Here is a 216287-nt window from a genome sequence, read left to right as displayed (position 1 = left end):
AAAGTGGGGGCAAGGTGAGGGGCAGCCCCCAGGCAGATCCTTGATGATCCTGCCCCTGACAGGGAGGGGTTACACTGCAGAAGCTGAGACAGCTCATAGCGGGAGGAAACGAAACACCAGACATGGTCACTCTGTGTTTGAGAACCCCATGGGCACATCTTATGCACCAGGATTTTGCACTGTTCATAATAAAACAGAATCACAGAACAGTCAGGCTGGAAGGGACCACGGTGGGACATCTGGTCCAACCTCCCTGCTCAGGCAGGGTCATCCCAGAGCACATGGCACAGGACTGTGCCCAGATGGTCCTTGAGCGTCTCCACTGAGGGAGACCCCACACCCTCTCTGGACAATCTGTCCAGTGCTCAGCCACCTGCACAGTAAAGAAATTCTTCCTCATGTAGCTGCCAGTTAACAGGTGCTTTCCTCACTTTCCAGACTTACAAAAGCTTGTGAACAAAGCTTCTGTTTCTGCACTTTACCTATTTTTGCCTCCTACACTCCTTTTCACTACCACTGAGAACCAGAATCCCTAAACTGAAAATACAATAATAATGTGCTATTTCTGGGGAAAAAAATAATTAATTACCCAAACACAAGAATGTGCCCTAAAAACCTCAGCAGCCCAGTGTCTTCATTCCAAGAGAGAAGTCATGGATAACTGGACTTAAAATGAATCACTTGAGGACAAATTAACCATTGGATTATTTTGTAAATAGCTGTCTATTTCAAGTTCATTGCTTGTGTGTTGCTATAAATAAATGTGTACTATCTAGGACAGTGATGAACAGTGACTGAAGTACCCTGGAAATTCAGTACTGAGTAGTTTTGTTTCTAATCAAATCCTCTGTTCTGTCATCAAGTTCCAGAAATTGATTTCTACATAAATAATAATAATAAGCAATAAATAATATGTTAATATTAACTATTTTTCCCATAATATTCTTTTCAATGGTCTTAGGAGATAAAGCCAGTTCTCCTGTGGAAAACTGGACACAGACAAGAAGGTGGGCTCTGCTGTGACTACCCCTATTGAAGAGCCAAGAGAAATTCTCTTAGGTAAGACTTAACCTGACTGGTCTGGCATCTGAGTGTTCACAGTAACCACTGTTCTCTCCAGAAGGGAGCAGCACGCAGGCAGGGAGAATGAGAACAAGAATCTTTCAAGCAGTGATCTCTGACAGGAGTTTGGGGCTGGATACAAAAGTGTGACATAGCTGTAGGGGAAGCAAATCGTGAGAGGGACCTTAGCCTCTCTTCATAGGGGAAAAGCAACTCATAGAAAAAAAACAACGTTTTCACAGCAGACAGAAGAGAATACAGAGGCAGCTGTGGTGAAGCAGCCGGGATTCAGGCTCCCAAGGCTTCCCAGCCCAAGGGAAGAGGTGAAGCAGCCAGGATGCAGGTTCCCAAGAGATTTCCCAGCCCAAGGGAATGGCTAGAGGGCTTGCTCCCTCTGCTGGAGCATCCTAATAGACCCACAAGAGACATGCTGGTTTGACATGCTCTCAATCCCACAGCAAAGCTCTCAGACTAGGAAATAAATAAAAATTAATGCAGTCTTGATTACCATTACTGGCTTAGTGCCACAAGAATTTTTTTAAAAGACTATGTAGCTCAACACGCAGCTGAAGGCAGAGGGGAGAGAGCTATTTCATTGCTTTTGTTTTGAAAAGAATCAAAATAAGGCATACAAATTAAAATCTGTATTTTTCAGATCATAATTCTGTCAGTTCAGTCAAACTGGAACACAGGAAAAGCAGGCAGACCTTTCCAGTGTCTCATGCAATGCAGAAGAGCAGCTCTGGCTGTATGACCTTTGCTCCAGGACAGCCTGGCCTTAAACACTTGGGCTCACAATAAACAGCCTATTCCTGCAGGAGGCAGAGAGCAAACCTCTCCCAAAGCATCTCCAGACAAACACAACGTCACCACTGGGGCATTGAGCACTCAGGTGAGATGGGTCAGAGCAGCCTGAGGCACAGTGACAGCAAGAAACCATGACACACCCACTGACACTGCTCCGCTCTTGCTTGAAAGAGCTGCTGGCTGAGACTCCTCTTCCTCTTTTGTAGAATCAGGGCCACCTTTGGCCTCTGCGATTGCAGGATCTTGCACTTTGCATCTCAGCTTTCTGTCTGCTGAATGAGAGCTCAGGAAACCCTATTTCTTTGTGCCTTTTTAGACCTTTGGTTACACAAGGCTGGTGTGGAATCTGCCTTTTGTATGCAGCATCTGACATTTGGTACAAAGACCTCCAATTTTAGCTAACCATTACAGGCATGATAGTAAAAAAAGTAAAACATTTGGCTAAAACCTCATCTAGATATGTTTTAATGGATTTTGTGGCCTCCCCAGTTTACATGACTTTTCATTTGTCAACTTTCTGTCATCTCAGTGAACATCTTGATCCTCTGGTGCTCCATCGCCTTATGAATTCAATGGTGGAAATGGAAACCAAGCTCTGCAGCAGTGACAAAGAGGAAGCCTTCAAAAGAGAATTCCCTTACTGTATAGGAGAAATAGACTTCACAGCTTCTGGGAAGAACCATGGAAAGGTATGGGCACTGAGGAGTTTTAACCCTTTTACAGTACTGCTGCTCTTAGCAGTAAATGCAGAGTCTGCAACAGTGAGGGTCGATGTGCCACAGAATGAGACACCACATTATGCCCCAAGTGAGGACCATGCCTTCCTGAACATGAATGTGATCTAAACCATGGCCTTTTAATATTCAGAAATCAATCACCTGATTTGCAATTACATGACACAAGTACAGGTGATCACTTTTCCCTTTAAAAGAAAAATCAGTTATGTGCCCTGCTTCCTTCATTTTGTATCTTTCCCTGGTTGAACCCACCAAAAATTAATCACTATGGATTTTGACATTTTAAACATACTTTTGAGCTGTTTAAAGGTTTTCCTTAAAGCTCTTTCTCTGTTCTGCTGATATGCAGAGAGGGATGTATGTGGACTAACCCACCCCCTCACTAGTCCCATGCACAAGTTAGTACTAGAGCAGAAGGAATTCCTAGGAATTCCTAAAGTCTACCCCAAGGTTTCACCATAGTTTCAGCATTGAGTCTTAAGCAGAAAAGCAAAATATATACAGAATTGGAAGGAGCAGTAGATTCATGTAACGTGTCCTCAAAAAACAGATATGAAATCAGGTAAATACTTCAGCTTTTGCAGAAACAAAAAACACCTACAGAATTTGTTGGCTTTCCTAGGCTGCCATGAAACTGAAGGCAATTCAAGAGAAAGCTGTAAGGGAGACTGTGATTTGTCAGTCTGCAACACAGGACTAACCCATGGAACTGACCCAATTAGTGAGGTAGCAATTATACAAAAGTCTGCTAAGTTAATTCAACTATTCAGTTCTCCGTCAAATCTTGCTCAAATATTTTTTTCTTAAATATCCAAGTTGATGATAATTTCCCTCTGCATTTACCGTGAACAGACCCTTTACTGTATTTTTCCATGCTGTTGTTATTCATTGGGTTTTTCTTGTGTTTGTTGAAGTTTATGAAGGTCCAGAGTACCATTCACCCTGGAATTATATTTGAAGTTATGCTCAACAAATGGAATCTACCGGCCCCCAATTTGGTTATCTCTTTAGTAGGGGGAGAAGAAGAATTTCAGATGAAGCCTTGGCTACGGGACACCTTAAAGAAAGGATTTATAAAGGCAGCTGAAAGCACAGGTGAGTGCTTTAGGCTTCAAAGAAGAAATTTGTGTTCCTGATAGATATTCTCACACCTAGACCCCAGTGATCTGGAAATTACAATGGGCCTGCTCACACAATTATTTTTGAAAATTCAAGACTTTGCTGAATGCAACTTACATGTAAATGCCTTTGAAAGTGAAAATTATTGTATTACAGTAGCAAAAATAAGTTCTTTCAAAGCAAATCGCTCTAGGTAACCATTTCTGAAATGTGAAATTACCTGATATTATTCCCTCAGAGGTGACACTAGAAATATAGCATCAAAATGAGACCAAATACAACTGCCCCTCTTTTGTGCCATAACAAAATAATTCTGAGGAGAGCAGAACAATTTGACTTCAACAAGAGTGAACTTAAGTTAAAAAAAAGAATTTCTGCATTCTCACGTGCAAAATACAGTGAAAATATCTGTGAGCATTTCACAGCAAGCTCTTGGTTATCTTCAGTGCTCCAGACAAGATTGTACCAGTTTTGCTTTTTGTAATGAGACAGCCCAGTACCAGAGCTCTTTTTGGTACTTTTGTGCCACACAGATATTCTCTACCTCCATCTTTCTGTACTTCAGACTGGGCAGCATCAGGATTCCCAATTTTTTTATGTTACTTATTTGAAAATGGTCAGCTTGCTTTTTACCTAGGGTTCTCCAAATTCCTTGTCACTGTAACAACACTGCTCTAATTTCTATTATCCTGAAGAATTCATGCTCCACACGCCCACTAGAACAGAAGAACTCCAGTTTAGGCAGGTTACACCTGAGCTCTTCTGCTAAGAGGTGACTGCATGGGACTTTTTAGGCCTCAATTCAAGTCAACAGCTTCCTTGACTCTGCCCCTTTCCTCTCCCTTGTAAACCTGGTACAGGGATGTTTCTGCTCACATGTAGCCAGTGAGTAACTCCAGAGTGGACACAGCATTCTTGATGAGCATATTAACATCAGAGTAAAGATGGCCACGTTGCATCACATGATATACGAAGAATGTTTGCTTGAGCTCACAATTTCTTCTTGTTTCCCTTATTAAAGTCTTATTTACTTTGCATGTATTTTAATTCTAAAAGCTATATTCCATCAAGACCTGCCTTCACTTTATTTATTTTTAAAAAAACCCTTAAATCCAGTACTGTAAGTAATGCTACTTGACACACAAACACATTGCAATACAAAGAAATTCCCTGACAGCTTTTTAAACACCATTTCAGGTGCCTGGATTTTCACCAGTGCTCTGCGTGTGGGAGTGACAAGGCACTTGGTGCAAGCAGTGCGAGACCTTGCCCTGGCCAGCACCTCGTCCACCCTGAGTGTGATTGCCATAGGAATAGCTTCACTCAGGGAAATCCAGCACAGAGAAATCCTGGAAAACACAAAGGTACTGCTCTCTTAGTCCGTTGTTCGGATGGAAGCCACACCCTTACAGAATTTGTAACTCATTGACAGAACAACTTTGATGTAACTTTAAAGAAACAAACAAACAAACAAACAGCTGGGTTTTGGGAGGATGCAGAAACAGAGCTCAAGGATTGTTGGATGATTCTGTGCCCTTCGTGCCCAGCGGGTGGCAGCATTAGGCATCAGAAAAGCGAGCAGCACAGGTTTGAACGTCAAGAAAATGTCCCAGAATAAGGGACTTTGCATGGATTTCTCCCTTGTCCACTTACTGCAGAAGCACTTACTCCTAGCTATTACATAAACACTGCAAAAAGCATATTTTATATTATGAGACACCAGACATAAATATTCCAGGACAAATTTTTCTTTAAGTAGCCAATGAATTGTTATTTAATACACAAAAACTTGCTCAATACAACAGGCTAAAAATACCAGCCATGCAGGATTTCACCTAGTTATAGGGAATCCTCAAACTAGGTCAGGGGGATCAAAGTTCTTGGGAAGAAAACAGAAACAACACACCAACAAATAAATAACCTCACCCAACAAAACTGTTGCTGAAAGCGTTGCTGCTGAATGGACACAAAAGTGGAGAGAAAAAAAAGAAATAGCATTCCCTTCTGTCACTGGATATACAGTCTGTCCTAAGTGGAATATTATAACAACAAAATAGGTGTTTAATGACAGTGAATGACAGTTTCTCAGTACTATTTATACCCTGCAGAAGCCAAGAAACAAATGATAAAGATAGCCCTTTGAATTCATGCTTAGTTATTCTCTCACACAGGCCTGAAAGTACCAGCTAGAGGCTGAGACACCTAGCCAGACCATACCAGCAACTTATTGTCATTGGTCTTTTTTACCTTTTTTTTTTTTTTTTTTTTTGCCAATGACGGCTACCTGTGTGCTCTACCAGGTGGGACTCTTTAGCTGGAAGACTTTAACCTATTTGTGTGGCAACCGGGCCAAAAAGGCCTCAAAGGAAGGAATTTGGTTCATCGTGTTTGTGAATTTTGTTCAGGAAAGTTTGCAAATGCAAACTATTTCACCTCCCTTCTAGGCCAAGTGATGAAAATGCATCTGGATCTTTTCCTATCAGCAGCTACAAAACAAGTGCATGCACTTTTTATTTTCTTCCCTTCAACTAAATCCCAAATTTTTTGTCAAGGGATATTTTGCAAAGAGCATTCTTGACCCTATGACTTCTGGCACAGCTTACACCCAAAGATATTTTGGTTTTTAGTCAGTAACTTAAAGACAAAGGAACTACAGACAGGGATGTTGATCTAAACCCAACTCTCTCTATATTTGGCACTAACACAAGCAGCTTGTTGTATAAAATAGGGCTAACAACCCCCACTAGCAAGGAGAAAAACAAGCCCTGAAATCAGTGGATTGCTCATGTTGTAGTAAAGCAGATGGGATTTAGTTTCTTTATGTAGGAAAACCTAATTTTTTATTTACATAACTAATTTTTATATAGTTTTCATAGCTCTTGAATTCAACTCTAATTGGTTAGTAGTTTTTTGCTACTTAATTTACTGGTTAGTAAATGGCATTTTCTGTGTTTATCAAATTTCTCTATTCTTGGATAGTTTACATAATTTTTTACAGATTCTCATGGGGCAGATTTCTTGTTTTTGTAGGTGTGAACAGCTCTGTTACTAGAATAGTTTGTTTTTTTAACTGACTTTTTATTCCTTTGATTCTTTCTTATGGTAACTTATAGGCTAAGTTGGTAATTCAACAGAACAAAACCTAATTTTATAAAACTTTTATAATATCATTACTTATATACAACACCCTCCTATCTCTTCTGTGTTAATGGTATGCTTTAAACATCATTGAAAGATGACATCCACGTTTTCAGGGAATAGAGAGGAAAATCCCCAAAGGCTTTTTTCAATTGGTTGTTGTGTCTCGGGTTCCTAATCAAAGGCCAGGTCTTTGGTGAGGAGGATTAATGTTACATGGCAGCAGAATAGAGGCACACCCTCTGTCAAAGCAAAATCTGAAGGAAATTATTTATGTGAAGGAGGTTTCCCCAAGGAAGGAGAGACAGAGAGAAGAAAGTGAAAGAAACATGCAAGTTTACTGTTTTTTAGTGTGGGGGGAAATTGCAATACACAGTGACAACTGCCAAGATTTTAAACAGTTGTGTTAATCTATCTGCTTGCAAGAGGACAATGATTAGGAAAATGAAAATGAATAATCAGACATTCACAGCCTGGAATGCTGTACCAAAGTGGATGGGCAACAGATAGAAAGAAAGACTTATAAAGATTTATTAAGAAAGAAAGGGGAGTTTGAAAAAGTGTACGCATAGAAGCCCATGTGTAGTGCAATATTTAGAACAAAAGACTGTAGCAGGGGTTCTGTTTTACCTAGAAGATGAGTTTGTGCCAAAAAAAATAATCATAAATAATTTAAAGGTATAACACCACTCACCCAAAATAAAAGAGGATTCCCATTTCTAAAGTCTGTCTGCCGCTCTCTCTTTTAGAACGCAATTTCCAAACTGAGAATAACCATCAGATTTCATACAACCCTGTCAATTGAGCAAAGCTGTGTATAAATTGACAGGGACATGGAGCAGGCTAACTCATTCACTGGCCCAAACATGGACAAAACACTTATGAAATTAATAGTCTGCCCCTCTTCACCCCAGCTGAGGCTTCACATCTCCATACACAATTATCAGGTCCCATGGCCCCTTTCCATTCATACAATAAACCATTCCAAAACCCGCATTCCAGAGATGATGATTGATATCACTGTATTTTGCAGAGGCCAAGAGGGAAACTTCAGGGACTCCAGCTATCAGTCTTGCCAAATCTGGCTGCTTCCAGAAGGAACAGATTTTCTATCTTCACCCTTTTTTAAGGGTCTATCAAAGTGTCTCCCAAGTGGTGAGCTGTGTGAGGGTGCAGACAGCACAGAAACGGAGAGGAAGGACATTGAAACACGGGCTGGGCTTTGCAGAGAGCACTGACATCTCCCCTCCTCCCTCTAGAGTGAAAGCCTTGTACACTACCAGTCAGATGACAGCACCCAAGGCCCACTGTATTGCCTGGACCACAACCACTCCCACTTCATTTTGGTGGAGCACGGCACGGCAGAGGAGCCGGACGGAACCGCCAAGCTGCGCCTGGCCTTGGAGAGGCACATCTCGGAGCAGCGCACGGGACACGGGGGTGAGCAGCCTCTGGCACGTCCAGCCTGAGCCAGGCTGACAGCACGGTCCTAGCCCTAGTTACACCCCAAAGGGGACTCCAGCTCTCAGCTGACAGCACGGTCCTAGCCCTTGTCACCCCCAAAGGTGGCTCCAGCCTCAGATGGGCCTACAGAGGCAAGACCAAGTCAAGACTGTTGTCATCGTGTGAGAGGCACGACGACAGTAATGTCTGACGTTGAGAAAGGTGCTCTTTGAAGCAAAAATCCGGGATTTTATTGCATCTCCTTAAATGTAGCTCAAAGCTGGCCTTCAAAGCACAGCTCAGATTGCCTTAAAAGACAACATATGGAAAATAAATCCAGCTTCAAGTGCCTTTACCGGTGGTTCTAAGAGATTGATAGTCACTGTTGAATACTTTCATCGCCTCTCACACACAGGGTCTTGAATTGCTCCCACACTGGAAGAAAAGACTTGTTCCAAAGCCCTCTGAAATATTTTAAGCCATATTTGTTTAGGGATAACATCTTATCCTGGGTAAACACTGTAGCATCTAATGCCCATTTGAATCTGTGATCTTTTATGTAATAAGAACTGAGTTATGGGCAGGTCTAGTATTTGTGGAAAAAACTCAGTGGTTGAGAGACTTTTACCTTTGCTTTGTTTGTGCCATACATGCAGTGCTAGCACAGCTGAAACAGGAGAGACAGCTCACTTGTTCACAGCTGTGTGCATCAATGGAATATCCACTTTCACAGCCCATGGGGTGGTAGCACAGAGGCACCTGAGAGCACAAACACACCTGAAGAATCCTTACCTGGTGACTCAGATGGGAACAACCACAGGCAGGCTGTAAGGGTAGCCTGAGGTTGCAGCGCTGAGAGTTACAAAGCAGCCTCTTTCTGCTCACCAGCCAAATCTGATTGAACAAATCTCAGGGGAACAGAATTCTGACAAACAATGCTGATTCATATGACAAATACTTTTCTGGAACATACTGAATTCAGTGTTATCTTCTATTGACAAAACCAACGTCATTCCTTTAAGCTCATTTATAAACAGACTGAGAAAAGCTATGTGGCTTTACTATAGTACAACATTTTAATAAGGTCATGTGGAATTTCCCTGTTTAAAAAAACACCAACTAGAAGTCTTTAAGAATAATTATTTTATCTATATTTATATTTATTGAATATTTTTTACAATTGAGGACTTTCCAGATTCACAGCGTAAAGTCAGAATCCACATGACTCTCTTCTGGCTAAATTTTAACTAAATCTATGGCAAATGAAGAATATTTGTAGCCTGAAACATACTTGAGGAGCCTGTAGTCCCAGAGGTCACTCTTCAAAGAGCATCACGTTAGAGAGGTGTGACAATGCCATGCCATTCAGTAAAACAAATTAAATTTCTTGCCAAACATATCCTGGCTACAGCTCAGTCCAACCTTATCTCTGTAGTCATCTCAAAAGAAATACAAAAAATAGCAAGTAGAGATCTGTACTGAATTTTGGGAGATCTACAAAGGGAAACATCAAAAATTGTTTGAACCAAATGCCTTTTATCTTCCATCTGAAAGAGGCATTAATCTCTTGATATTACTGTTTTGACTGGGCTCCTTCAGGCCAATCTATAGTCACCTTTGCATTGCAGAATTCAGCATTTGCAGTAAAAGCCATCCAAAACTCTGTGGGCCCCTGTAGGAGGATGGCTTAGGACAGGGACCCTGACCTCCTTTCTTTCCCCAGTACCATGACATGTTAAATATTTCATTAGCATTTCTTTTAAAAGTATCAGACTGTGTTATTTTTATTAATCACCACACCGGGCTGTACTGAATGAAACTTTAAGCTGTTTAAGCAGAGTGAAAAATAGATGGTTCCTATCAACTTTTATCTGACTCATCCTGCCCAGTCTACACAGTCAGCCTCTTCATATTCTTAAATCCTCCTTTCAGAAGGCTTTTGTCCTGGATTCCAGTCCCCCTTCCAGCACACACTGGGCACGTGCATAACACCCAGGACCAGCTGAGAGCTTTTCACCTCACTGTGTCTTGCTGGAAGATGGTTCTCTGGAAACCCACCAGCCCTGGGCTGTACCCTAGTGCAGCTCCCTTGCTCCCCAGCCTGACACCCCTGCAGTAAATAAATAACTTTAAAAGCCAGCAGTGGCATGACACACAGAGGTGCCAATATCCATATTTTGCAGCTGAGGTCAGAACAACCTGGACTGCTTGCCAGGGATCACACAAAATTTCCAAGGCAAAGGTGCCTTTGTCCTGAATCCTAGGCCAGGACCCCTCTGTTAGGTCAGTGTTATTCTCTTCCCTTGCCACATCCTTCTGCAGGTTCATGAAGAGACCAAAACAGCACATAAGAGGAGAAATATTTTCAAGGGGTCAACAAAACAGCAATAGGCTGTTTAAAAAGCTGCTACTTTTTAAAAATTAAACCTTCTGTTTTGCAGGAACAGGTAGCATCGAGATCCCCGTGCTGTGCTTGCTGGTAAATGGAGGACCAGACACACTTGAGGTAAGAAGCTGTTTTCAGCTTTGGAAAAATAAATTAACTGATGCCAAGTAATTAATGGAAAATTTGGCTGTATGACAAACACATCTATTGGCACTTTACATGAAGTCAAAACTCACATCTATATGCCATTAAGAACTGAATTCTGTTAGTATTAAATTTGAGAGTATTTGTTTGGGAGAAATATTTACTTTTGAATAGGCACCAACTGATCATTAAAACTTCCATTGCTAGCTTGTCCAGTGGAATGAAAGAATCCAAACCCAAAACAAACCCACAGAAACCAGGTCCAGATCTAGGGAAACAGAAATACTCTGTTATAACTTGAGGGAAAAAAAAAAAAAAAAAAAAAAAAAAAAAAAAAAAAAAAAAGATAAAAAAAAGAGGAATCTTTTAGTGCTGTTCAGCCCCAGAGCTCAGAGGAAGCACAAGACCAGGTTTGCTGGATGTGCCATTTAAAAAGGGTGTCCTGGTTCCACTGAGCAAAACTACATGGTAGGATTGAAGACTGGAGTGTTGTCTGATAATAATCCCAAATCTTCTGCAGCAAAGGATCAGTTTTGATTTTTTTCCTGAGTGGTTCTACATCTTAAAGAACTTGTTAACAAGGAAATAGTCTTTGACTTTTATTCTACTTTACTTATCTTTTTTATGGTACTCTGGGTCTAGAAAACCTTTAGAGAGATGTAATTTAACTATAATTTAAGGTTTCCAGGTGCTGAGACTGTGACATGCAAGCTGGTAACCACTTTCCAGAATAATGACTCCTTTCTGGGGATGTTTTCTAGTTTCAATTTCTTGTATCTTGTCATAACTTTTGTCAGCTGGATTAAAACATGCACTCATATCATATTAGAAATCTCTCTGCTTAAACAAAGATTACATCACCTCATGAGCTTGCTTCATTTCTTTCATGAGAAGCTAAATGTTGCAGTGTTTCCTGTATCTTTGGTTTAGAAAAATCCCATGTTATGACATCTAAATCCTCTTTTCAAAGTTTTACAGAACAGTGTGACTGGAAGACAAAAAGTGAATGGCTGGAGATCCTCTAAACCAATATGTGCTGGGAATGGATGACTGGCCACACTTTTTTAGAATACCAACTTCTTAAATGGATTTCTTAAAATGGATAATACACACCAGAGACTACAAACAGTTTTTAAAAAAACCCTCAATATCTAAACTAAAGAAAAAAACCCTTGCACCACAATTGAATCAATGCAGTCTTGTACAACTCCAGAGGAAGAAACAGACTGGCAGCAAAGAGACATTTTTGCAATTATAATGCCATAGCCTCTGCTCTCCTCTCTCAACAACCTGCCTGACTCATTCTAATTGCACAAGTAATAGAATTAGTAGCCTTTAACTCTTGTAGTTGCTATGATTCAGTGTTTTTTTCCTGTAGCTCAATGTTGTAATCCCAGAGGCAAATTCCTGATTTTCAGAACATATTGCCAGGTTCAGCAGACAGAAAAAAAAGCCTGCTGGTAATTTCTGTACAGGGTTACTCCCTTGCACTTGACTATGCTGAAACAGAGACTTCAGGGGAAAAAAAATGTCAGGGTCAATGAAATTTTATGCATTGTTTGTCCAAATTGGGTTGCTTAGCTACTCAGCAGATGTGTCATGAAAAGAAGCATAGTCAGAGGCCATACATGGATGACCTGCTACAGAATTCAAAAAATCCTAATAGCTTAGAGGAGTCTGGACTGATTCCATAGTGAATCTGATTTAGGTACATATTTATTCCTCGTTTGCTAGAAGTTCTTCTCTTGAAAAACATCTTCTTTCCACTTATGAATTTTAAAAACATCTTATTTTGAACTACAGAGAATTTGCAGCGGGTTGGAAAATTCTGCTCCCTGGCTTATCTTAGCAGGGTCTGGAGGTACAGCAGACATCCTAGCAGCATTCATGAATGACCCACAGCTTATCATGCCAGAAGCTGTTGAAAAGCAATTTAAGGAGAAATTCCCTGCAGAGAGCTTCTCGTGGAAGGATATTCTCCAGTGGACATTGACAGTGAGTTCACAGTTTGATAAACCATCATGTTCACAAAGCCATCCCCTAACACTTGTAGCTTTGGTAGCCCCTTCAGTACAGGTTTGGCAAGAAGCTGCTCAGAAATTTTGGGAACTCCAGTGCTTTGACACTGGTGCCATAGAATGCCTCTCTAGCATTAAAAATCAAGTGGTCATTTGATCATGCAAACTGCTTTGTTGCCCCAGGAATTCACTGAACACTGAGGGCTCTGTCCTTCCTCAATTACTTCCTCAAGTAACAGCCAGCACCCAGGAACCCGACAGTCCTCCTGTGGGACACCAAGCATTATTTATATCCACAGCTGTGCAGCTTGTGCAGCTGTGACAGAAGAGACCTAATTCATGACCTACAGCTGTTAAATGGAAACCGGGCTGGGGATAAGCATGAATAAATTAAGTAGAATGAAGCGTGCTTAGAAATGATCCTATCTATTGTTATGGGATAACTGTTATTATCAGTTACTTGTTCTTTAAGTATCATTGTTCTTAAAACAGAGAGACAAAACAGATTCAGAGATCTTCTTTACTCTTTGTCTTGGGGTACAGTTGCACAAGCCTTTTAGGAACAAATGCCCACTCTGAGATTGTCCTTGTGTGAAGAGTGAAGAGCACTGGGTGCCTCTGAGATAAACCAAGTCCTCCTGACCTGGCTCACCACTTATTCTTTACATTCCCTGCCACAATCCTCAGCTTTAAAAGATCCTCATATTAATTCCATTAGGAAGAACTTTACCAATCACTAACAAAAGGGGATGAAAAGCACCTGGACGCAATATTGCCAGAGGCTCACAAAGTCTCAGTGCAGCTGCACTGCAAGAAAGAAAACTCAATAAATAGAGAAGCAGAAGGAAAGATGAGAGTACTGTATATATATCAATATTTGAGGACTTCTACTCAGAGAAGAGTTAGAGACTATGCTTTTGAATAAACAACTCAGAGAGCAAAACTTAAATGTCAAAGCAGGATGAGGTAAAATGAAACTAATGTTATGCTGGCTATAACGTGACTTTGAGTAAAATAAGAATGTAAGTTAAGGAAGGATCTTTTAATTAAAGCACTGGTTCTCAGAATATCCAAATTCTATTCCTCCTATCCTGGTAGGTCACTCAGAAAAGGCAGTAAAAATCCCCCCCTTGCCTTAGGAGTTATTTATATATGGGAAACAAGTAATATTGGCCTGCTTCCCAAACCTCAGCTTTACAACTAGAATGTAAATTTTTGGGAAATACCATCTGGGTGATCTCTCCTGGGCATTTGGGCACTATTGTGCATCCAAAGGACATTGTGTAAAATTACTTTTGTTTCGTCTCCAAACAGATTCAGAATATTATTTCACACCAGCATCTTCTAACTCTGCACAACTTTGAGCAAGATGGTTCAGAAGAACTAGACACAGTCATTTTGAAAGCCTTAGTAAAAGGTGAGATACAATAAGCAAACATTGTAATGTTTGTCTTACTTGACTTCTATGCCATAAATATATTTCCTATTTTTCCAGTGCAAATTCAGTTTAATATTGGATCAGATATCATTTCTGATGCTCTGTTCTTTTGCTTGTTTATTGACAAATTAACTGTGGCAGTTACTGTAACTCTTGTGAGCTTCCTTTAAACTAGTGTTTGCTTTTAAATTTCATGCTGTTGTATGGTTCTATTTCAGCCACTCCTTTATTTCACTAATTGCTTCTCTTAATAACATAGGCTGTAAAAGAACTGAAATATACTGGAGCAGTATATTATTTATATTATTCCAATTAAACCACAAAAGAAACCTCAATGAAAACAAAACCAAAACCCACAAGTGACCAAAACCACCTTTGTTTCAGAAACAATCAATTTCTCCTATAAGAAATCTCCGCTATATCTTCTGAAAGAATTCATTACTTGTGCTGCCATTTATTTCAGTTTCTGTTAACTTTATGGTTTGTGTTAGCTTAAACTTAGCATGGGAGCAAAAAAAGAAAAAAGACATTCTGTTCCTGATGTGCTAATTGACACAAGGCAAAACCAACAGCCAGACCTGTCCCCTGCTTTCTGCAGGCCAGAGTCCCTCTTAATATCCAACAGCCATTAATGCTTAATGCTGTTTATATGGTTCATCTAGAAAAAAATAACATTTTTGAATATTAATGCTTCTTAATTTAGGAAAACATTGCTGTGAAGGGTTTCTGGTTAAGCAATCCACAGATTTGTGACAGCTGAAGGAGAGTTTGCATTGCTAATCGAAGTACCAATACTATATTAAACTCAACCATAACTGTAAAGTTGAAACATAACTGTAAAGTACTGACTTTATTTGCATTTCCTATTTTTTTCCCAGCCTGTAAAAGTCAGAGTCAGGAGGCTCAGGAATATCTGGATGAACTGAAACTGGCAGTGGCCTGGAATAGGGTCGACATTGCTAAAAGTGAAATATTCAATGGTGACGTGGAGTGGAAGGTACCAGGCTTTTTTGTCTTAGAGGACACTCAGTGTATGTTCCACTGTGTACAGGACACTGGAGCATCCCAAAAGATGGCTTCAGTTTTTACCAGTACCTGCACACTCTACTGAGAGATTGGGCAGGGGTTTATACTTCCTGAGGCTGTTTGTCTTTCTGGGGCCCCTGTATGATAATGGCTAAAGATAGAGGAATAACTCAGTGGTCATCATCCCTTTCTTGAGCTGTTTGAGAGCAACAATCTTTCTCCCCTTCTATACAGACCTTTAAAGCAAACAAACCAAAGCACAAGAAGCAGGGAAATATTACTGTTAGAAGGTGGCATGAAGAATGTCACTGTTTTCAGTTGCTGTATAAATACCCAGTGTGGTAGGTACCTCACACTGAGTCATACAGCACACACTTTATGTTGATGCTGTAACATTAATGCTGGCACAGACATTTTGTCAGAGAAAAATGAAGAGAGTTCCACCTCTTTCTCATTGTACTCACTGTTGACTGGTGGAAGACAAAATGTGCCTCTCCTCATGTTAAATCTAACCTCTCTCATCATCCATCCATTATTAACCCTCAAAATTTCCTTTTTTGGTTTGGTTTTTTTTCCTCTTTCATCAATCTAGTCCTGTGACCTGGAGGAAGTGATGATGGATGCTCTAGTCAACAACAAACCAGAATTTGTGAAGTTATTTATTGACAATGGGGCTAACATATATGAATTCCTGACCTACAGTCGGTTGCAGAGACTCTACTGTTCCATTTCTCAGAAATGTCTGCTCTATGAACTTCTCCTGAAGAAGCATGAAGAAAGCAAACTGACCTTGGCAGGGCACACTGGTCAGCAGCAAAGTGACCAGAAGGGCACCTGCCCCCTCTTCACTCTCACTGAGGTCTCCAGAGTTCTCAAGGATTTTCTTGATGATGCATGCAAAGGTTTCTATCAAGACCTCAGACATGAAGGCAAGAAGAAATCTGTGAGTCACAACTCTGCATCATTGCTCCCCCCCAGTTTAGAATTTGTACAGTCTTAACCAGAGCTAGTCTTTGGGGTGGGGCAGGGAACAGCTTTAGTTAAAGGAGTATGGGGAATACAAATAAGATTTACATTTACTAGAGAGTAATTAGACATAAAAATAGTGGTCTGCTTTTCTTGTACAGAATTTCAAGAAGTAGTACTGGAAAGGCAATTTTCTTCTTAGGAGAAGGAAAAGCAGGCAATGGAGATTTTCAATCCCAGGTCTAAAAATGGTCACCTTTGTACACAAAACTATTCTCAGATTTATACTCTGTACAAGTAGACTGAACTCAGATATTGATATTCAGTAATATCCAGTATTTGATATTTGCCTTTAGATAATTTTAGTCTTTTTAAGGAGTGCCAGAACACAGAGCAAGAAATAGGCACAATTATGTGATGTGGCCCTGGCAAGCATGCTGGCCAACATATGACAAGGAGAATTTGTGATGGGGGTACCAGTGTGGAATGTCTATAATCCACAGTGGGGCAATAGATGCACCATCATTTTTGCATTTTGACAGGTGATTTAACATTAAAACACCTAAGTACCAAAGTGCTTGCAAAAGCATTGAAAATAATTTTGGGTGCAAGGTTTCAAAACAAAGATGTATAAAGAATTTTCATTAGAGTTCAGTTTCAGACAAACTAAACAAATTAAGCCTTTTGGTATTTGCCAAGTTGTAATTACACCTAAAAAACTGTTAAAACTAGAAACCAATTTTTAAAAAAAATCTTATTTGAGACGTTCAATTACTTTTGCTTTGATAAAGCCTAGCTAAATTAATTAGTAGTATGAAAAGCTAAGTTAGAATCTACTCAATGTTTCTTCATTAACAAGGATGAAGAACTTGAGACAATATCTCTGAAGTCACCAAGCATACTCCAGACTTACAAACTTGCCAGAAATAAAATTTTGCCCCCAGAACCTCACTTAGCCTTTCTGGCATTTGGCACAAGTGAGCTAAAGCCCAGTGCTGTAGATAAGGCCCAGGTCAGAGATCAGTTCCTGCTGCCTACTCGCTTTTTCCTTTTAAAGCTTCTTCCCATGGCTGAATCCCATTATCACTGGCAACAGAAAAAGCATCACAATTGTGTGTCTTTTTTCAAGTTAGGAAGTAGTGGTTACAAAATCAGATGAGGCTTTTAGGCTTTGTCTCCTGCAAGGCTTTCAATGCAATTTAATTGATTCAATAGCTCACTACAAACTGAAGAAACACCCCACCCCCCCAAAAAAAATCCCCAAAAGTGCCATTAAAATACATTTTAACAGAATCCCATCATTTAAATTTTTTAAAAATATATTCTCACAAAACCCTGTTTAAATGAATATACCCTGGCTGCTTCTAACCAACACAATAGAAAAAAAGGTAGTTATTTTAAAATATACTTAAAATTCAGAACTTGACCTAAGTGGCTACACTTCCTCTAGACTATTTTATTATCAAGTGCTAAAGGAATAAGCACTGTTCTACTTAAACTGCTCTCTGCATGAGGGAAAGGTTTCTCAAAGGAAGGACTAAAAAGGGGTATTGACGTACTCTATTCTTGTCCTGTACAGGCCTGGGCGAGATTTATTTCTGATGAAATGAAATGCCTTTTGTTCCCTTTTCTCTGAAGCCTTGTCCTCTGTGGCAGCAGAGCAGAGTCAGATATAATTGAAGGCAAGCTCAGATTAGTTAATCACAGGTTTGTCTTGTCTGATATTACACACCAGTGGTGAAACCCCAGATTCAATAAAGCCAATGAAACCTTTAGCATTGGGTTCAATGGAGCCACCATTTGATCCAGAATGTTCTCACACATATTGGGTTATATTGGGGACACAAGGATCCTTTAACTTGGTACAGAATGAGCTAATTACCTTTTGGTCCTACTGAAAAGTCAAAGAAATATGAAGTAGGCAGTGAGGCTGAAAGCATCTTAGATTGTGTCATTTGCATGGAGTGAGACTGCCAACCAGATTTTGAATTCTTCAAACCATATTTCAGGACAAAACGAACACAAAGGGATTACCTGGGCCCTTGGACATGAACCAGAAAAGTGAAAATCCTTGGAGGGATTTGTTTGTATGGGCAGTACTTCAAAACCGGCACAAGATGGCAAACTATTTCTGGGCTATGGTAAGCTGTGAGCTGGAGCTGCTTCAGGTGAAGTAATGCCATATTTCAAGTTTACGAGATGTTTTTTTGCTCAGCCTTGCACTCAGATGACTGATGGGTTAGTTTCCAAAACACGAGAGGTGGCATTTATGGGCCCTTTCATCTCTGCATGGCTCCTGCCCGCAGGGCCAGGGGGAGCAGGAGCAGGTGTAAATCAGCCCTGCTCCCGATGGGTCCCAGGTCCCAGGAGCAGGGTTTGTGCCTCCAACAGTCGGTGATTGTTTGGCCCTGAGCGTGACCCGAGGGAAGCGGGAGCAGGGAAGCATCTCCAGCTTACGTGCTGGACGCGTAGGGAGCAGCATGACGCGCTCCAAGGCTGCGCTTCGGGCTGGCATAATCGGCTCCTGTCTCACAAGCCAGCCCTGTCCCCCACATCTGGGAGCCTCCCTGCCCCCATACAGAGAGAGAGAGAGCTCTCAGCTCCATCCCTGGCCTTGCAGAGTGGCACATCTGGCCAGAGGCTGCCAGGCTGTGTGCGTGCACATTGGCACCTGCTGCGGGCCAGGGCTGGGCCTCTGCCAGCTGGGCTTCCTCCTCTCTCCTGCATCCCTGCCCCAGCACAGCCATGCTGGAGCTATCTCAACACAGGGAGAATGTGTTGCTCTATTTCCAAGGCATATTGTTCTCCTTTCTGAGCTCGATTGCTATCCCAAATCAGGTCCCTCTAAGAGCCTGGGCCCAGAAGTCTCCAGCCTTACAAAGCACAAGAACTACCAGTAAAGAATCATGGAATAGTTTGGGTTGAAAGTGACCTTAAAGATCATCCAGCTCCAAATCCCACCAAATCAAGTGGGACACCTCCCACTAGACAGGTTTGCAGGGACACCTCCCACTAGACAGGTTTGCCCCATCCAGCCTGGCCTCAAACACTGCAGGGATGAGGCATCCACAACATGTGGTTTTAATTCTCAAATATCATCAAAACTGTCAATATGATCATCATTTTTGGCTTTCAAGTCTGTTTTGGAGGGAAGATTTTTCTTGAAAGGCATGAACTTTTTGCTGTTTGTTGTGTTGCATAGTGCAACACATCGAACGTGCATCATAGTGTTGCATTTCCCCATTCGGGAATACCCTCCAGTGGAGGGTGGCAGCAGTGCCCCTTTCAATTCCACAGGGTCAGGAGGGTGTAGCTTCAGCTCTGGCAGCCTGCAAGATCCTGAAAGAGATGTCCCGCCTGGAGACGGAGACCAAAGCAGCTTGCATAATGAAAGAGGCCAAGTATGAGCAGCTCGCTGTGGGTAAGTAATGGCACTTTTTGAATGGTATTGAAAATTTATGAAGGAAATGCCATTGGAAGGCAAGCAAGTGAAAAAAAATACAGTTTCAGTTGTAAAAGGTCAGCTGTCATGAATAATTTACCAGCCTTGCAGCACAGGCAGTCCCAAACATTCAGATACAGAGGAAAGATTAAAAACCCACTCATTTTGGAAAAATCTCTGTTCCAAGACAGGCCCCCTGGGATGCACGGATACTTTCCTGCTGCTTGTTGGTATTTTAATTGTCTGATCTTAGTACAAGGTGTGTTACAGTGATATGAAAGATAGAATAGCCAAAACACTTCCAGGCTCACAGCAGCCTGCTCTTCCTGCAATATCAAGCTTGCTCTGTAAGGGCCACTAGAGCAACAAGTTTTAAGTTTTGTCATTGCAGCTAAAAATAACTTGAGATTACCTCACCCAGAAGAGGGCCAAGTGCACTGCAAGCTGCAGTGATGCTCAGGCTGGTTTTGCAGCAGAGGAGATGCCCCTCCCTACAGCAGTCAGATCAGGCATCCGCAATGCTGGAACGCTGAGCCCTCGCCCCTCTGCTCGCTGCAGGAACAGATGTCTGCACACAAGCTCCTCTGCTGACCTGACTTCAGCCAATCCTCACCTTCACTGCTGTGAGGAGAGGGCTTTAAAATGTGCCCCACGTGGAAACAAACACAAGGGCTCCTCTTCCTTTGAGGCAGTTCATCAAGAAGCTGAAGGCTCATGCGGGTTTATTTACACAGAGATCACATTTTCCCTTCTTCTTACAGGGCCATTGTTATTTACAAAAATTAAAAATGAAGTTCTCATATAATCACAGGGCTCAAGTAATTTAGTCATGGAATTATGAGGCCTAATCCAATACACAGAACTTCTGCTTCTCAGCTTTGATAAATATTAGATCAGATCCTCAGTTTTAATTTCTGGCCTGGATTATGCAAAGCAAACTCTCTTTAAGAATGATAAATACCACATCAACCACATCAACAATTTTAAATGCACTTGACCTTCTTGCCCAGCCTCACAGTGTAGCAAGGTGTAGGCTGGCTTGGGAAAGGTACTGAGATAATCAAGTGAATCAGTAGAATGGAACAGACATGAGAAGTCAGAACTTGTCTAATGAGAACATCTTGATTATTTTTTTTTTTGACTCATTAAATTTATCCTGGTTTCTAAGCTCCAGGACCAGTTTCTCTGGAAACAATTATGCCATAACACTCCACCAAGTCTAATATTATTTTATGTCAAGTAGCTCTGTCTCAAAATGAAGAATTTGTTGTCTACAAGACAAAGCTGGGCTGCTTATCTTCTTTAGTCTGTTCAGGAAAGTGAGGACAGCCTGACAACTCATCCTTCAAAGAGTAAGAAGATCACCCAAGAGATGTATTTTTTGTCTGTGTTTCCTTCATATGGCAGAACTGTTTAGTGAGTGCTACCACAACAGTGAGGAGAGAGCATTTGCTCTGTTGGTGAGGAAAAATCAGTACTGGAGCAAAACCACGTGCCTTCAGCTGGCCACAGAAGCAGATGCAAAGTCTTTCTTTGCACATGATGGTGTCCAGGTAAGTTTTACACGCCCACGGGCCCTTAAGTTGGGCACAGGAGAGGGCAATACAGGAACTGAACAACCCCAATGAAAGTATTCCCCTGAGAACCATTTTTCAGTGAAGGGACTCTTCTCTCCCCCTAGCAACAGACAAAAAGGACATTATACCATGTCCTTGCCAAAGCAGCACAATTCCCCTTTCCCCATCTCTTCCAGCTGGCACACAGACCAGTGTGCTGAGGAGAAGGTTTAGCCCTTAATCCATCGTGTGCTTTTTTGCTTTTTATTCCTTTCTTGCTCACAGAGAAGCATCAGAAAAGCACTATAAATCTGCCTGGGGCATAATGAAGCTGCTCCAAGATGTGAGGTAACTCTTTGTTCAGATTCAAGAGAGAGCCCACTGATAAAAGTTAAATTAAATTACTATTCAGCTTTGCTCTCACAACCTGCCTTCTCTCTGCATACACAAAGCTAAATTAAGAGTGATGCTGCTTTTATCTCCCAGTGCCTGACTTGGGCTTCCTTAGTACTACAGATGTTGTTTAATTCCATTTGGCTCGCTGCTCTTTCCACTGGTCTCCAAATAACTCTTTGCATACTCCACATCTGCAGAAGGACACACAGAGAACCTGTTTGCTCTGAAGCTGTGAGGTTTCCAGAGCATTCACTGTTTTAGGAGTCACTGAACATAGGTGTGCTTCATTTGCAAGTATCTTTTTGTGGTATTAAAGCCATCTCTTCTCTTCTTGACTTTCAGGCCTTCCTGACAAAAATATGGTGGGGAGACATGTCTACAAGCACACAGATCCTCAAGTTAATCTGTGCATTCTGGTGTCCCTTCCTAATCTACACCAATTTCATATCATTCAGGTATAAACATAACTATGTGGGTGAAAGAGATAAATAAGTAAGTGATGAAAAATAAGCCATAAAAATATTCAGACTCAAAATTTCTCCCTGAAGTGATTAAAACAGTAGCATCACCTAATATCACCTAACCAAATAATTTTTCTATGGGGCTGAGTGGTTTGTGTGTCCTGTTACATACTTAAAAGATCAATGCCATGGTTTCACAGAGATCATTCTATTTTGCACAGTCCACAGGAAAGCCTGTTGGACTTCTGTCAGCTCCAGATTCTACACAGCAATGTGTAGAATATCTGCAGCTGTAGAACCATTTGTTTTTAGATTTGGAGATGCCTGGCTCAAACCTCAGTATCTTATCCAAGGAAAACAGCCATCACAAAGCACTGCTATCAGCCACAAGCCTTGATAATCATAAGTCAAGCTCAAAAACATGGGACTGACATTAAATTATCAATCAAAATCAATTAAGATTTTCAAATTCAGTGCCTTACAATCTTAGGTTTTCTTGAAAAAGAGTCCATGCACTATAAACATCAAGAAAACAAAACAAAACACCCTGCACTACAAAAATCAACCAACTAAATAAAATTAAAAAACAGAAAAGAAAAAAAGAACAGCCAATCTGCTCAGGTGGTCATAAAAATTATGGATCTGAAACTTTAGGAAAACCTCAAATATTCAGAGAATCATAAACAAATCATAAGAATTAGCAATATGAAATGACATGTTATTATGAAATACATGTTTCTTAACTCTTAAACTACATAAAAAGCAAGAGGAAAACTTGTTTGGCAATGCTGATTTAAGATTTGCCTTCTGCTAATGTCACTAAAGATGATCTTCTGGCTCTCAAATTCAAATTCATTTAATGTGATATTTTGTCAAAGTTTTCATGGAAAGGTTTGAATTATTATACATGATCAAAGCAATTCTTTCCAAATTTCCATATTTTTGCTTCCTTTCCCTGGAAATGCAAGAACTGTCACATGTCCCCCACTGCTTCTGGCTTCTCTCTTCTTAAGTGCTACTAAGAGTAACTAGGAATGGAGCATTGAGCAATTCTCTTCTAAGACTGATTGAGGAGTTTACTTCTGCTCAAATCCTAACTAGTTTGAGGAAACTGAGCATCGTGCTCCATTTTTGTGAAGCACACCAATTATCACCTCTCTGAATCTTGCGGGTAACTTCAGCCTCCTCCTTAAAAATAAAGGATTTGTAAAGATAAAGTTTATGCCCTATTTAATAGCTCCCAGCAGAGCAGATCCAAGATAAGCACATGCTAGCAGCTCTGTATCAATGTCAATTCAGTAGTGAAAAATGGCTAAGCACCATCTTTTAACTAATGAGTTTATTCCCTTACAGTGAGGAAAAACAATCAAAGAAGGAGCCAGAGCCATTCAGAGAGCTGGACAGTTTGGATTCAGAGAGGACTCTGTTCTTCTCCAAGGAAGAAGATAGGTAAGTTTAAAATCATCAGCTAATGTAGCTTTTATGAGAACAGCCACAGAACAGGACACTTCTTGTGTATTAGTGACCATCATCCTTAGATCATCAGTTAATGCTCTAAGGAGCAGCTGAAGGGCCAAGAAAGTCATTACTCCTCAGGAAGTGCCCTTTTGATTACTGCTGTTTCTGCTCTCTAAAAGGAGTACAGGAAAATAAACAGGGATATAGCACTGCTTTAGGGAGATACCAGTTTAGTTTTTCTGAGCAGGTAAATTTCTACGAGAAATTAAGAACAAAGAACAAGGAATTCACTTGGGAATCACATAGTATTTCCTGACATTCCCATCAGCTCATGATGATTAATACCCAATGGATTTTAGGAAGTTATCAGATTATTGAGCTGAGGACAAAGAAGGTTCTCAGCAAAACCTTGCATCACTGCATACCTGCATACATTCTTACAAAGATGCACTTGCACCCATCAGTACCAGGGAATTTTACATCGAGTCAGCTTCTCACACTCTTAATTTATATTTAACAGATGAGCCCCAAGAACATTATGAGTTAGAGGGAGCATCACATAAATGGGTAACTGAGCACAAAGGTTTTGTCAGTTGCTTGTGGTCAGTCAGATCTTTGATTCAGAACAGAATCCTCCCTATACCTCTACCACACACTTATCACCAAAACCTGGGAGACCACAAGGACTTAACTCGGGATAAGTAGACTTTTGATTGGCATAAAGTCCTCTTAATGGCTATATAACCACTTAGCTTTTCCATGATTTAAAGAGAACTCCAGAAATGTGTGACCAGTGGTAGAGAGGAAGCATCAGCAGCAGTACAAAGTCCTGGACCAAGTCAGAGTTATTAGGTTCTATTTTTACCTCTGGCATTTAACTGCTAGTATATTGGAGAAAATCATTAGTTCTTCTCTCTCCCTCCCTAACCTATAAAATAGGTGTAAAAGCATCTGCCTCTTGGGAGCTATTTGTAAGCAATATCATAAAGCACTTCCATATCGTGAGTGCAGCATGGTTTGGTCATTATATTCCATGTTCCAATTGCTATTATCCTAGCAATTTATTTTAACAAAGAGGCTCTCTCCATCCCAGATCTATTTCAGCATCTTACAGTAAAGCTGCAATTATCTGTTTATGATATTAGCCTGTTACCACGGGAATGTATCTCATGATGTTGTAAATTGAGAGGTCGTACAGAATCAGGCATATAGAAAAGATTGGCCACAAAGAGAACTTCTCCCTTATAACAAATGTATTTAATAATTAGCAAGATTGTCAGAGGAAATTAAAAACCAGAGACGAGTCATTGTTTATTTTCTGTGAGGTGAAATTGAAAACATACCCTAGTGTGCACATCCTTTGTTGGAGATCAAACTTCTCAGAGTAAGAATCACAAAATTAAAGGTCCAATAACATTCCTAGCTTACACAGGAGAGCATTTTATGTGGAAACAAATCCTCACACAAAGATCAAATTGCTATCAAACTTGCATTTTCTGCACAGGATATTTTCCATTGCCAATAAATACCACCTCATGTTCCAAAACACAGCAAAACAGCTGTAAGTGTACAGGTCAAATTTCCCTTCAGTTACCAAAATACTTGTGTCATTGCACACCGCTCAAAGGCTACCTTAGTACATGTTTTATGAGGTCAACTCTTTTTGCTAAAAGGCTTCTATATTGTTATTTTGCAACTTACTCTAATTTAATCACATAGGGCAAGATGCCAGTTATGCAGAGCAGCGAGGTATTCTTCAGTGGGTCTATCAGATTCCAGCAGGGATAGTCAAGAAACACAGGCTTAACACGATCCAGCACTTAGAGACTGGGTCAGAAGTTCAAAGTCACAGCAACAACAAGAACTTCCACAGACAAATACTGCAAGAAATTTTAAAGCCAAAATAATTAAGAGCTGACTCACAAAAATTCATTGGCATTTTTCTTTTCTATTATTTAGATTTATAAAGGCCAATTAGCCTTCCTCCTCTCCTTGTGCATTTTCTGTCCATGCAGAACACAATGAAGCTTACAAAAGAAAATTAATACAACTAAACTGTAATAATAAAAATGCTCACATAATTCTGATGTGACTTTCTTTTTCAAAAACTTATTTTTGATTTGAAGTATTTCTGCTATGGTAATATGATTGCTCTGACTTCTACAGCCTTCCGCCTTGGCCAGCCCCAGCATCTGCCTCTTACTATCTTACAAGAAGCTTTATATAGAATAATATTGAGCCTATTCCCATGAACTAATTTTAGGAGATTGTCACCAAGCATGTATTCTTTTTGGTTTGCAGAGGAAATGACACATTGGAAAAACAGAACCCTTCTGCAAACACAGCATGGGCAACATTCATATTTACCCGGTGGAGAAAATTCTGGAGTGCCCCTGTAACTGTGTTTATGGGGAATGTTATCATGTACTTTGCTTTTCTCTTTCTATTTACTTATGTCCTTTTACTGGACTTTAAACCACCTCCACCTCAGGGTCCATCTGTTAAAGAAATTGTGCTCTACTTCTGGGTGTTTACCCTTGTCTTGGAAGAGATCCGACAGGTGAGTAACCTGCATCACCTCAGTGCCAACACAGCAAAAGCTCCAGCAACATTTGCAATAGATTTACAATCTGTACAGCTGTACAGGCTTGGACATTTCAAGTGTCAGGTGCACAGAACAACACAGAACTTACCTTATCCTAAACATCTCCCCTCTCTCCCCCAGAGCAAGCTCTTCCTCCACCATATAAACCTACATCTCTACCGCTGTTTTTCCATCCTTAGCCATCCTTTCCATCCTACTGCAGCCTTAGCCAAGTCAAGTGGGCTGCCAGCATTCAGATATTCTCTGCTTGGTAAAGTCTCTCTCTGATTTCACTCCACAGAACTAGGTCTTCCCACCACAAATAATATAAGTTGGAAGTTATAGTCTACACCTGGAAACACAGCAGACAGCTCTACATCCTTTTAGGAGATTCTTCCCTGATGGAGACTGTTTAAAAAATCACAAGTAAATAAATTCAGATTATTTGTGGCTTTTCCTAAAATAATTTTCAACTCAAAATATTAGCAGATCTCTTTTGGGCTTGCTTTTCTTAAAAAAAACCCCAACCAAACAAAACCACCAACCCCCAAAAGCCCTCCTCCATTAGTCTCCTACTACTGGTTTTGGAAAGTCCTCAGTTTACAAAGTGAAACAATAACAGTGGTGCAAGTGTGTTGCAACTGTGGGTTGCACAAAGCTCTTCTCTTTAGATACAAAAAAAGCAGTTAGAATCATTTACTCTGGAAGAACCAGTAGGTGTTCATTATTTAAGCAAAAGAGACAGGAAAGTTTGTCACAATTTACTTGAAATTATGCAGCAAGACCATTAACAGAGAAGAACATGGAAAATATCTGGATCAAAGAACATTTCATTATAAACCTGTAAAACATGAAGACTGCCAGGCTAAAACCCAATTAAGCAAGCCAACTCCTTGCCTAGATAATCAAATTGCCTTCACTGACAATTCCAGCACAGAAATGCCAAATCTGTTCATGCTGTTCACAGCAGTGCCTGGAAACTGAACTCTAACTGGAAGCGGTATTGCTTTGTCCCCCCCTTATTACACTCATAATTTGTTTTTGCTCTTTGCAATGAAAGAGAAAAAGGCAACAGGTATTCTGTTAAAAGTCAGGAGGAAATAGTGAAAGTGGAAAGCTATCAATACCAATGGTTATTTCTCTTTTTCAGAGTTTCTATACAGATGAAGACACAAATTTAATGAAAAAGTTCAAACTGTATGTGGAGGATAACTGGAATAAATGTGATATGGTGACCATATTCCTCTTTATAATTGGGGTAATCTGCAGGTATGTATTTGCATCAGTAGCAAGGGCTGTGTATGTCAACTTACAGCTGAGTCATGTGCATGAGAGGACAGGCTCTAACATTCATTTTTACAGGCTTTGAGATGTACTTCTGCAGTAGGAGCCTCTAAAATTGATATATTCAAACACATGCACTGAAAAGCTCTTCTTTGTTTTCTGAAATCCCTTTTACTGAAAGTATCTTATTTTCCATTATTTGTTAATAAGTCTTATTGAAGCCAAGAGAGAGAAAAGAGTGTTCCTGCATCTTTTGGTTATTTCTCTTCACTGCACAGATATGAGCAGTACTTGCTGAGAGTTGATATTTCATTCCATGTCTTCTGCAGGATGCTGAACTCAACTTTCCAAGCTGGCCGTACAATACTCGCCATTGATTTTATGGTGTTTACACTTAGACTTATCCATATTTTTGCAATTCACAAACAACTTGGACCAAAGATCATAATTGTGGAAAGGATGGTGAGTGTGCAGTTTGTCTCAGATAAATACTTTTGCCTTCTAAGAAATGGAGAGTAGGAAACCTTGTCTTTAGAAAGGAAATAACTTTATAATCTGTCTTTATTTGTACACTTTTAAGGCCTGTCATTTTGCACATTCCTGTATTCTATTATAGATGGAATGTTTGAAGTAGATCCTTTCACACACCTCTGCAGTGCAGTATACTGGTCCCAATTTACTGATCCTTGTATCTTACCTAATAATTTATCCTCAGATCTGGCTAACCAAGAGCAGTCTTTGCCTTACTGCTATTCCTCCTACTTGCTAAGCTGTGTGCATCCAGGGCAAAGACCTCAGGCAGATGACAGACCATGTACAGAAGGGCAGGGCTTCCAATAAATGACTTGGGGAAACAAATCATGTTTTTTTCAGCAAGTGTGGGGGAAAAAAAAAAATCAATGAAAAAGGATAGTTACAAGTTCCCAACAGGAGTTATTCTTACTTGTACTTTTTAGCTTCCTCTTACAATGAAAAAATATTAGTACTTTGTGAGCAGATGTTGGAAGATGTTGATGAAATATTTTTATTTATTACTGCTCTCCTGCAAAAAACAAGGATTACAGTCACTGTGCCTGGGTATGCATTAGTATGTTGAAAAAGCTTTTTATTTAGGCATGTTAATCCTCCAGGTCAATTAGCTCATGCTAACTGATTAATAGAGTTCATCTAATTGTAAGTACCATTACAGAATGTACAAATACTTGATTTGTGACTCACAGCAGAACTCAGTAAAAGCTCTACAGTCTAAACAAGCCTATACATTGAATAAACATAACTACCAAGCTATTTGGATTTGTCTACAAATGCAATACCTGGAACTCTAAGGTGACATTTGGTTGGACTAGCAAAAGGGTAGATGGCAAATAAATATTTGTTCTTGTTCATTATCTAGCTTATGGCATTAGCAGACCTGTATTTTGAGAGAAGTCAGAGCTACAGCTCCTAACCCTTCCTTTGCTGCCTGCCAGGCTAAACCAGGGCCTTGAACAGTCCTACCTGTGCCCACTCTGCAGGCACCTGAAGTCCTGCAAGATAACACTGGGGTTGGGAAGATGCAAACGAGAACACAAACAGCAGCCTAGAAAAAGCCCTACCAGGGACCTTTCATCTTTGCCCTGCCCAAGCCAACACAATGCTCAGCTTTGGTATTTCAGTGTTGAATCTTACATCAAAGGAAGAAACAGTGAAGGTTACCTCAGTAAATGAAACCTGCCTGAAGGGTTCAAGGGTGTTCTAGCAAAAACATCTCCCTTACTTTACAGAGAAGCAATCCCAGATGATCTCTTACTGTCTTTCCCCTTCATACCCTTGCTACAAATTTGCTGAAACAGGTCTGGTAATTGCTAAAATTCCAGAAAAATACTCATTTCCAGAGAGACTGCAGATTGGAAAAAATAGTTCCAGACTTGTCACCACTCTCCCATCACCATGATACTATTACAGCCCTGCAGCATTCCTAAATTTTAGATCATCCAGAAAACAAAAAAGATTAATGGAAGTCAGACATCAACTCTGTCTTGTCTGGCTTGGAGATGATGTTTCTTACCAGAACTCCAAATAACATCCTGGAGCTCTGAAATGCCTATGCTTTTGGGTAACTGTACAATCCAATAATCTAATTGAAAGGAATCTACAGTCTCTAATGAACTCTGTCAGATCAGATGGGGAGAGGATGAAGTGTTCCTCTTCCACCAGGGAAAAATTATTGCACTTGATATTCATATTAGATTTTTTTTAAGTAAGTGTTTTAGGATTCAATTACTTCTGCTTCTGTAGAGAAACAGAATGTTTAAAAGCAGGAAGCCCCAAAAAGAATCTTTCAGATGCATCACTTAGCTTGAAAACTGAAGACAGAAGGAACCTGATCCTTGCAGCCTTCACTGCCTGCTGTATCAGTGGCTCAGTACTCATCAATGAGCATTGACTGCTACCAGGATTCTCTGCTGCAGCAGAACTCTTGTAATTCACAGGAAAGCAGTCCATGGTACTAAGATAGCTCACAGAAAATAGGCACTTAAAAGATAAAATGTGACAGTCACTTAAAAGATAAAAATGTGTTTCATTTTTAAATGTTTGATTATTGGAAAGCAAGATTTTTAGTTTAAAATGTGTCTTTATCTAAATGAGCTATCAAAGAATGCTTACTACAGGCCAAGGACAATATGGTAACAGCAAGGTCAGACAAGGAATTCTGTGCATGGAACTGTATCCTATTCCACCTCCTTTAACCTAAACAAGCTTATAAAGAAACAGAATTATTTGAGCCATATTCATACAGAAGACTACTGTTCCTTGACTATGTTATCACAGTCACTGCCCCTCCTTTTCTCCCCTCCCCCTCTGTTTTGTAGATGAAGGATGTTTTCTTCTTTCTGTTTTTCTTGAGTGTGTGGCTCATTGCCTACGGTGTGACAACTCAAGCTCTGCTCCATCCCAATGACAGCCGAGTGGAATGGATATTCAGAAGGGTTCTTTATCGTCCCTACCTTCAGATATTTGGCCAGATTCCACTGGATGAAATAGACAGTGAGGAAACTTCTTTCCCCCTAACTTGGCCATTTTTGAATGTACACTTCTGATGAGAGCATGGAGTTCCTTCCAAGTATTGCCCTTTTTAAATTTTGCTGTTTTAAAATCTCTGTCCTACAGGCCAAAGCTTACACATTACTGTCACACAAATAGTGTATTTGCAAAGAGATAATGGGCATTGTGGAGCTACATTAGAGTGTAAGGGCTGGCCCTGTTTAGATAAGCTCTCAGAAATACACAAGGACTTGCAGTTTTAAAGGCTGGCATACCTGCTTTCATTTCAATCCATTTCCTTTCAGTTTAACCTAGACCCAGATAACCCTCTGTAAACTCAAATAATAAATAATAGCACCTCCACACATTTTGGCAGTAGTTTAATGCAACAGTGTTAAAGCAGTACTGCTCTGCCCATAAGCAAACACATTTTAAAATAAAATTACTCCAGAGCATTTATTTACTCTGGAGATAAAGCTGCCCAAATCAAATAAAGCTAGTAATTGCTTATGTGCAGCATGGCAAAGAAAACAACATTAAAATAATCACAAGACACTGAAATAATTAGACATAGAAGTTCAAAGGCAACATTTCTGATAGGTAAGCAGGTAAAATACAGAACAGGTCACCCACCTCCCAGGGAAGCCTGCAGTAACACCACAGCATTTAGCCAGTGCTAAATCTCACAGCAATAATGAAGTGGGAGTCAAACTTGGAGCAACATAAACTAGAACCCAAAAAAGCTATACATACAAGCAAACTAGCAAGCATTCTCTCATGCTCACTGTGCTTAGTAAGAAAAAACATGTCTTTGAAAAGCCAAAACACCTGAATGACACAAGAGAGAGGAAAGTGATTCATGTCCATTTTAAATATCTATGATGTAAGCACGTACAGCACAATCAGTCACTCTTATTTCCTTTAAAGTAATTGGAAAGAAACAAATATTTCTGGCATATAATTCAACTCATTTGCCAAAATGTCAGGCATAGCACTCCCTAGAAATGTGTGTTTCTTCCCACTGGAACTCCAGTGGGTGTGTCTACCTGGGTAAATAACTGGTTAAGAGTAACAGAGGAAAAAAGAACCAATTACATGGGCAAATTCCAGAAGGGATTAATTAGTCCTAGGGCCCTCTGGGGCTTATTCTGTTTAACATCTTTATGAAATATATGGAGAGGGAGAGGGGAAATGAGGAGGACAAAATTTGCTGACAAAACTACATCACTGGGTAGCAAAGACAAAAACTGACACCTAAGAGAGGCAGAGGAGCCTCATGAGTGCTGAGTCATCAAATGAAATTCAGTGTAGACAAGTATAAGCTAGTGCCCTTGGTAAAAGAAATCCCAGCTTGGTGAGCTTTGATATAACCACGTGCTCTAATGAATGTAACCAGGGGGTTATCTATAGCACCAGGGAAAAGGATTACAGGGAAAAAATAGAGGAAAAAAAGTAAATATTATTATGCTACTCTAAACTTGTGGGTTTAATTCACAGCTAGAGACAGAATACAGCACTAGGCTTCTAGTCTGATGCAGTAGAACCAGACCTTCCTAACCTCAACCTCAGATACACAAAGCACTTTAAATGTAGAACAAGGAACCAATCCCCTTGCCAGTTTTACAGAGTTTCCTCTTCCCACCTATGTGCCAGGCATGAGGACACAAGCATGTGGGGGAACACAAACTCAGAGGAGGTTTGATTTTGAAAATTCAAAACCAGTCTAAAAAGGATACAGCCCTTTCAATATAATCCCTTTAATGATAAACACTACAACAAAGCCAGCTGTGACAGACATCTTGCCCCTAAATGAGCAGCCAAGCTGTTGAGATCTGCAGTGTCCTAGGGCTGCAAATACCTTGCACAACAATCCAATGTGTTTTTATGTACACAACATGATTACACTTCCACACAACCAAAGAAAGAAACACAGCATTAGGATTTGCCATAACTATTTTTTTTTCCTCCATCTTCCCTTGCAGCATCACGAACTTATCCCAGGAACTGCACATTTAACCCCCTGCAGATCCTGCAGGAGAACACTCCATCCTGCCCCAACAGCTACGCCAACTGGCTTGTCATACTCCTGCTGGTCATCTTCCTGCTGGTCACAAACGTCCTTCTCATGAACCTCCTCATTGCAATGTTCAGGCAAGAGGGATTTCACTACCTATCAGGACAGAGGCTGCAAAGCCTTAAGTGGATGTCCACATTTTCTACCTCACTGTTGGCTATTCCTTTTAAAATACACTTGTAATTTTCCTAATGAATATTACTCGGGGGTCGATAGGCAGAATCCTGTGATCAGACAGCTCTAAAGTTTTCATCATCCTTACTCTGGTCGGATGGGAGACAAGGAGAAAAGAAGCCTCTTTTACTGCTAAAAATTCAATTAAACATGCACAGAAGGGTCCGAGTCCCTGGCTGTGTGGAGCCACAAATCTGCAGGTGCACAGCAGCCTTAAACTTGGCAGGCTTTACAGTGGATGATTTGCACATCAGGGAAATGCTTGTTGTCAACACAGTTAGTAATGATTCATTTGGTTGAAGAACTGATGTGGCATGTTTGCTGATCTTTCCTGAGAAAAGTAGAATTATCTTTCCTAAAAAAAAAAAAAAAATCAAAAATGCCAAACAAAACAAATGTATCTTTTAACATTTGAAGACTGCAACTGCAATTCTTGTAGTAGCTAAGAATTCGCGTAAACTTTAGATTAAATTAACACTACTTGCTGACCTTGCTGTTCTTTTTTTAAAGTAAATACAGGACTAAATTTTGTTCTATTCATCTTTAGCTTCTTGTGGTGAAAAGAGTTACATGTTTTATTCCTCCCCCCCTCAAATTACAGTTACACTTTTCAAGTTGTCCAGGGCAACACAGACATCTTCTGGAAAGTGCAGCGCTACAACCTGATTGTTGAATACCATGGCCGGCCTGCCTTAGCACCACCATTTATCATTATCAACCACATTATTCTGGTTCTCAGAAGGCTCTTCAACAAAATGGAACACAAGAAAAAACACCTGGGTGAGTTATTAACAAATGTGATCAAGCAACTGTAGAGCCTGACTCTCTCCAAGGACATGGTGCATACACAAAACACAGAGCTAGATGGATTTCCTTAAGCTGAGAGTCACAATTTAGTTTTAACAAAGAGTGCCAGGAGAACACAAACAAAAAACTAAGGTTTATAATTTAAACTATGAACACTTTCCCGCAGTGCATTTCTTGATGCATCATAGTTATTACAACAAAGGTAGCAATATAAAATGGGTTATAGGGATTTGATTTCTGAAGATTTAACAATTTATAGGTTTAGGGAATAGTTGTTTCATTTGCTTGTGAGTTTTACCAATTATTAAACCTAAAAAGACCCCTTCCTTTAGCATAACAACTTTTCACTACTAGTATCAGAGAAAAAGGGATAAAATATAATTCTTATTTTATTTTTCCTACAGAAAGAGATCTTCCAGTGGGCCTAGATCAAAAAATCATAACATGGGAGCTGGTGCAAAAAGAACATTATCTCGTAAACCTTGAGCAAGAAAAGAAAGAAAGCAATGAAGAAAGGCTGAAGGCCACATCTAATAAGTAAGTTATTCTGACCCACAGTGAAAGTAACTTGCAAGCTGAAGAGCTTTCATTGAGTTCAGCATTGATGTTCTTGTAAAGCTTACATAAAGGGTCCAGCTGGAATGCAGTTAGGAAACACAGAGCCATGAAAAAATGTGAGGCCAGCAGCACTACAATGTTAGTGTTTGTCACTCCTGAAGTATGTACAATTATAGACCTGCAAGTTCCAGCCAAATCTGTGGCCAAGCTCAAAGAAAATCTTATTCATGAAGAAAATGGTGGAAAACCAGTTTGTTTGCTAGACCGCAGCACACGTAATTACTTCCCCTGTTGGAATACAACACAGACTTCTGAATGGAAGTTTAAGATACCTTGAATTAACCACAGATGCAGAAGAACAAATACTTATGCTTTTATGGCATGGGACTGAGTCTCCATTTGTATACCTCTCTATACTTCCCCACTAGGAATACCACTTGAATTGGTTTAGTCTGATAAAGTATAAGTCCTAGATTATTATTCAGAGGTTTAAACCTTTAAGTGAGATACAAAGTAGTCATATGCAGGGAGAACAGAAACATCTAAGACAGAAAAACACTCCTTTAAGAAGCTTTTAATACATATTCCAGCTGTTTTCTCTTACAATAAAACAGACTTCAAACAGAGGCACAATGGGTGTGAAAGGTACCATAATAAGAAAATTCCATGGAAATGTTCCTGTGCTGTCTGCTTTTTTTCAAAATAAACCTCCAACTCACAGAACAGCTGGAAACCAGAACAGCATACTTCCATTCTTGGAAAATACTCCTCTCCCTCTAATTCACATAGACCTTAATTCATAATAATTTAGAATGGCTATATAGGTTTAAACTTGAGTCTCATAAGCAGATCACTGACAAACCCCAGGAGTGAGAGCTCAAGTTGAGAAAATGCAATAAATCTATGTGCAATTCTTCCAAACAAAGGGTACTATATCCTTATATAATAAAGATGGTACATTGTAGGTGAAGTTGCTGGAGGGGAACAGTGAGAATTCGTCTGGCTTCACAATATTTCAGGTATAGCAGAGCCAGAGAAACACTGGAAGAGATTCAGATAAACACCACTACCCCCAGTGGTTTTTATTTTTGCTCTTAGGTTGTAGCCATGTGGTTTTGAAATCTTAGGAAACCCTCAGGAATTGATTCTTTGAACTTTGGCTGCACTGAACCAATGTCAAAATGCATTAGACCCACCCAGCAGCAGGTGGGATTGGAACATTGCCTGTGAGAGGGAAACTTTGAAAGAGTAGCTGGGAGAAACCAGAGAGGGATTTGCCAACCCTATGAGGAATCAGATGCTAGGAATAAGGAACTGATGGGAGAACAGGTGAAGGATGCAGAAAGCATGGGGATAATTCAGCGATTTGGAGGCACCATGTGGAAGCTCCTTAAGCAATCCCTGTGGACTGCAGGGAAAAAGGGATTTGACTATCAAGCCAGCTTCCAGAAATGAAAGTTTGCATAAATTTTAAGTGGCTGTTCTCTGTTGTGGCCTCCGTTCTCACACCAGGACCAGTTTCCATTGGGTACTGATGTTTCCAGGTAGGAAAGACAAGTGCTCAAAAGACAGAGCAGCTCCTTTCTACTGCCCTTGATTTCCACAGCAACTGAGGCTACGGGGCCCTCACCAGAAGCTGAATAGCTGCCCTGACCTGTCAGTTGTGAGTCCTTGGGCACCAGGTGCATGAGAGTGTTCCAGGGATGCTGTTCTGCCCAAAAAAATACTTCTGTGAACACCTTAAAAGGACAAAACTTTTAGGGGGCTGTGGGATGTCTAAGCAGCACAGAGCTGCAGCGAAGGGCCATGGGTATAGTAAAGTTGGACATGGTTTGTGTTTTATGATTTCTTCTGAAGCCTCTCCTTTTTGCTCAAGGTGTTTGCTTTGTTTCCACAGGGTGGATAATTTGTCCAAGTATTTTAGTGGATTGAAAGAACAAGAAAAACGATTTAAAGTTCTGGAAGCCCAGGTAAGTAGTATTTTCTAGGCATTTATATCAGCTTTAGAATTTCATCATCTTTCTCTCATTTAATGGTGGTTTGGCAGACCCCACTTAGGGATAAAGGGACAGAAAAACAGATCTTTATTACGGTTTCACTTTCCTTATTGCTTCTTGGTGATAAATGTATGTAAAGAAAAATGTCTAAACTCCTGTAGAAAGGAGAAAAGGGAATTCAACATTTCTTGCTTTCTTTGGTAGTTCACTTGAGAGTGTTTATTTTCTCTGTTAAGGATGCTTCTGGAATGAAATGCTTAATCTCCTCCCCTCCCCCCCCCTTCTTGTCCTTCTCCTAATATTTTCTTTTTTTTTTTTTTAATGTCAGTTTGGAAAAGACACATTCTGTCTGATCTGACCTAATCATCTTGTACATCTAATTTTCTTAAGATACCAAGTACCAACACTCAAAAGGGAAGTGTCCAACATGCAATTATGAAATCCAAATAATAGCAGGAAATTCTGTCTCGAGCTTTTGATGACAAACTCTCACAATATAAACAAACAACATTTCTTACACAGCCTGAAAATGTTAAACCACCTGCTATGTAGCACAACTCTTATTGTTTTCTTTATCTCTGCCACTCTCCTGTATAATTCTGGCCTCGCTGAAAATTCTTTATCTTAATACTCCTGATACAGTTTCCTGCTCCCTTCTTATCCCTTTTATAGCTTCCTGAAAAAAGTCAAGCTATACAGGTCCAACAGAAACACACAAGGAATGCTTTATTAAGTTTGTGCCAGCCTGAGGTCTTGCAATATCCTCACAAAAGAGGGCAGGTATTTAATCACTGCCTATTTTGTAGATTTGCTACTGTACAGCTGTTATCTCCTCCATGGCAGAAGTTTTAACCAAAACCAACCTCTTGTGCACTCAACCAGCTCCAAACTACACATGTAAGTACTGAAAACAATCATGGAAAAGGTAATTAATACAGCTGAACAATGTAGTTTAAAAATGCAAGGTGGAAAAATAAGATTGGAAAATTACCCTATAAGGAGCTTCCTAAGGTTATGGGAATATAATCAGGGAACAGAATATTCTTAGTTCAGAATGAAAAAATTACCTTTTGTAAAATACATTTACAAGCCTTGGGCAAGGACTGTCACTCAGGGTGAGTTAGAATAATCTCACCCAGTTCAAACACGTGAACAAGTATCTATTTGCAACAGAGGATTCCCTTGGGCGTTTCTTGAGTCCATGAGATAATTCTACAGAATTATTACCAAAGTATTTAAAATGCATAGCAATAATCATTAAAAATCAAAACTGAGCAAGTCTCCTATTATTTTTTTAATTGACAGAATTCATTTGCCTTTAGAGCTGCACCCATTTCTGTCAGTTAAGAATTGTGTCCTGTGTCCCAGGGCTCCACTGCATGGAGTTTTAATCATTAGAGACAGGAACAAGCTAGTTCTCAGCCACTGCAGGATATCCAACACAATAAAGACTTTGGATACCCTTCTTAATGACCTATTTCAATATCAACCTAATGCTACCACACAAAACAGCCTCCAAAACCCATAAATTGAGCACATATACTACATGGAAAAAAGTAGCTGGAAAACTCAAAGTCACAACATGACAGGACCTCAAGTCACACAAATGTGAGCTGACCTCAAGCTTTATTTAATTCTGTCAGAAGTTAATATAACACTTATGTGAGTTGCTTCATTATCAGTATTCCAATAAAACAACTCCATCCCATAGCAGGCTTCCCAGACATTTTGATACTGTAACTGCATAAAAGACCAGAAATTTAAACAGCTGAAAAATAACCGTGTTTATCATTTACTGAGCAAATGCAAAGTAATACAATCTACAGTGTCTTTTTTTCAACATTTTGAAGTTTCTTAAGCTATTACTACTATGTGCCCCTTGTGCTAAGGCTTTTAAACGAGTACATGACTTTGCCAATCCTAATAGGTGTGAAGAGTGCCAACACAGAAGTGCCTTTGCCACAAAGAAGGGAAAGAGAAGAGCGTGCAGATCAGTTTGAGACTGACATTGAATACATTGATAACTAAATTTTATTCTATTTCTTCACATTAAACCTTTTGTCCTACTGAACTACTGTAGAAGTAAAATCCTAATCTCTTGAAGGCCTAAGGGCAACAAGCTCCCTATGCTAAGCACTATCAGTGCCTGACATTCCTAAGGATTTCTTGGTCTTTCTCCTTCAATTTCCTGGGCTTTGTTTCCTGCTGCTTCCGAAGCACTCGATCCTTTCTCCAAAACCACTCCACAAATAGCATTAAAACTTTCTCCTCCAGGGTGACTCTACCACCTTATTTTCTAAATACCATTTGTTCTCCAGATACCACACCCTCAATTCACCATCAGCGCTGCCAAATTCCACACTTCCCTGTTCTAGGGAGTCTCCCTTTGGAAGGGCAGTCGCTTACGCACTTAAAAACAAGCTCCTTCCTTGGCCAAGACATCAAGCTTGTACTCCTGAGCTGCTTAAAAAAAGGAAATCAAGAAAAAGTTTCCAAGGAAAGGGCTGAACACTGAAACATTACAAAACATACAGTTCCTGGAGTTCCTACAACTCTCAAACAATTGCACTCACCGGCTTCTCTTCCCACACTGGCTCCTGTGATGCATTCCTTTGCTGGTATTCCTTTGCTGGTATTCCTTCCAAAGGGCTCCTCACTCAACCTCAGAGAGTGGAATCACCTGGTTTTTGTTGGGCCCATGGCCCATCACAGCTGCTGCCAGTTCCCTGCTGAAAAGGAGCCTTTGCCTCCATGTATCACACCACATGGAATACCTCCTCTACATCTAAGCATCTGATTTCATTCTACTTTTCTTTCTCAAGGGTCAGGGGAAAAAGAAATCACCTAAGAGACTTTAAAACAAGAATGTGTACCAAGAATTATCGTACAGTCTAAGAATTTGGGCTGTTTGTGGCTTTTTCCGTTACTTAAACTGGCTTGTACATTTTTAGATATAAAAATTCACTGGCTTTATTTGAATTTTGCAAGATATACCACAAAAATATCAATACCATTCTCTAAGGGGAAATTTCCTTGGAATAATATAAACAGCATCAGAAGGGGGAAGTATTGGGCTGTGTCTGACTCTGATACAAACTTTAACTGCATTTCCTCACATGTATAATATTGTCTCTATGCAATGTAATTGTAGATTGTACAAAAGCTTTCTGTTACCAGAGGTGGAAAAAAAAATAAATCTCAGCTCTGACAAAAATGAGCCTTTTATTACCAGATATTAATCTTGTTATGATGGCTTAATGAAACAGGCATTTGTCCAGTTTATTCAGCTGTGCCCCAGACCTGTGACTCCATTAGCAGCGATGGAATTTTGATAGTCCTACCTGTTCCTCACCCTGGGCAAGCAGAACTCATAAACCCAGTAAGTTTGAGTAACTGAGCTGCATTTTTTTGTTAAGAAATAATATCTTACAAAAAAGATACAAAAAAAAAAAAAAGATATCTCACAACAAGCATTCCTTGCTCTTGGTAGCAGTTTCCATTTTGAAATGGCTACTATTTTAATGTGATCAGCACACTAATTATCCACTGGAACCCAAAATCTATCCATTGGGACCTGCTGTGTGTGTCCACTCACATGCACTGGAACAACCAAGGTATTTAGCAATGACCCACTAAGCAATGTGCATCCAACTGCACACTCATGAGAACATACATTCTGCTCTGAAAACTAAAAGGTGACTTTGGAAAAATGGAGCACAACTGCTCCTTTTACACTGTTTTCTGCTTCTTTTACCCAATGATGCATCAGTTCAAACACAAAGCCCAAGTGATTTGGGCCTCCCAGTTAGTAACTGTTAAAATGAAGTCACCCCCTCAAACACCCTTCAGAGTTTGAGCAAGCACAATCTACCAAGAAATATCACAAACTCTTAAAAATTAATCTTTCACTACACAATTGTAAATACTACTCTTGGGATTGGTTCATTTAGAATAATGACCAAAAAAATGTCAGTCCAAAGTGACCTGAACTAATTTGAGTCTCAAATCATGTAACCTTTCAAAGAATTTAATCTTTCAACCTTAGTTATTAAATTTACTAGCACTATGGAAAAAACCCACTCTATTTGACATTCCCTACAATGTGATTCATTGTATGAGATGACTCATCCTATGAGGGGATTATACATTGTAAAATGATTGAAAATGTTAAAAATGTGAGGTTTAGAATCTCTAACACTTGAGGGAAAAGTTAACAAGATGGCAAAGTTAGAGTAACACTTTAAAAAGTTTTCAAGGCAGTTTAGGAATCAAATAAAATGTTTGGTAAAACTCTTGCAGCTGCATTACTCAGTGTGGTTCAGACAAGAAATCAAGTTACAACCAAAAGTTTATTGTATCACATAGAAAAAAAAAAGTCTCCAGTTCTGGTATAAATAGCTGATTCCCACAAATGCCCCAATCCACATATAGAATCAGTATGGAAGCAGCACCTCCTGGAAAGGACATACAAAGGTGCAGATCCTCACATCATGTAACTGGGCACTGCTGTGCTTTCACCCTCAATGGCAATGACAGAAAGATGTTTTTAAACAAAAAAGTTAAAAGGTTTTCCTCCCTGGGACAGGGCCAGAAGAAATCACATCCAGTGGAAGACTAGGTTTTATTTTCATAGTTCAAAAATCTCTACATAATGAGCTCATCACCTTGTCTCCAGGATTCCACAGGATTTGGGAGCAATTCCAAAACTGGGAGTTACTAGGAAGCCCTGCAACCGTTTAGCTAACACTTCTGTTTCTTTGGATACTTCAGCCCTGGAGTATCACACTTTATTCTATTCTGCCAGGATGCAACTATCCTGTGCCCATGGAGTTCTCATAAACAAAAAGGCTGGAGGTTATTTTAGGTAGCTTAATTTCTAACAATATAAAACATTCTTGGTGGCTATGATGCAAACTGTTGGACAAAAAGCTATCATGCGGTTTTCAGACCAGAAAGGGGAAAAAAAATAAAAAAGAGAAGTTAAAAAATGACCAAGACAAGTCCTGGGATGTCTCCAATGTGCTTCATCCTTCAGGACTCTTCTTCCTCCCCTTCATCATCTACTTTAGGTCGGAAATTTTTCCTGCTCTTCTTCTTACTGCAGTGGAATCCAACTGTTCCCAGCGATGGCTCTTCACCTACACCACTAAGCCTTGCATCAGGTTTATGTTCTGTGTTCTGGTCCCCTTCCATCGTGCACTCCTCCTCCTCTGCTGCCTTTCCACTGTCACTGTCTAAGTGCCCCAGCTCAACCTTATCTTCTTCCCTCAAATCATCAGCCTTCTTAAGAGATTTTCCTTTCAGATCTGTCTTCACCTGTTTTTTATCATCCTCCCCTGTAGATGTTTTCTTTTCCAGTCTATCAACACCTCTTTTGGTTGGTTTGGTGAAGACAATCCTCCCAGCTCCACAGCTGGAAGGGTCCTGGTTGAAGGACTGGGTGTAGCTGTCTTGAGTAGCCGAGCTCTGTTGCTCCCCTCTTTTCTTCAAACCCCCTAGAAATTCCATGGCCACTGCCCTGTTAGTCTTGTCACTGCACTCTGAAACTCCCTCCAGGCTGTATTTGGTCCAGCGCTCCGGGTGTGCCACGTAGTCAGGCACTGCAGGAGAGGTTCTGGGAGCCTGCACTGCTCTGGCTTGCCTTCCCATGTTTTCTGGGACCAGGTTACCTGAAACTGTGGTTGGAGGCAATGGGCGCTTGAACCTCCCATCAACAACATTATCTTCAGGCATAGAGGGCACAGACAGCCTGGCTGCCTCTTCCAGGCAATCAAAAATGCTCTGGCTACGGAGAGAGAATGTAGAACTCATGCCCTTCAGATGGAATGGCTGCACAGGAGATCTGCTGTTTGATGAGTCAGGTGTCTCTCCTGATCTGGAATCCCCTTCATCTACAGATGGCTCCTCGGGAGATATTGTATCAACTTCTGCTTCATCCGCCAGCCCCAAGTCATCAGAGTCAGAATCGCTGAGTGACACCGTGTCTGAGGGCAGAGCTCCTTCAAAGTCTCTGCCACCATCAGCCACTATCCCCAGAAAAGGTTCACCTGCCTCCTGCTCTCCCATCTTCAAGCTGTCACTCCTCTGAGGTCTTTGACGTAGGCCCAGGAACAACTCTAAATACACTTTTCCAAATGCCCAGCAAGTTTAGTGCCTACAATACAAAGGAACATAAAAACTTAACTGTGAAATGAGAACCAAGAATGAAACCATCACTCTGTGTCATGCAAAGTAATTATAACTGCAATATAACAGTTAGCTGTGCTTTAGGGATTCCCAAGCAATTTTGCTTCAAATTAAAGCATTATTTAAGGAATGAATGCACATTAAAATTAAAGATTTACACAGGACTGAATACAAGAATATGAAGTAATTGAAAGTAATGCTACCAAATTTCTTTACAGGTAACATCAGTTCCAATTACTAAAAGATGAAGATAAAGCTCTTGAGTTAATCTGAATCCCCCAAAGCTGTCTTATTACATCTTCCAGGAGACAGCAATGAGCTCTGCATATTATACCCTGTGTTTATTCACACTGTAAACATCCACAAAACACATCCAATTTCTCACACTTTGATTTGGCCAGTACAGCCCTTACTGCACTAGCTCTGTACCTGCTGTCCCAATAGGCATCATGTTGTGCCTATCACAAAGGTCACTATCACTGATCCATATCAGTGACAGAAAACCCACAAAAATATCAGGGCCACTGTTTCAAGTCTGCTTTAATGTGGCATAAAGTACAAGCTCCACTCCCTCCTTTGGCTTCATGCTCTCAAGTCATTGCTAGATTCCAGGAACTGGAAAACCAGCCAGCTCAAGAAATCAATCCCACTGGATTAAGAAAACTAATCACTCATGCCATGCTCACACATGGAAATGAGGAGAGACTGCAATCACAGGCCTGCAAGAGCTGGCCCTTCAGTCAGTGAATGACAGCGTGATTTGAAGCCTGACTACCAGGAGCAGCTGGAATACCTGCCAGTGCCACCTGCTTGAAGGGAACCTCGCTGAATTCAGGTGGTTGATGATGAAGCTACCACTTGCTGGGCAACTGGAAACAGAGCTGGTGCTCACACACATTTTGGTTCAGCTCACGTGACTTATGGAAACAGCTCTAACATATTATTAGAATAAGCTTGACTACCTAATTATAGGCTCTTCTGAAACGATGCAGTAAACAGACATGGAAAGTCTGTTAGTCACTCACTTTCTCTTGAGACTGAGTCAGCTTCCCCTCCTGAGGGTCAGTTAAAGCCACCAAAGATCTCAGCACTTCCACCCTAGAAAACAAACATTTCCATCATGATACTGGAAATGTAGTTTTAAAAATAATTCTGTCTCCCTGAATCATCCAAAGCTGCAAACTGGGTTCTAATTCTGACAGAAACTCATGGTGGTATAAAAATCTGTAGATATTATTGAATTTTTGGCAGAAGAACAGCACACAGCCTAATAACGCAGGCACCACTATATTTACCCAGCCTCCACACTCGCACTGCCAACTTTATCCTGTAGAACAGAAGGGAGGTTTTAAAAAAAAAATCAAGCTGTAATTTGCATGTGCAAAGGATTAAATAAACAGTATTAAATGCAGCTGAGAAAATACAATAATAATAGTTATGCATTGTAAACATTAAGTGCTGCTAAGTAGTAAGACCATGGGTAACACAGGCTTGTGTTTTCAAAGAAAGGTCATGTTCAAAGTTAGGGCCAGATTGTTATGAAGCACAAAACACAGAGAACCTTCTGAGGAGTGCTATGTTCCATGTCAAGTCTGGCTGTCTTTGACAGAAAGGATCTGATAGCTACTTTTGAAAACACTGCTCTCCATGTAACCATAGCAGGAAATAATCTTAAAACTGAGCCTTCTGCTCAGTTTTGCAACACATGAAAATTAATGACAACTACTCAGAAAAGGCCTTGAATAAAGGCCTGTTTTCCGATGGCAATAGGGCCATCAGGGCCATCTCTTGTCTGAGGGCACCTACACAGAAAGAAGAAATTCTGCTCCTAAGGAAATGTTTTAGCCTTAACAAAGTTAGTGGCCAAACATGCTGGCCCTCACACACCCCAGCCTCACTCACAGGTTTGTTATGGTGACGTGACCACAGCACGACTCGGCAAGGATGTTTCTCCGGAAAGGAAGGTTCCCACTGGGCTCCTCCATCCTGGCGCTGCTCAGCCAGACTCGGTGCGTCTTCCTGCTGCCTCCTGTGAGGGGGACGGACACCTCAGTCACCGCAAACCACGGCCACGGGCCCGCTCTCACGGCGCACAGAGCACCGCACCGAAGCCCACACAGTCCCTCGGGACAGAGACCCGCGCCAAGGAACAGGGAAAAGAACATAGGCCTCTGGGCACTCGCCCCGCGCAGGGCAAGGTCACGGTGCAGCCCCAGCCGTGCTGCCCCGGCCCCAGCGCCCTTCGCGGCCCGGGATGCTGCTGGATACGAACGGCCCGCTCCACACGCGGCCCTCGCTGGCCCTGCACCCCGGGCACCGCCACCCGCCCGGGCACAGAACGCAAACCGCCGGGTAAGGGACGGGAGAGGGGAAAATGGAAGGGGGAGCCCCCGTACCCCGACACCGCACAGCCCCAACACTTTCCACGGCAGCCGCACGCCTTGCCCGCCTTTCCTACCTCTGCCCCTCAGCCCGCGGCTCGTCGGGACACCGAGTCCCTGCCAGGCTCCGCGGAGGGGCCACAACGGCGGCAGGACCACAACTCCCGGCGGGGAGAGCGGCGAGGAAAGGGCCGGCGCCTCCGCGCTCCGCCTCTCTCGGGGCTCCTGGGAGTTGTAGGCGGCCACCTTGCCTCGGCGGAGGACATTTTGCGAGCCGGGGAGCAGGGCGAAGCTGTGTTGGGCGGCGGGACTACAGCTCCCAGGGCGCACCGCAGCGCCGACATTTCGCAGCCTGTGCGGGCCGTGCCCGGGGCTCGGTGCCCGGCCGGGTGAGGGGCTCGGTGCGGGGCACCCCCGAGAGCCGCGGTGCTGCCGCGGCGCTGCCCGGCGCCGTGAGGGGCAGGCACGGCACCGCCGCCGCCTTCCGCAGTCGCAGTCTGGGAAAAAACCCCCATGTCACAGCTTTTGTTCTCATCGGAAAAGCAGGGCTTGGCCACCACAAACACATCCGAAGTTTTCTGGGTTTTTTTTGTTTTTTTTTTTTTTTTTTCCTCTTACGTGTTTATTCTCAAACCAGAAAACCCCAAGTCGCTTGAGGCATAAAACCACTGTCCATCCAAATAAAAAAGTTTCCATTTGCCATCCCCGAAGAACATTTTTTGCGTGTGTGTCAAGAAGCGGAGCTCTGTCTCAAAATGTTTTATTGGTGCTGGCCAAAGAGGCTCGATTTTTGTTTTTCCCCTTATTTCAGCAAAAAGTTCAAATTTTCAGCACAAATACATTTCCCAAGAGGCTTCAATATTCAGCTTGTTTTCCCTATGTTTAGGGAAAGGTTTGCTGTGCCAGGTGGGTTGTGCCAGACAGTGCTGTGGCTGCAGAGGCTTCACTGGCTCCCTTCAAGCTGGGCCTCACTATGACTCACCCGTAATATAAACTGCAGCCACTTCATATGCATCCTCAGTTTTTAAATACATACTTTTGCCTGCTGGAGTGTTGCTAATTACAGTAATTTATGACACGAGATCTGTGTTCGGAACACACTTGGCAGCAGCAGTGAGGTTATTGCAAAATGTCTTCTGTCTAGCTGGAGTCATGCTGTAGTTTTAGAACAGCTCTAGAGGTGTTTCCCCATTTGGTGATCCTATTTTTATTTTTTGTTATGTGTACGCATATGGTAGTATGGTCACAGGCATCTAAATGGATATCCAGATGGAGGGAGGAAAGGAAAACAAGAAGTAGGTGAGCAGGAATGGAAAGGAGAAGAGCAGTAAATGGGCAAACAAAAGGAAGAGTAAACCTGGGTAAAACAGGCTGCTGGTGCTGTGTAAGACAGTCTAAGGTGTTGGGGAGACAGCAGGAGAGTCTCTGAGCTTAATAAGGAGCAGGCAGAAAAAAGGATGTGGAGTCATGTCCCATTTTTGTAAGAGTGGAGACAAGCAGGGTACAACAGAGTGATGCAGACAATGGCACAGTCTTGTTTTGAGCCGTGGTTCTTTGTTAGATGAGGGGCTCAAAGGAGCAGGAGAGGGCAACACCATCTCCAGTGTCCCTGTCACCTGTGGGTGTGGGTGACTTCAGGGACAAGCCCCATGTCTCCCTTTCCAGGGGCTACAAGTTCTCACTTTTTGCCTGGATGCTGTATTGATGGCTAAGGAACCTGAATGTACCCTTTTCCTCCTTCATGGTTTTTTATTCATGAAATTAGCTCAACTGTTTAGAGCATGGTGCTAATAAAACCCAAGGCTATGGGTTTGATCACCATACAGGCCATTCACTTTAGAGTTGGACTTGATGATCTGGGTGGATCCCTTCCAGCTCAGCCTATTCTGTGACAGAATCTGTGAGAGAAGAGAAGGAGAACTGAGGCTGAGCTGCTCATTCTCTGGTGGCTGAGGGCAAGGCAGCTTGCAGCAGTGGAAATGTTGGTGTGTTGGGACTTTCGCTATTGCTTGGCGACAGCTGAAATAAAAATAATGAGTCAGAGTCTGAAGACCAACAGATGGGAAAGTGTTTTCCCCTTGCTGGCCTGAACTGAGTGGCTTGAAGAGGGGGCTGGAAGGTGGAACTGGGCTGCAGGACAGGCCATCATCCAAATGAGCGGGCTGCATCCAGGCTCCGAGGGGCTGCTCATTTGCGGGGATGGCTCCATGTGTCTGCAGGAAGCCAGCGCGTCCCTGTGCGTGGGAGTGGCATGTGAAAATGCACAGCAGCCTCAGCCCCATCTCTGGCGCCTCCACTCCTTTCCTGCAAATAAATCTGTCTTTTGGCCCCATCCAGTAGCTGTTTCCGCTGCTCCCCGGCAGGCTCCTGCTGCTGCTCCTTCCCTCGGAGCCTGGGGCAGAGACCACTGGTCCCCCTTCCCATGGCCGTAGGAAAGCAGCAGGCCATTCCCCAACAGCCACCCAGATCCTGAAAGTCAGACAGAGCAATATGATGCATTTTTCAACATCTCCTGCATCTGGAAGGGATGTTCCTTAGATGTGGCCACATGCAGTTCTTGAGGGGAGGTGGGGTGGGAAAGGACAATTTTCCTGCAGGCAAAAAGGAAAAGCGGAGTCACGACCGCCACAGCCTTCTCTGCTGGAAGAATGCAGTCACACCAAGCCAGACTGGTACAGCCTGAAGGAAATAATGAGTTGTCCTCTCCCATTTGCCAGAATGAAATCCTACAAATGGCCTTGAAATCCTACAAATGGCCTTGAAATCCCTTGTGGGGTGGGTTTTCAGAATTCAGTGCTTGATACCACCTCTCTTCTACCATGAGCTTACCTGTTTTCCTTTGTACTTTCATTTGATCCTGCAACAGATTAGATTTATTCCAGTGCTGTTTACCCATGTTGGTGCTATTTTCCCCTAAGGTAACTACATGAAATTAGTTCCTGTGGAGTGAGTTTTAATGCAGGCAGGCTATGAAGGTCTATCAACTCTGTTCTTCAAATAACAATGTTACTGCCAGCCTATAGAGGACCTGCAGGGAGACACCACAACCCCTTTTTTTTTGTTAGAGACATGGCATGTGTGGGAGGGAAGTCCTTTATGAGCAAAATTAATACTCTCTGCAATTACTCTAGTTGTTTAAAAGAAACAAAAACAGTTGGGGGTGTCTGTTCATTTTGATTTAACTACAGAATATTTGCACCAAGAAAACCCGTTTCCCAATCTTCCTGCTTTTTCCTTTTTCCTATCTCTGCCCCAAAGTGCCTGATACTAAAAAAAAAAAACCAAAAAAAAGGCATAACGAAAGGCTGAAAAAGGTCACTGGAACCAGCTGAGTGGCCTTGAAGTTAACATTAACAAAAAAACCCCACAGAACCCTAAAACTCCCCAGATCTCTTGTTCTAACAAGACCTGTGGGAGCGCCATCAACCAACACTGAGCCTTGCATTAACAGCACAAATCCTTGCTGGAGGAAATCTCAGCAGTTTGCTTGCAGCCAGCAGGCAGGGTGTTGTGTGCATGCCATCTCTCCTGGCCCAACACCAACACCTCTCAGGAGTCAGCAAAGCTGTGTTCTGGCATGAGGGAATGCCCTAGCAAAGCAGGGCCAAGAAACACTTTTTTCAAAAAAAAAGAAAAAAGTAAAAGGTGTGATTAAACTGTAATTAGAAGTGTTACTTGCAACCACTGGCACTTGAGCTGGGTCATCTAAATCCAGTGAGAAACACCGGGCACACCACAGTGGTTGCACAGTTTTTATACCCTCTAATGTGTTTGCAAGTGTGAAAACAACGTGGCTTTCGGTTATGCAGGACTTTTAGCACCTGGGAGGTATTTTCTGTTTGCTCCAGGTCCCTGAGCACTGAAGTGAAAGCATCAGGCCACCAGAGGTCAGCTCAAGGCGTTGCCCCGAACAGCATTTCTGCATCCCATTGCTTGGGTTATGCCCTGTGCAAGGCAGTGGGATGTTCTGCACCCCATTGCTTGGGTTACGCCCTGTGCAAGACAATGTGATTCTCCCCAGGCTGAAACTGGGGAGTGGTCAGGAAAAATATGCAGCCTCTATCTAGTTCAGGTGCACAGTGTGGTACTTACAGGACTTGGAGTTCCCAGCCTGTGTGTACCACTTGCTCAAGAGCTGGTCAGGTGGGTATATGTTTCTCTCTCCCCTTCAGTACCCGCTGGTGGCAGATGGTTCCTCCCTGGGGGCTGTAATTTCACTGTTGCCGAACTCCCTGGTGCAGCCACAGTTCCCAGCCCTTCCACAGCCCTGACAGTGAATGAGGTTGTTGAAATGGTCACCTTTTTTCCTCCCCTACCTGGAAGGGCTGTGCTGTCATGCCCAGCAAAGGAAGCAGTGGTTCAGAGCAGGAATGTGAGCACAGCCACCAACACATCCTTCATCCCTGAGCCTGGCAGGCAGAGCTGGCAGGCAGAGGAGGGTGCAGCCACATCCAGCACTGAGGGTGCTTTCCTCTGCAGAAACCTCCACCAACAACAGCTCTGGCATGAGAGAGCTGGCGGGATTTATTCCCTCCTGAGACAATATTGCAACTCTTGGTTACAGCTTTGACAACCTCCGATTAGGAAATGCCATGAGCCAAAAATGCATGTTAATCACAGTAGTCTTAGTACCAGACAATTAGGCTCATTGCTGCTTAGAAAACAAACAGCCCAGATGAAGCTTACGAAACAGAGATTGCCAAAGCAAAAAATACCTCCATAACTTCTCATTAGAAACACTCTAGGAGGTTTTAAAAAGAAAAAAAAACAACAGTTTGGGAGGGAGGAGGAAAAGAATTTCCACTGGAAAAAATCCTGGCATGGTCTAGTTTAGAAAAATTCATGTTTTTATTTTTAATTCCTGAAAAATCTTGTTTCACAAGAAAAATAAAAAGATTCCACAGTCACATTCCTAGGCAGTGGAATTCCACATTAAGGTCTCCAGTGACTTTCCAGGTCCTTCAGACCTCTGGAGAAAAATGTTAAAGAGAAGTGTAAGCCAGAGTTGTCTGTGCAATATGAGCACAAACAAGCTGCAAGCACTGCACCCACCCTTCCCCTCACACTCGCTTATCCCCGTGGCCTCACATGGCAGGACTGCTTTTCTCCAAGGATAACCCATATCTTCACACAACCTTAAAGGGGCCTGTTTTACCCAGTCCTCTCCCACTATCATATTCAGCTCATCTGTTTCAAGCAGATCAATGCTCGTACTCAAACCTGAAGAGCAAATAAAGGGGACTGAAGTGCAAACAAAGGGGACCTTCCCACTTGGCTAAGGAAGGTTTAAGATCCCAGCTATAACTGCAGGCTGAGGTCCCAAGGCACACACCCTGGATGCCAGATACATGCTGTGCTTTGCCAGTTAGTCTCCACTATTGTTTCTCCCCCTCAAACACCAGCCTGGGTCTGACAGTGACTCACATCAGCTTAATCCTAGCTCCAGAGGCTGGAATAATTTTATCCCCATCTGGAGCAACAATGCAGTGTCACAATCCAAACGTTTTAAGGCATGAAGCAAAGAGCATCACATTCATGGGAAACCACCTAGAGGGTCAGCTGAGGACAGTCTTCCCTGCAGCCCAAATTTTGCTTGAATATAAGAATGAGACATGCCCGTTCCCTTGGTAGACGTGGCAGAAATCAGTACGCGATGGAAGGAAACAAGATCTGACAACACATCATTAAAAATCTACTAACAAGGGGGAATTGCTTTGTTTATTTTTTTGTTTATTGTTTTTAAATATCACTTTTTTTTTTCTTTCCAGAAGTCATTATGTCCGACTCCATTAACATTCAGGTAAACAAGTGAAAGAACAACAGATGGGCATGATCTCGAAGCACAGGCACAGCCGCTGGGAGCAGGGCTTGCCTTTCTTTGCAGCAGCTCAATGTTGTGTTCCCTCCCTGCCCTCCCTCACCCTGCATCCCCTCCCTCTCTGTACCAGCACAGGCGATGGCTGGCAGCTGCTGCAGGACATTCCTGCTTCAAACACAGTGCAAAGTCCAGGACAGGACAGAGGAAGGCAGGCAGCTGAGGGATCACAGCACCTGGCTGCCCACCTCGCTCCCAGCCAGACTTTCCCCTGATGGTGTGGAGGGGCAGGTGGGAGCAGCAGCAGTGGCATTAACAGCCCAGTCCCCATCCAGATGGCAGCACAAGACATTTTGGGCAATTTTTGGTCACTTTAGGAGGAGCCCCTCAAGTGTGCACAGGACTACCACCACACCCCCCTCCAGCCTGTGCCGAATTTCAGCACAGTCACTCCTTCTGCAATCCATATTAGCCTCCCCTACAGCTGTGCCTCCCTTCCCTTGGGGAGGGGCACAACTACAGCAGGCACCATTTCAGGCAAGCAACCTTTTTGCCTTCCCTCAGCACCAGTCCAGATGCATACTCAGCCTGCCTGCAGGCCCCCCTCCCAGAGGCTGTAAAAATCCCATGCTGTCAAAGCCTGGTTCACAAAGCATCCTGGTGTTAAGGTTAACTGGTTGTAAAATTGCAGCAGTTCATCACACTATGCACACTATGAGAAATGTTTATTAAATTGATTTTTGTTTCATTTCTTTAAAAAAAAAAGGCAGAAAGAAGTTAAACACACTGCTTTGTGGCATGCTCCACAGTATGAAAAAAATCCCAAGTATTCAGTTAAGCTGTCAGCGGCTCTGTTTGACCTTTGGATGTGGTCTTTGAACTCAGACCTGGACAGTTGACACTCCTCATCCCCACCTCAGCTCACAGCCCTTTTCTCAGCTGCCACTAGCTCCAGGAGGGATGCTTCCATGGAGAGGGAGGGGTCTGTATTTACAGCCTGCAATTCCATCCTTTTCTTCCCCAGGGCTGTGGAGAGGAGCAGTACAGGCTGCCATGCTGCACACACAAAGGCACAGTATGCAGGAGAGGCACTGGGCAGAGCAGGGGTCCTGCCTAGAGGGTTTTCCCCATTCACCCCAGCCAGCTTTGGGGCTGACCAACTGGCAGAAGAACCCTGTGGCTTTTGGATCCTGAGGGCTTGCAATGGGACGAGTCCCCTCAGCCCTTCATAGCTCCCTTTCTAGTTTGTGTTAACTCAGGTCCAGCTTCACAGGAGACCCAAGTGAGTAGTTTTTTTCAGAGAGGGTTTCTCAACGACTTCATTGTTCTTAAGCATGATGGTTCCTCTCTGTCCCTGTTCTCTCAGGGCTGACTCCTCCAGCTGAGGACCATTCCATCAAGTGTGGGGACTCAGCTGGTAACTAAAGAAAGTATTGTCCTCTCTGCAAGCATCCTTCTGTCTCTGCTCCCATCACCCTTCTCTAGCTGTTCCCCTCCTTGAGCACCTTTCCTGCAGCAGCCACAGAAACAGGAGATGGCTCAGGAAGCTGCCTCTGGAACTCTCCACAATGGTAAGCCACCTTGGAAATGAGCCAGAGAATTGTACCCCATGTGGGACACACTCTGAGCAAAATTCCTGCTCTTCCTCCTCTCACAACTCTCAAATTCCCTCTCCAAGTACCACTTTCTCCCAATTGCTTCTGCCTGGGACAGCTCAAACCGTTAAAGTACAATGTCTGAGGACACACCTGACCTGCATCGAGACCCAGTCTGTCTTCAAACAGAGCTCCAGCTATGTACACAGCATCAACTGAATACTGAACAATATCAAAAATACGGTATAAGGAAAAGAAAACAGAATTGAAATGCTTAATGGCATATTTATACACATTTACCAACAGTCAACAAAAAAGGTGGCAAGTTACACATCCATTCTGTATGCTGACAATCCTGATGCACATAGATGTAAACACACATGCTTGGATGATGCATATACATATGGCCACGGAACAGAGTAGATGACCTGAAGGAGCTACGCTGGGGAGCAGGGGAAGGGGTTACCTACTGCAAAACCTCACCTCATTCTCAATGTGCACAACATGGACATTCAGGGCAGTGTTGCTTTAAGGCTATTTCTAAGGCTGGATCTTTTCTTGTCCAACCTCTCAATATGAAGATCTGTTGAAGCACTTCCTCCTCTTTACCCAGCACAACTTGATATATATATATATATATATCTATATATATTTACCTATATACTTTTTAAAGGCCCTATATACTAAAAGGCAGGAAGAGGAAAGGGGGGAGTAGAAGGGAAGAAAAACTTCAGAATGGATCAATTTGCCCCAGTGCAGGAATCTTCTATCCTGTAATGGCAACAGCCATGACAGCCACGTGCAGTGGACAAGGTACTAGTTTGAAAATGATTGATGGTCACAGGCCTCCCTCCCTATCAGATCTGAAGCTCTCTGTTGTGACAAGGGGGGAGAAAAACTTTAAGAAACAGAAATACTCCTGAAGTGGGGAAAGTGATCACTAATTTAAACTCCTCCCCCCACCTGCTTCAAGGTGGCAAAAGAGCTGAGATACTATAATTTCCAGCTCAAGTGCCCGTACGGCTAAGGAAAAGGCTTTGCTTAAAAATATATATCTATAGAACTATACATATAGATCATCTTTTTAGTGACACTCTGATTTTATTACATAGCTCCTGGGTCACTCTCCCCCTCTATCTACATGGTGACAGAGTGGCATATAAAAGAAGCCACAGACATCAAAGTGATAACCAAAGTTACCAGATCACAAGAATGTGTTTCAACTGTTGTGATCTAACATGCTAAATTACCTTGATTTTATAAGCTGATCTGCTGTTAATATAACTGGAAGGTCTTAAAAATAACCTTTTTTTCACAATCAGATTATGACAATTTCTCAGCAATACTACAGTGTGTGACAATATGCTATAATTAAGAATAATTTCACTGAACAAGAGAGTGATGCAAAGATGAAATTTTAAGCATGTACACATATGGTTGGGAACACCCAAGCATCATCCTGCAGTACATAAAAGCAGGATTTCTAAAGTCGAGGACTTTTTTTAATGTTTTCTTCTTTTTCCAATATCATTTCTATGCGAGCATTAGCTTAACAATGGAAACTTGGTATAGGACTAGATTCTCCTTGAAACATATGTCTATAATGAAACACTGAAGGACATTAAAAAAGTAATTTAATTTTCAGTTTGTTATATTTGAAAAACTGGGACTAAAATTCACCCCCAGCCACTGACCTTTTAATGCAATGAATTAATGCAACTGAGCCAATTTATAAAATTATAGCCCCAAGAAAAAAAGAAATCACAAAACCATAAAACATTTTTACTCATTAGAGAGTAAAATAGTTTCAGCATGACTTCTGTTAAGGATTGACCTACGAATGGAAACAGGCTGGAGAGGAACAATGCCTGTGTTTCCCCTGGGATACATTGCACCCAGGCAATGAAGTCTGCATCCTTTCCCCTCCTCTCTCCCAGGCTTTGGACAGTCAGCCAGGCTTCCCTACGGACAGCTTGGAAACACCAGGGAGGTGGGGTGATGGCTGGAAAAGATGAGTACAAATTAACAAAAATACTGAATTCTGCTTCAGCATCCAATCAAAAAAGTTGGTAAAACCAAGGCAAATTTTCGGAGACCAGGCTGTACCCTTCTCCTCCACACATCTTCCACCAGTGTTACTTCTGAGTTACTGGGGGTAGGGAAGGAGGAGGAAGGACTTGATCTCCTGCTACAGCAGCTTTCCCATCACACAAAACTGATGTGTAACTAACTCAGCCACAAAGATACGGGAAAGTTTTATTTATTTAAAAAAAAAAAAAAAAAAGTACTTCAAAATAAAAATTATAAGTACTGTATGGTAATATTGGAAGCATTTATATACACAATTTTCTTTGTCTGTTGTTGAAATGTCTCCTGGTCACTCAGTGGCACTTGGGGTCCCCTCTAGCGCCGTCCGCCCTGATCCCCCCTTCCCCTGCCCGGCTCTCACGGCTCAGTAGACGGAGCTGTTCCTTATGCCACAGCACAGCACCATGCTCAGGATCATCTCAAAGATCTGTTGAGAGACACAGGGGCACCACTGAGACAACAACCAGCACGATGCAAGAGTTCCCTCCATCCTAAGGTGCCCCACTCCACATTAACACTCTCATGCCAGAGGTAAGGGCAGGGATGCTACACCTTTGTTGCTGTTTTCACATGGAGTTGGCCAATTTGAGATAAGGAGCTGTCCTCCCATCTCTCACTGGCAGCAGTGGTAGTACCTGACAAACTTTTTGGCTGCCAGCTACACAGAAAATGCCTCGAAATCCCTCCAGCACTACAGCCCAGCCTTTGCACAGATGCCATGTTACACCCCCACAACACCCAGCCTCACTAGGGAGCAAACCCAACAGAACAAAGCAAGCAAATCCCTTCCCACTGCAGACCCCAGCAACAAAACATGGCAGCCTGTAGAACAAGTGGTTTTGAAGGAGATTTCAGTGGTGCTCTGCCCTTTTGGCTGGGTTTGCAGATGCTATTGCTCTACTGAGCTTGCCAGGTGCCTCCCCTAACATCCTGGCTCCCCAGAGGGATGATGAAGCCCTTGGTCTTGCCATGCTCCAGAGTCCTGTGGTGCATAAGGCTGGTGATGCATGCAGAGTTCCAGGGGCATCCAGAGGAGAGGGACAGATCCAGCCCAGCTGGAAGAGGACCAGGTTGCCCTGAGGTGGCTTTTCCCTGTCCCACCAGGCTGCCACACTTACCATGATCACAGCAACCACGACAGCAGCGATACCGATCAGGTAGAGCTTCCCGGAGAAGAGCTCATCGATTTTTTTGTGACAGTTGGAGTTCTGAGGCAGAGAAGCACACCAGTCAGTCAGCCTGCTTTCCCCACAGCCACCCCCAGCACCAAAATGGAAGGTCAGCTTCCCCCTGGTCTCACTTATGTCCCCAGGTCCTGGCCCCAGGACTTCCAACCAGACTTCACCCCTCTGTACCTGTCAGTCCCCTCAAGCAGGAACAGCAAAGGAAGAACCAAATGGGAACCTTTAACATCCTTCTACACCATTCCCAAATAAATGAAATCTCTACCCTTTATCTATTTTCCAATAAATCCCCAAATTTCCTTGGTAGCAAAGGTTTCCTGAAGCAGCTGTGCTGACTGAAGAGCAGCTGTGCCTACCTCAAAAAAGCTTTTCAGGGCGTCCTTTCTGCAGAGGTCATCCCTCCACACAGGAGTGAAAGTCGCTGTCATAATATCAGAACCACAGCAGTCCAGCTACATGGAGAGAGGAAAAGAGAAACAATGGAAAGCCAACATCAGCAGACAGCAAACACTTAAGCAATGCTCTCCCCACCATTACACATTCTTGAAGTCACCCAAGATTGAGGAGACATCTTGGAGGGGAAAACAAGGGTGGGGAATAAGTCACCAAACTGACTTTTTTATTTCCATGCAATGCAGCTGCTTCCTACAATAGTCCCAGACAGATCTGGCATAGATTTTCTGGAGGAGAGTGAACCCAGCTCTTCCCCAGCATTTTGTTTCCTGCTGAACGGACCAAGTATCAGGATTAATATCCTGATCCTATATCCTCAGAGCTACATTCTTCTTCCATTGAATTTTACTTAAACAGGGATGCTGAGATAAATGAAAGGCAACTTAATCAAAGTTTGGTCCAGACTTCCCAGCACCATGTGATGGAGAGAATACTGAAGAGAGCACAACTCTGCTTCTTAAAATGTAACAACAACAAACTTGATAGGCTAAGACCTGCACGTAGTATCTGCACTTTAGACTCTGCTTTTCCCACCCCTTTTCCTGACTTCCATTATTAGTTCTCTAGCACAAGCACCACCACCTTACCGTTTCATGGAAGGTCTTCACTACAGCTTTGGCGTTGCTTGCATCTGGCTCTCCCATGAGCGTCTGTTGAAGCGCTTGGTCGTAGAACTGCTTCACGTCTTTGGCTATCTAGGAAGGACACAGGAAAACTCCTTTTCAGCCAGAGGAAGAGGAGGAGGAGGAGGAGAAAACCTACCCAGCAGATGTGCCTGAAGAACAGGTTCCCAATAATAGCACTTGCAGTAAGATGAGCAGTTTTTGAATAGATTTGGACACCATTTGTTTGTACGTGTAAAAAAGCATGTCTTTCATAGGGCTCCAGCTGTCACAAATATTAAGAATCCCCTCCACGAGCCAGCAAATTTCAGACAACACTATCCAAGGCCTCCACAGGCTCTGTCTAGGAGATAAAGACAGCCAAGGCCAGGAGGGCGAGCCAGAAGTTGAGATAACCTTCAGCCCATGTGGATGTGCTGCTGGGCTCAGGAAGGCAGAAACATCTCATTTTGAACCACACATAAACAAAGCAGGCAGGCAACACAATTCCCACTGAGGCTGCAGAAGCTGGACATGCTGGAAAAGTCAGGAGGAGGTGGGGTGCACAGGGAAGGCTGTCTGTAAATACAGGCACCTCAGCTTACTGAGTGGCTTGGAGGGGATGGCAGGAATTTGGGAGAGATTGCACACTAAAGCCTGGTCAGACAGCTCATTTGGGTCAGGAAGTTTAGGTGCATTTACATGGATTTAAAACCCTTGCTAGATCCCTACAGACACTGCTGTCCTGTAAGTGGTTATGTGAGACACCTTATCCAGACTCTAACCCTGCCACCTGGCTGGTGAACTGCAGCCACCCATGAGGGCCTGCTCCACAGGGCAGAAATCTCCTAACTTTTAGGGAACTGGCCTTGTGACTTCTCCTCTAATACCTTTCAATAATTTGAGAGAGAGAGGTGAAAGAAGGCCATGCAAGAGAAGCAAAAGAAAAACATAAAAGCAAGGAAGGGAAAATGCTTTCTGGAACATCTGCTCTTGGCAGCACAGGCTGGATTAGCATACGAAAAAAGAAGCTGCAGCAAGATGATGCACAATTTCAATCAATTATCCCAGAACTCTTTCATCACTACTCAAAAAAGCTTGCTTTGGAGGATGATATTCTCCAACCAAACCATTTCAATCTGGTACATAAAAATAAAAATTAAAAAAAAAAAAAAATCCTATTTATTGCCTCCCCATTCTGAATTTACAGCATCTCCAAGAAGGCAAGCTGAGGGAGAGACTGCCTTCAGCTTTGAGAAAAAGTGTCCCTTCTGGAAGCATTTCTTGGTGGCTGGGGTGATTCAGTGCTTCCCTCCCAGCCTGTGCTGCTCCCAACCAAGGCAGGGAGAAGCAAGCCTGCTTTGTGAGCAGGGATTTCAAAATAGCCCATTCATCATCAAGGCTGCAAAACTAGCTGATGCCAACAGACTGCCACCCTTCATTTTAAACTGCAAAATTCATTTTGGGGGCTGAGGTCATCAGTTCTGTACTGGGAAATCCTCAGCTAGTGGCCAAGCTCTTTCTCCCCAGGATGGGACACAACAGCTGTGGGGTCCCTCCTTACTCAGCCTTCACTTTTTTTTGCTGTCGGTTGCAGTTGCACATCTTGGACTCTTCAGGATTCACAAACTAACATCTGCAGGAGGCACAGCCCCTTTGCAGAGGTTAATTAGTTCACTAAAGTTGCTAGGAAACAGCACTGTGCCTGCATAATAATGTTGAGCCACAGAAGAGTTTATTCCAGTGAAGTCGTGCTCTCTCCCGAATGACTGCAAGGAAGTTCCCATTCACACGGAGCCTGGGAGCCACTGCTCACATGCATGAGAAAGCTGAGCAGGCCAGCACCTACTTACTCAGCTGGCTAACATCTCAGGAAAGTAAACACATTTCCTACTCTGCCAGAGAGTGTAACCTTGGCTTTGAGCACAAGCAGTTCCCTTCTCTCCTCCAAACCCCCGAGGCCCATTGATCAGCACCCAGATCACCACCGTTCCCATGCACAGGCAGTTCTGCATTTTGAGACCAAACCTGTGTGTGTGAGCACATGTGACCACATGTGGGAAGGTGAAGGGAAGTGAAGGTGAGCAGAAACAGAAGGGGAAAAGCTGCAATTTCCAGTTCTACCCTTCAGTTCAGCTCCTCCGGCCAGGGAACCTTATCTGAGCAGTCCCTAGGAGGGCGCCTAGCAGGACAGACACAGGACTTGGACCCCTAATGTGTGCACAGCACACGGATCACAGCAAGCTCAGCGCTGACAGACAAACGGCTGAAGCAGGTTCTATGGCACTGGGGAAGGGCAGGAAGCACCAAGCAATGCCGTTACTGCAGGCTCTCCCTGAACGGCATTCCCGCCCTTTGGCACTTCCCGCCCGGGCTCACTGCTGTTCCCTGGCACTGAGGACGTGCAGATGGCTTTCCTTCACAACTCCATGCACGAATCCACTCCCCCTGTGACTGACAGCGTGGCAGCTCGGAGGGGACCCAAGTGAGACGGGCTATTTTTACTGCAGACATCGCACCACACACCCTAAGGGCAGCTGCTCCCGTCAAGCGCTCACATTTAAAGTTCATCGGCCTGGCCAAGAGCAGTGAGGTGGCCTGCCCAGGTCACACTGCTAACCCAAGCCCCTGTTACCCAATCTGGGAGCAGTTTGTGAGCAAAACAGCTCATGCTGGGATCGGCTGCCGTTCTGCCCCAGCCTCCCAGTCCCACAAATACAGGTTTTAGAGTCTTACTTGGTCTTTGTTGACAAAACCCCAAATTCCAGCCGCAACTTCACAGGCAAACAGGATCACCAGGCAAGTGAAGAACTGCAAAGACAAATCAAGAGAGGGATCCTTAACATATCTGCAGCAATTAGGTGGGGAGAGGTGTGGAGCAGTACTTCCACTGACAAATCAGAGCAAGGTGTCATCTGACTTCAAACCATTTTCCCTCTCATACATGCACTGAGCCCAAACACATTTTCCTGTAACTCATCACATGCCACCCATGTCCAGGTTGTTGAGCAGGGATTAACAAAACCTTTCCCACAAAGGGACTGGCAGGGATGAAGATGCCACAAGATACATTGCTCTGCTTCATGCACCTGCAGGACAATCCAGACAAGGTTTCTGCTCTGCCACAAATGCTCTGAGGAGTGGAATTGCCAGTGCAGGGTTAAAAGCACATTTCAGCTGCTGAGGAGCTGGGGATGTCAGGGTGTGATTTATGGCCAGCTCTGGCATCCACAGCCCTGCAAGGCTACTGCAGTTTTTTGCATAAATACTAACACTGACGTTTTCCCACAGTCCCACCCTGTTTGTGCAATTCCAGCATTCCTCCCTGCCACCCTCCCTTTTTGTTCAGATCCCAGGAACACATTGTGATGGTTGTTGGTCAGTTGGACTGGGAATGGGAAGCTGTAAACTCATACATCAGGATCACATGAGAAGGCACAGAGAGGCATGCTCCATAGGCAGCCAACATCACCTCTGTGACAACATCACTCAGTGACTTCTTCCTGGGAAAAGCCCCAAAGTGGGAGAAGTCAAGAAGAAAAAGAGGTGAATGCAGTCAAGGACAGACAAAATTACAGTACAGCGTGGGAAAACAGCCCCTGGCTCCTGAGCAGACTCTGCTCAAAACACATTCAGCACATTTTCTCCAACAACAGATGAAACAGGAGCTATGACCTGGCTCTCACATGCAAAAGCAAAGGGTTATCAGCAAAATGAAAACAAAACTATTAACCTGACAGCAGGAAGGGACTTCCAACATCCTTGTACAGTTCCTGAACAATCAACTCCTATGTGAACACCTAATTTTGTAGGAGCATCTTTGAAAGACTAGGTCCCACATCCCCCCCAAGGACTCCCACCACCCTAAACCTTGGGTGCAATGCCACTGTAAGTCTGGTTAAGCACTAGGGCTCACTCCTGCAGTGGTTACCCTTCAGTGAAGGATGGTTCATTTATCCCAGATGTGGAGGTACAACTTCCTGCAGATTCAGTGGTTCTGTAAGCCAGCTCCAGAACACCAGGAGATGCAGCTTGATGCTATGGGAATATAGTGGTGGTCCTGGCCAGGCAGCCCCTTTCCAGGGAGCAGAGCCTGCTCCATGCCAAGTCTCCTTAGATCTTGCTGCTCAGCTTCCATGCCACCTTTGGCACAGGATTTTAATAGCATGGAGCTTTCTGTACTTCTCCCTTCTGCAGTAATCCCAAAGTCACTCCCTCAGATAGGTGGAAGAAAGCATGACTGCTTCCCTAAAACACCCCAAGGATGCGGCCTGGAAATGTCCTTGGAACACAGTGGGAGCCTTCCCAGCAGAAAGCATCCTCATGGGGCATCTCCAGACTTGTCTTGGCAAGCCAAGGTGTGAGCAAACACGGGCAGTGCACAGCAGCTAGAGCTGCTAATTTCAGCCAGAGCAGCCGGTTTCCCTGTCAGACCTCGGGTACCTTGTACCATCTGCCCTTCCAATCCTCCAGCTTCAGGAGGGAGAGAGAGGTACTTCAGGGTCTGTCATCACTTGCATTAACAAAGCAAAATAAAAACCCAAAGCTGCCAAACTGTGCTCCAATAACCCCTGTCAGATTTGTGTGCAGGCTCCTTGTATTCCCAGCAGCTGGGATAATGCCTCCAAACTCCTACTGGAGCTTCCATCCACCACATTCAGAAGTGTTTTATCAACACTGGGCAAAAGCATCCCCTTATTATTGGGAATCAGCAGCAACCCGAGGTGAAGTCATCTGCAAGAGTGAGGCAAAGCAGCTCCATTTCCCTCTGTCCCAGCTGAGCCCACACCCATGAGTTGCTATACCACTACCAAGAACCCTCCAGCCCAATGAAGCCAAGTGCTGGAAAGTCATTTGAATTTTAAAAAAATTATGTTTTACCCTTCCAGTTTTACTTTTTATGCATCAAGTTTAAACTGAACCACATGTGAGAACTTGCTTTAAATAAATGGGTCTCCCTTGCTCCCAAGGTAAAGGCTTTTGGTGTGGCTACAGTTTATCCAATTAGGCTCATCCTGTGCCAGGAATCCTGAGCTACTGCCTCACATCAAGGACGCCTGTAGCACTTCAGTAATGGATTTTCCAGGATATACCTAGATGTTCTCACTAAGAAATTATGGAAAGTCTTTGCAGTTTCCTTGTCCAAACAGATAAAAATAGTAGATGATTCCTTAAAAGAACTAGAATTGTTACAGGCAGCCTTGAAACAGTGAGAGGGGATGCTGTAGGGGACACCAGCTAAGAAAGAGGGTTTAGTGGGTGCTTGGTAAGACAGTCAGACCATGAAGGGATAACTGCAAGGTGGGGGTTCACATGTAACACAGAAAGAGTCTCTAAGAATATTGCTGATCTCAGCCCTTCTGCCCTGCAGCCAGGCACTGAAAGGACATTGCAGCTCACCTGCCAGCTCAGCCAGAGCTCCACAGGCTGGGCAGAGATGCCCTCAGCCACACTGCACTGCCTTGCTCCTTGCAGAGGTCACCCAGCTCCCACCTCTGTGCTCACACATCCTCCCAGCCCCTCTCACTGGGAAAGACCCCAGCAAGGGAAGCACAACCGTGTGCCATCCAGCAGGGAGATCAGGGTGCCCAGTGACTCCAAACTTTGCGTCTCCTACCGTTCCCAGAAGACACTGAGACTCCTGAATGGCGCCGTAGCATCCCAGGAATCCCACGAACATCATGACAGCCCCGACTGCGATCAGGATGTAGATTCCTGCAAGGCAAAGTGAGAGGCAGACACATTACTGCACAGCTCTGTCCAGCAGCACCCTCATGCCTGGCTGGACATTCTGGCTCCTGGGGTGGATAATTATGGGTGTGCAGAATTAAGGCTCAGGAGGTGTGATGGCAGCAGACAACGTACATGAGTTGGGTCTCAAAGTGTTTGAAGCTGCCAACACTGGAGCTTTAATAACTCCATCACCTCCAAAATGAGAGAAAACACAGAGTAGCACTAGGCAGAGGATGTAGGAGGCATGACAAGAGCTCTACAGCATCCTCACAGCTGCAGCAGGAGTTACCCTGGCACAGTGTTTTAAATATTTAAGCAGAGATGGAAATTATTAGTTAGCATATCTTGTAAAATAAACAGTAAGGCACATGGTTTATTTATATTAAACATCATACAAATATTTATCTGGCTAACATTTTAAAGGCAGATGAACCATTAAACCAAAGGGAAAGTACTGCTTAAGCATCTCACTTAAAATCTGGTGCTTTTTTTTTTGTTATAGGTTCTTCCAGAGAGAATACAACATTTTTTACTTTAACTTATTGAATTTACACAGGCAACTTGCACCATAACTAGTTCAAAGCTTGAAATGAGGCATTGGGAGTGGTTCAGAAAACAGAAGAATAGAAGTTTATTCATTCAGGAAACAAGAGCTTATCTCAAGTCTGCTGCCATGAGTAATCACCATGGTCTCACCAACCACGAGACTGGTGAAGCCATAGTGATTACTCAGCCAAACACTACCAGCTCAGTTAAATCTGACACAGCTTTTTGCTGGTGTATCCCTTATATTTAGTGCATTTTTGGTAAACTAATGTTCTCAAGTATTGTGGTTCTACTACTCTCTAAGTGAATCTTATTTCCCATTCAAAAGCAATTTCATACATGTAAAAATTACAAATCAGGTAAGACTGCAGTCACTATTTCTAATGGACAGTGAAGAAAACAAAATAATCATGATGAGGATGAAAGAACATGGGACATCCCAGAGGTAACAGCAACACAGTGCATCTTACGAGTGTTTGGGAGACACATCCCTTCAATGAAATGTTTTCTTCTGCTATGAGTGAAAATGTTTCACAGTTATTAATCAGACTGTCAGCTCTCCTTTAGGAACAGCCCTAACATATAAACAGACCTCAAGATTAAATTTGTTTGTACATGCTTGTGATGTTTAAGTTTTTTCTTATCTCTGCAGCTTTTAAACAATTTTCTGATAATTCAAGTGCAAAGTCTAAAGGCCACGCACCGAGAGCAGAGTGAAGGCAAAACCCTTCTCTAAAACACCAGATACACAATCACAGAATCACAGAATTTCTAGGTTGGAAGAGACCTTTAAGATCATCGAGTCCAACCCATGTTCTAATACCTCAACTAGATCATGGCACCAAGTGCCACATCCAGTCTTTTTTTAAACACATTGAGGGATGGTGACTCTACCACCTCCCTGGGTAGATGATTCCAGTATTTGACCACTCTTTCTGTAAAATACTTCCTCCTTAATTCTAGCCTGTATCTCCCTTGGCGCAGCTTGAGACTGTGTCCTCTTGTTCTGTCTGTTGTTGCCCATAGAAAGAGACCGACCCCCAGCTCACCACAGCCACCCTTCAGGAAGTTGAAGAGAGTGATAAGGTCACCTCTGAGTCTCCTTTTCTCCAGGCTGAAATAATAACAGTCTCCACTTGTTTAACATTCCCTTACAGATCCTTCAGACTTGGGAAAGGCTGGACTTTGGCTCCCGTTTCTTCCCTCTTTGAAACAAAGCCCACCAGCACGCCAAAAGCACAAGCACCAGTGCCAGGGCCGGCCTGGCGAGTGGCGGTGACGGAGATGCCGCCCCAGCGGCTCCAGCGCTCTCCGGTGTGTCCCAGCAGCACGGCGCTCGCTCTATTTTTAGGCCCTGCAGGAGGGAGGAAGCCAGCTGCAGGGGAAGTGCCACAATGGAGCATGCTGACCCCGCAGGAAGCCCCTCTTCACAAAATCTGACGGGAGCCGTGGCCGGAGACACCAACATCCTCGCGGCAGCACCGTCAGCGAAGGGGCCGGAGGCGCGAGCTGCACCTCCTGAGGGGTTCTGAAGGGTTTTGGCAGCGCCCGGCAGCCACGGAAAAACAACAGGCAAATAAAAAGCTCCCCAAGTGGGGCTGAGACACCTCCTGAGTGCAGGTGTGCAAAGAAAGGAAAAACAAGCAAAAGAAACGTCCCAGGAGAGCTCCTTGGAAAGGACAGGCCAGCAGATGAAGGTGTGTAGGCCTGTCTGAAGGGGAAGGAAATGGTTTTGTGCCAGTGGATGGAGATAGGCTGAGGTGGAGCAGTGGGGCAGGGAGACAGCATGGCAAACAGTGGGCTGGGCTGTGTGCAGGACAGAGGGGCCCCAAAGGGCTCGGAGGTGGTGGGAAGGCATTAATAAGCCCTGTACAAAGAAGGCAGTCTGCTGGACACCTGCCAAGCCCTAGAGAGACTGATGGAGGCTGTCAGACACTGCATAAGTGCTGTCTCACAAAGAACAACATACCAGCAGTGGTGTCCCAAAACGGTCTGCTCACTGTCACCAGAAGCTGCTAATGCCCAAGAATCAGCCCTCACCACTCCAGCCTGTACCTACCAGTGAAGCTGCTGGCTTGGGTTTTCAACCTAAACCATGGCAGATTTTTCTGTTTTAAGCGCTGGGCATTCAACTGACAAGTCTTCCTCACAAGTCAGAAAATCAACTTTCCTCATCCCTAAGTGCAGCAATTTCTGACTTCTTCGCCCATTAGGACAGTAGAGAGAAGACAGAGCTGTGCTAGGGGCAAGTCCTTTCCACATCTGACAGGTCACTATTCATGCTAACCACCCCAATATACAGGTAACAAGTACATGCAGCACATTCGAAGACCTAGCAGCATGATGCTGAGACCCCAACAACAAGGTCATCACAGACAGAAGGTTTTGTTCTAATTTTTTTTTTAAATAAACACTGAAGGCACCTTCTGGGCTGAGCAAATATTGCCAGGAGATCACAGTCACAGGGCAGCCCAGGTTGAAGGGACCTCAAATGATCACCTGGTCAAACCTTTTGTGAGACTGGGGACCTTAGGAGAGACTATGCAGAACTCTGCCCAATTGTATCTTGACAACCTACAGTGATAGGGACTCTATTGTGTCCCTGGGGAGGTTTTTCCAGTGAATGATTGCTCTCACTGTAAAAGATATTTTTCTGATATTGAGATCATCAGGAAAACACAGGACCCACGAGTGGCCAGAAAGGTTTTGCTCTGAAAGCTAGGAAATGAAAGCCCAGTGAGACTCTCAACTGATGGAGGAGACTAAGAGGAAACACAGACATTTGCTGTTTTAGAGAAGTTTTCCAGTGACCTCTGTACTTGCTTCTTGCTGGGATTTCTGGCAGCTTCAAAAAAACAAAACCAATCCTGACCTGCTGAACTCCCACCCCAGGCAGGCTGTGCAGACCTTGGACTGTCAAGTGACATCCTGGCTTCCCACTTCTCTCCCTGCTCTCACTTCACCAGCTCCTCATCAGAGCCAGCCCGGCTATCAAGTGAGGAAACAGCAAGAAGGAAAGGAGGGGAGGGGAGGGAAGATGTGCACCACGTGCAGCTTCCTGAGCGGAGCCCAGCGGATGCGGCCGGTGCGCTGGGAGCAGCAGGGATGTGCAGCCAGGCAGGGGAGAGGGCAGCAGTGCCTGGCCTGAGCTCGGCAAACCACAAAAAACCCCTGGAAGGTTTCTGGAATAAAGGCCAGCTTCATTCCCAGGCACAAACAAGCGGCTGTTATGGAGTTGCCTTTTGTTACCGAGGGCCAGATCATGGCAGCCTCTCCCAGGAGGCAGCAGAGCAGGACTCTGAGCTGGAGCTTATTTAAAAACAAGCACAAAGTATTTACTGCAAAAATAGCATGTGCAATGAGGAATGCCAGCGGTGTTTCGCCACAGAAATGCCATGCTGAAGGCTGAGAAAGCAAAGGAAGCCAATCCAAGTGTCCAGCCACATGCTTTGGATGGTGTTTGTTTTCCCACACCCATCCTTCCCCTAAAGGAATGGGGCTGGTGGGAGGGTCTCCACTTTCAGACTGGGTGCCAGGCAGCTGGGGGACTATTTCACAGCAGTCACGGTGCAGACTGGAACGACCAAGCCCTTTTCCCAGAAAGCAGCCTGACACATCTTAGCTTTCATTCCTGGCACACAGGGACCATGACGCCGACTGTGGTTTTGGGCTCTGTCTGTGAGCAAGGCACCTGTCATCCCATCCTGGGATGACACATTATCCTCACAGTCAGAGGAGACTCCTCACAAGCCTCTCCCTCCTCTGTGTAAGCATTTAAGGTTAACCCCTAAATCCTCTCCCGGGTGAGGAACTCATGACTACAATGGTTATTTGCTCCTGCAGGGCTCCACCCAAACTGGCACAATTTGGCAAGAGCAAGGCTCCATCTGCCTTTCACATGCCACTTCCCAGCTCATTTTTACTGCAGCTTTCTCCGGGGTTTTACAACAAGCAATGCTGTTTGCTGTAAACAAAAAGCAAAATGAGAGAGGTATAAACTGCAGTGCCTACAGCCACGCTGCCCCCTCACTCAGCAGCAGTGCATGAGAGAACAGCTGGAGCTGCAGCCACAGGGACAGTGAGCAAATCATGCACAGGTGTTCACGGTACCAAGGCACCTCCACATCCCTGAGCAGCACTACACTGTGATTTCTGACCCTATGGCACGGTTCTCTGATAAGGCAGCAGCAAGAAAGATTGCTACAACTGCCACACATAACCAGCCCCACACCAAAGCAAGCTGTGAGCCTCGGGACCTGTATCTGGGAGTTGGAGAAGTCAGAGGAGGGGTGTCAATACTGGAGTCCTCTATCTCCTTTTGAGATGAAGCCTTCGAGCAGAAAGCTTTAGGAGAGAGACCAACCACTCTCAGCTTCACCTCCTCACCTGAATTCAGAGCAGGAGCACAGGAGCCATGATATGATCTCCTCCCTCAAGAGCATCATGACAGGACATGATGATCAGAAAAAGCAGCAGCAGTGGGCCAAACACCATCCCTCTTTCCCCAGTACAACCAGGGCATGCGCTGCTTTAGGCTGCAGGGATTTTGTAAATCTTTAGATAAGCTCCTAAACATCAGAGACAGGAAACTGATAGTAATTGAGTACTTCTCTTGGTTTGATGCTAGGTGGGAAAGAGGAAAAAAAAGCAGCCAAGAGGCCAGCTTAGCTCCCAGCTCAAGCAGAAGATGCCTCTATGGAGGGCCCTCTACCTGCAGGGCAGGTAGGAAGCAGGATGCTCAGTTCTGGGAGCAGGGAAGGGAGCAAAAAAGGCAGTATTCAGTGTCAGTACTTGCTTTGGCATTAAAGCAGCATAGCTGGTGCCTGCAGGGTTGTAAAACCCATGTTCTGTCCCTGCTGAGAAATAAAAAAAAAAACAGGAAGAAATAAACAGTCTTTAAAAAAGGACACGATGAAAAAACAAATAAAAGAAGGAACAAGCACCAGAGTGTCCCTCTAAAACAAGCAGGGAGCAGGCCAGCCCTGGCTAGCTCTCCTCTCATGCCCCACCACAGCCATCAGAGATGCTGTGCAGCTCCAGGCATGGGCATTCCTGGACAGCACCCTACTTCTCCCCTCATTTAAATCCTTTCCCAGCATCCTTAACTCATTTGGCTAAATGGAAGCCAGCCACTGCCTCCAGGTCACCACAGCATATTTCCAAAAGACAAAAAAGAAATCAAATAAGAAATCCCCTCCCCAGCATGACACCATGCTTCCTGGGAAGGCCAGGCAGCTCTCCAAGCAGTGCCTGCCCTTCCCATGGGGTGGGCTCTAAAAAGGGGCTGAGAACAGACAAAGAGAGATGTTTATTCTCCCAACAGGCTCCTTCGGGGAGACTCTGCACATCCAAGAGTTTTGCAAGCCTCTGAGGAAAGGAGGGAGGCTTCAGTGCCACCCTGCTGGTGCTCCTGGCTTGGAGATGCTCAACTCCACTGGGCTTATCACCACTGCTGCTGCAGGGAAGGGTGGAACCATCACCGTTCCCTGGCAGGCAGACTCCCTCCTGCCCCACACCCCCCACTGTGGAAGAACACCCTTCCCAGCAGCCAAAGAAATGACCACGATGTTCCTCCTGGCAGCTCAGGAGCAGTTACAGGCACAGTGGAAAGTCCCTCCAGGGCAGGGTTGGGGCAGGAAAAAGATGGCTGTGTGAGCCAGCCAGCAAAGCAGGGTCTCCCAGACATTTTTGTCCAGCTGCCCGGTGGAATTGGCCCAGCAGAGCTGGGGTGAGAGAGAGGGGGGCTGGAAAAAGAGAGGGTTTGCTGGAAGATGACAAGTGGGAAGCCCCTCCATTCCTCTCCACCCCGTTTCCCAAGGAAAACATTGCTGCTCTGTAGCTGCTAATGACTTCCAGATGGAGCAACAGGGTCACAAAGCATGGAGAGCTCTCACGGGGAGATGAAAGCCTGGACATGCTGCCCTCATGTGCAAGAACAAGGCAAGAAGAAACCACGAGCACCCCTCTGTCAGAAACACCAAGGGGTGGTGGGGAAGGCCCCAAAGAACGTCCTCATGTGCACACATTGTACCCAAATCCACTCCACACAGATGCCACAGTCAGGATTCTTCTCCTCAGCCTACCCAGGAAACACTGAAGGAGACTCAAGCTTTGTAACTTCAGCACACCTGCAAGAGCTGGGAGGAAGTCCATGGCACATCCCCAGGGCTGGGGTGGACAAGGGTGGCACAGCACAGGTGAGCCAGGCTGGAATATGCTGGCCCACCCTCTCCTGCTCCAGCCAAGTGCACTTCTGGGCATTTCTATGTGCCCTGGGATCTCACCCACAAAAAAAGCACAAATCCCACTGGAGGATTCCTGGTGAGTTTTGCATGCTTCGAGCACAGTGCAGGTTTTCTACAGAAAACTGTCCAAGCTACAGGTTTAAACAGCTCTGAAGAGCAAAGCGCCACCTCTAGCACAGGTCCAGGGCAGCCAAGCCAATGGGAAGGGACAAAGAAAAATAACTACATTAGTTGTAGTTGGATAGATCCGAACCCAAAATAACCTGATGCTATCCGTGTATTTTTAAAGACATAACCAGTTTTAGTCTGCAGAGTAAATGAAACACAGGAGTTGGTCATGACCAAGGCAGAATGAATTACAATTAAATGGAAATGCAATGAAATAACATGTTGCTTTCTTAATAGAAACTGAATTCTGTGATAAGAATACAAAAAAAAAAAAATCCCCTATACTGTGAGATACATGGTTTAAGCCAGAAAAGAAAGTAAAACAAAAGTGTTTTGCCTTAAAACTATTTTAAAAATAATTCCAGTATTATTGAAGGAGTTGATCTGACAGTGATTAGAGGAAAATCTAGAACAAGTAAAACTCAGGTTTTGGTTTTTTCCCTTTAAGGGACTAAATAATTACATTGTTGTCCTTAACTGTAAGTAAGTTTATTTCCAAGACAGAAAAATGCATGTACTTCTATTTTTAAAAATCCACATATATTATTTTTTAAATAATCCATTTTGCTCAGTGTGGTTCAAGGCCAAATGCAAACCTTGGTTTCCACTGCCAAGCACGCAAGCCTGACCACAGCTCATGTGTCTGGTGGAAAATCTCCAACACAGGGGGCCTTGACAAAGTGGAGCACAAATGGGTGAGAGAGGAAACCGGTCCTGAACCAGTTCTGTGTATCCACAGGGATCCCTGCAGCGCCTCATGCCAAGACTGAAAGTGGTTTTTCACTGGTGCTTTTTACAGAACCTACAGAGCAGGAGCCTCAGGCTCTTCTCTGGCCTTTCACAACAAGTCTAGCAAAAGATGTGCTGTTGAGTCTAACCCCACAATGTATGGAAGTTGGCACCATCTCTAGAACATGCCTAACATTTCCAGAGAGATGGGGACAAGGATGGGAGTGGGAACAGAAACCCAGACCTTCTCATTGCTCATGGTGGGCCCACAGCCATGGTAGCACTGCTGATCTCTAGAACCTTTGCACTGGATCTCTGCTGAGTGCTCCCTGCAATGAAAACCTCCCAGAAATCACTGCTTCTCATCCAAGGCAGTCCTGAAAAGGCTAATTAGGCTAAATTAGCTAAAAAGGCTAATTAAGTTATGGATAGAAGGGATAGCTTCTCCACAACCACTTAGCCAACACAGGTCTGTCTGGGTGATAGGCGGCATGCTCTGCACTGCTGGTCACATCTGGGACCCATGGCAAGGGTGGCCAGGGCATCCTCACATGCTCTAAGGACAATGGGCAAACCTGGGGAGAGCTCAGAGAGATGTCCCCATCCCTACCCTATAGCAGTCCCTCCTCTCTGCAAGGGGCAGATTTCCCTGAGCCCAGCACAATCTCATGACAGGACTTCCAAAATGCTAAAGACACCCATGAAAGCTTGTGAGCAGCTGCAGTTCAGCTCAGATATGTACTCATTTGTAAGGAAGACTTCAAAGCCTCCCTGTGCTTTCTGGCCCATTTATTCTAGACCAGTCTGCGTGAAAAGCAGCTTGAACTTGTTTCCAGGGCAGAAATCATTATCCTGGGCTGTGTTTGTTCCGAGGAGGATGGTGAAGACAGTCTGATTCACCTCTTAAGGAGGCCTGTGTGCCCATTAGCCCATGTCCCTTCCACACCTCAGCAGCACTCACAGGGACACTCACCACCTTAGCCCCAAGCCATCACTGCCCTCAGCTGTCCCCCACCTGCCTCCCCCAGGCTTTGCTGCCTGACTGGCTTGGGAGGTGGATAAACATTACCTAAGGAACTCCTCCACCAAAAAAACCCTCTTGCCTTTCTGCTGGGACAGTGACACCCACCAGGATGACAGGGAGAGCTGCTGGGACAGTGACACCCACCAGGATGACAGGGAGAGGCAGCAGTGGCAGCAGCCTCAGTGGCCAAGTTTACCCCACCACTGTATGCCTGCCCAAAACCTCACACTCCTGCCCTGTGCCACCATGCTCCAGAGAGGAGACACTGCCCAGCAGAGGATTTACTACTAAAACACACAAAACCTAGACACAGGCAAAGCAAACTCCTTCTGCATCCCAAAAGCTATGTGGAAAACCACAGCCCAGCTCAGGAGGGTTTTGCACTCCCCATCCTGGCTGGCCCCGCTCCCAGGGCCGAGCTAATTAGAGGCACAGGTCGTGCTGCCCTGCCACTTGCTGTGAGCAGCTGGAGGCACATTGCCTATTTTGGATCTGGCAGCAGAGAGCGAAGCTGAGTCCGTCCGGCTGCTGTGCTCCGTTCCTTGCCGGGCAGCCGGGGGAGAGCACAGGAAGGGCAGCAGCAGGGACCAGCAGCCAGGGATGCTCCAGCACACAGGCACCCCAGCAAGGGGCAGGTGTGAGATCCTGGGGTGTGGATTTAAGGCAAACAAGAGCTGAGGTTTTCGTTCCTGCCCTCCTCAAAGCATTTCATCCACAACACCATCTCCAGGCATCACATAACCAAATCTTTGAAGGATGGGGAACCTGGCTTTTTCATCCCACCAAGAAAGGGCAAAAGTAGTAAGTCCAGGGTCACTTGCTTTTTCAAGATCCCCAGGTGCTCTCAAAAGCAGTGACACCACAGCACTAATTTATTCTGGAGAGATCAAAACTGTTCCAATTTGTACTGATATCTGCAGAGAGACCAGCTCAGCCTTCTACAGGCTCTCATAACACCCTGAATCACAGTTTTGTTATTTGCTTGGGTTTTTTTCCGTGGTACTTTATGTGTAGGATCAGTAAATATGTGAGAAGTGGTTAGCCAGTTGATAGCAACTTATCAATGCCTCTAGCTATCCTGGAGGATGTTTTTGGCCTTGTGACCAACATCTTCCCAGCCTCCAGACAGACAAAGCATTCCAGACACAGTGTTATCCAAGAGCAAGAAGGATTTTGATTTCTGAACTTCAAATAAAGGAAATAAATGCCTACCAGACCTTAAAACAAGCTCAGATGAAGAAGAAGTATTTTCCTCTATAGCTATAAAAGCATGGAACGAAGGTGCTCCAGCTATCCCCGTCCCTGGTACTGCTTGGTCTTTACAGCGCTGAAGCAGTTAAAGCATTTGCTGGGGCATTGGATCCAGAGCCAAAATGGAAGTGTCAAAAGCCAAGACTGCAACAAGTGGTTAGGGGATCAGATGGTTTGCACGCCGTGCTGAGGAGAAGCCCATGAACAAGGGCCTGTTTAATGACCCCCCAGGCCAGCCCACAAGACAACTTGTGCAGGCAGTGCCAAGCTGCTGGGGAGGGGGATGGTGCTTGTGGGAAACCCCAGCCCCAGGAGCCCCTTCCCTGGGGCTGGAAAGGGCAGCAGGGAACAGCTGCCTGTGCCCTGGGGCTGCAGGGGGGTTGCTGTCATCTTCTGGTCTGGGAGCCGAGGGCAAGGACTGCTCCTGTCCTGCTCCTGCTGCAGCCTGAAGTATCATGCCTGGTACTCTGCAGCTTTGCTGTTCCCCACAGCTTCCTTCTCCCACTTCCCTGTTGCCCTCAAATCCATTATTTTTCCCCTCCCATAACACACAGACACAGCTTTTAACAAACAGCTCCAGCTTTGGGGTAAAGAAAAGGACACACAAAGAAACCAGGAGACACCAAATACCTGCTTTCCTACTTCCCTTCTCGCTCAGTACACAGCCTATGATGGAAGTGTTCCTCCTCTGACAGTGTTTATTGCTTCCCCCTGTCCTGCAGCAAAGCCTGGCTGGCCTTTAAAAGCCTCCTGACAAATCCCGGGACCAGCAGCCTGTGCCAGACACCAAAAAGTGGTATTTGCAAAGGAAAAAAAAAAAACCAACAGAGCTCTGGAGGCCAAGCCCAAAGAGGTTCCCGTTCCCAAAAGCAGGAACATTGTGTGCATGTGTATACTGCATGCCAGAGAAGAAAAGGGAGGGAGTATCAGTTGTAAGGGAGAGGAAAAATGGGGGGGAGCAGGGGTGGGGGGGAAGCAAAAAGAAATCCCAGTCTTCAGACTCCAGAGGTCTGGCTGGGAAAGGCAGCAACTGAAAGAAATGCTCTGCTGTTATTACTGCATGGAAATTACAGCTGCCAGAAGGAATCCAGGCCAATCTGTTGCTGAATATAACTTTAAAAAGACAGCCAGCCTCAAATCATGGGCTGCTCACGGGTGCTGGAAAGTCAGCGTGGTGGTGGGATCCACAGTCCTTCCCCAGTGCCTTCTAAACAGCAAAGGCTGAGGACAAAGACAAAATGAGGGTGGAAGAGTAAAAGATGCTCAACAGGCAGGAGGGAGGGATTCTGCCCCATGCTCCAGGTCCCCCAGGTTTGGAGAGAACATGTTAACTAGGGAGGTATCAGTTGTTAGCCCCCTCAAAAGAACGAGAGATTTGGACTGGTTCCTCGAAAGGAGAGTGTTTAACTTCTTGTGAGCTCCCTTTTCTGTTTTTAAATATGAGCTCTACAAAGGGGAAATGCTGCAAATAGAGCTCTGGGTGTGAGGCAGAAGAGACAGACAGCAAGAGAGAAAAACCCACAGCTATCTACAGCAGGAGCATCTTCTGTAGCCAGAGACAGCCAGGGAGAGGGCTCAGGCATGCTGTTCCATCGGCAAGCAGGGAAATGAGAAGGAAAACCCTTTCCAGAAAGTAATTTTAGCCACAGGTGAGAACAGGACATGGGATCAGACGATGTTCCCAGCCCCGTCAGCCTGTGCCCCAAGCCAGCCCCAGACTGGCAGCCAGCCCCTCCTGCAAGCCTCTCCCCCTCGTCTGAGAGGGATCATTGGAGAACAGGGGAAAAACAGGGGGCTTCAGCTTCCAGCACGCTGTCAAATTAACAAAAATCATGCTCAGCTTAACTGTAGTGCACAGAGGCTCCACCTGCCCCTCCTGGAGGACATGAGTCACACGCTCACCACGCTTCCCTCCACTGCCAGCCACTCTGCTACTTTTACGTCCCTTTGGACAGGAAACAAGACACACTTCCAAGAAGTCCCCCCTCTTCCCAAACGTGCTCTGGAGAACACCCACGACACCACAACACGTCCCCGTGCATTTTTAGCTGCTGTGGATTTGGACTCTGCTCTTGGGCCACAGCCAACGTTTATCAAAGGCTCTGGCTGGCACAGCAGGGGATATTTTGGAGAGCACAAGGACAGCGGGAGTATTTTTATTGTGACCTCCTTGGTGCTCACCTGGAGCTTTCTGGCCTGCTTTGGGGTACACTGCAGCCTACCCTGAGGCACACAGCCATGAGCAAGAGCAGCACCCCCAGAGCTACTCACCAACATAGAAGGTGTTGGGGGCCTGCTTTTCCCCCAGCTGCAGGTACAGGATATTTGTGGTCTGCGAGTCATGGCGGAGCCACAGGGCCACTCCCAGGATGATGCCTCCTGCCAGCTGGGGAGAAAACAGAGGGAAGCAAGGGTTATCCACTGCTCCAGCCACATCAGACACAGACTGGCAGCTTTCAGCCAGGAGCTCTGCTTTTCATCCTCCCACAAACATACAAGAACGTTCTTTCTAACCATCAGCCCTGGAACATGCTTTGTGCCCCACAGATCATGAGCCATATGAGCTTCCTTGCTTTATGAGAAGACCCCCCTCATTCTGGGGATGTGCAAAGCCCCTTCCAGTTCCTACAGGAGATTTCTTTCCCAAGAGGAATTTTATTATGCTTTATTATGATTTTCAGTGGAAGCAAGCAGGAGGAGATGTGCCACTAAGGTTTTTAGGAAAGCTTTTCAACAGAAGTTGCAATCAGCCCCAGCTGATAACTGGGATGTTATCACCACATTTCATTTCTCTGTGAGGTACAAACAAAGCTGGGAAAGGGTCCATTTTTCCCTTCTCCCCCCAAGTTTTGCTTCCCATCCAGGGTCAAGCTTCCAGTCAAACACACCTAGCGCTCCTCAGGCACACAAAGCTTTCCTCAATGTCCTAATACAGGAATTGAAGATGAGCAAGGCCTGGGGGGTCAGGCCAAAGCCCCACCACAGCATTTTTGGGGGGGCTCCAGGCCAAGACTGCTGCCTGCCCATGCAGTGAAACAGCAGAAGAGCAGTGCACCCACACCCACGTGTGCACAGCGACACGCAGCACTGACCAGGGCAAGGACAAAAACACACTCCAGATGTGGGAGGAGACATTCTGCACATGGGACATCAACTCAGCCACTGGGATATTTATGTACAAACAATGGGAAGTTCTATGACTGACTTCCTTGCTGTTTTCTCTTTCAGGGAGGGGCTGGGAATGGCCTGGGAGGTGGGAGTGGATATGGGGCACTACAGCAGGGAAGGTGTCACAGGGAGGAACCCAAGGGAGAGCTTTCCCAGCACAACTCACTGTGTCTGTCCTCTGTGACAACCCCCTTCCATTTAAAAGTATAAGGGAAAAAATACAAACATCTGGGAAAAAACCCAAAGCCTTAAGAATTTCAATATCACTGCTGTGAAATGCTGAAATCACCTGTTCAAATGCCAATTCAATTTTGAGTGTCGTAAATCCTTGAAGCCATTTACCTTAAAAAAGGGAAGAAAACTACCAAAGAGTATAGAAGTGGAAATATGCTACTTATAAAAGAGTCTGAATCAGGTCAGCTACAGGCATGACTGAAACCATGAAAGTCACATTAAAACAAAGAGAAAAAAAGAAAAAGCAGGGCTTTTTCAGGAAAGGTGGAAAGTCTCCAGTTGTGCAAGCACAACAAGGAACACAGGAGGACTGGGATCTGCAAGACAGGCTGTTGATGGGAGCCTGGTTTTCCCCCTTGGGAGCTCTGCTGGTTTCCTCCTTGCTCATTTCTACAAATCCCAGCCACAGGATTTTTCCAGAAATGCCACAGAAGCTGGGGCAAACCCACACCATTTCCAAACTCACAAGACAAACTGCTCTCAGGGCTTTTCCACTATCAGAGGGAGAAAATCCCCACCAGCTCCTGGAGAAGAAGGGAAATCTTTGCTTTTCCCCAGTCTGCCAAAGTAATAGGCTTTTAACACTTCTCCCACAGCAACCAGTGCAACTTCCCTGCTGGCACAGTCCCTCATCCCTCCTGCACTGAGGCCAGCCTGAGGTTCTCCAAACACTGCCTATGGAGAAAAGTCACGAAAGCCAGTCTGTGCTCAAGTCCAGCTCCAAATAAGGCAGGTTGTGGCTTTGCACAAAGTTACCCAAATCCAGCCTGGAGTGCCTCGTTCATTGTCTGAGGGCATAACAAAGTTTGTGGTTTTACTCTCACAGGAAGGAATATGCCCCCTAATTAATCCATGCCACTCAAAGTAAAGCTCTCTTGGTAGCTGCTAGGAGAGAAGACATCCCAAGGAAGGTTTGGATTTCTCTGGCTGGAAGAGGTAAAGAAAAAAGGCTGCCGCCTTTTTGGTTTTTTCTCTGTAAGGACACATTGCTCTGCCCTCCACACCCAGCAGTGCCACCCCAGCACACCCTGCCCTGCCACCCATGGTGAGGTTGGGGTGACACCAGCAGCTCCTTTCCAACCAAATCTGCCTTAAAATGCCTGACAGAACTGAAAGCAAGCTGCAAGCGGTCCTCAAGATATTTTTTAATCATTTGGGAACACCAGCTAGAGGGATGGAGCCTCTTCTAACACATCACACCCACCCCAGCAGTGAGGTCTGCCTGAGACAGCCAGCTGAACCAACTCCAGATGTTCCTGGTTCCATCCTGAATGCGCCCCAGGAACATCACACATCCGTCCCGCACCGCCTGACTCCATTTGCATTTTTAACAGAGCATGGAAGACCTCTGAATGGAAGCTTTAATCCAATAGCAGCTGTATTTCTTAAGAGAAGATGACATGCACTTACTAATGAAAACAGCGTTTGGGCTATGATGAGTAACTTTTTCCATGAGAACCATACATCCTCCCACCACCAAGAAGCCCAAAACAGAATTAAGGCTCTTTCTTCCCAAAGCAAAGAAAACAACAGGGAGAAAACATTGTCAGCTTGCCACGGTAACTCTGCCTTCCACCATACCTTGCTTGGGATAATCTCATTTTTAATAGAACAACTTGTTCCAGATAAGCTTGATGTTTTCTCCCCGTTCCATCCTACAACTGCTGTTTGCCAGCACAAGAGCTCCAACCACTGATGGCAGTGTCACGCTCTAGGCTGCACATCCTCATACATATCAGTGGTTTTTTCTGCTGTGGATATCTGTAATCTCACACAGGTTATCCCACTGATCTTTCTGTTCCCAGCTTGTCAGACAGCAGTGTTGCAGAGGCTGGGGCCATCACTGATCATGATATGGTGTCAGTGCCCAGCACAGCTCTCCATTTAAATTTTTGGGGACTGCAATAATCCAAAAGCTGCAAATTCAGCCACGCCAGCAGCGTGTCGGACTTTGACCTGCTTTCCAAAATCCGACCTGCCCAGCCTGCTGTTCTGCTGCCAGCACCACAGCAGGCACACCAGTGGTGCTCCAGGCTGGGGCTGGCCCCAGAGCTCCCGCCCCGAGCAGCTTCCCGGCACAGCAGAGGTGGTGCTGCAGGCTCCGACGTTTCCGCTTTACTGCTATTTTCCAGCTTCCAGAGATTTATTGCTTCTTCCACAGACAGCCAGACTTTTCCAGCTGGATCCTCCCTGCCCAAGGCTTGTTTCTTCAGGAATGCTGTTCCTGGTTGACACAGCGGGGAGAAAGTCTCCATGGAATGCTGCCTAGGCCAGGAAGAGGCATGCCCTGTGTCCCCAGGGGGTGATGGGATGGCAGCCCATGACAGGAGGTTATCACCAGATAAACACCATGATAAAAGAACAGTGTGCTGTCCTGGTTTGTTGCCCAATCCACGGTGCACATAGTGAGGCTCCTTCCTGGACTGAGCCTCACCAATGCACATGGTGTTCACCCTAAAATTTCCAGATCCAGCTGGGGGGCAAGGGAACAAGCCCATTTTTCACAGCTCAGTCACTCCTCTCCACAAGAAATTCTTATGAATTGGGGGTGCAAGGAATAGCCCCATACCCCTTTTAATGTGGAGTACCCCATTTCTGAGTTTCCCCCACCTTAACCTGTTGCTCCCTAAAACTCAGATATGCCAGGATGTGCATCACCTCCCCATTCCTTTCCGCTGCCCTCAGCCTTTTTCCTCCTGCTCCCTTCCCTCCACCCTTCTGTGAAACAGACTTCCTGGAAGGGAGGGGGACAAGAAAGAAGTTCTGCCTATAGGGCAGCTTGCTGGGCATGCCAAAGCTAAGCAGACAGACATCCTGTGGAGGTGCCAGCAGTTTGACGATGCTGTATTTAGCAATGCCGCTTCCCACAGCCATGGCTGGCGCTGCCTCCAGGTCCTGCTTCCCAACCTGTGAGAGCCCAGGGGCTGGGAGAGGCGCTCGCCTTTGGAAAAACGCAGCTGGCAGAGCTCGCGCCACCGTGCCTGGGAAATACCACAGTTACTAACAAGAAGCAGGATGCTGCCAAGAAAGCTTAATGAATTTTAGCTGGTTTATGATTAAGGCAGACGACTGGAGATTTTTAACAGGTTCTCATGCGGCAGAGGTTTGCAATTTCCCTTAAATCAACTGGAAGCAGAGCCCTTTGTGAGGGCAGCACCCAGAGAAGCCCAACCAGGGCTCCCCATGGCTCCTCTCCAACACTACCTGCAAAGCAGCTGAGATGGAGTGACAATGAATGCCCCTCCTTTCGGGTGTGGGGAACCAGGATGCAGAAAAGTCAAGTGCCTTGCCAAGGCTGAAATATGCAAGAAGCCCCTCATATGGCCAGGAACAAACTGCTTTACTCCCAAGTAATTTGTGGGTCTCTAGGTGAAGCAGCATGACTAGAGAAAAAGCAAGGAGATAGAGACTCATAACTTGATGGAAACTACCTTTGGAAGGGCAGTACGAGGCCCTGCAAGATCCCTGCTAGCACATTACAGGTCCTGCACCACCAGCCTGAGGACTGAGTCAGGAAAGAGAGGGACACATGGAATGTGCCCAAGCAGCACCACACCTTCCCAGGCCTGCACCTCCCCTCCTGAAAAGCAGAGGATTAACTTCTTTCCTACTGCAACAGCTGCACCTCATGGAGCTGCTGACAGGGCGTGGGGTGCAGCAAAGGGCTGACAGCTGAATGCTGGCCCAGGAACCTGGGAACTTGGGCTCCACGCTGAGACCATCTCCATGTTGCCATGTCAAGGCTTCACACCCAAGAGTCAGTTGAAATTTTAAGGCGAGATGTGCAAGAGATCACTGCTGGGCTGCATGGTGGGGTGGACTGTGGGATGCCTTGGAGCCCCTTGGGACGGTGTAAGCAGGGGAAGGGACTTCAGTAAGACACAGAGCTGCAGTTTGAGAGGCACACGACCCAGAAGGTTATCTTGGCACAGGCACTCACAGGCAGCAGATAGGGCTCTGTGACAGCACAGGCGAGGGCTTTCCGCTGCCTTCCACAGCCATGGTGCTCCACAGCCACCAAAGGTCAGGCTGAAAGTTTGCAGGCAAGGCCTGCCCAGGAACTGCAGGCAAGGCATTTGGGAAGAGCACCATGCCCTGCAGGAGGAGGAGAGCAGCCTGCAGCCCCGCTCCCAGCAGCACACCTTCCAGCAGCGGCTATTAATAGAGCTGCCTGCCGGAGAGGAATTCTCCACTGGTGCCTATAGTTACCAGCCCTACAACACTGCAGAGCTTTTCAAAACAAGCTCCAGAGGAACACTCCCAGAGGAGCAGCATGCCAGAGGCCAAATAAAGCTTGATGGATGGCAGGAGAATGGGAATCCAGCAGCAAAATCCAGGAGCGGGGTCCTACGATGGGGAGCACCGTGCCCACAGGCTGCTGCCAGCCTGCCCCAGCCTGATCCCTGCTGCAGACAGAAGCAGCACTTCCCAGGGTCTAACTGCCCTCAGCAGAGAGGAAAACAATTTGAGATACTGCTTTAAAATTAATTTGGCCCTGTACATAAGCATTTAACTACAACGGGGATACAACTGCTTTCCCTTCTTAACAGTACAGTGAAAGGCACTTCCACAGTGCAGGATCAAAGTGTTTCTCACTGTTAATGCTCTTGCAGAAGATAAGTATTACAGTGGCTGATAGCAGAAACACGTGAGGAAACAGAGCAATCCCCATTCCAGCCAGCAGCTCCCTCCTCTCAGCTGCAGCCCAGCCCATTAAGTGCAATCAGGTACCCCCATAGGGCAACGTTCTGCACACAGAAACTTCAGAAGAGGTTTTGGAGGTGATGGAAGGGCTGCGCTGACCTAACAGAGCGCCCTAAAACATCCCAGAGAGACACCAGCAACAAAACTTGAGTGTAGGTCCTGTGCCTGCTAAGGACACCTCTCCCTTGCCCTTCAAAGACAGGGATTAAGCAGCTGCAGGGTCAAACACACAGAAATATGCTTCCCTGTACGCTGTCCCAGGATTCCAAACAAAACCTGTAGAACACGATGCTAGACCAGCACGAGGTCCTTGCTGCTCACCAGCTCTCTGCACTCCCAGGGAGACCAGCAGCCAAGGAGCCAGGCACTGCCGCCAGTGGCACTGGAGCAGTGCTCGGCCCACCCCGGCACCCACAGCAAGTTCCAAGCTGCTTTGTTAGTCCACAGTTATCTCAAACCCGTGTTTCAGAGCTACAGGAACCCTGAGATTTCCATTCTTCATTTAAAACAGTGGTACACAGCCACCTTCCTCACCACAATGGGAGGGTCATGTGTCACCCAGCAAAAGCGTTACCACGGGACAACTGCCTCAGAGACCTGCCACCTCCCCACACTGTCACCCCTCATCACCAACACCAAGTGTCTCTGGGCAGCCTTTGCAGACTCCAGGCTACAGTTAACAGATCTTCCGGTGTTGCACAAGAAAATACGCAGCCCCTCCACCTCTTCCCTTTCCATCACCCCTGTTGAGACAGACTCTCACTTCCACCTTCCCTCTGCTCTTGCCCTTCCTTCCCTTTGCACTCAGGCTGTACAGCATCCCCTCAACACACAGGAGAGTTAGACGGTGCCTGGAAAATGGCATTAGGAGCAAGCCCTTCCTTTTAATTAGACACCTCTCTGCTAGGGCAGCCAGTGGTGCTCTCCACCTGGAAGGCTGCCATGGGCTGTATTAGCTAATAAGCTTGAGTGATCCTTCTCCAAGCAAGTCAATTCCTCCTTGGTTATGTTTAATTATATTTTAAAATAGCTTCAGCCTCCCCAGGGACCCTTTGCAGCAGGGGTCAGCTTAGCCCCACACACCGAGCTCTGCTATCGGGTCTGGAAAATGCAGGAGAGCAGCCAAAGTCCGGCCACCCCAGTTCTAGGGATGGGACGGATGGAGAAGCAGCTCCTGCTCAGGCTGCCCACTAACAGCTACTGCTCCCTCGCACAGGGCAGTGCCCACCCGCCACCAGCCACCCAAGGTTTCAGGGCAACTTGGCAGCACAGAAGAACTTTTGTCTCTCCAGCCCTGTGTTCTGCTAACCAGGTGAAGCCTGCAGGTGCTGACCACGGCCTCCTCCACCACTCCAGTAGGTGGGTGCACTGTGAAACACGTGGGGACCTCTCTCCTGGGACAGACACTCGTTTGTACACGTGGTCCATGCAGCAGCTGCTGCTCCCTCGAGAGCCACCTTGGAGCAAACACAATCTTGGCATCTTCTTCTCAAGAATGCAGGCACAAAGGAAAAGCAGTCCCAAAAAATCAAATAAAACTGAAACATCTCAGGTTCAATGAATGAGCTGGCAGCAGGGTCACCTTTTCCTTTTGCTTTTTCAACACAGCAGCTTTGTGAAATTCCCCCTGTGCTGCCGGGGGAAGGCAGGGGGAGGAAGCCAGAGGGGTGTCAGTTTATTTACACTCCAGCAGGATAGCGGGGCTAGATAAAAAAGTTATCAGAGTAACTAAGGCTGAGAATTGCTTCCTTCTTCCTCTTGGTCACTAGAATAAGCTCCTGTGCAGCTCAGCATGGTGCCTGCCAAACTTTGGGCTCTGATTCTGGCTTGTTTTCATCAACAGCACCGAGCAGCAGCTGCACGAAAGGCAAATAAGCACGGGGAGCCCACTGGCCCTTGCATAATAACCAGCTGGCGGGACTGAAGGGCTGCAGGTGCCCTGTCTCACACCTCCCTGTGGTTAGAGGTGGTTTCCCAACACAGCCAGCCTGCAGCAAGGGTGCTCAGCAGCACCAGTTCTGTCCTTGAATGTCACCATTCATCACACTTTGCTGTTAACCACAGAATCCCTCCCCAGCTGGGGGTGCCAGGTTGGCAGCTAACCTGCCTCGGTGGTAAACCTAAAATTCCCCTCACCTACTAGTTTAAAGAGCAACGCAAAAGGGCACGAAAACTCCAAGATCTGGTATTCAACCACCCTTCAGCTGGCCAGCCCCACAGCAAGCATTGTTAATTCTAATGAAGTCCAGGCTCCCAGCCTGCACAGGAGACAGTGCAAGGGGACCAGCAAGTCCAGCACTGGGAGCTGTTTTGGGGAGCCAGTGGGTCCCAGCTCACAGGCATCCCTCCTGGGGAGGAACTGAAGCATCTATTCCCACTTACAGGGAGCAGCACCCTCCAAAAGGGTAGGCCGAGGCACCAGAGGTCATAACGGGGCAATTATACAGATTGGCAATCCCTCTTGGAAGCAAAATGCCCATTTATAAAAGATCAGCTCTTTTGCAAAACTTCGAGGTGAGCAACTGATCCTGCTGAGAAGTGGAGGCTGTGCAGAGCCCCCAGCATCCTTCCTGCCACCCAGGAGACCCTTCCTCGCAAGCACAGCCGGCAGCTTCTTCGACAAGAATGGCAGGAAATCGAGACCAGAAGGCAAGGAAAAAAAACTGGGATAAGCACAGTGACTCGGAAGGAACAACACTTCACAGACAGCCATACCCGCCTCCATCCGGCCATTTTAAGGGTGGAGGAAAAGGTTAAAAAAAACCAACGCGGAATTATCTCTTATTCACACAGCTGGCAACACATCAGGTATCAATTAACACCGCTGTTATCAGAGCTTGTCACCTCCCCCTTGGCCAGTGTTATACCCAGACACAAGGCGAACAGGCCTGAAGTGAGCACCCCCTTGGTTAAGCCCTACACCCCCAGGGATGGGGACCCCCAAAAGAGCTTCCCCGGGCACCCCAGGGAGGATCCGCAGGCAGAGGCTCCAGCCAGGCAGTGACACTCCAGGTGCCAACGCAGGGTTTGCTCTGGAAGCCATCGGTCCCCTTCCCACTTCTCAAGCCCCCCTTGATACATTCGCTGTCTAAGCAAGCACTGAGAAAAACAAATCCCAAATCCCCGACAACAGAGCGGGATGTCAGATAAGGGGCACAGGGCACTGGACAAGGGGCATCCAAGCGGTGCCTTGCCTGCCAGGGTGGGGCTGGACTCACTTCCAAGACAAAAACGCATTCCGTGGAATGGAAAGCAGAGTATTTAAAACACGAAACCAGCAGCCTGCTCGGGCATATCTCGTTGCCCCCGAGCGCAGGAGCAGGAGAGGGACTCCTGCCAGCCAACCTCGCGCTGCCGGAGGCTGTTTCTAACCGGGACGAACCTGGGTTGCAGGGAAACCGGGATACGCCGCCTTTCGCTAAATTAGCCGCATGTCTGCATGGATTATTTCAAGAAAAACTTTCTCAGGAAAGGCAGCCTCTCCAGCCTGGATAGAATTTTCATCCTAAAATAATTTCTCGGGTGGCGGGGGCAGCGGTGCCCGGCGCGGGGCCAGGAGGCCGGGTCCGGCTGGGCCGGGGGGCGCGGGGCCGGCCCCACACCGCCCGTGTGTGCTCTGCTGAACACCCCTGGCCAGCCCCACACCGCCCGTGTGTGCTCTGCTGAACACCCCTGGCCAGCCCCACACCGCCCGTGTGTGCCGAGTGCCCCTGGCCAGCCCCACACCGCCCGTGTGTGCCGAGTGCCCCTGGCCGGCCCCACACCGCCCGTGTGTGCTGAGCGCTCCTTGCCAGCCCCACACCGCCCGTGTGTGCCGAAAGCCTCTGACCAGCCCCACACCGCCCGTGTGTGCTCTGCTGAACACCCCTGGCCGGCCCCACACCGCCCGTGTGTGCCGAAAGCCTCTGGCCGGCCCCACACCGCCCATGTCTGCTCTGCTGAGCGCCCCTGGCCAGCCCCACAGCGCCCGTGTGTGCCGAACGCCCCCTCCTCTGCGGCGGGCGGCACGGCCGGCACCTCCCCTCCCCTTCCCTCCCTCCCTCCCTCCCTCCCTCCGCCTGGCAGCATCCCTGCATCTCTCCCTCCCTCTCTCTCTCTCCCTCCCTGCTTCCCGGGAGCGCCGCTTTCCCCAGCGCAGACCCGCAGCAAGAGGGGCAGCGGGAGCCCCCCCCGGCTCTGCCCCCCGCCCCGAAAGGCGCCCATAAACATCTGCAGCGGCTGGACGCGAGCATCTTAAAGGTCCTTTCCAACCTCAAACCATCCTATGATTCTACCTTCCCCACTATATATCTATTTTTAAAATATACACGAAATATACAAGTACAATTACGTACATATGCATGTATTAAAATAAAAAAGCAAAGGTTGATCTGCCCCTCCGCCCTCCAAAAAAAAAGAAAAAATAAAGACAAGAAAAATAAGCAGCCCCTAAGGCACATCCCAGACAGCAAGTCTCAGTGCTGGGGCGCAAGAAGGAGGCTAAACCCAGGCGCAGGCAGACGGGCCATACTGCAGCCCCCTTATTTAAAGGCTGGAGGACTCAGCCCCGCTTTCCGCCGCCCCTGTGCTCACCCAGAAGATGAAGTTGAAGACGAAAAGGAGGTATTTGATGCACTTGGTGCAGCCTTCCACTCCCATGGCGACGGCTCTCCCAAATCTGTGCTGCCTGGCTGACCGGGGCGGCGGCGGGCGCACAAAACCCGCCCCGCGCCCGCCCCCGCGCCCCGCCCCGGAAACGCCTCTGGGACACGCCCAGGACACGCCCCAGGACACGCCCCAGGAGCGGGGCTGGCACAGGCACCCCTCTCGCCTTCCCGAGACCGGGGGTCGTCTACTGTTTCCCCGGATTTTTCTTCCTTTTTTTCCCTCTTTCTTTTCTTCCCCACTTTCCCCAGTTTCTGTTTTTTCCTAAAATCTCTTTCCCTTTTTGCTTTCCCCTCCTTTTTCTATTATCCGCCTTATTTTTTCTTTTTTTCTTTTTTTCTTTTTTCTTCGTCTTTTGAATTCTCCCTTCCTTCCCCCTTATTTAATTTCTCTTCTCTTCTCTTCTCTTCTCTTCTCTTCTCTTCTCTTCTCTTCTCTTCTCTTCTCTTCTCTTCTCTTCTCTTCTCTTCTCTTCTCTTCTCTTCTCTTCTCTTCTCTTCTCCCTTCCCTTCCCTTCCCTTCCCTTCCCTTCCCTTCCCTTCCCTTCCCTTCCCTTCCCTTCCCTTCCCTTCCCTTCCCTTCCCTTCCCTTCCCTTCCCTTCCCTTCCCTTCCCTTCCCTTCCCTTCCCTTCCCTTCTTTCATCTTCACTCATTTTTTCTCTCTTCCCCCCGTTTTTCTTTTTCCCCCCTTTTTATATGTGCTCTTATTTATTTCTTTGTTTTTCCCTTCTTCTCGCCCTCCAGGGGCAGCTCACAACAAAATTTCCTACACACAGGTAGGAGCCACAGGGGCAGGTGTTAGGGGGCTGTAGGAACCTCCCAAACCTGACCACCATCCCTTAAAACTTGCTGCCCCCTCCTCAATATCACCAGGCAGCCTGGGGTGCAGGGAGAAACCTCTGTGAATAGGTTGCAGGAGGTTTTGTATTTCTGTACAGCAAAGTTTGAGGGTGCATTCCTGAGGGGATTCCCCCTCCCCCTCAAAAAAAAAAGACCAAAGGTCTTTTGCATTAAAACCATCAGTCTGAAATTCAGAGAAGCGTTTCCTCATTTCCTCTTATTATTCTATATCTAAATCTGCTCTGCTGAACAATTTTGTCTTAAGTTTGTGGCTTCAGTACTGCAAGCAATTGCATCAAGTTCAGTAGAACCACTCAGGATGTTTTCCTTTGGTTACTGGGTAACAAGAGCATCAGGGGGACTTCAGGGCTGCCCACCAAAGAGATTCCCCCCTTTTTTCTTCTTTTTTTATTTCTTTTTTTCCTTCTCCTTCCCCACTTTTTCCCTAACTCATCCTTTCCTTTTGTTCCCAAAAAAAGTAAAAAAAAAAAAAAAAAACAAAAAACAAAAACAACAGGGTGACACATATCAATAGGCTTGGAAATTTTAGTTAAAACCCTCCCCCCTCAAAGCTACCAGTAGAAGCAGGATGAAATTTCCCAAGCTTTCAGCTGAAACCCACATCGGCCCACTCTCTCATCCTTAGAAATACAAATAGCTCTCACCCCATGTTGTGCTTCCAGGAAGCTCATTCACTTCTCCAGGGGCAGGGTGGTAAGTGACACAACCAGAGCACAGGAGGATGCCTGGAAAAGGCATCAGTGAGCAGCTCCAGCCAAGGTCAGCCCCTCACTGAGCTAAATATGAACCTGGCACCCACCCACAGCGTCGTGTGGGGAAACCTGCCCTCTTCCTGCCTGGGCACTTCCCTCCACTGAAGCAGTACAGGGAACAGCATCTCAGCCAAGTATTTGCACACTCTGATAGAGTCTTCCCAGCCATGCATCCCATAGTCGGGAATGAGCTGTTGGCTATCACACATTTCCTGCACATGTATGTAGAAATCGAGTCAGCTTCCTGCAAAATCATCCCATTGCCCTCAGGGATGAGTTGGTCCAGGGCTTTGTGATGTTCATCAAAACTTTCTGTGTCCCTCAGTAACAGCCCGTGCCCTACAAAGGCAGCAGGGACCAGGAATGAATAGAAGTTGGCTCCATTCCCTAATTACTTATGCTGAGTATGTCCCTGATTGTGGGCTTGCCATGGATTCATCACCCCTTTGTCTCTAAGCCACATTCACTCATCCAGACTTACCGACAAAGCTGGAGGTTCACCAGGCTATTTATGCATGTAACTGCTGTCCTGAATTATCAGCATGACCCATCTGGTCACGGCAATAGCTGTAATCCTGTGTGGCTCCTGCTCATCAGCCCAAATGACAACAGCAGGATCCCAGAGCTGCTCACTTGCTCCAGCACAGTGTCCCACAGTGAGATCTTCTTTTCTGCACCTCCATCCTTTACAGCTATAAATAGTAAAACACCCCCACCCCAAAAAAAAAAAAAAGATAAAAAAAGAAAGAAAAGAAAAGAAAAGAAAAGAAAAGAAAAGAAAAGAAAAGAAAAGAAAAGAAAAGAAAAGAAAAGAAAAGAAAAGAAAAGAAAAGAAAAGAAAAGAAAACAGGAGACTATATGAACAAAGAAGCCTCTCATGCACTTAGGCTGTTCCCAGAACAACTCTCAGAGATGCTGCTTGGAGAGTCTGTGAGTGGGACAGGAAGGAACCAAGCAGCAGCAGGGCCTTTAGCAGCAGCAGCCCCACCACCTATGAGGGAAAATGACTCTCAAATCAACTTTGGTGCGCTGGAGAGAAGTGCAATCACTGCCACAAGAGTGGCATTGAAACTGCTTCCAGGGAGCTTAGGATTGCTTTTTTTATGTTGTTTTTATCCCCCCCACTGTGGCTTTTCTTCTCTTGCTTTTTGCCCTTTTTCCCTCCTATGTTGGGGAGTGAAGGAAAACGGAAAACAAGAAATAAACTTTTTTGTATCCTCCAAAAATTCTCTTAGGCAACAATTTGGTTTGGAGCCAACAGAGTTCTGTTTCTGGAAGCTTCCTTAAGGTTCTGTTGGAGCACATGTTGCTCAGGACAGCTGTGGCAGGGGCACAGTCCCACCATCAAGAAGCTCCCAGCATGAAGCCCACTGGGTTTAAACTGGCCATGCCAAGAGTCTTCTCCAAAAGTTGTAAGTGGAAAAAAAAGTATTTCAAGCTTTGTCTTTTCTTGTTGTTGTTATTTTAAGCAGGTCAGCTGGGTATATTTGAAAACTTTGGCCTTTAGGTACCAGAAGAAAAATGCCATCCCCACAGCAGTGACAAGATAACAGACACTGTTTCCCAGGACTATGTGTGATTTCAGGTGTTGTACGCTCATTTCTCATATTTCATACTCATCTCTTGCACTGCATTACTCACTGTACAGCCTATAAAGTACCACAACTACCTTTCCAAGGCTCTCAGTGGCTTTACCAGCTCTTTATAAATAAGTAAAGCTAATTTGCAAAAATTCAGTTTGTGTCTGGGTGTCACATGCCAGTATTGAGTGTGGGTGCTATGAATAGGGCTGATGACTTCCCTCTTCAGGAGGAAAAGCTGGTTCAAGTGCTCAGGGCGTGAAGTCGTTCACAGAGCAGCCAGCTGCAGGCAGGGCTGTGAGGAAGCTACCTACCCCCCCCCCCCCCCCCAAGCTTTTCATCTCTGAAAGAAAAAAAAATAAACTCTAAAAATGTTTTTTAAAAAATTCCCCAAACCCCAAATTAAAAAAATAAGCCCATCCCCAAGAGGCTATTTGAATGTGCTTCTGCAGTTGGGTTTGCAGGCAGAGTGAAGCAGCTGAGAGAGGAGGCACTTGCAGTGGTGTTTTCTGTCTGTTTGGCTTGGGTTGTAGGGGTTTTTTGTGAACCTGTTTATAAAAGCCAGTGTCACGCCTGTGGGTTTTGGCACCTCTGGGTGTGACTCACCAGGTCCTTTAGAGCAGATGCTGCCTCCAGTCCCAGTTTATCAGAACATCCCTCACCAGCGGGACTCAGCAAACCCAACCCCTGGGGCTTTCTGCCTGATTATCTGCCTGATGCCCACCTGCCTTCCAGCAGCTTCCCCTTAAAACCCCTTTTGTTTTATAAAAAGTGAGGGAGGGGGATGAGGGGAGAGGACAGACACACATCCTCCCCTGCTCTTACATGGGCCTGAGGAGCTGGCAGCCAGGACATGAACTGATGACCATCAAGGCAGGCTCTAAACACCTACTGAGGGTCTCCAGGAGATCTGGCAGAGCAGAGGGGAATCCCTTATCCACAGGATGACTGCTGATGTCATACTCTGGCTGCATGCATCGGGCTTGCATGACAATTCCCCTGCCCTCTTCAGCCAGCTCAAAACTGATGGATAAACCATGGGGAAAAAATGCACATCATTTTGCTAGCGAGGTCCTAGTTAGCTTTTAACCACCACTTTTTATTTTTATTGCAAAATACTGCAGAAATAGCCGGAATTTTCAGTTTACCTCTGGTGGTAAAAAAAAAAACAAACCACAAAACCCCTAACAACAGCAACATCATCAAAGATCTTTAAATAGGACGTTTTGGAGATGCATGATAAGAAACTCAGAAATTTGTTCCGTGGGAGGTTAACAGTCCCAGAGCACCCAGGGGTAACTTCCTTGCCAGCCAACACCCCACAATGCTGTTTTTCAAGGCAGAGACTTGAGCAAAGGCAAACTGCATTGCATGTACTGGCCTATGGAGCTCTGTCCCCTCAGAAGAGACCTGTCTACACCCCTGGGGAGCCAGCCAACACCTTCATTTTGAAGAGAGAAAAAACAACATGAGGAATCTAATCCCCAAATCTAAGGGGACGTTTTCAGAATACCTTTTCTGTGCCCCAGCAGGAGAGGATGGTGCCTGCTTATCCAAAAATCCCCATGCCCATCTCTATAAGCTGAGTCGAAGCTCTGTGACAGTGCAGGAGGTTGCTCTTGCCTTGCAGCCTCAGGGGAGAGGGATGCAGCAAGCAGAGACCTGTAGCTGAGCCTGAACTTTCTGTTTCTAATAAACTCAACAAATGGTTCCCATCTGCCTGACCTGTCTCTCTGCCATCCTTAAATATTTATATCAATGTATCTATGGTGATAGGTCAGGTTATATAAGTGGTGGGGGAAGGACAGCATCAGCTCCTGCTGGAGCTCCAGCTGAGGGAGTGAAAACCCAGGCAGGCTTCCTGTCCAAGCAGAAGCTCTCTCCTCTTAGCTCATGAGCCCAGAAAGTGAACATTCATTTTTCTCAGGGCATCAGAGAAGACTGAGTCACAGCTGGGCTGAGCTGTGCTTTGGGAGGTGCCAGAGCGCAGCCCTTCAATGCAGAGAGCTCTTATTGTATAATCAATGTATAATTCATTAGTAGGTGAATAAAGACTGGAATAGTTCATTGCTGATGTAACAGGGCTAAAAAGAAACCAAGCACGCCCGTGAGCAAGCTGCTGCACACTGGGGTTAAACAATACTCAGTGATGCTGAGGGGAGACAGGGGATTCTGGTTTGGGATAATATAAACAACCCAGCTAGCTGACTGCCAGTGACTCCAGGGTGAGCAACGCAGGCATTTGCATCTTCCTCCAAGAAATGCTGGGAGGGACCTTTCTTCTTTGCTTGCTGGAGTCTAAGGGAATAGAAACTGGAAGACAGGAGGGCTTTAGTTCTTGGTGGGCACCTCCAAGTTTGTCTGAACATATTTCTCCCAAGGAGTGTCACTTCCTTGCAAACTGAACAACCACCACATATATCCCTTCCAGATAAAGAGGTGGATTTTTCCCCTTGACCCTCCTGACAGGGGTGGATATGCAAGTTGCCTCCAGGTATAAATCTGTTTGAGGGACCCCCAAATGCCAGGTGATGAAGGCAGCACTTTTGTGCTGGGGGTGAGAGGGATGGCATGGTGGGGAGTGGAGTGGGTTCACCAGCAGGCCTGCAGTCAGTTATGGGTTTGATAGCTCTGGCCAAAAACTGCAAAACACATACAGCCTGTGTTTTTCCAAAACAGCCTCCAAGACTTCTCCAGAGCTCTCCCTCTTCACCCCCAGGTTCTTCCCTCTGTCCCACACATTGTTAAATCTCTAAGTGGACAGGTTTGATTCTTGCTGCCAGTTGCTCCTTCTCCAAGAAGAGGAACTACAGAGTTAAGAAATAGATCACTTTTCTCCCCAGCTGCATTTTACCAACAGAGAGAGCTGCAATGACACTTCATGAGAAAGTTGCAGGATGTGTGTGATCTGTGTATTCACAGCAGCTTCTGACCTCAACTGCTTTCAGCTGTGCTGGCCGAGATCTGTGTGGGGCATCTTCCCCCTTTGGCTGCATTTCTAGAGGAGAATGATAGCCAGCTGCTTTTCCAAACACATACTTCTGCACCTGGTTAGAAAAACTAGGTGTCTATCAACTGTTACTTCCAAAAATGTTTTGTGTGTTTGCAGCTTATAAACACAGCTTTACCTTGGCAGGAGTTGGCTTGCTTACACTCCAGCACTGCAAGGGTCCACCCAGATTTGCCAGCATCTAAGGCTTTGCAAGGACTTGCTCAGCAGTGTCTCCTCTAGGAGCGTGCTGCAGGCATCAATCCAAGCTGCATAGTGAAGGGGCTGCTGCATGAGGAAGTTGTATTTCAAGGACAGCAGGAACTCTCAAACACATGGTCAAAAGGGCAAGAAATAGCAAACTGGTTTGGAGTCAAGACAGCACACCACGAGGTTGAAAGATTCTCACTCTCCTCATGACCAAATCTCTGTAGAGAGTTACTGTATTATTTAACCAGTGCTTTCCACAAGTGCTCTAAGCATCATCCACTGCCATCAGAGTGAGTGGAAAAGCTGATCTGGCTCATAAGCAAGCTGTGGTCAGTCCAGCCATGAGCATATGGTGAGCCCCATGTAGGGTCTCTATGGAATTTAATGGCCCTGTTGGCAGAGCAGTGCCTGAGCAGTGCAGGGGCAGTGAAAGGTGGAGAGCAGCACAAAAGGTGCTTGCTGCTCCTATGGGCTGATGCTCCCTGGCCCCACAGGCTTATAGGTAGCCCCAAAGGTGACCACACAGGCCACAGCAATCTGACCTTATTCTGGTCCCTCTTCTTGTGGCCTCAGATAGAACTGGGGGGTGGTCTAAAGTAAAAGGGAAAAAGTACTTCATGAGCAGAAGCTAATGCATGCTCAGAGAGAGGCAGACTGCAAGTGCCCAGATGATCTTAGTGGAAAAAACTGATAATTGCTGCAACTTAATTGACAAGTAGCTGGAGCCAATTCCCAACTAAATATTTAACTTTGCATCTTTGGTCTGAAAATTCCATTTTTTTTCTCCCATATATGCCTACATAAATAGGATTTCTTTCCTAGCAGAGTGTGAGTGTTGACATGCTTATAACAAACAGCTTCCTCTAGAGCAAGCCTCAGGAAGGCTCACTGCTCTGCAGGTGTTTCCTTGTCTGGCTGCTGGCTTGCATCCCCAGTGCTCAGCTCCATGCTCTTCTCCCAGCAAAATCTCTCTCTCACTCTTCTCAACACTGTGTAAATCTTTGCATCACTTATCAATAAGTTCCTGGGGTTTTGCCCTGGTCACACAAGAGCTGTAATTTGCCTCTAGACAGCAGAAAATTAGGGACTAGTAAGTGCAAAAACATTCATTGTAGGACAGGGATATTTTGTTGGCAGAGGTGTAAAAACACTGTTTAACACTCACCCACCCTGTGGGTTCCATCCAGCCGTCCCTCGGTGCTGCCACTTCTACAACTGTGAACAAAATGTTAACACTGCACATTTATGTAATGGGCTTCTAAAACTCAAGGAGCTGAAGGCATCTGCTTTTCTGCTTCTGAAAATCACAGCAGGCTGCCATCACATCCCTGCTGCTACACACAACACAAACTCTGGGGGAAGAGCACGTCCAACTGGGCATGGCTCTGTCAGCTCCTTGTTGAAGGTGCTGCTCCTTGCAGGGGAGCTCCAGCAGCCAGTGAAATGGGAATAAAGCTCACGAGATGGCCAGAGGCTGGACACACTCTTCTCCCAGAGCTTGTGTCGTGTGTAGCAGCAGGGGCTCCTGCCACCCTGCAATGACATCCCTCTGCAATTTTCGGGAGCAGAAAAGCAGATACCTTCATCATATATATGATACTCCTGTCTACAACTTTGCCTTTACATTAAAAACTGACCTGGGAAGGTGGAGCACCTAAAGCTTCTGCAGTCCTGGTGGTGATGCTTTAACAGAGATTTTTTGTACCCATTGATGAGACTTGAGCAGGTAACCCACACTGATGACTGACTCCTCCAATTTGTCCATGATGTTTTTTGATATGGCAGAATATCAGCAGTTAACTAGTCAATGCAGAGCAGTGAGCAAGACCTGACTACCTAATCCTTAAAAAAGCGAAACCACAGACATTGCTTCCATATAAACACTCCGGTAGTTACAGCTTAAACACATCCTTAAGCATTTTTCCTGCCCCTGCTTGCATTACTCCCTGAGAGGTGCCAGCCTGCTGCCCCATCATCTGGCTGAGGCTGGTGAGCTGCTCCTTTTCCTCCAAAGGACCAAGGCCATCCTCTCTCTCCAGCACACTGCTGGGACTGGCAAGCACAAGCTGCCTGGGGAGTCTCTCTTCCCAGCACTGAAAGAATTACTGAGCCCCCCCATGGTGTAAATCCCCAAGCAATGCAGGCAGCTTCATGCGTGGCACAAAAAAGAGGAGGAATGATGGCCTTTTGCAAGAAATTCATCTTTATTGAAGCAACCATGAGTCACATGAGCTGCCAGCTGGCCTGAGGAATAACAGTAGCAGTAGCCTGACAGTAGCAGCTGGAGCTCACAAGGGAGATTATCTCTTTCCAGAGATCAATATATGTGATGATATATATACACATGTATAAGTGAACACTTCCCCACTAGAAAGTGCATATCATACCCAATTCCCTGCCAGACTGAGGTGTGTTGGTGACTGCCAGGAGGTAGCCTGAATACACACTGGGGCAGTTTGAACTTCATCCTGCTTCCAGTGAAGTCAACAGTGAAGCTCTGCTGGTTCCAAGGGTGTGGAATGAGAAGGGACAGCCCTCCCTAACACAACTCTTTCCAATGCAAGGTATTTGCAGCCCGGGTTAAAATGCTAGCCAGGTGCTATAGTGCTGTCTGTGTACATGCAGCAGCCCCTGCCAGAGGGCCAGGACTTGTCCTGAACATCAGCATAGGATTGTCCATGTTTGTCTCAGTAAAAAACTGCTACTAACAATTTTTCATGCCTAAAACCCACTATGTGCAAGAGAAGTGAAAGCTGTTGCTGGTTCAACAGACATTTCACACAGCTGTATAATTTACAGCAGATGCTGCATATATTGCAATGATGGGTTTCAGCTCAGAAGCTGCTCTGCCTACTCGACATGAGGGCAAAGCATAGCAGGGAGCTGTTGTTTCAGCTAGACTGACAGCCTTTTACAAATTCTGTTTATTATTGATAAAGTGATGTAAAAAGGACGTGGAGTTGGACATTGTATTGTTTGACCTGGCTGCAGATCAGTCCTGCTCTCTTATAGATTTAAACTTCTGTGTGTGTAATATCAAAGTTCTTTTACCACAAGAGCACAGAGGGTTAGCAAAGCCTGATAAACACACAGCTGGGGCTGGAAGTTACAGAATCACACAACCAGCCAGGTTGGAAGAGACCTTGGAGATCAAGTTCAACCTATGACCTAACACCACCTTATCAACTAAACCATGCCACTGAGTGCCACGTCCAGGCTCTTTTTAAACACCTCTAGGGATGGTGACTCCACCACCTCCCTGGGCAGCTCATTCCAGTGCCCAATCCCTTCTTCTGTGAAGACATTTTCTTTAATGTCTAGCTTAAACTTCCCCTGGGACAGCTTCAGACTGTGTCCCCTCATCCTGTCACTTGTTGCCTGGGAGAAGAGATCAACCACCACCTGGCTACACCCTCCTTTCAGGCAGTTTAGAGAGTGATAAGGTCACCCCAAGACTCCTTTTTTCCAGGCTAAATAACCCCAGCTCCCTCAGGTTTGTGTTCTAGACCCCTCACCAGCCTTCTGGCTCTTCTCTGAATGTGTTTGAGTATGTCAACATCCTATCTAAATTAAGGGGCCCAGAATTAGACACAGGTGTGGCTTAACAAGCCCCTGAGAAATCAGTGTGGCATCAAGATTTAGGAGGCTGACTAAATACTAAGAATTAAAAAAAATGTTGTATTGCATTAGCAAGGAGGAATAACAGAAATACATTCTTGTGTTGGTCAGTTGTTTCAAAGCTCATTCTCTACTTTCTGACTTTTTGTCCTGATCTCTACCAAAAGTTCTATAAATTTGGCAACATTTGAAAGTGAGAAAACTAGCTGACAGTCATTGGATGCCTATATACCTCAGCATGATCAGAAAAATGCCCAGAACTAATCATTGCAAGTTCCACTCTGGGAGAGCACATTTCACATCAGTGGTGACACACTTCCTGTCATTTATTTACTGATAGTGCAACATTGGTCCTGGGCTGTGATCCAAAGCCATCTTCCTAGAAACATTGCATCTTTAGGGGTCACAGGGAACTGCTCAGTTGACAGCATGAGAGAAGTTTTGTTTAATGCTGTGATTTTTGCTGGCTTTTTCTCTCCATTTGGTTGTAAAGAACTCCTTGTGTCCTTCTTGTGGAGCCACAGCCCGTACATCTCCCATTGAGGGAATGTGCATCTCTGAGCCCAACTGTAGTGCAGGAAAGGGAAATGTGTGACACATATCCCATCACTTGACCCCACACAATACCTTCCCAGGGCATTTTGTGGGTGACTTCAGACATCTTCTGTGCCAAGAGCTGGATTTGCCTGGTAGGGATGCCCAGGCATCAGGTTTCTACCTCTCCCGCAGGGTGTATTTCCCTTTCCGGTACAGGTTGCTGCTGAAGTGGATGGAGAACCAAAGGAATGAAGTTAGGAACATCCCATAAACCTAAAAGGAAATAAATGAGATAGGCATACAATTAAGTGCATAACTGATTATGATGCTCCATCTGTGCAAATAAGCAGTCATAAATATTGCCTGTTGTCACATTTTGCTGAGGAGAGCTGGTTTTCAGTGAAGTGCTGAACACCATTTCTGACATGGAAATTTTTTAAAAAAGCAACACATGGTTAAAACATCTGATTGGAGTTAGCATAGCACAGCTCAAACCTGGCTCTAAAAATACCAAGAAATAAAATGAAACCAGAAAATTCAAATTTAATTCCTGCCACAGAACATTCCTCTATGCAAACAAACATACCTCTCATAATAGCAGCCTTTTTTAAAGGGAAAAAACCACAACACCCATGTCTTGTTTGAAGAAAAAACCCCAACCAAAAAAACCAAAATGCTTAAACCAACCCCAAATAGTTATAAATGCAGAGGACAGTGTACTTCCTCTCTATTGTGATACTCTGCCTGGTGTATCACACATCAGGATTAACACAGGCAACATACCCAAGGTAAGGCTGCTGTGGGAAGGATCATGAGGGCTGTAACAATGTGCTCTTTCTTCAAGTATGCCCTAATGTGCTAATGCCTTTGCTTGCAGCTTGATCTGGGGATGTGTGTGCATTGTTGGCCGAGGGACAGTGACATCAGAGCAGCTACAGCCCTCTTTACGTGCTTCCCTTGCATCCTGCCATCACAATAGCGAACTGTGCGGTGAGATTTCCTCTAGCACAGGCTTCAAAGACAGCTGCCTTATCTGGCTACAGCATCAAGCTGTGAAAAAAGTGTATCTGTTATAAAAGTGCTCCTGCTTTTATCTGAATATAGCTGCAGTGAAATTCTCCTTATACTGGAGAAAAATTGGAAAGTGGCACCAAATATTCACAGATGACTTTACGTTTACAGCTCCATAGCAATGCCTGATGGTTTTCCTAATTTACTGCTATAAAATACAAATTGTTTGCTCCTCTGGATTTTATTTAGATGGAGAAGAATCTTCTAATCTATAAATGTGCCAAGGTGGACACAAGGCATAAAACAATCTCCAAATACACTTTCAATCAAGAAAGGTCATCCCATCTGGGGAGCAGCATGGAGATATCATAGTAGACCAAACCTGCCCTCATGGTGGAGAAAGGAGTCTCCGTTCACATGCTGTTTTCTGGTGTGCATCACCACTTGTTCAGAGTCCTTGAGTACAGGTAATTACAGTGAGACACCTCTGCCAAGCAGTGGGTGGGCAAACAAGAAGGCTGGTTTTAATTAGTGGCCTGCTCCAGCTCCCAAGAGACCACCCCCACACAGCCCCAGAGCCCCCTCACCATGGAAAGATATGCTTCTCTTGCAGCATTTAATTTTCTCTTTTGTTCTCCTCCAAATTAACTTCAGAGCCATCATCTGAAGATGATTTCACCCCTCCTCTGCATGTTACTCCTTTAAAGACAGAACCTTGGAGCCCAGACAACACACTCTTTCCCTTTCCTTTGCAGCCTGCTTTTTATGAGCCTGGGAGTTACCCACATTGCCCGAGATGTTCCTCATCAGATTCATATAGTGGTCATTAATAGGATGAGACCTTCCCTTTCTGCACAGCTCTCCAGCTCCACTGCTGGTGCTCAGTAGCTTTCAAGACCTTCCAGCTCTGGCTGCACACACAACTTCCCAAGTTGATTTAGGAGGCAGCAAGTTTCCTAAAATATGAAGGCTTTAGTGCATCTCCCTTTCTACGTAATCCACAAGCCCCCAGCAAGGTGACACGGCCTCTCACTCACAGGAGAAGTCAGACAGGCAAGCCTGAGTGGATGAAATGCAACTGCTGCTGCATCCTGCTCCCCACTCCCAGACACCATGCCTTGTTAGGGCACAAAAACCATGCAGCGAGCCTCCTCCTGCAGGAAAACCCCTCCACCAATCAGCCTGTCCAGATTCCTGACCCCTTCCCAATTTCCATAGTGGAGTCCACCACTGCTTGTTTCTCTGCTGCTAGCATCCAAAATCACCCAGAATTCTAGCTTCTGGGGGCTAATTTAAGATACTTTTTCCTGACTGGATCCTGCCTTCCAGGGCCAAAATGTGAAAGGACAGACAGTGTTACCGTGAAACCAATGGCGATGCCCAGGAGCGAGAAGACAAAGTCCATGTGCTTCTTCAGAAAGTCCTGGATCTCTTGCAGGCAGTCCTGGGAAGAGAGAAACAAATACCCCTTGCAGCACAACAGCAGTTTGGTGGGGGGCTTTATCCCCACAACAGCACTTCCACAGCCTCAGAGAGAAAGGAGGCAAGAAAGGGGTGCAGCATTGCACAGCTGGGCCGCTCTCCCTCCTGCTGCTGCTGCATCTTGGGAAGACAAACATCTGTGGTATCTTTTCTGTTACTACAACACGCCTAGAGTTTTATTGTTCTGATGATTTTGCACTGTGGAGGATGTGTGCTTAAGTGTGGTCAAGCAAAGCTCTTTTCTTTTCACTCACTGAAATATGGAAAGAAGGAAATGGAAAGTCAGAAAAGCAGAGCACACCATGATGCCAAATGCATTCCCCAAGGTTACTACTGAACAGCTCAATTTTGCGAGGTGCTGCAAGCATTAATACACATTAGCCTTAAGCATACCAATGGCCCCACAGAAATCCCCGAGGTGTTGGCCAAGACAGCCATTTCAGAAATGCAAGAGCACGCCCTTGCAGGGGATGCAGAAGGAAGAAAGAGCATTCAAAGCCAGGAGAGAATGACTGTGGCCACCAAACTATGTGGTTTCCTGTGTCACACAAAGCACATCCTCCCACTCACTTCCCCGGCTCCCAAGTGAGGGAAACAGACCACTAAGTGGGAGGAATGAATCGCCCATATGGTGCCCAGCTTTGTTCTGCTCTCCCTTCCTGCTCTTAGAGCCGAGTTCCACCCAGCCCTGGGATGTGACACTCCTGGAGGCTGTGCTTTGAAACGCTGCCCCAGCGGGCTGACGTGCGCCTGTGCATCACGGGTGCTGCTAGCACTTGACCTCTTCGCCTGACAATGGGTTTGTATCCCTGCAGTCACGTGGTTTTGTTTTTCCTAGAAACACCAAATGTTGATGCTAGTGGCTTTAGCTACTCTGGTGGAAGAAACATCATCGTGCAATAGATATGCTCAGAGGGTTGTAGCTTCAGTGCACAACAGTCTAATTCTGGTGGCTTCTCCAGCAGCCCCACTGAGATGCTTGAAAGAGTCAGAATGAAGCATACTTGAGGAAGCTACTGGTGGGCATCATCACCTTGCTTCATGAGCTTCTCATTTTAATACCTATTTAATGCCCTGGAGAAAAAGGAATTACATCAAATTCTACATTTGCTGTTAACTGGAACACATTTTAAGTGTCAGAAATTAGTGTCATGTGGAAAAGTCAAACAGCTTTTTTTGTGCTCTGATACATGCCTGTGATATCTCACACTCTCTGCAAGTACAGGAGATGAGCAGAAAGCTGGAGGGAAGTTTCAGGCTGCAAACACAAGCATTTTGAAAGCTTTCTAGAGCAGTGAAGGAAACCGCACCTGTGGGTCTGAGACCTGCTGATCTGCCAGGGCTCTTCCTCCTGATTCACACAATCATAGAATGATTTGAGTTGCAAGGGACCTTAAAGATCCTGTGCAGTTCCAACCCCCCAGCCATGGGCAGGGACACCTTTCCCTAGACCACGTTGCTCAGAGCTCCACCCCACCGGGCATTAAACACTGCCAGGGATGGGGAATTCCTAAATTCTCTGGGCAACTTGTGCCAGTACCTCACCACCCTCACAGTAAAGATTTTTTTCCTAATATTTAATCTAAAATTACTGTCAGTTTCAAGACATTCCCCCTTGTCCTGTCATTACATCCTCCTGCAAAAAGTCCCTCTCCAGCTTTCTTGCATCTTTCTCCTTTTCTAGAAGGACACAATTAGGTCACCTCCATGTCATCTCTTTTCCAGGTTGAACATAAGCAATCCTTTCAGCCATTCTTCATAGGAGAGATGCACCATCCCTCTGATCATATTGGTGGCCTCCTCTGGTCTTGCTCCATCAGGTCCTTCCTGTGCTGGACCCCAGAGCTGAATGCACTACTCCCATACCATGTCCAGTGTTATTGAAAAAACAAAACCCAAACAAAACAAATCCCAACCTGTTTCAACCCCAAACCATCAAAAAGCACAATTCTCATTAACACTTTAGCACCAGTGAGGTTTTGATGGCTAGGAAGTAGAAGCATAACCCCACTATGGTGTGGGAGAATCCTTTTCCTTACCTGTCCTTCATTGTGCACTTGGTCAGGTGGGCATGTCTTGTTCTCGACATCGGTTGTGTCCCCAAAAGGAGAGTGCTTCCCACAGCAAAGGAACTGCAAGAGAGGGAGAAGTTGGCCAGCTGCTCGCCAAGGCTCTCCCCTTGCTACCAGCTGCTGCAGCAGGAGGTGCTGGCAACGGGCCCCTGCTGCCTCAGGAAAGGCTACCCAACCAGGGTGGCAAGGAGCAAAGCACGTAGGAATCAACAACTGCAGCAATGCAAGCTAAATTCAGGGGAGGTGGATGGATCTGGCCTCAAACTTGCTCATGCTCCCCCAGGACTGCTGCCTGGGAGTGGTGCCGAGTCCTTCCTCTGTGGTCATATTAATGCTCAGTGGCTGCTCCAGAAAGCCCAGGGATGCACAGACTCATGTTTCCAGTGATTGTTATGGGCTGAGGGGATCCCCAGCAACACCCACTGGGGAGCTGGTTTCCTGTAGCTGTGGTGCACTGGACAGTTTGGAGCTCTGGCAGAAGGAAAAAAAAACCAGGAGTAGAAAGACTGCTTCTCCATCAATTCAAGAGGCAACTAAAATAAGCAACTGGTGAAGCCAGGCATTGTGCCTGCTTCTCCTTGTCAAATGGGACCCTGGGAGTACTGCTCCACAGCCCTGAGAGCAAGCACTTCCATGCCTGGGCATGACTCTGAGGGCCACCACCACCACTGCAAAAAGGAACATTTGACCTCTTCTGTGTTTTGAGAAGCACAGATAGAAACAGCTTGGAAAAGTACTTGTTATGATGATTTAAAAAAAACACAGAAGGATACAGGGAGTTGTGTGGGAGGTGTTTGGAAACAGCAGAGCAGGGCTGACCTCCCTATCCAGCCTTGTGTGTGCCATGAACTCACTCCCCAAACAAGCCCTGCTGTGCGAGGGAATGGCATCTCCTTTACTCAGCAGGGACTTGGGAGTTTCTCACTGTGGGGGACATCCTCACTCATCTCCTGTGGCTTTGGGGGCAAGTGTCCTCCCTGTGCTCTGGGTAACCACCCTTGCCTACCTGCTGAGCTACAGAGACCAACAGCATCCTGGGTAGTGGTATTTGGGAGCCTGATAGCAGTCTCCAGTTCTGTAAGAGGCTGTGTAGCCTCCAGTTCTCCTCAGACATAAACTTGAGGATAAATAAGAATAACCATGTGCAAATACTACTGCTGGACTATGTGGAATTCCTGCCTCTTCCTCTCTATGCCACTCTACAAGAGTGTGCAGATCCACACTCTTGTATCACAGACAGGGAGCAAGTCACAGTGGCTGCTGAGACAGAAAATACTACGGCAGCTGCAGGGCGGAAGCTTTGTAGATCTTGCACCACAGTGATGCCCAAAGAGGTGACCCTTTGTTCCTGTTGGTAATCTGGTTGGTCAGATCTGAGAAAGGAAGAATATGAAGGGAGGAGCAGACTCCACAGCAGCCTGGAGGACTCAGTTCTTGAGGAAAAATGGCATTGCAGCATTCACGAGACAGAGCACAGGGGTCAGCCCCAGCCTGCCAAAACCCTCAGGAAGATACCCCAGGGCAAGGTTTCCTCCTGCAGGTAAAAGACAACTTACTGCTTCATGGATGGCAGTCAGTTCATGTCTCCTGAAGCTGGAGGTGTTCCTCCTCACCTCCTCGTACACGAAATCATACACATCCATCATGCTGTCTTCCACCTGCAATGAAAGCAGAGGTCTGTACATACAAAACAGACCACAGTTGTCTGTGGGGGGAATTATGCTCTTTTGATTTCCACAGAAGCTCTCGCAGGTACAGCAATACAGGCAGTGCAGCTACTAAAATGACCCCCAGGCAGCAGGAGCTGGTGTGTGACCCACCAGCTAAGGAGCTGGGGTCTCACCAGCTGATGGCTGGAGCTTTTGGCCAGTTTTGGATTTTGTGCCAGAGAAGAACTTGGGTGTCTGTGACCAGTGTGCCTGAGTCCCTCTGCCAGCCAGGGCTGATGCCATCTCCCCATCCTGAAGGTGGTACTGTGAGGACAGGCACACATGACCATGACATTCTAGAATACAAAAAGTGAGAGAACCTCAGAGGGCTGGTGTTATCTAAGTGGCAGAGCCATTTCTCTGCGCAGAGCAAAAAAAATAACGGGAGTGATTCAGTGGTGAGTCAGACCCTAAATATTTACCAAATGTGTGAGAACTTGAAGCTTGACAGATCCCAGCCAACTCCCATTTGGAAGTCAGAGAAAAAAAAATATGACAGTTGCCCTCAGTGCCTGGAGTCAAAACCTTATTTCTTCCTTTCATTTTGCCTTGCTTCCTCAGCAGCACCGGTCCGAGTGGGCCTGCAGTCAGTGCTTGTCTTTCAGGAGGGAAAATTGATGGCAGAGACAGGCAGAGTGGGTGGCCACACAGGGAAATCTCTGGGAACAGAGCCATCTCTCAGCGAGGCTTTGCAGCTCAGTGTGAGGGTTCACACTTGGAAATTCCTCTGAGGAATAAAACCCCAGCACTCTCTGCTCAGGGGTGAGACCAGGATCATTCAAGGTGGTTGCATCTATTACTGCAAGATTGCTCTGTCCTGCCCAGCTGTCCAAAACACAAGCAACAACAGAGGGTGATAACCAGGGAGGTGGGGGGGGTTGAGAAGATTATGTGTATCCAGATTGGCTCTGTGCCTCCAGGAATAGAGTTTGAAGGCACGCATCAAAAGATTTTTTATGGCTATCAACATGGCATAAGAGTGAGCAGTGACAGACAGAGCTCAGATATTATGATACTCCATAGCAAAATGTGTGACACCGAGCTGTTCCACACAGGTGAGGAAGGAGGATGCTCCTTTTGTCCCCCTGGGGTGTCAGAGTGCATAAAGTGAGGTGGATGCAACAATAAGACCAGATTTCTATATGACTTCTGCACCAACCTTCCCCACAGCAAACCTTATAACCCAATCAAAAAGAAAATCTCCAAGCTTTTCTAACTTCTTGTGGGCCATGAAATAGCTTTCCAGAAGCAGCAATTAAATAAATGGATTCAATAAAAAGAACGTCCATTTCCACTGAAGAATTGGATTAGGAATAATGAAAAAAAGAATAATATTTGAGCTCCTCTTGTGGAGAAAAGAGTAACAGAACAGCAGGTTTCTTAACATAAGCGATTATTACCTTTTGAATATCCTGATCCCAGTCTAAAATGTAGGAATAAAAACTATTTTGTGCTGTGACAACATATATATGTGTTTTGGTAAGGGAACCAGTGCTGCATGCACAATATTTGTCTTTTCATATTTACCATGAGGGTCAGGATGCAGAGCTTTTGTCCAAAAGACCTAAATTTGAATGACTTAAAAAGAAAAAAATGAAAGAGTTCAAGCAAGTGGCTATGTTCAAGCAAGGGTTCAAGGGGTGAAAGCAATCCAGAAGTTTAACTGTTTTCTAAAGGTCTCTTAATCTGGGCCAAGGAATACTGGGAGAGGTAGCTGTTTGAAGAACAAGAGTGGATAGGAAAGATCTGAAGGAACAAAATGCCTGTAACAAAACAGTGGCTCAAAATTATTTCAGCTGTTGGAAACAGTAATTGAAAAAACCACAAGCAGTTATAATTTCACAGCCAGCTCAGCTACAGTGATGGAAATGATAATGGTAATCTCTGGGTACATAATGACTACTAAAGACTTCAACTGCACCATTTTTGAGCTTGCTTGTGAGCTGACTTCTCAGTTACCCACTGATTTTTTCAGTCTCATTTTGTCAAGCAGCCTCCGAGAGCTGAAAACACAAGTCATTAAATGGAAAATGTTTAATAGCAATAATTTCCTTTTAGAATGTGTGTCTGGGCAAGCCTAAGAGTACAATTTGCTGATTAGTCATTCTCAGCATTTCTCTCTAGCAATTATATCTAGCATTTATATCCAGACATTATCTGAATAGGCTATTCAGATCCTAGTAAGGGAATATCAAACTCTAAATCCATTTTTTAAAGAGTAAATTGCTTGTAGTTCCTCCACATCCTCTTTCTGATTTTTGCTAGGATCATTTGATTTTGGAGGGAAAAACTGCTGTTTTCATACAACATAATGGTCTGTTTTCAAAGACTACTGCAGACAGCTTTCTCATTTAAATACTTTAGAGGTAGACAGATAGTAGAAAATCTCAGTATTTATCACTGGCTGTTTCCTTCTGTGCAGAAGACTGTGCCACAGAGCATACAAGAAGTCTGGTTTAATAAGAGAAGACATAGGAGAGCAAAACACCACACTCAGCTGCCTGGGATGGGATTATGTTTGTACTGTGTAAAGAGGCACAGTACTCAGAGCTGCAGCCAAGCTCTGAAGCACGGGTCATGCACGGCAACATCTATCTAGCCCAAAATATCCTGCTCACTCATGCATGCCTGATGATGTAAAAATTAAAGCCTGAAAGCGTGAGACAGTCACCAGGTGGTTTCATGACTTATTTGCAACATTGCTACATCCAGCAGAAGTTCATCCCTCTATTTTCCATTGATCCAGCTCCTAACACAGTGAAGAGCTAGACTGCAGCACTGCTTTGTACTTAACTGCCATCCTCAACAGATTCCTATCACACACTCCCCTGATGGGCAACTTTGAGTCCATTGCCTCAAGACAATTTTCTTCCTCTGGTTGTTGGAGGAAAAAAGTATTAAAAATACTCAGGGTGCTTTCTCTCACGTTTAAGCAACAGGATGACTGTTGAGTTTGAGTGCTTACACTGATGCTGTTAATAATGACCTTTAAGACAAAGAGCTGTGCCCCATCACTTAAACAGTACTTAGCATGCAATGGGCAGATACAGCTGGAGAAGAGAAAGTCCATCTGCTTTTCAAAAGGTCTTTCACTCCTCCCACACATAAGCATCATAATAGTCAAGTGGATTTTCCTGTTCCTAGTGACATGCTGTGATCCACTGCTGGAAGAGTTCTGCTGGACAAAGCTCTCCCTTGGAGGGAGACTGAGCCTGAAGTGCTCATCAGTAAGAAACACCATGAGCTGAAGGTAAAGCATCAGCTGGGCTTTGGTTAAGAAAAATCTCAGCTTGAGTGATATGGAGGTCACACCTTAAAGTAATTCTTTTCCTGGAAGAAGCTGGGTGAAATGTTCCAGCTCTAAATCAGGTAAATAATTGCTGCCTCCCGCTTCTGTCTGCATTCCTTAATGAAATATTCATTTAGGAATGATATTGATGGGTTTCTGGACACAACAAATGGAAAATCACCACTGAAATGAATGCAGCTGACTCCAACTGACTCAGTAAGTACCATTTTTCACCTTAAGTAAAAGAAAAAACGAATTTTAAGATTATTTATCATCCTCTAAATCCTTTATCCCCCAAGAAGCAGAATGTATGACTGCAGGAAGACATGTACTCTAAGCAATTGGAGTTCTTGCCTTTGGCTATTAAAACTAAAGCAAATTTCCACCTTGCCTCCTTCAAGAGGAAAACTGACCTTTTTTTTTTTTTTATTTCCTTCACTGCCCATCAGCTTCTCTCCTTCAGAGCCTTCCTCTAACCAGTCATTCCCAGATGCAGAAATCCAGCCAGTGCTGCAAATTAGAGCAGCCTTTGAGGTCTTCTGTGGAAAATGGCACAAGATAAGAAATGCTCCCCCTCTGACTGACAGTGGTCACTGGAGACCACTGAGGCCACAAGCCACATAAGGATTTTAGCCACTTTTCCCCCCCCAGATCAGATTTTGTGTCTATCTATACATACATACATTAAAAAAACCCCAAACCAAACCACATGGGCTTCCTTCTACTTTCCGCTATATACACAGAAGGAGACAGACCAAAAACTGCTGTGGAACAAAAATTTCAGAAAACTCTTTCTCTCTAGCCTCAGCACTTCCATCCTGTTCTTGCACAAAACACTTAAAACATAAGAAGGTGCTGAGCTGTGACACTGCTCACCTCCTCATTTCCTATCTCCATATCCCCAAAAGAACAGCAGATTCTAGCTGTGTGGGTGCTCTACATCCCTCTTGGCCCATGGGCAGGGGGACAGCCTCATGCTCAGCCAAGCCATAAAACCCAGAGGCCACCTTTGTGCTACTCAGATGCAGCATTGCTGTGTCTGTGACAGAGTACCAGCTGCCTTATAGGGAAGTACAGAAAACACAGGCAGGCAGTTAATCAATATCAACAAGGATTTTTTTTCCCCCTAAATCCTTCTAATCTGTGGCTGCACATTGGTGAATGTCACAAGTATATCAAGGTCCTCTTGGAATTTTTTTGGATTAGCTTTTTTATGTTTGCTCTTTGTTTTTTTTTTTTTTTTTGTAAAAAAAAATAAATTAAATTTTCAGTCCATTTTATAACAGAACTGCAAAGCCAACAAGCTGCCAAGGGCCTACAATGACAATGTTCCTGTCTTTCAAAACACTCAACTCATCAATTTGTGAACACCCTCTCCCCAAAACTGTGGTCAAATTATCTCAGCCATCCCTGAGCCTTCACCTGTAGCACTTACAACCAGCGCCAGGCAAGACTTGCTTCCCAACAGAAAGCACTGAACAGCACTGAAAACAAGCAGTTTTAGCTTATAAACCAGTGGTATCAGCAAAAGAGTCAGTCCCAGGGCAGCCCTGTCACCTCTGAGGGGTGGTGGCTGTCCTGCTGTGGTGAGCATCCTACAGGTGCATGGGGGCGGGATGTGCTGCAGCGATGGCAGCTGTCTGAGTGGCCTCAGGTGCCCTGGCTGCTGCTGGAGGCTGGAGCTGCAGCTCCGCCACAGAAAGTGGCAGAAACGGGGCCGCGTGGGTTCAGCGCTGGGGCAGCCATAAATTATGGAACCCGTGAGTGCAGATGCCTGTGTGGAGCTCAGACAAAGGAGAGCAGTGTCTCGCTGGGGGCAGCGGGCTGTCGCTGGCTGGTGAGAACATAAACACTGGGAAAGAGGCACAGTATTTAAAAACGGTAAGGAAGAGGGAGGGGTTTCCCCCCATTTTTGTTTTTTCCCATGGACCTCAGAGACTGGGAAAAGCTCAATGGTTTAAAGTGATTGTGCCTCCTAGATTAAGAGCAAGGAGCATGTCAGATAGTTCACAGTTTTCACAGCAACATCAGTGACTTTTGTAAATGGTCTTGGAAGACCCCTGTGAGAAGCTACAGTCCTGATCCAGCCTCCCTGAATCAAAGCCCAAAAGGAACCTACCTGTATGCTTCAGGTCTGGTTTCAGAAAACACCTGAGCACACTTTCAGCTTGTATTTAAATCCCATTAAAATCTCTAGGATTTCAGCCCGCATTTAATAATTTAAGTCCCTGCAAGACTTTGCCCCAACACAGACCAGAGGCAGCAGTTGCAGATACACACACACCCTAGGAAATCCACAGAGAAAAGACCTCTACAGTCCTACTTAAGAAATTAACCGGAAAGTGACGGGCCGTTCCTTACATACCTGCAGAAAAAAGATGCATGTGCTGGTTTTATGCATGGCAAGAGATGATTCCCTCCTGGAGACCTAGGCAATGCTGCCTCTGGCTTTGCAAAGGTGCTGCGTGGAAGGGAGACCCACAGACAGAAGACCAGTGTTGCTTCCACAGGCAGAGAAGTGAGGAGGGAAGCTGCTTTGTTTAAGAAGACTCAGGTGTGGCAACATTTGTTATTTAACAGCTGCAGCTGTTAATTCCAGCTGTGTACTCCAGGCTTTCTAACAGGTTAGAAAATCACCATCTCAAAAGGTACCACCTGGCTTGCAAGCAAAGCATGGAAGACTCCATTTCCACTTCCCAGCATAAGGAGGGGAGACCAGACAAGTTCCTCTGAAGGTAGCAGAGCAAGGCTGCAGGAGAATCACAATGTAGACAAATGGCTTGTATTAATTCCCTGCCCATAAAAAGCTAACTCCTTGCATTTATTCTTGAAGTACAAGCAATGCAGCACAGAAGGGCTAATGCCTTTCCACTCATGTGGAGCCAAAAGCCACAGGTGAAACTCATTTTGAAATCACCCAGTAACCCAAGAAACCATTTGATAATTAAGAGATTGCCATATCATTGCAGCTAGTGCAAATTCAAACAACATCTTCATTCAGAGGACATGGGGAATCAGGCCTTTACAGAACTATGGACAACTATTTGCACCAGTTTCAAATTCCTGAGTTGGGAAATTGTAATTTAATCCATTTTAAGCTTTTACTTATGAATAAATCTCTGTAATTAAAATGCTCATTCTGTTGCAAAACTCCTTTTATGTTGCAGCAATTTTAGCGTCACTGACCCACCCTACCACCCTGGCTTATGGGGCCAGGGCCACAGGGTTCCTGGAAGAAGCTGCTCAGAGAAAGGGAACAGCAGAAGTTGATGTGGAATAGAAACTCTCTGGCCTCTTTCACAGCAGGGCCCAGAACATAACCCCAAACCTCAGGCTCACCAAAGCCAAGTGCCAGGTCCTGCACTTTGGTCAAATGAGGGCAACAACCTCATGCAGCACTACAGGCTTAGATAAGGGGCCTGGAAAGGGGCCCAGTGGAAAAGGACCTGGGGGTGCTGGGTAAGAGCTGACAATGAGCCAGTGTGTGCCCAGGTGGCCAAGAAGGCCTAGGGCATCCTGGCCTGTATCAAAAACAGCGTGGCCAGCAGGGCTAGGGCAGGGATTGTCCCTCTGTACTGGGCTCAGCCCCTGGATGTCCGGGCGCAGTGCTGGGCCACTCAGTACAAGAAAGACACTGAAGTACTGGAGCATGTCCAGAGAGGGGAAATGGAGCTGGTGAAGGGTCTGCACAGGAAATCCAGTGAGAGTGAGCTGGAGATAGTTTAGCCTGGAGAAAAGGAGGCTCAAGGAAGACCTTATTGCTCTCTGCAACTACCTAAAAGGAGCTTGTAGCATAGTGGGGGTTCATCTCATTTCTTAGGCAACAAGTGACAACATAACAGCCTCAAGCTGTTCCAGGTTCAGGTTGGACATCAGGAAGAATTTCTTCACTGAAGGGGTGGTGAGGCATTGAAATGGGCTGCCCAGGGTGGGGGTGGAGTCACCATCCCTGGAAGTGTTCAAGAAATAACCGGACACGGCACTAAGTGCTCTAGTGTAGTTGACAGTCAAAGGTTGGACTCAATGATCTTAAAAGCTTTCCAACCTTAATGATTCTAGTTTTGTGTTGGCTAGTAAGGGTACAAAATCTTCTCTATGGCAGCTGCAAGTACAGCTTTGCTCCAGCTTCTGCAGACAGGTTTCTACAGCAGCAGTTAGTGGCTGAGGAGAGAAAGGAAGCTGGGGAGCAGGAGGAGGAAGCAGCAGCCCTCCCCACCAGCTGTGCTAGATGTGGCATGTCTCTCCTGCATTCCACATCCCTGCATTCCACATCCCCGCTCTTTTTGGCCGTGCTGTGAATGACAGAGGGACCTCTCTTAAACAGACAGCAGTTTGTGGCAAAGGAACTGCCATAAAAATTACTTTGGAAAACAAGACTCAGCTCTTCAGCTTCAGGAAGCAGGAGTTCCTAATGTGGCTGAAAACCACTTGAAAACATCATGATTTCTGTGGTTACCACACCAGTTCCAGCAAAGACCTTGCAGAGAGGTCATCCCATCCCCTCTGCCCTCCCATGCACGAAGATCTCTTGTTCACTTTGATTGCGCCACTGTCCTTCCTCAGACAGGTTTGCAACACTTCCCTACCAAGACCACATCTTCCACTGAGAGGAGGAACAATTGGGATGCAACCTTTTACGATAAAGCATGAGAAATCTAAGGTTCATGACTGCTGCATGTCTGGCATACATCACAAGGAAACAAACTATGGTGACATCGAGTCCATCTGGAATGCGCATAACTTGAAATTAAAACATTCAACATCTGTCTGAAAGAATTCGTCCAGAAGCTACAGAAAGTCATGAAAGCAGAAAAGAATGGGAAATGAGAAGATTAATTTCGTTTACAGTGCCCAGGTCTGAGAATATCAAATATTTACAAATAACTCTTCCTTTCTCCCTGCCCAGCTTCTCTATAGGAAGTACTGTAAAAAAGGCCCTAAAAGAGCCACACAGGCAAAAAGGGCATCTTGTTTTCATCATATTCAAACTACATTTCTACCTATTGTCTCTTGATAATAACTACAAAAACAATTTTTCAACTGAGTATTGGGGTTTACTGTTTCAGGTGATTTTCTATGAGAGGGTTCTGCTTTATGAAGAAAATGTAGGGGTATTTTAATATTTTTTTTTTTACCAGCAGGAGTAAACCACTGAAGCATCTGCCAGGGATCAGGGCAGGGGAGACCTCCCATACCTAGCTTGCAAAGGGAGGGGAGGATTCTGTTTTCAGTGCTGCTTGGGTTTGGAATCTTGCCAGCAGGGAGGGAGAGGACAGGAACTACTCACACCAGCTCCCAGCTGACATTTCCAAAATTAACAACCTAATTTTCTGTCTGTCTTTCCACTGGAAAATTTTCATGAGAAAAACTGAAATTTTTGTTCTAGCCCTGAACATGGGGGCAGTACCCCTCAGTGCTCTTAGTGATTCAGGCACATGTAATGGCCATATTCATCCTTATTCAGTTTTACATCCTCAGTTCCATTCCTTTCTTGATAGCTGTGTACATCCCATCAGGCTTACAAGACACCCACCCGCTTGGCTGGGTTTGATTTCCCCCCACCCCAGATTACCACAATTAACTATTTTTGAGAGTACTGACATGCAGTAGGCAGCAGAGGACACCTGCTTGAATTTGGTTCTTTCTTTTGAGAAAGACAAGCGAACAACCAGCTCTATAATGAGACTTCACAAGTCTTATCCTTACTTCATTCAATTTTCTGTATCACTGTGCTCCTGTCCTGGAGGGGCAGACACATCTGCATTTCTTTCAGTCACCTGTATTTTTCTCTCACATCTGCATTTGTCTCTCTAGTGAGACAGGTTACTTTTCAGTAGAAAGTAAATTTCCACACGTTCTGTAAGTGACACTTCTAATTAAATCTTCCTCATTTATATTCCTTGCTTTTCCTTGGATTTTAGGAAGCAGAGAAACACAAGATGGTATCTAAGGGTATTTTTTTCTGTTGGCAGAAACACTGCTGGTTTTTCTTTGCCCAGAAAGTCAACTTTTTACATAACCCCCTAATTTTGCCTAGTGGAAGCTGTTTTGCTTACAGAAACCCAAGCAATTACCAAAGCTAACCATAACCATGGGTGCTTTTGTGGGCAGGGCACTCAGAGCAAAGAAACCCACGAAAATAATTTGAAGTAAAACCAGATGTACTGATTAAGAGATATACAAAGCAATACTCCTTAAAATATTTTCAGCAAAATATTTTTGGCATGGCACATCCCTGTATTACATAACCCAACATACAACCTTTTTCTTGCAGTCTTTTTATGCCCTACACCATGTATGTGGATTAACAGTAAAACTAAGCAGTCTATTTAGAAAACACAATTTCACAATGAAAACCAGACAGTTTCTGGTGCCATTTCTCCTTTACTGACACAGCCTGTGCTTCAATCTACAATTTAATGTCTGCAGAAGAAGAAGGAAAGTGAAGGAAACTCCCTTCTGTGTTGGTCATGAAAACCAAATTATTTCCATATTAAACTGTTAGTTGGAATGTAATAAATGTTGATAGTTTTGCCTGAAACAATAAGGAAAAAAATAAAAAGGCAGTGGAAAGACATATTTTCATGGATGCCTCAGCTCTGATGGATTGCACTTCAGCCAGTTAAGCATACAGATAAAAGATGCTGTTGTGCCATCAGGACTCACTCTAATGTTTCCAAAAGCAGTTGGACAAATTCACACAGGAAAAACCCAGGGAAAACATTAAAGGCAAAGGCACCAGCAGTTGCCACCAGCAGACACCTGGGCCACAAGCTGCTGGCATCTGAAAAAGCATTGCTTTGTGCTTGCTGGGTTTTTATGCTGCTACCTTGGCTAACAGCAGGTCAGCCAAAAAGCTCCTTGGCCAACAACTTTAGCCTAGTCCAGTGTAGCCACCTGCACATTTCAAAGGATTTTCAACTACTTTGGGCACTGGCCAGCTCCGGGAAAAATTTCTAGAGAAGCAGGGCCTTATCCCTTTCCTTAACCTTGACTTCTACTTTCAGAAAGACTGGGATTTAATTTATGCACAGGACACCAAACCATTACAGGGCAGGGCTCCTTGTGCCTACAAAACCAATTGCCACAGTCCTAGTGTGGACTGAGTCTCTGGGACTTTGATGGAGTTGTGCTCCTCCATCACAGAAGGAAATCTCAAGGCCAGACACTTCAGACTGGTCTTTGATCACCCCCAGTATGTGTAACCAAAACGATGAACTGGCAGCATCAATCCTTAATTCACTGGGATGATGTTTCACGTTACATCCTCATTGGTGCCCAGAACAATGCAGGTTATGGCACATGCTCAGGGCTGGGGAGGAGCAAAATAGAGACAAGGACTGAGCCACTGCATGAAACACCTATCAAAGTCCCAAGCACTTCTCTGAATTATTTAGGTACTTGCCAAAAATACCAGTGTTCTGCTTTCAAAAGAAAGATGTCATGATTTTTTTACACTCCCGAGTCTCTTAATTTTTTTTGAGTGCAGGGATGCAAAAGGGGGAATAAAGACCAACTTACCCAGCATCTTGCATCTCCCACATCACCCATCTGCCCCAGCACCAGCAAGCTCTGGGGTAAAACTTCAAACCCCAACTTTCTTCCAAATTCAGCCTCCTATGATCTTCTCTTTCTGGTTCAGCATCATAACGACCCAAGATACCATTTTTCACTCTTGTGTTTTTCATGTACCACTGCTGCAGGTTAATAAACACATCTCCTGGGTGCTTCTCCTGGACACTGCCTTCAAATAGAGGCTCCCAATTGATGTTAGCAGGAATTAGAACCAGCTGGAAATGACTTTTCAAAAGTCAAGCATCTCATTTAAAACAAAAGAAAAAAAACCAAAACAAAACAAAGCAAACATCCCCTGAAAAAAAATCCCAAAGCTAAGGAGGCTTGCATTTTGTTTTGCTTTCAGCACAAAGCATTTGCCCTGCATGAGATTTTCCACGGGCTTCTCCCTTCAGATGATCCCATTGAAGAGGCATCTGATGAAGGTGACCCTGTTCTTCCAAAGGACGAATGCAACAGAGCATGGATCTGATAGACCTCAATATGGATGGCTTAATTAATGCCAGATGTCCCTTTTATGGGAGGAATAGTTGCTATGAAAAAAATCTCTGATGAGATGCTGGTGGTATTTCCTAGCAGCCAACACTTACCTCCGTGCTGTGTGTGTATCTCCAGCAGGCAGCTGGGATCAATCCACAAAAGGCCAGAGCAAAACAGAAAAATCCCTGAGGATAAAGAGGAAAAATACCAACATTCAGCCTGGGGAGAAAAATACCCATTTGCAAACACAATCAGGACATATTTAATATGCTTGTTTGAGCAAGTTTCATTAAAGTTTAAACATCACCTTCTTTTAATATCCCTCATAACGTCAGTTACTTAAAAGAAATTAGATGGACAATAATGTGGTTCTCCATCAGGAGCCCTCTAATTACACTGTGGCCAATTGAAGAGTTTGACCAAAAAACCAGGCAGCTTCCAGCAGAGCAGTTAATCCATTCTGCCCAAATTCCTCTTGGACAAAGAAAAGGACATATAAAACATTATATTTACAGTATGCTTCCCTTCTGCTGCAGGACTGTGCTCCATAATAATGAGATTCAATCCCCTGCATTTAAAACTTGGCTATTGCCTTCAAAGAGGGGAAAACCCACACAAATAGTCCATAAAGAAGGAAATAACTGGTATAGAGATAGAAATCAACCTGCTCTGGAAGAAGAGCTGGACTCATTCTGTGAGCAAGGTGGCAGCTGCATGGCCGAGCTGCTTTCCTTAGATCAGCACCATCCTAGTTAGACAACAGGATGACAGAAATATAACCAAGGCCAGAAACTGACCCTGAAGTGTCTAAACAATAATAGCAATGATGCAGGACATGACTTTTGTCTTCTTCCTTAGGCTTGCAGAGCTGGAAGTTACACGCTTTGTGTTTTCATTTGAACAAACCTGGACCAAAACCCCCACGCCGTGATATAAAAAGCACTTGCCTGCTGTGACAGCCGGACCAAATGATCTCGTTCACATTTAAAAGAAAAAAAGGAAGGGAAAAGTGCCTGTAAAGCATTTGAAAGCTAAATGGGCTCATCCAATATGAATCCACAGCTTAGTCTTGGAATGACAAAAGGTGATGAATAAGCATCGGTTGAAAATTACCGCCCTTACAAGTTTTTCCATTAAACTGTGCCTCTTTCAACACAACATTATGTGGGAAACTTACCCAGCTGACTGCATCTTATTTTGATTTCTAATTTTTTTCTATTACTGTTTTCATTGTATGATATAGCTGAAATAACTTGGAAAAGTTTAAATCTTTCATGAAATTTTACCAAATTCAAGCTTAAGAGAGGAAGAATAACATTGTTTCTACAAGTTCTGCTTCACAAAAACAAAAAAACAAAACTTGCTTAAAAGATATAGTTAAAAAAAAAAAAAAAAAGCTCCAACTCATGCATAAGCAGCACGAAAGGAAAATGTGTTACTTCAAATCCTGGAAACGAAAGTGAATGTGCCAGTAAAATCCTTTTGCTGGCTGTTGTCCATCTGCTCTGTTTCTCTGCTCTGCCTGGGGACTTTGCTCTTGGAACAAGACTGCCACTGGTGTTCACCACTTTTTTTGGGGCTGCCTTGTTGCAGGCTCTGCATCAGACACTGGGGAAAACCCTGATACAGCTCTTACGAAAAATCTTAAATTATGTATGTCCAGTCTCTCCTTTCATTTAGTTTTTGGCAGCTGCCTGGCCATATAGCTGATGAGATCATTCATTGCCTTGCTAGGAGCTAAAATGAGATTACTCAAGACCCTAAAGAAGATGAGAGGAAAAGTCTGATCAAACACTGACATGACAAGGTGGTTACAAATCATGAAGATGTGGAAGAGCTTGCAGGGCAAGATATCTCAGACCAAATCCCAGCTGGAGTGGGGAGTTCAACCCTGCAGGTACAGCACAAACTGGAGGGAGGAGGGACACAGGCATGTCAGGATGCTCCTCAATAAGATCAGACCCTGCATTTTGCACTGCCTCGAACAACTTCCCCACCAAACAAATGGCATTTTCACCAAAATCAAGTTCAAAGACAATAAAATTTAAAAATAAGAAAATTAGTCAGATGGAAAAACCAGCACTGACAGCAATGTGACCACTATTCTGCATATCATTCCATTAAAGTTATAATTCAGGTGACCCACCATGAACGCGGAGAGTGTGAACAACAGGATGCCAGTGACAGCCCAGATTCCTTCCCCTGTGCTCTCCCTTCCTTCCCCACCAGCTCCAGCACTTACATCATCTCTCTGGGGCCAGAACTCCCAGCAGATTAAAATCCTCCTTTTCATCTTCCCTTCCTCAGCTCCACCCCACATCTCAGTCCTTCAGCATCAGCTCTCCCTTTATTTCTGTCTGGTTTCTCTGGGAATACCAAGATGCAGCCCCTTGGGAAGCTCCCCCTCCATCCATCTGGTGCACAGCAATTACATGGCTCCGAGAACATCTTATAAATGAATTATAGCCTGCTTTTTCCCTTCCCAGCCAAAAGGCTTTTGGAAGAGCAACTTTCTAATTACATTAGAAGACATTTGGAGCAAAAAAGAAAAAGGCAATGTGCAGTTTGCATACAAAATGTGGAAGAGTTGAGGCTGGTTCACCATCTCCCAGATCCTTGGAGGTCCTCAGAGCCAGTCACAGGCTGCAGCCTGCTCCCTTTGCAAGAGACAGCCACATCAGCCCTGTGGAGGGCTGTCACCAGGCAGACATCAATTACTCTTTTATGAATGACCTTGCTTCCATCCTTGCTGCAAGGAACAATTTCTTTTTGACAGACTCGGCAGAATCCACAGGAACAGCACCCTGTCTGTTGGCTGGTGTTTCTTTTAATTCACCTTTCTGACACTTCCCCTTTGGTGAAGGGGGCCTGCTTTGGATGAGGGACAGATCCTTTAGCTCATACTGTGCTCTGCAGCTGTGTTCTGCCAAACTCCTACACTTCCAGGGAAGGAGCAGACCTCTGCCCTGCTATGCTCTTCTCCAGCTGTTTTTTGGTGCTGCTGTGGTCATTGCAAAGGCCAGCTCCCTGCCAGACTGCAGAGCCCAGGGGCAGGAAAAGCAGGGGCAAATTTCAGATGGCATCCATCAGGTTGTGTCCCTCTCTGCCTTTTAGTTCATCTAAAAGCATGCAATGTTTTTGCCCTTCCACAGAGCAAACACGAGTCGGTGACATCAGTCTGAAAGAGGAATCTGTCCTTGGTACCAGCTCTGCCACTGGCACACAGATGCCTCACTCAGAAGTGTTGCACCACGAGGGAGAGCACAGGAAGCAGACTGAATTAGAAAGAAGATGCTGAAGTGTGCTGCAGTGATATTAAGGACCCTCTACACACTGGCCTACACCTGGGTATAATAAAGCAAACAGCCTGCGCTGTGTGCTGCCCCTACTAGCTCATCAATCTTGATGAAAGCCTGGGTTATATTGGGCATGCACTGAGGCTTTTTCCACTGCATTTTTTTGGAACATCTGCTCCATCCTGATCACAAATTTTCTTCTATACTAGTCAGGTTTTAGACTGTAATGTTCAGATGTGAGAATTTCAGCTGGCATTTGCTCCCTGTGTTTTTTCTTTTCTTTCCCTTACTCTGTCTGACCAGTAACAACACATGCTGCTTTAAACCCCACTGATACCAGAGTCTTTCCTTTATGCAAACAGGAAAGCTGCTGTTTTCCTTCCTTTTCCTCCCCTTCAATAGCAACATGGCCTCCAGGGGCTATAAAGCTGCAGGATATTTACATTCGGGATTGACTGCATGATGGGCCATGGATCACAAGAAAGCAGAATTTGCCTGGGCTGGAGGACAGTGAATAAGTCTGTTGCTATTCTCTCTGTTTAAGAGGAGCTTTATATGGAATATTGCTGGATTTTAGAACATAATTTTTTATCCTTAAGTTCTCAATTACTTTCTTGGAACCAGCTTCCTCACAAGCAGCATTGGATGGACAGTAGCATCTGTGTGCTCTCATGATGCTGCTAATGCAGCTAGAAGACAATCTCCTGAGACCTGTGTGCTTAAACCAGTTTGACCTGTCCTGGTTTCTAACCACTGTGCACCCATAACTGTTATTAGAACAGCACCAGTGAGGCCTCCAAAGAACAGTGGCTCCTCCTCTGTAGGCACACAAACCTCCAGATAGCGAGGCAGCGTGACGATATATAATCCAAACAGACAAAAAAAAAAAAAAAAAAAGCTCCTGTAAGCCCAGTCTGGATCCTTGTCAGCTTTTCAGCTTTTGCCTAGAGTGGCTGGTTTACCAAGTGGCATTGTGGTGGACCAGCCACATTGATGCAGACATCCCTCACGCATGGCTTGGTTCCCTGGACAGCCACAGATGTCAGGCAAATAGTCTGGTGTTTTCCCTCTTTGATTAAAGAGTGAATTAAATGGTCTTCTAAATAAGACACACTCTATGCAGGGAGGAAAAGTCCTTTAAAATCAATAGCAGGGGAAGATGAAAGATTCTCTCTCTCTTGCAGAAGGAGGAAAAAAGCTCCAAGTAGCAGGGCTGATCGCTCCTCTGAGCTACAGCACAGCAGGGATCAGCAGGGCTGGACAACACACGGACCAGTTTTGGAGCCCCACAGGGCCAAACCCCACTCCTGCCTGTGATTACGCGTCACTGCAGCTGTCAGGGCTGGCTCTCCCTGCTCTCGCTTCCCGCTGGCAGATCAAAGATTAAATGTGTGCCTTTGGAGTGGGAACTGGGGGCAAAACAAGCAGAGAGCTGGCCCTTGGTGGATGACACGGTTGGGAGGGGAGGGGACAATTTATAATAGGCGAAGTCCTCCCGTCCTCCCTGAGTGATTTAAGATGCCGATGAGCTCCTTGAACAATTTGGAGCCGAGAATACCCTTGCTAGTGGCCAGCTCTTGAGCGCCTTCCAGGGTTCCCGTTTATTCCTTGGGGCCGGGGACGTGCCACCACCCCGCAGGGGTCATGGAGGCTGCTCCGGTTCCGCGGCACCCCCGGCAGCGGCAGCGGGCGGGCAGCGGCAGCGGGCAGCGGGCAGCGGCAGCGGGAGCGGGCGGGCGTCGGAGCGCGGCGCTGGAGCGGCCCCGCGCGGCTGCCGGGGCCCGCTCGCCTCCCGCCCCATGGCCCGGCACGGAGCCGAGCTCAAAGACAGCCAGGAGGCATCCCGTTATCCCCGCTGAGAGCAGCGTGCCATGAAGCCTCGCCGCCACAGCTGCGGGGGAGGCACCTCGCACCTTTCCTTGCTCCCCGCAAGGCAGCGACACCGTGACCGCCCTACAAATATGTCCATCAGGGGCCCAAAATGCAGACGGCCGCATCCCCCAGAAGGCCCAAACTGTGGAAGATAAAGACAAGCCAACAGAGTGCACTAGGGGGCACAAAAATAAACAGCCAATTTGAGGGTTCTGCCAACTAGAGGTTGCTTTGGTGGGTGAAGCTTGGCTGCGATACCCCAAACCAGCCAGGCTGTGGGAGATGATGAGTGGCTGAAGGAAAGGATCACACATGGGTGTGATCCTACTAAAATGATCTTCCTTCCCTTACTAAAATGGGAAGGGAGAGCAGCATTGTGTGGCCCTTGGACAATGCTCTTTGGACAGAGCTCTGGAATTCGCTCAGTATATGTTGGCCTCTTTTTAACAGCCAGTTCTATGCAGTGGCATGCTTCAAACTATACCAGAGAGTAAGGCAACAAATAAACATTATAGAGAAGTTTGGCTATATCTTCAGGCAGCCAAGACATTCTCCACTGATCTGTACATACCCATCTGTTGGTTTAGATGTGGTAATTGCAGGCACACATTGAAGACACTTCAGCAAAAGAGAGGGGAGTTACACATTCTGCTTAATTCATGGGAACTGAGGGCCCTTTGGACATCTCAGAGAAAGGAAGATGGTATATTGAGAAGGTGAAAACATTAATTTCAGTGGCTGCTTTGCAGTGAATTTTCAGGTGTCAGCTTCTCATTTCTGCCATCAGTATCATTTCCCCCAATTACACAGATTAGATAAATCTCTTTAGTGTAAGACAGCAATGCAGTTATTTTATATTGAGCAAGATTTCATGCTCAACAACATATCTGTTAACTCCTGCCCTTCATATGGGAAAACACACCTTGAGCAGCACTTTACCACTCATTCCTCCAGCTCCAAGGCTGGAAGCTGCTCTGTGCAGGCTTGGCCCCACATGCAGGCTCTGTTTCGAAATGGAGCTTATCTCACAGTGCAGTTTACTACTGTCAACATGGTCCAGGCCCAAACAGTCTGATGGAGAGGAGAAAGGGGGGATTTCCACTCTTATGCTACTTCTCCACCCTCTCCTTGTAGGCTGAAATTCAGGGTCCTACACAAATCCCCTATGCCTGCTGCCATGCAGTGAGGTGGGAGAAAGAGGGGCTAATTTTGCTATCACAATTTGGGGGAAGTTTGTGAGACGCAAAATCACACTGCTAAGGTTTCCTCACACAAACCATGTGTTGACTTGATGAGGAGAAAAAAAAAATACCCTGGGTATTGTCATGGCAGATAAACACATTCCCTCTGATAGTTGCATACACAGGACCTTGGCAAAAGAAACTTAGCACAGAATGATGCAATTCTCAGCCCTAAGAGCTTTGCAGGGTGATGCTTTTTAAAAAATGTCCCCTAGTAGCACAAAGTGGAACAACAGGACCTCCTTCCCCAGGCATGCATTCTCCTGGGCATAAGGCAGCGCAGATCCCAGCACTGGACATGTAGGGGCACGTAGGGGGCCAGCCCCAGGTGACAGAAAGCCGCTCCCAGCCAGTCCCTGCAGGTAAGGATACGCACCATGGCGGTGAGGCACCGCGATTCCCGCACCGTGGCAGCGGAGCTCAGCAGGGCTGCCAGGATCAGGGTCATGCTCAGGCAGATCCCAAAGTAGAAAGCTGGAAGACAGATGTGGGAGTTGTGGTCAGATGCCAGAGGCCTAGTCTGATGCTTCACTCAGAGAGGGACCAAAAAGTGCATTCTGGGGAGCTGGCCCAAATGACCAGGTTGCAGAACTGAAATTTTTCTGTAATTTATTCAATGCTCCCCCATCTGTGTGTGCTTTGCTGTGTATGTCTGGCAAGGCTATAAGCCTCTGAGGGGTTCTCACAGTTGGTCCACCCAACAGACCAGAAGCTGCCAATTATTTCAGCATTCTGATAAGGATCCCCCCCAAAAGGGGGGTGCTGGTGCAGCAGCTGTCCCACAGCCTCTATCAGGACTCTGGGCACTGCTAATCTAGTGCAACACTCATCCTCTGGTTTCCTCCTGGCTCAGGCAGGATCACAGCCAGTACCCTGGAGCAGGGCTCAGGGACCACAGCACTGCAAAGGACTTTGCTAACCTAACCACACAGAGGCAGTGCCTGTAAACAAGGCAAGTGGAAGTGTTGCTGGAGATGGGTGACTGGCATGGGAGAGCCTGCAAGGCTGCAGTCAGTGCCAATATATATGTGTAGGAACGGGGAAAGAATATACCTTAGCCTTGGGCTAAAGCAGTTTTTACACCAGCCTTGTTAAACTGAAATTGAGAACCAAGATCTTGAGAGAATATGAGTGTGTTTAAGACCAGAGTGCAGCTCAGGAGAAGCAGCAGATGCAAGTGCAGCAGTGGTGAGCAGGGTGTTTTAGTATCTGGGCTATCTTTGCTCTAGCCTTGTACCTAAGACTCATTTTATACTTCTCCCTTGTGAAAGCAAAAATACCACATATTTCCTCAGAAAAGTTGAAGGTGCTGCCATGCATTTCTCCTCCCAGCCTCAATTTTCTATGTTCTGCTTCAACTCCTGTAGTTCCTCTCCTCAGTCTCCTGCCCGCCCCAGTGCACTTTTAGTGGCTGAGGAGCTCCTCCCAAGCTTCTACCACAGCACAGGGGTCAGAGAATAGAGGAACAGGTGCAAACACAGAAGCACCTGAGCACCCCATATACCCACAGTATCCTTTGGTTACTGGCATGCAGGTCTCATATGGGGAAAGAAAGTGCCTGTGGGACTGTGTTAGTCCTGATGCATCCTCCAAAACCCAACTCCTTCCTCCTCTTGAGATAGCCCTGAATTTTCTTCTACAGCTTTAAGGAATTTTGCAGCTCTGGTATCACCAAAGATCTCACTGGGATGTGACCACAACATACCTGAGTGGTGGATGACCTTGTAGGCATTGCTGTCCAGGGAAATGTTGCTGATGAGGGTGAAACGGTGCCCATAGTGGGCAACTGTGCTCAGCGTGGCGATGGAGAGCCCCAGCAGCTGGAAAAGAAGGGTTTCAGGATGGGATTTACAAGGCAGCAGCTCTTGCTGGGTGCACACAAAGGTTTGAGTGTATCTGGATTTTTCTGAGCCCCATGCAAGCACAGAGAGCCTCATCATCCAGATGTACCCCAAAATGCACATAAAAGGACAAACCCCAGACACTTCAAAATACTAAAGCTGTTTTTTCTCTCTTGCATAATGAGCGCATGTGTCACTGTGCAGCCCACGGTCTCTTGGCCAGTGCCTATGGATTAAATTCCCATCACATGAAGAAAACTGAGAGGATTGATGCTCTTGCAGCACACCTGTGCAGTGCCACCCTACTCTGTGCACGTGTGGCTGTGAGGGCTGCCAGCTTCAATAGGGGTTTTGAGCAAGGGTGAAGTTCTCTGCTCTGCTCTTTGCAATAGTCTCAGTGCCTGCTGTTGAGTCTGTTTCCTATGGCAGAGCACAAAGATCTGAGTCCTGTACTACTCTAAGCTGTCTGTGGTGGTTTCTGTCTCTTCAAGGTGTTGTCTGTTTCTGTCCCATCACTGAGAGCACCGGTATGCCTGAGGCATGGAGTAACTACTTGCATGTCCATACCTCTCCAGGTGATGGAGAGGGAATATTTCTGATAACACCTGGCTCTAGGGCAGGGCTCCTTTCAGAATGACTGGTGGCAGAGCTGGGACAAAGGCACCAGCAGCAAAATGAACTCCAAATCTAGTGCAATAAGCCAGGAAAATACAAAATGTAAGGCTACTCCTAGCTCTGAAGATAAGGCTTCATCATTTTGTGCCTTTACAATACAGAAACATGAGGCAGCTATACCTGTGTCAAATGTGACAATGTGATCTCAACATAATCCCCACTGTGTGACATTTTTTAATAGCTTTTGCTGCAGGCTTACAGTCACAGAGACTAAATCCATCCAAAATGTACCATTTTTTCTAGCCTAATTTGTGGCACCTTCTGATCATTCAGACTGTGCATTACTGCATATCTTGACCCACGCCCAGCAAAATATTAAGTGCAACATCACTTAGCTCAGATTTCTGAGAAACACCAGTCTAAAATCCTCCCAACAGTGAGAATGTGATTCTAACCATGCACAGCAGCTGTGCCTTAATGTCTCCTCTAAACATGCTTAGTACCAATCCTCCTTTCATTTCCTCCAAGTGGCATATTGTGTTATTTGGAAGAGACAACCACTTTACAGTCACTGCAGTCCTGGAATGTTGAAATTTGGAAAAACTACAAACCTAATTTGTGGCCCAAAATAAACCTTTTAATAACCCTTAACAAGCCACCAACCCTCTTTGAACTAAATACAGATTGTTGCTATTACTGTTGTTATTATTATTATTATTATTATTATGCTGGCAAGTTTTGATGAAGTGAAAAGTCAAGAAGAACATACGAGTCAAAGCATCCACGAGAAGTGTTCTCCAGTTTCTAACATTTCCCATCAGCTCTAACAGAAGATGTCCAGAAACTCCCCTTGAATTTGCTTCAAGAGCTGATAAAGAGAGTCCCTGGAATTGCTTTCGCTTTGCAGTGCCAATCCACATGTTTCTCACACACACTTCCACCAAAGCCTTGTGGTTTCACATCCTCACTGATCCCACCTGCAGTCGACCACCCTCCCAGCAGCAAGTGTGACTGCAGCAGGTCCATCCTTTCTCTTTTGCTCCAAGGAGACAACCTCCCACCCGTTCTGCCAGCAGTGACCTTTTCTTTCTCCTTGGAGGAAGCTGCTGAGTTGTGAAAGAGCTGCAGTGGTGTGACAGCCTTGAGAAACCAGAAGTCTATCAGAGGAGGGGGGATGCTGGTGGCCAGTGATAACCGCCCATGGTGCAATGATAACTCAGGCAGTTGGCTGTGCTTGCCCTCCACCCACCACAAACAGAACGTGGGAAAACCATCCCCTCTCAGAGTGGGGATAGGAAAGGCAACAGCTCACCTCGGTTCTGCAGAGATCCCCCCAAACCTGCCTGCTCACCATGACACAGAGGCTGGTCACCAGCAGCTGGCACTTGGTGGTCCTCATCCTGCACCTCAGTTCCATGGCAGCTTCTCCCCAGAGAGAGCAGGCCGTTGGTCCCTCCAGCTCGTGATAAAGCCTGGGTTTCCACCAAAGGGAGGCATGGCCACAGTGGGGCCTCTCAGGAAGTGGAGTCCCCACCACGTGCTGATGCACCTCCTCCTGCCTGATTATTAAATCCTCTTCAGGGCAGTCACCTTCTGCACAGGCCCTCGGTTAGCTGCCGTCAGCTCCCACACAGCCAGCTGGGGAAGAAGGAAAGGCATACAGAGAAATAACTTTTCATGGAGTTTGGAGCAAAGCTCCTTTAAAAAATAATTAAACTGATTATTCAACAGTCAGTGTCAAAATATTCCAATTTTGATTTTCACTAGGATACAGTTTTGCTTAATGAATATTGTCCATAACATTTTTTTTCATAAAAGATATAAATAATATTTTGTAAAAACATACAAGAAAACACTATTAAAAAAATAACCTACTGTTTAAAGAAGAGATTAAACCCCCAAACAGATCTATGTAAGAGTCTTCTCTCCCCATGTAAAAGCACCACATGGCAATAACCTTTGGCTGAGCCTATTAGAACTTGCATTTGCAGATAAGGGAAAAAAACACATTTGGTAGTATTTTATTCAGGAAAATGGTTATATGGACATATAACCCCCAGCTCAGGAGGCCCTCACTGTCTGTGGACATTTTAACTCTTCCTTTCCTTTCCCCTCTCCTAGCATTGAAGACTGCATGGACCTGTGGCTGCAGAAGACTCAGGTGATTTCTTCAAAACCAGCTGTCTCCTGAATGCAAATTTCATAAAAGTAAATCGCAAAGAAATCTCAAGAAGGATCTGGCCAAAGTGAGCCTGAATGACTGACTGCCTTAATTTTCCTTCCTTTTGGAACCAGACTGGTGGAGAACAGGTGAATAATTGCATTCCCGACAGGTGGCAAACAAAGGGAGTAAAAAAGTAAAACCATCCCACAACAGTAACTGCAGTAACAGGAAGATGACAAAGAAGGAGGAGGAGAGGAGTGAAAAAAGGAAGGAAGATGAATTTTGTAAAACAAAGAGAAGAGAAAGCAAGTTGCACAAAGCCATGAGCATGGGGAAAAGCATGTTATGATTTTCTGACTATGTCATTAGCTTTCTTGCAAGTTTTCCTGCAGATCATCTTGGTTGCAGCCTCCCCAGACACCAGTGAGAGCTGCCACTGCCAGTGCCAAAAACAGGTATCCCCATGGCTCATGGGTCCCTGCCCTGCTGCCCAGGAGGAGACACTGAGGTACCCATGTGCAGACAGAGACCTCCCTCCTGTGGCCACCAGCTGGAGACCACCTGAGGAAAACCAATGGATAGACAGCAGAGCAGGAGGGCATTGGGGAGAGGACAACAGGCTGGTGAGGCAGCTGATGACAAGCCACCCACGTTTAGGAGCTGGACCCCTGGGAACAGACCAGGTGGGGAAAATGCCTTAACACTGTAAGAGTTAGGATTGCATCAGAATTCAGAACTGTGGGCACCCATCACTTCTTCTGGTACCAGAGGACATACAGGGGTGTTGTCACCGGCATTTTCAAGGGGAAGGATCCCTGGTACAAAAATAAAAGAGCTGGCCGACCAGTGGAGTTTCAGGTTAAATCTGGAAGGGCTGTAAGCAAGTATGAGCACAGGTCTGTGTGTAACACCAAGCCACGTCAGCCCAGCCACGAGCGGCAGTCACCGTGTCACCTGCCCTGAGAACACCCAGCGTCTGTTTCACAGCGGCTGACACGGGAAAAAAAACCCATGGAGCCCGTCTCCGTTTCCCCCTGGATCCTCCCCAATCCTAAACAGCTGCCACCGCAGAGACCTGTGCGAAGCCAAGTCTCACACTAGAGGTCCCCACAGGCCAGCAGAACCCTTTCCCGAAGGGCGAGATAATCGACGTGAGCTTTCTGAAGGGAATTTCCCTCCTCAGTTCCGTAAAAGTCTCCCCCATTCCTGCAGAAGCCTCGCACCTCACGTCCACCTGAGAGGTCCCCAAATCGTCCTCTACATGCCTTGCAAGGGCTGCTAGTTTTCCCACAAAAGATGTTCTGCCTCCTTTTGTCTCCAGCTATAAAAACGGGTACTTTCACGGACTCACGGAGCTCTGAAAGCAGGTCTGTAACTTCAAACGCCTGTGTTTAAACAGCTCCTTCCTCTGTTTTGGTTGAAAATTACTATTCCTGAGTAGCTTGACCATGTCTTCTGATGCTTCTCCCACCTGCAGTGCTTGGTGCCTGCCTTTGTGCCCACCCTGCCGGCTGGGCTCAGGCGTGGAGGGCTTTTCTGCTGTTCTTTTTTTCTCTCTCTTACCCTCTATCCCATACAGGTATGCTTTGAAAGTTTCCTGTTTGGGGCACAGCATATGTGGATTTCTAACATCACAAAAATAACAAGAGCAAAAGGAGTTGCTACCGCACATTCATAAAAGCCAGAAAGAAAGTCACTCCCTCATCCAAAAGAAAGCAGGGACATGAGTAGAGCTGGGGTATTAAGATGTTGGGCTGTGATTAAGGAAGGCACATTTGGCACATGGAAGGGCACTGCTGAAGGGAGAACAGGGGACTCTGTGTGCTCATCCTACCTGTGCCCAGGTAGGGCACAACAAGGTGAACTGTGCAACACTTCACCTTCTATGGGATTAAACTTCTTCTGGGTGGCCTGTTGTTGGCAGACACCTGCCTCAGCTGGCACACACCTGCCTCACTGCCCAGAGAAGTGAGAAGCAGGTTGTCCCTTCAACCTCATTCCAGTGGGAAGAGAGGCAGGCTGGTGGCATGCCAGGGAATCACTCTCACAGCCAGCATGCGGGCTGGATGGCAGCATGGCTTTTCCAGCAAGACTCGGCCTCCTGCCCACCCTGGCAGGTTACATTGAGTGATTCCCTTTGCAAAAGCCCAACTTATCACTCCCAAAAGCGGTGTAAAAAAACACAGGTGACCACAGCTCCTGCCTGTGGCCTCCTCCCTTATCTCTGGTTATCAGCTGGAGCATGGAAAGATGGTAGTGAGTCTGAAAATACCCCAGGGAGCACAGGCACTCTCTTTCTAGCCTTGTGGCAGCTTGCAGTTTTCTGTTACGAAAAACCTCATCCCCAGCTGCATGGGTCTCAGAGGGATGTGCAATCTCATCCAGAAGGGAAGGGTTGATTTTAAAAAGGGAACAAAACCAGATCATATTTTTTTGCAAAGCTATAAACCCCCAACCCTCTTCTAAGCTGGAGGGAAATGATGCCCACCCTGTCAGAGAGATGTTCTGAAAGTGCTGGGGGATTTGATGCGTTAATGCTGCATGGGTTGAACTTGGGACACTAAACACGAATGGAGAAGAAGAAGCTGAATTCATCCTGATGCTTTCTTGACATCCACTTTTCCGGCTCTCGTTCCATCAGTGCAGCCACCAGTGATGGAACAGCAGCACCCCAGCCTCAGCTGCTTGAACTCTGTCAATGCAGCAGGGAAGAGAAATTTTCCCCTTGGCTTTGGGGCACTGCTACCCATGCTCCTGAGAAAGGATGGGCTGGAAGCAAGAAGGAGGATTTCCCCCAGGAGCCAAAGTCACACCCATCATCCAGGCAGGACACACCTGTGCAGGTCTCTGCTGCCTCTCAGAAGCCTCCTCTTTTTCCAGCCCACAGCACCACTGGGGAAAATACCTCTCCTCCACAGCAGAAAACAGCTCCAAATGTGTCAGATTTACAAGTGTCAGTGGCTCAGCCCATTTGGTCCCTCAGCTACTGCCCGTAACACGGCTGGATTCACCCTAGAGCTGGCTCGTAAATAAACATGTCCGTATCAAAGCGCAGCGCAGCCATGGGGATGCTGGGAGGCCAGGCAGACCTCACAGCCTGCGCCTGCCTTCCCGGCACATCACAAGGATGCATTGTAAAGGCTGCTTAGCATTCATATAGCACAGACACACAATCAAAGCTAAAAATCAACTTTTAAACCCGGGGCCATCTCCTTTCAAGAAAGGAAAGAGAGGAGGAAAGGGGGGGGATGCTGGGCTTTGCCAAGCTTCAGATGCACCACACAACTCCACTGTGAATGGAAACAGGGCTGGCTGGAGGCTTCATTGGAAGGCACAAAACCAGAGAGAAATCATAATATTTCCAAAGCACTTCTTTAGTTATTATTATTTTCAAAGTGTGTCTCAGAAATCCTCTAGTGATTCCCAGGCAATTTAAAATTATTGTAGGTGAACAAATAAAATGTCAGAAGAGTTATTAAAAATAGTTCATCAAGACAGGGAAATATTACATTGGAAAAGAGCATAAGCTGAAGGCAGGGAGCTCCCTTCAAAGAATAAACTCAAATGAACTTCTTTCTCCACTGAAAGTGAAAGAACCATACTCATAGCTCTAAAGCACAGTGCTCTACTCAAGTTAAATTATTTTTTCTTTTTCACATGCTATCTAATTGCATACAATAACTGCCCAGGAGCCAGCTGTGTGTGAAGACACAATGTGAGCCCTGCCCCATGTAGCCCTGCTCCTGGCAGAACCAGTGTGAGCACAGCCCAGCCTGGTAAACAGGCTCACCAAGAACAGGGCTGCTTTACTGCCCATCACCCTTTATTTCTCACATTCACCCTCTCAAGCTTTATTGCAACTGGATCTCCATTGCTTTCCACTGTAGTCCTGAAAGTTTTGGTAAAATACCCTAAAAATCTCATGTCAGCTGGCTGTAATGCATGGGTGGCACCAGGACTGACCCAGCACCGCACCTGCAGCCTTCCTGCTGACACACGTGCCAAGCCAGGGGCAGCGCTCTGCTCTCACCTTTGGCAGATGCAAGAACTAACATGTAGTGTAGAGGCCCTTTCCCCTTTCCCCTGAGCATCATTTGGCCACCTTGCAGCCCACTGGCTGAACCCACATGGAGCTAAAAGGTGTCCACACCAACCATGTAGTTACCATTTTTGCCTCACCTGCTCCAGGAGAGGAGAATTTCTTCTCCCCAGACTCTGGGGATGGGTAGCACCTTGCTGGATGCTCTCTCTCCCCAGATTATGATCAGGAAGTTGATTGTGAACACAGACAGTGTTTAATGATGTCTTGTTCTACTGGATCCTTACATAGTCATTAACTTTATAAAGAGATTTCGAAGGAGATTGCATTTGTCTGAGTACAAGATGTACCTACCCACCTACCTTCCTGCAGACTGTTGGGAAGCCAGCTGCACTGCTAGGAAAGTGTAAGCACTCGCTGTGTGCTGTGCTCAGGCCCAGACCCGATGGCCACATCTGGATAGAAACATCAGCAGCCCTGAAGCCAATTTGGACAAGTTAAGCTCATCCCTGAGCTGAGTGTAGAATCTCTGTGGCTGGAGGCTGCCTGCTCTCCCTTGAGACTGGGTGTGCTGGTGTGCGTTACTAATGAAAAAAATTCCCTGTAGCTATTTCTGTATGATAAAAATCCAGTTATTACTCTTGAGTGTGGCACTTCGACACAAAAGGCTTTCTCTTGAAAAGTTTCAAGGGCAGCAGCTTCCCCTTTCCTGTGTGAAAGGTTTTCAACAGAAAATTAGAGACGAGGTAATAAAAGAACATCAGTATTACTCCACTGAAATGATGCTCCTACTGACTAAGCTACATCTGACAGCGAGCACAAGGGAAGCCCCTTGCTCCAGCCAGGGCAGTTTTGCAGATGCTGCAGACAAATGCGTGACATGGCCTGAGCTGAGCAAGCAACCTGTGCACTCCCAACAAGGCACAGGCTTGCACTGCTGGGATGGGAATCCACCAGGAAAAACACTCCTGCCTGCACTGCGGGCCATGAGCTGCTCCTCTCGGGTCAAGTCCTTCAGGGAAGCTGTAGGGCTGCTCATTGCTTTGCCCCCAGGTCTACAGCACAGCCAAGAATGTCTCGGGAACTGCTGGATTTGGGTGCTAGGGCTCCTGCATGTTTGACTACCAGAAAATCAAAGTGCTCACAGGATCCTTACTGTCAGGAATTTCAGCTCAGCTGCCTGTGACACTGCAGTGGGGCTGGTTCCTTCAAGCCGCTGCCATTGCAACCAATCCCCAGGGAAAATATTTCTCTTTGAACATAGTGGAGCCTTGCTGCTCCCCAGATACCCCACACAGGTACAAATAAAAGCCCCCTCTGTGTCACATCAAGGAATCATGGATAGGCTTTTTGAACTACCATTTTTGGCTCAGATACACCTGAGCACCAGGAGCAATGTGGTTCGGGGCAGCCAGGGGAATACAGACCCTTTGATATCCAAATCGTGCTGCAGAGCCTTGCTGGCACCTGTCCATGTGATGACACATCCCCACCACCAAGTTGGTGCCAAAGACACCAGCTTGGAGCATTTTCCTGACATTGGGTTATGTTCGCCCCCAAAAAGTGAAGCCCTGAAACTGAACTGCCTCACACCGTTGGATTTATTTTTTTTTTTAAAGGCTGGGTGGGAGCAAAGCCCTAAGGACAGCTCATCCTGAAGCTGTGAGAGTGGACACAGCGCCAGGGCAGTGGGTTCACGTAGCTCCCCCTCCATCCATCTCGTTTATTTTGCAAAACACCATGCAAGTTATTTCTTCCCACGACTCCAAGGACTCCAAGGGGACGCTCCTTTGTTCTCCCAGCTATCAGAACGCACCCTACCCTCCTGCTCTTCCCACAGGAGCTGGAAGAAAGGCCTGCTTGGTGGAGAGCCAAGGAGGATTGCCCGGCATGGCAGAGGGAAGCCGGACTGCAACCCCCGAGCTACAAAAACTTTGCATTTTCCTTCTTGCCCCCGTGCCTTTATCCTTGAAACTCCCATTGAAGCCCAAAAAGCCGGTCTGTGGAGAACGGCGTTGGCAAGAGGACCCACGCCATTACTATAAATTTTTGTTACTGTACATTTTTGTGGATGTACTAAAGCAGAGCCCCGGTATGTCCCGTCTGTCTGTCAGGCAAGCACCGACCGGCGGCCAGGCGCGGCACTCTGCGCTCCGCAGGGAAAGCCAGCGGGGCTGCCGGGCCGCCGCCATCCGTACACCGGCACCGCGGGGTAGCGGCCTGGGCAGGGGGCGGGCTGCGGGCACGCCTGAAGGGACCGGACCCGGGCCTCCGCCTCACCTGGGGCAGCGGGGAGCCCCGGCTGCTCCCGAGCGCCCGCCGTGAGGCGCTGGGGAGGCGGGGCGAGAGTGCGGCCCCACCCCCGAGTAATAATAAAAACTAAATTAAAATAAAATGTTAAAAAACTGCCCGGGCAGGGGCGGTGATTTGAGGGGAGGGTTGCAGCGGGGCCGCGGACGGCGGTGTGTGTGTGTGTGGGTGTTTGTGTGGGGGTGTTTGTGTGTGTGTGTGAGGGGAGGGGGGGGGGGCCGCTGCCGGCTGCCGGCGGCGCCACGCGCCGGGCGCGCGCGGGGGCGGGTGCGCGCGCGGGGGAGGGCGCGGGCGGGGGCGCGGCGGCGGCGGGCGCGCGTGGCGCGGCGTGCGCGGCGCGTGCGGCCGGCGGGGGCCCGCGAGCGGCGGCGGCGGCGCGTTGATAAGGGGCCGGCCGGCAGCGGGACTCGCCGCAGAGGCGCGGAGCGGCGGCGGGAGAGCACGGGCATGGGGGTGAACTGCCCCGCGCTGCCCACCCCCGCCTCCTTTGCCTCGCTTTAAATCTAGTTTTGAGGTGTTTTTTTTTAGTTTTAAAGTTTTGGTTGTTGGTTTATTTTTTGTTGGTTGTTTTTGGTTTTTTTCCGCCCGCCGCCACCGTGGCCGCCCGGCGATGAACGGCGGGGCTCTGCCGCCGCTGCCCCCCGCCGCAGCCCGCGGCCGCCGGCGGCCCGCCTCCCCCGAGCTGCTGCGCTGCAAGCGCCGCCTGGCCTTCGCCGCCCTGCCGGGCACCGGGGCGGCGGCGGCGGCCGCCGTGGCCCGTCGGAACGAGCGGGAGCGCAACCGCGTGCGGCTCGTCAACCTGGGCTTCGCCGCTCTCCGCCAGCACGTCCCCCACGGCGCCGCCAGCAAGAAGATGAGCAAGGTGGAGACCCTCCGCTCCGCCGTCGAGTACATCCGCGCCCTGCAGCGGCTCCTCGACGAGCACGACGCCGCCGCCTCTTTCCCCGACGGCCGCGGGCGGGTGCCCGTCGGGGAAGTTGGCGGCGGCGGCGGCTACTCCTCCGCTTCGCCCTCCTTCGCCTCCTCCGCGCCCGGCTCGCCGTGCTCCTCCGAGGAGAGCGGCTACGACGTGGCGCTGAGCCCCGAGGAGCGGGAGCTGCTGGACTTCACCAGCTGGCTGGGGAGCTACTGACACGGCGGGAGGTGAGGGGCTGCGCAGGGGACGGGGCGCCGCTTCCTGCCCCGGCGCTCGGGGCCGCGGGGCACGAACCCACCGCGCCTCTCCTCACGTCTCTCCGCTCAGCCCGCAGCGCATCGGCACCCGCGGTCCCGGCGGCGGCATCCCCCGAAGGTACTGACCTCCACCCCGGCGTGGCCCCGCTGGCCGCTCTTCTCGCCGGGTTCAGCCGTCGTCTTCTGGCTGTGGAAAGTGCAATGGGGTAGTTGAACTGCGGGGTCCCGCTCCTTGCGCGGGGACAGCGGCTCCGCCTGCCCGCCGGAGTGCTGACCCACGGAGTGGATGCCCGAGCGAAGCTGCTTTCCCCCGCCGCTGCTGTCTGGTGTTGCTTTGGAGGGGTGGAAAAAGAAAAAAAAAGACATTAGAAACACTTGATACTTCCTTATTTCTGTAGGGGGAGGGAATTTTTTATCATGTCAGATTCTATTTTATATGTAACTTGAACTGCCTATAGGGACATTGGTGTATGAAGACTTATTTTTGTACAACAAACCTTAGAGAAAAGGGATGAGATGGTTCTATTTTTAGCAGGTCCTATCCACTTGTTCTTGAACACTACCAGCTGGAATGTTGTGGGAACATACATGTTATAGATGCAAAAGTACTTGTTTGTTTTTTTATTATTATTATTCTCTCCAAACACTTTGCTAAAATACTGTAAACTTGTGTTTTAACGTGATGTCTGAGTTTGCCTGTGTGAAGGTTCACCTCTCTGAAAACTGAAGTTTTTTTAAAAAAATGTATTGAAGGCATTTTTGTATGCACTTGCTAGGGTTTCGTATGTTGTACATATGCAGTTTTTAAGAGAGTATAATATTTTATGTAAATTGACTTTATAAATAAAAATCTATTTATAAATGGCTTCAGGACTGTAAGATGTATGTATGTATTTGCCAGAATTGCCCAAGCTGACTTAACTATGGCCTGAAGGGGTGGGAGAGGGGAGTAAGGAGCAGTACAGCAGAGAGGCAGCTCTCCCTGGACCAGGTTTCACGTGCCAAAAGGAATAAGGAGCAGCACAGCATAATCTCCAGGTTTACTTTTTTCCCCCATTCAAGTTTTATAAATTCAGCTCTTGGAGCAGGTCCTGCCGGGAAGATGTGGGGAGCTGCAGATGTGCGTAGGAGACAAGGCAGGTTCGGTGCTGCTAACCCCTGTCCCGAACATGCAGAAAGTGCAGCTGCAGGAGGCTGTGTTGCCCCTGCCTGGGATGCTGGGAGACTCATGGGAAGGTAAAGAGGAAGTGGGTATCTGAAGTTTGTTTGTCCTGGCAGCAGCAGTTTGTTTGTCCTCCTGTCCTGTCAGGAGGAAGGTTGGGGTGCCTTTATTCAGGGAAGCAGCACCTCTTTGTCCTTTAAAAACCACCCATAACCACCGTGTCCCACCTTGTCCTACTCTAGCCTGAGCTGCGTGTACAGAGTCTTTATCTAAAGGCAATAAGCAAATGTGAATCACTCCTTGGAAATTATAGGCAGACTCATAAGCTCTGTCCATTACTTTTGGGCTCATACTGAAGACCTGCTTCAGGGCAGGTGAGCCAGAGGTAAAAACTGTGTGGGTAAGAATGCTGTGAAATAAAACACAGGGCTGATGGCATGAAAAACTATGGCAGAGACTGTTAATTCCCTTAGAGAGCTCTAGTTAATGTTAGGAGTTGAATGGAGCAAAATGGGCTGGCCTGTAGAATATGCTGAATGAACACAAAGTAGAAATGGTTATTAAAATTGACCTACTTTACAGGGACCCTCTGTGTAATCTCTGCTGCCTTATTACTGTGAAGGTAAAATTTTTCAGGAGTGTCACTCAGCAATTCCAGATTCACTAATTGCAGTGGATACTCTGTAATCCAGATCTGTAAGAGTATTCCACATACATGATTCCATTTGAAGAAGAAACAAAAACCTCCAAAACAAGCCATGGGAAAATGAAGGCTCTAAGAGCAAGCAGCATTTAGGAGCCTGCAATCAAGAGCAATAGTTACTGTGCCTCAAGTTCATTCCCTAATAAAAGTTGCTCTAATAAACCATCCCTTTGAAAGATACAGAGAATTCAAGTGCTTAATAAATGTCTTGCAAAGGTTTTTTACCCTTTGTGGCTCTTCAGCAGTACCCCAGGTAAGAGCAAGAGCTGTGGGCTGATGTGGGCTGTGCTCAGTAGCAGCAGGGAGGGCTGGTGGAATGAGGGAGTAACATGGTTCCTTTCCCCAGAGAGAGTTTGAGGGCTTCATCCTCACAGATGACCTCTAGAAAATTAGCCAAGCGTAAACTCATATAGACTCTCACATATTTATTCTCAGTCTAAACCAACATCATGTCATCTTTTCCAAGCAGTTTAGAAATTGGGACTGCTGCATTGGTCTGCACAAGTGTCCCATTATTGCAGAAGGCATTTGTTTAAAGCATGCTACTACTGCTGGGCAGGGTGTTTGTTTTCCTTCCTTAGGTGCACTGATCATTTTAGTATATCCAAAAGCAGTATTTGGCTCTCAGTCAAGTAACTCCCAGCATTGTTACCATGTTCATCTGATCACCGAAGATACCATTGCAGCAACTTTGAGGCAGTATCAGCTGTAACTCTATTGGCAAGAAATCGGCTGTAAGCAATTTTCACTTAAGCAATACTAATATTAGGGGGGAAAAGAACTTAGTCAGCATCACAAGTTAACTTAATGCTGCCAGTCAGTGCTTCAGTCAGAGCTACAGGGAAATCAGAAAGGTACAATTTTATTCTAAAAACCCCACAGTGGTCATGAGTCTTCCAAAACTGAGGGGGAAGAAGGTGCAAGAAAAAGGATGTATGTGGGTTTTAGAAACACAGGATGGACAGAGGGACGCCTTTCCCCAGCCATAGTCGCGGTGACAAGTCACTAGCAGATTCTCAGATCAACCTGCTGAAGAGAGCTGTGCTACACCAGAGAAGGGTACTGAATCCTTGTGGCCTCCAAGGGAAGCGTTAGGGAGGATGCAAGGGAGGTTCTGTGGCAGTTGCAGCAGGTACCTTCAGCCAGCCCTGTTCAATCAACTTCAGCACCACCTGAAGACTGCTTGGACCTCCTTGAGAAGTCTTCTGACCCTAAAAACTCACACTTAGAACTCTACTCCATTTCTGCAAAATAGTTGCCAGTTCAAAGACTTGGAGATGAAAGCCCTCAGACCATGAGAGTCACCTGTCAGCAGCCAGGGTAACAGCAGACCTGTCTCTCAGCCAGGTACTTCCCCTGCTTGGAGGAGCCAGCTACACTTGCTGATGGGACCCTCAGGGTCTGGGTTAGCTGTGAGCCCCCCTGAGGGATTCCAGAAAGCCTGGGTGCCTCCTAAACTGCTACAGGAAATGCTTGTGGCCGGGATGGGGAATGCCTCTGATGAGAACATCATTTCTCTTTAGATGTACAACTAGAAACTCATTGCCTAAAATGGAAACCCCAGCTCCCAGCAAGACAAAAACCGAGTCCTAAGGTACAGGGCTGCAGGAAAGTCATGTAGTCAGATTCAGGCAGAAGAAGATATGCTGAGGAATTCTGAGAGTTAAGGGGAAAAAAAGGCTGGGGAATCCAGGGGGCATACAGGGCTTGTCAATGTGCAGATGCAAAGCACACTTCTGTCAACCTCTCACATCTCCATCCACCCATGGGTTCCCGTTTTCCCAAGTAGCACTTCACAGGCCACAGACAAGGCTAACAAAGCAGAAACAAGTTGCAGGATGGTGTCAAGATTAGCTGCCCCCATCCCCAGGCAGAAAGAACCCTTCCATTTTCAACCATGGTCCCCTCCTTGGCATTTTTTTGTTGCTCAGACTGAAGCTTTTCTTGTTACCCAAAGCACTTAAAGCCCAGTACATGGTAAAAATAGTCCCATGCATTGCGGCCTGGTGGTGTTTAAATGATGATGTTGTCCATCATGGGCAACCTCAGCCTCGGTTCCATGGCTACACTCCTTCCAGATTTCTCCACAGACTACTGAAAATAATTTTGGAGGAAGGGCCTGTGCAGCCTGTTTGAAGGCTTGTACACCACAGGGAGACCTAGGAAGCAGGCAGGAGGATGCCCTGCAGCATCCCCATGGCAGAATGGCATTGCTGGTCCTCCTTGCAGGGAAAGTGGCTTGAGCACAGCCCAGCACCACAGAAAAGAGAGCATTTGGAGATAAGAGTCTAAGGGAAAAGGCTTCCTAACACCACAAGATATCACCAGTAAATACCCTCTTTGCTACAGACCATCGTGCAGAAAACAGCCCACGATTGGTTTCAACGTAAAACAACTCAATTTACATTAACACCTCATAAAGATCTCGTTATGGACAGCAGGCAGCGAGGGAGCTCCTGCGAATCAGCTTGTTGCTGCCTCCCTGCCCATCCGAGAGCAGCAGCCACCAAGAACATACTTGTCCTGCCAGCCTTTGGTCTGAGCACCGAGGCTTGTGGGCAGACGGCTGTGTGCCGAGACTAGTCCCGAGGTCATTCCACTCTTTTCATGCAGGTCACAGAATAGCTGGCTAACAGCAACAATTTTCAGGCATTTCTTATCTGGATTGGACGCGGGCCAGGAGGCTGGGAGGGTGCATGGCCAGGAGTGAAAGGCAGCCCCTTGCACAGCTGACGGCAGCAGAGCTGCCCCGGCTTTGCCCAGCTTGGGCACTGGCCAACGAGGGCTCGGTTTGCTTCCCTGAAACTGCCACCAACAAAGCATCAGCCAAAGGCACACCTGGCAATAATGGGGCCAGCAAGAGGAAAGCAGCACCAGGTGTGATCACAAGGGAATGTCACACCCTAAGGAGGCTATCGGGCGCTGTAACAAATGGCTGAGAATTCCGGGGACACCGCACACACCCTGCTCCTTTGGAGCTTTGTGCACACAGGAACAGAGGAGCTCTGCCAGGTGCTTTCAGAGCTGCCCCGGGACTCACTGCAGGTCTTCTCAAGCCGGTCCCTGGGGCTTGCTCTTTGGAGAAGTGAGTGGATGCCCCTGTGGCCGAGTCTGAGAACATGGAGGGGTTTTACACTTACAGATTCTCAGTCTTTATTATATTTGAGTGCTTTCTTCCACCCATTATTTTCCCATAACAAAGATCTACTCAGAATAAGGGTAAAGCTGGTACAAAAAAGCTTTACCCTTTGGTGGCATGGTTAAGGCCCTTCCCAGTAACAGAGGCTGGTTTGCACCTCTGCTGTCATCATCTTTGAGAAGGGAAAATTGAAGGGGAGCATCAGCATCCTTAGTTTAGGGGAAGTGTTGCAAAAACATCAGAGACTGAGATTTCTGCTGTAAATTAAATTGAGAGTCTCTCCTGTTCTTGAGAGCCTACAACCAGACAAAGATCATTGTTCAGATCAGAATGGCTAAATTCTCATTTTCTGCAGGTCACTGCCTGCCCCCTTACTCCTGCTGTCACCTTTCTTTTGTCCCCAGGCACAAGAAAGTGGCAAAAGAGTAAATGAAGTGATGGCCACAAGTCCTGTCACCGCTGTGCTGCAGGTGAGGCAGGAGAGAGATACTCAGAGAAACCCCAGCCAGATGGTAGGCTCCAAAACCAGCATCCACACATGGTAAGCAGGAAAAACCCAAGATATTTGTTATCTGCCAAAGCCATCAGTGTTGTTGTAAAAGAGAGGAGAAATAAACAGTCATGTAGAGAAACATAGAAATGGAAAGGAGAAGCAAGTGTAAGAAAGTGGTCAGCAGTGGAGAGCATAGTGCATTAAATCAGAGCAAGAAGCACAGAGAAAGGATTTCAAGTACTGGTCTGTGACACCCTTCCCTCCCCTCCCATAAATGCTTTTGTTTATGGGTAGATGTTAATAACAGCAGAAGCATAAACATCAGAAAAGCAGAAACTTGTGGTAAGGCTGCAGGGACCAGGGCACTGCTTCAGGCTTTGACCTGTGAGCATCCACTTTGCTGCTGGAGAAGCCTCAGTTCTCTCCTTTCATCTCCTGGCCTCAGCCCCAGCACTCACAGCCTGCAGTACAACAGTTATCCAGTCACCAGACCCAGTAAATTGTGCTTGCTTTTCAAGTTGTTTGGTTTTGCCTTTTTTTTTTTTTAAGGGAAGAGAAACCAACAAAGAGGCATGATAGCCCCAAGGGGAATTTTCTGTTAAAGTCGCTGCCAAAAGAATGACCAATTTGTAAGTGAAATGTTGACACTTTTATAACACAGCAAATATCTTTCCCTTGAATGAAGCACTTCAAGATTTTTTTTTTTGGTAGAAAAGATGAATTTTGTCAGGATGTTATATACTAGTAGGAAGTGTTGCAATACTACAACACATTTCCCCTTTCACTCTGTTTCCCAGGTACAATTCCTTCAAGGCTCCACAAAGGAGCCACAGTCACTTTAGCAGGACTGTGGAAAAGGAAAAGCAGGTGAAACCCACTGGGTGAATAAAAGCCTAGCTTAGAAGTATTAGTTAATACCATCATCCCTTTACTAGCAGAGTACCTGCAAAGCCCTCTGCACAGCCCGCTGACTGCCATTTTCCTGCTTTCACCATGGGCTTGTTTTTATCAAAGGAAAGCCAGAGGGTGTCAGTGGAAGCAACTGGTCCCTTCAGTGAAACACCTGCACGTGATTCAGTGCCCAGGGTGCTCCTTTGTCCTCTTCTCACCGAGGAGGCACCAGAGGAAACTGGGCAGTGGAGAGGGTGAGATGTGCTTCAAGCAGCTTGAAGTTTGCAGCACACACTGTTTGGGCCTGATTTGAATGGAGGCAGGGATGGGGATGGGGTCTGGGTGAAGCAGCACAGCTCGGCACCATCTCCTTGCCTGATTCCCCATCCCTCTCTCCAGCAACCCCAGGAGTGCCCCACAGGCTGCATCCCTGCATGGACCCAAAGTGCTGCTGAGATAGTTTATACCCTTTGGTCTCTGGTCTTGCTAGAGGACAGCCAGTAAAGGGAGGTGAGAGCAGAGAAGCTTTTGAAGTGGGGAGACCACAAAGCTCATTTAGGATGCATACACCACCAAAAAAACCCCAGCCACCAGACAGTAATAACTTCAAAACAGTGCTGACTGGAGTTGAAAACAGTGATGTACTGGCAGAAAAAGTGGTGCCTAAGCCAAGTTCAGACGTGGTGCAAGCTGAATTTGATTGTTTATGATGCTGAAGAGCGCTAATGGTTGCCGGCAGGCAAGTCTCGCTGTTAAACAGAAACACACAACTTGTTAAAGGGACCTCTGGGCACTCTTTCAGGCCTAGCAGAAATCATAACCAACCTACTCTGTGCAGTAAAACCTGCTGGAGAAAGCGAGGGCAGTGTCATGTTCCTTGGTGGGATCTGGGGTGCAGAACACAGGCTGCATTTACTGTGCACATTGCAGAAACCATGGGAGGAGCAGAAATCTGGAGAAGGTGCAGATGAAATGGGACACAGACTGGGGCAGGAGGCCTCACAGGCTGCCTGCAAGATGTTTTCTTTGCTCTGTTGGGGAGACAGGATTTGGGACCGTTCTTTGTAAAAAAGCAGATGCAGTGAATAAGAAGAGTTTTAGAAGTGAAGTGTTGGCATTAGAAAATGGCCCGTTCTGGGAGTTGTTGAATGCAATGATTTCTCATTCCAAAATGTCGAACATTTTATTGAGATTGACAAATTTCTTCATGGTCAAAATGTACAGCAGACCATTTGATGAAGAAAAGACTTCCCTCTGGGTCAACTTAGTTAAAAATTTCATTTTGAGGTACCTCTGAATCTTAGATACATCAAAGTACAGTGATAACATTTGAGCCGCCACAAAAAATTCTGGCCTCTGCTTCTTCCTTAACAAAGTGATAGCAAGTCAGCATGAGAAAAAGTCAGGTGGCCAGCTGAAAAACAGCAGGTTGGAAAAAGCAGAGGTACAGATGTGTGTGACAGCTTGTCCCCAAACCCCTCCAGCCACGGGGGTAGCCTTGATGTTCAAAATATGCTCCTAAAACATCTCAGAGGGCAGAATCTGTGTGGCATTAACAGCCCTGAGTGCTCTTTGCCCAAGATCCAGCCCTGCTGTAGGATTTGCAGCACACAGCCTGGGGACCAGAAGACTGCTGAGACACAGGCATCACAGCTTATGGATAGGGAGGGGCTCTCCCACAGGGTCCTCTCCAAGCCCATTTGTCTCCAGTGCCTTTGGTTGCCCCTCCCCATCTCTACTTAAAATTAACTTTGCATCAGACATCAACCCACTTTGTTTCTCAGCGCATTCACCATGGGAAAAAGCTGGAAGTGGGAGGTGGAGCACAGGGAGCAAGGAGAAAAAAGAAAATGGAAAATATGGAAGCAAGTGAGGGACTGAGGAGGGAGGGGAGGAGCGGGGAGGAAGGGCTTGAAAGGGCTGCTGAGGGACAGGGGCAGGGTGGCCCCCGGCTGCCCCACATTGTGCTTGGCTCTATCCATCTAAATAAAGGGACTATCCTGACTTGTGTCCCAGCTGGGAGAGGTTTTGTCGCCTTTTGGGTTTTGGTGTCGTCCCCTCCCCCTGTTGTGCTCCCCCTCCTCTCTTCCCTCCCCTTCCCTCCCCGCTTTCATCCTGCATCAAAGCGCCCCCGTGCCTCCGGCTCCTCGGGCGTTTCCACCCCCTGCCCTTTGGGAGGCACAATGTCCCCCTTTGTGGCCACCACCCAGATGACCTTTCCTACCTTCTTAACCTCATTTATCCCTGCGCCCCCGGGTAAATAAACCCTGAGGCGAGGGATGGGTAGAAGCTGGGACGGGGAGAGCTGGCCCTGGGGCAGGTGCTCCCTTCTGCAGCCCCAGCAGGGCAGGGGTAACAGCAGGGAATGAGCATGACAGAGCTATCAGGAACTGTGCACCAGGGATGCTCAGCCTGCCCAGCATCCCACAGTGAGCTGGAGATGCAGATTTCATCCCAAAAGAGAGTGCATCCCTATTTTCCACTTCATTTAAATGCCCATGTCAGCCAGCTCCATAGGATGGGCAGAGCCAGGACACATGGGCCTTAGAAGAGCAAATGTCCAGCCACAGCCTGCACTGGGGATGTTCACAGGGGAGGAGAAAAACATTTCCTGGGCTCTGTGCAGCATGAGCCTACTCACAGCCCATCCTGTTGTTTCTGGGGCTGCTCACTTCTCTCCTGACTTTTCTCCCCTCTGCATGTTTCCCTTCAGTTCCTGCCGGTTTATCCATATTTATTAGTCCCTGCTCTCTTTGGCAGAGCTCAGTCACCTGCCAGGGCTCTGGTCCTGCATGGGGATTCACCTCTGCTCTCTGCCATGCTCTCCAGTCCCCCCAGCCTGGCACATGTTCCTGAGCAACCATAAATGCACTGTGGCTCAGTGCAGTGCTCCAGCCATGAAATCCCAGTGAAAGCCTTTATTCTGCATGCCTGGTGCTTTCAGGCCTTGACATTCAAGCAGATGTGGCTGTGCTGAGCTCTGCTCCAGCTGTGCACACTGCAAAGGCAGGTCTAGGATGGACACGTGAACCCCCCCCATTCCCCAGGGCAGACAAGGATATCAGAGTGGGCTCAGGTGGCTCTCCCTGGCTGAGCATCTGGCTTGTGTTACTTCACCTTTTACTCCAGCTTTTTTCGTGAAGAAAAAGCTCAGATCCACACAGTGCCCCAGGTTGTCCCAAATGGAGAGTTGCTCCACGGCAAAGCCCTAGTCTCCATGTGTTTCAGATCCTATTTTGGCTGCCCAAGGTGATACAGTCAGATCCTAAATTAGTCCCTTATAATCTAAATTGAATTTAGACCCAGAAAATCCCCAGCTTTCAGATGTTTCTGGTTACACAATAACTCTGGCTCTTCTTCTCAGGAGAGTGAAATGGCAGGATTTTGAAATTCCTTGTTGGTTCATGTTTGCATATAAATGCTGATTTTATCTTTTCTGTACACAAAGTAAACACCAAGCTGTTTTACAATAATGTTGCCGTTGGAACATGCACCAAGGATGGCAAAACAACTTAGAGATGTTTCCAGAACCAAGGACCATGCCTCCCTTCACACAAAGAAGCCGCCCGCTCCGAGATGCCCGGCACACCCTCATCCCTGTTTATGCAGATCAACAGGCAGGTTTCATTAGGCACGAGTAAGATCCCCAAGGAAAAGTTGGGTGGAGATGACAAAGGATGTGTATTCGCCCAGGCTACCTAAACACAGGTTCCTGATGGAGCTGAATTTTTCCATAGGTCTCCAAGAGCTGTGGAGCCTGCTGGAAGTGCCCAGAATCACTGCAACTGAGAAATGATGGCTCTTACTTAAACTGGGATTTACATCTCTTAAAATGCTAGTCAACATTACAGGGACTGTAATTCAGATTAAAATAAACGTTTAAAGTAATGTAGTTATTGATGATTAACTCTCTGAGGGGAAACTCTTACGCTGAGAGATGCTCTTTGTGAAAGAACTAAATGCAGTCAAGGCCAGAAGCAGAGAAAGGAGGATGTGCTGCTGGGAGGAGATAGCTGTCAGAGAGTAAATTAATTCAGTGAAATCCCAGATTTACAGAGCCCCGCTGGAGGCTCAGAGGTGGCCATACTTAAAAAAAAAAAACGACCCTGTACACAAGCCTGACAGCCTTAGTTATGGAAAGAATAATGTACAATCAAATAAACCCACATTTTCTGATTATTTCTTCTTATTTGTCATTGGATATTGCAGAAACTCTGTTTGAAAGTCAACAGCCTCTGGTGAAAGAGGCGCTCTCGGGTATAAAGGGAGAGGATAAAAATCCAGCCCAAATACCTCCCATCACCATCTAGGAGTGCAGTGTGTGCTTTAAGTTAGTCATTTGGCTACTCATCTGCTCTAGCAGCCCACGGACACAGAGGCATTTTCTGGGAGCAGTTCATTCTGCTTGCCCTAGGATGAGTGTCTGACACAGGATCAGCCGCCCCTGGGTGAAGCCTGGCCCTCCCAACACCCAGAGGTGGGTCTGTGGTGAGGAGATGCGTCAGTGGTGGCCAGGTTTAGGTGGTCATGGGTTGAGGAGTTGCTCTTGCCCTATATACCTGGGTGCTCATGGAGGCTGGAGCACTTCCCCCATCCCGGAAGTCATCTCTGAACAAACACCTATTCACCCCAAAGTTCACTGAAATCCAGGTTGCTGTAGGTTCCAGTGGCCTTTGTATTACCCTCTGAGACAGTACCAGAATCAGACACCAGCTCCCTCCTGGTGGTCACCACACCAGATCAGCATGGGACAGGCTGAAAAAAAGCCCATAGCCTCGTGCACTGGGCATCAACCCTTCATCTTGAAATGGCACTAAATGCATCCCACAAAATCTGGGTGATATATTTATCGTGTCCTAGCAGTCATACGAGTTTCAAATGTTACACTGCCTTTGACATTGCAAGAGCAAAACTGAAATTGTCACACCAGCTGTTCAAAGGGACTCAATTAAAAAAGTATACTTGTAGGATATTCCTATTAGGAGCCACAAGAAGTTTAGGAGAAGGACAGGTGTGTGTACATGCTCTCAAGGCACTGAGTTCTGTATCCAAAGCAAGAAGCAGGAGAAGGTGGGATGAGGAAGACAACAGAGAAATGTCACATTATTTAGTAATATGAGTTGTTCCACAGTTGTTCCATGTCAGAAGCAATTACAGTGGGACAAACAAATCATCCCAAGCCTCCTGGCACAGCTGCCCAAGCCAAGCTGATATGTCTGTAGTGCAAAGCACAAGAAGCTTCTGTAATGCAACAGGTCCCATTGCAGCGTGTCAAGCCCTGCTGCCAGTCCCAGCTGTCATTTGCAGCCAGGTAGGTAACACTGCTGCACATTTCATCACTACAGGCAGACCCTCAGCCTGCCTAGAAATATGAGCAACAGCTTGGGCCAGTATGAAAGAAAGAGTATATTAAATTGTCAGGAACGACAGAAAATGCATATGCCAGTATCTTGTCTCTAAATGGAGTCACTCGCCCACACAAGCTCCTCATCTGACCTCACTTGGGTGGCTTTTACTGCCTTCATTGTTTCTGTAAAAATCTCAGGGGCATTTCAGTCCATAAAGAAGATGGAAAATCTATTAATTGCCTTATGGCTGCAAAACAAGCCCACCCTTACCTTGCCCTGAGCCCTCCTCCTTGCCAGAATACCCAGTCCCTGTTGCCCACTGAAAGCCAGGGGCACTTTTAAAAGGCTGGAGAGATCTTCTCCTCTCTGCCTCCGCTCCTGCCCTTTGCTTTGCAGGAGGACATGTATCTATGGCACGGCAAGAGAGGGAGCAGGTTCACTTCTGCTCCTTGGAAGAAGCCCCACCGTGTGTGTTTCCTGTAGGTGAACAGATGTGGCCATGCTGTCTCCCAGCCCGTGCTGATCTGGTGTCACTGCTCCTGTCCTGGCACCGTTTCCCTGTCCCCAGAGCCAGCCTCCCCCTCGCTGGTCCCCCGCTCCTGCCTCACCTCCAGCCTCTCCGGGCAGTGATTAATGGTGCCCATCAATCAGGCACGGCCGCGGTGAATGCGGCAGCAGTTTGCGATTAACCTTGGAGAACCTCGTCCCCCTGTCCCCGGCCATCCCCCTCCGGAGCCCCCCACTGAGATTATCGGGTGAAATGAGGCGGGATGAGTTCCTACCGGGGGGGTGGGCTCTGGAAAACAGGTCCCCTGCTCTTTTCATATTGAAATGGAGAGTTCTCAATCGCTCCTTTGAACTTTGCTCGCAGGGGCAAAAAGAAACGCAAACCCCAGTGTTTTCCTTCAATAATGCAGAGGGAATCAGGACTAGGACAGTCAGGGTTAGTGACAACAGTGGTGCCAAAAGAGTTGTTTCACCTGCCTTGTGGGAGAAGAGAAAGTGTAAAACCACGGAGTAGCTGCTCACAGGGGACAGGGTTTCACTTGACCTCCCTCTGTTTTCTCTCCTGGCTGTGCAGCAAACCCTGGCTTTGCTAGGGCTGTACTGACACAGGAGGGATTAGAGTCCCTGCTTTCAAAAAGTGATGGCAATGATTTCTTAGTTTCTTATTATGCCTCTTCATGGCTTCAGGTGGGATTCGGATTATTCATCCCTGCCATTGGAGGAGAGTGGAAAGGGAAGGTGTTCCCATTTCTGCTTGTGCCAAGTGCTTATATTTGGGATTGCTTGGCTGGAGCAGACTGACATCCTTGCAAACAGCAGTGTGGCTCTCCCCAAAGCAGCAGGGTGCACCTTGTGCTGTGGTTTGGCACATTGCAGCAGGCTGAGGAGGAAAAGCCAATGACACCATCTGAACTGCACCTGCACTTAACACAGTGCCACGGTGTGAGTTGATGCTGGGTGGTTTTGATTTGGAGGTGTTCAAGGGCAAAGTTTAGGCCTCTGGGTGAGAGGGTTTGCTCATGGCGGTGGCTCGTTGCTGGGGTTGGCATTTCTCAGGCAGGCAATGCTGTCAGCTTGGTGTGGCCACCCCATGGGTCACACACCTGCTGTGACAGCAGGGGAGGAGGTGAAACAACCAGCACCTCAAGTAGAGACAACTAGAGATCAATTTAGGGTGTGTAATTCCAGGAGGAAAGCTCTGGTGATGAGGTCATTCTCCAACGGGTGGTGATTCTCCAACGGGTGGGATACCTTTCTGCTTTCCCTCCTCCAAAAGTCCTTAGTGCCCCCTCATTTGCCTATAATCACCAAGAGGCTTTCTTGGTAAGAAATAAAGCTTCACAGGCTCCCATTTAGAGGCCCATGCGGCCCTTTATAGTCTTGTTCCTTTGCAGATAAGGATGCAAATTACCAAACGAACTTCAATTAATAGCCAAATCCCTTTAAAGAAACAGCTTCATACTCAAGCATTTCTGAACAGGGTTTTGCCCATTATTTGTCTCTCGTTTGAATGGTCATTATGAACATTTTGAACTCTGTTGTTCATACATTTATATACCCACACATATACATGCAGTCCTGCATGCATGCCAGTGTTTGTGTGCCCAGCCAGTGTTTTCAAGCTCAGGAGGAAGAAACCTTGCTTTGCTCATGGATTTGGCAGGGAGCTACTCGCGTTGCCACCAGTTCAGGGGCTGGCCTCCAGCATTAGCCTGTTTCATCTTCTTCTGCAGCCATCCCATGTGTCCTCATCCCAGACTGTGGGGGCTTGAAGGGTGCCACGGGGCTGCCCCTTGCAGGACAGCTCTGGTGGGGAGTGGGCAGACTGGCTGCCCAGCAGCCTGACAAAGCAAGGCCCAGCTTGGCCACAGCTCTCAGGCAGGAGGGGCGAGGCAGGGAGGGCACATGACTACAGAGATCTCCCTTCAAATGTTATTAAATAATGTTTTGCTGCTGCAGCACAACAGGTGTGGGGAGGTACAGGCAGGTAAACCCAGCCCAGAGCAGGGCAGCCTGCCAAGTCTGTTTCCTTACATAAATCTCTCCACTTCAAGGTATGCAATTAATCCCGGCTCCAGCCTCCGTTTACCACAGACCTTCTTTGTACACATGATGTATTAATCACCAGAAAGGACTTTTGCACCTCTGCTATCATCCTCGCTCTGCAGGCAGCTGCAAAGAACTTTGAGAACCTACAGGGACCAAAGGACATGGTGGCAGGGATGGGTTGGTGATGACCCCAGACAGCCAGAGGACGTGTGTGGGTACACACACGTGCTGGGCTGTGTCCCTCTGCCATGCAATGCTGTGCTGCAGCTCCTCTGAGGCTGATTTTGCCAGCAGATCCCCTGCTCCTCTTCCCCTGGAGACCACGGACATTAATCAGTAACAGCTCCCCACCCTGAGTTTTACAGGGCTGATTACAAGGAGTGCTCATTAACAAGCCAGGAGGACAGCAGATCGCCATCAGGAAGCCTGATCCTGCAAGAGCCTGCATGTAGCGCTTCATCCCTGGTATACATGGGCAGCAGCAGCCCTATCTCCTGCATCTCAGTGGAGGGAGAGGGCATGGCTGGCCCACAGTGGAGCCTGCCCACACCAGGCTTCCAGAGCACCCCTCTCCTGGCCCCGTTTGGCAAGCCCAGACTGTTTGCGCTGCCCAGGCTGAGTTCTGCTGCAACATGACTGCAACACAGCCACCAGTGTCCATCTTGCACCAAGAGCCCAGTTAGGCCAGGCAGCTCAGATGCCAAGAACCCTCAGTTTTCCCTTTTACTCCCTGTTTTGCCCTCCATGAGGTGTGCACTGTGTGTTTAACATCCATTTCAGAACCAGCAGCAACAGAAGCCCTGAAGTCACACACTCACCTGGATCCTGGCACCAGCTCTCATGGCCTCTCCTGACCCAAAATCCTTTGGGGTGAAGCAGAGAGGGAGGGCAGCAGATGGCCAGTGTGGTTTAACATGTACATGGAATGCTGCTATCTCCAAGGCCTCATAAAGATTACAGATGTGCTTCTTCAAAGCAACAGAGAGTGGAGCATGGGGCAGGCAAACGCCCACCCTGCTCCCACCAGGGCCCTGGGAGCCCGTGGGGATGAGGGATGCCTTCCCTCCCCATCTGCCTGGGAGGGGTCAAGGGCTGAGCCTTCAGCCCCCACGATAAGGGGGGTGGGAGGGAGCCATGAGCAAGGCTGGAGCTCGCTGCTGGCTTCCAGCTGCCTCAGCTTGGCCCTTGGTGTGGCCAGTGCCATGTCCCTGGCTGGGGATACACGTGCAGCAGGTGGCTGAGTCACAGAGCTCCTGCTCCTGACACTTTACCCAAGCGCTGCTCAGCACTCATCTGGAACCTGGCTGTCACCCAGGGGACACAGCTGGGCACTCAGCACCTATTGCTGGGCTCCCCAGCTGTACCTGAGGGTGTTGGATGTCGGCAGCCAGTGCCTGGTTTGTGCTGAGGAGGCTCTGCAGCCTGCAGGTAACCCCTGCTCCTGAAGATATAGTGCTGTGTTCCTTCAGGACACATTTCCCTTGTCCCAGGGTGCTACCAGCTCCTCACTTCAAGCCATGGATTATTTTCTGACCTTAACACTCAAAACCTTTCCACTTCTTGTTTTCCTTTGACTGTAATGTTTGTCCCTGAATGTACTTAGACTATCCACAGCAAGGTAAAAATAGCTGCTGGGCTTCTCTAGCTGCTCTTTCTTTGGCTGTAGCCTTGCTTTCAGGTGAGAAGCAATCTGCAAGGTGCTGGTTCAGAGTCATTTGGCAGGAGCTTGAGCAGAAAAGAAACTTTCCCATTTCCACAGTGAAGACCTGCCTGCCCAGCCACAGAGGGAAAGGCACAGTGTGAAGGCAAAGTGCCAGTAAAGTAGCCACTCAGCCCAAGATAAAGCTGCTGAAGACTGATGTTAATTAAACAGAGAATGTCTTTGTTTCGGCATGCTTATTAATTACTATTATGGCTATTTGCAGTTTATATTGCAGTAATGCCTACAGATCTGAATTAGCAGCCTGGAGTCACTACTGTCCAGAGAGCAAGCATCCAGGTGGGCAGAGGCCAGGCCCTGAAAGCTAACCCACAAAAGCAGCAGGACCTCAAGCTAGCTTTTCATCCCGACAAAGCTGTCCTTTTCTCCTTGAGCTGCAGCTGAACTGTGCTGTTTCAGGCAGCAGGGATCAGAGGGGTGTCCTGAGGACCACGCTGGATCACTTCTGCCATGAGGCCACCACTGGGGACTCAGGGTGGGGAGAGACCTGCAGAGCTCACAGAGTGGCTGGAACCAGGTCCAGAAGGGACACTGGGCTGCCACATTACCTGTTCCTGTTGCAGTCAGTAACAAAGGTCTCCACAGTGCAATGTTTTCTCCCTTCAGGCTGTTTTTCATTGTTCTGTGATGCAGGGGCCACAGACAGGAAGAAGAAGGTAAAAAAAAAAGAAAGGAACAAAGAAAGAAAAAGAAAAAAATCAAAATGGCATGATCTTCTAGCTCCTGAAATCACTGCATAGTCTGAGAGCCAAGGGATTCTTTTCTCTTTCCCAACAGGGCCAAGGCAGGAGCAGAAAGTGAGAATGGGCGTGAGGGCATCCCAGCAGTGTGAACATGGTCCTCTCAGTGCCCCATCACCACTGGCACCCACACAGACAGAGCACCAAGGAGAACCTCACAGGCCAGAGAGTGGTGATGGGGCTCCCTTGCACAGGAAATGCTTTTTGTTTCTTCTGAGATCAGGAAGGAGAATACAGCTGTGCCTGTGCCCTGGCTGTTGGACAACATCCCTGCAACTGGGGCACTGCTGAGGATGGGATGGACACTGAATGTAATGATATCTGGGATCTCTGGAGGAGGAGGAGGCCGGGCAGGAGCCCCCAGGTTCCCTGGGCACGGGGCTGCTGAGCAGCTCTGTGCTCATTCACTGCACATCTCTGCATCTCCATGTGTGAGAGAGAGCTGATCCCAGAGAGGGGCACCCACTGAGATCTGCAGCTGGGGACCCCAGGAACGAGCAGAGTAGGAGTAAGAGTATGCCTGTTCTTGCTTTCATTTGCCTCCCTGTGTCATGCTTATGAAGCATTAGATTTTTCTTTTAAAGTCTCCCTTCTCCAGCCCCAAATAAGCTGCCTCATCACTTTGTCCCCCCTCTCCCACCACCTGAGCCTTTCTTTCAAGCATGTCTTCATGAACCATGGCTGGCTCTGGCTCTCTATCACCAGCCAGGAGCTCGAGGATCCCTTCTGCTGCCTCCTTTGCACTTCTATCAGGTTCAACCTGTTAAATTAGTGGTGCCCCAGGCACTGTGGGTTCCAGCTTTCTCTTTCTGCTTCATTTAATTTGAACACACACACCTCTCCCTCCCTTCTCCTCCCTGCTCACTTTAAGGCCCCAGGCTCTGCACTGTGAAAGGCACAAGGCAGGGCATCACTTACACACCTGGAATATGTTGCAACAAGCCCAAGAGCATTTTACAAGGAAGTCTTGGGCTCAGACGATGAGTTAGAAAGCCCTTTTGCAAAGCCGCCTTTCTTGGGTAACAAAATGCACAGCTAAACCCCATTCACTGATTCCCAGTGCTCCTTGGGGGATTGGTTTTCTGAGCTGCTTTCTTCTTTTTTCCCTTGGGTTTAACATTGCCCTGTGCACACGTGGAGAGCCAACCAGGCATGTACACAAGCAGCACACACAATGAGGAAAGGATTAGCTGGGGCTGCTCGCTGGCTTTTATTCTGGTTTCAAAAGGAAGCCGCTTTTGGAGCACCTCAGCTGCTTGCCTCGTTGTGGAGGGCATTGTAATGGGCACCTCTCTTGCCCCAGCCTGGCACTGGCATGGGGATGCTGCAGAAGCTGTAGGATGGCAGATCCACGTTGTGGGCAGGGTCCCTGCTGCTGCTGCAGGGCCACATAGGGTATGGAGGAGGCTAGTTCTTGTTTTCCTCTGTGTGTGTGAGTGTGGACAGCACTGTCCCTGGCACAGGGATGGATGCTGTGCCTGTGCACAGTGTGCTGGAGCAATGCTCTTCCTGCCAGGGGAAATGTGGTGGCAGTGGGGGCAAGCTCTGGGTGCTCTGTGTGAGCAACACGACCTGACAAGCAGCACGCTGCTGCTGGGGACTTGGCCTGCCTCGGGGACCTTTGGGGACACCAGAGGGGGCTCTCCAGAGCATCTCAGCTGTGCAGCAACCCCCCACAAAGGCACAGCCTGCTGTGCTCCAGGGTGGGTAGGAAATGAAACTTAAAGCTAAAACTAAAGAAAATAATCTGATCTGTGAAATTGCGCATTCAGGTGCTGTTGGTGTTGGCAGGGAAGAAACTGCAGCTCTAGGAGCCTGATGGTGGCTTTGGAGCTCCCTCAGTGCCTGCAAGCCCAGCTGGGAGCCTCAGCCAAGCAGATTTTGCAGTTTCCAGGGCAGCTCTTTACTGGCTGCATTGGCTGCTGGGCAGCTGCCCAGGGGCCCGTGGGGCACTTGCCCTCACTCCCTGGCTGTTTGGATATCTCTGCCACGACAAATCTGCCAGAGATGTTGATCCCAGCTCAGTAGGATGAATGGGACAAAGAGCTATCAAAATCTACACAGTTAGACTTATTTTTGTCAGCAGAAATGCTGACTGCTGTGTGAGGACCAGCAGCAGCAGCAGCAGCAGCAGAGAAAACAACATGATGATAATGAAGTGACAGAAAGTCATTTGGCCTGTCATTTCAAGATGAAGATTTAAACATTTTTCTTACTAAAGAACAGCTGGAAATATTACACCAGTCTGTGCTAAATCTCTTCTCTGCTGCCACTACACTCAGCTGTCCCACTCACGTGTTGGCTGTACACTGCAAAGCACAAAATCTTGCATGTCTCATTTTGTGCTGGACAGTTTCTCCACGTGGTTTCTTAATGCCTCAGGAGTTTATTCTGCAATACGCCATTTTTTTTCCTGTCACCAATCAACTTAAACGGTTGGTTGTTTGCTAATTTTACAGGCAGAGAAATTATTTGGCCGAGCTATACTGCAGCAACAGTTTAACCAGAGCATTCATCATTGTTTACCAAAACTCAGTGACCGAGTAGAACAAGAGTTCAGCCTGACCACCGCTGCTTGGGAGCCCAGAGGAGGTGCTGAGTGGATGCAGATGCCATTCAAGGTCACCACCTTCCTCTGAGTGAAAGTTAGGGATGTTCACTCAGCATTTAGTGATGGGCTTCCTCAGGTGGGGAGCTGCCGGAAGCCCTCCTCAGCCCTGCAGGGAAGATCACAGGCTGCTGCTGAGCAGAGCCATCCCCAGCACGTGGAGCAAAGTTTTGGTGGAGATTAAATCAATGGGAATTTTTACGATAGACTTCAGGGTCAGTTTTCATTAAAAAAAAAAAAAAATTAAAAATGAGTGCACTGTTGTCTTTTGTTTCAATCTTCTGCAACCTTCAAACGCTGCCTCAAACCTGTTCCAGCCACTTTTTGTTTTGAAATGGTGAGAAGATGACAGCAAACTCCCTGTAGTCTGTCTGTCTCACTGGGGTGACTCACTCCAAAATGCCACAGGTCCATGATGGTGGTTCTGTGCTCCCTGAGTGGGTCCCTGAGTGGGATTTAATGGGATTTAGAGTGAGAACCAGCCAGGGATGGACAGAAGTGTGGGGTACCCTTGAAGCCTCACCTCCATCTGCCTGGAGCCTTGTGATGAATACAAATATGCAGCCAAGTGAGTGGATTTGGAAGGCAATAAAGACGTTCAATGCATGAACTTGTGTAATTCTTTGTCTGTAAATCCCTGGGTTTGCTGTACCTATCCCTCAGGAAGGTGATACAGCCAGCTATCTAATTTTTCATGCATTTTGCCATTAAAAGGGCATGCTTTCAAGAGGGCTGGAAGAAAAGAGGCCGTGCTTATTCCATTGACCCCGTGCTATCTCTTTATAAACATGGCTGAAGGATTTCTATGGCTGAGATGCGTAACAAAAGGCTCTGCAGAGCCACAGCTGGGATTTTTCATGCTCCAAGGAGAGACGAGCATCTTGCATCCCGCCGAGGATTTTGGCTGGAGCTGCCGCAGTTGTTCCCACCTCTCTCCGCTCTCTTTCCCCCGGGACGTCCTGCACGGGCGCTCCCCGAGCAGAGGAAGGGGACATAATGAGGATGCCGGGCAGGGAGCGAGGGGGAGCAGGAGGAAGAGGAGAGGAGGAAAGACCGGAGGGGCGAGCAGGGACAGGCCGCCTGAGGAGGAAGGTGCAAGGAGGAGGGTGCAAGGAGGGGGTTCGCGGCCAGGCGAGGGGACGGGAGCTGCCCCTTTCCCTTGAAAGCGGCCTTTCAGATGGAAATGGAGGGTCAGCAGCCGCCCCTGGACAAAGGCCCGGTTCGCTCCGCTCCCCGCGGGCACAAAGGAGCGAGGGGCGCTGCCGGGAGCCCCGCTCCGCTGCCCCCGGCCCGGGCAGGGCCTTGGCAGCCCGGCCGCAGCGCCGCCGCCGCTCGGCCTGCTCGCCCCGGGGCACGCAAACCGGCTGGGAGAATGCTAACAAGCTGGGGGGAGGGGGGGAAAGACGGAGAGAGAGAAAAGCTGAAAGATTTCAGCACAAATAATCTTCAAGGAGTGTTCTGTAAACAGAACGGAGGGCAGGGCGCCAGGAGCACCTGCCTCTCCGCATTGACATTAATTGTTCGGGGAGGAAGGGAAGAAGGGAAGAGCCCCCTCCTCTCTCCGCGCGGTGCTCGCTGTGTGCCCTGCCCGGGTGGCTGGGGGGCTCTGGGGGCTGCCCGGCCGTGGGTGACACAATAAAGGCACCAAACCCCTCTAGCTCTTGCACCCAAACCCCCTCTGCCTTCCTCTACCGCTCCATTCCCGAGGGATGCCCGAGGATCCGGACGCTTGCTAGAGGTATTGGTGGTTTAAACCTCTTAGTGTCTTATATCAGCCTTGGTTCCTGCTATTGTTTTCTCTCCCTGTACCGTGTGTAATCCCCTGCCGGGCCCTGCCAGGCTCCTGACCTCGCAGCAGCTCCCCTGCATCGCCGAGTTCCTCAGGCACAAGTTTTGTCCTGTTCTGGGGGTGGGTAGAGAGGAGCTGCAAGGCTCCCGCACCCACACAAGCAGTGGAGAAGGATTAGACCGTGCACGAACAAGTCCCTGATCATACAGTTTGGCAATCTCACGGTAAACCACCTCGCCCCTCCCAGCAGGGAGCTAATCTCCGGGCTCTAGCGTGTGGCAGCTCCCAAAGCAGCGCCACTGCTTGCAGGGGCTCAGGGGAGGATGGTGCTGTGGCAGCTCTGGTGCCATTTCCCTCTACCCCTTTCCAGCCTGCAACCTGTGCCAGCCTCGGCTGAAGAGCTCTCATGAGCACAGCTCCAACGATTTAAAGCATGGACACACAAGTGCACACATTTTAGGCTGAGATCCTACGGGTACCCACTATGTACAGCATCTCCAAACAACAATAACCTGGGGGCTGCATCTTCCCTTGAAGCCGTGAAGGACACCAAGGCACACAGGGTTATTCGGTGGTGGTGGGGATGTGGGTGGGCTGGACACCGTGCAAACGCAGATGGGACACAAGGCTGGATCCTTGTTTGGTGCTTGGAGTGTAACTGAGGCTGCCAGAGCTGCCTCGGGGGCATCTCCTGTCTCCCTGCTTAAACAAATAATGCTTGCCTGAGGCACACAGCAGGCCCAAGCAAAGCAATCCAGAAATCATCCAATGGTGCTGATGGATTTGTTAGGTGGTGTAAAGGGTATACTGGTTTCATCTGAACACCACAAGGCTGATTGCAACTTGCTAAAGAGCTCTCCTGGCTGTTGCATTCAAAGATCTTCCTACAGATGCAGCTAATATCAGCCAAGGGCTGGGGCTAATGTTTGTTTGCTGCTCTGCCTTGGAGCTAGATGGCACGACTGGATTTTGCAGGCATTGCTCAATTACCATGAAACAGCATGTCAAAACTTCTGCATTTGCTCACCCTATGCATGCAGAAGAGTCTGGATGGAAGTGTCACCAGAGGTGACTCTTCAGTTTGGCAACACAAGCTGGGCAATGACCAGCCAAGGCTCTGTGATGGGAAGCAGTTCATGTAGCGCTTTCTTAGGGGAGAGAAATCTGCAGCAAATTTGTGTTTGTCGCCGCATCACCCACTTTAAATCAGGGTTATGTGGATGCAGCAGAGCACTGGGAACTGTATGGTGTTCTGTTGGTGCTGCATTACTCCAAGGTTTTGGCATTGACCAGCTCTCCAGAGCTGGAGAGATCTACTGGAGGAAAGCACCAGCGAAGTCGAATACCTCCTGTTCCTTGCTTTTACCTAGGCTTTGTTATTTGATACCCAAGCTTTCATTTTTCTGTCTCCAGCTGTCTTCTCTTGCTAGTCAATATTCCTTACTTGGGACACTCTTAAACCTCACTGTTAAGTCACTCAGGCTTCAGACTGACTTAGCTTTTTTCTGTCCTGCCTGATGTCCTCCTGAGTGCATCCTAAAAGGACCTCTCTCTGCCCCATCACTCCTCTTTTGGGAATGGCCATCCTACCTTAGATCCTGGCCCTGGATGCTTCCCAGTGAATTGCACATCCCCAAGCAGTCAGACCATGCTTGGTGTCCCCAGCTGACATCAGGGACCCCAGCAGAGTTTCAAGCCCCCGCAATGGATGGGGATACCTGCAGGTTTGGGGGGAGGAAAAAGAAAGAGGCAGCCTGTGGCCAATGCCTCTTTCCCCCCACGCTGCCCTGTCCCAGTTTAACCATTAACAGGCTGGCTGGCCCTGCTGAGACAATGGTCTGTTTGTTTAGCATGGGGGAGCTCGTATCGGGGGCCTGGCAGATTTATCAAAGCGGAGTGATTAGCTCTATTAGAGAAGGGATTTGTGTAAACAAAAAGACAGGTGCAAAGAGACTATTCCAGCTGGCAAGGGCTTCACAGAGCATGAAGCATTTCAGTGGCAATAAAACTTCTTCCAGGAAACAAGAGTCAGACTGGAGAGAGCGTGTGTGGTTTCAGCCTATTCGACTGGCCCTCCCAACCACCGACCCTCCCAGCCATGCCTCCTCTCAGCCCCAGGCAAGGGGGATGTGGCCTTTGGTGTGCCCCTGTCTCTCACTGCTCTCCTCAATCTCCTCCTGTGGATGGGTTGCAGTGCTGGCACGTGGCAGTGGAAGCTGTCCCTTGGGGAGGTGCCACTTGTCACCCCTGAGCCATATAATGGACTCCAATTCACAATGGGAAGGCTAAACCCTGTCCTGCCATCCCAGGGGTCTTCCTTCCTTCAGCCTTGTCCTGCTGGAGCGATGCTGGGCCACTAATTGTCAGGGAAGGTGATTGTCATTTGCTGACAAATGTGGCTTGGAGCAAGCCTGGGGCCAGCCTCTACAAGTAGAGACAAAGGCTGAATCCCCAAATGCCCAAACCTTTACCATTTTGAGAGCTTTCTTTGGAAGCAGAAGAGGAAAGTCCTATTGGCAGCACACATACCATAATCTACTCATTCAAAACACCTCTGTTCACTGCATTTACAAATTTATCCTAATAGCTGCTTTGTGAAATTATTATTCAGTTTAAACTACACCAAGACCAGAATAAGCATAATTTTCATGCCACTGCCAGAGTGTTAAAGCTTTGTCACAAGAAACACTTGAAAGCAAAGCACGCAGCTTCCCCAGCCCACCTCTTTGGAGTATTGCTGAGCAAAAGTTGAAGTTTTGATTATGAAAGGTCATGTGAGTGAAGCAAATCAAGGAAACAGGAGGAAGCTCACCATGGGCTGTGGTTTAGCTTCTCTGATTTGAGATCTCGCCAAATGTGACCCAGGAAAAGAGAAATGTTTCACCCTCAGCTGCAGTTCATTGTCACAGCAGAGGACTGGTAACAATATTCTGTCTTTTTTTTCTTCTGCAATAACCTTTCCTGCAATAGCAGATACGTTTTCTGCTTCCTTTGCTACCTGTGTCCTTAAATGATCTCTTCAAAGGAGCTGTACTGATGCTGCAACCTTTTACTGAATGTAATATGCATTAAAGTGTTTCTTCAGACATGTTATATTGGCCAAGAATGTGTTAGCAATACTGGCTGAGGGCTGGGCTTTATAGATGATTCAGGCCCATGAGGCACATAAGCACCTACTGAGCTTTTTAGAAGCACTCTAAATTGTAGTCTGCAATTCTAGATACTGGCTTGTTTATATCTTTAGGTACCCAGCAATGCTTGACTTATTTCTATTATTATTATTATTTTCATTTTATTACAATTTAGTATTATCAATTTTATATTTTACTTCCATTATTAAGCTGTTCTCCTTCTAGCCCATGAGTTTTCTCACTTTACCCTTCTGGTTCTCTTCCTGCCATCCCACTGGCTGGGGGATGAGCAGCTCTGCAGTGCTCAGATCCCAGCTGAGGTTAAACCACAGCAGGTGCCCAGGGGAAAATCCAGTCCTCTGTGGCTCCTGACACCTCTTTGGTGCACAGGTCACTGGTGTCCCCAGAGGCTGCACCCAGGGTGCCACTGCACACCACTGATTTCTGCACAGCCTGTGGAACTTCAATCCACCTTGCCCTGCCTCGGCTGCTTTTTATATGCCATCAGAGACGATAAGGTTGGTCTCTGTTTGCAAAGTATGAAAGATTTCATGAGCTATTGCTCTGCTTGCAGCTGGCCACGTGTGTAACTGCATTCTTTGCCTGCTTGGATGTACTGGTTATCACTGAAGGTAGCTATAAAATTAAGCCCTGGGGCTATGTCTTCAGAAACAGGTGCCTCAGATGTGATCACAAAACATGCACATCCCTAAGGAGAGCTGTGCAGCAAGCACTGGGCCCTGTGCACACACTACCCACGTTTCTTGAGCAGTACATGTTTCAGCTGCCCAAAGTCTGGTGCCACTTAAAGTTATCATTTGAAGCCCAGCTTTGTATCGTTTTGATGATGTTACTTTACTGAGAAATCCAATGGCTCCCTCACTGCACCTGTGTCTCTGCTGCACTTGCTGTGTGGATGTTCGGTCTCTGGATGAGGATGATTGTCATTTGTGCTGCTGTGTTCCCTCCCACCCTGCAGCTGTGGCCTGCTCCATGCTGTTTCTCTCTTTATGGGACACGTGGGGCTGATAATGACACAGATGCTACAAACAACTCTCTAAGCCTGAACAGGTCCCAGCATGTGAGTTCCCTCTCACCAGGTTTGTGGCGGTGCCTTTTCACCTTCCTTCCTGGTAACACTGTTTGACACCAGGAGCCTGCTTGTCCTCTCTCCTTCTCCCTTGCTGTCCTGCTGGTTTATGAGAATTTGTTGTTGTTCATCTCATCTGAAAACAAAAGAGCAAGAAAATACACGTGTGTGTGTGTGTGTGTGTGTGCGCGTGTGTGTGTGTGTGTGTGAAATCAGAGGTTCAGTGAAAGCAGAGCTGGTGTAGGACCTAAGCAGAGCCCTAAGCACTACACCTGATTTCTCGTATTCATGCTTTCCTCACAGCAAACAAGCCTCTGTGCTGCTTAGAGCTACAACCTTTCTGGTTGAAGTGTTCCTGTTTCACCAGTATCACATAATTTGCATTGAGGGTCAGTTCCACTTTCTCTTGGCATTTTGTAGCTATTGAAAGGAGAAAGCTCAGAGGCTCTGCTCTTGCCTCAGACTTCAAGGAACAGAGCATATTTCACCCCATTAATGTGAAAGCATCAATTCCCTTGTGCATTCAAATGGCAAAATAGATCCATCAGTGTGACAGAACTGTCTGAGGGATCTTCATTTATGCCTTTTCCCCAAGGGTCAAACAGTGGACATAGGCGAGAGTGGAAAGAAAACCGGGCTCATGAAAATTCATGCAATTATTTCTTGGCAAGTCATCACTACCATTTTGCTTTTGGGTCAGGAGAGTGTAGAAATGCTGGTGGCTGGGCAGAGATCCTGTGAACCTGGCCTGCCTGCTGCCCTGCACACCCCAAGGAGCCTGAACACAGCACACTGTGATGAAGAGATGGCAAACCCGTGATTTCCCCTGCTTTGTGCTCCTCCTGGGCTCTGCTTTGCCAAGGGTGTCTTTTGCTGCACCATCACTCAAATTTAGTTTGCACACGGGCAGGAAGTGAACAAGAGGAGAGGCAAATGAGATGCTCTGCCCCTGGCTTCTTAACAGAAAGGCTCCAGTTTACTTTGCCACATAATCAAATCCATGCAAATGCTGGGTGTCAGCAATGTCTAATGGTGGCTGTGTCAGAGAAGGAGGAGGTAGTGGTGTTCACTGAAACCTGCCATGTGCTGTGACCAACAGGTGACCTGCTGACAGCCCCAGCCATTGCAATGCATGTACAAAAGGTGTCTTTTGGCTTGCCTGAATGTCACAGATCTCAGTGCTTCGATAAAAGGACAGCAGAAGTCCTGCATGTGAGTCACAGCTGATGTTGCTCTGGGTGGACCTGAGAACACCTAGCTAGCTGAGAGGGTGCCAGTGGCCCTGTGCAGCCTGTGCCTGACAGCCAGCAGTGTCACATACTGGCTGGTCACCTATTGTCCAGCTAGAGAGTCAGGGCTACAGATCCATCACTCTCACTGCAGTCAGAGGGCTGCCAGCTCAGGACACCTTTGTCTCAGATAGCTCTGCTGCCATGTGTTATGCATTTCACCCTCCCAGTGCCAGGCAGCAGTGAAGATTGGCACTGTTTCTAGGAATGGAGGAGGGTAAACCCACAGATGCCTTATTTATGGGTGCCCTATTTGTATGTTAGCCCTCCTTAGGCAAGGGCAAACAACAGAGCTGGAAATGAGCCTGATGCAGCCTCTCTCCTTGAAACCTGTCCCAGTGCTTCCCAGCAGCACGGAAATGCAGCAAGACTCCCAGAGCCCTGCGCACCTCTTGTCTGGAATATACACTTGTGTGGAGAGGTACAAGTGCTTCCTGTTTGGTGAGTGCTCTCAAGAGCTGCTTACAGCTTGCAGACACCAGCAGAAATCCCTGGGAGGAAGGAAAGGGAGCTGCCACCCCAATCCCTTCTCCTTGGGATTAATTTGTGCTTGGCAGCATGTTTCCCTGATGGAGCAGCAGTGGCCCCAGGGATTATTGCTGTGCTAACCAACCCACTGGCTGCCCCAGCCCCGCTCCTCCTGCAGGCAGCACTGCTTCTCAACACAAGGTCTTGCCCAGGGTGGCTCCATGGCCTGCAGTCCTGGGTTTCCATCAGAAAGGATCATCTGTGATGTGTGGGCTGCAGGCAGGCAGCACAGAGAATTAATACCCTTTTCTTCACTGGCTCAGAGGAGGGAGAGTTTCCTGCCCTCCGAATCGTGCCATCAGGATTTGCTATAAGAAAACAAAACTAAGAATACCAACAGCAACAAAAGCCAGTGCATATGTAAAGGAGACTCATGTGTTATGACAGCTCTCAAGGACAGCCCCAGACCTCAACCATCTCTGGGGACATTCATGGTCCTCCTTCTGGGGGGACAGCCTGGGTACCAAAGGGCACCAGCTCTGCAGTTTTGTGACAGAGAGGTGCTGTGCTGCTCTGAAACCCTCCTCACATGCACTCAGCACCCTTAATGGCCATGGAAAGACCTGCTCAAGCCATAACAATTAGGAAAAAGTACCTTCAAAGGAGGGCTTGAGTATGTGGAAGGACACAGAAGTTATGAAGGCTTCCTTCACTCTTTGTTATGTGCTGACTTATGAGTCTGGGTGGCTGTCGAGATGGTTTGTACAGTGGGGGAGCATCAGTGATTGCAGTGGCTGCTGCTGGGCTTCATAAAAACCCAACCTTAGACCATGAGTCTGTGTCCTTGCCCAGGCTTTCACAGAATCCCAGAATGGGTCAGGTTGTAAGTGACCACAGTGGGTCATCAGGTCCAACCTCCCTGTTCAGGCAGGGCCATCCCAGAGCTCGTGGCACAGGATTGTGTCCAGATGATCTTGAATCTCCAGGGAGACTCCACAAACTCTCTGGGAAATCTGTTCCAGTGTGCAGTCACCTGCACAGTAAAATTATTTCCTTTTCCTCTTCCCAGAGAAGGGCTCACAAGAGGAGCACTGCAGCCTGCTGAGTTAAGCTGCAATGGAGTGGTGATATTCCTCATGCCTGCTGGTGCAGCAGGGCACAGCTCTTCAGAGAGGGCAGGTTCCCAAGTTTCTCTTCTGCGCCAGGAAATCCCAGTTATTCCCATTGCTTGGTGCAGACATCAGACGGGAGAGCCAAAACTCATAAGCGGAGGCAGCAGCCCCAGGGCTGAAGGCTGCCAGGGAAGAGGATGGCAGGGTTCTGCTGCACGATGGTGATGGAGACAGTGGCCACACAGCTCTGTCTTCATGGCTGTAAAGGTGTCTGGGTGAAGCAGTGGCCCTTGCTGAGGCAGCAGCCAGCTTCTCCTTGCTGCAGCAGGAGCTTTTGGCCAGCTTCCTCATCCTCAGCAACCCTGAAACCCCTGTGGACCCTTCCACCTCTGTCCTGCCGTAAGTGGCTGGTTAATCCTTCTCCAGCACATCTGCCATTGGCTTACCAGCCTTATTTTATTTATTTTATTTTATTTTATTTTATTTTATTTTATTTTATTTTATTTTATTTTATTTTATTTTTATTCCAGGCAGCTCCCGTATGGTTTGGCAGTAGTTGCAGTGAGCCCTGGCCCATCCTAGGGCGGGGGGCACCTGCCTGGTGCGGGCTTTGCGGGGACCAGCTCCGTGCATTCCTCATGCAGCCTTTCCGCAGAGGTGTGCACGCCTTTTGCTGCCTGCCAGGCAAGCGGAGGAGCAGGATTGCTCAATTAACATATATGTACCTTGGCGGGGCACCAGCCCGAATCCTGGCTCCACCCTGCCTTCCCTTCCCTCCAGCCATATCGTTTCCCCCCTCCTTCTCTGACATACCATTCCTCCTCGCTATCGAGGCTAATCTTCATCAGTCACTGCCCCGGTGCTCTCCTGCTCTGACACGCTCCGAGTTTCAGTACAATTCCTGCGGCAGGTCGTGTCACGTCCTCTCACGCCGGCTGCTTTGCACGGATCCGCGCCGAGGCACCGCACAGCCTTGAGCAAGGCTTCTCCTGCTCGCAGTAATTTAGGGTGTCTCTCTCTGTTGCCGGCCCGGAGGAGGAGCCGAGGCTCTCGGCTGGCTGCGGAGAGCTGGCTAAAGCGCGGCACGGGGCAGAAACCAGCCAGCGTGTTCCAGCTTGAGCCGCCGCCCGCGTGATTTAGGCACTGAGGGATGCAGATTTGTTATTTCTGGAATGTCAGTGAGTTTCACTTGGGGTGGTTTTTTGTTTGTTTTCTACAAGGGCCGGACCGATAGCCTGTTTATGGCCAGCACACTGCTCTTTTAAGCAAAAACGGTCTGCCTCTGCAGGGCTCTTTGCCACATCTGTGCTGCTGCAGGAGATACAGCACTTCCCTCAGCAGCCCCGGTGTGCAAACGCAGAAATCAAGGTTCTGACAAGGGAAGGAGTCAGTCTGTGCCATTCATCCCTCCCTGAACTCCCCATGGCCTGTGCTCCCCTGCTCACCTCAGTCCTGTCCTTCATCTCTCCAGGCCACACCAACCCCTTTTCCATCCTTCACCTGCACTCTCTGCTTCCATACATCCCTCCCTGTTCACTTCACGTCTTTGCAGGGTTTTTTTTTTTTTGTCTTAGATTTTCACTTTGCAACTCAGCTGTGCAGTCCTCAGCATGGCACATAAAGAGGTGCCACTCTTTTTTTGGTTAGAGCTCTGTGGAATCTCCGTCCTGTCCACTCAGGCTGTGTCTTGCTGCTGGAGGTGGGTTTTGCAAAGCACCAGGCAGTGCATTCCAGTGATGGTGTTAGCGTTCAGAAACACATAATCATAAGAATGATTATATGTAGGTGCTAACAATGGGGAAAACCTTGGTAGCTGTGATTGTGTGAGTGAAGGAGAAGTACCTGAACAACTGTAAGGATATGCCTGGAGGAGACAGAGATGAAACATCTCCAAGTATGGGCCACAGGAGCAAATCAGGAGGCTCAGTGAGACCAAGGCAGTGCTCCTGTGTCCATGATTGCCCAGCCTGATCGGTTAACATGCAAAAGAGATCGTGCAGCTCTTGTGTTTACATCTGGTATTGCTTCCCTGGGCAAGTCACAGAGCTGGGCCACGGGCTGAGATCTGTGGTCTCTGTGCTTTGTTATATAGTGGTTACACGAGCTGATATTGCAGGGCACTTTGAATACTAATTAGGTGTTTGCATGTTATCTTTTGCCCTAAGTAATTGCCATAGAGCTGACAGATGAGATGTGGTGAGAGAAGGTTGTGCCAGAGAGAGGACACACTGCATGGACAGGGGTGAGGACATGGAGATTAGGACCAATCCTTACTTTTTGGTAAGTTCCCAAAGGAAGTTTAAGATCAAGCTGAGAAATGTAATCAAACCAAGTTATAAATATAATCAACTATAGCAGTCCCACTTTGAGTTTCCAGACATTTCTTTCTCTGTGTTGTTACTGCTGCTGGGTAGCAAATAAATTCATGGAAATGTGAGAAATCCTGTTTCATTAAGGACTCTGGGTTTGCCAAATCTGTGCCCTTTCTAACATGGTGCTGTTCTCCCTGTAATTGTTTTATCTTGGCTGAAGCACTCCAGATTTATACTCTTTAGGGCCGTATCTCTCCAATGACATGTAAAACTTCAAATTGACCAAGGTGGAGCAGCCCCTGAGCCCTGGTGTCCCTGGCTGTCTCATCTGATCCATCAGGGGAGGGAAGGAGCAGAGCAAGGAGGAAGAGGATGCCCCATCCATGATGGGCATCATTTTGTGCCTCCCCCTCTTATTTCCATCATGGCAAACAGCTGTTGCTTTTATTTTAATTGACAATAAATAAGGAAGAAGGAAGTTCTGAATTCAGACATATGGAAATGCTTGGCCCAAAAGCAGAAAAGAGAGAGAAATCCATTTGAGGAACTTGTTTCCTTTCACCGTGACAGTTTTATCCCCTCCTGAAAAGAAAAAGGCAAGAGTGAAACATGCCTGGCGTAACCGCTAAACCACTAAAAAGGCCGACAAAAATGGGTTGCTTAACAACTGGTCTTCAAATAAAAGTGGAACAGAGCTGTGCTTGTTGCAGGCCTGCTCCCTGTCTTTGGTCCCATGACTAAGACATTTAACACGTGCTAAGCCAGGGCAAGTTATTGCACTGCATGAGCCACGATGCAGCGCACGATGTCGTGTGAGGCACAGCACCAAATCTGGAGGCACTCTGCACTGGCGTCCTCAGGGGTGCTATGCCAAGGGCAGTGTGGTGCAGCTGCTCAGCTTGGGCTCACCAGACAGCCCTGAGTCCCTTTAGGGACCCACGTCCAGCCTGGCTGCAATCCCCACGGCAAGGGGTCAGCTGAGTCCTCTTCCCTTTGTGCCTGCTTGAGTTTTGGCCATGCCGGGGCAGCCCGGCTCTGCCCCCAGCCCAGCCCCTCTGCTCCCCCTCCTGTTCCACCAGCCACTGCCTGGCCCCGAGAGAATGGGGAGGAGGAGGGCATTAGGCACATATCCCCGGCTTCTCAAGATTCCTGCTTAATGAGCACATTTGCTCTGTGCCGCATTGCCCCCCTATCAGTAGTCTTATCAGGCTGAGCCTGCCTCTGCCACCTGCAAGCAGAGATATCAGACTGGGGGGGGAGGGGGGCATAAACCAGCTTGTTTTAAGTTCCTAGGCACTAAAGGAGTTTCAAAGTGAACTTATCACTTTATTTTTGTCATTAAAAAAAAAAAAAAGGATAAAACATGACGGGCTTGCTTTATGATTCACTGATTGCAGATGTTTCCTGTCAGGTGGCAGCAGTGCTTGGCATTCTGTTTGTCACTTCCAAAAGGCCAAGGTGCTTGGCACCATTTGGAGCTCATGCTGAGCCACTAAGCCATACAAGCTGCCTCCCCAGGAGGTGCCAGGTCCCAGGGCCTCACATCTCTACGTGCCTGCATCTGTGCCAAAGGACTTCCATATCTGTTCCTGGGCTAAAAACACATTTCCAAAAGGAGTCATAGGGGCTCACTGAAGAAAACAAGGTGTGGTAATGGGTATCTGCCCACTGCCACTTCAAGTGGGTTTTAAAGCATTTTCTGGCCAACTGCTCAGACGTCTTACTCATACCAGGTTCGGGTTGGGTCTTGACCAGCAAACAGGCAGGGAATTACACCTGACCTCACCTGTGACCTTACCAAATCCTGGGTGCCCAGACACTGTCCTGGGGTTCAGTCAGTGCTGGTCCACTCCCACCTGCATTAATCTTGGAGCCTGGCACAGGCTTTATCACATTCAGGCACCAAACAATACACAGCCCTCCTCTTCATCATTAAAGAACAGAACAAAACATAAATGTATTGCAAATATAAAGGACCTCAAGTATTTGAAAGTAGTCTTGACTATGTTAGGATGAAAATTCTGTTCTATTAAAAAGTTTTGAAGCCCTATCCTTTCTTCAAGTTGCATCAAAAAATCTCAGAGATCCTGATTAACAGAAATCCCAGAAAAGCCATGTGCTGGACAAAGCACTGCGGACATTAAAAATGTGATTTTTCTCTCTTTTGACTGTTTATCTTACGGATGCCAAGAGCACCATAGCCCACTTCCCTCATTAGCCATGCCATAACTGCATCAAGGAGTCAGTACAGGGCTTGTGGAAGCAGTGAGTGTTTCCAGGGTGTGTTTCGATGAGCAGCGATGCTCCCCAACAATGTGTGTGCTCCTGCTGTGCTGCCATTGATGGCTGCCTGCTGTAAGGTCTTCCTTGGGGTCTGTCTGAGGGTGAGCAGTGGCAGGGGCATGCAGAGACAGGTGATGGAGCAAGAAGGGCATTTATGCATGCAGCCATGCTGCTGGGCTGTGCCTGTGCCCAGTCAGGTGTGCCAGCGCTGAGCAGCTGAGCTGCAGCTACACCAGAGCACTCATAGCCCTGCAGATTTGTGTGCACAAGCTGCTGGCATGGGTCAGGATGAGAGATGCCAGACTTATTCTGGAGATAGGGAAGGAGCCTTTTCATCTTAGGAAATGCTGTGAGCAGCCTTCACATATGGGCTGAGGTCTGGGGGCAAAGCCCTCAGGTGAACACACTGCTAAAGGCACCACTGAGCCCTCTCAGAGCCAAGACCTGCATCCAAATGTCATTGTGCTATTTTTGATGCCATTTTTGAGGGGGAAAATCCCACCCTGCTACAGCAAAATGTGGAGGCTCTAAGAGTTATTTTGCCCCTCTTTCTTCCCCGCTGAGCCATGAGGATGCAGGGTAGCTGGAGGCACAGCTTGCTCAGGGTCTGTCAGCTCCCCAGCCCTACCCCGTGCTTTAAACAGGACAAACAGGTTATGACATTAAAGTTTCAAAACCTATGGGGGGTACCTGACACGGCAGAGGTTAATGCAGGGGCACTCCAGGCCCCTGGAGAAGGGGAGGGGATGCTTTCAGGCTTGAAATGTAGACACAACTTTTCCAAAGTTGGAGCTGGCTCAGAAGAAAACCAAACTCACTCTCCCCTCCCACGTCTCTCCTCTGGCAGCTCTGTGAAGCTGTACCTTGGCAGGCAGAGGCTCGAAAATGCATTGCCTCAGGCAGGGCTGTATCTCACCCTGATCAGAGCAGCCCAGGGCCAGGAGCCCTGCACTGGCTGTAGAAATTCTGAGCACCCAGTTGCCAACCAGCTGAGGGGGAAAACTGCACTGCCCTGCCTAAACACCAATCTGAAATAGCCCAGCCGTACCCAAAGATCAGTGGCCTGAAACCCAGAGCCTGTGGAGATGCTGCTGCCAAGGTCTCTGTCCCATTGCCATCACCTTGATGGAAGTGAGGCTGGAAGAAAAAAGACACAAGTGAGACTTGGGTTTATTGCTCTAACTGGCATGATGGCATGGGAATGCTGTGGGCAACCCACAGGACTATGGGATGTGAGATTTTAACAGGATCAAGGGGAAAACTTGCCCTGTGATGAAGGGGGAGGAAAGCTCTTGTCTCCGGGCATAAGATCTCTCCCCTGCCATGCCCTGATTTCCTTGCACAACCAGCACTTTATGGAGGGTGAAAGGAAGAAAAACTCCTTTTTGGCTGCCCCCATGGCCTGAGGAGCTCTGGTGTTGTGCCCTTGCCTCCTGACTGTGGGTGCTGGAGCTCTAAAATTAGGCTGCATACCCACCATCACAGTACAGAGCTGCCCTGGCTGGGTCAGCAAGCAGAAATTGGGGCTCAAAGCACCTCTGTGCAGGGTCCATCACTGTGCCTGCCCCAGAACCCTACAGCAATCTGCAAAAGAAGCAAGCACTTGGGAAGAGGTGAGAAAAGCCTTGGGGGACTTAGAAAATTTGCTTGTGGGCTCCTAACTTAACTGCAGATAGGCAACATACCTTAAAGTTCCTGTAGTGGGAATCCAAAACAGTCTCTAAGGGTCACCCCAGGAACAGGGGTGTCCAAGCAGTCTCCTGGTGTTAGCACAGGTTCTGGGGCTCAGGAACTGCTGTGCTGCCTGCAAGGGAGAAGGAGAAAAAGCAGCTTTTTGGGACTGGAGTAACTACTAAGTATGGTCAAGAAAAGTTTGTTATACTCCAGCAGCAGCCATGCTGTTCTTCATTTCCTTAAACCTGCTAGGAGCCCTCCCATGGTGTTTAATATAACATTTTACAAGACAACAAGCTGTGTCCACCCACTTACAGTGCAAAGGTGAGTGGCATCAGGAAAGTAACTGGTGTGCCTGCTCCCAGGGCTGTTTGGTGCTCAGGGCATGGGGACCTGAGTGGGAAAACCCCCAGGGACTCCTAACAGGAGCTCCAGAGGATGACCATTGGCCTGGGCTCCCTCCCAGTTCCAGCACAACTCGATGAAATCCCCTTCGGTGCTCTTCCCTAACTCAGAGATGGTGTGGCAGAGAGGGAGGTGCTGTGTGTGGGCACCCCTTGGCTCTGCCCAGCCATCCTTGTGTGAGGGATGCAGGGGCTGAGCTCCCCAGCTGCTTTCCCACACCTGCAGTGGACAGGGCGAGCAGAGAGAAGGCTCCACGCTGCTAGAGCTCTAGAGCTCCCCCCCTGCATGTGCTCCCCATGGCTGACGGGTCCCCAGAGCCTGGAAGAGTGGCACCCTGGCATTTCCCCCTCTCCTTCTGTCTCTGAGTGTCATTTCTCAGCAGAGCCAAGCTCTCTGTCCCCCGTGGTGCTCTGGAGGGCACCCACTGCAGTCGCTGCATCCAGCAGGAGAGAGGAAAAGGGGGGCAGTGGAATGCAGATGAAAACATTTGGGAACCCCTCCATCTGCCAGAGGGTCAAGGTTGCACTCACAGCCATTGTGGGAACTTCCTCATGGATCCACATATTATCTTTTTTTAATCATTTATTCTAGCTTCTGAAGCCCTCCAGTGACAAGCTGTCATTTTGCTCTTTTAATCATATTTTGTGCCTCTGCTGCTCTCTAGGCGAGTCTCGGAGCTGCTTCCTATCTCTCCCAACACTTAACCATTTACAGCCTGAAAGACATGCAGAGATGCTTTTCTCTTTCCTAGAGGATGAATCCATTCCCCCTTTTGCCTTCCTTTCTGCAGCTGCTAGAGCTGCTGCCACAGTTGCAGTTTATCTGCAGAAAGATCCCTGTGAAGGAGGAGGGAGAGCACTTGGAGAAGAAAAGGGTGGCAGTCCTCAAGGAAACCCCTTTGTGACTCCTGGTTCAGCTTAGATCTAGGTCCAAGGGAAGTAAAAACTAAATATTCTTAATTATTTGCTATTCTCGGCAGCTCTCTGTAGGGCTGAAAGGATGGTGTGGAAGAGAAAGCTACTATGGGTTGAGTAATGCAATTTTCTGTTTGGTGGGCAGCACTTACCAGGAGCCCTGAGAAGAGGGACCCAGCCCCTGGAATCCCTGGGCTCCTCTGGCTGGGTTTGCTCTGGTGCAAGCTGTACATTACCAGCAGAAATTCTGGAAGCCCAAATGTCTGCCAGATCAGCTGGAAGCCTGAGCCCTTCCCAAGGAGCCTGGAGGCAAGGAAGCAGGATGCTATTCTAATGTAGAAGACACTTTTACACACAGCACCTGCTTGAGCAATCTGCAGAAGTGGCACTCAGCTTCCCTGGCAGCTTTGCAAGTGCCAGGGAAAATCCACCAAAGAGATATTTTTAAATGGTGGAAGAATTGCCTCCTTACAGATGGAAAACAGGTAAGGAGGTGGCCCTGCTGCCCTCATCTTTTGTGGAAGTAAGTGGCTGGTGTGCATCAGAGAACCTCTGAACCCACTGCTTTGTATATCCACAGGGACCCTTCTGACTGAATGGAAGTGGGAGGAGCTCATCTGGACACCAGTGATGCCCACAGTCACCATTATTATGCTGCAGAAAGAGGGCTCTCAGGGACTTTAGGGAGCTGCTGCAGTGCCTGAGAGGGGTTTGGTGGGATTTGTACCAAATTTACACAACCTTCCCCTGCCCTTTTTTCAGCTGTGGGTCTCCTCTGCAGAGCAGTCTCTACCAAGGGGCTCCTCTCAAACGAGAGCTCTGCTGCACCTGGCTGCCAAAGTCCCCTCCACTGGCTGTGGCAGCAGTGACATTTAATGCTCCCAGCCTTGCAAAGACAGCACTTTTGGGGTTCAGTTCACCACATGGACCAAGCAGTGGGCTTACACTGCCATGAGCAGGGACAGATGGTGGGGATGAGCATGTGGCTCAGGTACAAACAGCAGCAAGAGGTGATAGGAAAGGTTGTGTGCAGTTGCTGAGGGAGACCTGCTACAAGCAATTGCCTGTAAAAGCTCCTGTGAGATCCAGGATGAGTTTGCAAGGTTGATAGTTAGATTAATAATGCTCTCCCTCATGGGACAGGAATTTGCCCTGTGGCAGATCTCAGCCTGCAGCTCTGTGAGATGCACGCACATCTGGCTGTGTGAAATGCAACTGGATCTCATCCATGCTCGGGTCAGCAGCAGGACTGGGGTAAATGGCTGGACCCCCTGACTGCCACACAGCCCCTGCCATGGAGCATCACTGCAGCCTCTACTGCCTTCCCACTTCTCTCAGGTATACCCCACATCTTCTCTGTGAGCCTGAAAACTTTGCTTGCCACTCCAACTCTGAAGTGAACAGTATATTCTTCATTTTCATAATTATTGCTATTCCTATTATTAAGAGCTACCAAGAATCTGCCTTTGAGGGATGTATTAAAGGAGATGATGGCTAAATATGTGGGATGGGACAGACCCTACCCTACAGGCTTGATGTGCATCTGGCTTGGAGATGTGCCGGTTGCAGTTCTGATTGATCGCAGGTGCCAGTTTGGTTACACTTGCTGAACACAGCATGTTCCTCCTTTCAGATTCTGATTCCCACTTCCCTGAATAAGTCACAGATAAGATGACCTTGTCAATGCTTGCCTGATAGTTTCCAAACCTGTTTACTCTGATCTCTTCCTGGTCATCCCAGGAAAGCACTGCTGGGATGGAGATGCTCTATGTGCAAGCCCATGCAGCACGAGCAGAGCAAGCGCAATGACTGCCTTTAGACTTCAGCCATGGGCAAGGACACCTCCCATAGATGAGGTTGCTTAAAGCCCCATCCAACTTGGCCTTGAACTCTTCCAGGGATGGGCAATCCTCACCTTCTCTGGGCAACCTGCTCCAGTGCCTCACCACTCTCACAGTAAAGAATTTTTTCCTAATAACTAATCCAAACCTGCTCTCTTTCAGTCTCCATTTCCCTCCTTGTCCTCTCACTACATGCCCTTGTAAAAAGTCCCTTTCCAGCCTTTCTGTAGGCTGCTTTGGGGACTGGGGTGCTGCTCTGGGGTCTCCCTGGAGCATTCTCTTCTCCAGGCTGAACAACCCCAACTCTCTCAGCCCATCTCCATGGGAGAGGCACTACAGTTCTCTAATCTACTTCATGGCCCGTCTGCAGCACGTGCATTCAAAGGAAAAATACCAGCCCTTGTATCTTGCAGTAAACCATTAAATGCTTTGAGTGTGGGCTGCTGTGGGCCTGGAGAGGGGCTTTGCAGCTGTACCCTCCCACTGCCCCAAGGACAGCCGAATTCCCGAGGCAGGGAGAGCCAGACCTCGTTGGGGCTGGCACAGACCTTGGCGCTGAGCCGCTCTTTGGGCAGAGGGGCTCGCGTTTGATGGAGCCTGCTTCAGGGGGCAGCAGCGCGGCTGCCTGCGGCCCCACAGCCGGGGAGAAAGGAGAGGTGCTGGGGCAGGATGCCGGGGAGCAGGGAGGAATGCTGGGGCAGGGTCAGGGAGGGATGTGGGGCAGGATGCCGGCATTCAGGGAGGGATGTGGGGCAGGATGCTGGGGAGCAGGGAGGGATGCAGGGCAGGATGGTGGGGCTTAGGGAGGGGTGTGGGGCCATATGGCAGGGAGCAGGAGGGGTGAAGGGGCAGGATGCTGATCCAGGGAGGGGTGCGGGGCAGGATGCCGGGCTCAGGGAGCGATGCAGGGCAGGATGCCGGGGAGCAGGGAGGGATGCAGGGCAGGATGGTGGGGCTTAGGGAGGGGTGTGGGGCCATATGGCAGGGAGCAGGAGGGGTGAAGGGGCAGGATGCTGATCCAGGGAGGGGTGCGGGGCAGGATGCCGGCCTCAGGGAGGGATGCAGGGTAGGATGCTGGGTTCAGGGAGGGATGCAGGGCAGGATGCCGGACTCAGGGAAGGATGCGGGGGCAGGATGCCGGGCTCAGGGAAGGATGCGGGCAGGATGCCCTGGCTGCCGGCGGAGCCGCAGCGCCGCCCGGTGCGCTGCCGCCGCACTGCGCTGCTGCTGCCGCCCCTCCCGGCACGGCCCGGCCGCGCCGAGCACTGAGACCTCCCGGGACCTCATCTCCCAAAACTCCGGCCTCTCCTTCGCCTTCCCCGTGGTGAAACAGCAGCGGAGCAGCAGGGCCCTCCTTGCCATTGAGGCACAGCTCCCGCCGTGCCCTGTCTGTCGCTGAGTTTGTCTGTGCCCCTGATTTTGTCCAGCATCACCTGGGCAAAGCGTGTCAGGTCCAGGTGGAGCCCCAGAGCGGATCACGGACTGCTGGCACACTGCAGGCTGGGGATGCCCGCCCAGGGAAGCAGGGCACAGGAGCAGGACTGTTTTAGTGAGGGTCTCCTCACTGCTGGGAGGGCACCTTCCAACCCCGGCTCCTCCTCCTGCACCTTGCAGCCCTCACAGTGCACCCTGCGAGGTAATCACTTGTTTATCATAGCCCACACTGTCCTGATAGCCTCAGGCATGCACAGATCATCCCTGTCTTGCACAAGTTACCTATTTCACCTGTTTTCCACTTTAAAATAATACGCAAAAACCTACAGATTTCTCTGCATTCACTGCACCTCCAGGTTGTTCCTATCTGTAAAGTTTTCCACCATTTTCTTTCAGGCCTGTGGTTAAGATGTCAAACTGCCTTGGCCAGAGAGAGTGCCATCCTCTCTTTCACCAAGGCTGCTTTCTTTAGAGCTGGTTTTCCACGTATTTTAACTACACAACTAACTCCTCTTTGCATTTTAACTGCTCATGTCCCTAAACAGAAAAGCTTTCAGAAAAGCTTATTTGGAGTGCTTTCAATTAACACTACATTATTCGAGAAGGATTTGCCATGGATCTGTCCCAGTTCAGCTCAGATGCCCAGCTGCCCCAAAGTGATGGTACCACCAAGCCCTGCCTTTGCACTGGGGCAACAACCCTGTCTGTTTCCCCATAAAGAGATCACGTCCCGCTGTTTGCTCATGCCTACCAATTCCACCTGCCTCCGGTGTCACTACAAAGCACAACCAAAAATCAATACTTCTTCAATACCCTGTGCCTTGCTGGGGACAGTGCTAATAGGAGAGGCAGACCACTTGAGGGGCTGATCAATAGCCCTGCCTGGGTTTGATGGTCGGTGTCTCAGGGAGCCAAGCGCTGTCTAAACCCTCAATTACCCTTCCCTCGCCTCTGCCTGCCTCCTGACAGCCGCAGTGGTTAAACCCCCTTCAGCACTCACAAGTGGACTGCTGCCTAATAAAAGGCTGCAAAATGCCAGCACACCCCTGTGCCACTTCAGCAGGTCACTATTTAATGCTGAAAAGAAATGCAGTGAAGCAAAACTGACCCATGCCTCCACTTATAAGGAAAGCACTAACAACAGAGAAAAGAAGGAAAAAGCAGGTTTAAAAAATGCATTAAAAGGAACAGGGGATTTAAGACCTTTTGAAACAGTTTCAGATAAAGCCCGTGGCCCTATTTATCACAGCAGACAGATAATGTTTCAAAAGTGACTAAGTGTCCAGCTTTCCAAAAATTGGGCCCAGAACAGTCACTTTAATCTTCAAAGGGGTCTGAACTGAAACCTTTTAGGGTGGCATGGGTTTTGAGTGTGGAGAAGGGAGAGGGGAAGTGGCCAGCCCTGCCCTGCCCTGCCCTGGGATATGCTCATCTTTGGAGCTGTTCCCTGTCTGCTGTCAGGAGACATCCCCAGGCTGCAGGTGGGGCTGATGGGGAAGGAAAGGCAGATGCCCATTCCCAGAGATTATTGTCAGCCACCCTGAAGTGAAGCAGGATCCCCTTGGAAGTGTGAAAATGAGGGTGAAAGAGGGTGAGTGAACACGCTATCATGGGAGGATGAGGGACAGGACGTGTCTGTGGGCTGGGGCTGTGTGTCTAGCTGGATCCAGCATGCTTGGCTTCCTAGAAATTCAGCAGGGAATGAGATTTCAGGCTCCCTCATGCCCATCTCCACCCATTAAACAAATGAATGTTTACTGAAAGGCAGAAATCTATTCCAAGTCCCTCTTGTTTCAGGAAACCACTTCTTTACGGACATCTCCTGAGTTTGTAAGAAGCATCTGTCAGTGGAAAGGAGGACAGGAGCACGCCTGAGTGCTGCCAAAGTTTTGCAATCTTCCTTTGATGTGTCTCCCCAACAAGGCCTGCCTTGCCTGGCATGAGGGCCCTCGGGAGCAGCTCCAGCCTTCTGTCTCCCAGTTCAACCCCTGGCTGACCACCAGAACCCAGGGGAGAAGGGGGGCTTCAGAGAAAGGGTCAGGAGAAACTTGCAACATCAGGAACATTTTTGACCAATTCCTTTTGTGAATGGTGAGTCAGGGGTGCTGAGAGGATGGTTGGGATTTCACTTCCTCCCGGATGTGTCTCTGATTACATCTCCTTGAGACCTAACAGAATTCTGGTAGCACTGAGCAAAAGGCAGGGTGGAGATGGCCATGGGAGTTTATAGCTGATTTGCATACAAAAAAAATCACAGAAGGTTTCTACATCAGCTTTAACTCCTGTTTTAAGGCAAGATGGCCCTCAGAAGGAGATTCCGTGTTCAGGACTGTGTTGCAGACTTCTCCAGGCCACCAGTTCTCAAGAAACACAAGAATGGAGTTTCTTTCAGGCATGCAGGTGGGGGTGTGAGCAGAAGTTTATGTCCTGCACAGCTGTGGACTCTGGGAGAAGCTGGTCTGCTTCTCAGACCTTGCTAGCCAGAGTAGAAGCCCAGGGACTGACCTACCATGGTCAATTCTACCACCTACAGTGAGACAGGAGAATAACACAGGGACCAGGAGAGCTGGGGAGGCACCACTGGGAAACTCAGCCTGTTTTTCTTACCCTGTGCTGGAGGCCTGATAGAACAACCACCATGGGAGACAGGGAAGGGAGCAGTGTGTGGTGCCATGATTACAAAAGAACCTTAGAAAGTATTTAAATATGATTTTTCAGGCTACCATTGAACAGAAGTGCAGCACCTTGCTGTTCTAGGAAATCCAAAGCCGGTGATACACAAACAACAGCCACCTTCTGAAGAATCACATGAGCCACGATTTGTCCCAATCCACCTGTGCTAAGGACAGCTGGAGGATGCGGGGAAGGGTCCCTGGCTGTGACTCAGCGTGGGGCCAGCCTGGAGCACTGAGTCACGGTGTGCCAGGGCAGAGCTCAGGCCAGCAGGCACGTCACCAGCAGCAGCAGTCACCTGTTCCGTGCTGGCCTGGCCCTGCCAGGATCCATCTCCACAGCTCACAGCTGCCCCCGGGCATCAGGGACCCACTGGGGCTGGGTACAGAGCCCACGGCTGCTCTGGAAATAGCTGCAATGTGTCATGGCAATCAGAACAAGGTAATAAGGTCTCATATCATTAACAGGGGCACTAAGTGGTCCTTATATAAAAATTTTCCCAGCAAACTGGAAAGTGTGTGGACTAGCTGGAGGGAAGGAGATTTTCTTTTTTTCGTTCTTTTATTTTGCTTGCTTTTGGGTTTTTAAAATTTTTGGGGGAGGGATTGTTTCAGGTGGGCATTTGAAGAAGATTTTTTGCAAGCACTGCTATATTCCTTTTCTTTTGTATTCTCTGCATTGATGATCCCAGAAGGGCAGAGTGGTTGAAGATTGGAAGGGGTTTCAAGACTGCCTTGTTGTGTTCCCTGCTTAGGCAGAGCAGCTGCCTGGGACTGGATTCAGCTGGGCCCAGCAGTGGCCCTGGGGCCTTTGTGCAAAGCTGCTTTCCAGCCAGTTGGCTCCCAGTATGTGCTGGTGGCTGGGACTGTTCCCCTGCAGGGGCAGGACTGTTCACTGCCACTTGCTGGGGCTGACCACTTCTTCAGCCTGCAGAGGTCCTTTGGAAGGGCACCATAGCCATCTGGCCGTCCGGTGTGGCACATGTCACCTGGGATAACCTCACTTCAATTCTAGTTTTTAAGCCCTTCCCAGGAATGAGGAGTCCTCCAAGTCTTTTTGGGTCTGTAGAGGTGACCAAAAAGAGCCCAGCGGGAGCTGCCCGCAAGTGTTTTCCATCTTGGGGCATGGATTTCTCTGACAGAGAAGTTCTAAACACCTTGTCACCTGACTAGCCCCAAACATGCTCTGAGCTGCTTGCACAGAAGGCCTTTCAGATAGATCTGGATTGGATGGGGAGGTTAATTTGTGGAAACAAGAAGCCAGGAAGGATAATCTAAGGATAACTGGTCTCACCCTTGCACTCAGGCCCCCATTATCTCTCTGTGCCTAAGCTCCACTTCTTTGGCTGTGGTTTGGTGGCTGCCTGCTGCTCTCTAGGTGGGAGAGGAGGAGAGGGGGTCTTGTGCACAGCCAGTGCACAGCTGCATCACACTGCTGGGTCCCCAGGCTGTGCTGGAAGAGAAGAGCACTCCTTCCCTGGAACTTCATCCTCAAGGAGTAAACCAGGGAGCAGCATTTTATTTCAGCCATGACCTCCTTTGCCTGGCAGCTGCAATTTGCTATGGAGTCCCCCATGAGTGGAAACAAGTGCTTAAGCTGGGGGGACCACGAGAGGAGACCAGGTGTTCTGCCCATCCGAGGTGTGGCATGGCCCATACTGCCCCTGCCCTGGATGATGTCCCTGAGTCCATGTGAGGAAGATCTGGCCCTTGGGAGGGTGTGACAAGGGTGGGATGGTGACCCAAGACAGGCAGGGGAGCCACACCAGCTCTGCGCCATGTGCTCCTTTCAGATGCCCCAAGCTGTCATCCTCCTGCAGCAGGGAGGCACTCCAAACAGTGCTGGTCCTGGTCAAACAGGGGCTTAACAGAGCCTTCTCCAGGGCTGAAAAGCAGCCCTATGTCACAGAACATGGGGAAGACAGGCCGTTGTCCCTGCTCCTGGCCTGCACTGCTTATCGGCGGCGCAGCGGGAGCAGCTCCATTAGGGATGTTTGCTCTGCCCGACTGCAGCAGTGTGATAGGGAATGTGTGAGGCATCTGACACTCCCCACAGACACTGCCAGGGCTAGGGACAGCCTGTGCAAAGGCAGATCCTGGCTCCCATCCTCAGCCTCACTGCATCCAGCCCATGGCCCACCATGTGCCCACCTCTTCCATGCTTTCAAGCACATCTGCTCTGCTTAAATTTCCCCAATGCACCCCACCCTAGCCTCCACAATGGGGTTTGGGCAAGCCCCCTGCCCACCTCCTAAACCCTTAATCTCTTTGAAAAGCAGAAAGGACCGCTTGTCTTTTGCTCAGTTATTTGCAAACCCTGACACAAGGGAAGGAAGCTGGTCCTGCATGTGGTGCTGGGATTGCACCCCAGTCTAGACCTGCTCTGAGCTCCCCTTGGCTCCTCCTCACCTCATCCTCACCAGTTTTTCTCTGCCAATTTCAGAAATAAACCTCTGGCTAATGGCAGGGGACTCTGACTCAGTGCATGCCTTAATAACAGGTTATCAGCCATATTGATCCTGCTCCCATTTCTGAGTGCTGGAGAGGAGGCTGCAGCTCTCCTGCAACTCCAAGAGAATAATCCCCATGACAGCCTTCTGGAGCCTATGTACCCCAGAGCATCCTTTAGGATGCAGAGAGCTTTTTTGGGATGATGGAACTCTTGGAAGAGCTGGGGCTGGGTGTCTCTTTTGTGCTGTCATGAAGGGGACCACATTTCTGCATTTTGGACACCATTTTTAAGCATGGAAATGGGGGGCTGGATGGGGTATTGCTTGCTTGCTGTGCTGTCCCTTTCCTGCCAGGTAATCCTGAACTGATGGTGAGCTCTCATTAGTGCATGTTCCCTCCCAGTGATGCTGCACTTGTGTCTCTTGGGGGTCAAAAAGTGCCCTGCACTTTCTTCGAGGTTTTTTTCATGGAGAGGCTTCTCAGCATCCCTGTGAAATGGAATCTATTCTAGTGAACAGAAAACTGCTGTAAGATTGAATGCCTGGGGACCTGGAGGTATGGTAGGTGCAGTTGTGCTGAAGCCAATGGGAGAGTCCTTTTATACCCAAAGCTGTAAATTTTCAGGTATGCTAAAGCTCACTCTGGAGAAAAATTTGAAAAAGATGACAATCTGGGGAAAAATCCCTGTTTTTTATGACAGGAGCCTTTGATCCTCCTAGTTATGCCACATGAGTGACTTGTGAAGCAGAGGCTTGGTTACAGTCCTGAAGAGTATGGGATGAGTAACAGTCAAACCAACCATAGGAAAGTGTTAAACTAACCTTCTGCCATCCCATTATCAAAAAAGAAAAGAATAAAAAAGGAGATAATCCTTGTTTAAATATCACAAGCAGCAGCTGAGTCAGTGGGAGCTTTAGACTGGAAATGTCAGGGAGGAATTTAGATTTTCTGAGCAGTCTCTGCTCTGCAATTATCATAAGGCACTTACAAGGACCCCTTGTCTCTTGTTGCCCTCAACACGCATCTGCAGGGAGGGGGAGCAGAGAAAAAACACATGGCCCTACTGGGGACAGATAAGGAAATCCAAACTCCATCCCACTAAAGGCACAAGGCAAATCCCTTCAGGCTATGGTCAGGCTTCTGCTGCTGCTCAGGTCAAACGTAGGTAGGGAGGAAGGGAACGGGGAGGTGGGGGAAGGCAAACCCACAGGAGAGGCAGGGAAGCAATATATATGAGAAAGAGGAGAAAATCACATCCTGCCTCCTCCTATGAAGGTGTTTATTTGCTTTTGGTGGTGTTTTGGAAGTAGGAACAAGAAGGGAGACAGAACAATGAAGATCTGGGGAGTTTTTAGCCTCTGTGTAGTGCTTTTCCTCCTGGACCATCCCACCTCCTGGACCATCCCCCTCCTGGACCATCCCACCCAGGGACGTTGCCATCCAGCACGTCCCTGATGTAAATTAAATAAGGGAAAGTACTATTAAACCTCCCGATGCAGGCACTGCCAGCACCGAAGGGAAAGGGGAAAGGATGTGCACTCAAACCACATAATTTCTACCACATTAAGTGATGCAGAGAGATGAATTTTCCTAGCTGGTACACAGGGAAAGGTGAAGGACTTCTTCTGTAGGGGTGATGTATTCTTACCTGTCTTTTCTCAGGAAAAATGCCAGGTTTCTGAAACCAGTCTTGGCCAGGTGCAAGGTGGAAGGAGTTCAGCCATGGGGAGGGCTCTGCCTTCCCTTGCTGGGCTCCCTGGCTGGGGGCAGCAGTGCCCAGTCCCAGCTTTGTGCCCAGTGGGTGGCCAGAGCCAGGTCTCCTCCCGCACAGCACGCAGGCTGTCCATCCCCTCAGTCTTACCCTGTCCTGTTTCAGACAAACCCTTCGAGGGAGACACCTGTTCTGGTGGGGACAGCCAAGGCAAAGGGGAACACAGCATTCCCAATGCCCATTTGGCTGGCTTGCCATCACTATTAGAAACATATGTCCTACTGCTGACTTGAACTTTTCTTCTTTGCCTAACTTTCAGCTATTGATCTTTTTGTTCTCTTCTCTGCTAAGACCTGTACGAATCTAAAGATCCTGAGGGATCCATGTGTGTAACCGACAGTCCCACCATTTGGGAGGATAGGAAAAATAATCTCATAAATGCTTTTCCATGACATCATCCCAGCAGCTTAATGGCAGAAGTACTGAAGTCAGGCATATTGTTCCAGTAGAGATCCCAGACTCTTTTCTTTCTTTACTTTCCATGACTGTGAATCAATAAAACATTGTTGATACACCTTGAAGATCCAGAAGAGGAGCACAGGGCTTTGATGAGTCATCCCCTTAAGCCTGCTGGGTGGAATGAACCTTGCCATGGGTGATGCATTTGCATCCATCCTCTGAAAAGGAGAGGAAAATATTTTCTTGTGCTCTTTTTTCATGTATTTATTTACTTGATGGCTACCTGTTAGGAATAACAGATGAGATCCCAAGCAGATGTGAATCAGTAGGAGAGCACTGGCTTCACTGTGAAAGGATGGTGATAATTTCCAGTAGAGATCTGGTTGTGTCTTTGTAATAAATCTCACTGTTCTATGCTGAATGCAAAACATCTTCCTGTGTATAAACAGAGCGAGGAATAAACGTTTGTATGAAGTCAATATGGTGACATTTTCATAGGTCTGAGACCCTTTGTGTGATGCAAAACGCTAAAATCACATCAGACCTTTTGTTTGACAGGTGGATGGTTTTTATCTTCCAGTGCCTGAGGAGAGAGGGAACTGACTGAAGTAAGAAGTGGACGATTTGCGTTCACATGGAGGTAGCACTGAGCTGCATTTTGCTGGGCCACCTTGGTGACCTGAGCTGTTGTTACAGAAGATGAGAAAAGGGGTAAGAGGAGGGGGAGGAAGATGTATCTATGTCAGAGAAGTTACACGTTCATGAAAATGGAGTATGTTGGACAAGCACTGACAAACTCTGATGGAAAACCCTTGTCCTCTTCTAGCATCATTTGCTTCCACAGCTGGAACAGCAGGGACGGGTGGCCAGGAAACTGAGGGGAAAACACCAGTCAGATGAAGGGAGCAGGAGCTGATATGGGGCCGAGACCCATCCCAGCCACACTGTGCAGCCTTGCAGTCGGGTCCTAAGTCACAGGTGACCGTGGGCTGAAGTCCCTTCAGGTCCCATGTCATCAGCTTTGGCCATGCTCAGACCAGTCCAACACACAGAGAAGGTTTCCTTCTGGAAGGGCAGTGGGAACTTGCTTTGGTACCTCACCAAGGCTTGTCTTTCTCCTTTCTGATGCTGCTTTGAGTTACATAAATTCTGCTTTATTCTGTGGCATGGGTGAATGAGCAAGAAGGTTGAACATGCCAGACACCATGGTCACCAGCAATGAAGAGACTAAATTCCCCAAAACCATCTTTCAGAGATGAATATAGCAGGACTAGGACTTAATGAACTTGGCAATAACATGGAGACATGTCCTTAACTTTGTTTTTTCATCTACAGGAAGAACTGAAAAATTAAGGTCACTGCAAATCTCTTAGTGCTGAGATTTCCAAGGGTCTGGAGAAAAATAAGCAGTAGCAGGAGTCCCTTTTCCACATGCATTCAGCAATGCAAAGACCTGATGGACTGCCAGGCATCAGGTGAGAGGAATGAAAGGAGGTGAGAGCCAAATATTTCCATTGATTCTGCATCTCTTGCCCACCATTAACTGGTTCTTCACAGCTGAAGGTCACAGCAATTACCAGCCTGGTGGCAGAAGGCAGGAAACGAAGCAGTGAGTCAAATGACTTGCCCACGGCCATGAGCTGAGCTGTCAGAGAGGCAGTCCCTGTTTTCTGTGTTCAGGGCTGGCAATAGAATTAGCTGTAGACATTTGATTCCTCTTGTCATAATATTTTGCATATTTTCTGGCTGCTCTTTAGCTGCACTTTTTTTTTTTTCCCAAAAAAAAGCAAATTCACTGTCAAAGTCAATGTTCAAAAATCCTGTGCCAGACCTCCATACGATAATTACTGTTTCTTGAAGGTTTTTCCACCTTTCTAGGTGCTCAGAGAATCCTCTTCATCCTTTCCTCACTTCTCAAAAGGTTTGCATTAAATTTTTTTTGTTAAATAAAGTAAACTCCAGGAACTGGGAGTAAAATATTTGGTGTCACAGACTTACATAAAATCAGGAGTACTGGTGGTGCAGAAAATCTGTTGCAATACACATAAATTGCCTTTCTGCACAAAGATGACATTCTCTGATGATCTTGTTAAAGAAATTGCCCACAAGTTGAAATACAGTGGGCCAGAGGTGTCATCAATTAATTTTACAACACCACTAAATGGCATGTTCCAAGAGGTGTGCATTATATTCCACCACCTGCTCCTGACTCTCTGCTTGCTGGCCACATTTCCGAAGAGAAAATTGCTCCTAAGTGCTTCCCCATTGATCTGAGACAAGATGGTTGTTTTGGATTCCGCAGTGGCAGGTGAATCATCAATACAATATTTCTGAGTTTTCACTTGCCTGTTCCAGGTCCATTTGCTGAAATGGAGAGCAGGGTTTGCTTCTGAAAACTCAGGGCTAAATTCTCAGTTCCTGAGAAGAGTTTGTTTTCCCTCTCCATCCAGGTAGCCTCCAGTCCCTTTGAAAACCCTTTCCCCAAGCAATTCACTGTTTTCCTGGAAATCAGGTTATTTTCCTCTGAAAAGGTGATTGCTGCAAAAACTTCCCAGAATTCTATTTTCACTGTTTTCCAATGAGTGGAGATTCCATGGGTTTTGAGGCAAGGTTCAAGCAGCATGGGCACAGAATTTTGTGTCTGAATGTGAAGATGAAAACAGAATTATGAGACCAGCCCCATGCTTCAAAACAGGGGGCAGAAGGACGTTTTTTGTGGGTTACAGGAATATTTTCAGATTCAGCTAAAGGCTAATCTGGCCTTCTGAAGTCTGAAATCTCTGACATGGATGTTTGCATTCAGCTGCTGAGGGTATTGGCCTTGGTCCTTAAGCCATTGGTTGGCATCTGTGGAGCAGATCTGTCCTGTACACTGCTTTGTGAAAATGCACTGGCACACACTGAGGCAAAATGTCATTGGAGGAGGTGCACAGCCCTACTCCATCATCTCTAGAAAAGTGCATGTTTTGTTTTTTGTGTTTTGTTTTTTTTTTTTTTTTTTTAACATAGTTGGCTGTTTTGATTTTGCCTTGGAAGAGCCACCCCTGCACAGAGAACCATCACGTCCCAGAGGTTGCCTCTGCAGTGGAGGGGATGGCAGAGCTTTTCTCCCAGGTGGCACAAAGCATCTCTCTGCCCTGTCCTGGATGTTAGCACGTCTCTGCTGCTTGCAGACCCCCTTCCTCAGGGCTCATCTGTGGTGAGACAGCCTGAGCACAAAATCCACGTTTTCTAGATAATAGGAGGCTGCGAAGTTAAGAGGGAGGTGAGCATTTTAATTATCTCTTTTATTTTTTTTCCCTCCTGATGCTGGCCCAGTCTTAGGGAGGACGCACTGATGTGAAGGCCTGAGGTGTCATTATGGGTTATTAAACTCCTTTGTGGCACTTGGGGATGTTGAATGGAGCCGTGAAGGGAGAAGAGGGAAAAACATCTCTTGATGGAGCTGGCTCACCCCCCTATAATTGCTTCAAAATTACGGCAGACTGTAATTATTCATGCTGTGGAGGGGAAGAGGGAGAGGGAGCAGGTGGGTGGAAGAAAGAGCAGCGAGGGTGCCTGGGCACCCCTCATGGCTACCAGGGTTGCCTTGGTTGTGATGGGAGAAGGCAGGTCATCCTTATTCAGAGTACACTGTCCCTTTCTGGGCCTTGCTGGGGACTGGCACAGCACAAACCCTGTCCCTGCAGCTCCCTGGCCCACCAGAGAGACCCCCCACTCCTGCCCAGTGCCTTTGCCACTGGTTCACCCTGGGGCTTGCATCAAGATGACAGGTTGGGTCATGGGGATCTCTCCAGCTCCCCAGAATTAGGGGTGGATGTTTAGCAGAGGGGTTCCCCCTTGGTCCCCGTACCTGAGGTGCCCAGAAATGGTGATTATTGTAAACAATGCTTGAGGATGGGACATGGTTGGATGATGTACTCGATAAATTGAACCTTGCACTGTGGTGGAAAGAGATTTTAAAGATAGGCTAGTATATATTGATTGTCATCATAGTTATGCTTATAGCAGTGCCTTGCCTGCTCCAATCCAGCCACAAATATTAATATCTTGTCTCTATCTCTGCACCAGCAATCCCACATCCAGTGGCAGGTGAAATGAGCCTCCACAGGACCAGCAGTACTTTGCACCTTAATGCCTTTCCTGGGTTGTTTCTGGGTGTGCTTCACCCTTGAGAGAAGTGCAGCCAGAGCATCCCAGTTTATGGACTTCTCTGTCTGGGGACTAGTGCAGGGAAACAGTGTCCAGCCGTGTTTGCCACGGCTGCTTTATGTCAGATTAATCCCTAAAAACACACAGCTGGATACACATGGCACCCACACACATTCAAGATGGTCATGAGGCTGGAGTATGAGAAACAAAGCAGTGATGGAGACCCATCCATCTGTTGTATTTCCTTTGTAAAGCTTCCTAAAGGCTCCTCTTCCTTATTAGCAAATCTGGTAATTAGTCAAATGTGACAAAAGCTGAGACAAACCTGTCTTGGTTTAACCAAATAGGCTTACATCCCCCAGAATTCACGTCTGATATCAGCAGAACTTAAACATGGACCCAGGCAGGTGGTTTAGCGAGATGTAGACACACTGAGAGAAGAAAAATTCTAAAATGTGGCTGATTTCCAAAAAGATGGGAATTTGCCTGCAAAAGACATGGGTGGGAAATGTGTTGAACAGCTCTGCACTGGACTGTCTGGGAAAAGTAATGCCTGTCCTTTTGCAGCCATGCTGATAATTGCTCTGAAGGACATCCACCCACCTTGCTGTCCAAAAGGAGGACCTGCTGCCACATGGTTCCTGCCAGCTTCCCTCCTCTGCCGGATCCTCCAGGACAGAAGAACCACCCTGATTTTTCACTCTTATCAGAGTGTGAAATTCCTACCATGGCAATCCCCTCACAGCAATCTGGATGTTTTCCCCTTGGTTGCATGGAAAGCAGAACTTTGGCTCCATGCTGGACAGTATTTCCATACAGTGCAGGACTCATCACCAGACAGGGATGGGGCAAGCAGATTAGCAGGGCTTAAAGAAGAAAAGAACTGTATGCCTAATTTGCCAACAGTAGGAAGAAAAAGGAATAAAAATCAAGGGCTTTGGGATGAGATAACTCAGTAGAAGGACTGATGGTCTTGAATAAAGTACTGGATTTCACAAGGGAAGTAACAACTTGCAACGAGACAAAAAAAAAGAGAAAATATATTCAGAGAAATTCCACCTAGTCGTACAATAATCTTGAGAACTTGTTTGATGTTATCAGCACATTTTAAAGCCTCTGCTTGTCAGAAGAGCTTTCATATGTAATCTCTGAATAGGTTACAGCCTGTAGGAAGGCTGAGTGGATTGTTCTATTCCCATATTTACTATTTTTCCAATTGTCTCAATTCTTTACATGAACTGACATTTTAAGGCTATCCTCTTAGCAAATTTATTACAGATTTGGATAACTGGAGCTTGCTGTGATGGCTGGTTTTAGGTTTATCATCACTGGCAAATACTTCTCTAAAGAGACCTTTAAACTAAGTCAGTTTCCAAAAATAATAAGTCTAGCAAAATGATTTCTTTTTCTGATTTTAAGGTAAGAAAACAGCATGAAGGAAAAGGGATTAAATTAATCAATTAATTTAAATTTTGTCTTTGTTCTTAAATTGAACTGAAAACCTCAAATGAAAAATATTCTAATTCCATATTCTACATGCTGTTTTAAAGGTAGTGCAATCCAGAATAATTCATCCACAGTTAAAACTTGATTTGGTAAATACATTCAAATGCAATTATTGTAACTCTCCTCCTACCCAAGTCCTTATTTCCTCTCCAAATGAAATCCCAGTGAAGCTGGCCCAGGCAAGACCCTTCATTGACAATGCTTATTTTTAACAGGTGTTACTCTAGAAAAGTCTCTGAATAGTTTTAACTAAATATTTATTGACTACCTAGTGTAACTATGGCTTTTCATCCTAAATACCTTTGCAGCTTCATCCTATATTGTGGGGAAGAGCTGTGCCCTTTGCCCTCTTTCTATGCCCCCTTTACTTGCATTAATGGTGTTACAGAATCCCCACTGAGGTCTCTTCACTGGTGCCTCCATGAAAGATACCTGAGTATTATTTTCACGGCCTCTTTTGGAGTGGGTTCTTTTCTTCCTTACAATCTTCAGAGCCTTGTTCCCGGCATCCCAGCCTGTCCAAAAACCATGGTTCACCTCAGCCAGGGACACAAAAATAAATCAACCATAGCATTGTGTTAATTTGTATCCCCCAACAGGAGGATCCTCAAAGCCCCCCCAGCAGACAGGAGGTGGCTGAGCCTGCAGTGCTGCTCCTTGACTGCCTTCTGGGCAGTGGAGTGCCTTGGAACCTGCTCCCAAAATATTTTCTGAGAAAACCTTGCAACTCCAGGCAGCATTACCCTCCATCGGTTTCGTGGGGTTTTATCTTGTGTTTTGAGCATCCAGGGTTTAGCAGAGAGCAAATAGACAGTTTAGGATCCTCAGAGGGGATTAGGGATGAAATTAAAGCAAAAGCAAGGGCTGGTCTCAGTGTGTGAGGTGATACCACACCTGAGGACACAGAGGCTGGGGACAGATGAGCCACGATGGCTGCTTAACTCCTTCCTCTGGTTTTTACTGTACTGACCAGCCAAGTGCCCTCAGCACCTGCAGTAAGAGAAGATACTCCACATGACTTAAAATCAATTTTGTCTCACTACTGCACCAATCTTTAGCTGCTGCCAACTGCTTTCTCCAGCTTCAGCTCCCACCAATGAGCTTCCCCAGCTGCCTTGGTGGGGCAGGCAGTGTTGGTCACACTGTCTGCTCCCTGGTGTTTGGTAAACACCAACAGCTTTGCATCCTCAAGGATGTCAATGGGTTGTTGTTCCTCCAGAGCTTTTGGCACTGCAGAAGTCATCAGCAGGCTGGCACAAACTCAGCTGTCCTGCTGAGTGCAGGATGAGCCACCAACCCTGCCAGATGTCAGTGCTGTGGTCAGCAAGGTTGCAGGTGAGCTCTCGGGCAGTCAGCTGGTGAAAGGCCACCAGCTCCCCTGCCACAGGGATTTGTGTGTGTGGCCTGTCACCAGGATGGAGGTGGTTCACACAAAGTACAGCCATGCGTTCCTGCAGCACTTGTTTGGGTGGGACAGCTGCTGAAAATCTAATTAGAGAAAAATACCAGTTTTACTCACAATGAAGCAGAGGGTCTGGCATGGGTCTGACCTGTCACACACTGTCAGCCCCAGCTGCAATCAGGCATTTGGTCCCTTAGGAATTACTGCAAGAGGAGCAGAGCACTTAGGAAGGCAGGACTGCGAGGGTTTTCCCGGGTTATTTCCTCTACAGCCTTTTTCATTTCTGAGGAGTCAGATCCTGCCCTCGTGCTGTCAGAGTGACATGGCCAAACGAAGCTCTGAGGTGGTGGGGGAGCCCTGGAAGGCACAGCTGTGTTCTCTATTCTGACACACAGTTGTCAGTAGCCGGGTGCTGCGAGGTGCTCGCACAAGAACGGCATCCAGTCCCGCAGCAGCCTTGCGGGAATCAGTGTTATTTTCCTACTACTTTACTGCCTCCATGACAAGGCAAACAAGGGGGAAAAAAGGCTGGAGAGGGCTAAATCTCTGCCTTTGTTTTATTTCATCCTTTCACAGATCAAAATCCTTTCATGCAACTCCCAAGCTGGGGAAGCAAATGTGCCGGACTGAAACATGTAATGAGAATGAGCTCCATACAGAAGTGGGGGGGGGGGGAAGGGGAAAGGAGAGAAGGGGTAAATTAGAGAAGAAATCTTTTGGATGCAGGCAAACAGGTGGGGGATTGTCTGGTCTGTGAAGGCAGGGTGTCTGCAATCTTTGTAGCGATTAGATTTAATGGGACAGACACGTTTCTCTCCTTCACATCCCCTCCTCCTCGCAGCCCGAGGGGGAGAAAGGAGGGAGGTGGTGATGGGGAGGTGGCAGGGGAAGAGAAGATTTGAAAGAGTCTTTGACGTCAGCCCTGCCCTATAAAAAGCTGGCAAGGAGCTGGGAAGCAGACAGCAGAGCTCGTGGAAGAGCAAAGATGCCAACCCCGAACATCTCCACCTCTGCAGCCAAAGGCTTCCGCAGGGCGGTGTCAGAGCTGGACTCCAAGCAAGCCGAGGCCATCATGGTAAGACAACCCTACCCCACTTCTTTCCCTCCCCCTCCAAAATCCACAGCCTCTTCCATAGCTATAGGCAGAGGCAGGCAAGGATAGATGGACCAACACTTGGTTTGTGGGACTTCCCCAACATGGGCACGTCTGGGCTCCAGACTGGCAAAGGGAAATTATTCCAACAGTTCTGTCTACATACTGATACATGTGAAATGAAAACATTTAAGGGGGTGAAAACTTGAAATAATGAAACCACCTCAACAAAAAGTAAGGTGAATAACCCACAGATCTATGGCAAGAATAGCAAGGAATCCCCATGTGAAGGGCAATTTGAAGATCTTAATGATTTCCAGGTTTCAAGGCATTAAACTGCAGAGATTTCACCTGTTTTAGCATAATAAATAAAGTGGGGCTGTTATTTCAGACAGCACACAAGGCACAGGCAGTTTAACTTGTTTGTTCATGGCCGCTGTATCCAGTTTATCTCCCAGAACATCCTTCTCCCATTTCTGTTCCCAGTCCTCCCTGATGTGTTCTCAGCCCTGTGTTTAGCCCAGGGAAAGCTCCTGCACACACCAGGTCTGAAAGTGTCAGGGAGAGAAGTGTCAAGTGTCTTTAGAAAGCCAAGCCTGGCCAACCCATCAGGCTTGCTGTAGGGAGAGGGACATTACTTTCGAAGCCTTGCCAGGCAGGATGAGCTTGAAGAATCCCAATATAGGACATTTCTGTGGGGCAAAGGTGTGGATAGACAGCGGGTGGCAATGCAGGAGTCAGGGTAGCCAGTGGCAATGGGTGCACCAGGAGGGGACTTTAGGAACAGAGATGGGTGAGGTAGCAGATATGTTTGGCAGATGTCTGCAGTGTGACTCCAGCAGGTCACTCTTAGAGCTCCCCATTTCTCTCCCTTGTACCTGCTGCCTTTTTCACTCATGCTTCTCTTAGCCCTGTGCAATGCTCTGCCTCACTATAATCAACCACCACATTGGCAGAAAGGTGTTTTGGAGAGTGGAGTTTGCTGGAAAAGAATGGAAACATTTAGGAAACAAGGAGGTAAGCTTGCTTTCTCTAATAAATGGAAATCAGGGAAGGCTTCCCTCTCATGCAGTCCTTTTCATTCTGCAAAATAATGAACACTCAAGTGGCCCTTGAAAACCTGATATTTTCCAGGCAACTTGTAAAATCCATATTTGAGATGCTCAGTGTCTGGAGAAATGAAGAGTGTTTGGTTATTGCACCCTCTGAGGTGCTGCTCTGTGTTTTATGAAAAAACAGACCACAGAACATAGGGGCCAGGGGAGTTCATGTTCAACAAGAGGGCTGACAAGAGTGAGGCAACCTGCTTGGGGTGAGTGGCTCCTCCAGCCTGGATGGTACATAAAACCTTAGCCTGTGATTGGTTTTGAATGAAAATTTTCAGAAAAGGGAAAACAAATAAAATTAAAACTTTGCCCTGTGAGGATCGCTCTGAGAGTTGGATGCATGAAAAGCTTTTCTCTTCGCTCTCACCTAGCACAGGAGATCTCCACAACCCTGCCCTCTACCAGGCAAGAGGCATGACTCTGCATTTTTACATGGCATGGCATGTCCCTGGCCCTTGTGTTGTCACTGTGACCGTGGGTGATCTGCCCCACAGCCATCACCCACCATCACATCACCTCCAGCAGCTCTCAGGTGTTCCCTTGCCAGGGGAGCTGCAAGCTGGGGGGCAAATCCAGACCTTTGCAATCCCAGAACTCCCCTACACCAGCAGGTATTTTACATGTCAGCTGGGCCAGCCAAACATCAAACTCCATGGAAAAATCTCTGGTTATGTATTAAGTTTTTCTGCTGCTAACAGTTTTTGCAAGAGACCCTGGGACTGTAGCTGGGGCAGTTTGGTTACAGAGCCAGGCAGGAGACAGCCACTGGAGCCAGAAAAGCTACAAAAAGCACCCAGGAAAGCAGGGGTGGGACATTAATGTCCCCAGTCTTTACAATCCTTCCTGATTGCTGCAAATAATGAACCGGGGGGGGGGGGAAAGCAACAAAATCGCTCAGAACACAGAATTTTTAATGACAATATGAAGGCTGGGCACTCTGACTTGCAGCAAATTCGAGGAAGGAAAAATGATCAAACCCTTCATAAGAGGTGCAAACTAACCTTCAGAAGAGATGAATGAGTCAGGCCCTGGTTAGGCAAATAAATGCTTTGCAAAATCAAATTACAGTTCTCGCTGTAGCCAGATATGCACTCAGGGAGGGAGTCTGCAAGGCAATTCAGAAATATCATATAATGGTGACTTTGGAAGAAAGGAAGGCATTTATCAAGAGATCTATTTGGTTATTATATATGCCACATTCCTAATTTCCAGCAAAAGGAGAAAATAGCCCAATGAGCATAAATGTGAGGGGCAGATTTGAGGACAGTGAGGTGGGGAACACACAGCCAGGCAGCCTCCAGCTGGCAGAGGAGGCAACAGGCAGGCAGACTCTTCCCAGTCCTCTTCTTCTAAGCAAAATTCAGCCTTTTTCTGTTTTGTTTTGATTTTTTTTTCCAAATTACCCACTTAAACCATGCTATCATGCAGCTATGAATAGGAACCAAAGCCCCCACCCTGCCTGCCAGGGGCCACCCAGCCCCAGCACATGTGTGGGACTGGCTGAGTCTGCTTCCCCTGGTGCAGCTTTCCAGTCACCCAACTCTGGTATTTTAATCCCACTAGCTGGATTTTAACCTGGTTTACATCCTCAATATGAGGGTCTAATTTCCCTCCTCTACCCTTCTCCTACCCAGAAGTAAAATCCTGCTGTACCTCAGGGCACAGTGTGATAAGGCACCCTTGGGTAAAGCACTGCCTGCCTTGGGATGGCTGTGGAGCTCATTTCTGTGGCTGCCACAGGGCACAGTTTGCTCTGCTTATTGCAGGCACATTAAAGTAAACACCAGCTTAGCTTAAAACACTGCAGTGATGGAAAACACACACTTAAAGCCGAGCACATGCTCACAAGACTTTTAAAGTTATGACTGAGTTCACCTGTTAGATGTCTGCCCTCTTTGGGCATGAATACCACAAGCAGCAGCATGCACTTATTTGTTATAAAGTGTTTTTCTGTGCCCTGAGGAATAAAGGGGGGATCTGGAAATGTAATTTTGGAGGGGTGTCTTTACTGAAACAGCAGCAGATAGAGGTGTGTGTGGGCTGGCGCCTCGATGTGCTGCTGAGTTTTTGAGGCTGTATTTAAAGTGTCAGCTTTACACTGCTAAAACATCCAAGATGATTCTCACAGGAAACATGAGTTACTGATAGTGGGCTTTGAAAATCAGAGAGAAAATAAACTTAGTAGTCAGTCAGGCTGTCTTGTTAAAAGGAAAACACTCTTAATTTTCACAAGGTAGGGAAAGCACTGCTTAGTTAACATGTTCTAAATATTTTCAATGTAATCACAGGGAAAACTGCAGCCAGTCCAACTCTGTGTCCTTCTTCAGTGCTGCGCCAGGTTTCTTTTAGCAAGCTCTGGAGGTTTGTCATCTGGTTTGGGTCTTGAACACAGAAAACTGGAACCAGATGCATTGCCTCTGAATAGAAAACTGGTTGTAAAAAGACCAAGAACAAATAAGCTGGTATATGAGCTATTTGTATAACAAAAGAAACAGCAGTGATTGAAATAATTCGTAGTTCACTATAAGTATAAACAGGTGTCCTGACATGACCTCAGGCACAAAGTTACATTTTAGATTCAATTCCAAATAACAGGAATCTGCAGGAGTTTGTTCAGACAAAACAAATCTACAGATAAGTGGGAGGAATTTATTTTCTGGGGTATATGGTTGTGGTTTCAATTATACTTCAATGGATAAGCATCCACTTAATGTCAAAAGTAAATGTCACATTGGATCCTGGGTGCAGTTTTGCTAAGCTGCCCTGCTAATACATCTGCAAACAGTTCCTGTTTCCTGGCCATGCCACAGCTGTGGGCTTCACCTGTCCCTCACAAAATATCTTTTCTCTGATGACCTCAGGTTTATCTGATGTCTTGTCACTTGAGTCCATCTCACCTAAAAACCACCTAAAGGTTGTTTCTGGGTTTTGGTTTTTTTCAGAAGATATTGAAAACTGTTGCTGGGGAGGTGAGGGGAGAAGTCCACTCTCCAGTTATGCTAAAAAGATATTTTACACAGATTTTTTTTCCCAAAGATTCACATTTCTGAAAGTTCAATTCTAAAACCTCAATCCTCATGAGCAGATCTTCCTCTACAAAGCCAGGCAAGTCAGTCCGGGCTTTCCCTGCTTCCTCTGCTGACACATACCAGTCACATCTCATCCAGCTACTGGGAATGCCTCTGATCTCCCCCATCTCTGCGAGCAGTGTTATTGATTTCTGTTCTGCCTTCAGTCTCCACGTTTTGTGGGAAGACGCCAAAGCCTCATTGAGGATGCCAGGAAGGAGAGAGAGGCTGCGGCTGCAGCCACTGATGCTGCAGAGTCCACAGAGACCATTGTATTCGAGGAGAAGGATGGGAGAGCCATGCTGAACCTCTTCTTCATGCTCAAGGGAGCCAAGACTTCACCACTGTCCCGTGTCCTTAAGGTATTTGAGGTGAGTACCTTGGTACTCAAGGAACACACTCCAGGTTTCATGACTGGGCTGTGAGAAGCGTCACTTGAGTGTAATAAAGAAGCCTCAGACTAGGTCTGCCTGCTTCAAATTATCAGTGAATTGTCTGGTACCTCTGAAGTCATGCTTTGCTCATGGCCCAGTGTGTCCTCACTTGCCATCACTAACAAGGAGGCGTACCTCTGACATGCAGTGCTATTAAGCTCTGGCCTTAATTTTGCTTAATTATTTTCAGTTTCACATTCGAGTCCACACCCTCATGGTCTAAAGTGTACTCTGACAGCCCTCCCCACTGCCCTCCCCACTGCTCAGCACTTCACCTTCAGGCACAAGCTCTGATCCCACATTCAGAGCAAGTGTGCCCTGCCTGCTTATAGAGCAAACCCATCTCACTTTTGGGTCATTACCACACTGGTCCTCAGTCAAATAGTTACAGAAACAACTTTGCCCTGGGTGTAAAATGGGCATATTGATTTCAAAATTACCTTCTCTATTCTGATTCACATGTTAAAGGTTCTGTTGGTTCCCCTCAAGAGATGCATCCTGTCTATGCCTTTAATACCAAGAAAAACTGGTAACTGAGCTTTTCCAGCAATGTAATGTTGCATTATATAGGATTTCACTGCCATGAATGGAAAGACTGAGATAAGTGCTGCCTATTTAAACAGTAATCCAAGCATGACAGCTTGCATTCATGTAGTGTGCTTCCATCCAGAATGATTCAAAAGTGTTTTGCAAACTGAGGTTCTGAGATGTGTTTTATCTATGGTAGTTTAATTTCATTGACTTCAGCAGTGACAGGAGAGGACAATTTGTTCCTATTATCAGTCATGTGGCTTGTAAGGGGCCTCTGGAGCTCTGAGGTCCAACCTCCTGCTCAGAGCATGCCCAGTCCCAGCAGGTTGCTTGGGGCTTTGTACACTATACAGAAAATCTGCTACTTAAAAACTGTAAACATACAAAAAGTGTGTTTGGGGCATAAGTATTCCCCTGAAATTGTAGGGCATTCTAGCTGTTCATTACCCATTTAGTATTACCTCTGATAATCTTATGAAAAACATTTAGATCTTCAGCAATTGCAATTCCTCTATGAGGACTTGAAAGAAAAGCTGTTTTCTGGGCAATGTATGGTTCTTGTCTCCAGACTGAAAGAACCTTTATGACAAATTTTCAGACAAAACCCATGTGTTGAGATGACTGGTGTCTCCTTCTCAGAACACACAGATGCCAGATAAAGCATGATAAAGCATGATAAAGCCACCAGTGTAGCATTCAACAGGCTACTCAGTGGGTATGAAACAGATGTGTAAACTCTTATAATTGGAAGAGTTTATGTTATACTGCATTTAAACTCTGTAATTTAAACAATTTTTAAAACATCAAGCGAGAAGCTGTGGCAGCTTATGTTCAAATATTGTTTGTTTCTTCCTGGAGCAAGAAAGCTCTTTGAGCTTGTCACAGAGAGAGCTTTAGATATAATAAAAAGACAAGCATGTCAAGTCCCAGCAGAGGAAGATTCATTTCCCAGATCCCTCTGGCAATTCAGGTACAAGATATGAAAGCAGACGGGCATAATGACATTTACCTCATCATGAACCAGGCTGCAGGGAAGCTGGTTTCACTCTTCTGTATGTGTTACATGCAGCTAAAGCATAGGTAATGCAATCACAGCTGTCAGATTAATGCAAAGGTATCGATTGTTGAGAGGACAATGTAATAGCGAAGTTGGTAGGTACATTAAAAAACACAGGTAAATTTAATTTACCTGTGGCATCGCATCTGTTCCTTCTCATCTTTTTGCCTCTGATTAACAAACGAAATCATGTCCCTTCCTCTATCAAAGGTCCTGCAGGAACTTTGGGAAGGTTGGGTCATTGCCTAGCGCCTTGGGCTTGTACTGCCAGTTTTCACTGAGCTAAAGAAAACACCCACAAATCTACCAGGGCCCTTTGCGAGACTGCACACATCATTTTGCCTCCTTATTCCGTGGGGGAGGCCGGTTCCTACAGCGAGCCCAAATGACATCGGCGCTGGTGTGAGCCCAGACCGGCGCTGGCGCGGGCGAGCCCCGGCGTTCAGCACCACGGCCAGCGCCGCCCGCACCGCGCCCGCCCCCGGGACACCGCGGGACCTGCGGGACCCGAGGGGACCCTGCCAGAGCCGTGGGGACCCCGCGGGACCCTGCCGGACCCGTGGGACCCCCCCAGGCCAGCACCCCACTCACCACAGCCCCCACCAGCACACACCGAGGGAGCGGCTGGGGTGGGAAAGTGTAACGTGGCGCTCTGCCACATCAATTGGTCTTCTTTGCCATGTGGAAGTTTTCTGTTGGTAGTTATTGAACGACCTCGGAGTTTGTGCAGAAGGAGAAAATGTGGAATTAACGGGTAAGGGTGTTTATACGGCTTGAAAAAACAACTAGAAGGGATCTGTCCCAGACTGGGATTGTTCATCCTGGAAAAGAGAAGGCTTCTTGATGACCTAATTGCAGCCTTCTAATATGAAGAGGGTCTAGGGAAAAGATGGAGAGGGACTTTTTATTAGAGCACATAGTGTCAGGACAGGGGGGGATGGATTCAAACTGAAAGAGAGTAGGTTTAGGTCAGATAATAGGAAAAAATTGTTTACCGTGAGGTTGATGAGGCACTGAAACAGGTTGCCCAGAGTTGTGGATGCCTGGGAGTGTTAAAAGTCCGGTTGGAGAGAGCTCTGAGCAACCTGGTCTGTGAAAGTTGTCCCTGTCCACAGCAGGGAGGTTGGATTGACACGATGTTTAAGGTCCCTTCCAACCCAAACCCTTCTATAACTCTGTGTCCATATGGACATCTTTGGGTAGTAGCAAAAGGTGTTTCAAATGTTTCTTAATGTTTTGGTTTTTTCTTCCTTTCCATGTCTCAAAAGACATTTGAAGCTAAAATTCACCACCTGGAGACCAGGCTTAGCCGAAAGGCCCGTGAAGGGATCGCTGAGCTGGAATACTTTGTGCGCTGTGAAGTCCACAGCTCTGACCTCAATACTTTCATCAGCTCCATCAAGAGGGTAGCAGAAGATGTGAGGACCACTAAAGAAGACAAATGTAAGAAACTTACAAACACTTTCGCTTGTGCTGAGAGGCTGAGCTCTCCCTGTAGAAACAGGGTGGAGGCTTTGTTATTCCCAGTAAAGGGAAAGGGCTGCTGTGTGCTGAATTTGAGCAAACCAGAAGGGACTGCCTCTGGGATACCTGAATCCTGAAAGTAATTTCCCTCCTTGTCCTTTTCTCAACAGACTCCATTGTTCAGAGCCCATTCTTTTGGTAAAAGATTGAAAAAAACAGAAATAGGAGGTTGGATTTCATGCTTTGCTCACACCCCTCCTCATGAGAGCTCTCATTCCAGCCTTTTATATTATAAATGCAAAGAAATTTCCTACCTGCATGTTAAGGACTTCTGTACAGATTCAGCACTAATCTACAAGAAACTTAATGTGCCATCTTGTCCTATCTGAATACAGGATGATTATTGTAGAATAATATTGTAGGAGAATATCCCTAGAGAACTATGACCAGCAGGATCTCTGGGTGTTTTTTAATGTGAATCACTCAGTAAAATCTCATTTTCATCTTCTTCTTTAATTTTGCCACAAAATACTCTGCTGAGAAATGGGCAAGGAAGCAATGAAATGCAGATCATGGCATTAGACATGACTCTAGGAAAGGAGCACTGAGATTGTGAAACTACAGCCTGGAAGTAGCTGTGCCATATTGTATGTGTGCATTTGGTACACCAGATCAGGTGTATCTTATTCAGCCTCAGAGCCCCTTCTCTTAGGGGATCTTCCCTTCCACAGACAGACTGTCACTTTCTCTCTCCCTGTAGTTCACTGGTTTCCCAGGAAAATCTGCGAACTGGACAAGTGCCACCATTTGGTCACCAAGTTTGACCCTGACTTGGATCTGGATCACCCGGTGAGTCAGTCTGTGTGCACCCTGTCACATTAAACTCCTGAGCTGTCCCACAGTGAGTCAGTCTGTGTGCACCCTGTCACATTAAACTCCTGAGCTGTCCCACAGTGAGTCTGTGTGTGTGCACCCTGTCACATTAAACTCCTGAGCTGTCCCACAGTGAGTCAGTCTGTGTGCACCCTGTCACATTAAACTCCTGAGCTGTCCCACAGTGAGTCTGTGTGTGTGCACCCTGTCACATTAAACTCCTGAGCTGTCCCACGGAGGCAGGGAGCTGAGAACACCCATCAGTGCAGCTGATCAGGGACTGGAGTGTGACCGCCACCTTGAGAGATGTCTCCACAGCCAGTGGTGAATTTTCCTGGGTGAGAAACTTTAGCAACTGATTAAAAGCCCTGTCTCTGTTCCTATTTGTCACCACAGGGCTACTCGGACCCAGCATATCGGCAGAGAAGGAAATCAATAGCAGAGATTGCTTTTCAATATAAGCAGTAAGTCTCCTTCCTAACATTCATGTGGGGATAATGACATGTCAGTGAACCTATTGGGAAGCCATCGTATGTCGCCTGTATGACTCTTCTCTTCCTTTATGCTTTGTCTCCCCATTCAGCCTTTCCAGCTCCTTTTGTGTCGCCCTTCTCTCATTGCATTCCAGTCTCTCTTAAATTAAAAAATATCTGTTGTCATTAATTCATACATTGGTAAGGGCACAGTAAGAACAAACCTCCTGCATAACAGAAGCCAGATATATATCCATCAGATCTCAAACTTCATTTGGAAATGTAGCATCTCTTTAGAATGGCATCAAGTTTTGACTTCAGTGAAAAAGATACCCATGCCCAGAAAATTTGTTCCAAAGGTTCATTATCCTGGTCATGAAAAAAATGTGGGTTTTACTTCTAAGCTGGACTTTGATAGCTTCAGCTTTTACCCAATGGATCACACATGCTTTTCATCTACTAGATAAAATACTGCTGTCAGATTTTTTTTCTTTTTTGCTATGAGGGTATTTATAGGCCAAATGATTCGCCTCCTAACTCTGCTAAATTAAATAGATTCCAGTAATGTTCTCATCATTGTCTTATATAGATTTAAGACTATGCCTTGTACTCTTACTTAATACTTCTATTCTGATACATGCAGTGATAGCACTCAGTGTGTTCACTACAACATCAGACAGAGTCTGATATTCAGTTAGGTTTGTAAAACCTTCCCTAGATCCTATTCAGTGATGCTGCTATGCTTTCACCATAGCATTCTCTCTCTGAGCAGGGCTTTAAGTGCTGAAAGCAGACTACAGAAATTATATGGGTCACCTGTTTGAGCTACCCCTGCAACTGGTGTGATCCCAGCAAGGGCTTCTGCTCTGGTTCTCATGTACTTTGCCAATTTGAAGCCCAGAATACGGACACTGATGGTTTTATCCTGTTCAAACTAAACACACAGAAAGTCACGGTGCCAGAGGAAGAGTCCCAAGTGACACAGGGTTAAATACTGTCCTAAGATGAGGCACCAATTTAAGAGGTCTTTTCTAACATCTCACCTACAGGTTAGCATTTATGAGCCACTGTGTAACATCCCTTCAGGCATCCCTTCAGGAACTGTGCTTTACAATGTATGAATATCCAAACACAGAAAACAAAGATTTAGGAAATACAATTGTTAACTATGATAAGAAAAAGCAAAATTGTCATTTCATCAATGCCCATTTACACCAATGTTGAAATTTTCTTTCCCTGCCATCCTTAACCTTATTGACAATAAATTTTTCTGCAGGTCAAATGCATTTAGTTTTTCTTATTAGCTGTTTTTATTTCGCAGCCACCAGTTCATTCTTGGAGCCATCAGCTCCTTGAAGTTCAGACATAAGAAATGAATTTATTTTCACACACAAAGTTTTAAAGTATTTTTCCAGAGAAAACCATTTTTACCCCTCTGGTAAATATTACACCTGTTAAACTCTTGCTCATCCCTTGTTCATTCACTATCTCTGATGAGACTCATGCTTTTCTTTGCATCTATGTTGCACCTGTACAAATGACCCAGTACTAAGGCTTTGTCTTTCCTGTCACCCCCTCGTTTGGTTTTTAAAGATTTAAGAACATCATGCAGAGCTTCTCCAGAGTCCTTCCTTCTCCTGGGGAAGAGGGGCCTGGCTGGGGCTCTGCTCAGTAATGTTGCCTTTGCCTTGCAGTGGGGACCCCATCCCTCACGTGGAGTACACGGCGGAGGAGACAGCTACCTGGTGAGTGCTGATTTCATGATTAGGGCTGATTTCACCACCACTGCTTCACCAATAGGAGCTGGGAATCAGAACCCAAACATTCAGGGCATGACCTCTTGAAAAATGTGTCAGGAGTGCGAGCATCCTACTTAATGGCTTGTCATGAAAAACACTTCCATGCTGCAGCCTCCAGGAGTTTCCTCCAAAGGAGCCTCCCCACAGAGCAAGGTGGATAATTTGGACCCCCACTTCTCTAAGGGTCCTGACTCAGTAGCAGCCTCCAAACAAAGAGCAGTCATCACAGCTGCAGGAAGAAGTGTGAGGCCCATGGTGAATATCTGTGTGGCGCCTCACAGGCCTCACTTAGGAAAGCACTCCCTTTGAACGTGATTTTTTTCCAGGAGTGTTGTGCAGGAGTGTTTCTGAAAAGAAGGCCAGCTCCTATGAGCTGAGTACACAGGCTTCTCAACAAGGTCATCTGGTTCTATTGACTGTCTTCACAGTGCAGCTTCAGGAGTTAACCTACTGGGAATATTTTAATTCCAACTAATACCTTTCATACAGTCTTCTGACCTCCCAGTCAGAAATAGGTCTGTGCAGACACAGACCTGTGCTGCCTTTGCAGGTAGGTTCATTTGAATGTGTGTCTGTGTGTTAGCATACCTCTATCAATGCGCAGAGACATAGACTTAGGCGGAGAAAGGCAAAAGGACAGGGAGCCTAAAGACATGAGTCCCTGATAGTGCATAGCCAGAGCGCAGGAGGGGACTGGACACATTAACCACTGAATGTCTGCCACCTCTCCTCCTGAAGGAAGGAGGTGTACAGCACCCTGAAGAGCCTGTACCCCACCCATGCCTGCAAGGAGTACCTTGACGCTTTCAGTCTACTGGAGAAATTCTGTGGCTACAATGAGAACAACATCCCTCAGCTGGAGGAGGTTTCCCGCTTTCTGAAAGGTGGGTACGAGCCTGGGTCACCCAGGTTCAGGGTCTGAACCCAAAGGAGTAGTGAGTGAGCTGAGATTTAGGAGGAGAGCTGGTGCCTTGGGCATTGCTCACAGAGGACAGTGGTAGAGCCCAGGTGGTGGGGCCTGCAGCTAAACACAGCAGGCTGTGGCTGAAGGGCAAGCCCATGGTTAAATGATCCCACTGAGCACCTGAAGAGCAGGTGCTGTTCCTAGAAGGAGCAGAATGTTGTGAGTATGAACGAGGCCAAACTTTCTCTGGAGAAAGAGGTTCTTGTTTATTAAAATAGCTGCAAGGAACGGAGTATCCAGGATAAGCCCAGGCACCCACACAGCGAGCCAAAACCAGAACAGTGCGCTAACCCCAAGTGCACTGGGCTCTCCCCACAAAACAAGTGTCCAAAAAGAAGAACCCCGACCCAACAGCACTCCCACCATTTATAGCCCCCTTCGAGTCCAGGACTGGTCCATTTTGGATCTGCATGGTGATTGGTCCATTTCCAGGTTTCTCATTAGTCTTTAACGCCATTCATTCTGGACCAATCGTTTCTGCAGAGCTTCGAATGATTGGTCAGATCTTCCATCCAATCCCTCTTCGACCTCGCCTTGCCCCGCCAGACCGCCCTTCCACCAAACCCTGGACCCTTCTCCTAGAACATTCTAACAACCCCCCCCCACTCTTAACGTAATACAATTAATATAACATAATTAATACAATGTAATTGAACTATACCCTAATTTAACATAACTTTTACCTATAACAAGATGGATTGGGCTGGGGCTACAGTGCTGGGGCAGCGGTGCAGCCCATGGGCCGTGCTCCCCGCTCAGTCAGTGTGTGCTGTTTCAGAGAGGACTGGCTTCCAGCTGCGGCCGGTGGCCGGCCTGCTCTCAGCACGGGACTTCCTGGCCAGCCTGGCCTTCCGCGTCTTCCAGTGCACGCAGTACATCCGCCACGCCTCCTCGCCCATGCACTCCCCCGAGCCGTGAGTATCGCCCATGGCCTCCCTGCCACACAGCCCCAGCTGGCCAGACATCACCCTTTTCCCCAGCAGACACACTCTATCTGCTGCTGACCGTGTTTGCCTCCTTTCCCCCTCCCCTCGGCAGGGATTGCTGTCACGAGCTGCTGGGGCACGTGCCGATGCTGGCTGACAAGACATTTGCCCAGTTCTCTCAGGTAAGGTGCTATCTGCTTTCTCCCCCTGAGAGGTGGGAATCCAAACCCTGGTGTTGCCACCTAAACCTTTCTTGCTCTTATTAACCATGAGTTCCATGGTGGACCAAGACCCTAAATACGAACTCTGCAACAAAGTGGTTTTAGTCTGATCATGATGAAGTCCCAGCAGATGCCTAGCATCGCAGGGCAGCAAGATGTGTGGCCTTGAGCCAATAAAACAGAGAAATAAATGTCTAAGGCCCTTAGTCCTGATGTTTGCTCCTTCTCTACTCTTCCTAGGACATTGGGCTGGCGTCTCTGGGAGCAACTGATGAAGAAATTGAGAAACTAGCAACGGTAAGTTTTCCTCTTTGCTGGATGGGGGGCACAACACCTCCAGCAGTACTTCTGTAGTATCAAGAGGACTGGTCCAGCCTGGTATTCCAAGATTTACAGGCTCAGAGCTCCCACCCAAGCTGCCCCATGCTCTTTTCATGATGACTGTGCAGAGCAGAGATCAGTTAAACAGCAGAGCTCACTTGCACATTAACCCAATTTCCTCAGGCACCAGTAGTATCACCACGCATCAGATTTCCAGCAGCAGCACTGCTGGGACTCTTTGGGATGGGATTAAATGACATCTGCTTCCTTTGGCTCTCCCTCAGCAAGGTGACCTGTCCTGCTCCAAGGACACCAAACAGCAGCATCTCATAGCAGATGGAACAAGTCCAGGGACACAGACTCTGTCCTGGTGTAGCAGCAACTTATTTTAGCACTTTTCTCTGAAAGCAAAGTGTGGACAGGGGACAAAGAAGCAGGTGCCTGTTCCTTTAACCAACCCCAGACCCTGGCCATGGTGTAAGGGCTCAGAAGTGACAGGAAGATGAGGATGAGGGGCTGTGTTCCTCAGGAATTTTTCTTTTTCTTTTCACAGCTTTACTGGTTTACAGTGGAGTTTGGGCTCTGCAGACAGAATGGAATAGTCAAAGCCTACGGAGCTGGGCTCCTCTCTTCCTATGGGGAGCTCATAGTAAGTCCCACCATAACCTGCCTCTGCTGTAGACCCTGTGGAGAAAAACACCTCCTGCTTCTGCACAATGACTTTCCTCAGTCTGTTCTCCACCTTTGCCTACCCCATATGTGCTCTCCACTCCCCTTAGTCTCATGCTGGATTTTCTCTGCTGTGTTCACAGCACTCCTTGTCAGACGAACCAGAGGTGAGGGACTTCGACCCTGATGCTGCAGCTGTTCAGCCCTACCAGGACCAGAACTACCAGCCTGTTTATTTTGTGTCTGAGAGCTTCAGTGATGCCAAAAATAAATTGAGGTAGGACTGGGCAATGAGAGAGACCCTAACAATAGGAGATTGAGATGTTATCTATTGAAATAGGGCTTGACAGTTTGGCTGCTTTCAGTCTCAGAAGTGCTCTGAAAACTTTGATCAGGTCTTCCAAAGTAAAGCAGTTCTCCAGATCCTACAGGGAACACGCTTGACATGAATAGATCCATCCAGGGGAAAAAATTAACTTCTGTCACCTAGGCTTCTTAACATGGGCTACTGGGCCCCAGATACCATCTCACCATGGTAATTTGGTTTCCTAATCCCATGGGACTGCAAACAGGACTGTAAGGGTCAGCTCTACCCACAGACATCTGTTCAGAAGAGCATTTTCTTGGTCATACCCAGAATTGCCCACAGGAGGAAAGCTCAGTCCTTGGACTGCTTTGATTGACAGAGGAAAACTTTGCCTGTACCACTTTTATCCTCACTTAGGAAAGAGACAGGATGAGGCGAACATGACGTACAAGACTTTACAGTTCCTGCAAGAGGGGTATTTAATATAAATAACATGGTGAGGACTGCTATATTTCAACTTCTGCTTTTATTACCCTCACTTGCACTGTTCATACAACCTGGAGTCCAGCTGCTCAAAAGCAAGCACAGGGGAGCCCATAGTCACACACACATACACACTAGACTGCTTTAAAAAAACCCCAACTGCCGCCTAATGAGTCATTTCCTTGCATTTAAAAGGGAAAATACACCACATACAGTGCCAAGATTAGGCTAGAGGGTCTTGACTGTGACAAGCACTGTAAATTATCCTCTTTAAGGAGCTCAGAGACCACACAGATGCTGCTCTGTGAGGTGAAAACATTAAAGCATCGTCCCTTTTGCATTACTGGCAGCTGCCACCACGGCCTGACTATCAGCGTTACTCCTGGGAAAAGCCTCTTTTCTTAGAAAGGACGCTCTCCCCCAGTGCCCTTCCAAGCAGCCATGCTGTATCTAGCTGCTTCAAAAGGTGTCAAGTGAGCACACCCATTTTGGAGGGCAGGTTTCTAGCCATTAGAAGCTGTGCTGTGAGCCATTGCTGTGGCTGCTGACATTAACAAGAGGGTGAGCAGGATTTTGCCTGGCAGAACTGAGAGGAACCACATCTTTTAGGAGGAGGACACCGTGAGTATGCAGGAACCTCCTTTGTTTGTGCTTTTTCTCGTTGTTTTCCTGCAATGGAGTGGCAGCTCCCTGCCAGCGCCAGCCTGCGCCTTGCACCGCGTTTCCCCTTGGCCCTCTGTGCTGTGTTTTCCTCCAGATCACTCCAGTTCCGGGCTAGCCATGAAGTCCCAGCTGGAGGAACATCTGTCTCCATCTGGGGAAGGGCTGCGCTTCCCCGAGCTGTGCCGGAGCAGCCACAAGAGGGTAGCCTAAGCTAAGCAATCCAGGAGCGAAAGGGTGAAGCCTCGGCAGAGGACAGGAGCACGCCTGTTGTTAGCGCTGTCTGTCTCCTCATGTTCTTCCACCGTGAGACTACAGCCACAAGCACCTAACTATAGATTTTCAGCTCCATAGTCACACAACCCTCAAATGAAAAAATCCTGCCTTGTCAAGTATACAAATCTCAGTGCTGGAAGTGAATGTGGGCAACTTTAGGGAGCTCCTACCCTTGATTTGCTTTCACTCGGCCACATACTTCTCCATTAGAAAAACAGCAACGAGGTCTTGCTCTTGAGAGATATCAGGTAGAGTCAAGCTCATTGCTGGGATTCAGGCTGCCTTTGGCTTTGGGTACAGCAGTGCAGCTTTGCTGAGAACACAAGGCTCTGGTGACACTATTCTCAACCTCCAGGTCCGTGCCACTGCCTGTCAAGTCTATCCTTAATAAGCACACAGCTATTTCCCCCCTCCCCAAGCAGAGATTTGTCAATAAATGCATGTCAGAAAGTATTTAGTAATATACTACGATAATACCCCAGGCTTTCCCTGCAATTAGCTTCTAAATCTCCTTGGCCTTTTTTGAAAAGGGAATTGCAGCAGAGAATGCCTGGCACTGGCCACGGAGGTGACCGGTTTGATGTGCCCTCCTGTTTGGTCCAGCCCACAGAGAGCCACAGTCAAACTCATGGTGTTCCTTGACAAACAGAAGGGACCTCAACTGCTGCTGCAGTGGAGCTGGAAGGGTGGAAACTCTGCCTAAAGGAGGCATTACCTGTGCTGATCTTCCTGGGAAAATGGTGATGAGTAGCAGGGAGACTGAGGACCCCTGCCCCGTAGCCATCCTTGTGCACCTTCCCTTGCAGGAGCTACGCGGCGCACATCAAGCGGCCCTTCTCGGTGAAGTACGAGCCCTACACCCACAGCATCGAGCTCCTGGACAGCCCCCAGATGATCTGCCACTCCCTGGAGAGCGTGAGGGATGAGCTCCACTCGCTGATTAACGCGCTCAATGTTATCAGTTAATACAAGAACTGAGCCCTTTCCGTCCCCTCCCAGCCCCAGAGTCCTGCCCTGCCCTCTCCTCATTCCCAGCTGATCATTCCTACCTGTCTGCCCCAAACATTGGCACTGCTGCCTGTCACCACGCGACCCCAACAGCTTCCCACGTTTGTATGTAGGGCCAGCTCGGAGGAGGGCAGCAGGACACACCCCAGGCCTGCTGGCTTTTTGGGTACCTTTTCTATTGACTGCTGGAAGAGGCTTAGCAGATACAAAAAGCATGGCCAGGCTAAAAAATTGGGAGTCAAGAGCTGTGTGCTAGGCTCCTGGGTGCAAGGAAGAGGAGAACATCTACTGTATTCAAAAAGAAAAAAAAAAGAGAAGCAATAATTTTTTTTAATTGCAATTTGAGAGAAAAATTTAATCTGCCTTTTTTTTTTTTATCCCCAAAGCAACTCTATGAGTCTTGTTCTTAGTTATCCTAATATTACTATCACCTGATGTAGCTCAGGTGTGTGTGACTAATGCTATTGCTGGCCATTTCCAAGGAAGGTAAACATCTGGTTTGGATGCTCAAACCCGTTTTCATGCAGTTTTCAGTGTAGATATTAATGGTTTGATCTGACCCAAAGCTCTTGGTTTTCCTCCCCCTGCTTTTGCCCTTCTTATCTTCTTGCAGGCTGTCTCATAACTTAGCGGTTTGCTCAGAAGTTTGGCCCAAGGTTATGCAGCTGTGCAGTATCAGAGCTGGGCTTGGGATGTGTGGAGGCTGCTAAACAGCTGTGGGGGACAGTGAAGGGGAGAATTACACAGAGTTGTTTGCATGATCATTTATAACGTTTCTGTGTCGACTTTTGCCGTCCTTATCCATGATATATGATTTTTATAATTTCCTCTTTAAAGAACTGCAGGACTTGGCAGTGAAGTTTTGTCTATTAACACGGCTAACATTGTTCTCCAGTGTTACTTCTACTGTGGCTCAGTCATAATAGTTTACAATCCATTACTCTTTATCCCATTTCAGACCTCCACATATATGTGCTTTAACCCCAGTTCTCTCAAATTTTAACCCCTTAGCTACTGATGGCACTTAGACCCCTGCCTGCTTCAATCTCTCCTTTCTGTTTCTTTTCTTATTTGACCCTTCCTCCTAAATTCCTCCTAAATTGCTTAAAAGGCCATTACTGAAATCAGCAGTTTGACACCAGGGCTAGCTGCTTTTCCTCAAGCTGTTTGTCTTCTTTGGATTTTTCTGTAAACCGATAAAACTACTGAGTTAATTCAGTTATTGTCATTTTAGAGCCCTTTTTCCAAAGCTGCAGCTATGATTTCCCAATCTGGGTGGATCCAGATCATGAGCTGTAACTCTCAAGGCTCCCTTAAGAGCTGTAACAATTTTTCATTTGGGTTCTTCAGATATTACTATTAGATTAAGTAGCTGGAGCAAGCTATGCAAGACTAAGGCAGGCTAGGCATTGTTTAGTATCTAGCCATGAAAATCTTACTGGTGACTTGAGTAAAACTGACTAAAAAGAAACCAAAAACAAAAACCTCCAAAAAAAAAAAAAAAAAAAAAACTCCAAGAAAAAAAAGGAGAAAACAAACAGGCAAGCTATTATAATTTTGTCTGTATAGTTAATGCATGGGTTATGATCTTGTTAACAAGAGAAGTGCCACTTTGCTGGTGTTCAGGTTGCTGTTTCTCCTCTCCTTTGGTAGTGTCCAGCTCCTGGCTTGCTGCCCATGAAAGCAGCAAGGATGCTCCAAAACCTGCAGCAATGCCAGGCTCCTGATCAGGACTGGGCAGGGAATCTCTCTGTGGAGGCATTTGCTCTCCAGAACCATAAAGGTCTGAAGGTGATCATCTCTAGGTCTCCAAAGCACTTCGCAGTCATTATCTGCCTTCTTAAATATCTAAAATTAATGCAATTTGTAAAAAGACCAAACTCATTAATATGGAGTGATAAGCCAATTTAGAAATCCTTGCAACTGCAGGAGACCTCAACTCCTCTGCCTGGCCTTGGAGTTTGCATTGCTGCTCCTTGACTCTGTCAGCTGCTGCTTTTTTGAGGAGCTGTAGTAAAATCTGCTGTCCTGCAGAAATAGCAAATAAGCAAGACTTGCAGCATGCTCCAGCCCCATGAGTATGCAAGCACACAAACAGATGTGCTGCAGCTGGGGGAAGGTGAGCACCAGGAGGGTTGCACTCCCTTGCTTTTGGGACACGAGGCTGAGCTGGGGCAGGCTCTGAGTGTAGGGGCCAGGGTTACACAGGTGCCAGAGGTGCCTCTTTGGGCCATTTTCAGTGTCTCTGTTCTTCACGAATCCGTGACAAATTACAGAATTTTTTGGCCACTTATGGAGACATCTGAAAACATGAACCTGTTTGTATTTACTATTACCCTCACCTATTTAATATCTTAGAGGATTTATCTTATTAGTAACTTAATAGGTCCCCTTTCACTTTGTCTCTAAGCCTTGTTCCTTTTTATCTATTTTCAAATACATTACTTGGCTCCTTATTCCATTAGCCATATAGGAATTGGATCCTTGCTTTCTCATTTTACACATTTTTCTCATGTTGCTTCTTCTACCAGGGCATTGCTTTCTTCTTTATCTTGCCAAATATTTTAGGCTCTTGGACACAGGGCCACTAAGAGACAGGCTATCCAAACAAAATATGGTAGAATTGTAAACCAATCCCTAACCTATCACTGCTTTTAAAGCTACTGATAGCAAAGTTAACTTTTTTAACCCATAATTTTGGATATTGTTCTACAATTGTCTTTAGATTATTTTTAATAGTCTGACTAATTTCTTTCTGCCATTCTGGGTGATTACAGGTGGTAGGGTTTATACAGTCCTTGCTTAATCCCCAGGCTAGTTATTTAGTTTTGAATTCTTCACTTAAAACCTCGCCCTTCCCAACCCTTCCCTCTGTTCACTTTGTCCTGCCTCAGGTGCTGTTCCACACATATGAACAATTTTCTGTAACAGCATTGTTACAGTTCCAGCAGTTGTATTCCTTTTAGGTGGAAGAACCTCAGCCTGCCCAGGAAAGGTATTTATTGTGGCAAACAGGTACTGATTTGTGACAGTTTATTGGGGTGATCCCTTGGCAGTACTTGTCACAGTCTTTAGTTTAGCCAATGCAGCAGAGTTGGCAGCTTTCTTTTACTAACCCACTTTTGCACACCTTATGAAGTTTTTATTTTGTCCTATGTTTCTTACTTCATTTCAGGCCGAGTCTAAACTCTTTACACTCTTTTCAGAGTACCCTACACTTTTTTAATGTAGCTCATTATGACAATTACCTTAGACAATTAGCTCATAATGAGCTACATAAAGAAGTGTAGGATGCTCTTATTCAACTGGCCACACTATTCATCCCATCTTTTTTTAGCTGTCACCTGATTGGGACTGCAGTAAATAAAGTCTGAGTTAATTTATCTAGTTACTCACTAAATTACTCGCTTGCTCACTTCTCAGTATTGCTTGTAGTCTTTGCATTACTTCAACATCCTTTAAATATATTTTATTCCCACTCTCCCTCTAAGCTTGTAAAGTAGAACTCCTGTTCTCTTCATAGGTGTCCCACCATGTGCTTGCCATTGCTCATCTCCCCATGATGCAACCAGTATTTTGTTCTACTGCCAGAGAGTAGCTGTCTGTAGAGAGGTGTTGGTAGAAGGGTTTTTTGTCTACTCACAGCCTGTCAGTTCCTTGGCATGATCCTTTCTCTAGTTTGCCCACTGTTTGTTCCCTCATTCCACTGGTAGGAGTGTCTTAGGTTATTTTTCCTCTTTGATCAAATGTAGCACTCTCATGAGTGTGCAATACCTTTGGTTCATTCCTGGTTTCCATTGAAAGGATATCCACATTAATATCCATTTCTTCCCTTTGTGTGTAAGAGCAGAGTAAGAGCAGATGGGGTACAACTGCATTATCAAGGGGAAAGCCTCAAGCTCCATCACAGCCCAGACTGCCTCTAACCAGGATTTCTCATGGCCAAGGAAATTTGGGTCCAGCCACCGGAGAGGACTCATATGCTACTGGTATCCATTTTCCTCCTCTATTTCTCTGTAACAGCACTGCTCCCACAGTATCAGCTCGTGTTGAAATTCTTGTTATGAATAACTTTCCCTTAACTGAGAATTTCAGTGCAGAAGCTTTTCAAGCAGCTTCTTTCATGCCAGATAAAGCACTGTCTTGGTCTTTGCTCCAGTTCCCTCCCTGATTCCTTTCCTGTCATTTCCACAACGCTGTGCTGCTATTAGCAAAGATGGATACACTGCCATAAGATACTAGCACAGCTATAGATATGCTGCCATAAGAAATTAAATTCTCCCAGCACTCTTCACAGTTGGGATTGATTAGTGGGAGTATTTATTTCACAGAAAGCTTAACCTTTCTATCATTTATCCATCTTCTTGTTTCACCAGTTTCAGAGTCCAGGCATTTAACTTGAGGTTGTTTTAATTGTGCCATATTCAAGTTGACATTAAACACTGTCTATTAATTTTAAAACTCAGTTGCATCTCTCTTGTACCTGTTCTTCTGTAGCTGCAGTTCCCCGAATATCATCACATTAGGCAGTCTCTTTTCTTTGTCCCCCACAAACATCATTCAAACCCTCTGCTCACACGAGCATGTGCAGCAGGGCAGGTGCTCAGCCCTGTGGGATGCAAGTAAAGGTATCTTGTTTGTCTCTTAATGTGAAAGCAACTCTGTTAATTGCTTCTTCCCCTGCATTTTGCCATATGGAAGCTTAGTGTGAATCGTGGGGGTGCATTTGTGCCACTACCTATCCTAATTCATTTGCTGTCCAAGGAGCCTGACTCAGCCAGGGACCCTGGAGCTACCTGTGCTCTGCTGGGAGGGGTTGGTTGGTACATGGTATCACGTCCTGCTGCTCAAGTCCAGGACATTCAAGCAAGCCCCTACCAGTTCACTAAAGACTCTCCATCTTCCTTGAGCTTATGGACTGGTAGTGATTGTGCCAATTGGATCCTTGTCTTACCATCCTGCTGGGCTACTTGATTAAATGCCCATGGTGGCAAGATTAAAGGTTTATCAAGGAGGTGCCTGATGTACAATGGATAAAAGCTGGTGGAGCGCACACTCTAATCAATTTACCACTTAATCCCCATTTAATTCTAAATATAAGCAGTTTCTCTACTGTTGTGCTTCCTTTCAGTGCCTTCAGATCTGCAGCTACCTGCCTTGGGGTAATTTTTTTTTTTCATTTTAACAGCTACAACAGTTTGATCTGCCATACCCATCTACCCTGGGACAGCATTTGGAGTCTTTGGGGAATAGGCTGCTATTCTCAACTTCTCTTTCTTTTCCCATTTGCCCATATCATCCTTGAAATCATCTTCCTGTGATGGCTCCCGATTCAGTTCTCTACACCGCTTTCTGGAACTCCAGCAGTTATTTTTAATTTTTGCATCCCAATCTGCTTTTGCAAGTGTCTAATTTTAGCTTTGCATTTACTATGATCAGGTCCCTTTTGAGCTCTCCCTTGCTCCAGGGCAAACCACTGCACTATATATGTTAATCACCCTCCTTAATTCTGTTGTTTTTCCTTCTCTTTTTCTAAATTCATCTGATTCTCTAATTGCCACTGCACATCCTTATTGCCTTTTTGGGCCACTAGATGGTATTCCTTTTCTAAAGACAAGCTTATTTCAAGTCACTGGATAGACCCTTTCAAACCACAATTTTCCCATTGAAGCAGCTGATGTTGTGGTGTTGCCTTGGTATGGATTATTGCTGTTTCCCATAACAGTCCCATTAATAGAAGCAGTGAATCCTTGAGTCTCTTTTCAGCCACTCTCTCATATCGGGAAACGTTTGGTCTCTATCACCCATCGGCTTCCTGTGGGCTAGAGAGGCGCCCACAGCCCCAGCTGTAATCTCTGATATTGTTGGGATTTCCTGCAGCCCTTCAGTATTCCTGGTTTTAGGCTTTTTCCTGAGTTGTCTTGGATTTTTCCCATGCTTTCAGTTTTGTCTTAAGGTATCCCTCAAGCATTTTTGCATAAGGCTGGTTAGGTTTGTAGAGTTGCCTTGAACGAGGTCACAGAATCACAGAATGGTTTGGGTTCCAGCCCCCTGCCATGGCAGGGTGCCTTCCACTGGACCAGGTTACTCAGAGCTCCATACAGCTTGGCCTTGAGATCACTCAGAGAAAAAGACTCTGAGGATCTACCCAGTCACACTCTTCACCAAAAGATGTTATGAATTCCCTTTTCCTGACCGTGGAGCGGATTTGTAGGGTTGTGTGGCTCCTTAGAGCTAAGCACGAGCTCGTGTCCTTTGGGTGGGTCACGGGATCCTTCACACCATTCCCCCAGACCTCACCAAACATGACTGCAAGCTCTACAGAAAGTGACTGGGGAAAACCAAAGTGATGGGTCAGCCCAGGTTAAACCCTCCCCCAGAAGGAGCATGGGCTGGCAAGGGAGGAAGAAGGGGGAAAAGCCTTCCTCAGAGCCAGGCCCCAGCACCCCTGTGGTGTGTGCCTGTCTCGGTGCCTCGCTGAGCGGTCTCACTGTTGTTGCTGCTGCTGCTGCTGTGGGTGGATCTGTCTGTCTGTCTCTCTGTGTAAAGAAATATGAAACAGAATTATTTTTCATTTTGGAATCGTGCTGCTGCTCACATGATATTAAGAATAAAAAAATATATTTCTGGTCTAGCATCCTGAGTTTGACTCTTCTGAATCTTCTGCTGTCCAGATTCAGGTCGGCTGCCTTGCCTGCAGGCAGTATCCAAAATCCAGCCTGGGGCACGTTGTGGTGGAAGACCTGCAACTTGCACTCATGCAAAATGTTTATTTGGAGGTGGAAAATGCTTTGCAGACGAGATGATCTAAGCCTTTCTTTGGCAGGATATTACCAATTGCACAATTATGCATGAAACAGTAGTTGGGAGGTCTCTTTTAAACAGTGAAACACCAGGGGACTTGCCTTCACCAAATACATTTTGTCCCAGCATTTCTCAGTTTCTGTGTCTGCTGCATCCAAGTGGATGGGGTACAGGATGCCCAGGATTGGGATGCAAGTCCAGAGACCAGAAGGTATGCCCAATCACATAAGTGTTTCCTACTCTGGAGTTATCCTCGTGTTAGAGGAAACTAATTCCAGTCACCACTGCAAGCTTGGCTTCTACATGAAAGCCAGACCCTTTCTGTTGTTAAAATCCCTTCCAGAATCATGCACAGAGGTGGATTAATATATTGCCAGTGCAGATCTGGGCCATGCATCCAGGCACCCCAGCGCACTCTGAGAGGGAGTTTCCTAATTTAGGACTTGTAAGGATACCCTGTATCTTCACAGTGCTCGTTAAAGTGTTACAGCTGTAATGAATTCATCTTCATTACATGCTTGGGAGGTAGAGGAGTACTCTTGTCCCTGTAAAAAGCTGACAGATAAAAGGAGGCAGAGAATCAGAGCCTCAGACCAGGCACAGAGCCGGAAAAGTAATTACATGCCTAAACAACTTTGGGAAGAAGTGTCTAAGTGGCAGATCTGGGGCTTGAACCTCTGTCAGCCCCCTCAGGACCAAATCTTTCTTCTTGTGCCGTGGTGGCAGGGATCAGAAGAACTCAATTATTTACAAATGCCGTGGCCGCAGGTATGCGCGCACACACGCACCGCCTCCCCGGGGAGGGGAGCCGGTTCGGTGAGGCTGCGCCTGACCTGAGCTGTCATCCCTGCTGCTAATCCACCTCAAATCAGACTCGGCTTTTTCCCCAGGGACCACAACGGGTACTGCACTTTCCACTGCAAGGAATTTGTTTTCAGCTTTCCGACACTTGTTCATTACAGTGTTTGGAAGAATGCTAGGTTTTCTAGGTGGAGGGATGATCTTTTGACATTTTTCTGGCACAGCTGAAAGCAGAAAGTATCTGAAAAGCCTTGAAAACTGATCACGAGGGGGTTTTGGGTGGTGATTTTTTTTTTGTTTGTTTTGTTTTGTTCTGGTTTTGTTGTTGTTTTTAACTGGATAGAGAGGTTTGCAAAGATTAGGTAAGGGATTGGAAAACCCCACGTGTCTGCACCCCAGATGTGCTACGGTAGCCTTGCAGTGCTCTCCTTGTGCAGCTGGTGGGGTTGGCGGTGACAGGTCAATAAAACAAGCTTTTGGGAGATTAGATGTTTTTCAGTCTAGCAAGTGCTGTGCTCCAAATGGATGAGGGTTTCTTCCTGTGTCTCTTAACCAATTCACTTTGAACATCTTGTGTGAGGTGTGAATCACTCAGGGGTAGCTGTAGTGCATGCACATGTTTACTTCTGTACACAGCAAACCTCCCAAAACCCATGCACATCCCAACAGGGCTGGATGGGACCCACACAAACTCCTTGTGCACCCCCTGAGTGCTCTACTCCAGAGCTGTAGAGGGTTTGCATCTCAGTCTAAATTTTCCCAAATCCAAAATATTCTCTCCAGCTCAAATCAGCCACTTTGTATTTGTCTCTGTATAATATGTTCAGAGGTTTATCTTTAGTTACTTGTGATGAAGCAACTGCTTTTCAAACTCGTGATACAAAGATTTGAATTAAACCTGAACTACAGCAATGCAGGACTGGACAGGCTGAATGGTGAGCTCCATTCTCTGATGGATTCAAGGCCTATCCTCATTGATTTTTCTGGACAAACAATGACACAAAATCCTTTTTTTTACTCCTGACATTAGTTCTACTTGGTATCTTGTGATTGTTTTCTCTGGGCACAGCAGGGTGAATTGATCTACAAAATATTTTTAGGGATGGTGGAGGATTAAGTATCTTGCACACATATTTCAATGCAACAGTTGTTACCAAGGACTGTGAGAGAAAAACAGGGTGGGGTAAGGGAGTTGTTCATTTTCCTTCCACTAAGGTCAGCCTTAAATAACTGTCCCACCTCCCTCGGAGGCTGAGACAAGATAATAAGACAAAAATGTCAGAGCAAAGCACGGGGCCCCTCTATTTACAGCAAAGGCCAAATCGCTAACCAACAGATCGGTGCTTGCTTTCTAAACACCGATAAGCGGCAACTTTGAATTAACAGCCCCGGTTCCTCTGCCGCTGTAAATCAGCCTGACCCCGAGTGCCCGCAGCCCCCCAGAGCCTCCCCCCAGCCAGGGGCTCTCCAGCAGCAGGAGGGGGCTGCAGCAGCGGGCTTAACCCTCCCGGCCCTGGAGATCCCTGTGCCTGGCTCCAAACAGCCCCCTTCTCCCCCTGCCCAGCCCCCTATCACTAACAAGCCTTATCAGCAGGATTTACACCTCCTTGTCTAGGAACCCATAGGAAAGCCTATGGACTAGTTACCGATGTGCATCCAAATCCCTAAAGTAGCTTTAAGTGCTCCAAACAATCCACTTAACCAGCGATAATTAATGGTATCAGAGCCGGGAGTTCCCGTTCCCTGGCAGGGGAGATCAGAGCACTCCACAGTGGGGTCTGGCCCACCACAAGCAGGAAAAGGGGCAGCCCTTCTGCAAGTCCTCCCGGCCCCAGGGGAGCACCCTGGGAGAGGGGAATGACAGTGCCAGGAAGATGGATGCCTGGGAGCAACCACAGCTCGTAAGAGCAATGGCTAGCTGGGTGTTTTTCAGTGTCAGATGCAGCGTTGAGAAAGGTGCTTTGGCACAGTGCTGTGCCAAACACAGCAAAACACCAAATGCCACATGGATGATGCTGTAGGAGTGAGGGGGAAGGAGGAAAAAACCGCAGCTCCTGTCTCAGGTCCCAACCCAGCTGGAGGAACCTGAAGTGCTGAAGCTCGAGGTATGCTCTGTGAAGGTGAAGGAGCAAACAGTACCTCCAGAAGTCATGGAGAAAATGGGGTTTTAGATCAATATGCTGTGGCCAAGAACACGGATGTATGTGACACAACGATTTATTTTTAATCCATGAGACCACTTTACAGCTGGGACAGATCCAGTCTGAGCCAGTAAAAACCATTCCTTTATTTTTTGGCATTTCCCTCCTTACCCTCTTGCTGCTTTGACTGCTTATAGCACTCAGTTTTAGCACCCAGCACCTTCTGCTGTGTCTGCCCATCCTTTCCAGCACCATGACCAAGGACCAGGTCATCCTCTGCTCTGTTTCGCCAAAGGCTTCTCCAGGCCCAAAGGGTACCTGTGATGCCACCTGCTGTGGAAGCCATGGTGGTGGCACTACAGGACTTTAGTGCCTAAAATTTTGGACACGAGAAAACTCCCTGACAGACTCAATGGCCCCTCTCATGGCTGTTTCCTGAGGACTGGGTCAAGATCCTCTGTTTGTTCTCGTGGACTCGAAGGCACAAGGACAGATGTGGTATCAGTGCTGAAAATGGGTATTTTTAGATTGGTGCTGATCAGGCTGCTTTTCCAGTGCACCTCCACTCAGTGGAAGTTATTTGTTACTTTTGTTTCTCAGTACTTGTCCTCTGGCAGGGTGTCATCTCCTCTTCTAATGTTTCTCCATCTCCACCAAGGATTACTTTTGGGCCATTAATAGCCACAGATTTAATCTTCTCCCCATTGATAAACAAACTAATTTGTTCTGCTGTGTTTGCTAATAGCTGTTTCTAGGAACTAATAACAGCTCTTAGGTGCTATTTTCTTCTTTACCTTCCCAAAAAACATGTGGCTGCTAATATTTTCATAGGGTTAAAAGAAGCATAGCTGGTTTTTTCCATCTCTATTTATAACCTTGCATATGCTCTTCCCAAAGTGGACGGGAAAGATTTTGGGAGCTTTACTCTGGAGATCATTAATTTTGGTTGAGCTTACTTGGGTAGCTGCACTTGTGGAGAGGTTTGAGCCTGCAGAGGCTAGCAGGACTTGAACAAGGTGCAACCAAACTGATTTGCAAATTCAGTGGTCCCTGGTGAGCTGGGCTTGCCAAAGGTCACCATGTCCCTGTGAGAGGCATTATGCACTCAGGAGGGGTGGCCAGAGGGTTTGAGCCTCAGGAGGCTGTTCTCAGAGCTGCAGCACACCTGGGAATCTCCTCTCTTCTTTAGGAAAGCTACTGGCTCTTTGGAATTGCCAATTGCATCTTCTGCCAGTGAGCTGCATCTCCAGGGGGTGCCTGTGCTCACAGCCAGCCCAGAGCCGATGGGAACTGATGGCTCAGACCTGCTGGGCTACACTGAGCTTTGGGACACCCCCTGCTCCTTTATAAACCTGTCCTTTGTGCTCCAAGCAGCAGGATAATGCCCCTGGCCTGTGAGAGCCTGGAATATTGTGAAGCCCACAGTGCAGCAGGAGCACCTTGCTTGAGGCTGGTGGCTGGAGGGGCAGTGGGGAGCCAGGCCAGCCTGCATTAGCTTATGGAAGCAGTCGGGATTACTTGTACCAAAGTGAGCACCCTGCTGCTCTGCTTGCACAATGCCCCCTCTGAGGTAAGGGCATCTCTCATTGTGTGACTCCAGATAAGCCAAGGCCTCACCCTTTGCTACAGCAGCCCCTTCTCTCCCCAAGGCAATGCACCTTTGCAGGCATCTTTGTAGGTATTCCCAGAATTAATGCCCCTCCTCAGTGCCAGGGTCACCTCCCTGCCCTTCATCTCACACCAGTGCCACTGTGCATGTGCTTGGACACGTCCCTGGGAGCACAGCAGCTGGAAAACACGTGGAAACAGGGAGCACCAAGGATGCTGGTCACCCCCAAAGCCTGCTCTTGGGAGCGCAGACCCCTCGGGGTGATTGGGGCTGTGTTCCAGCAGGCTGCTGGCACAGGGCAGATGAGCACTGGGGATATTTGCTTCAAAAGCCACTGAATTCACCCCACAGGGAAGAGGAGTCTGTGGTCACTGCTGTGTGGATCCCTGCTGCTCTGGGACAATGCACACACAGGCATGGGAAGGACAGTGGCAGTGACCACAGGGCATCAGGGCAGCGAGGGGGATCTGGGTGGCACTTGGGGGTCCCTGGGTCCTGAGAACTCACTTGGCTCCAGCCCTGACCTTTGCTGCCACTAAGACTTGCACAAACTTGTAATTGTTAACTAGTTCCCCTGTAGTGGGCTTGGTATTCTTTCAGGAGAGGGTTTGAAAATGCGAGACATCTACAGTAGTAAAGATTTTATTGTGCTGGCAGCGGACTGTAAAACTCGATTACATGACACTGGGGATTGCCTAAACCTTGTTCCACTGATGCAACTGCTCAGGCTTGGGGGGGATGTGAGGAAGGGAGGTGGTTTTGAGTCACGTCTGGAGGTGCTTTAGCAGGAAGGGCAGGAGCAGCCCACTCCCACCCAGCCGCTCCCACCCTTCAGCCAAGTGAGCCCAATGTGGACCTGAGGATCTGAGGGGATCACAGGAGCCTTGCATAGCTGAAACAATGCATGAGTGCTTGGCTCATCGCTGTCTAATGACATAAAAATCATGGGGAAGCCCAGCCTGGAAGGAATAAGCGGAGATTTTTTTGTAGAAAAAGATTTTCCATCGAGAAATGGGCTCCCCTGTTGGCCCCCTCTCTCAGTTCACTGCTGACATGGGAGTTTTCCCTCTAAGACAAAACTTTCCACGGTTTGTATCCATTTTATATCCATTTATATGACTGCTAGCATTTTTCATATTCCAGAGCACCATTTATGGTAAGAAAATACGTTTTCCAATAAATAATCAAAGTGATCATATTTTGGAAGGGGAAAAAAATCGTAGTAGGAAACTTTAGGAAAAAAAAATTGGCCTGTGCTGAACATTGAGCCAGCATGATATCTTTTTTCCTTCCAATAAATCTTCTGGCTTATTTCTGTACCCAAACTAGAGTGAGCCAAGAGGAATTCCTGAACGCTCGGGTACAGTCAGCCCTTCCCTGGCTGCGGCATGCTGCAGGAATGCCACCAGCTTTTTGAAGCTACCTCCAGGATTTGGTTAGCCAAGAGTAGGAGAAGCATTGGGCTAAGAACATGGCACTTTCGAAGCAAAAGAAAGCAGCTTCTTTGTGACATCAGTGGTGTAAGGCTCAGGGAAGGGGAGAGTCCGGCAGGGAAGCTGCCTGGAAGGGACACAATAGTGGATGGAGGAGTCTCCTTACAAAGCCCCTGTGTCAATAAAACTTGAGTTCAGGTGAGCTCAGGTAGCATTCAAAAGTGCAAGCAGGAAAGCCTTGAATGGCAAATCTCAGCGTGTGATTAACCTGGGGAACACCCTGCTCAGGAGCCTGTCCAAGGCAATCACTTGACTGAGGTCCGTGGAACCCGGAGCTGTTGAAACTGCAGCCAGCAGTGCCTGATGACTGCAGGCAAATGATTGCCAAGGGGATATGGAGGGCAGTTCTGAGGGGTGTCCTTTCTGTGTGAGATTCCAGGTGCAAGGTCCCTGCTCTGCAGGAAGCATGAGTCAGACAAAACTTCTGCTCTAGGCTCTGGCCACCTACTTCAGTTGGGGTAAAATGCCAGGTTTTATCCTATGCAGCTGCTAATTCCCCACTAATTTACCCAGTAGTAAGAAGGTCTCAGTAAGTGAATTCCCTGAACTCCTGTCTTGCTGAAACCTGAGCCCCTCTCCATGGGTATACCACTAGGTCATTCAAGTACATCTAATATCTTTTTTGAGGGGAAGAGAGGCACAGATAGTGTTACACATTGTGCAGAAATGCTATTAGCTGTAGTTGA

General features: G+C 47.0%; 6 protein-coding genes across 8 annotated transcripts; 3 read left to right on the top strand and 3 right to left on the bottom strand.

Moving 5' to 3' along the window:
- Window positions 1–2441: 2441 nt before the first annotated feature.
- TRPM5 (transient receptor potential cation channel subfamily M member 5) lies at window positions 2442–39515 on the top strand. Its single transcript, XM_058027039.1, has 24 exons — window positions 2442–2558; window positions 3521–3701; window positions 4923–5089; window positions 8123–8303; window positions 10748–10812; window positions 12640–12831; window positions 14169–14271; window positions 15171–15289; window positions 15911–16261; window positions 18294–18425; window positions 19582–19705; window positions 21134–21279; window positions 22021–22133; window positions 23493–23588; window positions 25899–26157; window positions 27332–27450; window positions 27795–27927; window positions 30318–30492; window positions 32472–32640; window positions 33339–33517; window positions 33949–34081; window positions 36000–36072; window positions 36906–36996; window positions 38027–39515. Exons 1-24 carry the CDS (start codon window positions 2442–2444, stop codon window positions 38125–38127), a joined length of 3519 nt encoding a protein of 1172 aa, XP_057883022.1. The 3' UTR covers window positions 38128–39515.
- Window positions 39516–39543: 28 nt separating this feature from the next.
- Window positions 39544–44828, bottom strand: TSSC4 (tumor suppressing subtransferable candidate 4). 3 transcript variants are annotated; one of them, XM_058026276.1, is made up of 4 exons: window positions 44682–44740; window positions 44188–44314; window positions 43311–43383; window positions 39544–42253 (listed from the first exon to the last, which is right to left on the bottom strand). In XM_058026276.1, the coding sequence occupies exon 4, from the start codon at window positions 42163–42165 to the stop codon at window positions 41131–41133; it is 1035 nt and encodes a 344-aa protein (XP_057882259.1). In that variant the 5' UTR covers window positions 42166–42253; window positions 43311–43383; window positions 44188–44314; window positions 44682–44740; the 3' UTR covers window positions 39544–41130. The 3 variants fall into 3 exon arrangements, with proteins under 3 accessions (XP_057882259.1, XP_057882260.1, XP_057882258.1); XM_058026277.1 differs by lacking the exons at window positions 43311–43383; window positions 44682–44740 and adding an exon at window positions 44744–44828; XM_058026275.1 differs by lacking the exon at window positions 43311–43383.
- Window positions 44829–51189: 6361 nt separating this feature from the next.
- Window positions 51190–84928, bottom strand: CD81 (CD81 molecule). Its single transcript, XM_058026285.1, has 8 exons — window positions 84778–84928; window positions 74371–74485; window positions 62021–62118; window positions 59140–59214; window positions 56389–56496; window positions 55705–55800; window positions 55283–55372; window positions 51190–54591 (listed from the first exon to the last, which is right to left on the bottom strand). Exons 1-8 carry the CDS (start codon window positions 84841–84843, stop codon window positions 54529–54531), a joined length of 711 nt encoding a protein of 236 aa, XP_057882268.1. The 5' UTR covers window positions 84844–84928; the 3' UTR covers window positions 51190–54528.
- Window positions 84929–95573: 10645 nt separating this feature from the next.
- Window positions 95574–123296, bottom strand: TSPAN32 (tetraspanin 32). The gene is made up of 8 exons (XM_058027074.1): window positions 123231–123296; window positions 121129–121243; window positions 119800–119897; window positions 113125–113199; window positions 101518–101619; window positions 99929–100021; window positions 97768–97851; window positions 95574–95669 (listed from the first exon to the last, which is right to left on the bottom strand). The coding sequence occupies exons 1-8, from the start codon at window positions 123294–123296 to the stop codon at window positions 95574–95576; spliced, it is 729 nt and encodes a 242-aa protein (XP_057883057.1).
- A 7706-nt stretch (window positions 123297–131002) lies between these two features.
- ASCL2 (achaete-scute family bHLH transcription factor 2) lies at window positions 131003–131524 on the top strand. The gene has a single exon (XM_058026980.1). The coding sequence runs from the start codon at window positions 131003–131005 to the stop codon at window positions 131522–131524; it is 522 nt and encodes a 173-aa protein (XP_057882963.1).
- Window positions 131525–186005: 54481 nt separating this feature from the next.
- On the top strand, window positions 186006–202711 carry TH (tyrosine hydroxylase). Its single transcript, XM_058026564.1, has 13 exons — window positions 186006–186095; window positions 190455–190658; window positions 193578–193752; window positions 194534–194622; window positions 195043–195110; window positions 196814–196864; window positions 197657–197802; window positions 198661–198796; window positions 198921–198990; window positions 199270–199326; window positions 199904–199999; window positions 200163–200296; window positions 202552–202711. Exons 1-13 carry the CDS (start codon window positions 186006–186008, stop codon window positions 202709–202711), a joined length of 1476 nt encoding a protein of 491 aa, XP_057882547.1.
- The last annotated feature ends 13576 nt before the right edge of the window (window positions 202712–216287 follow it).

Source organism: Melospiza georgiana, chromosome 6, assembly GCF_028018845.1.
Source record: "Melospiza georgiana isolate bMelGeo1 chromosome 6, bMelGeo1.pri, whole genome shotgun sequence".
Classification (NCBI taxonomy): domain Eukaryota; kingdom Metazoa; phylum Chordata; class Aves; order Passeriformes; family Passerellidae; genus Melospiza; species Melospiza georgiana.
The sequence above is the reverse complement of the archived record's forward strand: the minus strand, read 5'-3'. Positions and strand labels throughout refer to the sequence as shown.

Excerpts from the sequence above, each read along its gene's own strand:
- TSSC4 (XM_058026277.1), bottom strand. The coding sequence starts at position 42,165 with ATGGGAGAGCAGGAGGCAGGTGAACCTTTTCTGGGGATAGTGGCTGAT.
- TRPM5 (XM_058027039.1), top strand. The coding sequence starts at position 2,442 with ATGGTGGAAATGGAAACCAAGCTCTGCAGCAGTGACAAAGAGGAAGCC. Across the intron at positions 27,928-30,317 it reads TCATAATTGTGGAAAGGATG|ATGAAGGATGTTTTCTTCTT; the intron begins GTGAGTGTGCAG and ends TCTGTTTTGTAG. Across the intron at positions 30,493-32,471 it reads TCCACTGGATGAAATAGACA|CATCACGAACTTATCCCAGG; the intron begins GTGAGGAAACTT and ends CTTCCCTTGCAG.
- CD81 (XM_058026285.1), bottom strand. The coding sequence starts at position 84,843 with ATGGGAGTGGAAGGCTGCACCAAGTGCATCAAATACCTCCTTTTCGTC. Across the intron at positions 74,486-84,777 it reads TCTTCAACTTCATCTTCTGG|CTGGCAGGAGGCATCATCCT; the intron begins GTGAGCACAGGG and ends TTTTCTCCCCAG. Across the intron at positions 54,592-55,282 it reads TCGTGGTTGCTGTGATCATG|ATCTTTGAGATGATCCTGAG; the intron begins GTAAGTGTGGCA and ends GTCTCTCAACAG.
- ASCL2 (XM_058026980.1), top strand. The coding sequence starts at position 131,003 with ATGAACGGCGGGGCTCTGCCGCCGCTGCCCCCCGCCGCAGCCCGCGGC.
- TSPAN32 (XM_058027074.1), bottom strand. The coding sequence starts at position 123,296 with ATGGAACTGAGGTGCAGGATGAGGACCACCAAGTGCCAGCTGCTGGTG. Across the intron at positions 121,244-123,230 it reads TGACCAGCCTCTGTGTCATG|CTGCTGGGGCTCTCCATCGC; the intron begins GTGAGCAGGCAG and ends CTTCTTTTCCAG. Across the intron at positions 113,200-119,799 it reads CGCGGTGCCTCACCGCCATG|GGATTTTTCTGTTTTGCTCT; the intron begins GTGCGTATCCTT and ends CTTTATCCTCAG.
- TH (XM_058026564.1), top strand. The coding sequence starts at position 186,006 with ATGCCAACCCCGAACATCTCCACCTCTGCAGCCAAAGGCTTCCGCAGG. Across the intron at positions 193,753-194,533 it reads GACCACTAAAGAAGACAAAT|TTCACTGGTTTCCCAGGAAA; the intron begins GTAAGAAACTTA and ends CTCTCCCTGTAG. Across the intron at positions 200,297-202,551 it reads GATGCCAAAAATAAATTGAG|GAGCTACGCGGCGCACATCA; the intron begins GTAGGACTGGGC and ends CTTCCCTTGCAG.